The sequence below is a fragment of the Vicugna pacos genome, unplaced genomic scaffold, assembly GCF_048564905.1.
Source record: "Vicugna pacos unplaced genomic scaffold, VicPac4 scaffold_19, whole genome shotgun sequence".
Lineage (NCBI taxonomy): Eukaryota > Metazoa > Chordata > Mammalia > Artiodactyla > Camelidae > Vicugna > Vicugna pacos.
Window position 1 is genome coordinate 39,786,887 of NW_027328740.1, and position 288,358 is coordinate 40,075,244.

The 288,358-nt window shown below is 41.9% G+C and overlaps 3 protein-coding genes and 2 long non-coding RNA genes across 50 annotated transcripts; 3 read left to right on the top strand and 2 right to left on the bottom strand.

The window, feature by feature from the left end:
* Positions 1 to 324: 324 nt before the first annotated feature.
* On the top strand, positions 325 to 49,425 carry LOC140693413 (uncharacterized). 7 transcript variants are annotated; one of them, XR_012069170.1, is made up of 7 exons: positions 325 to 600; positions 3,155 to 3,269; positions 8,213 to 8,347; positions 23,030 to 23,142; positions 35,033 to 35,130; positions 42,359 to 42,482; positions 49,152 to 49,425. It is a non-coding gene; the product is annotated as an uncharacterized lncRNA (long non-coding RNA). The 7 variants fall into 7 exon arrangements; XR_012069168.1 differs by lacking the exon at positions 23,030 to 23,142; XR_012069171.1 differs by lacking the exons at positions 35,033 to 35,130; positions 42,359 to 42,482; positions 49,152 to 49,425 and adding an exon at positions 34,682 to 34,856.
* Positions 49,426 to 78,981: 29,556 nt separating this feature from the next.
* LOC140693410 (trafficking protein particle complex subunit 9-like) lies at positions 78,982 to 180,777 on the bottom strand. Of its 17 annotated transcripts, XR_012069146.1 has the most exons (8): positions 180,512 to 180,777; positions 177,253 to 177,421; positions 164,677 to 164,797; positions 157,783 to 157,906; positions 149,126 to 149,229; positions 148,736 to 148,790; positions 141,343 to 141,430; positions 130,261 to 130,522 (listed from the first exon to the last, which is right to left on the bottom strand). XR_012069146.1 is itself a non-coding variant. In XM_072957289.1 (4 exons), exons 2-4 carry the CDS (start codon positions 98,593 to 98,595, stop codon positions 79,174 to 79,176), a joined length of 354 nt encoding a protein of 117 aa, XP_072813390.1. In that variant the 5' UTR covers positions 98,596 to 98,602; positions 105,326 to 105,437; the 3' UTR covers positions 78,982 to 79,173. The 17 variants fall into 17 exon arrangements, 3 of the variants coding, with proteins under 3 accessions (XP_072813390.1, XP_072813391.1, XP_072813392.1); XR_012069148.1 differs by lacking the exons at positions 130,261 to 130,522; positions 141,343 to 141,430 and adding an exon at positions 108,030 to 108,215; XR_012069149.1 differs by lacking the exon at positions 149,126 to 149,229.
* A 96-nt stretch (positions 180,778 to 180,873) lies between these two features.
* Positions 180,874 to 194,432, bottom strand: LOC140693416 (uncharacterized). Of its 2 annotated transcripts, XR_012069179.1 has the most exons (8): positions 194,301 to 194,344; positions 192,486 to 192,568; positions 189,161 to 189,247; positions 185,626 to 185,754; positions 185,149 to 185,282; positions 182,645 to 182,728; positions 182,396 to 182,508; positions 180,874 to 181,058 (listed from the first exon to the last, which is right to left on the bottom strand). It is a non-coding gene; the product is annotated as an uncharacterized lncRNA (long non-coding RNA). The 2 variants fall into 2 exon arrangements; XR_012069178.1 differs by lacking the exon at positions 192,486 to 192,568 and having other exon boundaries at positions 194,301 to 194,432.
* A 261-nt stretch (positions 194,433 to 194,693) lies between these two features.
* On the top strand, positions 194,694 to 201,649 carry LOC140693411 (GDP-fucose protein O-fucosyltransferase 2-like). Of its 12 annotated transcripts, none has more exons than XR_012069164.1 (4): positions 194,702 to 194,896; positions 196,285 to 196,535; positions 199,652 to 199,781; positions 200,634 to 200,901. XR_012069164.1 is itself a non-coding variant. In XM_072957292.1 (4 exons), the coding sequence occupies exons 1-3, from the start codon at positions 194,945 to 194,947 to the stop codon at positions 199,765 to 199,767; spliced, it is 306 nt and encodes a 101-aa protein (XP_072813393.1). In that variant the 5' UTR covers positions 194,827 to 194,944; the 3' UTR covers positions 199,768 to 199,781; positions 201,375 to 201,649. The 12 variants fall into 12 exon arrangements, 5 of the variants coding, with proteins under 5 accessions (XP_072813393.1, XP_072813394.1, XP_072813396.1 ...); XR_012069161.1 differs by lacking the exon at positions 200,634 to 200,901 and adding an exon at positions 201,375 to 201,649 and having other exon boundaries at positions 194,827 to 194,955; XR_012069160.1 differs by lacking the exon at positions 200,634 to 200,901 and adding an exon at positions 201,372 to 201,631 and having other exon boundaries at positions 194,827 to 194,955.
* A 24,701-nt stretch (positions 201,650 to 226,350) lies between these two features.
* On the top strand, positions 226,351 to 287,228 carry LOC140693432 (uncharacterized). Of its 12 annotated transcripts, XR_012069202.1 has the most exons (7): positions 239,169 to 239,444; positions 242,001 to 242,115; positions 247,059 to 247,193; positions 261,876 to 261,988; positions 273,501 to 273,675; positions 273,852 to 273,949; positions 286,749 to 286,926. XR_012069202.1 is itself a non-coding variant. In XM_072957299.1 (6 exons), exons 1-6 carry the CDS (start codon positions 226,583 to 226,585, stop codon positions 286,936 to 286,938), a joined length of 1,026 nt encoding a protein of 341 aa, XP_072813400.1. In that variant the 5' UTR covers positions 226,351 to 226,582; the 3' UTR covers positions 286,939 to 287,228. The 12 variants fall into 12 exon arrangements, 2 of the variants coding, with proteins under 2 accessions (XP_072813400.1, XP_072813401.1); XM_072957299.1 differs by lacking the exons at positions 242,001 to 242,115; positions 247,059 to 247,193; positions 261,876 to 261,988; positions 273,501 to 273,675 and adding exons at positions 226,351 to 226,689; positions 236,046 to 236,193; positions 238,218 to 238,412 and having other exon boundaries at positions 239,157 to 239,444; positions 286,749 to 287,228; XM_072957300.1 differs by lacking the exons at positions 242,001 to 242,115; positions 247,059 to 247,193; positions 261,876 to 261,988; positions 273,501 to 273,675 and adding exons at positions 237,777 to 238,046; positions 238,218 to 238,412; positions 275,829 to 275,930 and having other exon boundaries at positions 239,157 to 239,444; positions 286,749 to 287,228.
* The last annotated feature ends 1,130 nt before the right edge of the window (positions 287,229 to 288,358 follow it).

Sequence of the window (288,358 nt, forward strand, 5' to 3'; positions counted from 1 at the left end):
TGTTTCTATTTTTAGTTACTAATTTGGACTAAAAATTAACAAGTTTGCTTTTTTCATCTAAAACATTGGTTATTTTATGAATGAACTGTAAGGATTTTAAATAACTTTTCAGTAATTTCAACAAAGAAATTATCTTTAAGGCAAAAATATATGATAGTTTGCAAATCAATTTTTATTATATCTTCACCTTTACCAGTGTCATATGTGTGTGTGTTTACACAAGTGCTTTAACTACCAGCAATGTAAGAAAAATCTGTGTACTAAAAATGTGAAAATAGTTTCCTGGTTTGTGTTTTCATTCTCCCAATATAGGTTTTGGGTGACAAGCTTCTATTTGCAAAAGTATACACCCTGTGGGAGGTGCTCTGTACATACGCTGAGATACTGCACATAATATTGCCTCTGAAGCCCAATGATCTGAAAACCCGGTCCTCAGCCTTTGGTAATTTCAGCTGTTTTATGAAAGTCCTCCAAGTGGATCAAAGTATCATCAAGCCGAAGCAAGAATTTTTCATTGCCCTATTTGAGAAGAGCTGCGTGAATGACTTTTATATTCAGGATAGAGATATATTCTTCAATCCCACCACCAGAGGCCGCATTGTAAGTCTAAACCGAGTTTAGCTGCTGTCTTGGGGATGATTTAGAACCTGCTGTTGAATTATCAGTGATTTGGTTTGGTTGGTTTGGTTTGGTTTTTAAAAGCTGCCCATAAAAAGGAAAAAAGAGAAAGAAAAGAAATATGCCTAGAGATTCCTGTTAGGATAGTAAACAGTGTCTGGTTAGTTACCCTGTGTAAACCACACGCTCTCTTAGAATCTTTTTAGGTTTACTTCATCCTTTCTCAGATCAAGTATCAAGTAAGGGACAGTGTTAAAAAAAATTCAGGATTAACAGGCTTGTGAGCTCCAGGATCTGCAAGGCAGCTTTCCCTCCCCATGGTGTAAGTCAAATGGCAAAAATGAAATAAAGCACCACATATCTCCTCCGGTGTTAACAGGAAAAGGCTAATCTTCTGGACCTTGTTTGTTCCTGGGTAAAATGAAGATAATATATCAGGAGGCGACAAGCTCATTTAAGGCAGGCACCATGTTGCCTTGTTCACTGCTGAATCCAAGGCACCGGGAAGGCTGAGTTTAACGAGTGAATGAATGAACTGTAGTCCCCCCAGAGTTACCATGTGGGACAGTGAGGATTAGCAGCTAAGAGCATAGACTCGAGAGGGAAGGGTACAGCTCAAGTGATGGGGTGCATGCTTAGCAAGCATAAGGTCCTGGGTTCAGCCCCCAACACCTCCTCTAAAATAGACAAATAACCCTAATTACCTCCCCATGCCCCACCAGAATTACCTTATTATCTCCCCACCACCAAAAAAGAAAAAAAAGAGAAGAGGCCAAGAGCGTAGACTCATGCTGGAATACATGTGCTGGTTTCTCGCTGTCGACCTTGTAAATGTCACTTAGCCTCTGTGTCTCTCAAGTTCCTCACCAATAAAATGGGGATAATTTTAGCACCCACCTCGTAGAGCTGCTATGGAGATTAATGAATCTATGTCAATGTTAGAACAGTCCTGGCTAATATTAAGTACTATGCATCTGTCAGCTTTTTTCATAATTACTGACAGATGTTATTATCGACCAAAGAAGTATTAGTTCTTTGTAAGGGAAATGCATGTTAGACCATTTCATTTATCATTTTCTGTAATTCAGGCTTTTCCCTCTGAAATACCATTTTCTGTCTGTGCACTAGAAAGCCACAAGTTTTTCCAAATTTCATCTGTCTGGGTTCTTGTCATGACGGCAATACTGCAGAGTGCTGACATTTTTTAGGGACTCTGTGTGAGATGACAGCGACCCCTCAAATTCAGGAGCGCTTTCTCTAACTGATAACATCTCGCTTGAAATGAAGTTTTTAAAATAACAGCTTCAGACGCTTAATGATGCCATAGATGCAAGGATGTTCTATCTAAGCTCTTTAAATAAATCCTTTCATTGAAATAAAGGAAATACTATATTATAGCGTTCTATGACTTTGCTATCTTTGCTATCCATTTATCTGACTCTCTAAGACCAAAGAAAGCAAAGAATGAGATTGATCATTACTACTGTGTGGTACACATATTTGTGGATGAAGACAATACTGAAATGTACTGTTTAAGATATTAAAATAGACACTAAACTGCTGCTTGATGCACATGCACGAACAGAACAGGGAGCTGGGTGCAGGGAGCAAACACTGAGTTTCCTGGATCAGAGACCCAGCATAGCAGTCCAGCCCAGCAGTCCATATGATTCATATTTATGTCCCAGCAATATTAGCAGTGAGAGTCTGAAATGAATTTTGGGGACACTTGCAAACAGCTGTCATGATTACTAATGTGGGACACCAGGATTCTACAGTGTTTAGTTGGAAGCTGCGCACAACCAGTTCTTTTCCACTAAAGCCTCTTGTAATTGCTGGTCCCACATCCAGGCTGAGGAATCATCTCATGTGGTGTTTGGGAGGGAGATAAGTGGAGTCAGGACCCATGTTAAGGCTGGGTGGGTAATAATCTGGTGCTAGTACAGGAGAAAGGAAAGTAGGTCAGGTGGGAAGGAGAATGACTGGATTTAAATTTTGGTTCTTGAGTAAGCTAATTATATAACATCATGTCAAGTTTCTTTGTTGTTTATATTCCATGCGCTGTCACCGAATAACTACTGAATTGTGGGGACAAAAAGCCTGGGTTTTAGAATTGACCCTGCCCCCAACCTGCCAGAGTCCAGGTTCCTCTGGGTGTCCAAGGAGGGGGCTGAACCATCAGGTGTCCCTCCACTGCAGCAGTTTGGGCACTTGGTTGGCCTAAATTTTTTGCTGTGGAAGACTGGCTCGGTTGTAGGACATTAAGCATCTGCAAGGCTCTCACCAGGTACCCACGGTGGTCCTAGGACTGTGACATCCAAGCATTCCTTTCCACCCACGTTTACAAATGACCCTCAGGGGGTTAGTATTAATCCTGGGTGAGAATTATGAAAAATTATATGGTACCTCCGTCCCTTCTGGCAAGTGAGGGCCCCTTATTTACAAATGACCACGAAGTGTTAGCACCACATTTTATCAACAGAACACGTGAACACGTGGTGACAGTGATGCTCACCTGTTTGCTTCTGCTTCCCAGTGCAACTTCAGCCTATGTCAGAGGACCTCAGCTGCCCCAGCGAACAGGGCCTTCTGTACAGGGAATGGGCTCCTCCTCGAAGCACAGACAAGAAGCAGCCCTTAGATCTCCTCAGGTGAGCTGTTGTGGAGAGCACTCCAGTGGGAAGAGCTCAGGGTTGCCCTCACAGCATCTGAGTGTGACAGTCCTCCAAGAGTATTACCAACCAGGAAGCACACAGGAGCTCTGAGCTTTGTTGGCCCCAAGTTTTTACTGGAGGCTTTATTAAAAAGACATAATTTATTGGGTCACTACCAACATGGCTAACCCAAACCCTAATTGTAAGTCAAAACTTTCCTTAGCCCAAAACGCTGAGCCCCTTCATCTCCTGGTGGTCACTCACTTGTCACAAAGCTCAAAGCCCCACTCCTCTAATCACATGGTTGGTGTCTCTGACAGGCCAGTCCCCATCCTGAGTCGTCTCATGGACACAAGCCATCCAAGGGTCCACCATGAATTGCAAAGGCACTCCTACTTGGAAAATTTAAAGCCTTTAGGGGTTGTTCAGGAACTGGGATCCAAGACCTACCAAATTCTTCATTAAATAGTAGTAAATGTTCGATTTCACTTAAATTATAAAATAAGAGAGAAATTCTCACTGCTTTGCTGTATCTGATGTTTGACACCGGTTCACTACACCACGTGACTGTAATGTCGCGCTCAGCATGTCTTCTCAGAGCAGCAGTGCCGGCTGCTCCCCGGGAGATTATGCTGTTTGGGCAAGGCTACTGGGGGGAGGGAGGCCAAGGAGAACCGAGCAAACAAAAATAATCGGGCGAATAAGGAAAAAATGTAAGATTGAAAAGAAGGAATTAACACAGTTTTGAGATGGGAGGCTTGGGGGGAAGTGAGTCAAGAAAGCTATCTTTGAGTAGGTTACATGTGAGCTGAGATGGCGATAAGGAGGCTGGACTTTGAGGATCTGGGAAAATTCACCCCAGGAATAGAGGCAGCTTGTCCATTGGCCCCGAGGCACAAATGTACTCAGCAGGTTTGAGGAGATACTGGAGCCAGCGCTGGTGAGAGTGCTGAGACGCAAGGTTTAGAAGGGCTTCAGGAACATGGAAAGGAGTGTAGACTCTAAGTGCAGTGAGAAGCAGTCATGATAGTTTAAGCACTAAAGTAATTTTCTCTCACTCACAATTTTTCAAAGATAATGTGGAGAATGAATTGCAGGGATCCAGGAAGCAGGGAGGCCGGGTAGGAGGCACTTGGAGTGGGCCAGATGAGAGATGGTGGGAGCCAGGGAGGAATGCGTTTGGGGAGTGGAGCTGACAGGATGCAGTTATGGGCTGGCTGTGGATGGTGAGGAGAAGAGGAGGGTCAAGTTAGCCCCAGGTCGGCCTGGAGCCAGGTGCCTGTTCTTTCTCATCTCAGTGCCCCATGCAGGTGCACCTACTTTGGCAAACCTCTTAACTTTCAAAATGAAGGTTTTATAACACGGAAGTCTTTGTGTTTGTTTCACATTTTTTGGAAAGATTCAAACATGTACAGAAGTAGAGAGAACAGCACAGCCAGCCTGCCTGTATCAGTCACCCAGCTCCAGAATTATAAACTCAGAGTCACTGTTGTTGCACCTTTCATCTCCACCTCCTCCCTTCCCCCACTATGGGATCATTTTGAAGACAATCCTACATAGCTTAACCTTTCATTAGTGATATGACATGGTCTCTTTCTAATACAATTGGAATATTCCTTTTTTTTTAAGGGTTACAAAATAATTCCCTGATTGTCACAAAAATACACTTTTAAGTAGTTTTGGGGTTGAAGTCAGGATCCAGAATAGGTTCAGACATTGCAGCTAGCATATCTCTCAAGTGGGTTCTAATCTATAATTTTCCTGTTTCTCATTTTCCTTGAAATTTCTGAGGGGTTCCTCTATTTCCTGTTTGTCTGATTTCATTCTCCCCTGTGGTGTTAGACTTGTTTCTACATCCTATGTATTGGCTTTAGCTAAGTGATTTGATCCTCCCCTAAAATCTTGATCTGATTGAGGTTCAACTTTGTGCAAGAATACTTGTTCTGTGAAGTTTTGTACTCCTCTCATAAGGTACATATTGTCCAGTTAACTCTTTTTTGGTGACAGCAGTCAATAATGATTGTCACCCGGGATCATTATTTCATAAGGGATTTTATTTCATGTGGTCATACTCTTATTTTCTCCCTCAATTATCAGCAGGATCACAGACATGAAGAGGCACTTTCTCATTAACCAGTGTATCGTGTAGAACACAGTTTTAAGAGGATGTTTGTACATATGTAAATATTTAAAGTTGATACATTTTTCTTTTCTTTTAATTTTCTTTTTCTAATGGAGGTACTGAAGATTGAATCTAGGACCTTCTGCATGCTGAGCACACACTCTGGCACTGAGTGTACCCCATCCCCCTTGAGATTAATGTTTATATGATATTTTCCTTCTGTTATTTTTGTTTTATGTTACACAGAATTTGACTGCAGGGCAATGGGTTTGATGGCTCTTTAATCATTCTTTATGGGCTTTTGGGGTTTGTGTGTGTGTTTGTGTTTGTAAAGAAAACAATTTTCCCACTAGTTTAAGTATGTTTTACTAAGGAAAATATGTTGATCTGTTCCCTGCTCCTGGTCCATGTGTTCCCTTTGTTGCTTCCCACTAGTGACCCCTTGATCTCTGTGACAAGACTAGCATGTCTTTAATCCAGGTTGAAGGAGATCTGAAGAGATTTATACAAGGAGATGAAATTTGAAGACAATGTATTGGAAAGTATTGAGAAAGTTAATCATTAGGAGAAGGTCTGGGGTTGAATTGTTATGTGCACAGAAATCTAAGCTATGAACCACCAAGACAATTATTAACTCCAGGGAAAACAAAGCAGGGAAGGAAAAAGTAAGGCTAGCAGACAACTTGCTACACCTGTGAACAGTCTGTACAGAGTCCTAATAATGTAAAGCAAGGATACTGAGCTGATCAAAATTATAATGTAATTGTATCAAAAGTTTGGAAGAATGAAGGTTTGGGTGTGTAGATGAGATGGTGTTTGAAAGAGAGCTGAATCCTCATTTTCCAAAATAGAAAGTTAAATAGGTGATACATAAAGATGAAAAAGTCTGTAGGCTGTGTTACAAGGATATTAGTCAGAGATAGGGAGTAATTATTCTAAAAGTCAGCAGTAGGAGCTGAACGTGGTTGCTTCTGGCCAGGAAATGGGGCGTTTGTTGGGAACTGCTCCTTTTTACAATCGGTTTTCGAGAACGGTTTGACTATTTAATGAATGTGTGGTATAAATTTGATAAAAGGAAATCAAAGCTGAATTTTGAAAAATTGATGTTAAGAATTGGGGTGTTTTTGACAGAGAGAGATAACAATTAGACAAAACTACATTTGAAGGGATCCTCATTATTCCTAGCATTTCAGCAAGGACTAGGATGCAGGCATCTGTTTAAGGTTCAAAAATTCTTTCTGACCTTCTTGCCGACATGTAACCTTTGGAAGTAATGAACACTCCGTCACTGTAAATATCCAGGCAGAGGCTGCCTGACCAGCTCTCTAACTGTAGCAGGGTGTGTTTACCATTGGCCAGTTGGAGCAGGCAACTTCTAACATTCTTTCAGTTTTGAATGTGGCATTTTCAGGACGGATAGTTGATAAGTATTTATTACAAAAAGCTTAACAAGAAAGAGTCCAATACACCTCAAACCCATTGCCAGGGTTTTCTCTGCCAGATACCATCCTGAGCCTGCCATCTGTGAGCCAGGCCACAAAGCCCAGTCACATGAGAATGAACACACTTTGTCACTCCTATCTGATTTGGCATTGGGCTCAGCCCTTTTCCCCATGGGATGGTCCAAGCCCAGGTCTCTGATGATGGAGCTGGTCTCACAGCAGCCCTGTGAGCGCTGGTCCAGCCCAAGGGGGTTCCTGCGTGAAGTTTCCCAGGACTACAGGCTTTCCTCTGAGCTGAGTCCCCCCTAGCGGGAAGCTCCAGCCTGAGCCGGAAGCCTCAGAGAGAACTCAGAGCTGAGGGAATCCACAGGTTTTACCCAGCACTGCCTAGTCAGCAGTGAGCCAGTTGAGGGAATTATCAGCAAAAGCAAGACACACCTGAGCCGCCGTCTCATTGTTCCGCCTCAACCCTAAACCCTCTGTGTCTGCCTGTCTGTGTCTGTCTCCGTCTCCCTGTCAGGACCAGCCTGGCACCGCTTCATGCTCTGCCTCCTTTCTTCTAATCTTGCCTCCCTGGCCTGTTCCATCTACTCCAGATTAACTGAGAAACATTGAAGGGTTTTTAAAACCTAGGAACAACAGTCGTGCTAGATACAAAGAATACAGGGCAGTACCTTCCTCAGTCACATCCCTCCTGCCCTCTCCCATTCCCACAATGAGTTTTATAAATATTTTGTCAGACAGACATTGCACTCCCAGTTGTTATTATTATCAGCCATTTCCTTATTATCTGTGGTTTACGATTCATTTGCTCCAGGGAAGTTCCCGAGATAAGGCAGGAGCAGATGACTGAGCCAGTTGTTGGTGTCCACTGTGTGAAGCCTGTTAAGAATGATCTTTGGGGGGATTTGTTGAATGTGCCAGACTGTCCAGTGAGTGGTGATGATCCCCTGCAACTGCTCTGGAGTCGGCCTCGTCCCCTCCATTGCTCTTTTCTCATTTATCTCTCATCAGCAGGTGAACCAGTGATCAGTACTTCTATGATATGTAAAACATTTCTTATTTCACGGTAGAATTTCGGGGCTGCTATAAAAAGGCATATGTTTTAAGTGTGAATTGTCAGAGGTTTAAACGTAAAGCCACCTTGATTTAGAATCAGAAATTAATATGATGGAGGGAGGGTATAGCTCAGTGGTAGACTGCAGGCCTATCATGCATGAAGTCCTGGGTTCAATCCCCAATGTGTCCATTTAAAAAATAAAGAAATAAACCTAATTATGACCCCCCAAAAAACAAAGAAAAAAGAAATTAACATGAGGATGAAGCTACAGAGTGATTATATGTGTCTTCTGAAACTTCCTTCTGTCTTTCTGCAGGAAATTCTATGGGAAGAAGGTCTGAATCTTCTTTGCTTGGCTGGGCTATTACACTCAGATGCTCCTCCTGGCAGCAGTCGTGGGGGTGACTTGCTTTCTGTATGGATATTTTAATCAACATAACTGTACCTGGAGGTAATTTCTCTTTATTCCTTGTTACCGTGCTTACTTAACTTAGAATGACATTCTCCAGGAGCATCCATTTTGCTACAAATGGCCTATATTGTCAGTATTTATGGCCGAGTAGTATTCCATTTTATAAATATACCACTTCTTTAGCCAGTCATCCGCTGATGGACATTTAGGCTGTCTCCATGTCTTGGCTATTGTAAATACTGCTGCTATGAACATTGGGGTGCAGGTATCCTGAAGTAGGGTTCCTTCAGGATATATGCCCAGGAGTGGGATTCCTGAGTCACATGGCAAGTCTATTCGTAGTGTTTTGAGGAAACTCAATACTGTTTTTCACAGTGGCTGCACCAAACTGCATTCCCACCAGAAGTGTAGGAGGTTCCCGTTTATCCACAACCTCTCTAGCATTTGTCATTTGTGGATTTTTGAATGATGGCCATTCTGACTGCTTTGAGGTGATACCTCATTGTACTTTTGATTTGTGCATCTCTAATAATTAGTGATATTGAGCATTTTTTCATGTGCCCATTGATCATTTGTATGTCTTCATGGGATAATTGCTTGTTTAGGTCTTCTGCCCATGTTTGGATTGGGTTATTTGGTTGTTTCTTATGAAGTCATATGAGCTGCTTATATATTCTGGAGATCAAGCCTTTGTCAGTTTCATTTGCAAAAATGTTCTCCCATTCTGTAGGTTGTCTTTTTTTTTACTTATGGTGTCATTTGCTGTACAGAAGCTTGTAAGTTTCTTAAGTCCCATTTGTTTATTCTTGCTTTTATTTCTATTGCTTGGGTAGACTGCCCTAAGGGAACATTTCTGAGATGTATGTCAGATATTTTGCCTGTATTTTCTTCTAGGATGTTTATTGTATCTTGTCTTATGTTTATCTTGCTGAAGAGACCGTCTTTATTCCATTGTATATTCTTGCCTCCTTTGTCGAAGATTAGTTGACCAAAAGTTTGTGGGTTCATTTCTGGGCTCTCTATTCTGTTCCATTGGTCCATATGTCTGTTTTGGTACCAAGACCACGCTGTCTTGATGACTAACTCTACAGTATTGTCTGACGGCTGGGAGAGTTATTCCTCCAGCCTCTTTATTTTTCTTCAGTAATGCCCTGGAAATTCTATGTCTTTGATGGTTCCATATAAATTTTATTGTGATTTGTTCTAGTTCTATGAAATATGTCCAGGGTAATTGCATAGGGATTGCATTAAATCTGTAGATTGCCTTGGGGTGTGTGACCATTTTAACAGTATTGATTCTTGCAATCCAAGAGCATGGGATACCTTTCCATTTTTTAAAGTCTTCTTTAATTTCCTTCACCAGTGGTTTATAGTTTTCTGTGTATAATTCTCTCACGTCTGTGGTTAGATTTATTCCTACTTATTTTATTACTTTGGGTGCTATTTTAAAGGGGATTGTTTCTTTACTTTCTTTTTCTGTTGATTCATCATTTGTGAAAAGAAATGCAACTGATTTTTGAACATTAATCTTGTAACCTGCTTCCTTGCTAAATTCTTCGATCAGCTCTAGTAGTTTTTGTGTGGAACTTTTAGGGTTCTCTATATATAATATCATGTCATCTGCATATAGTGACACTTTTACCACTTCTTTTCCAATTTAGACCACTTTTACTTCTCTTACTTGCCTGATTGCTGTGGCCAGGACTTCCAAGGCTATGTTGAGTAGGAGTGGTGATAGTGGGCATCCTTTTCTTGTCCCAGATTTTAGTGAGAAGCCTTTGAGTTTTTCACCGTTTAGTGCTATGCTGGCTGTAGGCTTGTCATATATATCTTTTATGATGTTGAGATATGCTCCCTCAATACCCACTTTTGTGAGAATTTTTATCATAAATGGGTGTTGAACTTTATCAAAAACTTTTATGCATCTATTGAGATGATCATGTGGTTTTTGTCCTTTCTCTTGTTGATGTGAAGTATTACATTGATTGATTTGCATATGTTGAACCACCCTTGTTTCCCTGAGATGAACCCCATTTGAGCATGATGTATAATCTTTTTTATGTTCTGTTGGATTCTATTTGCTAGTATTTTGGTAAGGACCTTTTGCATCTGTGTTCATCAGTGATATTGGTCTGTAATTCTCTGTTTTGGTGGTGTCTTTGCCTGGTTTTTGTATCAGGGTGATGGTGGCTGCATAGAAAGTGTCTGGGAATATTCCTTCTTTTCAATCTTCTGGAAGAGTTTGGAAAGGACTGGTATGAGTTCTTTTTTGTGTGTGTGTTAAAATTCCCCGGTGAAGCTGTCCACTACTGGACTTTTATTTGTAGGGAATTTTTTTTTATTGTTTATTCGATTTCATTCCTAGTGATCAGTTTGTTCAAGTGGTCAGTTTCTTCTTGATTCAGACTTGGTGGTCTGTATGTTTCCAGAAACTTGTCCATCTCCTCTAGGTTATCCATTTTTTTCCATGTAGTTTTTCATGATATTCTCATATGATATTCAGTATTTCTATGTTATTTGATGTAATTTCTCCATTTTCCTTTCTTATTTTGCAAATTTGTGTTCTCTCTTTTTTCTTCTTTGTGAGTTTGGCCAGAAGTTTGTCGATTTAATTTACTCTTTCAAAAAACTAGCTTTTGGTTTGAATATTTTTTTATTTTTTTAATCTCTATTTTTTTTATTTCCTCCCTGATCTTTAATGTTTCCTTCCTTCTGCTGACTTTTGGGTGTTTTTGCTCTTCTGTTTCTAGTTCTTTTAACTGGTGGGTTAGATTGTATATTTGATATTGTTCTTATTTGAGGAAGGCCTGTATCGCCCTAAACTTTCCTCTTAGCACTGCTTTTGCTGCGTCCCAAAAGTTTTGTGTGGTTGTGCTTTCATTTTCATTTGTCTCAAGGTATTCTTTAATTTCAGCTTTGATTTCATCATTGACCCATTGGTTTTTTAATAGCACGTTGTTTAATCTCTATGCTTTCCTTTTTTTCTCTTTTGTTTCTCCTTAGTTGATTTCTAGTTTCAATGGCATTGTTGTCAGTAAAGTTGCTTGAGATAATTTCTATGTTCTTAAAATTGTTGAGGCTTATTTTGTGACCAAGTACATGATCAATCCTAGAAAATGTTCCACACGCACTTAAAAAGAATATATATCCTATTTTAGGGTGTTGTAATGCTCTGAAAATATCCACTAAATCTAATTTTTCTATTGTATCATTTAATTTCTCTGTTGCCTTCTTTATTTTCTGTCTGGAAGATCTGTCTAGTGATGTTAATGTGGTGTTAAAATTTCTGACAATGATTGTATTCCCATCAATTTCCCCATTTATCTCTGTTAGTAGTTGTTTTATGTACTTAGGTGCTCATGTTGGGTGCATATATACTAATGATTGTAATATCCTCATCTTGTATTGCTCCCTTAATCATTATAAAATGTCTTTATTTATCTTTCTTTATGGCCCTTGTTTAAAGTCTATTTTGTCTCAAATCAGTACTGTTACATCTGCTTTTTTGGCATTTCCAGTTGCATGGAATATCCTTTTCCGTCCATTCACTCTCAATCTATATGTGTCCTTCTCCCTAAAGTGTGTCTCTTGTATGCAGTGTATTGAAGGTTCCTGCTTTATTATCCAGTCTGCCACTCTGTCTTTTGACTGGAGGATTTAGTCCATCATTTACAATAATTAATGATAGATGAGTGTTTATTGCTATTTTGAACTTATTTTTGCAGTTGATTTGGTATTTCTTCTTTGTTCCTTTCTTCTTCCTTTTGTGGTATGGTAACTTTGTTTTGTATCATCTTGGATTGTATTTAGTTTTTGTGACTCACTTGTAAGTTTTTGGCTTGTGGTTACACTTTTTTGTAAGTTTGTTAACCAATTACTGTAACTGTGTGTACTAAACAGATAGAAATGTAATCTCAAACCCATCCTATGGAGAATACAATATTTAAAAAAAAAGAAGAAGGAAGAAAAAATACTCTATATTTTCTTGCTTCCCTCTCCCACTCAATGATTTAGATATCTTCTTTTACAGTTTCATGTTTATTCTATTTATAATTCATGGTAGATATCACCTTTCCAGTTATGAGTTCTCATTCCTGTAGCATCCTGCTTCTTTTCTATTTAGAGTAGACCTTTCAATATTTTTTTGCATGGGTTTAGTGTTGCTAAAGTCTTTTAGTTTTTGCTTCTCTGTGAAATTCTTTATCTCTCCTTCTATTCTAAAGGATAGCCTTGCTGGAGAAAGTATCCTAGGCTGCATCCTTTTTTTCATTAAGAACTTTGAATATATCTTGCCACTTCCTTCTGGCCTATAGTTTTTCTGTAGAGAAATCAGCTGAGAGCCTTCTGTTGTAACTCACTCTTTGTTTTTCTCTTGCTGCCTTTAGGATCATTTCTTTATCCTTCAGTCTGGCCATCTTGATTATGATATGTCTTGGTGTGGGTCTCTTTAGGCTCTTCCTGTTTGGGAACCTCTGAGCCTCCTGTGCTTGGGTGTCTGAATCCTTCTTTAGGTTTGGGAAGTTTTCAGTCATGATTTCTTTAAATACCTTTTCCATCCCCTTTGTTCTTTCTTCCCCTTCTGGAACCCCTATTATGCATAGATTGGCATGCTTTATATTATCAGATAGGTTCCTTATATTGCTTTCATTGTTATATATTTGTTTTTCTCTCAGCTGTTCTGATTGGGTGCTTTCTGTTGTCCTGTGTTCTAGGTCACTTATTCGTTCCTCTGCATTATCTAGCCTGATTTTTACAGCCTTTAGGTCAGATCTCATTTCAGCCAATTAATTTACCAATTCTAATTGGCTCTTCTTTATAGCTACTATTTTGTTTTTGACATATTTTATGTCTCTAAACACTATCTCTTTTAGTTCCTTCAGTAATTTGATCACTTCTTTTTTGAAATCTTGATCTAGTAGGCCATCAATGTCTATTTCATTGATCATTCTTTCAGGGGATTTCTCTTGCTCTTTTAATTGGGAATACTTCTGCTTTTTCATACTGCTCATATCTCTCTGGCACTGTGGCTTAAGGAGTATCAGTTATCTATTGTGGTCCTTAAAGGAGTTTATTTATTTATCTATCTAAAGCCTATGTGGAAATAAAACTTAAAAACGAGAGAGAGAGAGAATTTTAAAAAAATGGAGGAAAAGAAGGTTTGAAAACAGTGTATAATCAACAATAGAAGAGCAAGTAGAAGCAGAATAGCAGTCGAGTTGAGATGTCTTTTTAAAGCCTTAATAAAATGAAGAAAAATATCAAAACACAATATTTAAAACCTGTGAATAATCAATAACAGATCAAAACCAAGAGAATTAAAAATGAAATGAGAACTGTAAATGTATAGAACTATTTAAAAACTAAGGATTAAAAAGGTAACAGAAAATAAAACAGGTATAAAAAGATTTAAAAAACAAAGATGCATTCTCCTAGAGACTGTGCACTCTTAATGGTTTTATTGAGAGGTCTTTGTGTCTTCGCCCTGTTTCACGAAATCAGCTTGCTCTCTTGGCCCCCTCGTCTGTGCTACTCACAGTGTCCGTCAGCAAGAATATCGTGCACCTCCAACACTGGGTCAGGTGCTGCTCTCCTTCGTGGTGGGCAGGTGGGTTACTCCCCCTCCAGAAGCCACAGTCAGTGCTGTGCCAGTTGCTCCATAGGTGGGCTCAGCTTCAAGAATAACAGCTTTATGTAGGTATAATTCACATACCATAAAATGCAGCATTTGAAAGTGTGCATTAGTGTTTTAAGTACATTTCAGGGCTTTGTAGACATCACTCCCAAAAGGAACTGGTACCCTTTAGTAAGTCAGTCCCTAACCTTCCTTTTCCCTTAGCCCCCAGCAGCTACCACTCTACTTTCTGCCTCTATGGATTTGCCTGTTCTGGGCATTTCATATAAGTAGAACCGTACAGTATGCTGCCTTATTTGATTGTCATCTTTCATTTAGTGTGACGTAGTCTAGACTCATCCATGGTGTAGCATATATCAGTACCCAAATTCCTTTTTGTGTTCAAATAATATGCCATTGTTATAAATACTCCACATTGCTTATCCATCCATCAGTTGATGATGAATAATTCTGCTGTAAATGTTCATGGACAAGTTTTTGTGTGAACACATATTTTCAGTTCTCTTGAGGATATATCAGAAAATGGAATTGCTGGGATTTATTCTACTTTTAAAATTTTGAGGAATTGCTAAAGTAGTTTTTATAGTGACTGCACCATTTTATATTTCCAGTAGTAATGTATGAGGAGTCCAGTTTCTCCACATCCTAATCAACACTTTATTACTGGGTTTATAGATACATATTTATATATCCTATATCATATATATTTGTCATCCTTGTTGGTATGAAGTGGCATGTCATTGTGCTTTTGATTCTGTTTCCCTAATGCCTACTGATGTTGAACATCTTTTTATGTGCTTATTTCCCATTCGTATGTTTTTTTGGAGAAACATCTATTTAAATTCTTTGCCCATTTTAATTGTATTTGTCTTTGTATTGTCACGTTTTAAGTCTTCTTTGTCTATTCTGGATAAAAGTCCCTTATCAGGGAAAATATTGGAAATAATTTCATCCATCCTGTGGATTGTCTTCTTACTTTCTTGATGAAGCCCTTTGAAGCACAGAAGTTTTTAATTTTACTGAAGTCCAGTTTACTTGATTTTTTTCTTTTGTTGTTTGTGCTTTTGGTGTCATATATTACAAGTATTTGTAATCCAAAGTCCTGAAGATTTTCTCATTGTTCATTTTCTAAAAGTTTTATATTTTCAGGTCTGTGATTTATTTTCAGTTAACTTTCATAAATGGTGTTAAGATAAAAGTTCAGTTTTCTTTCTTTCCAGGTGTATGTGCAGGCGTTCCAGCATCATTTTTCTAAAGATTATTTTTTCCCCATTGGATTGTCATGGCACCTTTGTCAAAAATTATTTGGCTACGTGTAAGAGATTGTTTATGGACTCTCAGTTCTTTTCTCTCAATCTATTTGTCTGTCCTATATGCAAGTACCACACTGTGTGGGTTAGTTTTGTTAGTGAGTTTTGAATTTGGAAACTTGAAATCTTTGTTCTTTTTCAAGATTGTTTTGACTATTCTGGGTATCTTGCATTTCCATATTAGTTTTAGGATCAGCTTGTTCATTTCTGCCAAAAAGCCAGAGTTGCATTGCATCTATAGGTCATTTTGAGGACAATGGCCATCCTAACAATAATAAGGCTTCTGATCCATGAACACAGAAGAGCTTTCCATTTATTTTAGGTCATTTTTAACTTCTATCAGTAGTATTTTAGTTTTCTATATACATGTTTCAGACATTTTTCTCAGTATTCCACATATTTTTCTTAATATTCCTAAGTATTTTATTTTTTTTGATGCTATTGTAAATGAAAATGTTTCCTTCATTTTATTTTTACATTATTCTCTGCTGTTGTATAGAAATATAATTACTTTTTTATATATTGATTTGTGTCTTACAATTTTGGTCAGACTGGGTTATTAAATATAATAGGAATTTTTTTCTTTACTCTCTTTATTTTCCTTTGTCAATTCCTTGTGATTTTAATATATAATATCATGTCATCTGGAATCAAAACAGTTTTATTTCTTTCTTTCTAATCTAGATGCTTTATTTTCTTTGTTTGCTTTGACTTGAACCTCTAGTACAATGTTGATTGTGTGAGGAAATATTTCAGTCTTTCAACATTATGTATGATCTTTGCTCCAGGTTTTTCATAGTTGTTCTCTGTCAAATTGAGGAAGTTCTCTTCTATTTCTAGTTTTTATACATTTTTTCTATTAATATGGCATATTACATGAATTGACTTTTGTATGTTGAACTCCCTTTGCATACCTGGATATATCCCACTTAATTGTGGTCTATTTTATATGTTACTGGATTGGATTTGCTTGTATTCTGTTGAGGATTTTTGCATTTATATTCATAAGAGATAGTCTTTAGTTTTCTTGTGATGTCTTTGTCTGGTTTTGGTATCAGTGTGTACTAGTCTCATTGAATAAATTGGGAAGTGTTCCCAACTCTTTATTTTTAGATGAGATTGTGAAGCATTGTTTTCTTTTTTTTTTGTTTGTTTTTTCTTTAAGTAGTTGATGGAATTCACCAGCAAAGCCATACGGGCCTAGCATTTCCTTGTAGGAATGTTTTGGATTACTATTTTCATCACTAATTACTGTAGGATTATTTGAGTTTTCTATTTCTCCTTGAATTAGCTTCAGTCATTTATGTCCTTCTAGGAATTTATCAATTTCATCTAAATTATCTCATTTATTGGCTATATAATTATCCACAATATTCCCTTATATTACTTGTTATCTTTGTAAGGGCAGTAGTGACATCCTTCCTTTCATTTCTCATTTTAGTAATTTGAATCCTCTCTTTTTTTTAATACTAGCTAAAAATTTGTCAATTTTGTTGATCTTTTCAAAGAAGCAACTTTTCTTTTTGTTTATTATTCTCTGTTGTTCATCTATTCTCTATTCCATTTATTTCTGCCTTTAGTATTTTGATTAGAATGTTTAATTCATTTACATTAATGTAATTTCTTATCAGGTTGAAGGTACATCTGCTATCTGCTTTCTATATGTCTTTTTTTATCCATTCCTCTATTACTACACTTTTTTGTTTAAAGTAGGCATTTTCAAGTGTTCCATTTTAATTTGTTATTTATTTTATCTTTTTTCCTCCTCCTCCTCCTTCTCTTCCTCCTCCTTACTTCTCCTCCATTGCCCAGAAGATTATAATTAACATCTTGTTTTAAAGCAATCTAGTTCACATGAATGCCAACTTCATTTCAGTAGTGCACCAAAACTTTGCTTTGGTATCAATCTTTTCCCTCCCCCTCCTCATGCTGTCACTGTCTTACAAATTACACCTTTATGCATTTATAAGCACATCTACACAGTTTCATAAGTATTGTTTTATGCAGTTGTCCTTTACATCAAATACAACCAAGCATTTACATGTAATACTCGATTTATACTGTTTTATTTTTTTACTCATGTAGTAGTGATCTTTATTTTTCAGGTGAGTGTCCTTTCATTTACACCTGCTGGATTATCCTTAGTATTTCTTGTAGGGCAGGCCTGTTAGCAATGGATTCTTTCAGATTTTGATTTTGTAGCAGTGTCTTAATTTCTCCTTTAATTTTTTTAAAGAATCATTTTGCTGGCTATAAAATACTTGGTGACAGTCTTTTCCTTTTATCACTTTGACGATACCGTCCTACTGCCTTCTAGTCTCCATGGTTTTTGATGAGAAATCAACTGTCTTACTGAGGAGCCTTTCTATATGTTGAGCCACATTACTCTTTCTGCTGTCAAGATCCTTTGTTCTTCTGTTTTGACACACTGAGTCTGATGTGCCTATTTTAGATGTCTCTATGTTTATACCACGTGGAGTTTGTTGAGCTGCTGGGATGTACAAATTAATGTTTTCATCAAATTTGTGAAGTTTTCAGCTATTATTTCTTTATTTATTCTTTCTGCCCCTTTTATTCTCTCCTACCTTCTGGCGCTCCCATTATGTGTGTATTGGTATTGTTGATGGTGTCCCACCTATCTCTGACACAGTGTTCATTTTTTTTCATTCCTTTTTCTTTCTGATCCACAGACTGCATAATCTCAGTAGTTTTAATTTAACTGACTTTTTCTTCAACAAGTTCATATCTACAGAGAAACCTCTTATTGAAGTTTACATTTTAGTCATTATATTTGTATTTCTAGAATTTCTGGTTGGTTTTAAAATATAAATTTTATTTATTGATATTCTCTGTACAATGAGATGTTCACATAATTTAATTCTTTAGACATGGTTTCTGTTAGTTTTTTGAACATATGTGTAATTGCTTATTTATGTCTTTGTCTAGTAAGTCCAGTGTCTGGGCTTCCTCAGGGAGTTTCTATTGACTACTTTTTCCCCTGTTATGGCCAAACTATTCTGTTTCTTCATACATTTTGTAATTTTCTTTTGAAAGCTGGACATTTAAAATATTACATTGTGGCAGATCTGAAAGCCAGATTTTCCTCATCTCAAGGGTTTATTGTTGCTTCCATTGTCATTGCTGCTGCAGCTATTTATTTAGTTACTTTCCTGAACAAATTCTGTAAAGTCTGTATCCTTTATCATGCATGGCCATGAGATCAGTGTGTGTGAAGAATGCCTAGTTGTCATCACTATAATAATGATTGGACAGTGATTTCTTTCAATGCCTGGAGCCAATCATTTGAGCTGTTGCCCGGTGGCTGTGTGTCTGCGTGCTGAGGGATGCCCTCAGCAACGGCAGGCAGTCTGCAGCTCTTCCATAGCCTTTAGTTCTTGCTTATGCAGAACCTCAAGTTCAGCCAGAGTTGAAGGCTTAAGATTATCTCAGATTTTCCTTGCCCTGTGCCACACATGTGTACGGCCTTCTACAATTCTCAGAATTTTTTGGAGCTTTTTAACCCTACCTTCACCCCCAGAACGTCTCATTACCCAATTTTGCCTTCTAAATTTCCTAGTCAGCATCTAGTTAGCCTCTACTGGTACCATTGCCTCAGGCAGTTGTAATGTTAAATACTCACTGCTGATTGTTTTCCACAAACACTCTGGGGACAGGCTGTTGCACAGCATGAGTTTGTGAAAGGTCAAATAGTGACAGCTCTCTGGGGGCGGATTTTTTGGGTAACTTTAAATCACTTCTGCCCCTACCTTGATTGTGAGACTATTGCTTTTAAAGGCCACCATTTAGGTGTGGATACAGGGATGGGGTAGATCAAGTTACAATACCACAAAACTCACTATCTTTATGGAGATTTAGCTGTTTTTTTTTCTCAAATAAAGACTCCCTGGATTGCTGGAAGTCTTGGTTTAATTTCCAGAGTTCTACAGAGGTTAATTTTGACAAATTTTGCCATTGTCATTGCTTCATAGAGGAGTAAGTTTTCCAAGATATTTCCTCAGATATTCTAGAAGTGTATCCCATTTGCATTTGTGTTTAACTGAGTTACTTGCAAGACTAACTAATTCTATAGCTCCAGCCCCATTCACATAAGAGTCCACCTGCATGGCTTCTCCTACAGGGAGCAGTGTGCAACCTGTTGTCAGATTGTTGTTTTTCTTATTAAAGTGTAGGGGTATTTAAAAATATGCTCATGAATAGCCTTTTGTCATTTTTACAAGTTATGAAAATTCCACTAGTCTGTGGCTATTTTTTCCCCTCACTTTTCGTTGCTTTGATGAAATTCTCACTTTTAAGAATTTTCAGTATAGCAGTTTGTGGATGCTGATCACACGGGTGAGGCATTTAACTACTGTCTAAACCTCAGTCTTTGCTCTGATTCACTGTCTAAAGCATCTGAACACATCTACTGAACACCGTATACCAATGGATGCTGGCAGCCCTAATTAAAAAAATGCTTTTTAAGTAAAGCAAAAAAATATTAACTTTGACACTGGAAAAGACAAATCTCAAATTTCCTTGCTGATCTTGCTTTCTGTGATCATGAGCTACATCATGTTTTTAGAGCCGACAGGCATATTAAGCTACTGATTTTATTTCATCAGATTTTAGAATACAGAACACATTTCAGACCCACTTACAGCACCATATGTATATCTTTAAGGATATGTACATATGATGATGTCTTTATTATAAGTACCTTATTTTAAGTACCTACTGCTCTGCACCTCATTAAGGAAAGCTTGAAACTGCAGTACTTAAATTTTTCATATCACCATCATCCCATAGCATCTCTTTTGCACTTAGATGTTGTGTGGCAGAGTATTCTTCTGCTCCCTAGAAATGATCAATTTTGAAGGGGAAAAAAAACCCTCCTCAAATAAATATACTTCAAATCACACACTTATCTGAACAATGGCCACCATTTTAGTCCACACCAATTCATCTACTCATACTGACTCAGAGTCCTCAACATAGACAATCCACCCCCTGAAGTCAGGATCCTCAGCACACGTTCTATCCCCTCCCCATTCCTTGTTGATTCTGACATACTTTTGTCCAACGCGTCCTGCCCCGTCTCTTCGCTGCCTGACTGCAGTTTTTAATTTTTACCTTTGAGTTCCAGGCTGCGCCTAGTGATTTCCAGAAAAACACCAGACACCTGGCTCATCAGGAGGGGTGGGGAGGATTTCAGAAAGCTGTTAACCTAACTTACTTGCAGATAAGTGAGTGGCTATTGTGAGCAATCCTTCTAGATATCTGCCATGCCGACTGCATCCACCCCAGCAAAATAACGTAGCTCCTCCAACCACCTCTGCCTCCATTCATCTGGGTTTCTGCTTTCAGTGACACTCAGATGCTGCTGATGGGCATTATATATATATACATATTTTAATTGAAGTATAGTCAGTTACAATGTGTCAATTTCTGATGTACAGCACAATGTTCCAGTCCTCCATATTCACATATATATGTATGAATTCCTTCTCATATTTTTTTACTAAAGTTTATTACAAGATATTAAATATTGTTCCCTGTGCTATATAGAAGAAATTTAGTTTTTTAAGCTATTTTTATATATAGTAGTTAATATTTGCAAATCTCAATCTCTAATGGGCATTTTTAAAGCCACATCTGGAACCCTTGTTGCAGAAGAGTCTGAGAAATATATTTTCAACCTCATAGCCTTTTGGTTAGGAAGTTGGAATAAAGGCTGAGCTGGCTCACCTTACTTGTCTGCCTTTATGAGTAAAGGGGTCTGGAGTTTCAAGGCCCAATGAAATGTCCCAGCCCTTCAGCAGCAAACTCTTAAAGCAACCAAAATGCTCCCATCTACCAGAGCATGACTTGTCCTTAGACACTGCTGGACATAACCACCGACGCTGTCTAAGGCATCGTCTTCATCTGGTGCACACTTTCTTTAGATGTGTAATATCCTGATTAACAGGACAAGCTGGTTTGGATTCCCAAGGTCACAGGCAGCCTTCTGCCTGACTTTGGTATATATGTGTTCATTAAAGAGTCCTCTCTCACATCAGCTAGAGCTGCCTGGTGTGTGGTTTGCCAGAGAATGTGGGTGCAGTGCTCCCCACCAAAGTCCTACCAGTTGTTTTATTGCAGGAAGAGAGAGAGCAAAAGAGACAGAACACCAAGTTCTTGTCCAGCCTCAAACACAGTCACCCCCGCCCAGGGCTCTTGCTCTGGGACACACAGAAGTGCAGGTTAGCAGCGATGTGGCCCCGGTGTACTTCAAAACATGGTGTGGTTGTACTGGGCTATCTGTGTCTTTCATGGGCCCTGCAAAGTTCTCGGCTTCGTGAAATGGGGAACTAAGGAACTCCCACCCATGGCTGTAGCTCCCAGGGTTTGCACCCTTACGGGTTTTGAGGATTTACTGGCAACTCATTCTTTTTCACCGGGTCATTTCTCGGTTACAGGGCAGTCCTGTGACTTCCTTATCAGAACTGCTCCATAAATTCGGGATTTAGTGAAAGATGCCATTTTAGCCTGTAAGTTCAAGTTCAGGGAGGAGGAGGAAGACAGCACAGATCAGAATTGCTGTTTTCCTTTTTTTATTATTGTTTTCATAAGGCATCTCCTGTTGTCAAATAGACACTGAGCAAATGAATGACTGTTACACTCCCATTTGAAGGATGAGGAAAATGACACTCAAGGAGAGGAGGCAAACTTCCTGAGGTTCCAAAGACAAAAAGGGATGAGCACAAAATAAGATCCCTGCAAATTTCTTGGCTGCCATCAGCCTTTAGGTCAATGACAGAGTGCCGTGTGTAGTAGTAAAGTTGTAGCGTGCTTTCAAAAGGGTGCAGATGTCCTTGTTTTGTTGATACAATCACACTGTTTTGTCTGGGACTCTGAAAAAAGAGAAATGGGTTAGAAAATGTTGATTTCTCATCCTTGGTCCTTCCTCCCCCTCACAGATATGGACCCTTCCATCTGTAGCAGGAATAAGACAGCCCCAGCCTTCCTGTCTCATGAGATCAGTACTCATTCATTTCATTCCTGCCCACCTGTAGGAGATAAAGCACAGCGAGATTTTCATGTCCTGCTTCACTGATTCTTGTGAAATTAGGTGTTTGAAGATACAAACTCATGAAAGGAAGCTGCTTTTCTTAATATAAAGTGCAGTAATTTTCTTAGCAGAGAAGGAAATTGAGGATTTTCTTCATTGAAAAATCAATAGAGATTTCAAGAGCATCTGTATTTCTGATGCATAGATTAAAATGACAAAATCTAGAGGGATTACAGAAACACAAGGAAGATACCAAAAGTGTCTTTAAAGAGCTTTTCTAAGACTGGGCTTGTAAAGAGACTGTTAGTTGACAGAGACCCTCTTCTCACCTATAATCCCTCTCCTTAGGTTGGAAAGGGCCAGCGTTTCCCCTATGTGCAGTCCTGGTGCTTCAAGTGAGTTGTAGGGTAGGGCAGTGCTCATGGTGCTGCCTTCAGTTTGTCCATCGTAAGTAACCCCTGGCAGTCAGAGGGCGAGTGTGTTGCAATGACATGAACCATTCACCGTGCTCTCCGGGGTGTGTGCTCATCTCAGCTCATCCAGGCTCAGGTGATGGCAGAGCAGAGAGTGGTGGCAAGAGGTCAGCCATGAGTAGGAGGGAGCAACTGGAGTCAGCTGGGACCCAAGTGGCTAGGAGTTCCAGGTTGAATTCCCAGGATTTTCCACAGCTCATTCATTCAGCTAATACTTCTCCAGCATCAGTGATGTTCTGGTGTTTCCTTTGTAAACAGAACCATATCCCTGTCGTCATGAAGGTGACGTTCTAGTGGACATAAGAAATGATAAACGCAGAAGCAGATCCAGGTCAGGACACATGAGTGCTTTCTACTTTGGAGTGCACAAGGTGAGATCCTTTGGGAAGGAATGTATGATACAGGAAAATGTGGGGGAGAGAATGGACGTATCCCAGGTCTTATTTGGGTCCCTGGGATGCACCTCGTGAAGTGTGGGTCCTTGGTTTGCACAGGAACGAATCCAAGAGAGAGCCACAGTTCAGTAAATGTAGATTTATTCAGATAGATATATACTCCACACACAGAGTGGGCTGTTTCAGAAGGCAAGAGAAAAGCCATGAGGCGTGGGGGTTGGGTGCTCCAGTTTAAATTAAAAGTAGATACACACTCCACAGACATAGTGTGAACTGTCTCCCTCAGCAGAGAGAGCAGCCACGAGGTGTGGTTGTTAGTTTTTATGCCCTCAGTATCTTCATATGCTAATAAGTGGGAGGAATATTCCAACCGCTTTAGGGAAGGTGTTGGGATTCCCAGAAATTGGGCCACCACTCACCCTTTAACCTTTTATGGTCAGCCTTGAACCTGTCCTGGCACCTGTGGGAGTGCCATTTAGCATCCTGCTGTATTTCAGTGAGTGTGTATTGAAGCTCAAGATCTACTGGGAGTTGACTTTTCCACCGTCTCGGTGCTAATGACTGTGCCAATCTTTTAATGGCTGTGCCCGGCCCCCTTCCCTCCTGTCTCATGAAGGAGCTCTGGACTGATTGCACAATTGCAGAGCAGGGGACAGAGTGGAAAGAACTTTATAAGTGGAAGGTGGAAGGCAGTGTTGGTAGTAGAATTCTCAAGTGAATTATAAAGTAAGGGTCTTCTGTTTGCTGGGGGTACCTGGTCTCACATTAGGGAGCTGTGAGCCTTCGGGACTTCAGTGAGTGGGTGTCTCACTGTGTATACTGTGTTGCTTCTTAGGCGGCCCGAGGACAGTTGGCTTATAGGTGACCCATTCATTCAAGCAGGGGTCTCTTTGGGGATTTTCTGCACTTGAGGCTAACATGGGTCACATGGGGGGCAGGACCAGCCAGTCACAGCTTGGTCCACAGTCACCTAGTGCCCTCCCGGCTTTCATCCCATGGATGCGTCACCTCCCCCTCGATGGGGACAAGGTCACAAGTGGTGGGGCAGCTTCTCAGTGGCGAAGGCATTGCTCTCCAGACCCAACACTCAACAGCATGGACCCCTGGTGTTGGCCACAGTCTTGGCTAGATGAGGCTGTTGAGTAGCTGAGCTCATGAGACGTGGGTGCCATGCTTCCACTCTCACCAAGAGCTCTACTTTTGAAGGTTCTGGTCAGACAGCCATAAATACTCCCTAGCCCATAAACAAAGAACAGTCCCTTTCACTCGGGGAAGGGCACACAGAAGGAGAACGGATCATCCCGAGAGCAGGAGAGGCCAAATCAGTCCTGCCATCAGGGGTCTGACAGACAAGCCAGCTCAATTCCTCTTACTAGTTGTTTACTTGGAGGATCTGGGGTATTTGGGTGACTTGCAAGTGTCAGGAAATTGTACATGAGGGCTTTGTAGATTTTCTGGTCCAGTGTTAACTCACCCCATTGTAGCTGTTGTGCAAGGAAACAAAACTTGGTGGACAACAGGCCATGGCCTCTGCTCCCTGGTGGAGCCAGGAGATTACAATGTTAAGAACGACTGCGGGGGCATCATTTCTATGTTGAGAGGCCAGATGGCCTTACATATCTCTCATGCTGGATGTCTAAGTTGCAATGGGAAACTGGATTTCATCCAGCTCTCCAGCCAAAGAGGAGACCACAAGTGGCCTCCCCCACCAACTGTGAGCTCTTTGCCTCCACTGACAGCAGCATCTATAGCAAAAAGCTGGGCTACCACCTGCGTTTCCGTGTAAACATCCGAGTAGCCCCAGCAATGGCCTCGTGAGCGATGGTGTGCCCAAGGAAGCGCTGTGTGGGACAGAGGGAGGAGTGCCGGGGTCAGACACCGGGAGGGCAGGCAGGCAGTGAGGACATCTGTGCAGCGCAGGTGCCATGGAACTGAGCCAAAGGGAGGCGGGTTTTGGAGCAGGGAGCCTGGGCAGTGCCGTGTTGTTTGTAAGAAGATCCTGGGCTCTGGATCCAAGAAGTCATTGGCTTGATTCCTGACCTCAACCCTCATCTTGGGCAAATGTTTGAAGCTTTCTGTGCCTCTGTTTCCTGGTGTCCCAAATGGGGACAATAGTAGCAATTACCTCTGAGAGGCAGGAGGGCCTTTATAGATGTCATTCCATTACGCTCACAGCAGCCCACGAGCACGGTGCTAGGTCCCCCATTTTACACGTGGCAGACGAGTAACCTTTTAAGCAGTAATCACGCAGCTAAGATTGGTCATATTCAGGATTTGAATTTGATCCCTGTGTCCAGATAATTTCTATTCTCGCTCAGTATTACTGGAAATCTAGTAAAGTCACAACAAACACTGCTGGGAAGTGGGAGCTTGAAACATGTTTGACGTCTTCGCCATTGGGGAGTGTTGAGTTCACGTTCCTCGCAGCCCGTCCGAGGCCCCCTGCGTCTCCGGCTGCCCCTGGTGGGGTCTACAGGGCTCTGGGCAGCTTCTCCTTGTTCTCTACCCCCAAGGATCTCTGCTCTCTACAGGTTGATTCTCAACCATGACTGCTCGGTAGAGCTATTGTCTAAAAACAAAAAAAGGTGGGGACGGTTCGGCTCAGTGGTAGAGCCGTGCTTAGCATGCAAGAGGTCCTGGGTTCAATTCCCAGTACCTCCATTAAAATAAATAAAGCTAACTATCCCCCCAAAAAAGGAAAAAAGTATTTAATAAACAATAAAGAGTACAAAGGCCCCACTCCAAGCTGGGGTGCACTATTTTTTAAAGGCTCCCAGATGCTTCCCATATGCAGGAGGGTGAAAGCTATCCCTATACACCTCTTGTGAGCTTGTCCACTCACACACATTAGCCTCTTGAAACTAGAAAACTACTTGGCTCAGCCTAGAACTTTCTCCCGAATTCTAGACTCTTATTTGCCTACTGCACATCTCTCCTGGAGCCCACAGGCACCCAGCCAGAACTGAATCAGTTGTCTCCTCTCATGACTTGCCCCTCTTCCTACCCTTCTTATTTCATGGAATGGCACTATAATTTAGACACTGCCAAAGCCAGAAAGCTGGCCGGCATCTTTGACCTCTTCCTGCCCTTCCATCACACCTGTGGCCAATCCGTCCACCTGCTGAAATGTTTTCTTCTCTCTCCTCCTGGCAGGGCCTCAGCAGGCCTTCACATGAACCTGCCAATAGGCCTCCCTGCCTCTATCTTGTCTCTTTCTAGATCACTTTGCTTGTCTCCTCTACCTTGGAGGCACACAGAGTCCTTTGTGATGTGCACCTGTGATCTCTCCACCTGGTTGCCTCATCTGCCTCCCACACCCTGTGCTCGCTTGTAGACTATTTGCAGTTCCTGGAAGGGACCTGGCTCTCTTTGGCCTCCCTCCTTTGCATGCGCAGCTCCCCAGGGAGAAATGGCCTTAACATTATAGGTTCACCTGATCAATTCTAGGGCATCTCAGAGCTCACCACAGTGGTTCCCTTCTCTGGGAGAGCCTTGGCTACAGTTCCGGCTCTCTGCCCCGAGCACTCTCTGCTGACTGTTCTCCAAGCCCTCTTAACACGCCTCCTCAGCCATCACTTTACAATGAGTCCTGTGCTCCTAGGAGCTCCCGGAATCAGGGACTGTGTCTTTCTCCTCTTTATTCTCAGAGCATTGTAGAGACTCAGATACAATGGTGGAGGGAACAGTGGTTATTCTGCAATTTCTCTAGAGTTGGGGCCTAGGGGTAACAGTCTGGTGGGAAGAAGGGCTTAGGGGATTTCCCCTGAAGCCACATTTTCAATTAACATTTCATGTTGTTTTTGTCTACTATTTGAAGTTACGAGTCTTAAAACAGAATGACGATTTCTAAAAATTACCCTACCGATGATTGAGGAAAATGGCAGTTTTCCGTATTTAAGAATATTATTTTAAGTTTGTGTGACTGGGGTGGTGGAAAATAGAAATGCAGGGGCTACTAAAGCATTTTCATCCCCTTCCCCACCCTCAGGTCCTTTGGACAGAAGAGACAGAGGGATTTGTCTTTCCTTCTACAAATTTTTATAGTTGACTCCCATTTTTTCACATGCGCCTTCATTATTGTGGCCTCCTTTTCATCACAGACTAGGTGCCCATTTGTCTTGAACTAAGTCCCGGTCACTGCTCCCCCTTCCTGTTGGGATGTGCACAAAGAAGCATGGCTCTCATCCTAAAGTCAGAAAAAGGGTAGAAGAAGCAGGGAAACATTTGTTGAGGTGCCATCAGTGTTTGAGCAGTGTTTGAGCAAGGCATTTTACATAATTGGAAATGTAAATTTATTGCTGCCACTCCTGCTGCAAAATTAAAAAAATAAAACTATATATCTTTGTATCAACATTTCAGAGCTATGAAAAGATGATTTCTGAGTCATCTGTATTATTGCTTCTTTCCATCAGCTGAGATAATTCAGAGCTGCTGGTGCTTGCAGTCAGCAGCAGCAGGACAGTATGTTGTGAGCATGAATAACACTTGGGAAAAAAATGCCTTTACTAGGAGCATCTGAAAATGTCTCCAAATATAGATTTAATAAATTGAATCACAGATCTACAGAATGTTGGCACTGAAAAAGTCTGGAGGGAGCAGGTCAAACTCCTCTTTTTATAAATGGAAAAAAATGAGGTTCAGCTACCAATAGAAAGTGACATTTGTCTTTACAATGTAATAAGCTTCTAATAATCCCCATTATGAATTGTTCCCATTGTTTACAACTGAAGATGGGGGTAAAGCATATATTGGTGAAAGACTGTACATTCAGAGATGAAAGCTGAAACTTAGACAAAATTAGATTTTCATAATGCTTTTGAGTCCTGAAAAACAAAAACTTATCATATTGGCAGCATACAAAAAATAGTGAAGAAAAGTTTTTGGTCATTTAAACTGCCAAGTTTAAATTTAAAATTGCCAGCTAATAAGTTTAAATTTTCATTGGAACATGCTTGTTGAAAAATTGAAGATGAAGACTCATTTAACTTTATCGTTCTTCCTTATTTAAAAAATTTCCTTATTATGTTTTTTTTTAGTTTTTTATTTGAAGTATTTTGCTTTACTTGTGAAAGCATGCTCCATTGTTTAGAGAGGCCAGCTTTGTGGTAGTGAGATCTTGCGAATGAAGTTGCCTAAATTCATATTTGAACACAGCAGCTTGCTTCCTGAGTGATTTTGGACAACTTATCTTCTCTGTGCCATAGTTTCCTATAAAATAAGAAAAAGAGAGTTGCTTCTTCATGACAGTGGTAAGGACGGGTCGAAGTAATGTACAGAATCTACTTGGAAGGCTTCCTGGCACAGAGGAAGGGCCATGTACTTAGTTACAGCTATTATTATACTATATCTGGTTTTATAATCCAGGTAAATCTTGAGTCTTACTGATTTCATCTCTTAAAAAATTCTAAATATAAACTCTAAAATGGAAACTCTTAAACTTCATAGTTGTAGCTAATTAACACATAAAGCTCAACGAAGAAACACACAGTGGAGACCATTTAGCTGCAGACACCTGTGATACTTTCTGTCCTGCACAGACTCTAAGCTGCCACTACCGTCACTTCTGAGATCAAAGACAAACTAAGGAATAGAGCTTTAAATCTTGGCCTCGTCAGGTGCTCAGACCATGGCAGGGAAACAGTTTACTGTTCACATGTGCATTTTCAAAAAATAGTATTTAAACGAACACTGTATATATTTTGTTGTGTGTTTGACATCGTTAACAGAAAAGAAAAGAAAAGAAAAAACAGGAAAAATCCCATGCATTTACAAATAAGGAGGCTATGTCTGAAAATTATTATTTTTTTATATTATGTTTAGGATTTAGTGACCAGTTAGGAGAAATATCATTTCATTGGTGTAATCCCTTGATTGACTGAACATGCTTTTTTAATTAGGAAGAAGAGCGTGTTCCATTTACCACCCGGGGAAAGGTGTATACATATAAACCTTTGTGCAAGTGCTCTTTTCTGTGTAAGAACCTGCCACAGACTTTTAAAATCTAATGTGAAATGCTGAGAAAAATGAAAGTCAAGCTGGGAACTATGTAGTCTCATAGAGAAAACTTTTTCCAGAGAACATCTGAGCCAACGCAGGGCGCCACTCTGGAGGTTCCACAGTCTCTTCTGTACACAGTGCTTCCCCCAATTCTTTTCACCTCATTTGTTCAAATCAGATCAGTGGTTTAGGATTCTCCAGGGTCTGATTAAGAGACCAGATGGAGGCATTAAGGGTTCTAAAATTTTCCAACAGTAACAACCAAGGTAAAATATCTAAGAATAGCCTAACAAAAGGATAGTAGGAACTATCTAAAAATAAAAGTAGAAACTACTGAAAGATATAAAAGTTTCTTTAATCACATGATTCTAGATTAAAAGATCATATCTCCAAAATATCAGAAGTTATAAAATTGATTTGGGTTTATTGTGAATAAAATCATATTAGTAATATAATAATTAATAAGATAATGAGAGTTTTACTAGTTCAAGAATAGCCAGATTAGAAAATAGGGCAGGAAGTCCAGATATGGGCTCTGATATCAATAATAATTTAATATAAGAGATGGAAGACATTACAAATCAGGGAGATAAATAAAGGTTATTCAGTGAATGGAGCACTTGTTATCTACTTGGGGGGAAAAGAAAAGATTGAAATCATACAGTGAACCATATATTATGATAAATTCCAGAAACATTTAAAAAGTAACACAATTAGAAAAAAAAACTAGAAATAAATATGGATGAGTATACAACCTCTAGATGAACAGTAAGTTTCAGAGGAAAGTATACAAAGATTTCCATGCATCAGAAGCATCCTAATTTTAAACAAAACACCAGAGGATGTTATTTGTTTACAAATCCGACAAGGGGCTAATTCCTTCAATACATAGAGAGTTCAGATCACTTCAAATGTAACATCAAAATATCTCAGGAGCGTAGAAGGCAGAGAAGATGAACACACATTCACAAAGGAAAAAATAGATGTCACACTTCAATGGTAATTCACTCAGTGCACATCAAAATGAAATAGTTTTCCACCTCTCAAGTGAAACAGCTCTGTTTATGAGGATGAAATGACAGTGATCACCAATCCCATGCCTAGGTTACTGGATAATTTTTTGTGAAGTATGGTTGATTTACAATGCTGTGTTAACTTCTGGTGTACTCCTCAAGCCTTCTTAGAAAGCAGTCTGGCAGTTGATATCAAGAGTCAAAAATATTCATATGTTTTAATCCACTAATTCAGCTTTGAAAAACTTTTAATCAGTAATTATTTCAAAATGGCAGGGAAAATTCAGTATGGATGCAAGTCACAGACATATATATATATATAAAATCTCAGCCAAAATATTCTTCCAACACTTCACAAAGTAGAATAGTATGCAGCCACGAAAAAGTGTGTCGATGAAAATATTTTATGACATGTCAAAGTGTTATGCTTATGATAGATTTGAGAATAAAATTAATATATAAAATGATTTGTAATATACAAACAATGCACCGTTCTGAAGGAATTATGTCTATAGGTAGAAGCATTATTCATTATTATTTTTTATTCATTTTCAGAGTTGGAGTCTTTTGATTGTAGGTGACAAAATCAATCTCCAATGTGTTTAAACAACAACCAAAAAATGGGGATGCGTGGGATTTATTGGTTCCTGTAAATGAAAACCTCAGGTCTGAGGTCTGGCTTCAGTCAAGGAGAGATACTCTAGCCCAGATGATGTCAAGGTCTGCTTTTGTCCTGTCTTCATTCTGTATCTAAAGATATCTCAGCATGATGCTTCTGGGCACTCAGTATCCCAGATCATCCATCCAAACCAAGACAGGTCTCTTTTGGCAGCTTCCTCTCTTGATAGAGGAAGCTTATGATTCACATGGGCACCAGCACGTATCTCCTCACATAATAGTGGCTCTTCCTGGGTTATTTGCCAATTCTCCAATCATGTGCGAGGCCAATAGAATGAGGGGTATTATTTGTCTTAAACCAACTGAGATCTACTTCTGGTGCTTCAGAAAGAGTGGGTCAATCGAGCTTAAATCACAGGACTAGAAACAAAATGGAGGTTACTTATCCTAAAGCAAGTTCTGGGTCCTCTTCTAAGACTGGGGACAGATCCAGGACAGCAGTTCTGTCCACTACTGAGTACTTTCAAATTTTCTTTAATGAGCAAATGTTAAATTTATGATCAGAAAAGATGATAAATAAGAAGAAACTTGAGGAAGGAGAATGGAAAGCTTTCCTGTTTCTTAAGAAATATTGAACCCATTAAGTGTTTCAAAGAATAATGGAAATGTGTCAAGTTTGTAAAAGTTCTGAAATGAATTAGAATTGATTTTACAGACCATGTAGGAGACAGTGCTATACAGTTAGTGTGTCTTTGGGTTCTCTGAGTATTTCAGTACTTTCACTTAAAGTTGCTTCATTTGGGGCAAATTGCATCATCTCCAGGTGGCTCTATTTCCTCATCTGTAAAAGAGATATAATATTACCTTCCCCACAGGGTGATTGTGAGGATTTTGAAAAATAGATGTGTGCTGAAGCAATAGTAAGCATTTAAGGAATCTTAACTATTATGTTTACTTAATACATAATTAAAAAATTATTATGCAGACTTTTAAAAATGCATACTATTTAAATGGCCTTTATGTGCTGTACAAGAGAGGAAGGCTTAATATATCTTCTATAATACATTTTTCTCAGCCTTAACTAATTTTCACATTTAATCACACACACACCAAAAAGTTATTCCTTTCACAAGCATGAAGATTTAACTGTGAAGAAAAGGATGATGAAAGAGAGTAGAGGAGAAAATAAAATGCTTTCTCTACAAACTGATGGCTTAAAAACTAAGAAAACCACCTTTTTAAGACTTTGGTCACCATATTTGTAGCTAATACTTAGGTAGAGTTTTTCACATGCCTGTGGTTAATGTTCCAAATTTTTTCACAATTAGTAAATAATTGATTCATCACAATAGTCCTATAAATTGCTATTGTTATTCCCCCATTATATGGGTGAGGAGATTGAAGCCCCTTGAGGTTAAGAAATTTACACAAGGCCCCACAGCTAGCTTCGGAGCTGGGATCCAGATGCAGGAGTGTGGCTCCGGGAGGTGCTTGTAAACACTCCCACTGCTCTCCCCTGCAGGTGCAAGCCAGCGGCCCACTGTTACTATAAATAACATGATGTGGTTCACTTAGTCCTGAAATTCACATTCTTTGTAGCTTTCTCTCTGGGGCAGCCATCAGGAGCAGCCAGGGACACTGAGTACATGCTTCTGGACTATGACCAAGAAGGTAGATGGAAGGAAAACAGTTTAAAAATGGGATCTTTAATGTGCATTCTTCAGTGGCCAGAAAAAAACCTGCCTAGTGAGGAACTGAAACCCTATCAGCCACGTGCAAGTTATGCTTCAGACACCCCCGCTGCCCTTGGGTCCACGCAGTCAGATCTACAGTGGATCAGGGACATGAATCTTGTGCAAATGCAGGGAGTAGGAATAACTGCCACTTTAAGATCTCAATGAGTATGAAAAGCATGTGAAGCTTTCATCAGCAGAGACCTGCTGTCAATTCCACTGTTTCCCTCAGGGCATGCCCACAGCTTCACTGGTCCTATTCAGAATGAAGACGTCAGCTAGTACCTGCTGACCCCTGAATCGGTGATAGGTTCTCCCTTGAAAGGAAGAATATCCCCTTCATGGGTTACAACTAGTTCATAACCTAAGTAATTCTACAGATGTAGAAGGGATACTTTCATTGGTTCTGCTATCACAGACTTCCCTCCAAAAGAACATGCCAATAGTTACCCCATTTTCACCCATTAAAATATACTTAACAGGCTTCCTTCTTTAGTGCAGTTTTAGGTTTACAGAAAAATTCACAGAAATTGGAGTTCCCATATATTCCCTACGCCCTGCACACAGAGGCTCCTGCTGTCAGCGTATTACATTAGTGGATGCACTCATTCTTTTTGACATCTTGCATTCCTCCTCCCCTAAAATTTAACATGCCTGATATTCACGTCTCTTATGCATTTACGTGTGATTTATATCACATCTCACGTTTATGTGAGGTTTACAACACATGCATGTTTTCTGTTTAAGCTGGGTTGGGGGCAAGTTTTCTGTGTAAAAATACGATCATTAGTGAGTCTCATGCTGCTGGGTTTTTGGGTTGTCAGGTCCTGTTGACCATTGCTTCAGTTATTGGGATCATTGTCTACGGACTTTCACTGTTCACTGTATTTCCTGCAAAACTTCCCAAGAACCTGAGTGGAACAGACCCAATCCAAAAGTACCTGACTGTGCAGGTGGGCCACGCCCATCACTGCTTCCCTCATCAGTTTTATCATCTTCATGACCCTGAACGCCATATATGAGAAAGTGGCAGTCATGATGACTGACTCTGGTAAGCTCCTCCTGCAGCTGAGATAATTTCTACACAAGTTTTAGAACCAGGTCAAAACAGAGACTATCTTTTAGGCACTTCAATTGCAGTACATTACAGTCTTTAGTTAACTTCAACTGCAAACCTATTTTCTCTAGCCTATATGAGAAGTGAATTAGCTCCATTTTTGCATTAGTAAAAGGGACAAAGGACGCTTTAGAATGTCCAAGCTCTGTGTAAATATGTCAGTGTTTAATAATAATTTCAATTACATTAGATAATGTACCCTACTGTTGAAAGTAAATAGTCTCTGTATTGCAAATAAGTGGAAGAGTGTCGTGGTTCCAGTGGGAGATTTGCTTGTGCGTTACGGAGAGGACAGATAATCACAGTTTTATGTGTCTTCCCCCCATGCTGTTCCTGTTAGTGTAGCTCCATTCTCATCAGCTGCGGCTTCTATAATAAATGTTTCTTCTCTCTGGCTTGTATCCCACCCAGCGGCTTAGCGGCCTAAGTTAAGTGCTTCCCACACATTGCATGTGGCTGGGTGGTTCTCCCAGTGGTCTGCTCAGTGGTCATCTTCTGAAAATACTAAGACCAATTCAAATTCTGAACTAGGAGGATGACCCGTTTTCTGTTCCCCAAATGCTTCTAGCAAGTTGCCCCGTGTTTTGTTTGTCTTCTTCAATAGTCCTACCTTACTGCCGTTCAGGGAGACAAGAGAATATTATTTAGCAGGATGTTTAGAAGTAGCTTTCTTTCAAATTACACCTGACAGAGGACAGTTCTTGCCCATTGGATACTGTTGTGCTTATAAATTTTAAGGAACGGATGACTTTTTTTTTTTTTGCCTTGTGGGATATTGCGTTCTTAGTGGGAGAAACTCTTACAACACTGTGTACAGTTGGAATTAACATAGTGGATATGTTAAGAAATTCAAAACAGCTGATATGAAAACAGTGTGAATTGCGTAATATATATATATATATATATATATATATATATATATATATATACATACATACATACATACATATTTATTGTGTTAACTCATGTGTCCATGGCTTTGATTAGGGTCTCAAAGCCGTTCACAGTTTTACAGACTTACCTTTTCTTTATTCTAGCTGCAGAGCTCCCAAGGACCAGACTGACTATGAGAAAAACCCAGCCATGAAGGTGCTCTTGTTCCATTTTGTCAACTACTACTCCTCGTGTTTCTACATCACATTCTTTAAGGGCAGATTTGTGACTTATCCATGAGATCTGATGTATTCCCTGTAAAAATGCAGAAATGAAGAGGTGTGAATACAGCTTTGTGTTCTGACAGTCTAATCTGTTTCAGGTTTTCTCTTAGTTGCCCAATGAAGAGTGTCTTTACTCTCTGTTCCTTTGATTTTTTTAGGCATAAAATTATGACTTTATTTCATATTAGAGCTATCTAAAATTTAAATGAGATTTTCTTTCTAATATTCCAGTGTGACCCAAGTGGCTGTCTCCTTGAACTGATGACACAGCTGACAATAATCATGGGAGGACAGTCCATCTGGAATAACATACAAGAGGTGTTGCTTCCGTGAGTACTCAGTCATGTGTTCTTGGGGTGAGAACGGCCCACCGACCCACGTCATTTTCCTGCTTGGCCATCTCTAGAACAGGGGAGACTCTCTGCTTATTAAAGCTCTCCAGATAGGATGATACAGCCAACAGTATAAACGTACCTGCTGTTTAATAATTATGTTTAAATGCCTTCCTTTTTATGTTTAACATAAATCCTCAAGTGCTATAGTCTCTGCTTATTAGCCCACCACTGGGGACTGACGGATCAGAGCCCATTGAGAGATGGCCCTTTTTGGGGCCATGAACTAAGTTTTCCCACAACTTCCTGCAAATTTCTCCTCCTTTTATATATGCATTTAAAAATCCATAACAGGAATTTGTTGAGTGCCTAGTATGTGCTAGTCACTGTATTAAATGTTGTACATATATGTATGTGTGCGTGTGTGTGTGTGTGTACAATTTAATCACCCAAACAATCCTTATTCTTATCTTCCTTTTGCAAATGAAGATCCTGTGGCTTAAAGAGGGTAACTGATTTGCCCAAGCTCTCATTGCCAGTAAGAGACCACTGTGGGACTCAGATGTAAAACCCTATCTCTCTGAATCCATGTTCGTCTAAGAACAGAGACTCTCTTGGGTTCCTAAGGCACAGGGTTACATAACGTTTTAAGAAACACTTGTCTAAAATAATAACTACAGAGATTTTGACTTATTGTTCTCTTCCTAAAAATGAGAAAAGCAGATGTTAGCCAAGGTCACACTGTCCTTTTGATTTTCACATAAGCACAATCCCACATCAAAGTGGACAGTCCAGTGTTATCTGCAATTTCTAAACATTTCAAGGAGCTTACTGTATTCGCTTTTTGTTGCTGTTGTAACTAGTATCCCCAAACGTCATGGTAGTAGGAAGAAAAAAGAAAAAGTCTCCACTAAACAACACAAATTTAAACTTGTAGTTTTCTTGAACGCAGAAGCCTGCTGAAGTCAAAGTGTTGGCACGGCTGTTTCTGAAGGTCTCAGGGGAACCTGTATCTTTGACTTTTCTGGCTTCCAGAGGCCACCTCCATCTCTTGGCCAGTGACCTCTTTTCTCAATCTCAAGGTCAGCATGTTTGTGTGCCTCTGACTCTGATCCTGTGGTCAGATCTCCTCTCCTCTCTCCCCTCTTTTGCCTCCTTCTTCCTCCTTTAACGACTCTGGTGATTACACTGGGCCCACATCTATAATCCAGCTGGTCTCTCTTAGGGTCGACTGGTTAGCAACCTTAACCACATCTGCAACCATAGGTACCCTTTGCCAGGGAATCTGACCTCTTCCTATGTTCTGGGGATAAGGACATAGACATATTTGGGGGGGGCATTTTTCTGCCTACCACACTAACCTTTTTAAGATAATTTCTGGCTTTGAGTTTCTGTTTTCATGAAACTGTTGAACTCTCTTCTGTCTTGCCTTCCACACCAGCATTCTGCTCCTGGCCAACCTAACTGCTGAGCTCGCCCCTCTCTGTGGTGTCCCCCAAAACCACTTACACAAGCAGGTCTTACTGTTGTTTGGAGAATGGGGGAGAAACTCAAACAACTTGAATTTTGAAATAAAAAACCTCCATGATTTTAAAATCTTCCATGCCACTATAAAAAAATTTATTTTTTAACTTCGTTTTTTAATTTTTAAACTATTTTAAACTTTGTAACTTTTTTAAACTTTACTTTTTTTCTTATCATCCTTCATTGTAGGCTCCAGAAACCTGCTATTCTGCCCACCGCATCCAAGTTCCCTTTCATTGTTTCTCCTCCCTTCCCTAACCTTCCTTCTCTCTCCCTTATTACCAAGTTTCTGTCCATTCTCTTTATAGGGCCGTTAAATTATTTTTTCTTTCTTTCTTTGTGTTTTTACAGAGTGAACACCTTTGGGTGTCAGTGTGTCCTTCCACATTTCTTCACAAGGGCTTCATCTTTCAGCTTCAGTATGGATTCCTGGGGTCTGTCTCGAAACCAAAGGCATTTCCCTTGTCCCCCAGCTCACTACGCCCCTCAAAAAAAGATTCTGATCTTCGCTGTGAAATGAATCTTTTTTTTCCCTACCGTGCAGTAGACAACACTTACCCTGAGCTCACAGTCAGATATTTCCAGAGAAGTAAAAGTAGGTCATGTGCAAATAATTGTCGGAGCCAGCCGAAAATCGATCAGGTCCAGAAAACCTGTGCTGCAGGACTGAGAAAGAAAGACAAGACTAAAAGGTGGGGTTGAGAGGGTCTCACTCTAGCCCGCAAGACGCTAGGTCAAGAGTGGACGCCGAGTTTATTTCCAGCAGTTAATTTATATGATCTTAACCCATTAGCTCATACATTCCTGCATGTAGGCAAAGGTATTGTTTTAAGGCACATTAACAACGTGTACTAAAATCATTAACTTGTATATTGTTACAGACATCATTATTGTTTACAGTTCTCATAAAACTAAGATTAAGAGTTCCTGGAACCAAGATGATAAACTAAGGCATTGTTCCTCTAAGCTAACATCATGACTCATGTGCTATTATCTCAGGTGATTGTTCTTCAGGCTAAGATTGCTAACTTGCATGCCGATTGCATCTCTCCTTCCAAAGGTCCTTAGTGACTTGATAGCTCAGGATGTTCCTTCAGGCCTTAATGCATCTGGCACATTCCTCAAAGGGGTGGCGGACAGAGATTGTCCATGAGAGATCAACCTCAGAGCCTGATTCCCTGCACTGTGGGAGTTTAGGCCCAACCTCTGTGCTCGGCAGTCCTCAGGTCATGAGTGGCCCCCCACAAATAATACTACTTTTCTCTGTGAAAAGAAATAGATCAGATAGAGGAAATACTTAACTCAGATTACTCAAAAGCATTTCCTGAAGGAAATAAGTAAATTATTGAACACTAAATTTTGTTGAATCTGGTTATCCGTGAGCTATTTTTACCAATCAAGAAGGATATATTTCCTAAACTGGTACTGAGCAATTCATGTGAAATGAAACTTGCTCACATGAACTAGTTTAAAGTAAAGGATGCATTATAGTATCTGTGGTCTGTTTATACCTTTGCTTAAGTAAGCACACAGTTCTAGGTTCCAGTGAGCTGAACTTTGCCTCCATGTATTTCTACTATGGGTTAAAATATTTAGGGAATTTATTTTGAATTATGATTCCCTTTTTTGAAAACCAGGAATTCTGAATTGTAGCCAGGTTCTAGGGTGGCTAGTGTTTTCCTCACTGCCTCTTCTCTTTGTATAAGTGCAGTTTCCTTCTTAATTTTTCATATAAAATCCTAACATACCAAAGATCTATCAATTACTCTTGCTGCACCAAAACTATACACTTCCTCAAAAATACATAGGAAGAGAAAAGAAAACTTATCAAAATTAGCGACTATTTTCATGCTATTTAAATATGTCTAAAGGAACATAATGAAATGAATTTCACTATATCTCACCTGCCTCCACCCCCCCAATCCCATGTGGGGTTCTTGAGTAGGATTCTGGGAGCAAAAGAAGGAGAGTGATGCCATGATCCAGGCTCCCTCTGGGGCCTCCCCAGCACTTGGATCTGCACCTGGTATAAAGTAGGTCTCAGTCCGAGCCAGCTGAGTGAGTGAGTGACTCACAGGCATCGAATGCATAACATCAGTGAATCAACAGCATTCTTTGTAGGACTCAGAGAATAAGCTGAGTGCCCTGTGGCCTTCCCAGCCTCACATACTATTTTGATGTTGGGGTCATTTCTGGGAATGTTATTCTGTACTGGACAAAAGGCTAGTACAATTCCAGGGTTAAGCAACTTTCCTAGGGAAATTTTATGATAAAATATTAAGAAAAATAGTTAAATGCCCAAAATGACATAGCATTGTCCTTTGGTGTTTAGATAATGTATGGCTGTAATTTTCTTACTTTATATGTTTTCTACATTTTCCACTGTGTGTATGCACTACTATATAATAAGAAAAAGCAAATGTTTAAAAGAGAACATCTCTCTTCTCCAGATATGATTTGGTTAGAGGATGAGTCAGAGAAATATAATAAGAGAATCTTAAATACATGTGTCCATAATTCACTCTTTAAATTCAGGAACAGGAAACTCAGGAATGAAATAGAGTAAGAGAATCAAAGATACTTGTATTCAAGATTAGCAAGTAGGGGTGTCCTCAACAGAAATGGTGATAATCTATAATTCAGGGATTAAATGTGATAATGAAAGTACAAAGACAACATGAAGTAGAAAATGCCACGTGGCAAGCACAGAGTAAAGGGCAATTTACTATGATTATGCCAATATGTGTGATCAATTCCCAAGCAAATGATTATGTAACCCCTGCTAGAGGGAGAAAGCTTCCAGCCTTGGCTGGAGAGTGGGGAGGATCCAGTGTCTGTATTTTTTAAAATGTCAAAAGGTGCTTCTCATGTGCAAATTGATATCCCTGCACGAGAGCCTTAAACCAACAGAAAACCCAAAAGACCGTTGACAATGATGGGTAGACGACAGCCCAAGCTTTTCTGCCACAGATGAGTGGTTCCACTCAGGAAGACTGAGCAAGAGGCTCAGGGTCTTAGCTAAGGACAAGCAAGTCGGGACTTCTAATATTACCTAATGCCATTGACGGGGGAGGGCAGTTCAGCACAAGAAGGGAGCGCCAGGTGAGTTAACATGGAAGTTTCATTCTGGATCCAAACTGTGATGGATTTGGGTCCCGGAGGGTAAAAGCCCTTCTTCCCTGGGGCATGGACCGGATTCCACAAGAGGCTGAGACAGGAAGTATGAGGCAGAGAAAAATTCCCCCAGGAGAATCCCGAGTCTGGGTGCCAGGGAGGGTGATGGACGAGTGTGGTCCCAGCGCCACCCGCACCGCAGGGCTCCGAGTGGCTGTGGAGCTGCGCGCCCCCGGCCGGACCTCAGACCTGCCTGCAGTGCTCTGGGTTTGCGGCCTGGGGAGTGGCTTCAGCAGCAGGCTGGCCGCATCATTCTCGTAGGTGCCGCAGTGACCCCCAACCCTGTGGCCACGGTGATCCCAAGCCAAGGGTCTAAGTGACTTCAACCCTATTTACAGGTGACCACAGCCGGTTAGCCTGTGCTGCTCAAAAGGAAGATCCCACATGGGGTTTTGCTGTGTCAGGGTGGTTGCTGATACCTGGCATGCTTTGAATCGTTTCATCCTGACAGCACCCTGGGCAGTGGAAGTTTCATCTCTTAATTTTATTTCAACTTTTTCTGTTGAAAGTATAGTTGGTTTACAATATTGTGTTAATTCTTGGTGTACAGCATAGTGATATATATATATATATATATTCCTTGTCATATACTTTTCCACTATAGGGTATTAAAAGTTATTGATTGTAGTCTTGTTGTTTCAAACAAAAATTACTAAACAAAGTAACAAAGTAAGCAGACTAAACCTAGCCATGTATATGACACAGCTGAGTATATCTCAGGATTTAAATGTGGTTTTGATCTCCAGGATCTCTTTATCAACTTTTCATATGTAAAGTGCCTATGGAACACTTCTCAGAAAAATGTTTTAAAAGCATAAGGTTTAGAGAATAAAGAAGGAAGACAATTATACTGAAAAGCAGATATCAAAAATATAGAAATGGGCATTTGTGATACAGTAATATATGAAATATTGTAAGAACGTGTTGAATAAGAGGATCCAGTGGTGGGTCTACTAACTGCAACATTCTGCCATAGCAGTGAGTGTAAATCATCTTCTGAGATCTGCAACAATTGCATTTTGAATGTAAATAAAGTTAACTAACAAATAAGCCATGAACTGTGGAATCAGATTCAGAGTTATCTCGAGTCCCTATCCCCAGCACTTCCCAGAGCTCCCTGCTGTTCCCCTAATGTCATTGAAAGAAGTGGGGAAAGTTTGTGAAGCGAAGGGCATGTTCCATTGCAAAGAAATCTCAAAGCAAACCTGGGAGCATGGCCAGTGAAAGGTTAATGCTGAGATTAGAGGCTGTGGGAAACCAAGCAGAGGCAGCTCTTTACAAGTCACATCATATGCTGTGTGTGTGTCTACGTGTGTATGCATACAGACGTGTGGGCATGTATGATGTATACACCTGCCTTTCGTGAGAAGCCGCCACACTGTCCAAATTTGAAATCCATCCAAACGTGCAGTGCAGTCAGCTGAAGCTCAGCCAGACGCTAAGTTGTCTGTTGTTGCTCTGTCTCTTCTGCTGAACTCCACGAGTAAACCACGCGCCAGCTGTTGCTTTCAGGGACAACAGCTCTGTAGGCTACAGGTCCATACCTTGTTTCACTGCCAACTCTGATTTCCTTTCAGGACAAATTGCCACTTGAAAAAGGGGGAAGCATTCCTTTGTCCCACAAGCCTCTGAGTGAGGAAAAAACATAACCTTAGAGACAGCTCTGTGGGACAGCATTCAGAAGGGGGCAGAGCACTGGGCTGCGAGTCAAGGCTGTGTTTCTTTCAAGCTCTGCACTGAATTTGAGGTGACATATCACTTCTTTGTCCCTTGATTTGTTCAGCTTATATTAGGGTTTTGGACCTGTTCTATCCAACGTTAGAGTATCACTTTTTTGCTCGGTGACCCTCCAGGGCTCTGCAATTCCTTCAAAGGGAAAAATGCCCACATCCTCATGGCAGCCTCTAAGGCTCCACCCCCAAAACCACCACTTATTTCCTATTCACTGTGGCCCACACCAGTCTCCATGCTGTCTGTCCAGCTTGAGGGACCTCCAGGACTATGATCACTGTTCCCTCTGCCCCTCCTCTGCCCACCCCTTTGCTTCCGTCTTTGCCTTATTCAAAGGTCACTGTCCCATCCCCACTCCTCCCTAGCACACATTCCTCGCCCTCCTTTATTTTCCTCCACAGCACTTATCACCAGCTCACAGAACCTGTATTTCTTTCTTTTAATTATTTTCTCTGACGATTTTCAGACTGGAAAGGCCATGGTGGATAATAACAGAGAAATGGGGGTAAAAAAGACAAATGAGGGACGGCATCTTCTAAAAGCTAAAATGCCCACCTGAAAAGGAGGTAGGAGATAAAGTAGTAATAGTGGTTACAATTTTGGTAAAACCAAGGCACGTAGTCAGGACTAGTTTTCACAATATTTGAGGGTAGGGAGGCAGCAATAAAAAGAAATTTATCCTGAAAACAAGAAATTAAATCCTTGGGACGATGATGTGTTCAGCTTGAGATGTCAGGAATACTTTTATGACCTTGGTCTGATAATATCCTGCCTTATAATTTGATCTGTTTGACAGCTGGGTCATGAATCTAATGGTGCCACAGTTTCGGGAGCAGAACAGACCACCCCACGATGGGAACGGGACAACCATCTGTATCCCATGGGCAAACTGGCGTTACTTTATGAATACCCTGAAATGAGTAAGTCATCAGTGGAGATTTCTGTGCTGTCGGTTATACTAGACTATGCTTTGGGTCTCAGAAGCATCGGTTACCGAGCCAAACAATGACCTAGCATACCGACACGGAGCCCGCTTTTCTCCATTAGATGCAATTATGCTGTCAGGCTTTCAAATAGGGTGCCTGTGTGTATCTTTGTCAATATTTATGTTGTACAAAGCTGAAAATTTACTGTCAAGGAATGAAATGGAATACTCATTCAGATACGTCTCCAACATTGATTCTCAAATCCTTCTGGTCATGTCGTCTAAGGATGAACTCAGAACCGTTACTAGATATGACTCAGCTCGGGCTGTAGCCCTTGTGGCACAGCTGTTGGCTGATATCCTTCTAAACAGAGTCATGTGAGCCAGCCAGCCGGTGCAGAAAGCCCGCAAGAGCATCCTGCCTCATGGCAGCAAGGTTCACAGGGTCACCCCTTCCACATCTCACACCTACCTTTGATATTGTTCCTATTTCTTCTGGCCGATGGTTTCTGCCTGATTCCTTGAGTGACCTCATGGCACATCACTGGCTTGAATTCAGAATGAATTTGCTGATCTGGAGTATCGGTAGAACACAGATCTCCTCCTTCTCCAATGTCTTTGTCCATTTCTGTACATTTGCTTGGGCTCTGTTTCTCTTTGGTTGAACTTGGTTTTGAGCTCTCAGTTGCCTTTTAATTGTTGCATCTCAAAATAGATTTCCATAGGAAACGTTCTCTTTTCTATTATGCATGGCGCACTTTTATCTGCTAGAAGGCTGATGATGTGCACGTTTTGTATCTGAGCCCTTTCAGCTCACCACTGCCTTGAAGTAGTTTTTTTTTTTTTTAAGCTTAGGAGACAGGAAAAGATTTTTGTTAATAGGCTTCGCATTTATGCTTGCAGATTCATGTCTGCAAAGGCACCACTTTGTGCTTCCTGTTTATAAGTCTACAGATAGAGGGAGTTTTCTTTTTCCTAAATTACATTCTATATATAAAATAATTGCTTTTAAAAATATACATTATACATAGAAACACATCTGGTTCCCTCGGTGAATGAAAGGTCACCTTGTGGCATCTTCAGTCAGCTATGCTTTGTGATCTGGTGTCTGATTTGAGTTTCATCTTTGCTTTTGTTGTGTTTAGTGACCAGGTGCCATTAAGGGTGCAGCTTCTGTCCCTGGTGTAGAAATTATGTTCGTTTATTCTTCTTATTTTCAAAAGGACTTTAAGCCAATGACCTGTTAATCCAAAATGAGTCATAATGGTAAATATGTCTTATTGGGGCTATTATCAGCATTAATAATAACAACAACATTCTGGGGGCAGCATATCATTTGGTATTTTAACACACACAAAAAAAGCCTTGGAAAAAAGTTATTGTTCTACTTAAGTCAAATAAAGTTCATGAAAGGAAAAGTTGTATGCTTTTGGGAAAAATTGATAGGGCTTTTAGAACTTTATAGTCTAATTAAAATACAAATTAAATAATTCAGCCTAACTCTATCCTACAAAACAGGGTGGAGTAACAGCTATTCTAGAGAGATTGTTCAGATTTATTCGTTTTCGTATTATCTAAAAAATCCCTGACTAATTAGATAATTCAATCCATTTCTGAAAGTAGGCCGTCTGTTATTCTGTATTCAATGCTGGAGTGAAACTTATTTTGGGTTCTTTTCGTTCATGGGAGATAGAATTTCCTAGTGCTTTTGAAATATTTTTGTTCTTCTAAAATAAAGTGCCTTTGGTGGTGATCTCCTGACCTCAGTTTCCTCCTCCCAGTTTTCCTCGTGATCATTAATGACACCCCACCTGCCTTTTTAGTTACGCCTCTTAGCTGCTGAAGGGGAATAGCTTGTGACAGATGACCCTGGAGCCCTTTACCTGTGCTTCATTAGGCCTCGCTCTCAGCCACCAACACTAGTCTCCTTCGCCTGAAGTACTTTTATCTGTTTTTCTGCCAGGAAGGACACTTGCCATGCCTTGGCAGGGACCCCTCCACTTTTTAGAGATTTTCTACTCTCCTTTCTAGGCATGAATTGCACTTGATTCTTGTCTTGATGGTGCGTGATCGTGTCCGTGTGCATTGTGCTCCCTGGCTGCACTGATCCTGTCAGAGGCAGTAGTCAGGCTTTTCATCTTCCCGTCCATGTCTGGAGCACCACAGCCTGGACCCTGGTTCTCATACGTGTTTAAGTGACTTGAGCTTGGATTTTCAGCACACTCACATAAAACTGTTAGATGAGGTGGCGGTAACATTGCCCCCAATGCCCCCACAAGGTTCTATATGACATATGGTTTTCTCTGAGTGAAATTTCTCTTTTATTTGTTTTCATGAATTCCCCACTGTCCTTTGAGATTATTAGAGTAACTCTGAGTTGTTTACCACAATAGCTCTCCCCCCACCAGCGAATGATCCTGCTGCCTGAGAACTCAGACATGGGACATAAGAGAAATAATCTATCAGTCTTAAAATCTGGAAGCCATAAGATACCGTTTTGTACTTAGAGCACCCACAGCACAAACACCAGTCTCTCAAGAATTTGACGCTGCCTTCCCAGAGGGCGGGTGCCATAAGTGAAATGCTGTGAGGGATGAAGTGAGAGCTCTTCGTCTCTGGTACTGCCTTTTCAACCCTTGCTGTGTTAACTTGATCTTCCCTTCATATATTATGTTCTCCATTTAATTTACTGCATTTAATATCAGTTGCTCTTCAACATCTCCTTTCACCCGCCCCCTCCATTCCCTCTCTCTCCAGTGCTATCTCACCCACGCCTTCCTGCACTCTCCAGGACCAGGCCTGTCTCCCCCACACCCTCACCTCTGTTCCGTCTGCCCAACACCTGCACTGACATTTCCTTAACTCCGAAGAATGAACTTTCCAAAATGGCAGCTGAGTAACTGGGGGGAATTGTAGACCTCTCATCTCTTTACTGATTCATTTATTTACCCAACCAACAGACATTGAGCACTGCTATGCCAAACACTGTATCAACTGCTGGGGAGACCAAGACAGGTAAGACGTGGTGTCTGCACTCCCCAGGCCAGGCGAGGCATGGCGAGTAGTTGATGGATTGCTAAACAGGTGAACACAAATTGGACTTCCTAGAGCTGGAAATATTTGAACTGAATCCTGAAAGGTGAAAGGAATTTAGCTCTCTATTTTGTGGTAGAGGGAGTGGACACTTCATGCAGAGAGGAAGAGACATATAAGAGTACATGGCATGAAGCGGCTTGGCCAGACTGAAGAACAACAAGTAGGGCTAGAACAAAGGATCCATAGGTGGGAATATCAGGTGCAGAAGGCCTCTGTCACAATGGGCCTTGTGTGCTTATACTTCAATGTATCCTTAAGGAAACAGGGATATATTGGAATATTTGTAAGTAAGAAAATTGCATAATGTTTATGTTGCAGAATATCTGGTTATTCTGGAAGCAGAATGGAAGATACTATTTTTGGGGGGAGGCCCATATTTTGGGGGGAAAGGATTTTTCGGGGACCACCCCAGGTAACCCAGACAACAAGTGGCACACGCCTGCAGAGAGGCCTTGGGCAGAAGGAGAGAGACATGGGCGGCAGAAGTGGTGACTGCTGCAGGGGGGACTGCAGGGCTGGGGCGGCAGGCCGCAGAGATGCTAGGGTGACTTTCCAGTGACCCATCCGTGGAGCGGATCTGCAGGGGGAGTGTAAGGGGAGGAGCTGGTTTCGAGGAGATGGTTCTGTGTGTGGCATTTTCAGTGCGAAGTGTCTACAGGACATCTGAGGGGTGATGTCCATTGTTAAGCTGGATTCACCAGTCAGGAACTCAGAGGAGCTGTGGGTGAGGCCGTGGGGGCGATTCAGTCCTACCCGGCAGAGGACTGAAGACGAGGCCCTGGGGAAAGTGCCATGTACATGGCAAATGGGAGGAGAGAAATCCACCAAGAGAGAGAAGAATAGCAGAGCAGTTGAGAGAAAACTAGATGAGGCAACACAGAGAAGGCTGTAACCTTGCTAAAGAGGGATTTGAACACTGACTAAAAGGAGTATAGTGAGAAAGAGTGGTGTGTGGGGCAAAAAAACAAGGGCTAAAGCCCACCTTTAATTGTCTAAACTGAGGAAAAGGCGGAGGAGGACTACACTTAGGTAGCCTTTATAAAACAGATCTGTTTGTATCTGAGTATGTGCATATGTGCACACACACCTTTCTGCCTGGGCTTTTAAAATTTATTTAAGTAAAACAAAAATTAAGGGGGGAAAACATTCCACTGAGAGGAAAATATTTGTCCATGGCAAAAGCTACCTGGTAATCAAATAAACAGGAGCTGAAAATGCCCACTGGTTTGAAACACGCAGCCACCGGCAGTGCAACTCCTGTCTCAGTGCCGCGGTGAGGGCCGTGGGGGATGCAGGGCTCTGAGCCCTGGAGGAGTCATCAGCGCAGGCACTTCTCCAAGAAACTGGACTTTAAATGGAAGAAGAAAGTATAGAAAGTATCAGAGAGCAATACAGGGCCGTGAGAGAGGGTTGGGCGAGGGTCAGTTTTGTTTTACAAGGGGCGTTTCTGGCCTTGCTGAGTTGCTAGGCCTTTGCTCTTGTTGGTCTTTGTTCCAAAAGCTTTTTAGAAAGTTCTTCTCGCTTGAATATCTGAATAGATTAAATCATGTTGGGTTATTTCTAGTGTTTTATTTTTTAATTAAAAAATTATCTGGAATTTATTTTAATGTCAAAAGTGAGGACAATGTACCAGGCCTTCTAATGATTTAGCAAATTACACCAGTACTTGAATCCACTGATTTTAAGTGTCAGTTTTATAATATTACTAAAATCTCTTAAATATCCACGTCTATTCTTGAAATGTATTCTATTTCATTCATACTCTCAGTGCACTATTTCTATACTGTTTCCATGACCATAGATTAATATCTCCTACAGTTGGTCCTATTTTATCCTTTTCCAGAATGTCCCTAATACTACAATTTCAAACATCCCTCCTCATTATTTTATTTGTACATTTGTGTATATTTCTGGAAGAAATTTAGGATCACCTTTCAGAATTTTTTCTTAAATCCATTCGGGATTATTAACTAAATTTGCATTCAGATACTAAATTGATTTTGGAGAAAAAATGTTCTATGTTCCCCAAATTTGAATCTGTCAACTGAAGAGGGTGGTGCATTCTACTGTTCATTCAATCATCATTTTTTTCTTTTTTAAAGTCATTTATCAGAATCATTTTAACATTTTTCATTAATTTATTTCTGAATAGCCTGTGCCTTTGTTGTCATTATAAATGATATCTTTTCTGGATTTGAACTGGGATGATTGCTAATGAAGTCTTAATTTCTAGTTTCTCTTGAATAAGAAGGGGATCTGACAGTGTGGGGGCTCTCTTTCCAATATGGTGACTGTGAGCAGTGCTTTTCATTAGGATGTCCACTTGCCAATTTGCCAGTGGCTGCACCCACTCCCCAAATTTCTGCTACTAACCTGCCCCCTGTAGGCAGATGAGTTCATGTAGGGTTAGGTGGGTTTTGGACACAGATACTGACATCACTGCTGCCACGTTGCTGACACTCTGGCGTCACTAACTCTGGTTCTTGCTCTCTGACCTCCCTGAATATGACAGCTCCTTTTGGGCTGTGGACATGAGGCATCTTTCCAGCACTGTCGGCTTTTCTGCAACACACCCCTGCCTCTCAGGTCAGAAGCAAATGTCAGCTCCTCCTACCCATCCACCCCATCCACGGTCTTGCCGTTCCTGGCCAGAGTGGTCCCTATCCCTTGACTGAGCAGTAACACTAAAGGGACTACAAACTTGCCTCTCATCCACTGTCTTAGTTACATACCTGTGCTAGTTTAATTAAAAGTCTGTCAGTTAGGGTCTAAAAGTCTTATAGATCTCTGGCCTTATCATTTCTAACTGCTCCCCCACCCCATGGAAGAGCTTATGCAGATCTCTGCTGCCCCATCTGTAGCAATGTCCTGTAAACTACAGACAGAGAGAAAAGAACTTCTAAGCCACCACCATAGCTTTGACTTCCTGTGACCACACAGACCATAGAAATATCAAGATAAAAATTCATGCAGAAGGATATTTTGCTTTGGAAGACACTTTAATTGCATACCTTTCTGTGACTTGTAATAACTTCATAGACTCTCTGAATGTGCTGCACTCACCTTCCCAGACTCAAGGGAGCTTGCTCACTTGCCTGTTTTCAGTGCATTTCCTCCAACATTCTCTATGCAGAGCTTTCCCAAAAGTACATTCCTTATTCCTATTTAAATTCTTATATACAACCACAATATTCTTTTTCTTAATCCTCAATGACAAATCATCTTCCAAGATTGTATTATTTCAACACTGAGAGTGAATAATATGCTTCAAGATTCCCAAGTTTATTACGAGCAAACAACTATGGTTGGTTGAAGATTTTTAAGTATGTTATTTCTACTAAGGGTATATACGTGAAAGAAACAGGTTGTAATGAGTCTTCTTCCGAGAGATATTTTATTTGCCTTTTGTTTGGATTCTTTCACTGTTGAACATTATTATTACCATGAATGTCTTTTCTCTTTGGGATTTAGTTCACCATTTGCCCCTCTCTCTTTACTGGAGTAGAGGAATTGTTGTTGTCCTTCCATCCATCCACCACTCCATGTTGTGTGTCCATTCCTTCAACAGGTATTCAGTTTGGGTTCACCACCTTATCTGTGGCCTCTTTCCATTGGCCCCTCTGTTGGCTCTGGAGAACAATATATTGCAAATCAGAGTGGGTATGTGGAAACTTGACTACCCAGTATAGACGCATGGTGCCAGAAAAAGCCCAGGACATCACAGCGTGGCAGCCCACCATACAAGGAACAGCAATTCTGGCTGTGGTGGACCAATGTGAGTAAAATGGCTTCATGGGCTGAAGACTTTGAAAAGTCCAAACGTGTATTGGCATTGCTTCCTAAGGAATCCAGTGTTGGGTATTGTTTAATATGAGAGGGAGATGCTAACACTATCATCGTTATAAACAACATATTTGTTGTAAATGTAATTGTTATTATTTTAATATATTTTCTTTATAATTATTATTTGTGACTTACAAGAGATCTTACAGAGGCAGTTGTTAAGAAGCATGGCCATTATACTGTTGCTGAAGTGTTAATTCAGTAGAAGCATGATAATAATATTAATAAGTATTCACTCGTTTGATCCTCACATGGCTCTAAAGGTTACCCAGCAGTGCTTGTATAATGGAGATAGAAATCCATCCGTTTAAGAGTTTGTAGAAACTAAAATAAGAGCAGTCATTCCACCGTATTTTACCGTATATTCCAGACTATCAGTTTAAAGTAGGAACTACCTGATGAGGCCATACAAACCCTTTGTGCATCCCCAAACATTAATTACATTCCTGGACCCCTGGGGCAGAAGTTCTTCCAGAAGGTGGTCCCATCTCTCCTCCCCACTGCACTCTTGGCCTTTGCTACCCACTGTTGGTCATTAGCTAAGCATCCTCATGTCCTGCATGTGTCTGAGCTGTGAGGGAACAGAACTCAGCTGTTTACAAACTGTAATGACTATGACCAGTCTGAACAGCCTCTCTCCTTCCCTGCCCACACCTCCACAGGGCAACGGGGGGCTCACAACCACAGCGATTCCCATGCCAGCCCATCAGGGAACCTTCTTCCCTAGAAATATTCTTACAACCAGGGCTGTTTCCTCGCTTACTTCACTGCCAGTTTCACTCCCAGGTTACAGTCCCCAACAAAAGGCTATCCCAGTTTGAATAACTTAATCAAGTCATATTTACGCTAAGTCCCTGGCACTTTCCCATGAGCACTCATAGAAACAGAACAGGGCCTGGAAGTGGCTGTGGGCCAGGTTCCTGGGTGAGGGGACTTGCTGGGCCCTTCAGGTTCTGTAGTCTGGCCCGAGCTTAGCTCCCAGCACGGCGTCTTCCCATCTGCATGATTTCGGGCAAGGCTTCAACATTTCAGAGCTTCATTTTATCCCTGCTTCATTTTTTAAGACTGTTATGCAGCAAAAAGTGTGCTTAGGGAACTCAGTGAGTCAATGAATGGATGTCACATAAGATGGTCCTCAGGGAAAGGGAATGTTAGTTATCTTCATTATTCACCATTGATAAAATTGGCTTCACAGACTTGGCCAGGTATCACAGCTACAGGCACAAGAATTTGACAATGTGTCACTGTGGATCATAGTCACTATTTTACACAGTAAAACAGCTGTCTGAGACCACCCAGCTGTCAGCCCACCAGACTCCCCACCCCAAGAGCCCTGAATTTATCTGATTTGCTTGCTACCATTACTTTTTGGAGAAAGTTGGCAAATCACACACAGTCAGTGACTGCTAGGTTATGTCCATTCCCATTCACTCAAGTGGCCCCATTTTCAGTATCCACTGTGCTGCAAAACATAGACTAATATTCAGAATAGGACAGCAAGGCCTTTCCCGATCCACAGTCAGAGAAGCATGAATTTGTCATGTTTAATATGGCATATGACACTAAGCAAGGCAGGAAAACAGGCTCCTGTGCTTTAGGGAAATTTTTAGTAATGATGTTTGAAATTAAAAGTGTTTTTGTTTGACCTTCAGCTAATCAGAAAATTCAATTGACTCCTATTACCCATTCCTCTGGTGTCGTGGTTTGATTGTATTAGGCACTTTTTCCTCATCTCCCCAGTATGACTTTGCTCCATCAGCACAGATGGAGTGTCTCCAAGGCTGCTCCGTGTGCATGGGCGTGTGTGTGCACACATGTGCCCCCACTGATTGGTGCCACTGATTCATATCCAGGGGTTGTTCTGTCTTATAACTCAGGCATTGCTTCATTATATCCTACAAAACTGCTTTTAGATCATTGATTGAACTATAGACAATCCTCTTGCCCACATTAGGAAGTGACGTCTTCCAAGACACAGGTCCTGTGTGTTTGTATTTATGTATAAGTAAGAATTAAATATGCATGTCATCCCCTCACATATTTAATTTGTGCCTTCCCAATTGAATGTGCACAGTAAGGGCTAACTTACCATAACAGGAGAACTTGTAGGAAGAAAGAAGGTGGAATTGGCCACAAGGGAGAAGACAGGACATCAAGCAGGAGTTTGGTATAAAATCATTTACTCTAAAGCTGCTCTGGCTCAATAAATAAGTGGAATTGGCATTGTTGTATCATGCCAGAGCATCTGGTATTGAAGACCGATTTTAATTTATTTTGATATAACTGGAAAATTGTGTTGGAACAACATGGGAAATGAAGCACACTGCATCTATCTGTACTCCTGAAGTGTGTCTCACAGCTACTCAGTTTTGAGGAAAATTATCTTGTCTGGAGACAATACAATTATTTTCATTGTTGGAATTTTTCTAGCTTCCAGAAGCACATCTGCAGGTGATTCTGTAAAAGTCTAGAGTTGACTTAAATAGCAGGAAATTTTTGCCTTTTGAAATCAGGAGAAGTGAAATAATTTTGCCTACCACCACCACCACCAACAACACCACCACCAGGCAAGCACGTGTACACCCAGAAAGATTTCACATCAGACGGAATGGCAAAGCTGAGTCTGTTACCGAGGCCAAAGTTGTTCTGCTCGCTGCACAACAGTGATAAAAAAATAAATCAGGAGACAATGTTTTGGAGCAAGGTATAGTAACTTTATTCAGAAAGCTGGCAGACCAAGAAGATGGGGGACTAATGTCCTGGAGAATCATCTTGCCCAAGTCAGAATTCAGGCCCCTTTTAAGCTGAAAAGGGGAGGGGGTGTGGTTGGCTGTGCAAACTTCTTGCTGCAGGCATTCTTTGTTCTTGCAGTCATCCATGTGGGTCAGGCTGTGGTGTCCCTGTAAACCTCCAACAAAACAAAGGTTATTCTCTATTTTACAAATTGCCATCCCTGCATAAGTGCAGAAGTGCTAACATCATTAAAGGTCAGAGCCCCGAGAATTGGCTTTCCTGTAGGTTTTAGGCTAAAGGCTAAAGTTGTTTTACAAAAGGTGCAGAGCCAGCAAGATTAAGCCTGGAAAACAGGGCACAGTGCTTCAAACTAAAGGAACAGATCCAATGTGGCGTCAGATTTGTTCTCTATTACAGTTCGAGTTAGGGGAAATTTTGCAGTAGAAAATTCCATCAGTTTTTTTTCTTGCTTTACCTGACATCTTGTTTGTTGGCTTATGGTCTCATGGTGTCTAAACCGTATGTTCAGATGAATACTATTAAAATCATATGGTGCAGAAAACATATCTGTTTTGCTTCAAAAAATGAAACATTTAGCTTTGTTTATTCCCATAGAATTTGGATTGAATCATTTCTCGACTTTCTTCTTCCTTCAAACCAGTATTTTATTGGAGGGTTTAAAGTCCAAATTGAAGAGTTTTGCAGGAAAATATACACAAAATGTTATGATAACTCACAGAGAAAAAAATGTGATAATGAGTGTGTATATATCCATGAATGACTGAAAAATTGTGCTGAACACTGGAATTAGACACAACATTGTAAAATGATTATAAATCAATAAAAAATGTTTTAAAAAAAGAATTTTGGAGAAGACTCATGTAATTCATAATAGCTTTACATCCGAATTTAAGGGTGATCCATATTTATACTTTTAATCAAGGAACACAATAAACTTTCTTAGTCGATCATTTATGGCGTTTTTAACTTTGTCCATGTAATCTTTTGGAAGTTGAGAGGCTTAGACACCTGATCTAACAAAACAGGAATCATTGCTTGACTCTGTGAATGAAAGAATCCCAGTATAGTTTCCTGCAATTATATTTTATTAAAAATAATAAGGAATTCTTACTCTCTAATAAAGCAACAGACAGAAGAACATACTGAGTTTTTAAAATCAGACTATGGATTAACTTATCTAAACAAGTCAAGATAGTTTAGGGAAAAAAGTATGAACTTGAAGGAAAATACATATTGTGTAATTAATATCCTATTTTTAAGAAGCAAATGATAAAAAAAACCCAAAAATTTAATCATTTATCTAGATAGTAGTTATATAAAGCCAACTTATTTTCATAAGTTACATAAATAAAAGGGCTATCAAAATCTACATTATTAAAGATTAAATTATACCAAATAGATCACCAAGGTTGATTGATTTTCATGTTATTAATAATTTTTGAAAATATAACTTACATATAACATATCCAAGCAGCCCTTCAGTTATCCACAGTACCCTAGTCTACAGTTATTCTTACTGTACTTTAAACAAGTAATAGGCAAGTTCAGGCCCTTGCTTTTGAACTGCCACTGGAATTCTGGATATTCTCTTAGGTTAAAGACCAAAAGCAAAGTAAGAATTCTGGTTTAAAGCAGTTGCTCAAAGACTTCAAAACATTCACTATCTATATCCAGGTACAGGAAAGAATTAAGTTTTCTGAACATTAAAATAAAGAAATCTTCTGCTGAAAACTAAATTCTGTCATATATGCTGACCATAACTATACAGGCTCCAAATTAATGCTCCCTTTACTGTTTTCCTACCAACATAGATCATTATAATTGCTTTCAAGTTCCATTTATGCTAGATGAACGAACGCCTCTCCACATGCTCAATTCTGATAGTTGTGTGTGAAAGCCGTCAATCACCTAGCTTGTTGGGAACACACAGTTTCTTATCAGTGGGAAAATACATGACATAAATATATATGGGGAGGTACTAGCTCCAACTCGGTTTTACAGAGAAAAGTGCCTGTACTTGAAACTGACACTAAGAAGCATACTGAGAAATCACATTAAGTGTTTCTATGGCTCCTCAATCCCTTTATGCTACATTAATGAACGCGTCTCCACATGCTCAATTCTGAGAGTTGAATGTGCGTGTCATCGGTCAATGACCTATCTTGATGTGAACACACAGTTTCTTTAGAGTTTGGAACTAAACTACATATATATATATATGGATAGGTAGTAGCTCCAACACGGTTTTACATTGAAAACTGCATGAACTTCAAACCGGCACTAGAAAACATACGTACAAATCGCAGTAAGTGTTTCTAAAGTTACAAAATCCATTTATGCTACATCAACGAACGCCTCTACACATGTTCAATTCTGAGATTTGAATGTGTGTGAAAGGCATCAAACAACTAGCTTGTTGGGAAAATACAGTTTCTTTTCTATTGTAAACTACACGATATCTATATGGTGAGATACTAGCACCAACCTGGTTTTACAGAGGAAATTGCATGAAATTCTAACCGGACCTAGGAAAAATAATGAGAAACCAGACTAAGTGTTTCTACTGCAACCCATTGCCCTCATCCTAGATGAATGAACGCCTCTCTCCATGCTCAGTTCTGAGAGTTCAATGTGTGCAAAAGCCATCAATCAGTTAGCTTGTAGGGAACACACAGTTTCTTTTGAGTGGGGAAAAACAATACATACATATATATAGGAGGTAATATTTCCAAGTCGACTTTACAGTGAAAACTGTATGAAATTCAAACCAGCACTAGGAACGAAACTGAGAAACCAGAGTGTTTCTAATGCAACCCATTCCCTTTATGCTAGATGAATGAACGTATCTTAAAATGCTCTATTCTGAGACTTAAGTGTGTGTGAAAGCCGTCAATCACCTAGCTTTTTGGGAACACAGTTTCTTTTGAGTTGGGAATAACACTATATAAATATATATGGGGAGGTACAAGCTCCAACTCTGTTTTACAGTGAAAAATGCATGAAATTCAAACCGGCACGAGGAAACATACTGAGAAACCATAGTAAATGTTTATATGGCAACTCATTCCCTTCATCCTAGATGAACGAACGGCTCTCCACAGGCTTAGTTCTGAGAGTTGAATGTGTGTGAAATCATCTATCACTAGTCTTGTAGGGAACACACAGTTTCTTTTGACTGGGGAATTACACTACATACATATATATATGGGGAAGTACTAGCTCCAAGTCGATTTTACAGTGAAAACTGCACGAACTTCAAACCCGAAATAGGAAACATACTGAGAAAACAGAGTAAGTGTTTCTACTGCAAATCATTCCCTTTATGCTAGACAAACGAAAGCCTGTCCACATGCTCTTTTCTGAGTTTAATGCTAGCGAATATGATCAATCACTTAGCTTGTACGGAACACAGTTTCTTTGAGTGCCAAACTAACTACATACATATATACGGGGAGGTACTAGACCCAAGTCGATTTTACAGTGAAAACTGAATGAACTTCAAACCGGCACTAGGAAACATAACTGAGAAACCAGATAAGTGTTTCAACTGCAACCCATTCCCTTCATCCTAGATGAACTAACGCTTCACCCCATGCTCAGTTCTGAGAGATGACTCTGTGCAAGAGCCTTCTATCACTTAGCTTGTAGGGAACACACAGTTACTTTTGATTGGAGAAATACACTACATATGTATAAATGAGGAGGTACTAGTTCTAAGTCGGTTCATAAGTGGAAAATGCATGAAGATCAGACCGGCACTAGTTAATATACTGAGAAATCAGAGTAAGTGTTTCAATTGCTAACTATTCCCTTTATGCTATATGAATGAACGTCTCTACACATGCTCAATTCTGAGAGTTAAATGAGTGTGAAACCCGTTAGTAAGCTAACTTTTTGGGAACACACAAATTCTTTTCAGTGGGAAACAACACTAAATAACTATATATGGGGAGGTAGTAATTCCAACTCGGTTTTACAGTGAAAACTGCATGAACTACAAACCCGAAATAGGAAACATACTGAGAAAACAGTGTAAGTGTTTCTACTGCAAATCATTCCCTTTATGCTAGTTGAAAGAACGTCTCTCCTCCACATGCTCAGTTCTGAGTATTGAATATGTGCGAATGTAAACTATAACTAAGCTTGTATGGAAAACATAGTTTCCTTTCAGTGGGGAAATGCACTGTATACATCTATATTGGAAGGTAATTGCTCCAAGTCATTTTTACACTGAAAACTGCATGAATTTCAAACCGCCACTAGGAAACAAACTGAGAAACCAGAGTAATTATTTCAAGTGCTACCTCTTCTCTTTATGCAAGATGAAAGAACGTATCTTAACATGCTCAATTCTGAGAGTGAGTGTGAAAGACATCAATCACCTAGCTTGTTGGGGAAAAACAATTTTTTTCATGGGGAAAATACATGACACAATTTTATATGGGGAGGAACTAGCCCCAACACGGTTTTACAGTGAAAACTGCAAGAACTTCAAACCGGCACTAGGAAACAGACTGAGAAACCAGTGTAAGAGTTTCAACTGCAAAGAATTCCCTTCATCCTAATTGAACGAAAGCCTCTACACATGCTCAGTTATGAGGGATGAATTGTTGCAAATGTAAAACATCACTTAGCTTGAAGGGAAAACATAGTTTCTTAAGAGTGCAGAAAAACACTACATATATATATATGGGGATACTACCTCCAAATCGGTTTTACACTGAAAAATACACGAACTTTAAACGGACACTGGGAAACATTCTGAGAAACCAGGGAAGATCTTTCTACTGCAAACCATTGTCTTTTTGCTAAAAGAACGAACGTCTCTCCACATGCTCAACTCTGAGAATTAATTGTGTGTGAAAGCCGTCAATCACCTAGCACCTTGGGAACACACAGAAACTTTTCAGTGGGAAACTACTCTATATACATATATATAGGGAGGTACAAGCTCCAACTCGTGTCTAAAGTGAAAAGTGTATCAACATCAAAACGGCACTAGAAAACATACAGAGAAACCAGAGTAAATGTTTCAACTGCAACACATTCCCTTCATGTTAGATGAAAAAAGTCTCACCTCATGCTCAATTCTGAGAGTTAAGTGTGTGTGAAAGCCATCAACCAGCTAGCTTGTTTGGAACACACACTTTCTTTACACTGGAAAACTATACTATATAAATATATATGGGGAGGTAATATTTCCAACTCGGTTTACAGTGAAAACTGCATGAAATTCAAACAGGCACTAGGAAACCTACTGAGAACCCAAGTTAGCGTTTCTATTGCAAACCATTCCTTTTAGGTTAGATGAACGAAAATCTCTCCACATGCTAAATTCTGAGATTTAGGTCAGTGTAAAAGCCATCAGTTACCTAGCTTGTTGGGAAAACAAAGTTTTATTGAGCAGGAAACTACACTGTATATATATATATGGGATGGTACTAGCTCCAACTCGGTTTTACAGAGAAAAATGCATCAATTTCAAACCGGAATTAGGAAACATAATCAGACCCCACAGTAAGTGTATCTACAGCAATCCATTCTGTTTAGGTAGATGAACGAATCCATCCTCATATACTCAGTTTCAAAAATTGAATGTGTGTGAAAGCCGAAAATCACAAATCTTCTCGGGATTACATGGTTTGTTTACAGTGAGGAACACACTACATAAATATGCATCGGCAGGTACAGTTTCCAACTAGGTTTTACAGTGAAAACATCATGAATTTCAAACCGAAAATATTAAAAATACTGTGAAAACAGAGTATGAGATTCTAGTGGTACCTATTCTCTTTATGCTATAAGAACAAACGTCTCTCAATTTGTTCAGTACTGAGAGTTAAGACTGTGTGGAAGCCATCAATAAACAAGCTTGAAGGGAACACAGAGTTTCATTCAGTGAGAAAACAATCTACATACATATATATGGGGGTAATAGCTCAACACGGTTGTACAGTGAAAATTGCATGAACTTCAAACAGACACTAAAAAACATACTGAGAAACCAGAGTAAGTGTACCTACTGCAACCCATTCACTTTCTGCTAGATGAATGGACGTCTGTCCACATGCTGAACTCTGAGAATAAAGTTTGTGTGAAATCCGTGAATCACCTAGCTTGTTGTGAACACATAGTTTTTTTCTACTGAAAAAAATATATACATATATACTGGGAGGTAATAGCTCAAACTCGACTTAACAGTGAAAAATGCATGAACGTCTAAGTGGCTCTAGGAAACATAATGAGAAACAAGAGTAAGTGTTATAACTGCCACCCATCCACTTAATGCTAGATACACGAAAGACACTACACATGCTCAATTATTAGAGAGAAGTGTGTGTGAAAACCAACAATCACCCACCTTTTTGGGAATGCAAAGATGCTTTTCAGCTGGAAACTACAGTACAAATATATATATGGGGAGGTACAAGCTCCAAATCAGTTTTACACTGAAAATTGCAGGAAATTAAAAACGGCACTAAGAAACAGACTGAGAAAAAAGGGTGAGGGTTCCTCCAGAAACACGTTTCCATTGTGCTACATGAAAGAAAGTCTCTCCACATGTGTAGCTTTCAACCGAAAAGAAAGCTGGTTTTCCCAACAAGCTAGGTGAAGGACGGCTTTCACACACACTTATCTCTCAGAAATGCGCATGTGGAGAGATGTCATTTCATTTGGCACAAAGAGACAGGATTGTAGGAGAAACAATTACTCTGGTTTTTCAGTCTATATCATAGGGCCGATTTGAAGTTCCTGCAGTTTTCAGTGTAAAACCTAGTTCAACTTGTACCTACCCATATATATGTATGTAGCGGGGTTTGCAACTGGAAGAATCTTTGTGATCCCAACAAGCTAGGTGAAGGACGGCGTTCACACACAATTATCTCTCAGAACTGAGCATGCGGAGAGACGTTCGTTCATCCAGCACAAAGGGAATGTGTTGAAAAGGAAACACTTACTCTGGATTCCCATTCTAATTCCTAGGACCGGTTGGAATTTCATGCAGTTTTCACTGAAAAACCGAGTTGGAACTTGAACTTTCGCATATATATATATGTAGTGGATTTTGCAACTGAAAAGAAACTTTGTGTTCCCAAGAAGCTAGTTGAAGGACAGCTTTCACACACACTTATCTCTCAGAAATAAGCATGTAGACAGACGTTCATTCATGTAGCACAAAGGAACGGGTTGCAGTTAAGCACTTACTATGGTTTCTCAGTCTAATTCCTAGTGCCGTTTTGAAGTTCCTGCAGTTTTCACTGTAAAACCGAGTTGGAATTTTACCTCCCCATATATATGTATGGAGTGGAGTTTGCAACTGAAAAGAATCTATGTGTTCCCAACAACCTAGGTGAAGGAAAGCTTTCACACACATTTATCTCTCAGAACTGATCATGTGGAGACACGTTCATTAATCTAGTACAAATGGAAATGTTTGCAGTTCAAACAATGTCTCTGGATTCTCAGTCGGTTTCCTAGTGTCGGCTAGATGAACCTGCATTTTTCACCGTAAAACCGAGTTGGAGCTTGTACCTCCCCATATATATATAAATAGTGGAGGTTGCAACTGAAAAGAATCTTTGTGTTCCCACAAAGCTAGGTGAAGTATGGCTTTCACACACAATTATCTCTCAGAAATGAGCATGTGGACAGAAGTTCGTTCATATTGCACAGAGGGAACGGGTTGCAAGAGAAACACTTACTCTGGTTTCTCAGGCTGTTTCCTAGTACCGGTGCGATTTTCCTACATTTTTCGCTATAAAACCGAGCTTGAACTTGTACGTTCCATTATAAATGTATGTATCGAGTTTGCACCTGAAAAGAAACTTTGTGTTCCAAACAAGGTAGGTGAAGGACGGCTTTCACACACACTTTTCTCTCATACCTGAACTTGTGGACAGACTTTCGTTCATGTAGCACAAAGTGAACGGGTTGCAGGAGAAACACTTACTCTGGTTTCTCAGTCTGTTTCCTAGTGCCTGTTTGAAGTTCCTGCAGTTTTCACTGTAAATCCGTGTTTGAGCTACCACTTCTCTATAAATATGTATGTAGTGTACTTTGCAATTGAAAAGAAACTTGGTGTTCCCAAGAGGCTAGGTGAAGGACGGCTTTCACACACACTTATCTCTCAGAACTGAGCATGTGGAGAGACGTTCGTTCATCTAGCTCAAACGGAACGGTTTTCAGGAGAAACACTTACTCTGTTTTCTCAGAATGTTTCCAAGTACCGGTTTGAATTTCCTGCACTTTTCAGTGTAAAAGCGTGTTCGAGATTGTACATCCCCTTATATATTTATTTAGTGGAGTTTGCAACTGTAAAGAATCTCTGTGTTTCCAAATAGCTAGGAGAAGGAAGGCTTTCACACACACTTCTCTCTCAGAACTGAGCATGTGGAGAGACGTTCCTTTATCCAGCACAAAGGGAACGGGTTGCAGGAGAAACATTTACGCTGGTTTCTCAGGCTGTTTCTTATTGCCGGTTTGAAGTTCCTGTAGTTTTCACTGTAAACCGATCTGGAACTTCTACCTACCCTTATATATGCATGTTTGGAGTTGGCAACTGGAAAGAAACTTTGTGTTTGAAACTAGCTAGGTGAAGGAAGGCTTTCTCACACACTTATCTATCAGAAATGAGAATGTGGAGAGACATTCGTTCATCTAGCACAAAGGGAACGTGTTGCAATAGAAACACTTACTCTGCTTTCTCAGTCTATTTCCTAGTGCCGGTTACAAGTTCCATCATTTTTCACTGTAAAATCGCGTTGGAACTTTAACCACCCCATATATATGTATGTAGTGGAGTTTGCAACTGAAAAGAAACTTTGTGCTCCCAACAAGCTAGGTTTAGGACGGCTTTCACACGCACGCATCACTCAGAACTGACCGTGTCAAAAACTTTCGTTCATCTAGCACAAATGGAACGGGTTGCAGTAAAAATACTTTCTCTGGTTTCTTAGTCAGTTTCCTAGAGCCGTATTGAATTTCCTGTAAGTTTCACTGTAGCACAGAGTTGGAGAGTGTACATCCCCATATATATGTATGTAGTGGTGTTTACAAAAGATAAGAAATTTTTTTGTTCCCAACAAGCTAGTTGAGAGACGTCTTTCACACACACTTATCTCTCTAAACTGAGCATGTGGAGAGACATTGGTTCATCTCGCACAAAGGGAACGCGTTGCAGGGTAAACACTTTCCCTGGTTTGTCAGTTTTGTTTCCTTTTGCCGGTTTGAAGTTCCTGTATTTTTCACTATAAAACCGAGTTGGAGCTTGAACCACACATATATATTTATGCATTGGAATTTCAAATTGGAAAGAATCTATTTGTTCCCAACAAAATATATGAAGAATGACTTTCACACACAATTATCTCTCAGAATTGAGCATGTGAAGAGACGTTCGTTCATCTTGCACAAAGGGAACGGGTTGCAGAGGAAACACTTACTCTGGTTTCTCAGGCTGATTCCTAGTGCCGGTTTGAAGTTCCTGCAGTTTTCACTGTAAAACCGAGTTGGAGCTTGTACCTCCCCATATATATGTATGTAGTGGAGTTTGCAACTTAAATATAATTTTGTGTTTCCAACAAGCTAGGTGAAGAACGTCTTTCAGACACACTTATCTCTTGGAACTGAGCATGTGGAGACACGTTCATTCATCTAGCACATGTGGACCGGGTTGCAGGGAAACACATACTCTTGTTTCTCAGTGTGTTTCCCTGTGCAGTTTTGAAATTCCTGTAGTTCTCACTATAGACCGGAGTTGGAACTTGTACCTACCCATATATATGTATGTAGTGGAGTATGAAACTGAAAAGAAACTTTATGTTCCCAACAAGCTAGTTGAGAGACGTCTTTCACACACACTTATCTCTCTAAACTGAGCATGTGGAGAGACGTTGGTTCATCTTGCACAAAGGGAACGCGTTGCTGGGTAAACACTTACACTGGTTTGTCAGATTTGTTTCCTTTTGCCGGTATGAAGTTCCTGCAGTTTTCACTGTAAACCCGAGTTGGAGTTTGTAACTCCCCATACATATGTATGTATTGGAGTTTGTAACTGAAAAGAAGCTTTGGGTTCCCAACAAGTTAGGTGAAGGGCGGCTTTCACACACACTTATCGCTCTAAATTGATCATGTGGAGTGACGTTCGTTCACCTAGCACAAAGGGAATGGTTTACAGGAGAAACACTTACTCTGGATTCTCAGTCTTTTTCCCAGTACCTGTTTAAATTTCCTGTATTTTTCACTGTAAAACCGATTTGGACTTTGTACCACCCCATGTATATGTATGTAGTGGGGTTTGCAACTGAAACTAATCTATGTGTTCCCAGCAAGCTAGTTGAAGATCGGCTTTCACACACACTTATGTCTCAGAACTGAGCATGTGGAGAGACGTTCGTTCATCTAGCACAAAGGGAATGGTTTACAGGAGAAACACTTACTCTTGTTTCTCAGTTTCCTAGTAGCTGTTTAAATTTCCTGCAGTTTTCTCTGTAAAACCGAGTTGGAACTTCAACCTCACAATATATATGTATGTAGTGAAGTTTGCAAATGATAAGAACCTTTGTGTTCCCAACAAGCTAGCGTTAGTACGGCTTTTACACACAAGCATCTCTCAGAACTGAACATGTGGAAAAACCTTCGTTCATCTAGCACAAATGGAACGGGTTGCTGTAGAAACACTTACTCTGGTTGCTCTGTCATTTTCCTAGTGCCGGATTGAATTTCCTGTACGTTTCACTGTAAAACCGAATTGTAGAGTTTACCTCCCCATATATATGTATGTAGTGGTGTTTGCAAGTGATAATAAACTTTTTGTTCCTAACGAGCTTAGTGAAGGATTGCTTTCACACACACTTATCTCTCAGAACTGAACATGTGGAGAGACGTTCGTTCATCTTGCACAAAGGGATCGTGTTGCATTGGAAACCCTTACTCTGGTTTCTCATTCTGTTTCTGTGTGCCGTTTTGAAGTTCCAGCCGTTTTCTCTGTAAAACCGCGTTGGAGCTAGTACCTCCACGTATATATGTATGTCCTGTTGTTTCCCACTGAAAAGAATCTCTGTGTTTTTCATAAGCTAGGTGATTAACTGCTTTCACACACAGTTAACTCTCAAAATTTTGGTCATGTATAAACTTTCGTTCATTTGACTTAAATGAATGGGTTGCAATAATAACACTTTCTCTAGTTTCTCAGTACGTTTCCTAGTGCCCGTTTGAAATTTATGACATTTTGTTTTAAACTGAGTTGAAGCTTGTACCTCCCCGTATATCTATCTGTAGATCAAAGTCAACTGTGTGTTCCGAACAAGCTTTTTTATTGTAGTTATTTTAGTGTTTCACAAATATTCATCTCTCAGACTTGATCATGTTCACAGGCTATAGTTCATGTAGCATTAGTGTAATGTGGAGCAATTCAAACACTCTGATTTCTCAGTATGTTTCCTAGTGCCTGTTTCAATTTCATTCTTTTTCCCCTGTAAAACATTGTTTTAGCAAGTACCTTCCCATATATATTTATATAGTGTGTTTCACCAGTCGAAAGATACATTATGTTCCATGAAGTGAAATTATTGTCGTCTTTCACATACATTCAACTCTCAGAATTGATCATGTGGAGATGCGTTCGTTCATCTAACATTAAACGAGTGGGGAACAGTAGAAACAGTCTGATTTCTCAGTATGTTTCCTTGTGCCTTTTTGAAGTTTATGAAATTTTCACTGTAAAAACGAATTGTAGCTAGTCCTCCCCTTATATATATGTTTTGTGATTCCCCACACAAGAGAGGTTGTGTTTTCCTGACAAAAGAGGTAATTGTTTGCTTTCACACACATTCAACCCTCAGAAATTAGCTGTGGGTAAACGTTCGTTAATCTAGCATAAAAGAAATGGATTGCAGTAGAAAGTCTTACTCTGGTTTCTTGTATGGTTTCTTAGTGCCTGTATTAAGTTCACATAATTTTCACTCTTAAACTGAGTTACAATGAACACCTCCCCTTATATATGTATGTATTCTAGTTTTCCACCCAAAAGAAACTGTGTCTTCCCAACAAGCTAATCGTTTGGCGGTATTCACACACATTCAACCCTCAGAATTCAGCATGTGTTGAGGCGTTCTTTTATCCAGCATAAAAGGTAGAGTGAATTGTAGTAAGACATTCTCTGATTTCTCTGTATGTTTTCAAGGGCTGGTTTCAATGTAAAAGTTGATTGCCCTGGAAAATACAATTGCTATGATTGCTTCCCCTTCGATATGTAAGTAACGTAGTTCCTCTAGACCAGAAACTATGGCTTTCCAAATAGTTATGTGAAGGACGTCTCCAACAGACATATTGATGTCAGAAGTGACCATGTGGAGAGGCGTTCTTTCATTCAGCATAAAATGTAGAGTGACATGTAGAAATAATTACTCTGATTTCTCAGCATGATTCTTAAAGCCGGTCTCAAGTAAAAGCAGTTTGCAACGGAAAAGAGCCCTGGAGTTTTTGCTTCCCCTTAGATATGTATCTAGCCTAATTCCCCGTGGCCAGAAACTCTGGGTTTCCAAAAACCTAAGTGAAGGAGGCTGCAACACAGATTCCATTTCCAAAATGGTACATGTGAGGACGCATTCCTTTATGTAACGTAAACAGCAAGGCTTACGTCAAGCACTTACCATGATTTCTCAGCATGTTTCCTAGAGTAGGTTTAAAGTTAAAAGCATTTTTTGCTCAAAAACCTTATTAGAGCTTGTACCTTCTCTTATATTTATAGGTCAGGCAGTGCCCCTAACACCAAAATTCTGTGTTCCAACAGGGTTGGTGAAGGATGGTTTTCACACACTTTCAGTTTTCTCTCCCCCACCCTCTTTTGCTAAGGGAATCATGCAGGTTGTCTATTATGGAAGCCAAGGAATTTTTTTTCATTTAGGATCAAGCTCGGAGAAAACTGAGACTTGCTTCTCCTTCATTTCACTGCTAGATTTCCTCTTGATGCATTTCCAAAACCTCAAGTGTGTGTTCCTGTAACCAAGAAATTATTTCAAAGAAAATGAGCAGGTTTCCATAAGGCCACTACTTCTTTTATATTCTTGCTTTTTAATACCTCTTTTCCATCTATCTCCAGTTATCTTATTTGTATGTACTTTGGTTGTGGCTGAAGGCTAATCAGCAATAGTGTAGAAATTATTGTTTGATATTACTAATCTACTTTCTTTCCATGGATATTTGAATTATCATTGGATTTTAGGGAAGATAATTTCTTTTAAAAAATTCTGGTAAGTATCTTGTGGGTGATTCTGAATCTCTTCTTTAAGAATTATAATGCTTAATTTCTGAATAAGTGATATTTTCATAGAGCTCAAAATTCCAAAGGTTTGAGTGCCACCACTCTCCCAAAGCCTTTCAAACTTTTCCTTGGGGGCACTCAGAACTGCGTGTGTGTGTGTGTGTCCTTCTGGACTTAGTTTAGCCTGAAATGAGCAAAGGGAAGTACCCCCCTTTTTACACAAACTGCAGAAGACTTTCACAAATTTATAAATTTCAAAAATATATGAACTGTAATGTTGTAGAATTTTACAAGAGGCAGTGACCTTCAGAGCTGTCAACAATGGAAGCAGAACAGTTGGAGGAACAGCAGGTGCTCGTGCTCAGTGGCTGAAGTCACATAACATCCACTGCCACCTCTGGTTAATCTTATAGAGTTGGTGCTGTCTGCAGGCTTTCAGGGCTGTGCCCCCCTCCCCACCAAATATATATATTAGGAAAAGTGGTGAGCCTCAGTATGAGAAACAATAAAGAATTAAAAGGGGAAATTGAGTTTATTGTTTTTAAAAGAAAAATTAGCATCCAGGTAGTTTAATTTCAGCTCCGAATAGACTGATGTAATAACACTGACAAGGATGCGTAAACACCTGTAAGATCATGGGGCAGGACTGAAGACTCTGAAACAGCAATACCCACAAACAACCTTCACTGCTGTCCTTGACAACCTTATTGAATTACTTGATTTAAAAAAGACCATAGATATTAAATATCATCATTTTGAGAAAGCAGTTCTTTTGAAATCTTATATACTAATATAACTGAATTGGATAAAGATATGCTAAATTTGTGATAAAGTATCCAAACAGGTAACGATTACTGAAAACACCACAAATTGAAGATGACCACAGGATAATGTGCATATATACTTTAATGATCTGGAAGAATCAGCTCACCATTGTATTCAAGACATCTAGAGATGATGTCAAATTTGGTTGTCCTTGGATACCTTTTTGTGAATGTTAGAATGAAGTCAGGGTCAAGCACACAAATTTAGTTTAAAAGCAAAAGGTGAAACAGACTTCTTTTCAAAAAGCTATTGTGTCTGGCTAGAAATCATCGAATCCATGGGTCAAGGGAAGAAAAAAAACCTAGTGACCACGTGACTGTTTCAGGAGCTGGTGGTAAAATGACAGTTGACAATTATTTAAATTAGATATGATATTGATGTCCAACTGACCCAATGATTTTTAGTCCATGTGCAAAAAATATATCAAGGAATACATACTGATTTATGTTTTCTCAGCTGTGTTGCCCCCCTTCAAGCCTGCATTCTGATTGGGAATCTAATAACTTCTACTGCAGGGAGGAGGATTTTCAGAAAAGGAGTGTCCCCCAACTGAGAAAATGAAGAAAAATTAGATGTACACTGTAGAGACACAGGGAGATCTGTTGAGCCAGACGACACTTGCTTTACTGTCAATTAGTAGGAGGCGCAGCTTTTTGATGAGTTGGGTAACATATTGCTGCTTTTCTCAAGGTATTGCCCACGGCTCTTGAGAAGTGATGAAGTGGGGCCAAGGAATTAGCCTCCGAATGCCCTCTGCCATGGATGTTGTCTCTATTTTCCACTTTTAAGATTTAGCTTAGACATGTTGCAGTGTCTTACCAAGTGAGCTACAGACAGTAAGTGCATCTTGAAGCACACGACTCTTTCCTTCTCACTGCAGCAGAGAACCTCTGCATTGGAGCATCCTGAGATGTCATCCGTGGTCATTTTTCATGTTAGGAATCAGTAAAGATGCTATGTCCACATGGATGAGGAGGGTAAGGTTTCAGTCTCTAAAGTGGTAATGATGGGTTGACCTTTTCACTTAATGAGTCTCACATCAACAAATGCATGTCTGTTCTGGACCAAGAAGAAACAAATGTTTCAAAAATAATAGCTTGAAAGGTCAGTGGGACAAGTCAGGCATCTTCTTCATGTCTTCAAGTTCGGATATCAAACATGGGTTTCCTATCCTGAGTGATACTGACAATTTGTCATGCTCTGCGCCTCATGTATACCAAAGGCTTTCCTAGATAAAATGTCTAGAAATGGTAACATTCTTGATATCTGTTAAACAGGGGAAGATGAAGGAATTAAAATTAGTCCCTAATGTGCATTGATTTTTTTAAAGACATCAATTTTACAGAAATTTTGAAGAATTAAAGTGACAGAAAATTTCAAAGCACCTTCTCCTTCTGGTAGAAAACTGTTCTGTTTTCCTTTTTTGATGAATGTGACATAGAACCAGTACTACTATTGTTTGTATTGTACTTAGGGTTTACAGAGTAATTCACAGCTATCCTCCTATTTCATCTGTGCAATGACCTCTGGAAGATAAGGTTTCCTAGTTATGCTTTTTAATGTCTATTTTTTAACTCTGTCTAAAAGCAGATTGATTGAGCTCCATTTGCTCAATTTAGACGGCTGGACTGATTAATTGTGTCAGAACATTCCAGGAGGCAGATGAAAGGAAGAGACAGGGGTTCTACATGATGGAAACTGTTCCTGAAATGATTTGGCCAACAGCCTTATCCATTTTTCCCACGGCTGGAAACAAAACACAACCCAAGGCAAGGAAAACAGGGAGTCCATGTGACTCCAACCTTGGCACGTAGAGTCACGGCTGTCCTCCTGTGCCTTGGAGAAGAGGATGCTTTGGGTCTCTGTTCTACAATCTCTGTTTTGCTTTTCCTCCACAGTGTCTTATTTTACTAGCATATGCTGTAACTTGACTTACATTTCATAACATTAAAACAAAAATCAGGAACTCTTTATCATTCATTAACTAATTGGTAAATAGTTTTTCATGAATTTTTAACTTTATTATTAGGACTTACCGTGGCAATGTACAACAGCTAGTTCCCCAGATAACAGCAGTAGCTTACACATGCTAAACTTGTATTTCCCTCTTACATAAAGAAGTCAAGCAATTGGTACCGCAAGGCTGGTTTGCATGAAGGCCCCAGGGTCAGAGAACCAGATGCTTGTTATTTTCAGCCCGTCAACTTGATGGCCCAAAGTGGCTGCCTGAGGGTCAACCATCAAGTCCACATTCCAGGCAGCAGAGAGGAAGGAAGAAAGGTGCTTCAGTTCCCTTTTGGGATGGTTCTGTAAAGTCCCAGGTAGCTTTCCTGCTTTTATCTTGTTTAGACAGAGGGCTGAGAGACAGCTTGCTATGAGGTAAGCTCAGCTGAGGACCAGGCATCTCCCTCGAGGGGAGGAGAGGGAGGGGGCAAGGGGGCACCTCTCATCCTGCACGTGGTGTAAGGCACCACGATGAGCCGCCAGGGGCCTCCGCAGTCCGTCCATTGCTTCGGGCTGCACTGAGCGGCTGGTAACGGTTGAGATTTTCATGTAGAGCTGCGTGTATGCTGGAACAATTGCTCAGTTCATTTAAACTAGTGGCTAGCAGAGCACGTTGGAGAACACATTTGTTCTCACCTTCTAGCCAGGGACCCTCCCGCCAGGTTTCTGTCCTGCTGTTCATTTCCACATTATTTCCCAAGACTTCCGGAACAAATGTAAGAAGCCTGATGCTCAAATGCTTTTCCGTGTGATTCCCCCCTTGTTCTTTGTAGGAACAGCAAATTGCCTAGAGAACATTGGACAAAATGCCAACACCCCATTTTTTTAAGTGTCTGAGATTTGGTGTTAGGAAATAAAAGAAATTTCCAGGAACACCCTTAAGAAACATTATTTCTTTCAAATGTGATTTGGAAAAGCAAAGGAAAATACATTTTATAGCACAGCTTTTAAGACAGCTGAAGAGGCAGTAAGTTCCCATAATGTAACTTCCAACAATTCTTTATATTTCTCTTGGAATTTCCTTGGTTCTTGATGTAAATTTTTAATAATTAATATCAGCTTTCTATTCTTTCGCTTCCTGTAGTTGTAGAATTAATGTGAAAATAGCTCTTTGTGTCACTGATGAAGCCTCCTGGTCAGACTTCTAGCTAAACAGCTTGTGTACGTTTTGGTGGCAGGTGTGCTAAATAGTAGTTTTCAGGCACATGAGGGATGCCCATCACACCAGCACTGCGGGAGCCTATTTCTCACCCACGACCAGGTGAGAACCTCCTTTCTTCCGCCGCCTCACCCAGGCCCCCATATTCTGATTCTTTCTCACGACCCATTTTCATAAATTTCAGCCCTGCACCAGCAGAGGAAGTCTTGGTTTCTCAAAGACCAGGAAATTAGTTCTAGGTTTTCTGTTAAAGGACAGTGTATAAAATCAGGCACTTTGATATGTCTTTTGAGGTCTCAGGATCCCTGCATTTAAAACAAGAACTTGAGTTACAATACTATTCTCTTCCACTTTTGAAATTCTAAAGCTCCACACAATAGCTTTCTTTAATTGCTAAAATTTTTCTAGAATATATTTTTCGAAGATTCACAAATATCTGTTAATTTATATTTAAAAATGTTATATTTAAGAAATGGAATATTTACATTTAAATAGGAATTTAAGTCAAGAAATGTTTGATACTGAATGTTTACTATGAATTCAAGTATGTAAGCTTGATGTCTGTGGTACTGTCGATAAACCACAAAATTTGAGAGTTGTTGGTTAAAGTTTATCTGGGGCAAAATGAGGACCAGATTCCAGGTGACAGCATCTCAGAGAGCTTGCAGGAACTGCTCTGAAGATGAGGGGGAGCTCAGAATTATATAAGATTTCAGTGAAGGGGGACGTGCGGTCCAGTACACGGTTAGGCAGAGGCTGCTGCTAGTCAAGGAGCAGGTGTCTCTGTTAATGATTTTAGTGCTTTTCTAGATAGGAAGAGATGCAAGAATTTGGGCTCATAAAATTTCCTGAAAATGTCTAACTATCTGAAGACTTTTCTGCCCATTTTCCCAGAGCACAGAGCGCCCCATTCCTGATGTTTAGAGGGTGTTGGAGGTCAGCAGCTGCAGTGGCTCATGACTAAAGCAAATCAGAGGCAGATGACAAGTGCCAATTTTTAGTTGACATTATGTATATATTGTAGGAAAAAATGTTACTTTCCAACCCTACCCGTACTCTAGTTTTAGTTAGAGATCAACGGATTACTGTGTTAGATGACTTAGGTCAGACGAGAGGGCGACGGATTCGTCTCGTGAGCCGGCCGGTGTCTATGTCAGCCTCCTTGATCACATTCAATTTCCTTTCTCTTCAAATAGCATGCTTCTGATTTTGTGAAGTTTAGAGCCTGTCCTGTGCACATGGGGTCTGGAGATGGCCCTGTTCCTGTGGTCTTTGTTTATTCTGTGAATTATGGTGTGAAACTTTATGTGCCCAAGCTTCATCATAACTTCAAATTTAAAGGATTTAAATATGGGAGATGGATGCCAAGTTCTGGGAATAGATTTTCAGGATAACAGCCAGGATTGGTAAAAAGTAGGGAGAATGGATACAGCCTTCAAAAAAGAAATGCTATTTTACAATTTCTGGCAGAAAAATTAAAAGGCTTGTTGGGATTCTATCAGGAATGTTTAATTGGTAGACTTGTCTCCCATTTTCACGAAACAAAATAATTTTATTATTTGTTCAGGGCCTACTATCTGGCAATGAGGTAGCCCCTTTGCATATAGTTTTATCATTTAATCTCTACAAAGAATCCTAGGAGAACACACGTGTCACAGGTGAGGGAACCAAGAACATCCAGGGTATGTGACAGGAAGGCAGATGGGCTGGAGGGCTTACCCTCCTTCAGGCTGAGACAGAGACACCAAGGCTTATTGACAAGCATGTTGCTGAAGTGGTTTACTTAATACTTTGCTTCCTTCATGAAGTGGACCCCTTGAAATTGTTTATGTCTGGCTTATCTTCCCCTCTCTCTTCTACCTCAGGACTTCTCATAAGTAGAATGAATTCGGCCTCAACTTATTCAGTAAAACCAGAAAATATAAAATTAGGCCACACAAATGTCTGATTAGTCCTTGTAATTCAGTAATTCCTAAAATTCCTAGAAACGCAAGGAAGGTGTGTTACCTCGGGGACTGAGTGCATTTGAAGAGTGAGAAATGTAGTGTGATCTGGTAAAGGCATAGGCTCTATAGACAAAGATCCGGGTTTGGATCCTGGCTCCACCATGTACTGGAAACATGACCATCCAGAGCCTCAGTTTCTTCATGTGTTGAATGGGCTGATGGAGCTCACCTCTAAGCAGTCAGGTCAAAATGAGATGGTACGAGTGACTCTCAGGCAGAATGCTTGACATAGTGCTAGTTACTCTTGCTGCTTTATAATGTCTTCTTAGGTAATTCTGTTGTCCATTGGCTTGCGAATACCTCCTCATTTGGTTTAAGAAAAATAGCATGCCTTAAGAATTTTAAAATAAGGAATGAAGATTTGCTGAATACTGCTGGGTGTATTCTTATAGTTCATTTATTAAAAAAAAAGTAGGAGTTCTCTAAACAGAATTTATTCAGTGTGCCTTGAATATGATTCAGTTAAATATGATTTTCCTTTAAATTCTTTTCAGAAATTTTCTGTGATATTTTTATTGAATAGTAGTTGAAGTTTTTTGAGGAGGGGTTACATTTTAAAAAGTTTATTCTAGTAACAATTGATACATTAAATAAATGATTCATATCCCTGGACAGCGTAAAGCCCTGTTTTTTTTTTAATATATAAAATTTTGGGGGATAGTTCTATGACATTTTATTGGGCAGAAGTATTTCCCATTTCCATTTTACAGGCAGAGAAGATGAGTCACACGATACTCATTATACAAGAGCAGCAGAGGTTGATTAATTTGGGCAGAAGAGGAAAAGTGTGTGGAGAAAAAATCCTTGCTTCTCAAACTGGTCACATTCTGCGGTGCTGTGCAGCTGAAACGGTTTTGAATTTGTTTCTCTGTTGTCCTAGATTTCGGCCCATGTGCCTGGAAAGGTCTCTCAGGCAAACATGCTAATTTAAGAAGTTTGTCATTCTAAATGCTCTTAAGAGGATTAAACAAATTCCACAGCAAATAAATGAACATGTTTGGAAGGTTTCCCACCCTCATGTAATTTCCAGAAAACAGACAGTATTCACTTGCTAAACCAAACACACAGGTATATTAATGAGCCTGACTCACATGACTGGACAGCAAGGAGGGAGCCTCATCTATTGGGTGAGTTCTGCTGCAAGAACCGCACCTGAAGGTTTAATTAGTATTTATTTCCAGTGAGTGCTGCTCCAGCCTTTTTCTCCCCAATGTAAGAAAGCGCCCTCCTTGCCTGGCCGTTAGTGTGCAGAGCCCCGCGGCTACAACACTCCCCTGATCATCAGGAGGCTGATGGAGCCAGTTTGGTTAGAAACGTTTAGCTACACTCGCAGCGGGGATCATCAGTCACTTCTGTGTGTTGACCTCCATGTGCAGGGGAGAAAATCGAGTTTTGCTGGCGACAAACGCTAATTGACCACCAGTTGTTTCAGAGGGACTGTGATGTTGAAAACTGGAGTCCCTTTCATTTTTATATGTTGGATGCAGACAAACTGCACGGCGACACCCCCACTGTAAGTACACCCACCAGGGAGGGGGTCGGAATTTGGATCTGCACGTATTCAGATCCTGGCACTGGTCAGCTTACTGTGTTCTCGCTGGGTTTGGGAGACTGTTTCCATAGTGATTGATTTGGTTTCCAATAAATTTGCACAGCCGTCTCCTTCAGTCGAGTTCTGATGAGTTCAGTTGGGAGGGGCATGTGAAACTGGGGCAGGCAGAGAGGTGCAATGAAGACTAGACACCATCTGGTTACCTCTCATTTTTTATGGGCCCAAAAATGGTTGTCTTGTTTTCTTTTCCCCTCCATCCACCCCTTCAGGTCAGGGAGTCATCTTCAAGAATATCTTCCTAAAATATAAAGTAATGAAGATGGCAGTGTGTCTCTTTGGTTGATTTCATTTGACTTGGGTTCATTATTAAAGATTTTCTGATGAGGATTTTATGAGCTCTTAAAAGCTGGAAGAGCAGCACAACCAAGGAGAGAAAGTCAGAGAAACGAGTCAGTGGCCACTGTGAGGTCTGGGGGATGAGGGCAGGAGGTGGGGCAGAGGCAGAACCTTGGCCACCCCTGCAGCCCTGAAGGCAACGTGCGCATGTAAAGCCAGCGTCTCTTGTCACCATGTGTTCTAACAGGACTCCCACTAAAGGAATGCGTGGAGATTTAGGGAGGCCTTACCCTTTACCCTCTTGTCAAACATCTTTAATGCTGACTGCATTTATTCAAGATGACACAGAGATCACCTGCAGAGCTTGAGGGAGTGGTGCTTGCTTCCTGTCTTGCCCGCCCCAGGCTCACTCATCAGACACCTGATTCTTGCAGGCACTGCAGTGCCCGTGGGGGGAGTTCTGCTCCTGGGGGTCTCTGCTCCTGTGGTGGGAGCTCTGCTCCTCAGGCAGCTGGGCACTGGAGTGCTAACATTGGAGCCGGTCACACCAGCGCTGTTCCCTCTCCACGTGATGAGCCCTTTGTGTAAATAGTAGAGGTGGGATCCAGAGTCTTCCTGTGTCTACAGAGTTCTCCAGTAAAGCCAACTTGGAGGAAAGAAAGAAAATGCCTACTGTTTCAAGACTATGTCCTAAGGGTTTAAAGCTCACTGTGGAGCACACGTGAAATCTCATCCAGTAAATACTCTGGGGTCTTGACTCTTACTTGTCATGAATTTGGCATTCTCATAATGTTATTTCTCTTATAATATGTCTAAGCAATCATTTTTGTGTGATGGTTATATGTGCATAAATGTCCTGAAGAAACTGTTGTGGATGGAAGTGTGGGCATCAGTGATACCACAAGGGCTGGTGGCCCTGGGGGCTGCCCGAGCTCCACACCATTTGTTACCAGCAGTCTTTCAGATTGCATCTTATTCCAGAGCTCACCGGGGCTCCCATCTCTCACTATGTGTCTTGAGAGAATATTTGTTCAGGGGGGAGGGGACAGGATGCTTCCAAGTCTGCGTTCTGGGGTTCCCTGTCTAAAGGTGGCACTGGCACAAATCCTTTATTCATGGAGTAATGAAGCCCCACAATCTCGTGGCTAATTGGGCCTCCCTGTCCTTCTTCATGTGAGAAGCCGGAGGGCATGGGTTAGGCCCCCAAACCTGTTTATGGTGAGCTTTCAGCCCTATCACACCACCTGGGTTGTCCCGTTTCAGTCACATGACTTTGATTTTTGCAGGCAGGTGTGACTCCTGGACAGTGACTGGGACTTCCAGGTTTCCCCTACAGTAGGAACACTGAAGAAATTTCAACCCGTAAGGTGTGTTTGGGGGCCTCGAGGACAAGTAGGGACCCACAGACAGATATCTGGATGGGTGGCGATCAGGCCCGAGTCTTGGAAGGACAGAGATTCCATTACTGTTGTAACAGTGAACTTAAGGGAGGAATTCGGGAAGGTCTGATGCAATTGAGATTAAAAGTATTATCTGGCTTTTTTTGTTAGCAGTAGTGGTTTTTAACCCTTAGACCCATTCCCGCTTTTATAAGAAATATTTTGTAACCTTTCTTTTTTGGTGCCTGGAATTGAACATCATAGAAAATGTAACCTAAGTATAAATATGATAAACAAATAGACAGGTAGATGGAAAGATGGGGTATCTCAATTCTTATATTATGGATTATTTTATATTTATGCAAATTAGTGACCACTCAGGACAAAAGGCACATACAAAGGAAGTCACTTCTAATAAATTATTTTTCCAAGCCTTACCTAACTGGGAAACAAGTGGCTTCACAATGTTAGAGCACCTCCCAGGTCCCCGGGGAAATCTCCTTGTCACAGTTACACTTGCTGATGGTGTCCTGTGCCAAGTGCAAGCACATGCAGTTCGGAAGCTGCCCGAAGCCCGACTCCAGGGATTCCTTCTCCGTCGCAGCTGTGAGGGAGCCTTGCCTTTCCTGACCACAACCACAGAGGCGATTTTAACTCTCTGAAAACTGCCATACAATTGTATACCACAACCCCCACAAGATATGTTGAATAAAGTAGAAAACTTTAAGTGCCTCCTTTACGATAGAAATAGGATATAAAATAAATCATGATTTAAAAAATTCTAGTGCCCGAATAAGTGCTACATTACACTGGATGCATTATTAGGTTAGATAAGTTCATTACTGCTTTCCATACCACATCTTCTAGTTAGATTTTATTTATCTTTTTTTTCCTAAAGAAAAAAAATCATATGATGCATTCTTGTGTCAGAGGTGACGAGCAGAGAGCAAGTGTAAAACCAGAAATCGTGATGCTGGTCAGTCTAATATCAGCTCCGTCACTGCACAGATCATCTTAACTCATTTTACTGCACTTTTTGGAATTACCTTCTCACTTGGAAAAACCCCTGTGTCAGTTAGATTTGTTAGTAAAACAGTACTTTTTCTTACTTAGTGCATCAGTGATGTTTTCAAGATGATAAAAAATTTTGCCCATTGCATTTAAACAGTTGCTTGTTCTTGTAATTCATGGCTCATGGTCTCGTATTTGTCACAAGTGGAGAACTGTGTTTTCTGTGTGCAAATTCTCATTGCTTTGGTGACTCAGGGACACGTGTCCTTACTGGATGGAGTATGACAGCAGTTGTTTGCATTCTCTCCCTAAATCTGGAGTCCTGTGTTATGATTCCTGTTAACTTAAAAATTATGAATATTGATATTTACCTAAATAGCTAACATCGCACCAGTGATGCATATCAAATTGGTCCAACTAGGAATTCCAACATTAAGTGAGATAGTAATTTCACAACCCACTATTCCAAAAATTTGGATTGATGGTTCAATTATACCAGGGACATTACCTGTTTAATTGAATCAATCATTGCTTTCTTCAATAAAAGTTTCCATTCCATCTGCTCTTTTGGTTTATTGTTCCTCAATGTTTTGTTTGCTTTCTTTCCCAAATATATATGATTTTGGCTTTTGTCATTGAAAATCCTTGCTGGTTTTGCTACCTCATGCTGGAGAGGAAGCCTTGTGACTGTTTTATAGTCACTGGTTTCATGGTTGTATGAGTGCTTAATGTCACCTTGCAGGGGTGTACAGAACTAATGAAGTGTGTACATAAAAGGCTTAGTCTACACTGAGTGCAGGGTTAGTGTGAGCAGCTCATGTCATCAGTAACATACTTAATCCATTACAATCATCCTCTGTTAATCAGTGTTATCATTCTAACGTCTCCAGGAGAGGAAATGTAGTAGTCTAAATGCAAATCTTTGCCACTCTTTTAGTCAATTCAAAACCTTTAAAGCTTTGCTGTAATAGGACTGTGTGCCTGCTATTCCTACTTCTGCTCCTGACCCAGGACGCGGTCTCCACGGCTGATGATCCACGAGACACTGGATTCTTGGTCCCATGGCTCTGTGTGTTCTGGGACATCTGGGGACTTCAGCACTGTTTTAGGGGCTTTGGGTCCCACCTCTTCATAGCATTGCTGAGATGAGATCTGTGGTTTCACCCTCTTTCTTGAGTGTACGGTTCATTTTTTCTAGAACCAACACACACCACCGTGGCAACACTGCTTTGACCATGTGCTGGGACAGCGAATGCTTGTCAGTTCTTGGGTTTAAATTTTCTGTTCTAATTTCTAAAATGGGGTCTATTGACAGATACACTCCATGTAAACAGAAGCTCTGTGGGGTTTTCAGCAACTTCTAAGAGCATAAATATTCCTGAAGCAGCTAATCTTCCTCCCAACAAGTGAGGAGCAAGCCAGCAAGTCATTGGTGACTGTGACGGCCAAGCTGTGCAACCCAGGCTGCTCACTGAGGAGCAAGGAGAAAATTTTAAAAACCTACTTCCATGCTGTCTTTCACAGAATCTCAGAAATGAACGTTTTAATATCTAAAGAGAGGTGATTTTTTTAAATAAATTTTTTATTTTTTTCCTTTTTCAGTTTTATTAGGTAGAATTACTACAGTTCAACTTCACATACACATATTGCATGTAAATACATGTATTGAGTGTATTGCATTTTTTAGTTTACATATATGTACTAATTACTCTTTCTAAGAACATATTAGATCTTTAGATTTTTAAAATTACAGTTACCAGAGGAATAAGGACATTTACAAAAGAATAATAAACAGAATATAGTAATCCAATCACAAAGGACAGTCAGATGTGCTTACATATATTCAAGAAATCAAAATAATATTTAGTTCATTTATGGTCTTATTATTATTGCTACTAATTGTAGATTCCCCATAAATGAAGTCATATTTCATTTTTGTTTCTCTTTCCACCCCACTTCACTTAGAATGACGGTCTTCAGGTCCATCATGTTGCTGCAAATGGCATCTTTTATGGCTGAGTAGTATTCCATTGTATATACGTATCAGCTCCTCTTTATCCAGTCATGTGCTGATGGACATTTCTGTTGTTTACATGTTCCTTGTTCTATGTCCCTTCTGGCAACAATTACGGATTTTAAATATTTTCCACTTTAAAATCCTTCCTGAAGGAGATGTGGTAACTGGAATCAAAAACAGTTACAGCACAGGGTGGTGTGTGATGGGCCCTGGGGGCTTGGTAGAAAGGTTGGCAGTAAGGATTTCAGATTCTTATCAAATGATTCCACCTCTTGTAGCCCTGCTGACTGCCTCTCTCACGGCCTGCCCTACAAGTCTGACCAGTCCCTTCTATGAATCCTACTGTATTGTGCACATATTTTGTCCAATTGGTTTCATCCAGCAGGAACCTTAAGTGAGGCACCCAAGCTCCTGTGTTGCTTTCTTCCATCAGCCCTTAACTTCCTTGGGAGCCAGGACTGTCTCATTGCCCCAAGGATCCCTAATGCCTAGTGAGATGCCTGATACAGCTGGTATTTAACGAGCACATGGGTCAAATGGAAAAACCTGATTAAAAGAAAGGCCCTCATTTTTCAGACATGCCTACTTGAGTACAAAGGGTAAAATGACATGTCTTTTTGGATTTGCTGTCAAATACTTCAACAAAGGACAAATAAAAGAATAAAGGTCTGAATAAAGGAAATATGGAAAAGTTTGTGAATTCCTTAATCTGGGTGATGGGCTTATTGTACTATACTTACTGATGTATACTTAAGTTAGTTTATAGTTTTACTGTCGTTAGCTGAATAGCAAGTATCAATACGTATTAACTGAAATCCTTAAAACTGACCAAACTTACCCCACACAAAATCCTTAATAACCTAGTTGTCTGTCTTATGGAAATCTTTTCCCACAAAGACAGGAAAAAAGGGAAAGGCAGATCCGTGCAGTATTTCCACGTTGTCAAAAGACCAAAGGCCAACACAAAAGAAGAGATTGTAGAAAAGATAAAGTGGCTGAAATCAATGTCCGGAAAATCTAGCTAAGTTTCCAAAATGGCCCAACTTAACTAACCACAGCACTGCCGCATCAAGAATGGGGCAAATAGCACCTAGTGGATTTTTTTTTAATAAATAAATAATGATCCAGTTCCTACCACGGGCAATTATGATAAGACAGAGTATAAGTTCTAACAACAAATAGTGTTCAAATCATAATTTCTACTTGATTCAAACTGTTTCTACTATAAATTTTGAATCTTTTTATTCTTTAGACAGATTTGTGGCATATGACCTACTGATAAAATTTTCAACTGGCTTGTATTAAAAAAGGTCACCATAGTGAGAGTTTATTTCATCAACTATTCCTTTTTGGGAAATCCATGTGCCTTGTCACTCTCTTTCATAAGATTTCCTGTGGAAAATTCAATCCTTCATTCAGGAAAAGGCTGAGCAATATATCTCACGGAAAACCGTCATAAACTGCAACACAAGAAAATGAAAATGACACTGAGCATCCCATTAAGCCGGCAGACACACACAGCACACTGCTGTGTTCCCGCCTCGACTTTCTGTAACCAGCAGGGAAAATTTGCATTTCAAGAACAGACATAAACAATTTTCAGGACCTGAGCACACAATTTCCCTTTCAGGATTTAGTGAGCTTCCATTTAATTCTTTGAGAAATGTTTAAAACAACAGAACAACAGCTGAGATAGTGTTTAAAGTAACTTTCATGTCAGTGAAAATAAAGCCAACCGATAGTTAGCATTTTTACTTTATTTGATCTCACTCTCTTACTTTACCTCCCCAACCTCCTCCACAAAATGATGGTGAACATCCCCTCCTGGGTCAGAAGGCTAAGTAGGAAGTACCAATCACATTGAGGTGTGCTTTGTTGTTTTATTTTTCAAAACAAACAAGTTTCATTCATGTGATTTAGTAAGATCAGAAACAAATTCTACTCAATAAATGGTAGCCAAAACGTGTCATCATAGCTGCTCATCAGGTTTGGCCCCACGTTACACACTTTTACATGGACATGTGCCATGTGCTGTCATGGGAAACGGTAAGTGGGGACAGGGCCTCTGCTCTCACAGGGCACACAGTCTGGTGGGGGAGGCGGTGTTCAATCATTGCCCTTTTTTTTAATGTACTTACAAATTATGGGAAATGCTACTTAAAAAGAACAAAATGAGTCAATGAAAGTGAAAAATACAAGGACAGTATTTAGGCTGAGGGAAGACAGGGAACCTCTTTGAAGAGCTGACACTCCAGTGAGACCCAAAGGACAAATCCGGTGCTGCAGGTGAAGGGCAGGGACACACTGATAAAGGGCTGATATCCAGAATATACCAAAATTTTTTAAACTCAACAAGAATGATGAATAACCTGATTAAAAAATGAGCAAATTGCCTGAACACACATCCCATCAAAGAAGAAATCTAGATGCCAAAGAAGCCTAAGGAAAGATGCTCCACAGCATCTGTCATCAAGGGGATGCAGAGTGAAACAGCGAGATACCACTGCACACCTGTCAGAACTGCCAAAATGCAGAACACTGACAGCACCGAATGCTGGTGAGGATGTGGAGCATCAGGAATTCTAATGCATTGTTGGTGGGAATGTAAAATGGCCCAGATACTTAGGAAGGCGGTCTGGCATTTTGTTGCAAAACTAGACGTACTTCTAACATATGATCCAGCAACTGTGCTCCTTGGTGTTTACTCGACGAAATGGAAACTTATGTCCACACACAAATCTGCATACAGATGTTAATATCAGCTTTATTCATACTCAACAGAATTCAGAAGCAACTAAGCTCTTCTTCAGTAGGTGAATGGATAAATAAACTGTGGTCCAGCCAGAAAATGGACTATTATTTGGTGCTAAAATGAAATGAGTTATCAAGGCATGGAAAGACATGGAGGAACCTTAAATGCATATTACTAAGTGAAAGAAGCCAATCTGGGAAGATTCTGCAACTGTCTGATTCCAACTGTATGGTGTTCTGGGAAAGGGAAAACCACAGAGACTAAAAGATCAGTGGCTGTCAGAGGCTAGAGGGGAAGGAGCAATGAATGAGTTGCAGCACGGAGCATTTTAAGGTCATTAAGACAGACGACTCTGTATGATGCTGTGATGGTGGATACATGTCATTGTACATCTGTCCAAACCCACAGAGTGCACACCACCAAGTGTAAATCCTAGTATCAATTATGGGCTCTGGATGATGATGACGTGTCAGTGTAGGTTCTCCCATTGTCACAAATGTACACTCTGGTGCAGGTGTCAATATTGAGGAGGCTGTGGGGACAAACTGCAGTTCATACACCTAATTCAGCCCCAGCCACCGCTGTTAATAAAGCTCTGTGGGTGTGTGGACTGTCCGGCTGTTCTGGCATCTGAACAGCAGAGCTGAGCAGCAGCACCAGAGATCAGGAGGTTTGCAGACCCTGAAATATTTACCCGCAAGCTCTTGACAGAAAAAGTCTGCTGAGCCTTGTTCTAAATGAGTAAAAATTCACCCTGATGAGACAGGACAGCAGGGCCCAATCCAGGCATGGTTAATGAGACTGAAGCAATGTTTTAGTTCCAACACCTTTGCTGAAGTCCTGCAGGTCCAGCGACAGAATGTAGCCAGGAAGCGTCTGCAGGAGGAGGCGGTAGCAGGCCTTCCAGCCAGGCTCCGGGATGCCGGGGGCCGCGCGCTGCATGGGGGCCTCCCGCTTGAAGAAGGTGGACTTGCAGTGGAAGCCGATCAACTCATAGAGCTCGGAGAGGAGGCAGCACTGCTGAATTCTCTCCTCGGAATACTGAAGCACAGGGAGAAAAGCAACAAGCATCTGAATGAAACACGTAAGTGAAAAAAGCCCGTAAATATATTTTCCCTTAAAACAGAGACCCGATGACACAGGAAGGAAGAGGAAGGCTGACTCAGTGCACTGACGGGACCGGATGCAGAAACGCAGGGAAGAAGCGCTGTGCAGACGCTCCAGACCCCCTCCGGGCCCCACCTCTCCGCGTTCCGCCTGTCCTTTAACTAGAAAAGCCCGTATTCCCTGAAATAGAGGAATCTGCTACATAAACATGGGACACAGAGAAGGGAAAGAGGAAAAGGAAGGGAAAGTAAAGGAACAACAGTTCATCTAGAGCCTAGTGTCTGGGCGGGATTTTCACCAAACACGCAACTTCTCAAAGCACAGAGCACACAGAGAGAGGTTGACAGAGTGACTGCGACTTTTGCTCCTTAAGCACCAGATACCTGCCAGCACACGCTGCGCCCGTTACTGAATCATTACGATCATCTCAGAAACTATTACTACCCCAGCTCACAGGCAAGGAAATCTGAAACTCGGGGAGGAATTATTATCATCCTGGACAAATTCCCACAGCTCAGAAGTGTCAAAGCCTCCGGCAGACCCTGGACTAAAATGCTCCTCATCACCACGGGCCCTGAGCCTCAGGCTCATGGCCACATCAGGTCAGCACGGGCCCAGAGCACGAGTCTGTGGGACAGGGAATGCTCCCACTCGAAGTGCCAGGTCAAGGCCCTCAGGAACTTATGAAATGAAACCAAATCCCCAAACTCATTTCCAACCCACTGCCCTGTCAGGGAGGACTGCTCGGCACATCTGCCCTGTCACCTGTGCACAAGCTGAGCAAGGGGCACAGACAGTGATGTGACGTCCCAGTGGAAGTGGCTCGGAGACCACTTCATCACAGGACAGATTCTCCCGGCTTCCAACGTTAACTTTCCATTCCATTTCCAACTGGAAAGTAAGTTTAGACTTGTTTTCCTCTCTTAGAAACAAAGAGACTGGTAACATCAGCGGGAAACTCAAGACGGAGGAAGAGTCTCCTGACCATTTGGTAGGATAGGCTGGGGAGGGAACAGAGACAGGTATCAGAAAGTCCTGTGTTCCAGTCCAAAGTCTGCACGTCACTCACTTTGACGGTTTCCATTTTAATACATATGATAAAATCTGATTATGACTGTTGGTAAAACTAAATGAAATAACATGCCACTAGCATAGGTGTAAAATCCTCCATGAGTGTTCCAGAAATGGTCGTGACCGTGGTTAGTTACTGTCTGCCAAGTCTTGTGTTCTAAGCTCACATCACCCAACCAGAGATGTGCCAGAGAATGCCTCACCAGCCAGCAGCCTTCTCCAACTTGGAAACTCACAGTGTCTGAAGAACAGGCAGTGGCGGATGCTTTGGGGCACTCTGGAGGTAGCAATCCAGTGATGACTTTAAAAAGCAGGGGAGAATTTAGGGGACCATACAGTTCAAATACAGAGTACTCATTACATGTCTACAAATATTCATGTCTAGCCATGATGACTCAGAGAGGAAATACATATTCAAACGTATATCATTTTCCCACATAAGTGCATTAAAACAATTTGGAAAGAGTGTAACTTTCTTCTCTAGATCACACAGCGGGGATTACAAGGTTTGTACTGACAGCCCTACTTGTAAATCATCTGCAAACGTAACTGGGTCCACTATCAGTCATCATCATTCAAAGGGAAGGATAGAAAAAATCAAAGCCAAGCTAATACGCTCCAGTCTTTTGTTTGGTTACGATGTCACAGAGGAGATGGACAGCTCAATAAGGAACCACTCTGCCGTGATTACGGAGCCCGGGGAGCGGGATGGGCGGCAAGATGTATGAGGAAGCTGCAAGTGTGCCCGTGCTTATAGGCAGGTACCCAATGTCACCTTGACAACGTGTGAAATGTTTATGCCCATGTCCTCATAACCTGACATGTATTAAAGAGAAATGGAAACATATAAACGTCCAATAAACTTGGTGGATACACCGTCCAAAGAGCAAAGTCACAGTTTGACAACTGGCCATCCCGGTACCTTGGGAATCATTCTTGGAGAACCTTAAAAACCACTCCTCTGTCCTCAAGAAGTGCTGCCTTTTTGTCCTATCTTTGGCTCAGGGATACCGCACGTTCAAGGGAACTTCAATGTCTGCACAGATTTGACTGTCTTTCTCCAGGTTCACTTGTCCATTCTGAAGAGGCCTGAGTTAAGTCAAAATTCCATAAGATTAATTACCTCCAGTGACAACTCAACGAACCTGCAATTACAAGCCAACTGAACAGGACTGTCCTCAGCTAAAAATCTCACCCACCCTTCACTGCTTTCTTAAACTCCTCTCCTGGCTAATTGCAACAGACTAACACCACCCTCCACCACGTTCCCCAACTAAGTCAAAGAGAAAGTAAGGTCCATAAAAGAGGAGACAACTGCATAATTACCTCTGAATTCCTAGCATATAATAATGTCAATAAATAGAACTATGATTATGGCTTCTTTCCTTTAAAACCTTTCTGATTATTTAAATGAGATCATGGAAGGGAGGTGTTTGGGTCCAGTATCTTGACCCAGAAGACTCTGGGGGCCTTTTACAGAATGGCTGTCCACTGATTCATTCAAAACTCACCTTCTCTTTCCGGGAGGAGCTGTGATTATCTGCCAGGAGTTTGTTTTCTCTCTCATGCCAGAAAAGCTTTAAACTAAATCCTTACTTTGGATATGTTATTTTTCCCAGCTTCCAAAAAATTTACTTTCCTTACTTCCTTGCCTTGAGGAATGCTTTTATTATTTTCTTTCTAATTCACCCTTTTATAAAGCAGGATTCTCAGGATGCGCTTGGCCTTACATAAGAACAGCCATCCAACTCCCAGTGTGAGAGGCCTCAGGCTCACCTCCTGCCCTCCTGCCAGGGCAACTGAAACACAGTTCAGGAGCCAACCGGCACCCCAGGGCTTCTAAGGCTCACGTATCTCCCAGAATCCCTGCTTTCTGGTTTGTCTTAGCTTCTGAGAATTTCCCCTCACTTTCTTGACAAATAGCTGTGCAGCTTGAAAGATGAGGAAGGAAGGTTTTTTTCTTAATCAGCATTTTAAGGAACTTATGTAATGAAGGTTTTCACGAGTTTATAGAACCTCCATTGCCGAGACAGAAAACACACTAGATATTTTCTAAATTTAGCTATCATGTGCATTTTTTCTTTACTTTGGTTTTCTTAACTGCTTATAGACATTTTTTAATTAAAAAAAAAATAAGGCCCCAAATAGGATAGAAAATTGAAGGGGCAAACAAAATTAAAGGGCAAAGACAGAAAATGAAAAGTACTCTACAAAGTTAATAGAGTAAATACACTATGGATCAGATCAGCAATTCTCAGTAAGAGCTAATTGAAACCTGACCATTAGGTAAAACGTCTCTCCTGTCAGGAGATGGCCAACAGAAAATAGAATTAAATCAACAAACAAAAATTCGAACTCTGGTGAGGTATAGAAGTCTACCAGCTAAGTGTGTCTTCTTCTGGAAAAGAGGGAGACTCACCAGCTCTTTTCTGTGGAGCCTGAGCCCACGGGAGGTCAGTGAAGTGAGCTCTTTAAGTACCCAATTAGCAAAGTGAGAGATGAATAAAGAGATGTGAGCTTTGATGACAGAGATGATACTACTATTCACGTGTCCTGTAAAGTATGTCTTCACGTTCAGTGATCAATACCTCGGCATCCTCAGGGATTGAGATTATAGGAAAATGCACAGCCCGGGCCCAGACCTCTTCTGTGATTGTGACAATGCACTTAGATATCTCAAGGGCTCCTCCAATTCCACCTGCAAAGAGCTGACTTCACGGTGCTCCTCCCATAGCCGTCCTTCCCAGGGCACCTGGTCGGGGGACAAGGTCTCCCTGCCTCTCCCAGCTCAGGCCCATCACTCACAGATGTGACAGGACCTCTCCTTCAGGGACCAATTTCCTCAGTCAATGAGTTCCACCACCCACACCTGTCCTACCAGGTACTCACTGGCACTCCCTCAGCACCGACTCTGTGCTGGGGACCACGCTGCACACTGTGCACACATTATCTCACTGGATCTACACAGCAGTCCTGGGAGGTCGGTACATCACTGTTTCAATTGATTAGATAAATTGTTTCACTTCCTTGAGTGTGTCATCCAAAGTGACACGGCTACTCAGCCACAAACCTGGGACTGAAAATCACTTGAAAATTGAACACTGCTACATCTCGCAGCCACCCTACTCTGACTCATCACATCACCTCCTGCCGAGCCTTCTAAATGTTTCTAAGCATTCTATAAGACAAAAGGGATGTACGAGAGCACCACACTCCCCTACTAAAAATCTGTCAATGACGGTCCACTGCTCTTAGGAGAAAGCCCCACTGGGCCTGAGCACAGCTCAACGGCCTGGCATCCTCGTTCCTGCGCTGCAGCGCCGCCTCACCCTCCACGCAGCTCTACACGTGCAGTGTCCAGGACAGGGATGCTGACTTCGTATAACCCGGGGCTCGTCTCACTCAAACAATGATCACCCTCTTCAGTGGTCACCTACTTCAATGCTGACTCTCAGAAAAATATTTTCTCTGGATGAATCAAAATCTTTTTCCTTACAACTTCCCATCATTGATAACGAGCTCCCCCCAAAAGAAAGAAGACTTAATCCTCAGTCTCCTTATCTGTAAAGTGCGAATAACAAGGAAATATGAGAGGTTTTAATAGAAATATTATTCATGTGAGGCTGAGGGACAATTCCCAACATACAGTAAGCACTCAATATATGCTTACTTAATATTAATAAGAATAGATTCCATTCCAGCAACCTTAAAACAATGCTTAATGGCTTTGTCGAAAAGACTACCGACAAACTGTTGGACGAACCGTTTTGAGCAGATCAGCACAAGCGTACTGGGAGAGGTAAGCGGGGACTCCAGTTACAGCTGCAGCCACCCAGCACTACGGGGCAGGAGCAGTTGCTCAAACTCTTACTTGTTGCTTGAGCATTTAGTTGTAGTTACTGAATAAAGACAGGTATTATTTAGTCAAAACTCCTGAAACATAAATCTTCAAAGATTGATGCAAATTATGTTTCAAGTACAACACTCTCACTGGAAATTATTTAAAAAATGATAGTTTAAGCTCCTCCGCACATCAAAAGGGCATTTTCTTAATATAACTGACTATATATACTGAAAGGATTGTTTAAAAGGAATTAAGATGAAGCCTTACTGAATAAGCTCTCAGTATCATCTACAAAAACCCCAACGAAAGGTCTCATTTCTCACTTCCACATAGGTGTTCAGGTGGCTTAACCTGGGTCTTGGTTTCTTATGACACGGGGGTGGGAAGAATTGTGGATAGATTAATGTAGCAAATATAAACCTAGGGTATTTGCTGTGTAGGATTCCTAGAAATAAATAAATTGATATATATTCCCACTCTTAGGAATCTCAGCCTTTCCATTTACAACAGCATTAAAAATAAAATGAGAGATACATTTAACAAAATTTTACAAGATTTGTACACTGAATATTTTGAAGTATCACCAAAAAATATTTAAAAGATATACATATATGGAAGGCATCCCACGTTCATGGAATGATAGACAATATTGTTAAAAATGTTAAGACTCCCCTAAGTGATCTACAAATTTAATGAAATCCCTATCAAAATTCCAGCTGACTTCGTTGCAAAAATTGAAAAACTGATCCAAAATTTCATATTGAAATGCAAGGGACCCAGGTCAGACTAAACAATCTTGGAAAAGAAGACAAAGTTGGAGGACTCACTCAAAGTTGGAGGACTCACTGCAAATCTATAGCACTCAAGTCATTATGGTTCTGTCATAAGTTTGGATTCAGAAATCTATGAGACATAACAAAAAATCCAGTGGGGAAACTTACATTTACAGTCAGTTTTCCAGAAATGTGCCAACAACACTCCATTGAAAGTATAGTCTATTCAACAAATGGCGCAGAGACACCTGGGTATCTGAAGGCAAAAGAATGAATCTGGAATCTGGACCCCCGTATTTTATATAACAAATTAATATTAATTCAAAATGGATCACAGACAGAAACGTAAAAACTAAATGTATAAACTTTCTAAAAGAAGACAGTATAAACCTTTGTGGTCGTAGGATAGGCTATGGCTTCCTAGATACAATACCAATAGCACAAGTGATAAAACAAAACAGATAAAATGGACTTCATCAAATGAAAATCATTTGTTACAAAGGACATCATTAAGAAAGTGAAATGAAAGGGGAAGGGGGTAGCTCAAGTGATAGACTGCATGCTTAGGAAGAAAAATAAAATGAATAAATCTTATTAACTCCCCCTAAAAAATTGTTTTAATGTTTAAAAAAAGTAAAGTGAAATGACAATCTGCAGAATAGGAGAAAAATCTTGCAAAGCATATATCTAATAAGAGACTAGTATCCAGGATATAAAACAAATGCTTACAAATGAACAATACAAAGAAAATCGACCCAATTTTTAAATTTGCCAAGGATTTAAATAGATACACAATTGGCCAATAAGCATCTGAAAAGATGCTCAGCATCACTAGCGAAATCAAAATCAAAATGAGATCTCATTTTAAACTCACTAGGATGGTTATAATCTAAACATGGACAATAACAAGTGTCAGTCAGGAGGCAGAGAAATGGGAACCCTCAATATGCAGCCGTTGGAAAGGGGCAATGGTGCAGCTTCTTTGGAAAAGCCCGATGTTTCCTCAAAAGGTTAGAGTTATGTGGCTGAGCAAGTCTACTCCTACATGTAGAGTCATCCTTCAGTGTCCTCGGGGGGTTGGTTTCAGGAACACCCCACCCTGGATACCATAATCCAAGGATGTTCGAGTCTCTTTACAATCAGCCATCTGGATCCATGAAGTGGAAACTACAGATATGGTGGGCCAACTGTACAGCCAACAGAATGGAAACGTATTCTCACAAAAACTTGCACATCAATATTCATAGCAGTATCATTTAGAGTAGCCAAGAGTTACTAACAATATCCATCCATCAATGAATGGATAAACAAAATTATCAAGAATAGTCCCACAAACTTTTGGTAATTTCATCTTTGACATAGGAGGTGAGAACATACAATGGAGTAAAGACAGCCTCTTCAGCAAATGGTGCAGGGAAAACTGCACAGCTGCATATAAATCAATGAAGTTAGACTACTCCCTCACAATATACAAAAAAATGAATTCAAAATGGCTTAAAGAATTAAACATGTAGACAAGACACTATAAACCTCTTAGAAGAAGACATAGGCAAAACATCTGACATATAATTCAACAATGTTTTCCTAGAGCAGTCTACTCAAGCAATAGAAATACAAGCAAAAATATACAAGTGGGTTCTAATTAAACTTACAAGCTTTTGCACAGAAAAGGAAACAAAAAGTAAAACAAAAAGACAACCTATGGAATGGGAGAAAATAGTTGCAATAAATGACAGTGACAAGGGATTAATTCCCAGAATATGTAAACAGCATTTACACTTGATAAAAAAGAAAAACAAACAATTCAATCCAAAAATGGGCAGAATACCTAAAGAAACATTTCTCCAATGAAGACATGCAAATGGCCAATAGGCACATGAAAAAATGCTCAATATCATTATCAGAGAAATGCAAATCAAAACTGCAATCAAGTATCACCTCTCACCTGTCAGAATAGCCATGATTCAGAAGTTCACAGACAGTAAATTCTGGAGAGGCTGCGGAGAATTGGGAACCCTCCTACACTGTGGTGGGAATGCAGTTTGGTCGAGCCATTGTGGAAAAATGTATAGAGGTTTCTCAGTAGACAACCTTGACCTCCCATATGACCCAGCAATCCCACTCCTGGACATATATCCATAAGGAACCGTAATTCAAAAAGACACTTTCACCCCAATGTTCACAGCAGCACTGTTTACAATAGCAAGACATGGAAACAACCTAAATGTCCACTGACTGACGACTGGATAAAGAGGTTGTAGTATATTTGTCCAATAGACTACTATTCAGCCATAAAATAATAATAAATTAATGCCATTTGCAGCAACATGAATGGACCTGGAGAATGTCATTCTAAGTGAAATAAGCCACAAAGAGAAAGAAAAATACCATATGAGATCGCTTACATGTGGAATCTAAAAAAACAAAAACAAAAACAAAAACAAAAAACAACGAAACAAAAAGATAAACTAATCTACAGAACAGAAACAGACACAGAGACATAGAAACCAAACTATGGTTACCAGAGGGGAGAGGGTGTGGAAGGAATAAATTGGGAGTTAAAGATTTGCAGATACTGAGTATGTAAAGAATAAACAGCAAGTTTATACTGTATAGAACAGGAGAATATATTTAATATCTTATACTAACTTATGTTTAAAAAGAATATGAAAATGAATACAGGTATGTTCCTATTTAACTGAAGTGATGTGATGTACACAAGAAATTGACACAACATTATAAACTGGCTAGATTTCAATGAAAATATTTTTAAATAGACCAAAAACGAAAGAAAAGGAAAAGGATATTATCAAACAAAAAGAATAAAGTACTGATGCAGGCTACAACATGGATGAACCTTGAAACTTTATGCTAAAATCAGCCCGTCACAAAAGGGCAAATAGTCCCCTTTAAGGTGAAATGTATCTAAGAGTTTATTGTACTACTCCTGTAAATTTTCCGGAGATTTGAAGTCTATCAATATCAAAATAAAATGTATTATTCATTAAAAACATAAAACGCTTCGTCACAGGAGGGCTTTAATTATTATATGCAGAAATGTATGTAAAGCACTTGGAACAACAATTTTCATGTCCACACACAGTCACTGCTGTCACTGCCACTCGGAGTTTGGTGCCAGCGCTGATGAGAGCTGCCTCCACTCGCTCCCCTGCAGACAGTAGTGAGGGCCTGAGCTCTGATAGGCAGGGTTTGCGTGAACCTGGGTCAGACAAAGCCACGTCCCAGATTCTGCGTTACCAAACTTTCTTATACAAACTGCAGCATGTAATGTAAATACGCTAGAGGGATGTATCTTACAACACCGGGAATACACACAATGTTTTACAGCAACTATAAATGGGGCATCTATTGTACACCTGAAACATATATTATATTTTAAATCAGCTATGTCTTTATGAAAAATTAAAAAATAATTTAAAAATGTTATCACTTTAATATTGAAATCGGTTTTTAAGTAACTACTAAACAGCTTAGAATGTATAAAAGAATTTAAGTGTGCTGTTTGTTTACATATTTATTTACTTTCAGCCTCCTGCTAAAAGAGAAATTGAACAATTTTTAAAACACAGCTTAACAACCATAACAACAAAAAGGCAAAACTGAGAGTGAAGGGAAAATGGAGATTCAATACTTAAATGAAACCAGGGGAAGATAAAGTCATAAAAATGGATTCCATGAAGTCAGGGCAAGTGTTAAAGGCCGACAAGAAATTCAGCTGTAAGATTCTTGGCAGCTAAAGCAAAAAGAAAAAGATGATGGGGCAGGTGGTAGAGCGTGTGCTTAGCGTGCACGGGGTTCTGGGTTCAAGCCCCAGGGCCTCCACTAACAGATAAATACACCTAATTACCTACCCCCCAAAAGAGCCCCAAAGAAAAGAAAAAGAGAAATTTCTTTCCAAAAAACACCTGATTTTAAATTTGAATTAAATACTTACAAAAAAAGAAAAATAGAAAAGATGAGTGACACTGTGAACGAAAAGCCCAGCTGGGATAATAATCTAAGTCACAAATCTAAGTGTGTTAAGTGTCGGTTTACTGATCTAAGTTTTGCTGGGCTAACTCGTAAATCTGAAGTTCAGTGTCAGTTTACGGGGCTAACAAGCTAACTCGTAAATCCAAGGTCAACAATTGTCAGTAATGTGATCTGTTCCAAATTGATAAGCTTCAGTGTACTGATTCCTTGCTTTTGTTGTTTGAGTTATTGGCTAATACCTCCATACTTGTAATTAACCACATAAAACCTCATGTGCAAGTCTTGGAGGTGCTCAGAGCTTCGGAACAGAAGCCCCTCTGAGCCCGCCGGCGTAATAGATCTCAGTGCTCCAACCCTCTGAGTGGTGCTTGTTTCTTGGCTGGCCTGTTGTTTCCGTAACAACGCAAGCGATAATGCCCATGAGATAAATCTGCGGTGGTTGCTGGCAGGTCCCCATGTCTCACGTGGGAAATTCTGAAACCTCCTTCTCACCACTCAGTCATCCTCAGCCCACACCACACCTCCCGCTGTTAAATGCAGGAGCACATAGAGGGCCCGGCCTTTGCTGTCTCTGTGTCATCAGAGTGAGACAGGATGGAAGGGGGCAGAGCACAGCCATTCAAGGAAGGCCACAGCAATTAACATCAAAATGGTGAAGGATTCAAACCCCAATAGGCCTTGAGGCTCAGGATGAAGAGATTTAACTTCTAGCAGATCTTGAGCTTCATTATACACCCATTGTAATAGTAACATGGTGAATAACACTGCCCCAGGCAACATGGCAGTCCCAAAGCTAGCCATAAAATGTCAAAAGGTGGGAAATGGCCATCTCCCTGGGAATCCCAGCCCCTTGCCCTAAGGCTGGTCCTTCTACATATTAGCATATGAAACCACCAAGCCCAAGAAACAAGCAACACAGTGCCACCTCGCGGTGACCACTCTCTCTCCCTCTTCGGAGAAGACCCACACTCTGTAGGTGGAGTGTGTACCTACTTTTAATCTGAGCATCAAACCCCCACACCTCGTGACATTTCTCTTGCCTATCAATGTATCTCTCTGAATAAATCTACCTTTACTCAACACTGGCTAGCTCTTGAATTCTTTACTGCAGGAAGCCAAGGAACAAAATCTGGTGGGGCACATCCCAGGGGCTCAACCAAAGCCTGGGACACAGCCCTTCTCATGCCCCTCATATTTTCTCTTGTATCAACAGGACTGGGTTGTGAAGGGAGCTCTGAGGCCCCAGCTAAGGGACAGAAGCAGCCCCCAGGGCTCCAATTAGCGGGCAGCCTCTCCCCCATCAGGGGCCCTGGGGTCTGCCCGGTTCTCTGTGTTTTTTTATTCTGCTGACTCCCCAGCCAGAGAGCGTTCTCCTTAGGCCTGGCTCCACAAAACCCTTCTCTCCAAAATACAAGCACATCATGTCACAATCCTCTTGTTCAACCATAAAATGTTCAGCCCACTTTTTCCTTCCCCAGTTAAGTACCTAAAAGTCCTCCCTCCCATCCCACCAATTCTTTCTTAGTGAGAACTCAGCACTCCCCGCACACTATCTTGAACCCTGGTGCCTTGCTGGCTGGGACCGAGATGTTTCAGTCTCAAACAGCCTGAGTCCTTTCTCTTTCCCCTTTCTAACTTAAAAAGGCCTTCCTGAGTCTCCCACCCCTCTGATTCTGAACGTCAGAAAATGCTGAGGTTACAGTCACTATGTGAATACCTCCAAGGTTTTGGCTAGGTTTCCTTTGCAAGATCTTCATTTAGGAGCTGCATCAAGAAGTTTAAAGAGGCTATTCTTACATCTGAGCGGAGGAGCCTGCAAGAAATTTAAATGGCTTTGAAGAGAGAGTTAACCAGGGACAGAGAGGTCGCAGGTCTTAGTCAAAAGTGTCATGAGGCAAAATGTTCTTCAAAGGCTCAGGGTGGCTTCTGAACATGGAGTCCTCAGGGAGGAGGTGACAGGCAGTGAGTGGGGTGAGTGACACAGGGTACTCTCCCCCAGCTGGGAAAGAATTGGATATATTCTACTTTTCCAATTTCTTACTACGTTTTTCTGTTATTGTCACATACAATTTCCTACGAATTAAGAATATCGATGTCAGTCATTTGGGCCAATTGGGAGAAGCTACACGATGCCATTCACAGGGCCGGGACATGACAGCCACACCAGTCAAGGTTGAAAGACCAGTGGGAATATTTCCATGGTAATCACGGGCATGCAGCAAACTCCCCAGCTTCAATGACCTCCTCTCAAAGTTGGCGCCAATAAAGCTACCAGTCAAAATGCGTGACGATTATGGCCAACATCTGTTTATTAGTTAAGTGCCCGTGAGAGCTGTCGCTTAATGGGGAATGAGTACGATCAATGAGGCCCTGTCTACCTGGCCACACGCGCCCTGCCTTCCTGCCTTGGTGCAGCAGCAGAGTTTGTTAAGCTGAGATGAACGCCCCCAGAGCAGCCCGACGGGAAAGCTCCCAGCTCTGCACGGCGAGACGTGTTCCTTTCCTTCTCAGAGCTGATCACAATTTGCTGTCGTCTGTTTTTATGTTTATCCCTTTTGTAACTGCCTCTCCTCCGGAGATTTTGCTCAAGCAGCACGGGGCCAGTTGTGTCTTGCGGCCTGCCGGATATTTTGGGCAGGGAAACAGCCGAGCCCACATCTGGCTCTGGTGCTGAACGGAGAAGGCACAAGGCCCAGGAGCCCATGCTGAACCGAGGCCCCTGCACCCAAAATTATGGTCTGATTTTGGGCAAATTACATAGTCTTTTTTACCCTGAGATTCCTCATCTGTCCATGAAAATAACAGCCCATGGCACACAGAGTTACAAATATTTAAGGAAATCACCGAATTCACAACCTAGCCAAAGGGCTACCAGTGCATCCTCAACAGACAAATAATGCCTTTACGGCTCTGACACACGCGAAGCGTGGTGGCCGCACAAAGTGTACACTGCTAAGTGCCAGTGTGTTAAGTGCTTCATGTGTGCTATAATACTCTTTAGAACTTAACAACAATCCCAGGAAGAAACGAATATTATCATGCACATTTCACAGATTCACCAACAGGTTAAGAGTGGTTACATTCTAGTCCAAGGCGCTATGGTGAGGAAATGGCGATTTCAACGTGAATATGGCCCCAGGCCTGGGCTCCATCTCTGTCCCATCCACCTGACCACTTGCCTATGAAATCCACCTGTCCAATACCCAAGTTTGAAGCCGGCCAGCTCTTAAATGCAATGTGTGCCACAGTTTGTCTATGTTCCTTAATTACCATAAACAGTTCTTAGAAAACACTTCAGAAAGGAAAGTTGGACTCACGTCCCTTCCCACAAAGAAGAGGAATTCTGCCTTGCCTTCTCCTGTAACTTGGAGAAACCCTTCCCATTCACCACCGAATCCTTTTGTATGCTTCCTCCGTGTTCATGTTTGCACACGGCTTATTAAAGTAGAAGTTACCTGCAGTAATTCCATCTCGGTTCCTTTCCAAGGTTCCAGATTATCCATAATCAGGGTAATATTATAATTTTCTGTGAACGAAAATACTACAATGTGAATGAAAATACTGCAACCATGTCACTAAACAAAGAATGCTGAAACCAAGTCATCAGCGGCTGCCGCCACTCCCCCAGTGAAGACAGGCCTGCAGCCACTCACAACGGTGCCCTCTGAGCAGACTCAGAATAAGAAAGGACAGATTACTGGCCCTAGATAGCTAGGTGCTTGTCTAAAGAATATATTCAGTGAGCCCAAATGTTTGCGTCCTCCCATATATTGAAAAGCACTAAATTCTTGAACTTGAGATACCTGGCTTTCTTTAGATAACAAGCAATCTTTTATTGTTCCAACTACCTGGTCTTTGTTGTAAAGCTCCTATATAATCCTAGCTTCTCCCCTACTCTTGGTAGAAGTCCCTCAGAGTGATCTGAGAGGCAGTCATCCTGGGTCTAGCCCTCCCGACAAATAAAACATAACACTTAACTTTAGGCTGCACGTTTATTTCAATCAAGTCCCAGAATAGACACAACTCATCAATTCTGTAATGGAACACACTGGATCAGGAACCAAAAGCGAGTAGTAGTCCCGAAGAACTACGGCTCCCTCTTTCTTCCTGTCATTATACAATCCCACCAGAACTCATTACTTTGCTGTCTGCTCCTCTGGCAACCAAACTCATAAAAGAGTGAACTCAGAAGAGCACCATGCTGGGGAGAACCCCCCGCAGCAGCACTGCAGGCCGCCTGCCCTCCCGCACGCTCTGCTGATCCCTAGTGTCCTCCGTGGAGACCAGGCCAACAGAGCTGTTCCCTACAGCTGCAAAGTCCCACATATTAAATAAAAGCATTTTATTTTATATGACATGTTATGTATATAACCATCTCTGAAAACAGCTTTGCCAGAAGCCCAAATCTTCAACATTAATCTGCAAAGGCAAACCCGGTCCCCAAGGGAAAAGAAGCCTTAAGACGATGCTAAGGCCTCCAAAGTCCTCTCCACAACCATCAACCAAACTGCCTGCAGGTCTGCAGCTGCAGGAGGCTACATGTCTGCTTTTAAAGCAACCCCTTCCTGCCCTCGGGAATTACAATGTCCCTCTATGCCCTTCTCAGGGTAAGAGCAGCCTTTGCAGAACCTTGCAGGGCAGCACTGACAGGACTGGACAAAGAGGATCAGAGCTAAACTAAGCCTTCTGATGACACGAGCTTGTCACTCTGTCACTTTACAGATGAAGATATATATATAGAGAGGTGGGGTGATATTGCTCAAAGTCACACAGCTAATAAGTGGCAAAGTATATAACTCTGCTCCTTCCTCCTGTGTGACACCCAACTGGGACACTCACAGGGTTCTCTCGTGCCTGCCTGAACAGTCTTTTCCTATCACTCATGACACACCAGAGTGTCTGAACTTAGCCTGCATTTGCAGCATATTTTCCCTCCAGTTTCTCAGGAATAAGGCCGTTCGGGCCTGTATGAATTCCGGCTTCCTGAAATCTCCGTGCTCAGGCTGGCCTTGCCTGTGCATCCAGCCCGCTGCTCAGAGGCTCTTCCTCCACTGCAGGAGGACGTTTCTAATCTTCACAGGGACACCCCCTCAGGGGAGCTCTCCTCTCGCCCTCAGCACGGCAGGTGTCCCAGACCTCATCCCGAGCAGCCCCATTAGGACGGTGTCTGCCCAGCTCTGCTAGTCAGATCAGCAGCCTCAGAGCCAGGGATTATGCCCAGGTCACACTGCAAACCTACTGCCCGCCTCACAGTCCCCAGCCAGCAGGTCACCTGGAAGTCACAGCAAGTGCCCCACCCAATCCAGAAGTCTCTTCTTTTGCCAGCACCACTGATGAATGGTTTCCAACCTTTGGTCAGTTTCGCACAAAACAGCACCTTCTACAGTGAAGCGGGTGGTTTTTCTTCTGCGCCTCATCCTTACTGGAAATTTAAGGGAAACCAAAAGGCCTTTTCTCAACCCTTTTCTGATGACACCCTCCCACCCACAATACTCATATGCTCAAGAGTTTTGGATCCACATGATTTTCTTTCCCTTACGCTAAGTGGCTCAAAAAATTGTGGGGTTCTTTCTCCTTTGAGGGTATTAGCACTCAGTTTCTCGGCTTTAATCTGTTTTTGTCTCTCTCTTCAGTGACCCTAGCAGTTGCCACCTCTTACTCCCTTCAGCAGCCTCCCTCCCAACATCTAGTCTAGGAAATCAGCTGTGACGAGGGGCCCGGGGGCAGTCACAGAAGATGCAACTAAGGCACAGAGAGGCTACATAATTTGCCCAAGAAATCACCTTGAGCCACCAACAGAGTATGTCACGTCCCTCTGTTTAACTCTTATGCTAAGCAAGTTAACTTTTTGTAGATTATGTTTATAAACAGATGAGTTATCAAAATACATACAAGGACACACATCAACTCTAAGATATTCATTAACTCCACTATTTTGTTTCTATTTATTTTATTTCTATTAAAAAAATTAAGAGCCCCTGCAGTCAATATAGCAAAATTTTACTGGGTTTTAAATCTAGAATATAGAGGGGTTGTGTCATTACTCATTCTTATATGTATGTTCACAAGACAAAATGATTTGAAAGTCTCTCTCCCCGCCCCCTACTCACTACTGGCTCTCACCAGAGCTCCCAGACCACACATCTAACAGCCTTTCACTTTACCCACAGCTGAAATCATCAGATTTCCCCCAGAGCTCCCGCTGCAGCTTTCCCTCCTCAGAGCACAGCAGGACCATCATTTAACTCATTAATCCGCCCAGAAACCTGGGCCTTACTCCATCCTACCTTCACAGAAAGCATTGATCCTTTCCTCTTTACCATCTAAACATGCCTTCAATCTGTTCACTTTTTCCCACTGACCATCCCACCTCTCAAGTTGAAGCCAACAACACTGCCCGCCCGGACTCATGAGTCTCCCAATTGGCCCCACAGCCACTCTCCCCTACTTGAGACAAATGGGATTGTGTCACTCCCACGCTTTTTGGACTCTTTTCATACACACTCTTCTTAGAATAAACTTTAATTTCTTCACCTGGTGAAGGTCTTTGCCATGAAACTGTCAGCTCAGGAAGGGCAGGACACACCCTCGCCCTGGGCCCTGCCCTCTGTCAGAGCATCAGCTTGGGAGGATTGAGTTCTTAGCAAACTACTTCACTTATCCATACAAATCCATGGTAGATTAGAAAGATTTTAGATGTTGAGCTCGACTATTAATTTGGGGATTTTGCACTGGCAACCTGCAAGTATATATTCTAATGATTGTGTCTTCTTAAAACCACACCCAGATTAAAGGAGTATTTGTGGAATGCCTTCGGAGTAAAAGGGACTGTACTTTTACAGATTTTATGTTTTATAATATGAACAACCCGGACAGGGTCAAAAATAGAACCGCCTCACAAGTGACAGAAGGCAGGTGAGACGCATATAGCAACAGATCACAAAGATGGTAAGAGCAAAGTTGTTTCTCCAACCCCCTAAAAAATTCCTCCAAGAACTGAAAACTCAGAATTTTGAAAGTAAAATACTATCATCTAAAGAAAGAAAATAAATAATCCTCTTCATCAGGGTTTCTAGATCTGACTGCAGAGTTATTAGCAGGCCATACTGAATCCTAGCACAGAAAAATCAGATGGACTAGTGGTGAGTAAGTTCCAGGAAAATGGCAGTAACTCCTCCACTTGAAAGAGGACACACACTCACTTGTTCAAGGTGATTGTAAACCACATTCTGCAGAAATTCGGAAGATTCAGGCACCGCTTCTAGATGGTGATGACAAGGAAGGACGGCTTGGATGCATGCTTCTAACTGAGTCACCGGCATTCTTACACTGCAGGGGGAAATGGAGGCCCTCAGCCAAGAGCACAGATGTTCCTGTCATGTATCCCAGGCCGTGCCTCGGGGACTCAGTGTCCTGTAGCAGTCCGGCCCCAGGCGAGGACCCGCAGCGTGGCCCACGCAAGCAGGAGGGGCACTGTGCTTGAGAAATCCCATCACCGATGGGGGCAAGAGGGGCTGGTGGGGATGTGTGAACCTATAAATGCTCATAGAAATACACCTGCATACATTCAAGTGATAAAATTCAAAGTAGCAGGCTATTTGAAAAAATTTCAATTGTCAGTGTTAATTTTACCATTCCATTCCACTTGTCCCCTGCACTCTGAGACGGGCTTAGGCTCTCTCACACTTGCAGCTTTGATGCAATGGTTGTGAAGTTATTTTACTTTGCTGCAAGTGTCTTCGCTCCCAGTGTCACTGTGACTGTCGTCTCTTAACACAGTCAGATATCCTCCTGGATCTATCCCTGAGTTCCTTGCTCCTGCTTCTCAGATCCTGAGATAAAGAACAGGTGAAGGCACATGACTGGAAAAGTCAATGTGGACTTGACCAAAGTCCTCAGTGACCACCTAGGTGAGTGCTGCCCACCCCTTACCTTCGATTCTCAAGGTTCTGCCCAGGGTGACATCCAGACAGGAGAGAGTCCTGGGCCCTATTAAAAGCTGTGTGGCTTGGGTGCAGGGAAAGCTGCAGGTGCTGGTTCCATAGCCGGTCCCATCCACATCTCTGCTCCTCTCTCTCCCGAGGCCCCGCTGCCAAGCCCCCAGGCTCCCTGAGCTTCTGTCCTTCTCTTCTACTCTACTTCAAGCCCTTTTCCTCTTCCTTTATTCCCTGATTATCCCCAGCTGGAGTGATATTTCTTTTTTTTAACATTTTTTATTGATTCATAATCATTTTACAGTGTTGTGTCAAATTCCAGTGTTCAGCACAATTTTTCAGTCATTCATGGACATATACACACTCATTGTCACATTTTTTTCTCTGAGATTTATCATAACATTTTGTGTATATTTCCCTGTGGAGTGATTTTTCTATCATAGAATCTGAAAAAATTTCCTGCAGCTGAAAAAGAGGTGCCAGAGGTCAACGCCCATATGGTGGTTCCTGAAGAGAGCCCCTGGTTAGGGGAACCCTCACCAACACTCACGGGGCATCAGGCATGTTGCAGGGTCGACCACCCCCAACAAGAGTTTGCTGTGACCCCAAGGCACGCACAGCATCCCTGCTCACTAAATTGTAGTTGTAGTCCTTTATTATGAAGCAAAAATAAAAAAATTGCTCATGTTTCTTACTAAAATTATTTATGAGGGAGAAAAAAAATTGTAATAGAAAGAACAAATTTCACTCCATGTTAGATGTGTTCATTTGGCTTTAATCCTGTACCTTGTTTTCTAGGCTCAGACTTGCTATCTCTGCACCTTTTGTAAAAGAAAGTTGCCTTTAGCCTGAAATATCCAGGAGGGCCTATTCTCCGGGCTCTGATCTTTAAGGATATTAGCTTTTCTACACTTATGTATAGATGGAAAGTTGTAAAATAGGGAATAACCATTCTTTTTTTTTGGAGGTTTTACGGGGGCACCATAATTTGACCCACATGGACAGCTGCAGGAACAAAGGATTTCAAGGACAAACAATTCATACAGCAAGAAGTTTGTAACAACCAGCCACATCCCCGCCCCTTTTTGGTATAAAAGGAGACTGAATTCTGCCCTGGGGAAGAAAGATCTACTGGATATCAATATGCCATTTTCTGGGTCTGCCAGCTTTTCAAATAAAGTCTCTTTTCCTTACTCCAACATCTCATCTCCCGATTTATTGGCCTGTCATGCAGCAAGCAGAACGAGTTTGGACTTGGTAACAAAATGACTGCCTTAGGGGTAGTATGTCTCCACTGTTACCTCATTTCCAGTATGTCACAACCTATCAATTTTATATGCTTTTTAACAACACGAACAAAAAACCTATTATAAGGAATTGATTCCACAGAAATAAAATTATTTCTACTCCTTCAAAACTTTTTTCTTTTCTATTTTATTTTGTTTTGCATATTGAAAAGAAAATAAAAGTCAAATAATTTTATTTCACGTATTTTTATAGATAGATATTGTAAATACTACAAAGATATTTAAATTGCAATAAAAATTGTTCATATATTAGTATAAAGATATATACACAATCAATGCAGATTAGGAAAGGAGTAGATATTTACTAAAAATCCACTGCACATCCAGTCTTTTACAAGCATATCCTGGAATAAAAGCTCTATTATCCAGGGCTCCCCCACCCCCATTCTCACTACCGAGGCCCTTAGTAATCAACTACCAAGGCACCAGCATAGAACCATGCGATCATTATTTTAGGTATAAATGAGGGAATTAGCTCATTCAATTCTAAAACAGAAACCTTAAAGTAAATACTGAACTTATTTACAGATAAACAAATTTGGACACAAAAAATACAGTTTCTCCCCAAATTCACAAAAATAATAACTGGTAAAGGCAAGATTTGAACTCATCTGCCTGATTATATAGCTATGGTGGAAAGTCCCTTTGACTGTGGAGGAACAGCAGCACAGCCTATCACCCTATCTTTGGATCTGGCTTTAGACAGCCTGAGACAGCACCCCATTCCTATGGAACTCGAGGGCAAACGATAACAATAAGGATTTTATATTCAGTAGTTTCTTAGATCTGATTTATATAAAGTGTCAGCAGGTCAGCAGAAAACTCTGGGAAATATGAGTGGGTCCAGAGCTTTTTGCTGATAAGAAATTCAATCTATCAGGAGAGAGTGACCTTCTCATGAGAGGCCTCATGGACAAAAACTAAAGGCAGCTGAGCAATGAAAACTAGCAAGAACATGGAATTCAAGAAGGATCCCTACCATCCCCTGCCCATTTGCCTCTTCACCCTTGTGGACAAGATGGCAGAAGATCCAGGTTCTTGTCCAAGTTACAACATCATGGATTCTCACCCATAAAATGTTACGACTCTATGCTGTCTTAAGTCCTTTCCAACTCAAATATGATGACACCAATATCTCAGCAGAATGTCTATGTCTCCACTTTCTCTCTTCTATTAGGAGACTATATCTATGTCTACAAAGCAGAAATTCAATTAAAAACACCATGCACGAAGCCTGGTGAATGTCTGTGTAAGAGACACTGTTCTCACGCTCAGTGAGTGAAAACTCAGAAAAAGTGGTCCTTCTCCCTCTGCAAGTGGGAGGTAGCCTGATTGTGTGTGTGTGTGTGTGTGTGCACGCGTGTGTGTGTAAATCAAATACAATGTATTCTGGGATGTGCACAGTTTTTTTTATGTTACTATCATTTCATGAGGATGAGCCAACCTTTTAAGTAATTTGAATCTAGTATTCTGAGAGAGTCTCAGGTTCTTTTGGTGGAGGATGGGAAAGGGGAAAGGAATGGAGAAAAGAAATAAATGAAGCAAAGGTGTAAGGATACTGCTAGGGAAAGGCAAGACATTAATTTTGTTCCTACTTTCATCACACACAAATTAGGGACTGGCTTTCCCCCATGTCTTGTCAAGCACTGAGTTGCAGAAGAACAGCCGAGAGCCCATTTCTCACTGAGCTTGTGACTGTACGTGGCATCTTATAGACACAAATTATTTAACCTGATCAAACAATCTAGCAGCAGGCTGTATTTCTCCTATTTTGAGAGACAAGAAAACAGGAAGTGAAAGAGGGTATATAGCTTGACAAAAGTCAGAGGACAAGTAAACTAAAGAGGATGAATTCAAACTCAGATCTGAATGCAGAGTCTGATCTTCCCACTCCCAGGGCTGGAAAATCCTTAACACACAGGGTCCCCAGCTCCTCTGTATTATTCCTGGCACCAAGCATTTCCCATGGCGATATTCTCCAGTTCTCAGACACAGCGCTCTGTGCAGCCAATAACCTCCATTCGACCTTGATCATCTACCTGCCACGCCCACCAGGCTTCACCAGGCAGGAAAGCTGGCTTTCAACTGCATACAAAGCCACCCCTGGTTTATCCTGGACTCTTCAGTGGCTTTTCCAGCGTAAAGGCAGCCATGAAAGTGCTCACAGTTTGTACATGAGCCACACTACCTCTCTCCATCTGTCTCCCCATGTATAATACTTTGCTATGACCATTTTGAGAATCTTGAAAACAAATTTTTAAAAACAGAAAAGAAAGGATTCTGTAACAAGTACTTAATACTTAGAATTTTAAATGAGAAATTACAAAGTGAGTACTTACAAACCGAATCTGCCTTCCTAGGTGTCAGTTTTAACAGTTAAAAAATATAATAGCAAAAAATTCTCACTTAAAAAATTAACAAAATCATCAACAATAATCTGGAATAAACTCAAAAACAATGCCCATGTTGTACATGGAGAAATTACAGGAATGTACTGAGGGGTAAAGTAAGAAGTGTGAAAGTAGAGACATCAACCTTTTGTATGGAGGAAAACAGTTTTGTAAAGATGTACGTTCTCCTAAAGATAATTCAAAATTACTAAAAAATCCCATGACAACACATATCCTTTTTTTTAACTTGAAAAAATTATATTAGAATTCTTCAGGAAAAATGAAGTCATAATACTAGCAAAGAAAAATAGGGATCGAAAAGCAAATCAAAAAATTTGCACTGTCAGATATTAAATAAATTTTTACAATATGTAAGATATAGTGCTAGTGTTGGAAAGTAAGATTGACAGAAATAAATCATGAGCTCAAAAAGAGACTCTAGTGTACATAAGTATTTTTTACAGGTGGGATTTCAAATTAAAGAGCAAAGTAGGAATTCAATAATTGTCTTGGGACAATCACAGAATCCCCTTGAAAAAACAAACTCTATTCCGGTCATAATGACCGCAAGAAAAATTACAGAAAATGATGTAAATATTAGAAAGTACTAATAAGAGCAAATACAACTCTTTGCTCATATCAATTCAGCTTCTCCTCACTGTAAAAAGTACCATTATCATCTCCATCTTAGAGATTAAAGAAACCTACAGAAGAAATTTATACCATTATAAGAAAGCATTTCTAAGAATAATATCAAGAATAAAACCCAAAAAGAAGACATTTACTCTCTTAAGATTATTTTGGGCCACAACAAAAATGAACCTACTGAACAAAATGAAAGGCAAGAAATGACAAGGAAAAGCTCTCTGATACATGTTGATGAAGATAAGGGGTTAATGTTCATAACATACAAAGAGCAGTCACAAAGCAACAAGAAGCTCCCTCACTTAAATGTGCGCAAAGAACAAAAGGGATCATTCACTTTATAACAGTTAGATGGCTAATGAGTGAAAAATGCTCAATACCACACTGGTCATCAAGTGCAAACTAGAACAATGAAAAAGCACTTTTGCTCATCATATTGGCAAATATTTTTAAAAGATATTCTAGCTAGTGTCCATCTTTGAGAGAACAAACTGTGATCGATCTTTAGGAGGATGACATGTCAATGGGTATCTAAACTCTGAAAAACGTGTGTACACACTGACTGAACTCCACTTTAAGGAATCGTTTTGTTTAGAAAAAAAATCAGTTCAAAAAGATGTACTCATCAGAGCATTTACACAGCATTGTTTACAATGGTGGGAAGAAAAGCTGAAGTGAAATCATATCCAGCGATAGAGAATTGGTTACATAAGTTATTCTACATCTTTTCATTCCCCACAGGAGGAGGAATTTCTAGATTCACTTGAAAGGAGCCTGTGATTTATGTAGTTGTCACATCCAAGGGCTAAATTTCCAGAAACCTTAACAAAAGGAATACTCACACAAGATCACAGGAATGTTTGTACAAGAAGGATGCCAGTCAAACACTCTTTCTGACAGTGGAAAATGGAGAAAATTTAAGTGTTCACCATCAAGACAATGATGTGTTAAATCACGGCGAGCTGTGGGCACTAAAGTTCCGGTGTTTCGGCGTGGTCCAAGGCCTTGTCACCAGTACTCTCCCACTAAAGGTGTCCTTACACAAGAGACCAAACCTGCACATCAGGAGACCTCTCTACTCTATCTGAAAGGACCGGGTGAGTCTGGAGGGGGAGGACGTCTATGATATATACCTGAGTGAATAAACCGAGCTGCAGAAAACATACAGTATGGCTTTATTTTTCCATAAAGCATATATACACACACATATACATAGAGTTCTCATACACGTGTATGTATGTGTATATATATATATGACATAAGCATAAAGGTCATAAAATATATACTCCACATTGTCAGCAGTTTTTACTCTCAGGAAAAAAGGGGAAGGGAAGTAGGGGACTTTCGGTACCACCACAGTTCTCTTTTCAGTATTTCAGTTAAGTATACTTGGAATTTAAAAGTTTATTTAAGTCCAAAGAAAAATGGATGATGCCTCCACAAGACAGAATGCTATACTGGTCATTAAAAATCATGCCAGGGGAGATAGAATATTGTAGAAAAATGTGTAATAAGCCAAATGGAAAATGGAGGTCTCCACACAGTATACAGGCACACATTGCTCGCTGGTTTTTATGACAGAGGTGATACACACTGATGAAAAGAACAGAAAATAGATGTTAAAGTGTTAATTATTATCTCTGAGTACTGGGACAAGGATAGACGCTTTTGACCCTTTTTTCAGAATTTTATATTAAATACACATTATTTTTCATCTGAAAAAAGCATTTTTAGATGTCTAGTACTGCACATTGGAAAAAATACACGAGTACTTACAGAAACAAATACCTAGGAGACACCGCAGCACCGTCACACAGTGTAGAAAGGGCGATCCTGAATAACACCGCGCAGTTACATAAGGACCCACAAAGTGAGAGCACCCGCTGTAACAGGGCGCGGCCCCCTTCTATTTGTCAGTTGTGTCTTCAGGGCTGAGGCAGTTCTGAGCACGGCCAGGGTCAGTGCTGGTGTCTGGATGGATGCCACTGAAGGTGAGGGCACCTGCAAGCCGAGAGGAAGAACAGAAATCATCCTCTGCTTTTTCTGTCTTATTTCTTTGTTACTTTTAAAGAGAGGAGTAGATAAGATAAACTGAATCTTCCCTACTGAAATTTCAGTAATGAAACCGTTTTTAAAGTGTTCACAACTTATATTCTGCCTATAACTGTCTTTTCAACAAAGCATCATATTTATTACATGCTAATTAACTCAGTTAATTAACTACCTGTTGAAACCTATTAAAGAACATGAAATACACTACGTGAAAGCAACAAGCCTGCAGTGACTACCTCAGCTGTCTTGACGCCAGTGCAGTCAGCCCCCACCATCACGTGGCCCTGAGCTCCTGATGCTGGTAACAGAGCACGCTGCTGCCTCAGATGGAGAGAAACGTTAAAAGCATTTTCTGAAATCTACAGCACTGACAAAACATAACTGATAAAACCCAGGCTCCTTTGAGGCTGTCATTTCCGTTTCTGGCCAACAACCGTCAATGAGCAGAAACACCCCATTCCCGAGTCATGGAACTCACGTGGGCAGCAGTTTTGGAGAAATTTCCAGGTATAGAATTTAAACCAACTATACATAAAACTCTGAAAAAGAAAAGATGCAATACTCTGATTTTGGAAGACACTCAAAATATTCTCCTAAGCCTTGGTAGTTGGAAAGGCTGGGCTTCTCCTAAGCCAGTTATTTATTTCACAGCCAGTGAGCATCTCCCACAAACCCTGCTTCCCTGTGTCTGCTGGGAGCCTCAGGCACAATGATGCTTTCGATCTTATAAGTCACAAGGCAGATTCGTGTGTCACAAGCCTGCAACTCTCACACAGGCTCAACTCTGAGCCTCACTGTCGGAACTTGGCCCCATTTTCTCACCTGTTTATTTGATATCTGTTCTTCTGTAAGCTGCCTGAAATGCTTCCTGGAACAAGTCAGAAGAATGAGTGGGTAGAGAAACGGACAGATGGACAGGTGAGAGACGGGCAGACAAACAGAGAGACTCCAAGAGAAGGGGAGAAAACAAAATTTCCTATGCAAAACCCTCTTCTAGTCAGGGAAGAAAACCACCACGAAAAAGTGTGAAGAGGCAGGTGGCCTAGGACTGTTTCCTGGATTCCATGAAATGTCACACCAAGAGATGAGAGGGTAGAACTATAAATAATAAAAGAAAAAAGCATGCATGTTTGAAAAATATATCTACATTATGTACTTTCTAAAGAATAGATTCAAATCAGCAAGGCTCAATAACACAATCCTTGGGTATTTACAGAAGTGAGAATCCCATCTCCAATCCACAAAGCATCCCTTTGGAGCACTGAGAGTCTACACGGGGCGGTCATATAGCCATCACCGCAAAAGCTGTGCTATCCTGCACTTACGAAAAACGAGCAGCTGTGCTCGGGCTGCCCACGAGCGTCATTTACAGCCCACAGCACCCCTACGGGGGAGGGATGACTTGCGAGCCCTGTCTCTGCAGGACAGAAAACAAGTCTGGGTGAGGCTAAGCCGACCTACCAGTTCTCTATCTCACAGGACTTGTCACTCCAGAGCAGGACTCGAACTCGGACCCACGTTTGTAACCACAGTACTACCGTACTTTATGTGCTTTTTGTGTGTATAATACATTTGTTTCTGGCATGAAAGTGTATTTAATAAATGATCGGTTGTCTTGTCTATCTCATTAGCTCACAATCTTTATATTTTTGAAATGTACTCTTCCCCTGGAGAAATGAACGGAAAGAGCGGTGGTCAGAATGACGTGGGGCTCCATTCTTTATCTGTTACCTCATCTCATTTAAGTCCCCAACCAGGGAGAAGGAGCAAATGTTCTCTTCAACTTTTAAAGAGAGTGCACCAGTGATGGTGACTTACTCAACTCCAAAACCAAGTCTGGGGGAAGGGCACATGCAGCAACAAGAGCAGTATCACATGTAAGAAGGCGAAAAGAGCTCAGGGGATGGCTCAATGGGTCAGCCTGATTTAATTTCAATTGATAATTCAATAACACACTCTAAAAATACTAGCATGCAATGGATTTGCTCTTTCTTGACATCTAGCAAGTTTCCACAGCCCACATGTAACATTATCATGAACTAGTGAAAGGAAGAGTCCACAGACAAGGAAAATCAATGCCATGGGCAGGCTGAAACACAGGCTGGAGGAAAGGAAGGGAAAGGGCATAGTAAAGAAGAGGGGAAATTCTGGGAAAAAGACATCATCACAAGGACTCTCAAGCATCATCCAGCAATCATATAATCATTCTTTCAAGACAGAGTTACTTAGGTCCTATTTTGTGCGAGATTTTACAAAGGGCAAAGAGAGACCACAGCGTCCATGGTGGCAGCAAGTTGCGGGGCTATAATACAATTCTAATCCCGGTACCTTGCACACTTGTCCTCAGTATAAAGGCAAAAAATAAAGTAAAATAATACTATGTAAACTCTACACATTGCTGAAAAAAAATTAAAGAAGACCTAAATACCTGGATAGGCACACCACGCAAATTCCTGGATCAGTTGACAGCATTCTTGGGGGGGCAGCGCTTCCCAGAGAGATGCATACATGTAACGTGGTCTCGATCACAATCCCAGCGGGCTCCTCTGTAGTAACTGTCTAGCTGCTGCTACAATTCATATGGGAATTCGAGGGTCTCAGTAACCAAAACGTACTTGAAAGAGAAGAACAAAGTGAGAGGACTTGTAATTCTGAATTTCAAACCTTACAACTGTATCTCCAAGTGAGATTAGAGGCCATTTTTAAGTTATTATTGTGTTTATCCTTATTTTCTAAATTCTGTACAACGAATATACCTGTTACAATAAGAAAAATAAAAAGTAAGGTATCTTTTAAAACATGCACACCGATTCATTCATTGGGAAAAAATTATTTTATCAATAAAGAGGTAAACAAATATCTAGTGAAAAAGGACTATTTAAAAACAAGTGTGCATTTACAATTTTCATAAATTGAAAACTGAAAAGCACAAACACATCAAGTTTCTAGGGAGACTGGTGAAACATATTAATAATTATTTTCAAAAATTCTAATTGAACAATGAAAACTCAAGAAAGGGAAACTCGTGATTGACAGCCAACAGCAAACACGTGGAGAGCAAAGGCCTAGAAATCACTGTTTCTTTAACTCTGCTACTAACTCAATAGGAGAGAAAATTCCTCACTGAAGGGACAGTGGAATCCCATGCATAAGATACGATACACAGTACAAACTACAGTAGTATCGGGAGTGAATATCTTAGAAGAATCCTGAAGTAACAATGTTGCTGAAAAACTATAAAAACACTGACAGACAGATTAAAACACACAGTCATATATATTATATAGAAACATATGAAGTCTGCTCCCATGTTGCATAGAAATACAAACATATATGTTCATTTATGGGCACTGATTACTTTATCCCAGGTAGAATATTTCAACTAAAGCAAATAATCAATATTACACTCCTCTTGTCAAATCTACTTGGTAAGTTACTCTGCTATGTAACCATAATGTGTCTAAGATAGATCTAAAATTACTGAAAAAGAGCTTTGTACGGTTTCTTGAATTCTTTTCAAAATTCCAAGTTTAATTTTAAAATAGATCTGAGCAGTATTTCTATATTACCTTTTCCCTTGTGAAATGAACAACACAGATTGTTGTCAAAATTCTGTCCTTACAATGATTCACGAGCACCGTATCCTCACAAAACTGCTGGACAGCAAGGAACTATCCAGACACTGTGACCAAATAAATGAAACACAAGGAAGACAGTGACCCTATTCTGGAGGGCTTATAGTCTGTGTCAACACTGGGGTTTTTACTTGATTGGTTTGATTGGGTAGCAAAATAAAATCAATCAAGTACTTTCTTTGAGCATTCTATAAGTCATGACTGTTTTTAGTGTCATTAGCAGGAAAGACTTAAGCATGACTTGATTAGGTCAACTAGCAACAATCATCACTGGAGAGTGAGTAATAAAGAAGTAAACTGATAGCAATGCTTCTGCCTACATGAGACCTAAAATAAATCTATATTGATCTCCGAAAGGAAAATGAGGAGATGAGGTCCCCAATGAGAAAACAAACTAACAAGAAATCAGAAAATGAAAGGCGTTTTCATTAACAATTCCAGGCAGTAGTGGAGCATGGTGGTGAAGATCACAAATGCTGGGGACAAACATGAGGGTCTGAAATCCCACAGCACTGGGTAGCTGTGACACTGATATTTCAGTGAAATTTTCTGCATCTCAGTCTACTATCCATAGACTGGGGACAAGAACCGCACCCATCTCCTAGAACGTTCCTACAAATTAAGTTATTTTATATATAAAAGCTTAAATAAAATACCTCAGAATTTACATAATACCCCAAAAGCCCAAGGAACAAAGAAAACAGAGATAAATTGGAGTTCATCAAAATTTAAAACTTTGCTTCAAAGGGCACCATCCAGAAAGTGAAAAAACAACACACAGGAGAAAATTTTTTCAAGTCATTTATCTGATAAGGAATTTGTATCTCCAAATGAAGAAAAAAAAACCCTATAACTCAACAATAAAAAGGCAACTCAATTAAAAGGTAAATAAAGGATCTGAAAAGGTATTTTTCAAGGAAAATATACAAATGTCCAATAAGCACAATGAAAGAATGTTCAATAGCATTAGCTGTAAGGGAAATCAAGTCAAAACCACTAGGAGAAACCGCTTCACACTCACTACAATAGGGTATAATAAAAAAAAAGGGTAACAAGCTCTAAAGAGGACACAGAGGAAGCGGAGCACGCAGCCCTTGCTGGTGGGGACGTAACACAGCGTGGTCACTTTGGAAAACAGCCTGGCAGGGCCTCAGAGAGTTGAATATTTGGTTTCTGACTGACCCAGCAATTCTGCTCTCTGGGCACACACGTAAGAGAAATGAAAACAAATATCCACATAAAAAATCCCACATGAGTGTTCACGGCGACATTATTCATCACAGCCAAAAAGCAGAAACAACCCAAATGCCTATCACCTGATGAATGGGTAAACAGTGGGGCCCAGCCTTAGAGTGGAATGTTATTCAGCAATAGCATAGCATAGAATAGTGACTAAGGCCACAACATGAGCAAACATTGAAAACGTTACTCAGTGTGAAAGAAGTCAGTCACAATAGACCGTTCCACTTACATGAAGTGACTCGATTAACATGAAATGTCCAGCACAGGCAAATCCAGAGAGAGAAAAGTGGCTCCTTGGGGCTGGGGGAGGATGGGGAAGATGGGAATGTCTGTTTATGCATACAGGGCTTCCTGTTGGGGGGATGAAAATATTCTAAGATTGAATGGGACGCACAATTCTGGGCATAGAGTAAAAACCGCTGTACATTTTAATAGGTGAATTGTATTAAAACTCTTAAGAACAAAAGGACCTTGGGCCAGTATCTTCCATAGTAAATGCAAATTGCTAACTTTTATTAGAGGAAAAAGAAACTGCTCTCAGCATGAAAGCAGGAGATCAGCAAATGTGAGTTAACCGAAATTGGACAAGAGCATTTCACTTGAAACAGTTGCTGAGTGTACACGAAATATTCAGAAATAGGAAAATCACCTTGACATCACGAAGAAGGATTCTGTTTCAAATGCAGATCAAGGATTCGGCAAGCCCAGCTGCCAGAAATGACCAGAGAAGAAACCTGGTTTATTAAACTAGCACCAGAGACAACAAGGAATGGTGATGAGGAAAGCAGGCGGCGAATATCTGGAACAATTTGCTACAAATAATTTCTCCACCGAAAATTTAAAAATAAAATGAAAGTGATGAAATGCTCTGTTGACATCACGTGAATGGGCTTCCTTCGGTGCTTGACTGTCCTGTAACCCCGATTGAGAGACTCAGGAGAATCAGCATGGCTCCTGGGTGTCCCCAAAGGACTGCCCACCAGCACGCTGACCACCATCACATCTGCCAGGGTTGAATTGCAGAGAAGAGACCAAGTTCTGAAGGGCACAGAAAATGTTGACAAGGGAAGAAAAGGCTGAGGTCAGTCCTGGGACAGAGGCCCTCTGAGCAGAGGCCAGAAGGCTGCAGGTGAACCGCAGTAGACCTGGGGCAGGAAGGGATCACGAGGGAGCATATCTCAATTCTCTTCTGTCTCTTCCTCTGGTAGGAGAGATAAAGCCTGCATTCTTCTCACCTGGAAATGTGGGTTCTGGCTGGCAGAAGTCTTACCGACACGGAATGATTATTAAAGACTCTGTGGAAAAAGTCAAGAAACCAAGAGGGATTAGGGAGCCATCTCCATGAGCCTCTCAAATGCTCCCATATTTATTGTGTATAATCAAAGGAAAAATTCGTTTGCAGTTGTGAAATAATAAGGAGGAAATTCGGGAAAGACAGGATGAGGCAGAGATTATAGAATACACAATGAGTAAAAAGGATTAGTGTATCTTTAGGGAAGTCATGGGGTGAGGGGAACAAGATACATTTTTAGATATGTTCATTACAAAGCAGACCACCAGACCAGCCAGGTCCTTGTTTTGGGGATAATACACTATCTAACAACACACAAGCCCAGCGTTTATAGCTGAGGGTCCCGGTCCTTGCTTTGCAACCAGCAGAGTGCTATCTAAAACCTCAACTACACAAGCAAAGCATTGTCTCTGCTTTTTAAGGCAAGGAGACTGGAGTGGGGATGCACAGGCACTTGCTTGCAAAGCAGTATCAAAGCATATTTTTTCTTCTTAAAATTCAGAGGCGACTGGGGTGTGTTACAATTTGTTAACCCAATCATGGGCTCCCACATGGAACCATTATGGAGGACACCCTAGGATGACAAATACTGGATGTGGGTCTTTTCCTGCCATCTTCAGCCACTCTAGCAGGGTCTAGGCACATCCGAGAATAAAGATCCTACAGAACCACCCACACTCTTAACTCCTGGTGCTTGAAACTTAATTTTAGCTCTACACAACTTAACATAGAAAAGTTTCAGAAATAAAAGATATAATATTCCTTTTATATCTCATCATATTGCTGATTTTTCTGATTGCTCTAAGCTGCTTCTACTTGGTAAAGCACCTCATTCTGCAGCTGAATTCAGTAATTTCCATTGTACATTTCTAGCCAGTTTGGGCTCTCTAACTTCTATTGGTCAAATACCGATACACTTAATTGAATTCTTTGTTTATCAATTTCAGCCAGGAGGAGAGGGAGTGTCACTCTTTTCCTCAGCCCACCCTCAACCCTTTTCTCATCAACTCAGGCCTCCTGAAAACAAAACAAAGCATTTTTTTCCCTTCTACTCTTTCCACAAACCCAACATGAAACATCAGCCTGGAGAAAGTATTCAACACAAATGTTAAAACAAAAATCTATAAACCTGAAGCCACTCCATCTCCGAATCATGATACACAATGACATGAGAGTAAGTGTGTCAGGCACAAAGCATGCGGGAGTCTGACCACCTGATTTCTATTCTTCAAAGGAAGGAAGGTTTTCGTATTTTCTATTATCATTCTTGGTCATTGTTTCTGATTATGCCAAAAAATAATTTATGAAATGTTTATGCACTGCAATAACTGATTTTTATTGTATCAATTTTAGAAGGCATTCAGAGGGGATAGGAAAACCCACCTCTGTAAAAAATGCAATATTTCTTCCCCTGTTAAGAACATGTATACAAAATGCAACAGAGAATTCAAATTCTTGTGGAGAGGAGCAAAAGCCACAGAATCAAAGCAAAGTCATTACAATGAGTCAATTTAAAATTCACTGGACAAACATGTTCAATGCATTCAAATAATTTTAAAGGCATGCTGTAAACCATTCACTTAATGATCTGCAGACTAGAGGAAGAATTTCCCTCTTTAACAGACAACAGAAATCAATAGGGTGCCCCACCAAACAAGGAGCAGTGAACAATCAGGTTTTTAACAGTTCTGATAAATCAGCATGTTCTAAAGATCAAAATCCAGAAATTTTAAACATTCATTCAAACCACAATGAAACAAGCACTTAAAGAAAAAAAAAAAAAGAAACTAAGCACATAGATCATGTAGACAGAACAATGAGAATTTCTTGTACTGCTGGAAGAAAGAACAGGCTATAGCCTTTTACTTGAAAAATAAAACTACTTTTAAAGATAACTGCTAAAACACATTTCATCATTCATGTTGCCTTAAAAAATCTGAGGTACTTGTATCTGATCAGAAAAGCAATTCTGAGTAATAGTATGTTAAAATTCAGTGCCAGTTTGCTTTAGAAGAAAAGAGAAAAGTTACTGTTTCTCATTCTGCACAAAGTTTAAAGAACCTCCCTGCCTCTATCTCCTCCCATTTCCTAAGCTCATGCTCCCTAACCCTTCTGAAACAAGTATGAGAAAGTCCTATTCCCAATATGCCAAATGACAACAGAATATCAATTTATTAGTGTAAATACATGCCAACACCTTGAAATGGAGGAGAAAGGTATCAGAAGTCTATATGGAATTTCTTTCTACCTTCCTGAAATCACACACACAAACGTTCACACAGACACAGACACAGACACATACCCCCTGGATTACTGGGCACTTCCCAAGCTTAGTATCTACAACTTGTAGAAGATAACTTTGTAGTTAATTTAAAATACAAAACTGTCAGCTTTTGAAAGCCTTCATCATCTGCTAGACCATCCAAATATCAAAGAGACCCAATTAGCCTTCTCTGTAGAATGTAATTACCCTTGATGGCAAAACAGACCCTAAGAAGTACTGGATCAAAGATTCGTGTTTATCACTACCTATGATCGTTTTTAAGCACATTAACAGATTCAGAAATGTATGTCTCAACAACATTTATTCCTATTGAAATAGCATACGTCTTCAATTGTCTATACAGTGACTAGGTCCCATGATGGTGCTTAAGAGCTATTTTGTGTATAGCAATATATATTTTCAAGCGCAGAAAAGAAGGGTGTGTATTACTCAGTTGTAGAGCACCTGCTTAGCATGCACAATGTCCTGGCTTCAGTCCCCAGTACCTCCAAAAAAATAAATAAAAATAAATGCATATTTAAAAATAAGAATAAAGTTATAAAAAATGCAGACTAAAAACCACTACAATCTAGGTGCTACAATTATACTAAAAAAACAAGTGTTTCTATCAAATATTAACTATATGTCAATCACAGAGACAACCACAAGTCACACCTGAAGCATCAAGTGTGATTCTCAGCAACCCTACTAAGTAGACACGGATGAGAAACCCGGCTCTGCGGATGAGGAGACGGAGCTCGGAGGAGCCGGGGACGCTGACTGTCCTGCTCCCCGTGACACCGCGTCAGCCCAGGGCAAGTGCTGACAGAGCTGCACTGAGGGGACACCCAGCTGCATGGAACCTTGGGGCACTGGGGAGTCCCAGAAAACACTAAAAATTGTTCAGTGAAAAACCAGCTCAAATATATTACACTGTGCCCCATCCTTTAAAGAGGGAACATGACTGAGACCTTTTTGATGCCTCCGTGTCCTTTCTGCCATCATCAGTTACTTGTCCTCACAGCATGACCAGTGATGATCTGGACCCCATATGAAGTGTACTCAGATGGCAGAGCTTTTAAAGCTGTTTTATGAAGTTTGTAGACTCTGTCTATGCCTCACACAGGCGGTCATCCATCACGTCTCACCGGTGTGGACGTACCACCTAAAATCACTCCTTTCTGCTTTTTAAAATCCCTTCATCTACTCCAGAATTTTCAACAGCAAAGAAGCAGCTCAACCACAGACAGTGGACAGCTTTTCAACAAATGGATTCGAACAGCCCATCTGACTACCTGGAAGCCTTTGTCTTCTATTAAACCCACTTTCAGGTACTTCATCATTTTCTGATTGGCGGACTCGGCCTCTGACTGGCCTAGTCAGAGAGCTCCCAACCTCACATCCAGGGGTGGGAGAGGACCCTGCTGTTGGGGAAAATCAGTGAGGAAGCTGGACAAACTCCAGCCACGTCTGCACGGGTAGAAGTGCCACAACGTGCTCAGAAATTATACCGTCATCACCCCTGGGCTTCCATGGACTGGTTTCACATTAACCAAACTCATGAGACACTGATGCAAGAAAACCAGAAACTTAACTTATTAATGTAACAGAAGACGTGGATCTATGAACCAGACTGAAATATCAGAGTTCAACCATGAGTACATTTTCTCCTCCATGGCCCAATCACGGGCAGGCAGTCACATGGCAAGCATGGACAGAAACGGAGCAGAAAGGGTTTCTAGATTAACTCAATGGACTAAATATCTATTATACAAACAGATCTACTGCCCAGAAGACAATTAACGCCAATCACGGTGCACTCTCCGTGGACAGTGGCCAAGACATGACTATGAGCAACTGTGTAACTCTCCTTTCCCTGTCCTTTCTAGGCTAACAGATGCACAGATGTACAAAGATTCAGGGATGCTGATAATGTTAAACACCAAAAGCCCATCTCTGGGAGCCTCAAAACCAGGCAGCCAGGGTTTAAATACCAGCTCTGCAACTTACGATTTCTGTGATTTTGCCAACTTAATTACCCTCTGTGTGCCTCAATTTCCACACTGTAAAACTGGGATAACAATCAAACCTTCCTTACTCGCTTGTTGAGAAGATTGAAGGATTCATTTCTGTAAAACTCTCAGAAAAGAATGTAGCATATTTTGGGTGTTCAACAAATGTCAACTTAATATCAAAGTGATATACAAGTCTCCCCTCTAATCATCTAATGTGTTTCCTGGCTAAACTAAGTCCCAAATAAAATCCTTATTTCTCCTTTTATAAACTCTTGTGGAGCACCCTTATTTTCCATCCAACCACCTGTTTAAACTGAGGGAGGGGATGCCTCCTAACCACTCCTCTGGGCCATGGAGAGTGCTTCTTCCTTCACACCCCTGGCCCACAGCTAGCACTCATTACACTAACAGAGTGAGGTGTGAGTCCGGGGAGACAAGCAGGGCATGTGAAACCCTTCCTTTCACTCCAGTGTTGGTCACCATTGGGAAGCACGCGGGATGCTCAGCTCCATGGCAGGAAAGCCCTGTGCATGAAGGGGCAGGTCCTCTCAAGGGAAGGCTCGCTGTGGCCCAGAGCTACATGGGACAGGGTGAGTCTCTACTTCTGGTACACAGTATCATGACACGCATTTTCCCACAGCCTTGAAGTTCATGGAGAACTTGGCTTCATCAGTAACAAAGAAGACATTTATCGCCTGTCTACTCTTTTGTGTCATCTCTCAGTTGGCTGCTGGAGACAACATGTGTGTAAGTATTGGATCTCCTTAAGCCCCAAAATATATGAAGTAACAAATAATTCTGTGGCTTAACGTTGGTTCAGGGCGACTGTGTAACAGTTCTGATTCTGCTGATGCTAAATTATGTGTATAGGAAGTATGGAACCTCCTCAAATATCTTTCATCATAAAACCATCTCTTCTTATTTTCCTGTTTCTTAGTAATTGCCAAAGACTCTCAAATGATGGCTTCACACAAAACACCAGCTAAAGATTATGAGCACTCTTGACATACCCACTGTGGTAAACACTGCACATAATTTCTAATTCTCACAATTCTACAAATCATATACGAATGTCCCCATCTCACAGACGAGGGAAAAACTCAAAACGAACTGACTCAGGCTCAAGTGGCTCAGTGGCAGCGCGTGCAGGCAAACCAAAGTCAAAAAATTACACCCCTTCGTATATGTACCAAATCTCCAACCACCAATTAACACACAGCGGCGGGGTCAAAACTCAGGGAACTCAATACACTTTTCACTTTTAAGGTCCTCCAGATGCCGATTCTAGCTCTTTCATAAAATCCCGGCTCACTGGTTTCTAACACTAGAAGAAAAGCTCGATTTTGCCATTGTTTGCACAGCAAGTCTGAAATGTTCACAGTGAGATGACAGAATAAATCTAAGATATAAGCAGAATAACTTTTCCAGTTAGACAGACATAATGGACATTGGGCTATTCTGAAGTATTAAGCAAATAAACCAAAATAAAATAACGTTGTTTAAGCCTTCTTTTACAAACAGGAAAGTTAAGACTGTAAGAAGGTGCAACAGTGCCACCTATGGCTAAAATGACCTTCCAGGTTACCGGGAAAGATGCAACACAAAAATTGCCTGTAGGATCAGTAACGAGAATCAGATAAATAAACGCTTATGTAGCACATGCTGCACTTTGATTCGGGGGAAGGGAGGGATATTCAGTATTTAATCTGATATTGCTAATACTCCTGAATATAAACATAAGACATAGGCTCATGGAAACTCATCTTAGAAGAGGAAAGAATCCAGTTCAGCCACTTCATTTTACAGGAGGGGAAACTGAGACATGGGATCTGTCCTGGCAATCAGCAACAAAGCTCTCCTATGCCTCATGTCTTGCACTGTAACAAAAACCAACAGATCTGTACTAGGCCTATATTCATAAAATTCACGTTTGTATGTTTCCAACACTAGGTTATCTAAGTATCTTGCAAAATACTTCTCAAAGAGCCAGGATATCATACAAGGTTGTTGCCATACAAAAACACTTATTTACATAATAAAACAGCATGAGATTTATTCTCTCTATTAAAAAAGTGACATGTCAAATCAAAGTTTTGATATTTTAAACCTGTTAAGAATGCAGGAAAAAAAATCAAAATTTTCTTTAATCACAAAAGAGAGGAGCTTATTCCCTGAAAATGATCAATTTGGATTTTACTAAACTTAATGGATCTGGTCAGAATCCCACGAATTTAAATGTCTGAGTGGATGGTTACACGGCAACATAAATTCTGATTTGTAACAATACATATTCTGTGTAAATAATCTTCAAGGTCATCTGATGAAGGCAATTTAACTAGTCCCTGTCTCACTAGAATGATACAGATTTCAATAAAACTTCATACTACAACAACAAAAAAATGAATCCTTGTTACTTTAAACCATATTCAAATATATCATATATATACATATTGAATATGCATCAGAAAGAAGCGACACTCTTTAGTATTCAGAGTTGATCCTTCTAAAATATCTGTCATTATGACAGCACACTTTTATTAAGCACCTCTTGGGTTCTTTGTATACAAGGCGTCTAACTCTCACAGTCAGACAAGTTAAACGATTTTACTCAAATTTCACAAATGAGGAAATGTAGTTAAGCCATGAAAACAACTTACATATTCATCAACAGGAAAGAAAAGAGTAAAGACTTTACTTTCAATATTCACTGACAATCTTTTATTCCATATTAAGACTACATAAAACCAATTCAGTCTTTCTGTAAGTATTTCTGTCAATAAGGGCCACTAGAGAAAAACAAGTAACATCATTAGCAGTGGTTGGACTTTCAGAGCCCACTTCTCTTTTGCACTATAATTATTTTTAATGTTTTGTTTTTAGTGCTTACAGAGCACTAAAATAAAAAAAATTAACTTTTTAAGTAATTACCTGAGAATTAAAAATTTGTGAAAATGAACAATTTTAATTTCTGCCCTCTGTCTCACCTTCTCAATGGTGTCTCTCCTTTGAAGGCCTCATCAGGCTGAGATCACTAAAATCGGCCATTTATGGAATCACAGGAGTTCGGGTAACCACTTAACGGGAGGCTGATTAGAGGAGTAATTAAGAATGCATCCTGTACAGCCTGGGTTCCAGCACCAAGCTAGCCACCGCCAGCTGCGTGTAATTTGGGACAAGCTGCCCAAGTCTCAATCGCTCAGCTGCAAAAATGGAGACACTGATACCTACCCTCAAACACCTGCTATGAAGTAAAACATGAGGAAAGCATTTTAGCCTTAGGTAGGTGTCCACTCACAGCGAGTTTGGTCATTATGATGATGAGGATGGCTGTTGATAAATTAATCTCGACCAAACAGGAGAAATCACCTTAAAGGAGAAACATTTTAAGTCAATGAGCATTTCTTTTTGGATGGATTGCAGAATATTCTATTGATTTTTTAAATAAACCAAATTTTGTTCATTAATTATAGATTTACAGGTTCATGGACAAGTCTCCAAAAAAAGAATTAGAGGCCTCAGACCTCTGTAAACTAAGAAGGTAAATTTGAAAAAAAGTCATGGAGGAGATTATACCTCATTTGGGAGAGTATGTGCTTAGCATGCAGGAGGCACTCAGTTCAGTCCCCATTAACTCCATTTAAAAACTTTGTTTTTTAAGAAATGGAGAATTAAAGCAAAAAGATGGAGGAATACAGAATTTTTTAGAGACTCATCTAACATTTAAGATGGGGAAGAAACCACCCATTTCTCAGAAGAAATCTTGAGGACTATGTAAACTGGATCTGAGATGTCTAGTCTTTTAACATTATTCATGAATTCATATAACCAAGTCTTAAAATTACCTGATAATGCACAGTGGTGATACTGATCATAACAGCTGCCATCACGGATCAAGCTCCGGCAAGAATGCTCTGTTCTGACATCTCTGCAACTGAGGCCTCACCAGGCTGAGAGCACTAAATTCGGTCATTCATGAGCATCTAGTGTTAAGTCCTCCATTTGTGCTTCTCATTCCCCCCTCACCAGCCCCTCTGAGGGGCGCACTGTTTTCATCTTCACCACCCACAGATAAGGCCACTGAGGCACAGAGACTAAACCCGTTCCAGGTCACACTGGCATTAAAGGACGTCTGTATTTCTACTGTTCTGCTTTTGACAAAGGAATCTGAGATATTAATTCAAGGCAGTCTGTCAGGTCTTCACCCCAAAGAGCAGATACTATAAATTCCTGATGTAGGATGAGGCTGCTGCCGCAAACTGACTCAGCTTGAAATTAATATCCAAGATGAAGCAGCAGATACAGGTAAATATTCACGACTGTCAACTCCGCTCACGGGTCTGGGTCCTTCACTGCCTGAACGGGGGTGAAATCCCCACCCGTGTCTGGGAGGGAAGCGCGGCTATTCCCGGGCTCACCCAGGCTTCATGGGCTATTTACCCCCACAGACTGGCCTCAACGATTAAAAGCTCTCAAGGTTTTTACACCATGCAAATCTAAAAGACATTTCTGCAGATGGAGCACTTTCTGAGGCTTAAATTTTTTTGCCTACACTCAGCAAGGGGGAAAAAAGAAACATGACTCTACAAAGTCTCTGAGCCTCACCACTCACAGGAGTAGAACGGCCTCAGCAGAAGGTGACTCTTCACATTGCAGGGTGAGAACAAAATAAAGCCGCCCTACAACAGGCAGTCCCAGAGACAGCGCTCAGCAGTCTTCTGCGCACTCACGGTTGTGCAGCCCTCACCACCATCTATTTCCAGAACACTTCATCACCCCAAAAGAATCCCCCTATCACTAGCAGTCACTCCCTAATCCCCCTCCACCCAGCCCCGTGCAACCATCACCTGCTCTCTGCCTCTGCATGTGCCTTTTCTGGGCATTTCAGATCACTGAAATCAACAATATGTGGCCGTTTGTGTCTGCTTCCTTTCACTTAACATGCTGTTATCAAGACTTGTCCATTTTGAAGTAGTATCAGCATCTCTTTCTTTTTTTTTTTGAAAATGTCAAAGATTATTAGAAGGTGGTAAGTACTATCAAAAACAGTAGAGAGGAGCATAAGTGATGTGGTTTCAAAGGGAAAAGGGTGGGTTGAACAGTCAGGGTGGACTTCCCAAAACAGGTGGCATTTTTCATTTTCCTCTTTTTTTTTCTTTTTTATTCACTCTTACGTGTGAATTATGTTCCACTACATGGAGATACTACATTCTGTTCATTCATTCAGCAGCTATGTATGGACGAGGTCCAGAAGAATGAGTGTAAGAGGTGACTAGCATGGATGGCATTTAAGCAAAGGGTAAAATGTGCTTTCAGAAAAAAGCCAACAAAGAGAAGCACAAGGAAATTCAGTGCGTTTTTGAGCAAAGTGCTTGCTTGCTTCGGCAGGACTACCGTGCAGGGCTGGGGCGGATATTGGCAGGAGTCACGGTGAGGGAGTCACCTTAGAAGACCCCCCACTGCAAACAGCTCAGCCAATTCTCCTCCCTCATCCTTTATTGTTAGAGCAATGTTCTAGGTTACTCTTATTTCAAGTAATAGCATTTTAACTGCACATCTCCATCAGACCACATTATCTCCAAGCCACAGAAAATCATTCACTGACCGGAGCAGCTCCAAGACATAACGGTGATGGATCAGGGAATCCTGCAGCATTCCAGCCTGCAGGCACAAACCCCACATGTGCCCTGGTGATGTCCAGAAAATAAAATGCATGGAAATATCTCACTGCTGGTACACGACATCTGCCCTCAAATTGCCCTAAAATCATGCTGGAAAAGCACTACTCAACCCTCTCACTATAAAAAAAAAAAAAAAAGCTAAGAAGGCAAATTTAGGCTGTTCCATTGAAAATCATCACTGCCAATAACCGAGCTGGAATGCTCCTGACTTCGAAAACCACTGCGCAGTTACTTTTCAGACGTGAAACTCATATATGTATACCACGTAGATGATATTGCAGTAGGAGTTTTCTTTTCAACATTCCAGTTGGAACATTAGCACAAGAAAGTTTATGTTTCGGCTTTAAAAAAAATCAATTATCCTCCACTTTCTTAATTTTGAACTTATTATTATTTTATAAATGGAGCAATGCTGCGTATTATAAACCGTTCGATTTCTGCAAAGAAGACCTTTATGACCTCACTATTTCAGAGCAAACTTTAACGATTCTTTGAGAGGTGGGGCCTGGGGCGCTCACTAACAGCTCTTTAAATACTGACAAGGATGTGCTATTAGTTAATGCAAAGGCTCTAACTCCACATTAGCTCAGAAAGCAAAGAAACTACACCAAAGACTTACTTTAAAAATTTTATATATTCCTATTCTTTTGAATATTAAAGTTCTTATAAGATATGATTATTTTTGGAAAAGACAACAGCTGTATTAAATTTCCTCTCACCAAGAAAGCAATCTATATCAAGAATAAAAACCCCTATGGAAATCGAAACGACAGGACGTTTCTAGCTAAGTGAACATCCAGATCTGAACACAAACCTAAATCCTATCAGATCTCACTCGAACGAGCTCAACAAAGTCCTGGGAAACCCTGGAAATTAGCTCTTCAGGTCCAAATGTTGGCTGAGCTAAGATCATCACACTAGGTAGGGAAGGAGAGAAGAGGAAAGTCCACGTGGTGGCCTCCATCACTTTTTTTCCAGCCACATGGTGCCTCTAGGGCGGCCCCGCTAACAAGCACCCCATAAGGAAAGCCGGCAAGCACACTGCCCCTGCCGTCCCCAAGCAGCCCCGATGCCCATATCCCAGCCTGTGAATGGTCTTCTAATGATCCCCCAGTTGGTGGCACCCTCCCTCTCTTCCCCACTACACACAGACACAGAGCCATGGCAGCCTTCCCAAATCACAAATTTGATTACGTCAACCCCACTTCAAACCCTCCAGAGGCTCCCTGGTACAGTTCTAGCCCCACCACTGACTCTGCTCGCCCTCCCTCACCTCAGTACACAGGTCCCCAGTGACCTCAGGGGCCCCCTGACCTGCTCTTACTTCCCACTTGCCTCCAGGCTCATTTTGACTGTTTCCCAAGGAAGCCTTCCCTCCCTCCAACCTCCACAATTTGTTCCTCTGTTCCTAGAACATTCTAGGCTAAGTCAACTTCTGACAATGCTAAGCTCTCAAGAAGCAAATACATTTTGCTTACTAATGTGGCTACACCCTCTCTCCCCACGACACACAGAAGCGCGCGTGTTATGAATAAATGAATGACGGGGTGGTTCTCAAAGTGACAGACATACCTGCTCTCGCCCGTTCCGACCCTTCTCTCTGTAGAATATCAGAAACAAAACCAGAAGTACCTTTCCTGAGGATCACTTTCTGTTGACACCCTTCACTGCCTACTGTGTCAGTTCTAGGAAAACTCAAATTCTTCCAAAGCCCTACACCCCGGACTCTCTCCAGTGTCCTCCCCAGCAGGGGCTCCCTCCACCCTGGACCACACAGGGCACTCTCCACGGGTGCCCACGCCAAAAGCCTCCAGGCCTCTGCCCGGGCTGCACCTGCGACCTGAGCCACATTCTTGACTCCTTCTCTTGGCTGACTCTTACTCTGTCCTCACAACTGAATGTACAGCCCATTTCTTCTAGGAAGTCCTCTCTGATAATGTCCTTTAGGTCTTGTCTGGGCTCTATCTATAGCAGCAGTACATGGTGACCAACTGGGTGCCCGCTCCTTTGAGACCACAAACTCTTGGGGGCCACGTGGGAAGGAGTGAGAGATTACAAGAGGGGTGGGGGAAGCAAAAAGCAAAAATCACAGCCCAAGTCCCAAATTCAAGGATATTTTCTCAGAAAAAAGTATAAACTATTTCACACGTGTGCAATTTGGCTACTATTTTTGTGGCTTGCGGACAGCAAGAACATGGTTTTCTAGTCCAAAACCCAGGTTACATGCAAAGAAATGTATATATTCATATCCAAAGGAAACAAGAGCTGCTCAACAACAGTTTGCAGTTAGAACTGAAAGGAACTTTGATAAAGGCAATCTCTCTCTCTCTCTTCTTTCTTTTCTGGCATCATATAATTTGAGAAGTATTTGCGTGACTAAGAGATGGCTACAGCCCGTGATTCTGCACTGGAGTGTTTGGGGCTGAGGAAGCCCAGATTACATTCACTCTGTAAATGCAATCACACCAACACACTGATAGGTGCCGTGAGTTATGGAGCTGATGTTCCAAAGCAGGCAACATTATTCTGTAAGAGAACTCTAAATAGAAAGTAAGAAATGCAATGTCCTGTACTCAATTTCATTTGCTATATGGGCCATTAACTGATAGTATATCTTGACTAATGAAACCCAAAAATAAATTGTCAACATCGATTTTCTTCATCTGACCATTTTATGCTAACTTTGGATATTAAACCCTCACTCCATACAGAAAGCTCACGCCTATGCTGCAGCACAGTTACATCCGTGGAAGAAAGCCGACCAAGGGAGAATTGGAGAGTTTCCCTTCAGAAGCTGCGAAGTGTGGTTTTGCACCTGTACATCATTTGCAACCACGTCACCGACAAAGGAGTTAGACCTTACCTCTGTGGGGCGAAAAGCACTGCGTGCTTCAGAACCATCAAAGAACACTGAGCTTTGTGAAATAATCCTGAGGCACATAAATCATACTTTTTCTGAAAGGCTCCAAAACTGACCCAATTCACCATTCCAGGTATAACAGGGAAGTACTGGAAATAGTAGAGAGAACATGCTCTTGAATTCTGACACGGCCCTGCTTGAATCCTGCTACAGCATTTACTGGCCGCTAAATGGATCAATTCCTTAACCCCTCTGAGAAGGCTTCCCAATCTGCAAAAGGGGGCTGCCACCGCCCACCTGGGAGGCATGGATGTGAATGCAACATGCAAGTAGGGCGGCCGACTGGTACCTGACACGGGGCCTGGCTAGTTTCCCTCCGCTGCCCTTCTCCCTCTTTAACCTTGCACTGTTCCCCCGGTAAGGATCAAGCCCCCGGAGCAGACTGCCTGTATCTTCCGTTTATCCCTGGAAACATGCCTTACCCTTAGGAGGCCAGAAAAACAACTGCCTCCTCCCAAGTCACTAACAATGTTCTTAAGAGTCTGGGTATTTTTAACTCTATTTTTCAGGGAGAGTATTCCAAAACTTTCCAAGCACCAAGCATTATCCAGGTTGCCTCCCCTCCAGCTGCCCATCCCTTCTCACCTCAGATACTCTGAATGATTGACTTCTGTTCATGGGAAAGCGAGTCCGGTAGGGTGTGGTCTCCCTAGGCCTCCCTCCCTCACAGGTGAGTGTGATTACCTTCTCCCCACTCCCCACTCCAACTCCAGCTTCTGAGGAGTCTCCTCTTCCGGACCCTGCAGCCTCTGCAACTTCCCAAGACACACATGTGGCCAAGACCCTCCCTTCAGATTTCTTCCAGGCTGGCCATGCCCACCCCCTGGCCCCTTAAAGATAAACGGCATTAGAGTGAAAATCCCAAACGCTGCTGACAGACACACCAAAGCTGCATGGTCTGGGCTTTCCTCCAACCCAGGCAAAGCCCTGACCCCCCTCAGCCTCAGTCTGCAGCCCTCGAGATGATCTAATTCACATGCAAGGCTGTGAACACCAGCTAAGAATGACGACTCCCAACGTGTATCTCTAGTCCGGCTCCTTCACCTGAGCCCGTCTCATAGACACGAGTGCCTCATTGAAGTCCTAACTTGGATGACAAATGGCACCTTAAAAATGCCTCATGTCCACCATTTACTCTGGAATTCGATTCCTGGCAGGTACCTCCCAGACTCCCCATTTTAGTAACAGCCCCAGCACCCACCTATGTGTCTAACGTCACATTCAATTTCCAATGTTCCCTCCCCCAGGCCCTGCCCTGGAATCAGTCCTGTTATTTCCGTCACTAAGCCCATCTCAAGTGTGGTTCTGCAGGGACCATGGCCGTAACCCCACAAGCTCACAGCATGGTGCAGTGACTAACAGTGCTCCGTAGGGTGCTCCCTGGAAGGGGAGGCATCTCCTGCCACGGGTCACCTCAGAAGGCAATGGATTCTCACAAAGCAGGACCAGGAGAAGGGACTCAAGTTTCTCCCGTGGTCTTAGCTTTAAAGGGCCCGAGGTCTGAGGGAGCTCCTAATTAGCAGAAACACTTGCCAGTGAGCAGATGAGGATGTGGGAACCCAGGGAAGGCTGTTCTCACTCCAACTCCTGGGCTCTCGGGAGCCACAGGAAAAGCCTGTGTCCAGGGCACAGCCCAGCCATCACAGATCCCAGCCTGCTTTTGCCAACCCGGACAGCCTAGACTCCATCTACTTGCGACACTTACTTCTGTTCTGTTCCCCACCCAGAATGTGATGGACTCATTCAGATATTCTGGCCTGCCTCAAGCGAGACAAATTCAGTGAAAAATGAAGTGTCCACATTTGGACCAGAGCATGAAAGGAGAAACAAGGCCTCATAGTCAGCATGGTGGTGGTGGCCAAACCCTTCCACCGGATGAGATGAACCATGGTTAGGGTGAGAATCCAAGGTCCTAGGTCGGCCAAATCATCTTCCTTCACGGTTGACTGGGGTGTTGGAGACTGACTACCACAAACTAACGACACGGCCGTCAGTGGAGGGCGTCAGCTGCAACAAAAACGGATTCAGCTATTTAATGCCATAATGGGTTAAAAGTAAAGGCCGGGGCAGGGAGGTCTGTACGGCTGCTGAGGCAAACCACAAACCCGGCTCTGAAAGCCCACTGGCTGGAGCAGAGAGGAAGCTACGGCCCTTTTAGCAGTCCCTTTGCCCAACAGATCCAGGTGAGCCAGCTACTTAGGAGAAGGCCATGTTGTCCTCATACTCAGAAAAACCACCCTCGTAAAGGGAACAAAATAGTGGCATGGATTTTAGACCCACTTCTGCCCCTTTATGGAGGCAAAGTAAAGTAAATGGCACGGGTAAGTTGAATGCAAAAAAAAAAAAAATATTAACTGCTTCCTCCAACAGCTTCCCCTGCAGCTGCTCACCCCCGAGCCAGCCACTTTCTCACCAGTGACCGCTGGCCAGGAAGCGCCATCACGCACGTCACACAACAACAGCAAGGAACCGCGTGCCGAGCACGTTTGTGGAAAAGCAGGAATCGAGCAAGATGCTGCAGTCTTTGACTTTCCAAGTTTAAATACTCCATGAAAAGTATCCCTCAGCAGCCGCCTAAATCAATTCGCGTCTCACTTCTTCAAAACAATCAAACAAATTTAATAAGGGCGCATTTGTCACCAAATATAAGAAGGACGAAACAGGTCCCTCAAAGCAGGGATTTTAACAGCTATCAAACACCAGTGGGTGATGTGCTAACAAAGCAAATATTCCACAAATTTAGAAAATAAAAAGACTACTAGGATAACACATGGATAAAGGCAGCTGTTAAGTTTTTGCTTTTTAAAGCGATGGAGACATTACGGAGTGCAATCTGGCTATTCCCAATGCAGGGTGTGCACAGCCCACATTTTCAGAAGCAACAAAATGCTCACTGGGCAGTACAAGAGAAAAGAGGAATGAAGAAAAATGAAAAGAGGAACAAGAGAAAATTAGAAAAACACAAGAACAAAAATGTGTTTGACAGCATGTACAAGAATTTACGTGAGTGTGTGAGGCCAGGGACGCGGGGACGGTGAGACCCACCCTCACTTCCTGCTCCAGGGAAGGCAGGGGCCTGTGGGGAGCGGCGCTGCTGGGGGACCCCAACGTGTTCAGCGCCCCAAAACAAAACTCCACCTACATGCGTCTAGGCAGCTTTTGAGCTACAAATTGTGGTCGCATTTCAGGCTCACTTCCACCAAGTGCAGAAGGAGAGAATTAGGCTCTGGTCCTAAACGAAAGCATTGTTTAAAAAATTAATGACTGTGGAATAGCAAAAGCAACAATGGAGTAAAAGTGACTGGAAGAGAACGTGCTTGACTCGAGCTCACTGGCCGCGTTAACTCACTGACGTTAAGATGCTGGCTAAGCCCTTATGGTACCAGAACAGAAAAAACCCACTAGGAGGAAGGTTTAATGCGCTGCTGTATTTTGATGCCGGGAGCCATGCCTGGTACACGAGGTTCTGGGTAAACAATAGGGACAGTTTCAACCACTATGGGCTAAGCACACATCCAGCTACTCCACCAAATCCCAAGGGTAGACTTCAAAAGGCAAAAAAAAGCTGGCATTCTCTGGTGGGTCTGTAGACTCAGAGCCAAGCAGTTACTGAACAAAAATGTCAACAGTGCCTCCTATGACAAAAGAATAGGCACTGGCCAGGGGCCTGGGGCAAGGCTCCGGGCTTCCACTGCTCACCCACCAGTCTGTCCAGGGGGAAAAGGTGGTCCCTGCTTATATTGCACCGATGTACCTACCTTGACTTATGCCTGGGGGCTCAGCACGTGGTGACATGTGAGGTGAACCGAGCCAGCCTTGGTTTAGCACGGTGCTGGCAGCTATGCCCTCAGAAGTGCCCAGGCTCCTAAACCTGACACCACATCTCCAAGGAGCAGAAGGGGACTGCGGACATGTAGATCACAGGGCCCTGTTAGGACAAGTACAGATCATGGCCACGACATGACTTGCCCCTTCCGTAAGCCATAGAGGTATGTCTGGGAGGAACAGAAAATTCGTCCAGATCCCGGTAGGCACCTCACACAGGTGGGACTCAGGTCCCCTGTTCCTATCACTCACAGGGCTGGTCTCTACATTCATTTTATCAATTCTCTGGCATCTTCTCCTCCAACTTACCAACAACCAGAAAGTAGGATCTGATCTTAAGTAAGTTCAAGAAACACAGAGCACCGCCTTCACAGCCGACCCGGCAGCACGTGCCAGGTCCTACGACCGTCACCTGTGGGACCGCCATCAGCGCTCTTCGGACTCAAGGCCCGAGGCCGTAGGCCGGGGGGACAGAACTTCCCTCACTCTCCCCAGCAAAGGGGGACCACTTCTCGGCAAAGGCATCTCACACTCTTCTGCCCGAGGGACAGCACGATGGACACACGGGGAAACAGAGCAGAACGGGGGGGTAGGCAGCCCAGAAGGCTCGTCTGCACTTCCGTGGCAAAGCGGGGCCGTTGACTTAATCACAGGGACAAAGTGAGGAGGAACCTTTCCCTGCTCTGTCCCATACTCCGTGACAAAACTTTCCCTGCGAAAGGAGTTCATTCAGAAGTCCCTGGCGGTGTTTCTGATGTCCTAACTTGGCATGGTGGCTGTCGGGCAGGAAGAGAGGGCCTGAGCCGTGCAGGTGCTGGACCTGGGAGGCAGGAGACACCGGCTCCACCCCCAGCTCAACCACCTCCTCGTTCTGCGTCTCGGGATTCAGCGTCTCATCTATAAGCAAAGGTATGAGACTGTCCCAGGACAGGATGCACAACAGAAAAGAAATGAGAGCCATTTAAAGAAAGTTTCCCAGTTGCCATATTTAAAACTGTAAACAAACAAACAAAAAACAAATACTAGAAACTGATTTTAAGAACAGATATTACTGTTCTACTGTATGTAAAATACTATGATTTTGACATGTAATCAATATAGAAAGTAACAAGATAGTTTACATTCTTTTTCCTTGACAAGTCTCAGCATCTGATGTGCATTTGACCTACAGCACATCTCAGCACAGACCAGCCTACTCTCCAGCGCTCCTAGCATCAGTGGCTGTGTCTAACCTATTGGACAGCAACTCCAAGGGTCCCACCAGGGTTCCTGGCTGAAAAGCAGGAGGATGTGTCCACACTAACCTTAAAAGGATCTCTCTGAAACAAAAGTGGATTCACTTTTAAATGTCTGTAAACCAGAGGGCTGCACCTCCCTCCACCCTTCGCTACAAGACAGCCCTCTTCCTTCCTGATCCCTTTCTGGATGTAGGGAAGCAAAACGGCAAAGAGCCAGGGTGGATGGGCTGACAGGTAAACTTACTTTCAGTCTGTGTCCAGTCCCATGAAGTCCTCCTTCTCAAACAGGATGCAGAGGAGGGGGATCTTGTCCCCAGAATTGTTGAGGGCCCTATCCAGCCACTTAGACTTTAGCAAGATGAAGAGTGACTCAGGGAAATCCTTGATCCTCTTCACCACCCTGCAGCCCTCGTAGATTGAAAGACACGTCGGTGCTTGTCTGCTCGGCTACCTCCCCATGCAGCACAAAGACAAAGAGCTGAGAGTGATTAAGCGAGGTGCCATACAGTTCCTCTGCACGTGGAGCTTATCGAAGGCCTTAGCCAAGAGGCAGTCGCTAATGGTGACAAGGCCCACGAGCTTGCGGTTGGTCTGGAATTCGCTCCACCCATTCTCGGGCGCATAATGGTGCCTGTAGTGGATAAAGAGTGCCAACTGGGAGCCGAACAGGCTGATCTGGCTCACCAAGGGGATTCACTTATAGATGCAAAAGAAATTCTCCTCTGAGATGATCCCAACGGCTTGGACCACCACGGGGAGGGTCTTGAAGTCCTCAGCACACTGCACATAGTCAGGGATGCTCATGTTGCAGGCCCTGCCGAGAGGGGAGAGGAGATCGAGGTTCATACTTTGCTGTGGGATGCAGGCACCTCTGGGTTGCGGTGACCTGGTGTGTACCAGCCAGAAGGCAAGGGAAGTCCAAGCAAAGCCAGGGGTACAGTTTGTCCTCAGAGTCTGCACATGGCTAACGTAGCTCGGATCACATTACCTAGCTTTTGGTCTAGGCTTCCTGACCCTGCAGAGAAGGGTCATTCCTTGTTTTCTGTTTCCAAGCACCTAGCCAGACCCTGATGCAAAATCAGTGCTCAAAACTGCTGAATAAACAAATGAACAAAGGAACTGCTTTCCCAAACCCGCTTCAGCAGAATATAAACAAAAGAACCACAGTGGGATCAAAACATCTGGATTTCACCTCCAATTTATTTGAAATCCTAAGCTGTAGAATAATGGATAAGAAAACTTGCCCTGGGGAGGAGGGTACAGTTCAGTGGTAGAGCACGTGCTTAGCATGTACGAGGTCCTGGGTTCAATCCCCAGAACCTCATTTTAAAAAATGAAACAAATAAATAAACCTAATTATCCTAATCAAAAAACATTTTTTAATTCAAAGTTGAAAAACACCTTGTAATTGACGCAACATTGTAAACTTGACTATACTTCAATTAAAAAAAAATTCTTGACGTACAAGAATATATCTGGATTATGGAAGTTTGCAAATGTAAAATGCCTAGGGTACCACCTGCATAAAAAGGGGGGACTGTACAGATTTACTATCCCTCCTTGATGAGCTATATATCCTTTGGGGGGGTATAAATACTAAGAGCTAATTTTCTCAGATTAAAAAAGAAAATATTACCTGATCTTCAGTACTGCTGAAAGATTAGATAACGCTATGAAAGCATCTGACCCACTGAGGTTACTTAATTAGTGTTTGTTGAATGAATGAATAAACAAGCAAAGTGAATGCTGCTCCCTGCCACAGACCATCATAATGGTACTTCCTGGAAATCCCAAGCCCACATTCCACTTGACTCTACATTTACCATGTGGGTGACCAGGGCAGACCTGTGTGCTTCTCTAAGCCCCAGTTAAATAATGAATAGAAATGAGGGCAATAATACAAACCTCAAAGTGTTAGTGAGTCAGTAATGAATTGTACCCCAACTTTGCAAGAACGGAACCATTTAGGAAAATTGGGCAAAGAGTCCATAGGCCCTCTCCATATTATCTCTTATGACTACATGGGAATCTACATTACATCTTAAAATAAAACTCTAGTTTCTTAAAGATGCTTTTGAGGTTAATGAGCTCACTGTCTAAAATACGGAACACACAGCAAAAATAGGACAATGCCCAGCATACGAGATACACTCAGTTAAATTTCCCACTGAACCCACTAGTCCCTCCAACTTCAGAGCACGAGGATGGGTCCTCGTGGCCAGAGGTCACTGCACCTGAAGCAAACAAAGCTAATGGTCCCCACTTCCAAGTGACTCTGTAACTACCCTAGGTCTAAATTTGTATTCATAATTTTTTCTTTTCATTAAATAGAAACCCCCAATTGCATAGCCTTCAGGTCACCAAAACCTGATCGCAGAGATCATGATGGCAGCCCTCCTTGGTGAAACAATAAAATGAAGAGCCATTTCCACAAAACCTCTGTGTAAATCTACTAGGGAACTTCATCCTGGTCTGAGAGGAAGAGGACTGGGGAGGAGGGGGCAATCTGGGGCACAGAGAACCATGGGCAACCTGTCCCACAATGGACTTTAAACTCAACTCTCACTGTCCAGAAACTTCAAAATACACACAGAGTGCTATGGACAAGTTTTTTTTTTTTTTTTAAAGAAATCCTTGACTCCCTAGCAGGTCTTGTTTCTACCAAGACACAAATGGCTTATGTGTATAATGTTTCACAAAAGCATTAAAATATTATCACCCCAACTTGACACATCAAGAAACTGAGGGAGAGAGGTTTATCACATTGTACAAGTTTAGAGAGAGGCCACGTCAGACACCGTATTTAAACCCAAGACCCTGCTCCAGTTCTCACACTAGAAAGTGTGACATACTGACCCTTTCCTGCCCTCTCCTTGCAATAAATCACTGAAGAGTCTTTTCTGTGCCACCTGGAATCACAATCACATCCATTTTACACAAACAGCTATGTCACTCTTGGAGGACTTATCAAAATCTAAAGGGTTACAATGGGAGGAGAGATTTACATTTTCTGTTTCTCAAAGGAAACATGGCTTAAAAAGAAACTGAAAAGTACTTATCTAGTCTAAGCCCTCTTTGTGCAGAGAATCAAATAGAGGCTCAGAAGATATGAGGAAAGTGCCTTGTTAACAGATATTGCGTCAGCGCAGCACCAAACCATCCCTGGGCAATTCTGGGTGAGGATCAGGGGGGCCAAGGAGAATGAGTGTTAGAAAAAGGAAAGAGAAGAAGCATACAACTCCCTGTCTCTACACCACCATACCATGAAGTTCCACCAAATTACCCAGTATGGGTGCAGCCAATATTAAGGTGGGCTAAACAGATTATAGAAACCTGGAAGTCTCAAACATAGTGGAAATTCCAACATTTACTATGCTTTTTTCACAGTTCAAGCATCAGCTCAGTGGGTGCTCCATACCAGGGACGACACTAGGCCTGGAGTTCTCCCAAATACAGATCTCTATTACCACATATGCAAACCACATAAAGGCCCACCAGAAGAAAAGCGCCCACAGATAAGATGGAATTACTGAAACTGAAAACAGCCAACTAGCATATATTACTAGGAAAAACGGTGCTGCTAGAAATGGACTCATGGACATAGAAAGCAAACTGTGTTTAGCAGGCAGGAAAGGGGTGATTAACAGATACAAATTAATAAATATAAAATAAATGAGAAGGACCTACTATATAGCACAGGGAACTATATTCAATTTCTTGTAATGAGTTGTACTAAAAATAATCTAAAACATATGTATATACATATGAATATGTTTATAACTGAATCTCTGTTGTACACCTGAAACTAACATTGTAAATTGACTACACTTCAATAAAAAATAATTTTAAAAAATAAGTAAAAATAAAAGCAACGCCATTAAGAAAAAATAAAAGAAAACTCTAATCCCCTTAGCTGTAGGTGGTGGAGAATTCTGGTTGCAAGCACCAAGTCAACTGGATCACTCCAGCACTGGCTGTCACTCCTTCTGACCAACAGAGAGTCACTTGCTTCACTGAGGTTACTTTTCTCTCCTGTGAAAGGCAACAGTTGCAACTAACGATGTATAGAATCTCATCATTCACAAGCCCAAAAAGTAGTGAGGACTTCCCAAGGGCCAGGCTCTGGACAGATGAAAATATAGGGTCCCAGATTTATTCATGCTTAGAAGAATTTTAAGCCATAAAGACATTAAATCTTCCTGTTTTGATAGATTCAATGCAATTCTGATTAGAATACCTACCAGATTTTTCATGGAATGTAACAAGATAATTTATGGTCAGGAACAGCCAAGAAACTTCTTTAGAACCACCACTGGGGAGGAGTGGATAGGTCATTGATTTCCACTGTTATTTCTGAGGTGATGAAAACGTTCTGGAATAATAATGGTTTCACCACTGTGAATATGCTAAAAGCTGCTGAATTGTACCATTTAAATGGATGGACTTCATGGTGTGTGAACAATATCACAAAAAAAGCTGTTATATGAAAAAAAAATTTCTTGACAATTATTTTCCCCTCTATACAACTAGTCTGCCACACAATTTAAGAAAAACAAAAAACCAAAACAAACCAAACAGTGCCAGGAGCTCTTTAGGATTGCAATGTCCCTAGGTCTCCAAAGCTTCTGGTGGTGCTGTTTCTGTTAACACACACTAGCTGTGCTGGACTTATTTGGGACTGTAACTATCTTTCTAAAATCCACGGTCACACGTTTCACCCTGGGAGAGGGAAGCCTGGAGGATGTCACAGACTCATGCATTCAGCTTATTTTTAACTGAACCAAACCCTGCTTTCAACACAGAACTCTCTCTCTCACTATAAAAACACGTGACATTAACAAGCACAGCCATCATAACACCTGAAAGTGTTCAAGAAAATTACCTGGGGCAGAAACACTAAGGGAGGAGACGGAAGCTCACTCAGCACTGAAGCTCCCTTTTGCCAACTTCACCAAGAGAAGCTGGGCGTTACAGCCTGAGGCTCTCAGCCTGAGAAGCAGTGCCCACACCACTGAGCTGGTCCTCAGGGAGCAGGAAAGGGAGACGAGGGCAGCCCCGGTTTGCGGGGCAGGGAAAGAGGGGGGTTGGGGACGCGGGCTGCAGCCCCGCTCGGAGGCCAGCCCCTGCCGCCCGCCCCCGTCCGGGTCCGCAGACCCCGCCCGTCCGGGACGCAGCCCGCCCATGGGTGGGGACGGGCCGGCGGCCGAGGAGAGGAAGCCCGGGAGGAGAGGACTGGCGGGCGGGAGAGGGGAAGGGGACGCCAGTCGCGGACTGAGGGGAGCCCGGCTGGGGCGAGAGGCGGCATGTGCACACCTGTCCCTGGGTAGCTGTGGCCGGGGCAGAGGGGCAGAGGGGCCTGGCCCGAGCAATTTAGCTGAACACACGCTGACTCGCGCCCTCACGGGCTGTGACACGCCGACTGCCCTCCCGCAGCCGCCTGAACCTTTCCGGTGAGCCCCCCACCTTGTACTTCTACAGCCGGAGGCCCCGGCCCATGGCAGGAGCCAAAGGCCTACCGGGCAACAGAGCTGAGATGCCTTTGGGGCCGATCCTCGGCTCGCAGTTGGGGCTTCCAATTCGCGGTCCAGCTGGCACTGACTACGCATGCGCAGGAGGGTCAGCGATCCTCTGGGTTCTGTGAGAGAAGCTGGGGAAGTGAGGGAGGGAGAAGATGGGAGGAGGAGGGGAAAAGTGGAGGTAGACAGATGGACAGGAGGTGCAGAGAAAAGGGAGTAATCTGGAGGGGGGGAGGGGAGTAGCAGAGATGGAGAGATAAATCTTTACCTCTGGTCGCACCCTGAAACAGGCAGCAGTCCTGCCTCTGTACCCTTCTCTAACCCTTCAAGGCCCGCAGCCCAAATTTATCTCCCTGGTCCAGCCCTTCACCCGAGGCCTCTGCAGAACCCCTATGGGGATCACACCCGTTGCCCCCACGCGGAACTGGGTTTCCTGTTGCTCTGGGAACCAAGCACCCGCGGGTGTTGTCGCTCAGATCTACCTTGGGAAGAGTACATTTTCCCCTTTTACACGCTAGGAAACAGACAGGCAATATCTCTGCCTTAGCTCCACTGTCCCAGGTGTTGGGCTGGCGGGGAGCGGGGTGGTACAAGATCAGAGCCCCAGAGGGAGCAGACAGCCTGATTGTTGGTGCATAGTCCCCATCCCTCCTTAGTAAACCACACCCCACCATAGGGGAAACATCAAGGGGTCACAGTAGGTCCCTGGGTGTGGGAGAGCTTCCCTCAGTTCCAGTGCCCAGCTTGCTAGGTAGATAAGAGTGTTACCGAGTCCAAATTCATTCTCCTCAGTGCAGGACAGGCCAATAATTTGGGAGACCAGGTGTTGGAGCATGGAATAGCAAGTTTCTGTAGACCTAGATGGCAAACTAATGTTGGAAAACCATCAACCCAAGTCAGAATTCATGCTCCTTTCCTACGTGCTTGGTTGTTGCAAACTTCTTGGTGTAGGAATTATTTGTTGTTAGAATCCTTTGTTCTTGCAGCTACCTGCCTGGCTGGGCAAATCTGTAAACCTCCACGAAAACAAACGTTATTTTCTATTCTGAACCTCTTAATCTTTTTATGAATGAAAATGTGTTAAATATCCTTAAAGGGCAGAGACTTCAGAATAGGCTCTCCTGTATATTTCAGGCTATAGGCACATTTTTATACAAGCAAGATGAAGCCTAGGAGGCAGAGCACAGGATTAAAGTCAAAGGAACAGGTCTAATATGGAGACAGGTTTGTTCTTTTCTATTACCGGGGAAGAAGCCACTTCAGGGTTTATAGCACTTTAAGTTAAATATAACTAAAACTTTAAGGGAATTTACATACATAGGGGGGAATGTGCATAGCATATCTGGAAAATCACACAAAGTATAGTAAACAGTGGCATCTCCAGGGAGGGCTGAAAGAACAGAGAATTAGGGAAAACTTCTCTCACTTGTGTATTTTAGTGCTGTGTTTGAATTTTTTTAACCATATGCATGTATTTGTTTTTCAGTTAAAAAATGTAATGGATCAAAGGAATAACTAGAACAGCAAATACAGCAGCCATGGAATCGATGAGCCATCACTTTTGATTTAAGCCAGGAAGTATTTATTGACTCTCTCCTATGTGCCCAGCGCTGTTTTAAGTATCCTATTATTATTATTTTTTTAATAATATTATAACATACTATCCCTCACTCCTGCCCATGGTTGGTGGAAAACCCACTGAGTTTTTATTGAGTTGTTTTCCAAGGTGTAGGGATGAGTTATAAACAGAACACATATTCAGGGCAAAACAGTCGGAGTGATTTTCCAGTAAGCCAGACAGCTATGAAGGGTTTGCAATAGAGGCGCCCAGAGGCTGAGAGGGAAAGCCTCCTGGACCCTATAAGAAGCTGCCCAAAGTGCCTTCTCCATGGCACTACTTAAATAGGAAAGAACAAATCTGACTCCATTTTAGATCTGTACTTTTGAATTTAACAAAGCCAAGTTAATACGCTCTGGTCTTTTCATGGGTTATGATGTCACAGAGGAGACGGACAGGTCAACAGGGAACCACTCTGCATTGATCACGGAGCCAGGGAACGGGAAGGGTGGCAAGATATATGACGCATCTGCAGCTGTGCCTGCGCTTCTAGGCAGGTAACCAAAGTCACCTAGACGAGGTGCCAAATGCTTGTGCACACGACCACATCACCTGACATGTATTAAAGAGAAATGGAAGTCTATAAAGATCCAATACCCTTGGTGGGTACACCGTCCAAAGAGCAAATTCACAGTTTGACAACTGGCCATCTCTGTTCCCTGGGATTCATTCTTACAGAACCTTAAAAACCACTACCCTGTCCTCAAGAAATGCTACATATTTGTCCTATTTTTCGCTCAGGGATGGAGCATGTTCAAGTGAATTTCAATGTCTGCACAGATTTGACTGTTTTTCTCCAGGTTCACTTGTCCATTCTAAAGAGGCCTGAGCTAAGTGCATCCTCCATATGAACTATTCCCTCCAGTGAAAGCTCATTGAGCCTGCAATTAAAAGCCAACTGAACAAGACTGTCCTCAAGTAAAAAGTTCAGCCACTCTTCACTGATTTCTTAACCTCCTTTCCTAGCTAATTGCAACAGACTAACACCTCCCTCCACCAAGCTACCCAACTATGTCAGTTTGTCTCCCCAAAGAGAAAGTAAGGTCCATAAAAGATGAGACAACTTCATAGTCACCTCTGAATTCCTAGCATATAGTAATGTCAATAAATAGAACTATGATTATGGCTTATTTCCTTTAAAACCTTTCTGGTTACTTAAATGAGACCATGGAAGGGAGGTGTTTGCGGTCCAGTATCTTGATCCACAAGACTCTGGAGGCCTTTTTCGGAATGGCTGTTCACTGATCCATTCAAAACACATCTTCTCATTCCAGAAGTAGCTGTGTTTTTCTGCCAGGAGTTTGTGGTTACTCTCATGCCAGAACAGCTTTAAATTATATCCTTACTTTCGATTTGTTATTTTTCCCCTCTTCCAACAAAATTGACTTTTCTTAATTTCTTGCCTTGAGGAATATTTTTTTTCCTAGTTCACCCTTTAGTAAACCATGCTTCTCGGGATCTGCTTGGCCATACATATGATTAGTCATCCAACTCGCAGTGTGAGAGGCCTGGGGCTCACCTCATGCCCTCCTGTCAGGGCAACTGAAACCCAGCTCAGGAGCCAAATGGCCCCCCAGCGCTTCTAAGGCTTGCTTACTTCCTGGAATCCCTTTCTGGTTTGTCTTGGATTCTGAGTATTTCCCCTCACTTTCTTGACAATGAGCTATGCAGCTTGAAAGATGAGGAAGGAAGGTTTTATTTCTTAATCAATATTTTAAGGAACTTGTGTAATGAAGGTTTTAACAAGTTTCTATATCCCTCCATTGCCGAGGCAGGAAACACACTAGATATTTTCTAAATTTAGATATCATGTGCATTTTTTCTTTGCTTTTGTTTTCTTAACTATCAGACATTTTTTAATTAAAAAAAATAAGGCCACATATAGGATAGAGCCTTGAAGTGGCATACAAAATTAAAGGGCAAAGACAGACAAATGAGAAATACTCTACAAAGTTAATAGAATACATACACTATGGATCAGATCAGCAATTCTCTGTAACAGCTTGTTGAAACATGACCATGAGGTAAAACTTCTCTCCTGTCAGGAGATGGCCAACAGAAAATAGAATTAAAACAACAAACTAAAATTCTACGTCTGGTGAGGTATAGAAGGCTACTAGCTAAATGTGTCTTCTTTTGGAAAAGAGGGAGGCTCACCAGCTCTTTACTGTGGAGCCTGAGCCCAGGGGAGGGCAGTGAAGAACCGCCCTGTAAGTACCCAAGTAGCAAAATGAGTGATGAATAAAGAGACTTGAGCTTTGATGACAGAGATGATACTACTATTCACTTGTCCTGTAAAGTATGAGTTCACGTTCAGTGATCAATACCTCTGCGTCCTCAGGGATTGAGATTATAGGAAAGTGCACAGCCCGGGCCCAGACCTCCTCTTTGAGCTCGTGACATTGCACTTAGATGTCTCAAGGGCACCTCCAACTCCACAAAGACCTGACTTCACAGATCTCCTCCCATAGCAGGCCTGCCCAGGGCTCCTGGTCGGGGGGCAAGGTCTCCCTGCCTCTCCCAGCACGGGCCCATCTCTCACAGATGTGACTGGACCCATCCTTCAGGGCCCAGATTTCCACAGTCACTGAGCCCCACCACACACACCTGTTTTTCCAGGTACTCACTGGCACTCACTCAGCACTGACTCTGCTGGGAACCACACTGCCACATTATATCACTGGATCTCCACAGCAGTCCTGGGAAGTTGGTACGTCACTTCTTTAATTGATTAAATTGTTTCACTTCCTTGAGTGTGTCATCCAAAGTGACACGGCTACTCAGCCACAAACCTGGGACTGAAAACCACTTAAAAATTGAACACTGCTACACCTCACAGCCACCCTACTCTGACTCATCACATCACCTCCTGCCGAGCCTTCTAAATGTTTCCAAGCATTCTACAATACAAAAGTGATCTACAAGAGCACCCCACTCCCCTACTTAAAATCTGTCAATGATGGTCCACTGTCCTTAAGGGAAAGCCAAACCTGGCCTGAGCACAGCCCAACGGCACGGCATCCGCGTTCCCTGCGCGGCCGCGCCGCCTCACCCACTACGAAGCTCTGCACTGGCCGTGTCCAGGACAGAGATGCTGACTCCGCACAACCTGGGGCTCATCTCACTCGAACAATGATCACCTTCTTCAGTGGTCACCCTCTTCAATGCTGACTCTCAAAAAAATATTTTTTCAGGATGAAACAATATCTTTTTCCTTACAACTTCAAGTCATTGATAATGAGCTCCCCCCAAAAGAGAGAAGACGTAATTCTCAGTCTCCTTATCTGTAAAGTGAGAATAACAAGGAAATATGTGAGGTTTTAAGAGAAATAATATTCATGTGAGGCTGAGGGACAATTCCATCATACAGTAAGCACTCAATATGTGCTTACTTAATATTAATAAGAATATATTGCACTCCAGCAACCTTAAATCAATGCTTTATGGCTTTGTCCAATAGACTACAGACAAACTGTTGGATGAACCCCTTTGAGCAGATCAGCACAAGTGTACTGGGAGAGGTAAGCGCTGACTCCATTTACAGCTGCAGCCAACCAGCACTACTGGGCGGGGGCAGTTTGCTCAAACTCTTTCATGTTGCTTGAGCATTTAGTTGTCGTTATTGAATAAAGGCATGTGTTGTTTAGTCAAAGCTCCTGAAACATAAATCTTCAAAGATTGATGCAAATTGGGTTTCAATACAACACTCTCACTAGAAATTATTTGAAAATGATAGTCTTAGCTCCTCTGCATATCAAAGGGCATGTTCTTAATGTATCTGACTAAATACACCAAAAGGGTTGTTTAAAAGAAATTAAGATAAAGCCATCCTGAATAAGCTCTAAGTATCATCTGCACAAAACCCCACCCAAGGGTCTCATTTCTCACTTCCACATAGGTGTTCAGGTAGCCTAACTTGGGTCTTGGATTCTTATAACACGGGGGTGGGAAGCGATGTGGATAGATTTATGTAGCAAATTTAAACCTAGGGTATTTGCAGTGTAGGAATCCTAGAAATAAACAAATTGATATATATACCCACCCTTAAGAAGCTCAGCCTTTCCATTTACAACAGCATTAAAAATGAAATGAGAGATACATTTAACAAAAATTTACAAGATTTGTACATTGAATATTTTGAAGTATCACCAAAAAAATTTAAAAGATTTACATATACGGAAGACATCCCATGTTCATGGAATGGTAGACAATATTGTTAAAAATGTTAAGACTCCCCAAAGTGATCTACATATTCAGTGGAATCCCTATCAAAATTCCAGCTGACTTCTTTGCAAAAATTGAAAAACTGATACCAAAATTCATATGGAAGTGCAAGGGACCGGGGTCAGCCAAAACAATCTTGAAAAAGTAGAACAAATTTGGAGGACTCATTTTAAAGTTTACTAAAAAGCTATAGTACTCAAGTCAGTATAGTGATGGCATAAGTTTGGATAAATAAATCAGTGAGACACAATAAAAACCCAGAGGGGAAATACTTACATTTACAGTAAGGTTTCCACGAGAGTGCCAACAACACTCCATTGAAAGAAGAGTCTATTCAACAAATGCTGCTGGGACAGCTGGGTATCTGCAGGCAAAAGAATGAATCTGGAATCTGGACCCCCATATTGTATATAACAAATAAAAATTAATTCAAATTGTATCACAGACAGAAATATAAAAACTAAACCTATAAACTTTCTAAAAGAAGGGACATTATAAATCTTTGTGGTCCTAGGATAGGTTTTGGTTTCCTAGATACAATACCAAGAGCAGAAGTGACAGAAGATAAAGGCAGATAAACTGGACTTCATCAAAATTAAAACTTTTTTCTTTCAAATGACATCATCAAAAAAGTGAAATTACAGGGGAAGAAGGTATCTCAAGCGATAGAGTGCGTGCTTAGCAAGAAAAATAAAATAAATCAATACATCTAATTACCTCCCCTATAAAGAAATTGTTTTAATGTTTAAGAAAACTAAAGTGAAAAGACAATCTGCAGAATAGGAAAAACATTTTACAAAGCATATATGTAATAAGAGACTAGTATCCAAGATATATAACAAATGCTTACAACTGAACAATACAAAGAAAATCGACCCAATTTTTAAATTTACCAAGGATTTAAATAGATACACAAATGTCCAATAAGCATATGAAAAGATGCTCAGCATCACTAGCTAAATCAATAGCAAAATGCGATCTAATTTTACACCCAATAGGATGGTTATAATCAAACATGGACAATAACAAGTGTCATTCAGGAGGAAGAGATACCTTATATGCGGCCATTGGAAAGGAACAATGGTGCAGCTTCTTTGCAGAAGTCTGGTGTTTTCTCAAAAGATTAGAGTTATTTGGCTCAGCAATTCCACTCCTACATATTGAGTCATCCCTTAGAATCCTCGGGGGGATGGTTTAAGGAACCCCCCACCCTGGATAACATAACCCAAGGATGTTTGATTCTCTTTACAATCAGCCATCTGGATCCATGAAGTGGAAACTACACATAAGGAGGGCCAACTCTACAGCCAAAAGAATGAAAACTTATTCTTACAAAAACTTGTACATCAATATTCATAGTAGTATCTTTCAGAGTAGCCAAAAGTTACAAACAATATCCATCCATCAATGAATGGATAAACAAAATTACCAAGAATCGTCCTACAAACTTTTGGTTTTTGAATCTTTGACAAAGGAGGTGAGAACATACAATAGAATAAAAATAGCCTCTTCAGCAAATGGTGTAGGGAAAACTTGACAGCAGCATGTAAATCAATGAAGTTAGACTACTCCCTCACAGCATACACTAAAATAAATTCAAAATGGCTTAAAGACTTAAACATGTAGACAAGACACTATAAAACTCTTAGAAGAAAACATAGGCAAATCATCTGACATACATCTCAGCAATGTTCTCCTAGAGAATTCTACTCAAGGAATAGAAATAAAAGAAAATTTACATAAGTGGGATCTAATTAAACTTACAAGCTTTTGAATAGCAAAGGAAACAGTAAGCAAAACAAAAAGACCACCTATGGAATGGAAGAATATATTTACATTGAATGAAACTGACAAGAGCTTAATTTCCAGAATATATAAACAGCTTTTACTTTTGATAAGAAAGAAAAACAAACAATTAAATCCAAAAATGGGCAGAAGACCTAAACAAACATTTCTCCATTGAAAACATACAAATGGCCAATATGCACATGAAAAAATGCTCAATATCATTATCAGAGAAATGCAAACCAAAATTGCAATCAAATATCAACTCTCACCAGTCAGAATAGCCATCATTCAGAAGTTCACAAACAATAAATGCTGGAAAGGCTGTGGAGAATAGGGAACGATCCTACAGTGTGGTGAGAATGCAGTTTGGTGGAGCCATTGTGGAAAACAGTATAGAGATTCCTCAAAAGACAAAAACTTGACCTCCCATATGACCCAGCAATCCCACTCCTGGGCATATATCCAGAAGGAACCCTAATTCAAAAAGACACCTACACCCCAATGTTCAGAGCAGCACTATTTACAATAGCAAGACATCAAAATAACCTAAATGTCCACTGACAGATAACTGGATAAAGAGGTTGTAGTATATTTGTGCATTAGACTACTATTCATCCATAAAAAAATAATAAATTAATGCCATTTGTAGCAACATGAATGGACCTGGAGAATGACATTTTAAGTGAAGTAAGCCAGAAAGAGAAAGAAAAGTACCGTATGAGATCGCCCACATGTGGAATCTAAAAAAAAAAAAAAGCCAAAGAAACAAAAAGATAAACTTATCTACAGAACAGAAACAGACACAGAGACATAGAAACCAAACTATGGTTACCAGAGGGGAGATGGTATAGGAAGGAGTAAATTGGAAGTTCAAGATTTGCAGATACGGACTATGTATAGAATAAACAGCAAATTTATACTGTATAGCACAGGAAAATATATTTAATATCTTATAGTAACATGTTTAAAAAAATATGAAAATGAATACAGGAATTTTCCTATACAACTGAAGTGTTGTGTTGTACACAAGAAAATGATGCAGCATTATAAACTGACTAGACTTCAATTAAAATATGTTTAAATAGACCAAAATGAACCAAAAGAAAAAGGATATTATCAAACCAAAAGAATAAAGTACTGATTCAGGTTACAACATTGATGAACCTTGAAACTTTATGCTAAAATAAGCCAGACACAAAAGGGCTAATAGTGCCCTTTTAAGTAAACTGCATCTAAGTGTTTATTGTACTATTCCTAGAAATTTTCCGGAGGTTTGAATTCTATCAAAATTAAAATAAAATATATTATTCATTAAAAACATAAAACGATTCCTCACAGGAAGGCTTTAATTATTAAATGCAGAAATGCATTTAAAGCTCCTGGAACAACACTTTGCACGTCCACAGACAGTCACTGCTATCACTGCCACTCAGAGGTTGATACCAGCGCTAATGAGTGCTGCCTCGACTCGCTGCCCTGCAGACTGGAGTGAGGGCCTGGGCCCTGACAGGCAGGGTGACCGTGAACCTGGGTCAGACACAGCCACGCCCCAGATTCTGCATTACCTAACTTTCTTATACAAACTGCTACATATAACATAAACACGCTACAGGGATGTATCTTACAACACAGGTAATATAGCCAATAATTTACAAAAAATATAAAAGGAGCATAATATTAAAAATTGTGCATCTATTGAACACCCTGAAACTTATTTCATATTGTAAATCAGCTATACCTTTATAAAAAATTAAAAAATAATTTTAAAATATTATCAATTTAATATTCCATTCGGTTTTTAAGCAACTACTAAACAGCTTAGAATGTAAAAAAGCATTTAAGTATGATAAATTTGCTTACATATATATTTACTTTCAGCTTCCTGCTAAAAGAGAATTTAAACAATTTTTTAAACACTGCTTAACAACCATAACAACAAAAAGACAAAAGTGAGAGTGAAGAGAAAATGTAGATTCAATACTTAAATAAAACCAGGGGAAGGTAAAGTCATGAAAATAGATGCCTTGAAATCAGGGTAAGTGTTAAAGATGGACTAGATATTCAGCTGTAAGATTCTTGGCAGCTAAAGTAAAAAGAAAAAGATGATGGGGTGGGTGGTTGAGCTCAGTGGTAGAGCGAATGCTTAGCATGCAAGGGGTTCTGTGGTCAAGCCCCAGGGCCTCCACTAACAGATAAATACACCTAATTGCCTACCCCTCAAAAAGAGCCCCAAAGAAAAGGAAAAGAGAAATTTCTTTACGAAAAAATCTGATATTAAATTTCGATTAAATACATAAAAAAAAGAAAAATAGAAAAAGATGTGTGACACAAGCGATAATGCCCGTGAGATAAATCTGTGGTGGCTGCTGACAGGTCCCCATGTCCCACGTGGGAAAATGTGAAACATCCTTCTCACCACTCAGAGTCATCCTCAGCCCACACCACCCCTCCCCATGTTAAATGCAGGAGCACAGGCAGGGCCCGGACTTTGCTCTCTCTGTGTCATCACAGTGAGACAGGTTGGAAGGGGGCAGAGCACAGCCATTCAAGGAAGGCCACAGCAATTAACATCAAAATGGTGAAGCACTCAATCCCAAATAGGCCTTGAGGCTCAGGATGAAGAGATTTAATTTCTAGCAGATCTTGAGCATCATTATACACCCACTGTAATAGTAACATGGTGAATAACAAGCCCCAGGCACCATGGCAGTCCCAAGGCTAGCCACAAAAGGTCAAAGGGTGGGAAATGGCCAACTTCGTGGTAATTCCATTCCCTTGCCCTAAGGCTGGTCCTTCTACTTATTAGCATATGAAACTGCCAAGCCCATGAAAACAAGCAACACAGTGTCACCACTCTCTCTCCCTCTTTGGAGAAGTCCCACACTATGTCTGTGGAGTGTGTACCTACTTTTATTTTTCAGTTAGCATTAAAGATTTTTATTTCAAAATACAGACGTTTTGTAAGAATTACAGTCAACAGATGACACTTTAAAGTCAGCAAGGCTTTGTTTACGCTTTACCCTAGTTCTAACAGATTTCATACTCTAGAAAAAAAAAGAGAGAGAAAAAAATTGAAAAAAATAAAAAATCCTGCCATATTTGAAAAAATTAAGTTCAACTATGATCAACTTTCAAATAAAAATGTATTTCATATTAAATATAAAAATGCTCAAAAACGGTTTTATATCTGGAAACATCCCTTGAAAACTTCCTCACATTCTTTTTTTTTAAGATTTTTAATTGATTTATAATCATTTTACAATGCTGTGTCAAATTCCAGCGTTCAGCACAATTTTTCAGTCTTAAGTGCACATATAAACACTCATTGTCACATTCTTTTCTCTGTTACCATAAAGTTTTGTGTAAATTTCCCTGAGCTATACAGTATAATCTTGATTATCTATTCTACAATTTTGAAATCCCAGTACCTACTTTTAATCTGAGCATACAACCCCAAAACATCGTAGTGTTTCTCTTGCCTTTCAATATATATCTTTGAATAAATCTACATTTACTCAAAATTGGCTTGCTTTTGAATACTTTCCTGCATGAAGCCAAGGACCCACATCCGGCGGGGCACATCCCAGGGGCTCAACCAAATGCTGGGACACAGCCCTTCTCATGCCCCACGTTTTTTCTTGTATCAACAGGACAGGGTTGTGAAGGGAGCTCTTAGGCCCCAGCTAAGGGACAGAAGCAGCACCAAAGGCTCCAATTGGCGGGCAGCCCCTCCCCCAGCAGGGGCTTGTGGTTGACCCAGTTCTCTGTGTTTCTCTGTTGTGCTGAATCCCCAGCCAGAGAGCGTTCTCCCTAGGCCTAACCCCACAAAACCCTTCTCTCCAAAATACAAGCACATCATGTCACATTCCTCTTGTTCAACCAGGAAATGTTCAGCCCACGTTTTCCTTCCCCAGTAAAAACCTAACTGTCCTCCCTCCGATCCCACCAATTCTTTCTTTGTGAGAACTCTGCACTCTCCACACACCATCCTGAATGCTGGTGCCTTGCTGGCTGGGATCGAGATGTTTCTGTCTCACATAGCCCGCGTCCTTTCACTTTCCCCTTGCTACCTTAAAAAAGTCTTTCCTGAGTCACCCACTCATCTGATTCTGAACTTCACAAAGTGCTGAGCTTACACTCACTATGTGCATACCCCCCAAGTTTTGGCTAGGTTTCCTTCACAAGATCTTCATTAAGGAGCTGCATCAAGAAGTTTAAAGAGGCTACTCTTACATCTGCGAGGAGGAGCCTGAATAAAATTTAAATGGCTTTGAAGCGAGAGTTAACCAGGGGCAGAGAGGTCACAGGTCTTAGTCAACAGTGTCACAAGGCAAAATGTTCTTCAAAGGCTCAGAGTGGCTTCTGAACACGGAGTTGGCAGGGAGGAGGTGCCAGGCAGTGAGTGGGGTGAGTGACAGAGGGCACGTTTCCCCAGCTGGGGAAGATAGGTTTTTTTTGTATTTTTCCAATTTCTTACTACCTTTTTCCCTATTGTCACATACCATTTCCTATGAATTAAGAAAATCAATGTCAGTCATTTGGGCCACTTGGGAGAAGCTACACGATGCCATTCACAGGGCTGGGACATGACAGCCACACCAGTCTAAGTTGAAAGACCAGTGGGGGTATTTCCAAGTTAATCACGGGCATGCAGCAAACTCCCCAGCTTCAATTACCTCATCTCAAAAGTGGGGGAAAAAACTACCAAGCAAAGTGTGGGATGATTATGGCCGACATCTGTTTACTACGAAAGTGCTCGTGACAGCTACCGCTAAATGGGGAATGAGTATAAACAACGAGGCCCTGTCTACCTGAGCACACGTGCCCTGCCTTCCTGCCTTGGTGCAGCATCAGAGCTTGTTTAGCTGAGATGAACGCCCCCAGAGCAGCCCCCACGGGAAAGCTCCCATCTCTGCACCGCGAGACGTGTTCCTTTCCTTCTCAGAGCTGATCACATTTTGCAATCGCCTGTTTTTATTATTATACCTTTTGTAACTGCCTCCCCTCCGGAGTTTTTGCTCAAGCAGCACAGGGCCAGGTGTGTCTTGCTGCCTGCTGGGTATTCTGGGCTGGATGACAGCCGAGCCAACATCTGGCTCTGGTGCTGAAAGAAGGCGGTATAAGTCCCAGGGGCCCATGCTGAACCAAGGCCCCTGCACCGAAAATTATGGCCTGAGTTAGGGCAAATTACACAGTCTTCTTTACCCTGAGATTCCTCATCTGTCCATGAAAATAATTGCCCATGGCACACAGAGTTACAAGGATTAAGGAAATCACCAAATTCACAACCTTTTCAAGGGGCTACCAGTGCGCCCTCAACAGACAAATGCTGCCTTTATGGCTCTGACACACGCCAAGCAGGGTGGCCGGACAAAGTGAACACTGCTAATTGCCAGTGTGTTAAGTGCTTCATGTGTGCTATAATACTCTTTACAACTTACAACAATCCCAGGAACAAAGGAATATTATGCCCATTTCACAGATTCACCAACAGGTTAAGAGAGGTTACATTCTAGTCCAAGGCTCTATGGTGAGGAAATGGCGATTTAAACCTGAATCTGGGCCCAGGCCTGGGATCTCTCTCTCTCCCATCCACCTGACCACTTGCCTATGAAATCCACCTTCCAATAAACAATCTGCAGCTGGCCAGCTCTTAAATGCATTGTGTTCCACCGTTTGTCAATGTTGGTTAATTACCATAAATTGTTCTCAGAAACCACTACAGAAAAGAATGGTGGACTCACGTCCCTGCATACAAAGGAGAGGAATTCTGCCTTGCCTTCGCCTGTAATGTGCAGAAACCCTTCCCTACACCAACAAATCCTTTTGTATGATTCCTCCATGTTTATGTTTGCACACGGCTTATTAAAGTAGAATGTACCTGCAGTAATTCCATCTCGGTTGCTTTCCAAGTTTGCAGATTATCCATAATCAGTCTGTGAAAGAAAATAGTACAATGTGAATGAAAACACTGCAACCATTTCAGTAAACAAAGAATGCTGAAACCAAGATATCAGTGGCTGCCAACACACCCCAGAAAGGAAAGGCCTGCAGCCCAGCCTCTGCAGCCACTCATAACAGCGCCCTCTGAGCAGACTCAGAATAAGAAAGGACAGGATACTTGCCCTAGATAGCTAGGTGCTTGTCTAAAGAATGAATTCAGTGAGTCCAAATATTTGCTTCCTCCCATACATAGAGAAGCACTAAATTCTTGAACTTGAGACACCTGGCTTTCTTTAGATAACAAGCAAACTTTTGTTGTTCCAACAACCTGGTCTTTGTTGTAAATCTCCTATATATCGTAGCTCCTCCTCAACCTCTTCAGAGCAGTCCCTCAGTGCGATCTGGGAGACTGTCATCCTTGCTCGAGTCCTCCTGCCAAGTAAAACATAACTCTTAACTTTTAGGATGCCCATGTATTTCAGTCAACAGTTTTGGACACCATGAAGGGACCCAGAGCAGACTTCTCTCCAACTGAACTCTCCGAGGAACCAGAGCCTTGGTAGCAGCAGTGGTCCTTTGTGCCCGTCCTCCTCCTTGAGGAGTCCAGATGAATTTGGGTGAGTTTCTCATGGTTCTAGGATCTCCCATATTGGTTGATGATCCTGAGATTTATTTGGTGGTGTATCCAGGTAACTGGCCCTCCAGTTGAAAAATACTGAAGGGAATAACCCACCCAGTGGAGACATGCTGGGTAGGGCCTGGTTGAAAGGTAACGGGAAACACCCACCTTGAGGAAACCTCTGAGGTGGGACTGGTGGAAACATACCAGGAAAATACTCACCCAGTGGAGAAGTCCCGAGTGGGTCCAAGTTGAAACACACTGGGTTCAGGACTGAGTTCTTAGGTAAGAGGCTGGTCTAATGTTTTCCTCAATTTGATTACCTCCATTGAATTTTTTGGGATAAAATTAAAGTTCTTATGAGGAACCTTTCAACTCGAAAAATGGGAACCTCCTCCTGGCTGGTAACAGCTTTCTCCGCTGACAGAGAAACTTGCAGGAGTGGTAGAGGCAAATACTTAATGCCATAGAGTTGTCCCTACAGGAAAACTTATTAGCAATTTTATTTTGAGAACCAGACCTTAGAATGGTGAATAGAACTTTCAAAAAAAGAAAAAAAAAACAGAAAAGGAAAGAAAAGAAAAAGTAATCACAGATTGCGAGCCTCCAACTAATTCCACAGCCAGGTTTATATACGTACAAAACTAACAAAATTAATTGGGAATTAGAAAATAAAAACTCACTCTGAAAGTAACTATCCAGGCCTGTTAAAAACATTTTCTGGAATTCTGAACTCATAAAACAAAATCCCCTTTAGGGGGAACTTGGATTTCTCTTCCTATGTCCTTGAAATGTAAACGTTTTATCTTTTTCTGGGTATTTTATGTTTGTGTATGTATGTATATATATGTTTCCTTTTTTTTTAAAGGAAATCTTGGACTCTGCCATACAAAAGGTAGAAGTATTGTGTACATATGGTGGCCACGCAAATAAATTGGGATTCTCAAGAATCCTTTGACAGAGCAGTTCTTTGGGGAACTGGAAGCGTGTGTCTTTGTCTAGCAGATCAGAAATATAAATACAGCAAACAGTGACCTAGGACTGAGCCTAATTAGCTCAAGGAGATAAAACTTTAGAACAAAGAAATTTTTGGCATTTTAGAACTCAGAACTCTGACGGATCCTTAAGAATTTGTCAAGAAATCTTAAATGTCTCTTTCATAAACAGTAAGCCTTAGTGATTTGAGCAAGCAAATTCAGTTTACTCCAACTATTATTATACTTATCTCATAAGTAAGTTTTAAAGTGAAGCTATGAAATCTCCAGCTTTTGTCTGTTTATAAGCCTGCGTACACATTATAGATGTGAGATATTTCTACAGCTAAAAAAAAAAAAATGAAAGTCAAAGAGCTCTGCTTAATTGGCATAAAAAATAAGAGCTTACAAATTAAGTATTTTAAAATAAAAGCTGACCAAATTGAATTTCAGCTTCACGTGAACTGGAAAATATTCAATATTAAGATAATATTTGATATTGTTTAGTTTAAGTATGTTATAATTAATATAGACATCTTTAAAGTCATCAATATTAAGTATACTAAATTTACTGTATCTAGGTTTAATGAAAGTCAAATAAGATCCTGTTATATCTGGTGCTGATTTGTCAAAAAATATTATAGTAATGTGGTGTGGTAAAATTTTAAGTAAATTAAATACAAATGAGATGAGAGCTTAGGGTAAATTTTTAAAATATATTTTTAAAATGTATGCTTAAGATAATCTCCAAATGTTTGGTATCTTTAAATTCTAGATTTGTGCTACTTTAAGTTAAATGATAGGATTTTATTAAATAGCTATGCTATTTTTGGATAAAATAAGATTGAAACATGAATTAATTAAGATTTAACTTCCTCTTACAGAGAAATAAAGGTGTTTAGAAATATTAATACATGGTTGGTGCCACCCTGAAGTAGTCTCTATTATTAAGGGAATGATCTCAGTATCCTAGGAAAGTAAGATAAATGTGTAAAGGAAGATATAAGAATGAAATTATATTTTGTTAATGAAAAATAGTGACTTTCTCCTGAAGCTGGTCACTTCTGAATAGAACAGAAAATAAGGGACACACTAATATGACTATAGAAAGCTGTGGAAGGCATGTGGAAGAGGAACCCTAAGGAAAGAGTTTTGTACGTAGTCAGAATTGGCTAAGTTTAGAATCAACTTGGGCAAAGTAAATGAATCTTCGACTTAAGCTGGTACAAGACTAGATTTGGTTTTCTCTCTGTTAAGAGGACAAAATTTTTTTAAAATGTTCATTCACTTTCAGTAACAAAATGTAAAGCATATTATACCACTTACCTGATCTGTTCTGCCTTTACCTTTGACATACTTTCTTAATGAATAAGTACTACTTTACAGTGATCTATATGTTTATCTGACCAAGCTTTTTGAAATATTTTAATAAGCTCCCCAAATATCAAGTTCTAATTAAAGTTCTTTTAATCTCCAGTTAAGTTTGGGATGCTACAGCGTGCCCCTGAAACATCCCAAAAAGAGATTTAAAACTAGTAAATTTCATTTGGCATGTTAAATACATGGTATTGTCAAATGAATAATAAATCTTCAAAGGTTATATTGTATGAGAAAACATTATTAACATAGATATTCTACATATTATATGGACTCCCTAAAATTATGGCATATCTAAAATGTTACCAGTCATATTTCTGGTTATAGTATGCAGGTTAATTTATTGATTTTAGTGTAATGGTGTTGAACCATGCTTTTAAATATTTTGTCATTTATAGACAGTTAATTGTTTCCTTCTGGTGATTTTGCAAAGTGCTTTCTCTTCAAGGAGATTTACTGGTTTCTAATAAATTTCAAACTATAGCACTGAACTAAACTGGGTAAGAAATTTTAAAGGTCTAATGAAAACTGATTTGAAGAATTAGTTACATCTGGTGAGTATGGTTATAATTTTTGATTTTGTCTGAAATACTACTGGCTTTTAACCTGTTTCCCAGACATAAAGAATCTCTTCTCCTTAAGCAAGTTATGATTCACAGCAATTTGATGAATTATACCTATGTAATCTGATTTGGAAGTGTTATCTTTTCCCTCTATCTGATCCCTCAAGAGACTAAAATCTCTTAGGTCCCCAGTGGCTCTATCAGAAAAACGAGGAAGTTCATCTCCTAACAGATATAGGAATCCCAAAATATTTTAGGGATTTTAAAGAGAAAAGAATTTACCTAAATCTGTAAGGCAGAAACCCATGACAAGCCCTTGATGTTGCTTTCCTGGCCTTAGAAAAGCTTATTAACATTCTACCCTGAGACTCGTTATTAAAAGTTCCAACACAGCCAATTTAAAAAAGCCTATATGATCAAATAATCAGACTTGTAAACAAATTGTCTTCATTTGGCTGTATTTGAGAAATATTAGGGTAATTTTAGAGAGAAAAAAGATTATATTTTAGTGGATATTAAATTCTAGTTTTGTTAATTGAGGTCTATATTTAATAAGACACATTCCAGATCATTCCTTGCTGTTATGTCACATTGCTCTGTTTAATTGAATTATGAAAAGGATACTCTAGGTTTGTTTCTGATGCTCAGTAATCTATCCTTGGGTAAAGTTCCAATGTCCAATGACCTGCAGCCAGGGGGTTATACATCATGGAACAGGCATGACTTAAAGAACTGTCTCCAACCTGAATAGAAGGACCCTTTATCAGGTACTCTTAAATACACCGTACACACCAAAGCTGAAGGAAACAGACTTTCGGATTCATTTCCTATCAGAAACAGCCCCTGCAGTGCACTGGCCTATAGAACACTGCTCACCTTAAAACAATGCTCAAATGGAGAAAAAGCTACCCAGGTCAGGATGAGAAGAAGACTACATCTGAGCTAGACAGCTGACCCAAGACACCGGACCAGGACTGTATGCCAATTACTTTGATAATTTCTCCTACCTTTGATTATGAACTACTCCAATTGTTAAGTTCATGGTAAATTACCTATGTCTAGTACTTCTATGTTACCTTGGTGGGTTTCCCTACTCCATGGCTCTAACTAGATAGCCCTCAGAAATGTTATTCTAAAAAGGTAATTATATTTCTGTTTAGGCAACTGTGGAACATACAAGTTGGGTGATCTCACCTGGCCAATTAATACCTGCTCTGGCCCTGACCATAAATAAGAAATTTCTCATAAGGTCACTCAAACTCAATCGGAAACACAAGCAAAATTTTAACCCAAATATGTAACTCCTCGACTATTAAATTCTTACTCGTGCCTTTATTAATGTTACTAGCTTTATTACTTATATCCTGTCTATTTTATAAAATTGTTGTCTGTTACATTTCCCAATGTGTAACTAGGTCTACAAGATTGATGATGGCTAAACATCTTGAAGAATTAGATAAAATTTATAACCCTGTATAAAATAATTGTAATAGTGTGATTCTAGGTATAGAAATGAGCAACGAAGGGCAAACATTTTTTGGATCATAATAAACTAGTAAGACAGGCGATCCTGAGAACTTTTAGTATCAACAGATCCTGATAAAAAACCTAACACCTTGAATGGCAGCTCAGAAATTTCTTCAGCTGAACTAGGTATGAGCCATCCTAGCACCGTGGGACAAAATTGGTCATGAAATGTCTCTCAAAATATTGGTCGAATTTAGGACCAAGTCGGAGCACTGTGAATGAAAATACTACAATGTGAATGAAAATAATGCAACCATGTCAGTAAACAAAGAATACTGAAACCAAGACATCAGCGGCTATTGCCACCCCCAGCGAGTACATGCCTGCAGCCCAGCCTCACAGCCACTCACAGTGGTGCCCTCTGAGCGGACTCAGAATAAGAAATGACAGGAAACTGGCCCTAGGTAGCTAGGTGCTTGTCAAAGAAATGAATTCAATGACCAAAATGTTTCCTTATTCCCATACATAGAAAAGCACTTAATTCTTGAACTTGAGATACCTGGATTTCTTTAGATAACAAGAAAACTTTTATTGTCCCAATTACCTGGTGTTTGTTGTAAAGCTCCTATATAACCAGCTCCTTCCCTACCTCTTGGGAGAAGTCCCTCAGAGTGATCTGAGAGGCTTTCATCTCGGCTCGGGTCCTCCCTCCAAATAAAACATAACTCTTCACTTTTAGGCTGGGCGTTTATTTAAAGCAAGTCCTAGAAGAGACACAACTCATCAATTCTGTAATGGAACACACTGAATCAGGAACCAAAAGCGTGTTCTAGCCCAGAAAAACTACGGGTTCCCCTTTCTTCCTGTCATTATACAATCCCACCAGAACTCATTACTTTACTGTCTGCTCAGACCAAACTTAGAGAAGAGTCAACTCAACAGAGTGCCTTGCTCTGAAGAACCGCCTGCAGAAGTAAGATGGTCTGCCTGCCCTCCTGCACGCTCTGCTGACCTCTACTGTCCTCCTTGGAGACCAGGCCAACAGAGCTGTTCCCAACAGCTGCAAAGTCCCACACATTAAATAAAACATTTATTTTATACCATATGTAACTTATATACCCATCTCTGAAAACAGCTTTGACAGAAGCCCAAATCTTCAACTTTAATCTGCAAAGTCACATCCGGTCTCCAAGGGAAAACAGGTTTTAAGACGATGCTAAGGCCTCCCAAGTCCTCTCCACTACTGTCAACCAAACTGCCTGCAGGTCTGCAACTGCAGGAGGCTACATGTCTGCTTTTAAAGCAACCCCTTCCTGTCCTCGTGTACTACAATGTCCCTCTATGCCCTCCCATCTCAGGGTAAGAGCAGCCGCTGCAGATACTTGCAGGGCAACACTGACAGAACGGGACAAAGAGGATCAGAGCTAAACTAAGCCTTCTGATGACACGAGCTTGTCACATTGTCTCTTTACAGATCAAGATATATGTAGAAAGAGGTTCAGTGATATTGCTCAAAGTCACACAGCTAATAAGTGGCAAAGTCTATATCTCTGCTCCTCCCTCCGGCAGGACACACCAGCTGGGACACCCACAGAATTCTCTTGTGCCTGCCTGACCAGTCCTTTCTTGTCACTCATAACCCACCACAGTGTCGGACCCTAGCCTGACTTTTCAGCATCTTTTTCCTCCAGTCTCTCAGTAACAAGGCTGCTCGGGCCACTGTATGACTTCCGACTCCCCAAAACCTCTGTGTTCAGGCTGGTCTTGCCTATGCTTCTGGCCCCCTGCTCAGAGGGTCTTCCTCCCCTGCAGGAGGATGTTTCCACTCTCCGCAGGAACACCCACACAGGGGAGCACTCCTCTCACCCTCAGCACGGCAAGTGTCCCAGGCCACATCCAAATCTGCCCCATTAGGACTGCGGGTGCCCAGGTCTGCTAGTCAGACCAGCAGCCTCAGAGCCAGGGATTATGCCTGGGTCACCCTGCAAACCTACTGCCCGCCTCACAGCCCCCAGCCAGCAGGTAACCTGGAAGTCACAGCAAGTGCCCCACCTAATCCAGAAGTCCCTTCATTTGCCAGCAACGCTGATGACTGGCTTCCAAACTTTGGTCAGTTTCACACAAAACAGGAGCTTCCACTGTGAAGCAGGGGGTTTTCACTTCTGTGCCCCATCCTTACTGGAAACGTCAAGGGATTCCAAAAGGCCTCTTCTCAACCCTTTTCTGATGACACCCTCCCACCCACAATACTCATATGCTCAAGAGAATTGGGTCCACGTAATTTTGTTTCCCTTACGCTAAGTGGCTCAAAACACTGCGGGATTCTTTCAATTTGAGTGTATTTGTACTCAGTTTCCCGGCTTTAATCAGTTTTTTTTCCTCTCTTCAGTATCCCTAGCAGTTGCCACTTCTTACTCCCTTCAGCAGCCTCCCTCCCAACATCTAGTCTAGGAAATCAGCTGTGATGAGGGCCCCGGGTGCAGTCACAGAAGATGCAACTAAGGCACAAAGAGGCTACATAATTTGCTCAAGAACATCAGCCTCAAACCCCAACATTGTGTGCCCCGTCCCTCTTTTTAACTCTTATGCTAAACAAGCTTTTGTAGATTATGCTAATAAACAGATGTGGTATCAAAATACATACAAGGACACAGATCAACTCTAAGATGTTGATTAACTCCACTATTTTGTTTCTATTTGTTTTATTTCTATTAAAAACATTAAGAACCTCTGCCCTCAATATAACAAAATGTTACTGGGTTTTAAAAACAGAATACTGAGGTGTTAAGTGTGTCATTACTCATACTTATTTGTATGTTCACAAGACAAAAGGATTTGAAAGTCTCTCTCCCCCCCTACTCACTACTGGCTCTCACCTGAGCTCTCAGAACACACATCTAACAGTCTTTCACTTTACCCACAGCTGAACTCATCAGTTTTCCCCCAGAACTCCCTCTGCATGTTTCCCTCCTAAGAGAACAGCAGGACCATCTCATTAATCCACCCAGAAACCTGGGCCTTACTGCATCCTACCTTCACAGACAGCATTCATCCTTTCCTTTTTACCATCTAAATATGCCTTCAAACTTTTCAATTTTACACACTGACCCTCACACAGCTCAAGTAGAAGCCACCAACACTGACCACCTGGACTCACAAGTCTCACAAGTGGCCCCAAAGACACTCTCCCCTACTTGAGACAAATTGGACTGTGTCAGTCCCATGCTTATAGGACTCTTTTCAAACCCACTGTTCTTAGAATAATCTCCCAGTTCTTCACCTGATGAATGTCTTTGCCATGAAACTCTCAGCTCAGGGAGGGCAGGACCCGCCCTCTCCACTCGGCCCCACCCTATGGCAGAACTTCAGCTTGGGAGGACCTGCTGAGAAACACCAGCCTGTATCTAAACCTGGTCTTGTGTTCTTAGCAAACTGCTTCACTTATCCATACAAATCCAAGGTAGATTAGAAAGATTTTAGATGTTGAGCTAGACTATTGATTTGGGGATTTTGCACTAGCAACCTGCAATTACATGTTCTAATCATACTGTCTTCTAAAAACCACACCCAAATTTAAATACTAATTGTGGAATGTCTTTGAAGTAAAAGGGACTGTACTTTTACAGACTTTATGTTTTATAACATGAACATCCTGCACAGGGTCACAAATGGAACTGCCTCACAAGTGACAGAAGCCAGATGAGAGGCATATATCAACAGGTCACAAAGATGGTAAGAGCAAAGTTGATTGTACAACACCCAAAAAAATTCCTCAAAGAACTGAAAACTCTGAATTTTCAAAGAAAATGTTATCATATAAAGAAATAAAATAAATAATCCTCTTCATCAGGGTTTCAAGATCTGACTCCAGAATTTTTAGCAGACCATACTGAATCCTAGCACAGAAAAAACAGATGGAATAATGGTGAGTAAGTTTCAGAAAAACTTCAGTAATTCCTGCACTTGTAAGTGGGCACACACTCACCTGCTGAAGGTGAATATAGATCGCATTCTGGAGAAATTTGGAAGCTTCCAGGCTCCGCTTCTGGATGGCAAGGACACGGACAGCTTCGAAGGATCTTTCTAACTGAGTCATCGGCATTCTAACACTGCAGGGGTAAAAGGAGGCCCTCAGTCAAGAGTAGAGATGTTCCTGTCGTGTCTCACAGGCTATGCCTCAGGGACTCAGTGCCCTGCAGCAGCCCTGCCCCAGGCAAGGACCCACAGAGTGGCCCACCCAAGCAGGAGGGGCACCGTGCTTGAGAAAGCCCATCCCCGATGGGGGCAAGAGGAGCTGATGGGGTTGTGTGAACCTATAAATGCTCACAGAAATACACCTGCATATATTCAAGTGATACAATTAACAATAGCAGGCTATTTAACAAAATTTCAATTGTCAGTGGAAATTTTACCATTCCTTTCCGCTTGTCCCCTGCACTCTGAGACAGGCTTAGGCTCTCTCACACCTGCAGCTCTGATGCAATAGTTGTGAAGTCATTTTAGTTTGCTGCAAGTGTCCTTGCTCCCCGTGTCACTGTGAATGTCCTCCCTAACACAGTCAGATGTCTTCCTGGATCTCTCTCTGAGTTCCTTGCTCCTGTTCCTCAGATCCAAAGATAAAGGGCAAGTGAAGACACATGACCAGAAAAGGCACTGTGCACTTGACCAAAGTCCTCTGTGACCCCCTAGGTTAGCGCTGCCCACCCCTTAATTTCGATTCTCAAGGTTCTGACCAGGGTGACGTTCAGACACGAGAGAGTCCTGGGTAATTAAAGGCTGCGTGTCTTGGGCGCGGGGACAGGTGCAGGAGATGGTTCTGGAACCGGGCCCCTCCACACCCCTGCTTCTCTCTCTCCGGAGGCCCTGCTGCCAAGCCCCCAGGCTCCATGATCTTCTCTCCTTCTCTTCTACTCTACTCCAAGCCCTTTTTCTCTTCCTTTATTCCCTAATTATTCCCAGCTGGAATAATTTTTCAATCACAGTACCTGAAAAATTTTCCCGCACCTGAAAAAGAGGTCTCCAGAGGTCAATGCCCATATGCTGGTTCCTGAAGACAGCCCCTATTTAGGGGGACCCTCACCAACACTCACAGGGCATCAGGCATGTTGAAGCGCCGACCACTCCCAATAAGAGTTTGCTGTGACCCCAAGGCATGCACAGCATTCCTGATCACAAAAATGTATTTGGACCACTTATCCGTTATTAAGAAGCAAAAATAAAAAAAAATTGCCCATATTTATTAATAAAATTATTTATCAGATGGAAAAAAATTGTAATAGAAAAGAACAAGTTTGACTCCATATTAGATGTGTTCCTTTGGCTTTTAACCTGTGCCCTGTTTTCTAGGCTCAGACTTGCTAGCTCTGCACCTTTTATAAAAGAAAGTTGCCTTTAGACTGAAATATCCAGGACAGACTATTCTCCGGGCTTTGATCTTTAAGGATGTTAGTTCTTCTGCACTTATGTAGAGATGGCACGTTGCAAAATAGAGAATAAACTTTGATTTCTTTTGGAGGTTTTACAGAGGCACCATGATTTGACCTACATGGACGGCTGCAAGAACAAAGGATTCCAAAGAAAAACAATTCATACAGCAAAAAGTTTGCAACAACCAACCACACCCCCACGCCTTTTTAGTATAAAAGGAGACTGAATTGTGACTTGGGGAAGAGGGTTCTCCAGGATATCAGTATGCCATCCTCTGAGTCTGCCAGCTTTTCAAATAAAGTCACTTTTCTTTGCTCCAACACTTCATCTCCTGATTTATTGGCCTGTTATGCAGCAAGCGGAACGAGTTTGGACTTGGTAATAAAATGACTGCATTGGTGGCAGTATGTCTCCACTGTTTCCTCATTTCCAGTATGTCACAACCTATCAATTTTATATGCTGTTTAACAACACAACCAAAAAACCTATCATAGGGAACTGATTCTACAGAAATAAAGTTATTTCTGCTCCTTCAAAACACTTTTTCTTTTCTATTTTATTTTGTTTTGCTTATTGAAAACAAAATAAAAGTGAAATCCTTTAATTTCACGTATTTTTGTTACAGCTATATATTTTAAATACTACAGAAAGATTTAAATTGCATTAAAAAATGTTCATATATTATTATAAAGATATATACACAATCAATGCAGACTAGGAAAGGAATGGATATTTACTAAAAATCCACTGCACATCCAGGCTTTTACAAGCATATCCTGGAATATAAGCTTTAGAATCCAGTGGTCACCCACCCCCTTTCTCAACGCCGAGTGCCTTAGTAATCAACAACCAAGGCACCATCATAGAACCACACGATCAGTATTTTAGGTATAAATGAGGGAATTAGCTCATTCAATTCTAAAACAAAAACCTTAAAATAAATACTGAGCTTAGTTACAGACAAAGAAAATTGTACACACAAAAGTAGTTTCTTCCCCAAGTTCACTAAGCTAATAACTGGTAAAGGCAAGTTTTGAGCTCATCTGCCTGATTCTAAAAACTAAGGTGGAAATCACATTTGATTGTGGAGGGTCCAGCAGCACAGCCTATCACCCTATCTTTGTTCAGATCTAGTCTTAGACAGCCTGGGACAGGACCCCATTCCTATGGAACTCGAGGGCTAACGATAACACAAAGGATTTTATATCAAGTAGTTTCTTATATCTCATTTATAAAAAGTGTCAGCAGGTCAGCAGAAAAAACTGGGAAATACGAGTGGGTCCAGAGCTTTTTCTGATAAGTAACTCTATTTATCAAGACAGAGTGACCTTCCCATGAGAGGCCACATGGACCTAAAGTAAAGGCAGGTGAGCAATGAAAACTAGCAAGACCCTGGAAATCAAGCAAGAAGGATCCCTGCCATCCCCCAACAAGTTACCTCTTCACCCGCGTGGACACGATGGCAGAAGATCCAGGTTCTTGTCCAAGTTACACTATCATGGATTCACACCCATAAACAGTTATGACTCTCTGCTGTCTTAAGTCCTTCCCAACTCAAATATGATGACACCAATATCTCAGGAGAATGTCTATGTCTCCACTTCCTCTCTTCTATTAGGAGAATAATTCTATGGCCACAAAGCAGAAATCCAACTAAAAACACCATGCACGAAGCCAGGTGAAAGTCTGCGTAAGACACTTTGCTCTCACGGTCAGTGAATGAAAACTCAGAATAAGTGGTTCTTCCCCCTCAGTAAGTGGGAGGTAGCCTGATTGTGTGTGTGTGTGTGTGTGTGTGTGTGTGTGTGTGTGAGTGTGCACGCGTGTGTGTCTAAATCAAATACAATGAATTCTGGGATGTGTACAGTTTTTTTATGTTACTGTTATTTCATGAGAATGAGACAACCTTAAAAGTAATTGGAATCTATTGTTCTGAGAGAGTCTCAGGTTCTTTCGGTGGAGGGGGGAAAGGGGTAAGGAAAGAAGAAAAGAAGTAAATGAAGCAAAGGAGTAAGAATACTGCTAGTGAAAGACAAGACATTAATTTTGTTCCTACTTATATCACACACAAATTAGGGACTGGCTTTCCTCCGATGACTTGTCGAGCACTGAGTTGCAGAAGAAGAGGCAATAGCCCATTTCTCACTGAACTTGTGACAGTACGTGGCATCTTATAGACACAAATCATTTACCCAGATCAAACACTCTAGCAGCAGGCCATAATTATCCTATTTTGAGAGACAAGAAAACAGGGGTTGAAAGAGTGTATATAACTTGACAAAAGTCAGAGGACCAGTAAACAAGAGAGGATGAATTCAAACTCAGATCTGAATGCAGAGTCTGCTCTTCTCACTCCCAGGGCTGGAAAATCCTTAACACACAGGCTCCCCAGCTCCCCTGCAGTGTTCCTGACACCAAGCATTTGCCATGGCGATGGTCTCCAGTTCTCACAGACACAGTGCTCTGTGCAGCCAATAACCTCCATTGGACCTTGTTCATCTACCTGCCACGCCCACCAGGCTTCACCATAAAGGCAGGAAAGCTGGCTTTCAAGTACATACAAAGCCATCCCTGGTCTTAACTGGGCTCTTATGTGGCTTCTCAAGCCTAAAAGCAGCCATGAAACTGCTCACAATTTGCACATGAGCCACAATACCTCTCTCCTTCTGTCTCCCCACCTATACTACTTAGCTGTGACCATTTAGATAATCTTGGATACAAATTTTGAAAAACAGAAAAGAAAGGATTCTGCAACAAGTATTTAATACTTACAATTTTAAATGACAAGTTACAAAGTGAGTATTTACAAACCGAATCTGCCTTCCTAGGTGTCAGTTTTTACAGCTTAAAAAATATAATAGCAAAAAGCTCTCACTTAGAAAATTAACTAAAACATAAACAATTATCAGGAATAAACTCAAAAATAATGCCCATGTTCTACATGGAGAAACTACAGGACTGTACTTAGGGGTAAAGTAAGAGATGTGAATGTAGAGACATCAGCATATTGCATGGAGGAAAGCAGTTTTGTAAAGATCAAATTTCTTCTAAAGATAATTCAAAACTTTTTAAAAAATCCTATGAAAACACTTTTCTGTTTTTTTTTTAACTTGAACAAAGTATTTTAGAATTCTTCAGGAATAATTAAGTCATAATACTAGCCAAGAAAATTTGGGATGGAAGAAAAGAATCGAAAAAAAATTGCACTGTCAGATATTAAATAAATTTTTACATTTTGTAAGATATGGCGCTGGAGTAAGAAAGTAAGGTTGACAGAAATAAACCATGAGCTCAAAAATAGACTCTAGTGTACATAAGTATTTGTACACGTGGGATTTCAAATCAAAGAGAAAAGTATGAATTCAATAATTCTCCTGGGGCAGAGAATCACCTGGAAAGAACAAATTCTATTCCAGTCATAATGACCACAAGAAAAATTATAGAAAGTGATGTGAATATTAGAAAGTACTAATAACAACGAATACAACTCTTTGCTCACATTAATTCAACTTCCTTTCACTGTAACAAGCACTATTATCATCTCCAAATTAGAGGTTACAAAACCTACAGAAGAGATTTGTACCGTTATAAGAAAGTATTTCTAAGAATAATACCAAAAATAAAACCCAAAAAGAAGACATTTACTAACTTAAGTATACTTTGGGCCACAACAAAAGTAAACCTACTGAACAAAATGAAAGGCAAGAAATGACAAGTAAAAGCTGTGTGATACATGTTGATAAAGTCAAGGGGTTACTGTTCATAACATACAAAGAGCTGTCACAAAGCAGCAAGAAGCTCCCTCACTTAAATGTGTGCAAAGGACATAAGGGATCATTCACTTTTTAAAAGTCAGATGGCTAATAAGTGAAAAACGCTGAATACCTCACTGGTCATCAAATGCAAACTAAAACAATGAAAAAGCACTTTTGCTCATCATATTGGCAAATATTTTTAAAAGATATTCTAGCTAGTGTCCATCTGTGAGAGAACAAACTGTGAGCGACGTGTTTGGAGGACGACATGTCAATGCATATGTAAACTCTGAAAAACGTGTGTACACACAGACTCAACTCCACTTCTAGGAATCGTTTAATTTAGAAAAATTTAGTTCAAAAAGATGTAGTCATCAGGATATTTTCACAGCACTGTTTACAATGGTGGGAAGAAAACATGAACTGAAATCATATCCAGCGATATAGAATTGGTTACATAAGTTATTCTACATCTTTTCATTCCCCACTGGAGAAGGAATTTCTAGAGTCACTTGAAAAGAGCCTGTGATGAATGTAAATGTCACATCCAGGGACTAAATTTCCAGAAGCCTTAACTAGAGGAATACTCATATGAGATCACAGGAATATTTGCAGAAGAAGCATGCCAGTCAAACATCTTTTTGACAGTGGAAAATGGAGAAAATTTAAGTGTCCACCATCAAGAAAATTATGCAGTAAATCACAGCGAGCTGTGGTGTCTCAGGGGGCCGGAGTTTCAGCGTGGTCCTGGGTCTTGTCCACAGCAATCTCCCACCAAATGTGTCCTTGCACAGGAGACCACACCTGCACATCAGGGGACCCCTCCACTCTATCTGAAAGGACCGGGTGAGTCTGGATTGGGAGGATGTCTATGATATACACCTGAGTGAATAAAGCGAGCTGCAGAAAACATATAGTATGACCTTATTTTTCAATAAAGCATATATGCACACACATATACATGGATTTCTCAGATTCATGTATGTATCTATGTATGTATGTGTATATATATATATGACATATATATATATGTATGTATGTGTATATATATATATATATGACATATATATATATGTCATAGGCATAAATTTCATGAAATATATATACCACATTGTCAACAGCTTTTACCCTCAGGAAATAAGGGGAAGTAATATAGGGGTCTATCGGTACCACCACAGTTCTCTTTTTGGTATTTCAGTAAAGTATACTTGGAATTTAAAGGTTAATTTAAGTCCGAAGTAAAATGGACGATGTCTCCACAAGACAGAATGCTATACTGGTCATTAAAAATCATGCCAGGGGAGTTAGAATATTGTAGAAAAACACATAAAAAGCCAAATGGAAAATGGAAGTCTCCACACAGTAAAGAGGCCCAGCGTGTTCGCTGGTTTTTATGAGATAATTGATACACACTGACGAAAAGAACAGAAAATAGATGTTAAAGTGTTAATTATTATCTCTGAATTGTGGGACCAGGATAGTCCATTTTGTCCCTTTTCTCAGACTTATTATATTAAATACACTATTTTTCATCTAAAAAAACATTTTAAGAAGTGTAGTACCACTCATTGGAGAAAATACACGAGTACATACAGAAACAAGTAACTAGGAGACACCGCAGCAACGTCACGCAATGTAGAAAGGGCGATCCTGATAAACACAGCGCAGTTACATAACGACCCACAAACTGAGATCACCTGCTGTAACAGGACGCGGCCCCCTTCTATTTGTCAGTTGTGTCTTCAGGGCTGAGGCAGTTCTGAGCACGGCCAGTGTCAGTGCTGGTGTCTGGATGGATGCCACTGGAGGTGAGGGCACCTGCAAGCCGAGAGGAAGAACAGAAATCATCTTCTACTTTTTCTGTCTTGTTTCTTTGTTACTTTAAAAGAGAGGCATAAATAAGATAAACTGTGAATCTTCCCTAATGAAATTTCAGTAATGAAACTGTTCTTAAAATCTTTACAGCTTATATTTTGCCTATAACTGTCTTTTCAACAAAGCATCATATTTATTAAATGTTAATTAACTCAGTTAATTAACTTCCTGTTGAAACCTTCTATTAAAGAATATGAAATGCATATGTAAAAGCACCACGCCTATAGTGACTACCTTAGATGTCTTGACGGCAGTGCAGTCAGCCCCCACCATCCCGTGGCACTGAGCTCCTAATGCTGTTAAGAGAGCACGCTGCTGCCTCAGATGGAGAGAAACTGTGAAAGCATTCTCTGAAATCTACAGCACTGACAAAACATAACTGACAAATCCCAGGCTCCTTGGAGGCTGTCATTTTCTTTTTCTGTCCAAACACAGTCAATGAGCAGAACCGCCCCATTCCCGAGCCATGGGACTCACGTAGGAAGGAGTTTGGGAGAAATTTCCAGGTATAGAATGTAACCAACTATATGTAGAACTCTGACAAATAAAAGATGAAATACTCTGATTCTGGAAGACAATCAAAATATTCTCCTAAGCCTTAGTAGCTGGAAAGGTTGGGCTTCTCCTTAGCCACTTATTTATTTCACAGCCAGCGAGCATCTCCCACAAACCCTGTTTCCCTGTGTCTGCTGGGAGCCTCGTGCACACTCTTGATGTCCATCTTATAAGGCACAGGGCAGAGGCGTGTGTCTCACGCCTGCAACCCTCACACAGGCTTGCCTCCGAACCTCACTGTCTGAACTTGGCCCCATTTTCTCACCTGTTTATTTGGCATCTGTTCTTCTTTAAGCTGCCTGAAGTGCTACTTGGAACAAGTCAGAAGAATGAGTGGGTAGAGAAATGGACAGATGAACAGGTGAGAGATGGGCAGACAGACAGAGAGACTTCAAGAAAAGGGGAACAAAGAAAATTTCCTATATAAAATCCTCTTCTAGTCAGGTAAGAAAACCACCACAGAGAAGTGTGAAGAGGCAAGTAGCTTAGGGCTGTTTCCAGGATTCCATGTAAAGTCACACCAAGAGATGAGAGGGTAGAACTATAAATAATAAAAGAAAAAAGCACGCATTCTTGGAAAATATTATCTACAATATGTACTTTCTAAAGAATAGATTCAAATCAGATGAGCGCTATAACACAATCATTGGGTATTTACAGAAGTGAGAATCCCATCTCCAAACCACAAAGCATCCCTTTGGAACACTGAGAGTCTACACGGTGTGGTCATAAAGCCATCTCCGCAAATCCATTCTATCCTGCTCTTAGGAGAAATGAGCAGCTGTGCTGGGGCTCCCCACGCACGTCATTTACACCCATGAGCACATTTACAGGGGAGGGATGCCTTGGGAGCCCCATCCCTGCAGGACAGAAAACAAGTCCAGGAGAGGCTAAGCTGACCTACCAGTTCTCCATCTCACAGGACTGGTCACTCCAGAGCAGGACTTGAACTCGGACCCACATTTGTAATCAAGTTACTACCATGCTTTGTGTGCTTTTTGTGTGTATAATCCATTTGTTTCCGACATGAAAGGATATTTAATAAATATTCGGTTGTCTTGTCTATCTCATTAGCTCACAATTAATCTTTATATTGTTGAATTGTGCTCTTTTCCACTGGAGAAAGCAACGGAAAGAGCAGGGGTCAGAATGAGGTGGGGCTCCATTCTTTATTTGGTACCTCATCTCATCCAAGTCCCCAATGAGAGAGAAGGGGCAAATGTTCTCTTCAACTTTTAAAGAGAGGGCTCCACTGATGGTGACTTACTCTACTCCAAAACCAAGACTGGGGGTAGGGCACATGCAGCAACAAGAGCACTATCACATGTAGGAAGGCGAAAACAGCTCACGGGAGGGCTCAGGGGGTCAGCCTGATTTAATTTCAATTGATAAAAGAATAACACACTCTAAAAATACTAGCATGCAATCGATTTGCTCTTTCTTGTCATCTAGAAAGTTTTCGCAGTCCCCATTTAACATTATCATGAACCAGTGAAAGGATGAGTTTACAGACAGGGAAAATCAATGCCACAGGCAGGCTGAAAACCAGGCTGGAGGAAAGGAAGAGAAACGGCATAGTTAAAAAGAGAGGAAAGGCTGGGAAAATGACATCATCACAAGGACTCTCAAGCATCATCCAACAATCATATAATCATTCATTCAAGAGAGAATTACCGACGTCTCATTTCATGCAAGATTTTACAGAGGGCAAAGCAAGAGTGCAGCGTCCATGTTGGCAGCAAGTGGCGGGGCTCAAATACACTTCTGATCCCGGTACCTTGCACACTTGTCCTCAGTATAAAGGCAAAGAAAAAAAGTAAAATAATACTCTGTAAACTCTATGCATTGTTGAAACAAAATTAAAGAAGACCTAAATACCAGGACAGACACTCCACACACATTCCTCTATCAAAAGAAAGTGCTCTTGGAATGGCAGTGCTCCCAAGAGCGATCCGTATATTCAACGTGGTCTCCATCACAATCCCAGCGGGCTCCTCTGCAGAAACTGACTAGTTGCTGCTACAATTCATATGGGAATTCGAGGGTCTCAGTAACCAAAACGTACTTGAAAAAGAAGAACAACGTGAGAGGACTTGTAATTCTCAATTTCAAACCCTACAGCTGTACCTCCAGATGATATTAGAGGCCATTTTTAAGTTATTACTGTGTTTATCCTTATTTTCTAAATTGTGTACAATGAATATACCTGAAAGAATAAGAAAAATATAAAGTAAGGTATCTTTTAAATCATGCACACCGATTCATTCAATGGGAAAAAATTATTTTAACTATAAAGAGATAAATAAATATCTAGTGAAAAGGGACTACTTTAAAACAAGTGTGCATTTACAATTTTCATAAATTGAAAACCGAATAGCAGAAATACATCAAGTTTCTAGGGAGACCGGTGAAACATATTAACAGTTATTTTCAAAAATTCTAATTGAACAATGAAAACTCAAAGGGAAAATCGTGATTGACAGCCCACAGCAAACACATGGAGAGCAAAGGCCTAGATATCACAGTTCCTTTAAATCTGCTACTAACTCAATAGGAGAGGAAATTCCTCACTGAGGGGACAGTGGAATCCCATGCATAAGACAGGATACACAGTACAAACTGCAGTAGTATCGGGAGTGCATATCTTAGAAGAATTCTAAAGTTACAACATTGCTGAAAAACTATAAAAACAGACAGACAGATTAAAACACACAGCCATATATATTATATAGAAACATATGAAGTCTGCTCCCATTTTGCATAGAAATACAAACATATATGTTCATTTATGGGCATTGATTACTTTATCCCAGGTAGAATATTTCAACTAAAACAAATAATCAATAATACACACCTCTTGTCTAATCTAGTTGATAAGTTACTCTGCTATATAACCATAATGTGTCTAAGATAGACCTAAAATTAGTGGAAAAGATCTTTGTATGGTTTCTTGAACTCTTTTCAAAATTCCAAGTTTAATTTTTAAATATATCTGAGCAGTATTTCTATATGATCTTTTCCCTCGTGAAATGAACAACACAGTCTGTTGTCAAAATTCTGTCCTTACAATGATTCACGAGCACCATATCCTCACAAAACTGCTGGACAGCAAGGCATTATCCAGACACTGTGACAAAACAAATGAAATACAAGGAAGACAGTGACCCTATTCTGGAGGGCTTATAATCTGTGTCAACACCGGGGTTTTTATTTGATTGGTTTGATTGTTAGAAAAATAAAATCACTCAGGTACATTCTTCTTTGAGCATTCTGTAAGTCATGGCTCTGTTTTTAGTGAGTGTGATGAGCAGGAAAGGCTTGAGCATGAATTGATTAGGTCAACTAGCATCAATCATCACTCGAGAGTGAGTAACAAAGAAGTAAACTGATAGAAATGTTTCCGCCTACATGAGACCTAAAATAAACCTACACTGATCTCTGCAAGGAAAATGAAGGGATGAGGTCCCCAATGAGAAAACAAACTAACAAGAAATCAAAAAAGGAAAGACTTTTTCATTAACGAATCCAGGAAGGAGTGGAGCATGTTGGTGAACATCACAGATGCTGGGGACAAACATGAGGGTCTGAACTCCCACAGCACTGGGTAGCTGTGACACTGATATGTCAGTGAAATTTTCTGCACCTCAGTCTCCTATCCATAGACTGGGGCAACAACAGCACCCGTCTCCTTGAATGGTCCTAAGAATTAAGTTATTTTATATATAAACGTTTAAATAAAATACCTCAGATTTTAACTATTACCCCAAAGCACAAGGAACAAAGAAAAGAGTGATAAATTGGAATTCATCAAAATGTAAAACTTTGCTTCAAAGGATACCATCCAGAAAGTGAAAAAACAACAGACAGGAGAACATTTTTTCAAATCATTTATCTGTTTAGGAATTTGTATCTTCAAATAAAAAAAACCTCCTACAAATCCACAATAAAAAGAGAACTCAATTAAAAAGTGAATAAAGGATCTGAAAAGACGGAGAAGATGGAGGAGTAGAAGGACGCTCGTAAGTCACCCTCTCCCATAAATACACCAAGACCCACATCTACAGACCCACTCAGCCAACATGAGCACCTGCGAAACTCCGACAGAACATCGCCGTCTTCAAAAGATAAAGATGCCAAAAATCTGGTAGGAGAAAAGGAAAAAAGAAAGAACAAAAGGCAAAGCACCGCGGGAGGGTTCCCGCGGGATGGGAGCGGCAAAGGAGGACTGACGCTCGCTCGCTGGTCTCCCCTCTCCAACTAAGAGGCCAGCGGGGAGGAGGGGGAACCTCCGGGGCTTGCATCTGTACAGAGCAGCCCTTGTCTGAGAGAACTATGTTAAACGGGCACAGAGCGTACCCCCGAAGCCCAGCCTGAGACGTGGGCCGGCAGCGGCGGGCAGGGCCATGTTGCACAAGCCGGGCGGAGGACGGGGGCGGCTGCACGGAGGCAGCCCCAGGGGACTGCAAGTGGCTGAGCGCCGTGGCTGTGGGTGTACAGGGCAGAACAACCTGGGCCCTGCATAAAACAGCAAGGTTGATGTGCTCTTGGGGGGAAGGTTGCATACCCCCATCTCTGAAAACCCACGGAAACTTTTTGGGGGAAGAGAGGTGGGGCTCAGGCAGAGCCGCCATATCGTCCGGTGCTGAGCATCCAGGCGGGGGCGGGGCCGAAACCTGCATCCGCACCGAAGGGCTTAGCAGCCTCAAGGGCCAGACTGAGACGGGCCTACATCCCGGGGCAGATAGGATCCTTCCATCCTGGTCCCTCAGAGAACTTGCTTCACAGAGACAAAGAAGGAGCTGGGTTTTGGCCCTCAGCAGGGACAAGGCTGTCCCTCGGTCTTCCCGGAGCACAAGTGCGGAGCGCCGATCAGGGCGGAGAGCGCAGCTGCACAGAGCAGCTGAGCTACCGGTGGCGCAGGTAGAGGGAGAGCGGCCCCCCGCCTGTCGGGCAGGAACACAACCCCTGACCGAGGTGCTGGGAGGGGGCACGACCGGCCCTCCTGCCTGGCCAGTCTGCAACATCTGACTGCGCCATCCGGAGGGGCAGTGACCCGCCCGCCCGCTGACAGCAGAGGAGAGCTGCACCTGACCCCGTGTTAGGAGGAGGTGCGGTCTGCTTGCGGACAGGTGCTGGGAGCAGTACAGAAGAGGGCGCCAACGGAGGGCCTATGAAAACAAGCTGAGCTTCCAAAACAGGACGAAGACAGAAGGACTTCACATTAAAAGCACACAGACTCCAGGAGAACACCGACAACCCCCTTTTTTTTTTAAATCTGTTTTTACCTGTTCTATTTTCTATTACTCTCATAATTTTTACTTCTTAATTCATTTCTATTTCTCTTGGGTTTTGATGTCCTGTTATTGATTAGACACAGGTTTCAAATACATCTATTCATCTCCCCCCCCTTATATTTTAAAGATTTTAAAAGGACGTCTCAACCCGATTAATTCTCTGCTTCAACTCGCGCATCTATTATTCATTATACACTGTTTCAAACCCTCTTTCTCCCTTCTTATAAAATTCGTTCTCCCTCTCTTATTTTTTCCTTTTCTTTCCTAAGTTCTATTCCTAAATGGGCATTAGATAGATAAAATACTTAAGATCCAAATTAGACAACTGATACTCCATAAACCACAGTGCCACAGAGGTATGAGCAAGATGAGGAAGCAGAGAAACCTTTCCCAATTAAAAGAACAAGAGAAATCCCCTGAAAGAAAGATCAATGAAATAGATATCGATAGACTACTGGATCAAGATTTCAAAAAAGGAGTGAGCAAATTGCTGAAGGAATTAAAAGAGATAGTGCTTAGAGATATAAAATATGTCAAAAATGAAATTGAAGCTATAAAGAAGAGCCAAGTAGAATGGGTAAACTCATTGACAGAGATGAGGAATGACCTAATAGCTGTGCAAAGCCGAGTAGATAATGCAGAGGAATGAATTAGTGATCTAGAAGACAGGGCAATAGAAAGCAACCATTCAGAAGAACTACAAGATAAGCAAATAAAAAAATAATGAAAATAGCATAAGGGACTTATGGGATAATATAAAGTGTACCAATCTTCGCATAATAGGGTTCCCAGAAGGGGAAGAAGGATCAAAGGGGATTGAAAAGGTTTTTGAAGAAATCATGACTGAAAACTTCCCAAACTTAAAGAAGGAATCAGATATCCAAGTACAGGAAGCTCAGAGGGTCCCAAACAGGAAGAACCCAAATATACCCACACCAAGACATATCATAATCAAGATGGCCATAGTCAAGGATAACGAAATGATTCTAAAGGCAGCAAGAGAAAAGCAAAGATTAAGTTACAAGGCAACCCCCATAAGGCTCTCAGCTGATTTCTGCACACAAATACTACAGGCCAGAAGGGAGTGGCAAGATATATTCAAAGCCCTGAATGAAAAAAAAGATGCAACCTAGGATACTTTATCCAGCAAGGCTATCCTTTAGGATAGAAGGAAAAATAAAGAGTTTCACAGACAAAAATAAGCTGCAGGAGTTTACCAACACTAAACCCATGCTAAAAGAAATACTGAAAGGGCTATTCTAAATAGAAAAGAAGCAGAATGCTACAGAAATGAGAAACTCACAACTGGAAAGGTGATAATTCATGAATTGCAAATAAAGTAAACACGAAATTATAAAAGAAGACATGCAAATCACTGAGAGTGGGAGAGGGAGGCAGGGAAATATAGAATATTTTTTCTTTCTTTTTTAAATGTTTTAACGATAGGATGGGTTTGAGATCATGTTACTATCAGTTTAATACAAACAGTTATAGTAATGGGTTAATAGATTAAAAAAAAGGATAACCACAAGCCAAAAATTTACAAGGGAGTCACAAAAATTAACTAAAATCAATGATAATACAAAGGAAAATTATGAAACCACAAAAGGAAGAAGATAGGAACAAAGAGGATATACCAATTCAACTGCAAAGATAAGTTTAAAATGGCAATAAACACACATCTATAATTAATTACTGTAAATGTTAATGGACTAAATGCTCCAGTCAAAAGACATAGAGTGGCAGACTGGATAATAAAGCAAGAACCTTCAATATGCTGCATAAAAGAGACCCACTTTAGGGAGAAGGAAACATATAGATTGAGAGTGAAAGGATGGAAAAGGATATTCCATGCACATGGAAAAGCCAAAATAGAATGTATTTCAATACTGATTTCAGACAAAACAGACTTTAAAACAAAGGCCATCAAGAAAGATAAAGAAGGACATTTTATATTGATTAAAGGAGTGATACAAGATGAAGATATTACTCTTGTTAATATATATTCACCCAATATAGGAACACCGAAGTACATACAAGAATTACTAACAGAGATAAAGGGGGATATTGATGGGGATACAATCATAGTTGGAGATTTTAACACTGCATTAACATCACTAGACAGATCTTCCAGACAGAAAATAAACAAGGCAACAGAGAAATTAAATACTACAATAGAAAAACTAGATTTGGTGGATATTTTCAGAGCATTACACCCCCAAAATAGGATATAAATTCTTTTCAAGCGCACATGGAACATTTTCCAGGATCGACCATGTACTTGGGCACAAAAGAAACCTGAACAATTTTAAGAAGATAGAAGTTATCTCAAGCATCTTTACTGACCACAATGCCATGAAACTAGAAATCAACAACAGTGAAACAAAGGAGAAAAAAAGGAAAGCATGGAGATTGAACAATATGTTATTGAAAAAAACAATGGATCAATGAGGAAATCAAAGCTGAAATTAAGAAATACCTTGAAACAAATGATAATGAAAGCACAACCACTAAAAACCTATGGGACACAGCAAAGGTAGTGCTAAGATGGAAGTTTATAGCGATACAGGCCTTCCTCAAAAAAGAAGAACAATCTCAAATAAAGAAGTAAACCCACCAACTGAATCAATTAGAAAAAGAAGAACAAAAAGCCCAAAAAGCAGCAGAAGGAAGGAAATAATTAAGATGAGAGAGGAATTAAATACAATAGAGATTAACAAGACCATAGAAAAAATCAACCAAACCAAAAGCTGGTTTTTTGAAAAAGTAAATAAAATCGACAAACCTCTGGCCAAACTCACAAAGAAGAAAAAAGAGAGAGCACAAATTAGCAAAATAAGAAAGGAAAATGCAGAAATTACAACAAACAAAATAGAAATACAGAATATCATACGAGAATATTATGAAAAACTACGTGGAAACGAACTGGATAACCTAGAGGAGGTGGACAAGTTTCTGGAAATCTACTGTCCAACAAAACTGAATCAAGAAGAAACTGAACAGTTGAACAATCCGATCACTAGAAAGAAATAGTTATAGCAATTAAAAACCTCACTACAAATAAAAGTCCAGGACCGGATGGCTTCACTGGGGAATTCTACCAAACATACAAAGAAGAACTCATACCAGTCTTTCTCAAACTCTTCCAGACAATTGAAAAGGAGGGAATACTCCCAAACTCATTCTATGAAGCCACCATCACCCTGATACCAAAACCAGGCAAAGGCACTACAAAAAAAGGGAATTATAGGCCAATATCACTGATGAACATAGACGCCAAAATCCTCACCAAAACTTTAGCAAATAGAACCCAACAACACATAAAAAATATTATACATCATGACCAAGTGGGGTTCATCCCAAGGACACAAGGCTGGTTGAACATACGGAAATCAATCAATGTAATACATCATATCAACAAGAGAAAGGACAGAAAACACATGATCATCTCAATCGATGCAGAAAAAGAATTTGATAAAATTCAACATCCATTTATAATAAAAACTCTCGCCAAAGTGGGTATAGAGGGAACATATCTCAACATAATAAAAGCTATATATGACAAACCTACAGCCAGCATAGTACTCAGCGGTGAAAAACACAAAAACTTCCCACTAAAATCTGGGACAAGACAAGGATGCCCACTATCACCACTCCAATTCAACATAGTCCTGGAAGTCCTAGCCACAGCAGTCAGGCAAGAGAAAAAATAAAAGGGATCCAAATTGGAAAAGAAGAGGTAAAACTGTCATTAAATGCTGATGACATGTTACTATATATAGAAAACCCTAAAAGGTACACCAAAAAGCTTCCAGAGCTGATTGAAGAATTCAGCAAAGTAGCTGATTACAAAATTAACGTTAAAAAATCAGTTGCATTTCTTTACACTAACGATAAATCAACAGAAAAAGAAAGTAAAGAAACAATCCCCTTTAAAATAGCACCCAAAGTAATAAAATATCTGGGAATAAATCTAACCAAGGAGGTGAAATATTATACACAGAAAACTATAAACCATTGATGAAGGAAATTAAAGAAGACTTTAAAAAATGGAAAGATATTTCATGCTCTTGGATTGAAAGAATCAATATTTTTAAAATGGTCACACTGCCCAAGGCAATCTACAGATTTAATGCAATCCCTATCCAAATACCCAGGACATATTTCACAGAACTAGAACAAATCATAATAAAAATTATGGAACCATCAAAGACCTAGAATTGCCAAAGCATTACTGAAGAGAAAGAAAGAGGCTGGAGGAATAACTCTCCCAGGCTTCAGAAATACTATACAGCTATAGTCATCAAGACAGCATGGTATTGGTACCAAAACAGACATATAGACCAATGGAACAGAATAGAAAGCCCAGAAATGAACCCACTTACTTTTGGTCAACTCATCTTCAACAAAGGAGGCAAGAATATACAATGGAATAAAGACAGTCTCTTCAGCAAATGGTGTTGGGAAAACTGGACAGCAGCATGTAAAACAATGAAGCTAGAACACTCCCTTACACCATATACAAAAATCAACACAAAATGGATTAAAAACTTAAACATAAGACAAGATACAATAAACCTCCTAGAGGAAAACATAGGCAAAACATTATCTGACATACATTTCAAAAATTTTCTCCTAGAAGAAATAAAAGCAAGAATAAACAAATGGGACCTAATGAAACTTACAAGCTTCTGCAGAGCAAAGGAAACCAGAAGTAAAACAAGAAGAATACCTACGGAATGGGAGAAAATTTTTGCAAGTGAAACCGACAAAGGCTTGATCTCCAGAATATATAAGCAGCTCATACGACTCAATAAGAAAAATTAAACAACCCAATCCAAAAATGAGCAGAAGACCTAAACAAGCAATTCTCCAAGGAAGACATAGAAATGATCAAAAAGCACATGAAAAAATGTTCAATATCACTAATTATCAGAGAAATGCAAATCAAAACTGCAATGAGGTATCACCTCACACCAGTCAGAATGGCCGTCATTCAAAAATCCAAAAATGACAAATGCTGGAGAGGCTGTGGAGAAAGGGAAATCCTCCTACACTGCTGGTGGGAATGCAGTTTGGTGCAGCCACTATGGAAAACAGTGTGGAGATTCCTCAAAAGACTAGGAATAGACTTATCATATGAACCAGGAATCCCACCCCTGGGCTTGTATCCACACGGAAATCTCCTTCAGGATGACACCTGCACCCCAAAATTCATAGCAGCACTATTCATAATAGCCAAAACATGGAAACAGCCTAAATGTCCATCAACAGGTGACTGGATAAAGAAGATGTGGTATATTTATACAATGGATTTCTTTTCATCCATAAAAACCGACAACATAATGCCATTTGCAGCAACATGGATGCTCCTGAAGAACGTCATTCTAAGTGAAGTAAGCCAGAAAGAGAAATAAAAATACCATATGAGATCGCTCATATGTGGAATCTAAAAAACAAAAACAAAAACAAACAAAAACAAAGCATAAATACAGGACAGAAATAGACTCACAGAAAGAGAATACAGACTTGTGGTTACCAGGGTGGTGGAGGGTGGGAAGGGATGGACTGGGATTTTAAAATTGTAGAATGGATAAACAAGATTACACTGTATAGCACAGGGAAATATACACAAAATATTATGATAAATCACAGAGAAAAAAAGTGACAATGATTGTGTATATGTCCATGAATGACTGAAAAATTGTGCTGAACACTGGAATTAGACACAACATTGTAAAATGTTTATAAATCAATAAAAAATTTTAAAAAAGATAAAATGAATCTTATATAACATAGTGAACAATAAGGACATCATGAAAAAGAAAACAGATCAATTTTTTTTAAGAACTATACAGAACTTATGGAAACAAAATACAGATATCATTTGGTATATAAAATTCAATGTATGAGTTAAGTAACATTTTAATCTTCAATATCTAGGGTGTTCATTAAAATTCAACAGTAATCTCTAATGTAATTGTTTAAAAGAGAATGAAAATACAGAAGTCAAAATGAAGAATGCAAAATAGGCCGGTCACTATTCTAAGTTCTTCATATATTTTATCACTAAATGCTCACAGTCTTTGAGGTGTATAGTACCACTTTTTGTATATGAAGAAATTGAGTTTCAAAGTGATTAAATATCCTGGTTACATGGTTAGCAAGTGAGGGAATCAATCCCAGATAGGCAGTGTCTAGACGCCTTGCCCTTAACCATGACTGCAAGATATATAACAGGCAGGAGAAAAGCAGAGCAAAGCAAATAGAAATCACAAAACAAGATGCCAGAAATAAGACATTATCACTAATCACAATGTATTTAGATGAAACAAATAATGAGTTAAAAAATTTACAGATTTCATTTACGTGAGACAAAGCATAATTGAAACTTAAAACTGGTTGAAAGCTTAGAAAAATAACAGAAAGACGTCAAAAGTTAGAGCCAGAAAAAGAGACACCTGAGAAATACTAATCAATGGAAAGGTAATCACTCAAGCCTCCCTCAGGTTCATAGGTACCTGAAACCCACCTTGGCCTGACACTTACCAGCTCTGTGCCTGAGCGAAACACTCAGTCCCCCGGAATCTTCGTTCACTCCTCTGTGAATGTAAGGAATCATCCCTCCCTGCATGTGGCCAATTTGTATTGATGCTGTGCCACGAGTACTGGCCAAGACACCTGAGGACCGTCAGTGAACAAATAAGGATCCTTGTCCCTGTAGGAGTGAGGAAGAGCAGAATATAAACTACAGTCGTGACAGTCATGTGAAATATATGGTATTCTAGAAGGTGATAGAAATAATATGATCAGGGAGAGGCAGTTTCTGGGGCAGAGACAAGGGGAAGGCAGTTTCCAATTTAAAATGAGATGGCCAGAGCTGGCCTTACTGAAGACCTTCAGAAGGGGGTGCTAGTTGCTGAGCTACCTCTAACATAGCACCGCACACTGGGTGACGGGAACCACAGAGGCTCACTGTCTCACAGCCCTGGGGGCGGGGAGTCTGCAGGCAGGGTGTCAGCAGGGCTGGTTCATCCTGAGGGCTGGGAGGGAGAGGCTGGTCCAGGCCTCTCTCCTTGGCTTGGAGACGACCGTCTTCTCTCCACATCTCATCACGTCATCTCCCATGTACACGTATCTCTGTGTCCACATTGCCCCTTTTTATCAGGACACAAGTCATACTGGATTAGGGCCCACCCTAATGACCTCTTCTTAACCAATTACATCTGCAACAACCCTATTACCAAATGGTGTCATGTTCTGTAGTCCTGGGGGTTCAGCATATGACTTTGACAGAGACCGGCCAGGGCAACAGGCCTGTGGGTGCATGTCTGATGTCCCCAAGAGCCAGCAGGGAGGCCAGTGTGGCTGGAGTGGAGTGAGCCATGGAGAAAACCGGAGATGAGCTCAGCTTGCGGAGGGGGAGGAAAGCTGTAAGGTCACCATAAGGACTCTAGCTTCTTCACTGAGTGAAATGAGAAGCCATTGCAGGATTTTGAGCAGAGAAGATCACACCCAGGGTCTCAATCACGCCTGATTTAGGTGATGAGGATGAAAATATTTAGGCTTTTGAGCTGATAATAGTTAGACTTCATGTTGGACTTTGAATTGATGTTGTAGTAAATGAGACTCTGGAGGGTGTTGGGATGAGGTGGATGCATTTTGCATGTGGGATGGACAAGAACCATTGGGGCAAAAAGAACAACTTGGTAGAATAATGGCCCCCAATATGTCCACGGTCTGATACCTAGTACCTGGGAATATGTCACTGTGCATGGCAAAAGGGACTCTGCAGGTGTGACTGTCAAGGACCTTGGGATGGCAGATCACTGTGGGAAAGCAAACGTCATCACGGAGGTCCTTAGAGGAGACAGGCAGATTGGTCAGAGACAGAGATGTGAAGTGAAAGCAGAAGTCACAGTGACACAGGGCCCTGGGCCAAGGAGTGTGAGCACCTCTGCAAGCTGGGAAAGGTAGGAAGATGAATCCCTCCCAAGAGCCTCGGTGTGGAACGGAGCCTTGGCCACACGTTGGTTTTAGCCCACTGACATTGACTTCGCACTTCTGCACCCTAGAACACTGAGAAAATGGATGTGTGTTACTTTAAGCCACTGAGTCTGTGGTCCTTTGTTACAACAGCAATAGGAAAGGAACTCAGGAACCAACATGGACATGAACCACAGGCTGCCTGCTCTGCTGGCAGGAAGTTCTTTGTCTCGGATCCTGGGGGAGTGTCCTGTCTTCTGGCAGCATCCACAAACTACCTCATGCTAACTTGGCAGCTTGCAGGTGGTCAAATCTTAACCCTGCACAGTTCTTGATATTTAGTTAATAAAAAAGATGGTGTCATCATGGGTATTTTTCCATCTTTTAAATATACTTCAGTCTTCTAATTGAGAGACTGTGTAAATAGTTTTCAATCTTAATAATAAATAACTGTGGTTTTATTTTGTTACTTAAATTACGAATAATAATATTCACATTAGTAAAAGTTATTAAAATCAACATTCTTCAATGAAAATATCAAGTTTCTTTTTGCATGAACATGTATTAACTACAAGAAATGTTCCATGCTTGTTCTACGATTTAGTGTTAGAGTCTTAAAGAATAATATTTTCCTCAAAAGGTATTATGACGAGGGGATTTCTTTTGGTGGAATGGTTCCTACATAAAATTTGATGAATGGCTCAGGCCACTGGGAACCTAGAGATGATAGAAATAAGGAGGCATTATAAACACAGAACAATTTTTAAAGGAATTAAAAAACTTGATGTGTGAAAACAAAGAATCAGAGAATATTCTTGTGAAATAAAAGTATTTCTCAGCATAAGCAAGACACTGGGTGAACAAATCTAAAAGGAAAAAAACACCCAGAGATTAGCAGCGAGTCATGCATGCAGTGGAACTGATCAAAACCAAGTTGTTTCCAAACCAGTGTACAGGCTTGACGCCTTCATAAATCAAGTCTGTGTGGCACCAGGCCACCTCAAATACATGTTGATGAGATATTTATAAGCTCTTCAACATCCCAGCTCAAAGCCCACACAGGAGTCACACGACTATCACCTACACGTCTGCAAAACACACATCATAGTGAATAGCACTTTTCTTGCTAAGTAGTCGGTGGCAGGGCACTGTGAGCAGATAGAGATACAGGGACACAGGGACACAGAGGCATCTCCCCTCACTCAGCTGAGAACTTCCCGTGCATTCCTGGGCACAAGATTGTCATAATGTACACCATGCATTGATCTTCCTCCTAGGAAAGAAACGACAGTGTTGTCCTCAGGTTTGAGCAAGGGTGGCCGGGGGATCTCAGAAGAGCTGTTTCAGCACAACCAATAGAAATGATGGCCACCGTGACCACGAGAGACGTCCCCTGCCATCTCGGTAGGTACTTCGGTTCCTGACAAAAGCTGGGCTCAATAAAGGGTTGAGTAGAAGGCACAGACCTGAGGGATGCCCCAGCAATAGGCAGGAGGTAGGGCCTGGTTTATACTGCTCTGGGTGTATCCCAGCCTCATCCGAATATGAAATCAGAAATTTGCAAAACAGCAGAGCTGGGATGGATCACCTACTCCAGACTCCTCACCTTACAGTTAAAAGGGTGGCAGCCCTGACAGGCAAAGCAACGTGATAAAGGCAGAGCGTGGAAGTGGCAGCACCAGATGAAACACACCGTTCCAACCCCCGTTCAAGGCCGCTAACACTGAGTATGGGGCCAAGATTTCCAACTAGGAGAATGAGAAAGTGTAAATACTTTGTTCCCCCCAAAACCCCAAATGTTTTTAAAGGCACAAAAACTCACCTTAAATAGCTCTCTTCTGAAGGGGCACTCTTCTGTCTCCATCTTTCTGTCTGTCTCCATTTCTCTCTCTCAGACACAAACACATACAGTTTTGTGAATGGGGAATTCCTGCCATACAAAGACAGACTTCACATCTTCAGAAAGACACTTGACAAAGCACATTTCTCAATTCAAGTCTTTGTGTGAGGTCTGAGAAACTGGCTTATCTTCTAGAACAATTGGTGGTTCCAAAATCAGGAGATCATCTTCCCCAAAGGAAGAGTTCTGCTCCGTGTTGATTTAGTTGGGGATGTCACATTTCATGAGCCTGTTCGGCTCCTCCTCTGGCCGCCTGCTGCATCTGATGGATTCCTGGAGCCGAAAATCACTGTCAAGGGCAAAGTTTGAGATGCCAGCTTTGGCCTTGTCCAAGTGGTCCACTTCATTGACGTAGCAGTGAAAGAGGGACCGAGATTCATCACTGCGCTGCCAGAGAATACCTTGGGCACCACTGGTCTTCCAAAGTCTGACACAAAGCTTTTCAGTCTGAATCTCTTCTCGGGAGACTCTGCATTGTTATAAAGAAAACCAAAATAAAATATCGCTCACACTCTAGCTCGGTGACCTGAAGAATCATAGTTTTTGCCATCTACTGAGTGCAAGTCCCTGCACATAGCACGCTTACAAGCACTGGAAGTGAGAGACATCATTTCTGAACACATAAATTTAAACCCAAGGCAAAGTCTCAAGTGAGGGCCCTTGGACCATCCTGAAAAGACATCGTTCCCTGAGAATCCTCAATATTGCTGTATCGCACAACACTCTTTCTCAATGCGACACTCAGAACATCTTCATCAGAATTAGTTAAAGTACTTCTTAAAATGCAGAATTCTGGGGTACACTCAGCGTCTTCAGTGGTAGGGACAGGTAGTCTGTATTTTCAGAGTCGCCAAGATAACTAAAAACGCTCAGGTTTAACATCGTCATCTACATCGGGTCACCTGAGCATCGACAATGCTGTCTCACGTGGTGAGGGGGTTGCCATGTGTGTCAGGGTGCTGTCCTACCCACGAGACTCCCGCAGGGTGCCCGACTGACAGATACAATCAGTGATAGGAGAGGGGACAAAACTCAGCTTTCTGATACCTTGTTTCACTTACTGTGGGACGAATGATCAATTCAAGGGTAATAAATCAGTGAATGAGTGAATAACATGACTCTCGTTAGTCCCACGAGTGCCTGGAAGAGCAAGCCTGGGCACACTGAGAATCATAACAGCCCATCTACTTAATTGCCATCCTTCCAAGATTTGTGTAAAGGTTACTTCCACCCAGGCAGTGACTCCTGAAGGGCAAGAATCATGTCTGAACACACTCTCAAATCCAGAACAGAACCTGACAACAATTAGGCTCTGGAGTCTGTGTTTAGCGAGTGTGGAATCTCAGTGATTCCAGCTCATACACCTTGCCTTCCCATTCCACCCCTCACGATATGGCCCTTATGACCAGTTCTCCCGGGGCTGGGGCCACGGAACCCATTTACAGGACTGGAAGAATCTGATCATATAAACCATCCCCCAGAATATCATCAAGAGTCACCTGCATTTCAGGGATCAGTAATCCCAGAAGCTTTGCAGGTCAGGCAGCTGAGGGATTTTTATATCAGCTCTGTCTTATACTGTGACTGCCTGGGTGATATCAGACAAGGAATTCTCAAAAGCCTGAGCTTTTCCTTTCAGGAATAATCTACTTAAAACTCTCATTGACCATTTAACAAATGTGATGTGAAGGTCAACGATTTACACAGGAGTATAAAATTCACTAGGTCGTGGATTTAGAATCAGAGAAAAATCATTTGAGAAAGATTGACAGAATGTAGCTTTAATGCATATTTAAGTATTCTTACCTTTCAGTAAATCATCTTCTTCCCCTACTTATCACTTCACCCAAGTTTAAAAGATGTTTCAGAACAGGGATGAGTGTGCCAGCAATCTGTGACCCATTAACCTAAAATGTCACCTAGGAAAAAAAGGGGACTAACACATTTTTAAAAAGTATGGTGAGGACAGCGGGACCATCCCCCAACTCCACACTAAGAAGCTCTGGGTAATAGCTTTCCTGCCTGCCTTGGGCATCAGCTGATGTGAAAACCCACCTAGAAACCACACTGTCCAGCAGCTCTTCCGTAACACAGGCTACACTTTCCCAGGATTAAGAATTGAGTCAAGGAACTCCTTCCCTGAAGAATAAAGACAAAGGAGAACAAGAGAGTTCTTCCCCTCCCCAGGGGAGAGCCCAGACCTTGGGCTGCATGCACTGCGCCCACCTCCCAGGAGAAGGATAACCTGGAGAAGGACGTCCTGCGAAACTAGGGCAGCAAAGGTAGAGATGGGAACAAATAGACCAGCTGGCCTGGGACAGCCCCCTATGTCGCTGCCTTGGATGTTGCCTCCGCCCCCTCAGCACAACATGCCCACCTCCGGTGGCTAAGCTGTCAGGAAAACTGTGCTTTGAGACCTGGGGCAACAGAGGCTGCCCCCAGGCCAAGCTGCTGGGGAGATGGGAGCTAAACTACTAGCTCCCAAGTGACAGTCTCCATAACCTCGCATTCACCCCGCTAACCCCGCAAATTAACGCACCCGCGGGACATTATGACCCTGAGAAGGGTGACCTGAGAACGAGAGGCAGCAGAGGCCGCCCCCACGTCAGGCCTCCAGAGAGATGGGAGCTTATCCTCCAGCTCGCAATAGGCTGAACCCCTCTCCTCTCCACCCCCTGATCTCACCGCGCCCACCTCCCAGGAGCAATCTGACCTGGTGTGGTGTGTCAGGCGAATCTTGGGCGGGAGAGGCCGTCCCCAGGCCAGGTCAGTCAGGGGAAAGGAGAAGAAGTGGCCCCATTAGGCGGGGCAGCAGGCCGTGGCAGCTGCCCCTGCCCCTCGACCTCATCGCTTCCGCCTCCCAGAAGCAAGCTTACCTGGAGACGGGCATCTGGCTTCTTGGGCAGCAGAGGACGCCCCCAGGATTGTCCACGGGGAAGAGGGGAGCAAATTGACAAGCTCCGCGCTGAGGGTCCTCTACCCTCGCCGTCTCCACCCTCGCAACTTAAAGTCACCGCCCAGGGGGCCCCTCCCCAGCAGGCTGAATGGGACAGGTGTGTCTGCAGATCTGGGGCAGGAGAGGCCACTCCCACACCAAGCCATCGGGGAGATGGGAGCTAATCCACCAACTCCCCAAGGCATCCCCATCCCCCGCATCAGCCACCGCTCCTGAACCCTGACCTCACTGTGGCCTCCTCTAGGGAGCAGGCTATCCTAGAGATGGACGTCCGGCGAACTTGGGGCAATAGGGATCGCCCCCAGGGCAAACCATGAGGGGAAATGGGAGCAAATGGACCGGCTTCATGGGAAAACCCGCCGCTGATGCCAACACCCCCAACGTACCACGCTCGCCTCCCAGGGTCAGGTTGACTAGGATACACGTGTTCCGTAACCCAGGGCAACAGTGACCGCCCCCAGGACAAGCCGCGGGGATGATGGGAGCAAATGGGCCCGCTTCCCCGCTGTAAGCCCCAGACCCCAGCCACTCCTGCACACTGACTACCCTGCCTCCCGCCCCCAGTTGGCTAAGTGGGACAGGGGTGTCCCGGAACTTGGGGCAGCAGAGGCCGCCTGCAGGCAACACGGTGCAGACATGGAGCTAATCCACAAGCTACTGCGGGGCAGCCTTCCTATCTCCGCAGCCACAAACTTACCAGCTCCCTGACCGCACCGCACCCATCTCCCAGGAGCAAGCTCACCTGGAATCGGACCTCAGGCAAATCTCCGGCGGCAGAGGTCGCCCCCAGGCCAGGCCGCGGGGGAGAGAAGAAATGGAGCAGCTCCCTGGAACGGCCCCCATCCCCCTGGCGCCGCTGCCCCCGCCTCCCAGGACCTAGCTCACCTGGAGACCGGCGTCCCGCCTCTAGGGCAGCGGAGGCCGCTCCCAGGCTCCCCCGCGGGGGAGAGCGGAGCGAATTGACCTGCTACCCCGTGGCAGCACCCCTCCCCACGTGGGCCCCGCCCCTTAATGTCACCTTCCACTCTCCCCACTCAGCAAGCTGAGTGGGACAGGTGTGTCCGGCGACCTGGGGCAGCAGACGCCGCTCCCAGGCCCGGCAGCCAGGAAAAGGCAGCTAGCTATTCCACCAGTTCGTCAGGTGCATCCCCGCCTCGCTCCTCTGCCGCTGCCGCCGCCCCCGGACCTAACCGCCCCACCCCCCAGGCCAGGCTGCACGGAGGAGAAGAAATTGACCGGCTTCCCCGTGCAGCCTCCCACCCTCCGCCGCCGCCGCCGCCGCCGCCCCAAACCATTGCACTAGCCTCCCGGGGTCAGGCTGACTGCAAGGATGTGCACTTGCCTTCTGATCCTGGCCACGTGCCTGAGCACCTACCTGCACCCCTACACTCCCTGTACCTCTGAACCCCTGCCACTCTCTGCACATCTGCACTGCCTGCACCCCCAAAACCCCTGAACTGCCTGCACCCTCCACAGCCCCTGCACCCCTGCCACCACTTACACCTTTGCACTGCGTACACTCCTGCACCCCTGCATGTCCCACACACCACCTCTTGGGCCTGTGGCAGAGTCTCTGCTGTTAGACCAATGCAAAGGGACTCACATCTTTGCCAGTATATGATGCATCAGTGGACGTCTGTGGTTGGCTGCAGGAAGGTACATGTTCCCGGTCACTAGCCTGGGCCACTAGGGTGATCTCTGTGAGGTCACCCAGGACGGGCTCAGAGATGCTGTTCTCTGGGAAGAGAGGAGTTGAAACCGGTCTTGAGGGCAGAGCTGTGCTCACCAGGCCGTCCACACTTCATGTTTTACACAGGGCTTCGGAGAAGTGAAATGGATCCGGCCAAGTAAGACCGGCCTGCTGTGCGCCCACCTCTGTCCTGGGCTCTGAGGCAGACCGACTGGCTCCCACAGTCAGGACCCAGTTTGGGCACCTGAGAGGTCCCTTAGAGGCATCCTATCACTTCTCAGGAAGAAGTCTGGCTGCTTCCACCCCATGGCCCTCCCTCCAACTCTGCTGGCCCCAGGAAGGTTCCTTATTTGGGGAAGAAGGTAGCCCACCCCCTACCCCACCCCTCACCTTTCTCTAACCCAGGCTGGTGCTCTCTCTGCCCTTCAGAGTCTGGAAAGCCATCCCTCTTCAGTTATGTCCCTTCTGAGATGGACTTGCTTCCACTCCATTCTAGGCGAGGATGCACCATGGAATGCACTGGGTAAGAGAACAAAAATAAACAGTTTCTTCTGTGAGGTTTTCTGTTTATCTACTGGGGCTTGGCTGTGTGTAGTTTGCTACAGCTATTCGTGCGAGAGGCTAAAGCCGCCTGTGTGTCCTTGTTTTCATCTCCCCGCTGTCTTTGGGTTTTCCTTAGACACTCCTGAGACATTTACTTCTTTTAATTTTATTCCTGTCATTGCACAGGGGCCCTACTGATATGGAGGTAAGGTGTTGTGGGAGTGGGACAAATTAGGGCATCTGTAGTCCTGTGATTTATTCTCATTGAGCCTGTGCCCTGAGCTGTGACCTCCACAAGTGTGTCTCTTCCCCCCCACCCCAATTTGGGTGACACAGAAGGTTTTTCCCTTCCCCTAGGTAGGTTAGGCTCTGGTAAAATAATTTCTCACTAAAAATTAAAAAAAAAAAAAACAAAGCAAAACACAACCCCCCACAATGGAAGAGAATGTTCTGGGTGTATTTCAATAGAGCTATTTTTTCCTTTCCTGGCAGGAAGCATGAAGAGTTTTCCTATGATCTTCACTCTGAGAACAGGGTACGGTCCTGGAGGTAAAATGTATGAAAAAGAGTAGGGGGCCCCTCTGACTGGCCCCCTGGAGTTTTCACACTCAGACTTCCCCACGCTGAGCCTCCAGCTGGCCTCAGGGACCTGTTAAATCTGCCTGACTCCTGGGTTCTTACAAAAGCGTGTCCTTCCCTGGGAGCTGTGACTCTCCAAGCCTGCCCGGCTGCCTCTCTGTGTTGGGAGCAGCTTTCCCCCTGTTTTCTTGTGGATCTAAGAAGAGCAGTTGGTTTTCAGCTCCCTCAGCTCTGGTAATGTTTTCAGTACAGAAGGAGCAACTTCTGAGCTCCTCACAAGCTGGACCAGAGGCTGGAAGCCTCCCCTCCTCTGCCTCCATGCAGAAAGTCAGTGGCTGTGTTTCTAGCCGAGTTTCTGAAGATTTGGATTTAAACACACACATCCCAGCCCCCACAGGAGCACACAGTCCCATAAATCCCTACAACTTCCACTGGTAACTACGGAACTGATGAGGACACGGGTTTCGGGGCTGCAGAGGCCTGACTGCACGACTTGCTCCGTGGACTATTTATGTGGTTGTTCTGGGCCTTGTCTGAAGTGGCTTGCTTACCGCACCTGGTACATGGGAAATATCAAATAAGTACTAGTACCTCCACTTTTTCTCCCTCTTGGGCCTTCCAACCTAAAAAGTAATAAGTGAACTCAGACGGCCTAGTCACCACAATGAAGTCTGACCAGCCTGGCTCTCCTGAGTGATGGGCACTGACTTGCATGTTAACTCGGAATAGTAGGGGACCCGCTTTCCTCTAACTGGGCACCTCCCCACACTGGGCATGCCCTCAGCTGAGACGGGGCCAACTCCCCATTGAGGTGTGTGCTGGTGGCTTCAGTGTGACCTGGCCCTGCCAGGACAAGAACCTGCAGTGAGGTAGAGGGTCAGGAGGAGGGGGGTCCCTGCTGGGGCAGCAGGGGGCCCGGTAGCACCCTGCCCAGCCTGGTGCCTGTGGCTCCCCAACATCTCTTACGGCCCCCGGGTCGGCTCTGGTCCAGGCCACTCCATGCACCCTCCCAGTATCTTTTCATTAAGTCCCTTTTTTGCTTTTATCAGCCAGAGGTGGCTTCTGTTGCTTGTTCAGTGAAATAGTGCATCAGGAAACCAGATTATTTCTAAGATCAGTAAAATACCAACTTCGGTCAGCTCGCTGGGCAGACCGTGCAGCACAAATTCCCGCACAGGGCTGTGCAAATGCCTTACGTGAAGGGTCCTCATCATCTGTCTTCAGAGATACAGAAGCTTGTGGTTCAGGTAAAACCTCAGGGAGGGATTGAGGAATCCAAAGCTGGTTGGTTTCAAAGACTAACCTGGTCGGACCAGACCTCTGAGCTGTAGTCAGAAGCCTGGCTCAACGTCACGTGGACTCAGAGCCCTAAGTGTACGGTGGGGCCGGTTTTGTTCCCTTTACAGGCTCTCGTTGGGGAGTCACTGTATCCCCTTACACTCAGCAGGGAATCCAGCCCTCTTAGCCCCATGGATCCCTGAGTGTTCCATGACACAAATCCCGAGAGTGTTTAATTTTCATCTTTGTTTAGGAGGATGAAGGTGGGGCAAGAGGAGACATAAATTCACACTTAGTGATACCAAGTCACAGCCAGTACCTCCTCCTCGGAGAGCTATGTGCTCCCACAGTGGTGGCTGGGGGCTGGGCAGAACCCCTCCACTGGTCACAGAGGGACTCACTCCTCTGGCTGCAACTGATTGTTTGGACAACCAATCCAGAGGGGACAGAGCATCTTTCCCGGGAATTTGGAACTGACACACAGAAATTAATTTCACTCATCTGGGGATTGGGAGGAGGGTGGGAATCAAATGAAACCAGAGCAGGAGAGAAAATTACAAGTGAATGAGAGAGAGACAGAGAGACTGAGCTTGTGAGAGCAAATAGTGGCAAGGAAGGTTAACAATCAGGGGACAGAGGAATTCCAGCTCCTGGCTTTCTAGTGTGTCCCAGCCCATCAACGAACCTTCGGGATGGTTAACATCATTCCAGTTATGCAGATTAGGAAACAGGCTGAAAGATACGGGGGTTGGCTTCGGGTGCACAGTTAATGTAAGTGACACTGGACCCCTCACTTCCCACTGCCTGAAGGCACCATGATCCTCACAGGGACCCTGCTTTGCTGACAATCCAGCACCCTGATCAAAGGGACCCTGCGGGAGTGGGAACCTCTCTGAGTGTGGAGAGTTCCCTGCACCGAGATGCCATGCATCAGCCGGCTCCCGCTCACCCCAAGTTAACGTCTCCCCAGCTGTGCAGTCTCCCGACCTGCTTCCCTCCCTGCCAGGCACCCCGTTCTTACCACCGAGTGTACTGCAGGAGTTCAGGCACAGGGATGCCCAAAGCAACACGAGCCCAACGGCTGTACAAACAGCAGACTCCCATCCCCACCTGGGCTTCATGGGGATAATATGTGTCCTCACCTTTCATGAATCTAAGGTAATCTGTTTCTTCAGCTGGAGGCTATAGAGAAAAATAAAAGGTCCAAAACATCGTTCAGTGAGGAATTCCTCCAAGGACCTGACTCCAGAGTCTACAACCAGTTGTGCTGGCCGCTCATACCCCCGTACTTTGGGTGAGGTGGATTATTGATCAACACAATCGTTGGTGGCCCAGCTCCTGGTCTTGGCTGTCCAGAGGGGGCTGGGGGAATGGGTAAGTCCAGGGCACTCAGGAAGAGCACAGAGGACCTGGCCTCTCCCCTTCGCACTTTTAAACCCCCAAATCTCAAGGCATCGAACAGAGTGCAGCCACAACAATAATGAGATGCTCCCATCTCTTCACTCACTCCTGTCGGTTCACTTACGTGCTGAGCATCCACTGGGTCACAGGACATGACACACAGGATGACCGATGGGACAGGCTTGGTACTTCCCCCTGGATCCTGTTCAATCTGATGGAAGAATGATCACTCATAAATGGTTTCTCAAAAGGGTATATAGACAGAAGACAATCTGCAGAGTGAATCAAATTTTAAAATATAAATGACGATCCCCCAGTCTCCCCGCCTAATGTTAGCAGCATAAAGATAATAGATATTGCCTTTGATCACCAAGGAAGTGGTCACCCCCCTCAGGAGGAAAGGAGAGTTATTCTTTCAGCAGGACACACAAGTGCTCCATCAGATTGGACCAGGACCTCTACATTCATTCAGCAAATCTGTATAAGCTCCTACGACATATGGGAATCTAGTAACTAGACCCGATCCCAAGGCTCTTGGGCTTTATTAGTCAAGAAAATAGACACGACTCCCCATCACTGGGGGCTCAGAGTTTTAGCAGAGGAAACAGGCAGCATGTTGGGGGTAGCAAGAGCTCGGGGAAAAATAAGAGTGGTATGAGCAAACTCAGGTGATGGTGGTGGGGTGCGAGGCAGGCAGGAGGGAATAAGGCATTCCTGGCAGATCTCACAGAGTAATGAACTTGAAGCAGCATAGATCCGGAGGAATAAGGAAGAGCTGGAGCCAGAGGCCCCCAGAATGACGGGAAGAGTGTGCACGGAGAGGCAGAACACGCCGGGTCCTCGAAGACTTTGGGACGACTTTGGCTCCTAATGAAATGGTGACCCTTTTGGTGAGTTTTGATGGGATGGGTGATGTCCAATTTATGCTTTTGTTTTGGTTTTTTGTGGGTGGAGGGTAATTTATTTATTTTAGTGAAGGTGCTGTGGTTTGAACCCAGGATCTCATGCATGCTAAGCATGTGCTCTATCACTGAGCTACACCCACCCCCTCAATGTATGCTTTTATAGGCTCCCTCTGACTCTGTGTGGATGAGATTGTAGAAAAGCAAAGATGGAAGAAGAAGGCTACTTGGTGTCCAGGAAGAGGCTGAAGGTGGCTCCTAGGAGGGTGGGGAACAGGGAGTAGGTGGTTAATGAAGACAGAGTAGCCAGAATTTTCTAACAAGCTGGATTTGCTGTGTGTGTGTGTATGGGTGTGTGTGTGTGTGTAAGAGAAAGAGAGAGAAAGAACATGGTTCCAACATCTGGACCTGGAAAATGGGATGGATGTCCTCTCCATCCACAGGGGATGGGACAAGATGGGGCTGAGCAGGTGGAAAGGGGCTGGAATCAGCTCAGTTCTTCAATGTCATGGTTAAGAAGTCTATTAGATATTGCCACAGAAATGCCTAATAGGTAGAGGAGTCTGGGTTTTTTTTTTCTTTCTTTTTAACATTAAAATATATAATTTGAATGTATTAATTTTATTATGTGAATGAAATTGTAATTTTATTTCATTCCAAGTTATATGTTATAATATCCAAATGGAAAATATATCAGAAAAGGGGAGAAATGAGGGCTTTCACAGAAACTGACTGTCCATAACGTAGGTAAAATTTCAATAATACCAGTCTTCAGTGCAAAAACCTCATCTTGGTGTTACATAAAATTAAATGAAAAAGGACTATGTTGATGTATCATTATTTCATGTTACATAATAGCCCCAAACAAACACACTGTTTAACTGTGAGGCTTGTAGAAATACTATTCACTTTATTGTCATAAATACAGAAATGCAAAAATTTTCTATGGTCGAATTAGCATCTTAGTGGAAATAATAGAGATCTGAGCATTTTACATGATATTTATGGACTGATTTAAAATTTGGAAAAGTAATTTACACAGTAGAACATACGTATGAATGTGAAAGCAAGATGAATGAAAGAAAAATAATATGAGTATCAGGGAGAGAGTTCCAAATGGAAAGGGCCAATCAGGGAGTTTTGAACAAATCGAGAAATTGATGGCATGTCAATTTCCAAATCTAGTTGCTTCCACCAAAAGTATAGCAGAGAGATAGTGGAGAGACCCAGGACCCAACTCCTGGGCACATTCGTAGTAAATGTTTGGAAAAAAGTGGAGACGTTGGCAAAAGACCAGCCAGTGGATTGAAAGCAGAGTGATGGGCTGGAGGCTAAGTAAAGCAGGAACACGGGGAAGGAAGGATGGAAGAGCTGGGTCAAATGCTGCCAAAGGGCCACGCATGATGAAGACTAAAAACTGACCACTATATTTAGCAACGTGGGGTCACTGATGGCCTTGACAGAACAGTTTCCATACAGCAAGGGATCAGGGGAAAAGCCAGAGTGGGTGCAAAAGGGGATGGCTCAACTGAATATGCAGACAGTGAGTTTAAACTACTCATAAAAGATTTGCTGCAAAGACATAGGCTTGCAATTGGTGGGGCGAATTAGAGTCAAGGAGTGATGTTTGTTCCTTTTAAGAGGATGGACTTTTATATACTGATAGGAGACAACTAGCAGGAGAAAAAAATAGATCAGGTAGTGACAGAGAGGATGGATGTGGGAGTGACAGCCCAGAGAAGATTGGATGGATGGCCCCCCTGGCGACTTTTGAATGCTCTGGCTTTCGATGTCACCTGTAATAAGAGGTGGGGCAGCGAGAGTGAGGTTACAGACATCAGAAGGCGAGCGGATGTGCTGGGAGTTGCTGGTGAAATTTCTCTTCTGTTGGCTTCAGTTTGCTTGGTCAAAGAAGAAAAGTAAACTTACCAGCTGAGGAAAGAGGAGGAAGTTACTGGAGTCATGAGCAGAAGATACGAAAGAGCCTTCAGGGACAATGGGACAGTGAAAAGAGCAAGGGGAGACGAGGGGAGTGTGCTCTCAGAAAGTTACATTTTATCTTTGAGGTCCCCAAGTGTTGGAGGTGTGATTGCCCTTCCTGCTGTTTATGAAATAAAAATTGAGTATGGTTCAGGGAAAATACAATATCATTCTAAGTGGCTGCCTGTTTCTCAGGAATGGTCATCTTAAACTGCAAACATTACCAAAATGTTGAAAAGAAGAACTTGTGTACCCAATGACCCACTATTTTCTATAAATTTGGCTGCTATTTAGTTCCCCTATCAATCCTACAGAACCGATACTGCCTAGGATGGAGATACATCGATGCTTATATGGAAATGAAATCTGTATCTTTTTCCTAAACTCCATGGCTTCCTTAACATCCCATTCCCCTTGGAATTTAGGGGTGTCCGGTATAAGAAATGAGAAACAGTTTGAGAAAATCCCGGCTCAGAATTACACAGCACAACCTCAGCTCAGAAGTGTACAGCCGTCAAAATGTTTAGAAACAAAACTCCGCAACTACTCTTAAAGGATTTTGCAAACCTGGGCCTGCCTAGATGTTTCCAAACTAGAAAGATACTCCAATCACTTGACCGGTACGGGAACCAGAGGCTGGTCAGCCTTTTCTGTAAAAGTCAGAGAGTAAATATTTTCAGTTTTGCAGATTATTTTGTTGTAACCATGCAGGTCTGCAATAAGAAAGCAAAGAGCACTGGGAGACAGGAAACAAATGGGCATGCCCACACCCTCCCTTCCACTCAGGGCAGCTTCTCTGTGGTGGGGAGCTTTGCCACAATCACTTGTTTCTTTGTTTCCATTGGTTTCTTTGTTTCCACCTTACTGCTCAAGCTCAGAAATTCAAGTGAGCCTGGTCCTTCAGCATCCATGCAGAGAGAAGACTGAGCAGGGATGGGGACCCCATCTGACAGAGAAGAGAGAAGGCTTGTCACCATGACATGAGACAATCGCACCTTCCGGGGTGATAGGGAACAAAGATAAGGGAGGGGCACAGCAGTGGGACCCCTGGGTCACCTGCCAGGCTTGCTCTCCCTCCACGGCCACCCTGGGGGCCTGGGTGGTGTTGGAACTCAGCTACAGTGATTAGGCTGAGGAGACTCAGGGTAAAGGACCCTCCGTCTCCACACCGAGTTCCAAGCGCAGCCCCTCTAAATTTACCCTCTGAGTTTCTGGAACTCAGCTGGAAGAATACATGATCAGGCCAGACCCAGAGCCCAAGCCACACACGACAGGGGTCACGTGAGTTTGTAACCCCGTGCTCAGTGGTCGGGGTCTCCTTGCATATCTGCAGAAATCCCTGTTCTGCCTCATTCCTGGGAGAAACCCCACATCTCCTCCTACTCTGTCTGTTCTTCTCTTGAGGGTATTGTCCTGGAGGGGTGCAGAGTCCTTGAACCTGGCCCTCCAAACGTACATAAGCAGCCTGTTCAATAAAACAAATTATACACTTTTTCACCTTGGCCAGCTTTTTGATTCCAGAAAGGCTGTGGGAATTTTTCTCACTGTCTCCTGTGCCCCCACCACTTGGTGGTCCTCTACTCATGGAAACACGATTTCTCACAACTGCACCCTGCCTCCCAGCTTGTCAGAGGGGAGTGACCCACAAAGACACAGGTGTTTGTGAGGATCTTGTCCCCAAGCAGAAAACCTACTCCTGGAGCCACGGACAGGGATCTGGCCTCCTGAGCTGCTCAGCTCTAATTGAAAGCCTAAACTGGGGACCCCGAACATTGCTGAATGACTTTCTGAGTCACCTTGGCTGGAGAGGCCTGATTTTTCGTTCTAGGAATGGATGTAGCGCAACCTCCATTTTCAGGGCTGACATTCATGATGGATCTAGTTCCCCCAACGGCACCCCAGGAAGGAGAGGCCCTTCCATCCCACTAGTTAGAAACCCATCCCAGGGGAGTTCTGAAGCACCTCATCGCAGTCAGTTCCAGCATCCCTGCTGAGTGGCCCCTGCCCCTGCCCCTGAATGAGCCCCTTCCCTGGGCAATCCCTTCCCCGACATGACCACACCCCAGGTGGTGCTGGGGAAGGCAGGGAGTGCAGTGAGGGGCGGGGGGAGAAGAGCACTTTGCTCTGGAATGAGGGTTCTTGGGGGACCATAGAGCAAGGCACACACCACCCCCAACCTATACCCCAAACAGCCCCGCCAACACAGGGGCTGCTCTGCTCCCTCTCACCATGGCTCTCCTTTGAGGCTGCACACAACCCGGCATCTGGCACCCCAGCCCTACCTCCCATCTTATGACAGAGCCCTTCTTCTTGGAAACTGCCTAGCAGCGCGTATTCAAGGCCGGCAGCGGGCCTGGCGGATCTGCATTTCAGGTGCCCTACCTGGCCAGCCGTGCGTGCCTGGGCTCAGCCCTCTCTCTCGCCCACTGGTAGCCTGGGTCCACGTCCAGTGCAATCGGAGGCCGCGGAGCCCCGGCTGATCTCCACACAGGGACATGTGAGGGTGCCCCCGCCCCGCTGCCTCGCTGCCCCGCTGCCTAGCTGCCCCTCTGCCCCGCCCACTGGTGGTAGCACCGCCCCAGCCTCCGGGCAGCGACACCTGCAGGTCACCACTTCCGCGCAACCACGCCCTCCACGGCCCCGCCCAGCTATCCCAAAAGCCTCCCCCCACCCCCGTCCTGGCCGCGCCCTGGCTCCCATTGGCTCCGCAAGTTCTGCCCTCACACATCTAGACTCGGGAGGATGCACGACGCAAGCGCTAGGGGAGGGCCCCGCGGCGTTACCATGGTTACAGGCACCGCGCGCCGCGCGGGCCAGCGTGCGCTTCTGGGGCGGGGAGCGGGCTCCGGAAGTGTGTAACTGCCTGGGACCCATGGCGGCATTTGCTGCTGGGGATGGCGGCTTGCTTGGCCTGACGACTAGTTCTGGCCTGGTCAGTCGGCGGCCGACATCCTGTCTGGGGCGGCGTCCCACAGACGGTAAACGTACTTCCGCGCCGTCAGCGGGGCAGGTGGACATGAACCGGGATGGGATCGGGGTAGGGGTGTTGGCCGGGGAGGGCTGTGGTGCCTGGGAGTGTGTTGGGGCGGGGCGGGGCAGGGCTTGGGCACAGCCTCAAGCTTTCCTCCCCATCAGGCCCTGGGGCTAGGGCCGCGAGTCTGGGTCGCCCTTGGTGGCCGTGGCCTCCCAGAACCCCCCGGGAAGGGCAGGCAGAGGACCCATCTTAGATGAAGCGGGGCCTTACCAGGGTTTTGAAGAGCCCCAGAATCAGATGTTGGAATGGGGTTGTTTATCAGCCTTGTTTATCTGCAGGGAAATTTCAGTCCCATCCAGATCTTGATTCCTTCTGTCAACCTCAGGAGTAAGACAAGGGTCAGTGCCGGTAAGCAGTTATCTAGGGCTTGACTCAAACTGTGCGGGATGTAGGGATGGCAGATTGGACGCTCTCTCTTGAATTTAGCAGTCTTCTGGGATTAGAGGCCCCGGCTGAGGATTACATCCTCATCTGCAGTAATGGAGGTTGTGAGAAACACACAGAGAAGGGAGGGTTGTGGTGGCCGTAACTAATTACAGAATCCAGGACCCTTGCCTGGCTCTAGTGTAGAAGAGTCTCGCCTAGGATAGGGCAGCAGTTATCAAAGTGTATCCAAGGCCACTGAGGTGCAAGACCATTTTCAAAGAAACGCCGGGATGTCACCTGCCTTTTGCATACTCTTGCTCTCCCGAGTTCCTGTGGGGTTTTGCAGGGAAACCCTGGCCTGTGATATCACAAAACAGGGAATGCAGTGGCAGATAGGAGAATTCAGCTCTCACCAGTCCATAAGAGATTTGCAGAAATTAAAATCACTGCTATTCTTCTCACTAATGATTTTTGTTTTGAAAAATAGAATTAAATTTAGTTTAAGAGTATTAATGGTAACATACAGTAGATTGTTAATATTTTTAAGTGAATTCATACACTTTTTCTAACTTCTTATTCAACTTATAACACAGGAAATATTGATAGATTTAACTCACATAAATGACAGCCTTTTGGAGTTCTCAGTAATTGTTAAGATTGTATACGGTTCTGTAGAACAAGAAGTTTGAGAGCCCCTGGGGAACGGGTGCTCAGGTGCTAGTCAGGTGCTTAGTGGGGTTAGACAGACACCAAGATTTCTTCCGCAACTGTTCCCGGACTTGAAGTAATTGACCACATGGAGATGGGTGGGCAGTGCCTCCACTTTATAAACCAGAAGCTGCTGAATGTTTCTGGAGTCTAGGCCATGGGCTATGCAGGGATTCCCGTTGTATCTGTTCTATCTAAGCCAGGATTCCTGTGCAGAGGCCTGGCCCTGAAGACCCGCTCTCCTTTGCTCCCTGCCAGGTACCTTCTGTGTGACTTGAACCCTCCAGAGGGCATCAGCCTCCATAGGAACGTCTGCATCCACATTGCCTTCCTCCTGAAGACCCTGCTGAAGATGGAGGAGCCGGTACTGGTGCTATCCCCTTGGGGCCACCTCTACCACTGGCAGAGCCCCGACATCAACGAGGTCTGGATTCCCTGGTCCGACTCCTTTGACCTCCCAAGTCTCAATAGAAACATCCCTGACATTGAATACGAGCAGTTCATTGCAGGTGAGGTGGTGGTCATTTAACTGGGGCCAGGTTGTCGTTGTCCTGGTTCTGATCTGAACATCGGGCCATCTTACTTTGGGCTTGTCTGTCTGCTTAGGGGCCCTGCTCATGTTTCCCACACTGCAGGTGAATTTGGTTTTTCCATAGTATTTTCGGGAAATCAATTTGAAATGTATGAGCTCTATGTCCCCTCACCTGTCAAAACCCTGGCCTCCTGGTGAGATGGAGCGGTGACAAGGAGGCCACTGCCACTGAGGCCTTGTCCCAGAAGGACTCACTCCCTGTGCACTCAGGGCTGTTCTTACCTGTAGGCAAACACAATGTGTGTGTGTAGCAACGGACCCGTGCTAGAGAAGATATGTAACTGCCCATCCAGTATAATTTGGTCCTGCTCAAGTTACCCATTTTAAGTTTTTTAAGAAGGAAGAGTTCAAGATTTTCTCTGAATAAAGTTATTTAGAGCTTATCAATTTTTTTTAAGTTGAAATGTGTTTGATTTACAATGTTTTGTTAGTTTCAGATATACAGCTGTTTTGTTAGTTTCAGGTATACAGCATAGTGATTCAGTTGTACATATACATAGCCTATTCTTTTTCAGGTTCTTTTCCATTATAGGTTGCAAGATACTGAATACTGTTCCCTGTGTTCTACAGTGAATCCTTGTCGTTTGTCTGTTTTTCATATAGTAATTTTTATCTGTTGATCCCAAACTCCTAAGTTTTGTTTATAAGTCTGTGAGTCTGTTTTTGTTTTATAAATAAGTTCATTTGCAACATTTTTTAAAAATTCCACATATAAATGATATCATATGATACTTGTCTTTGTATGACTTATTTCACTTATTGAGATCATCTCCAGTTCCATTCAAGATGCTGTAAATGGCCTTATTTCCTTCTTTGTTATGACTGAGTAATATTCTGTTATATCTAAATACCACATCTTTATCCAGTCATCTGTCAGTGGACGTTTAGATTGCTTCTATGTCTTGGCCATTGTAAACAGTGCTCCTGTGGACATTGCGGTGCAGGTATCTTTTGGAATTAAGGTTCCCTCTGGATATATGCCCAGGAGTGGGATTGCTGGATTAGGTGATAAGTTTTTTTTGTTTTGTTTTGTTTTGTTTGTCTTTTGAGGAATCTCCATACTGTTCTTCACAGTGGCTGCACCAAACTACATTCCCACCAACAATGTAGGAGAGTTTCCTTTTCTTCACAGCCTCTCCGGCATTAATGGTTTGTGGACTTTTCAATGATGGCCATTCAGACTGTTGTGAGATGATAACATTGTAGTTTTGAGCTGCATTTCTCTGATAATTGAGCGATATTGAGCATTTATTTATATGCCTATTGGCCATTTGTGTGTCTTCATTGGAGAATTGCTTGTTTAGTTTTTCTGCCCATTTTTGGATTTGGTTGTTTATTTTTTTCTCATTAAGTTGTATGAACTATTTATATAGTCTAGAAATTAAGCCATGGTCAGTCTCATGTTTTGCAAATATTTTCTCCCACTCCATAGGTTGTCTTTTTGTTTTACTTATGGTTTCTATTGCTGTGCAAAAGTTTATAAGTTTAATTATGTCTCATTTATTTATTTTGGCTTTTATTTCTGTTGCTTGGGTTGCTTAGTTTGCCCTAGGGAAACATTCCTGAGATGTATGTCAAATAGTGTTTTGCCTATGTTTTCTTGTTAGAAGTTTATAGTGTCTTGTCTAATATTTAAGTCTTTAAGCCATTTTGAGTGTTTCTTTTTGGTTTTTTTGCGACTCTATTGTATGCTTTTGATTTGTGGTTACCTTATTCTTCAAATATATCAATCCATTACTATATCTATTTCCTTTAGACTAATAATCACGTAGGCTCCAACACATCCTAAGAATAACGAAGAAAAAAAAAAAGAAAAAAATTTATATTTTCTTGCTCCCCTCTCCCATTCCCACATTTTTTTATTTTGATGTCCTTTTTCATTTTTACATCTTTAAGTTTATTCTCTTGTAAATCGTTACTGCATTTCCAATTATGGTTTTCCTGTTTCTATAGCGTCCTGCTTCCTTTCTGGTTAGAATAGAACCTTTAATGTCTCTGTTAGGTTCAATATTGATGAGTTATCTCACCTCCCCCCCCAAGCCTCTGAATACTCAGTCCTGGAAAGCTAAACCATTCTAGCCTTCATCGGTACTGGGAAAGCAATCTTCAAAGTGGGAAAAAACATTCAAAAATAATATTCTGTGAGTTGCTTTCTACCCTTGCCCGGAGATGAGGAACATCTGAAGGTGGAGGAAAAAAGTTGGAGGTGGGGAACACAAAGTCTTTTCTCCTTTTGCTTCTGAAGAAATGATTGCTTTTGTAATTAGTGATGATGCCCTTTAAATTGGTGAGATCGAGATTCCACAGCTTCAGTGCCTGTGAATAACCAGCTGGGAGAAAGCTCTCTAGGGCCCTTGCAGTGGGAAAGGCAGCCCCTCTGAGCACTTGTTGTTCTGTGTTCTTCCTGCCTCCACACGGGTTCGCTAGGCACCATGCAGGAAAATGCAGTTACCCAAGGTGGAGGACGGGGAGACCCCTGCTGTGTGGCAAGCCACAGGAGCCCACACATGAAGGACAAAATGTAGAATAGTGGGACTGTCATAGGAACAGAGGATGGTTGAGACCCAAGATAGTGTCCTGGAGTCCAGCAGCCAAGGTTGGTGGGGCAGATGGGGCCCTGGGTCATGGGCAGTCCTTGAGGGATCTGAAGCAAAGATAGGAACCAAGAGACTGGATTCGTGTGGGGATATAGTGCCCCTTGGAGGCTGCGGGGCAGCTCAGCGAACCCAGGGGGAGCGGGCACTTCCCCAAAGCTGGGTTGGCAGGTCAGAACCAACTCACTGGGGACCGAGAGACACTGAGTCATTTTTAGCCTTTTGTCCCTCTTCCTGGAAAAGAAACTGCTGCCTGTTAAATAGCCTGTGTCGTTAGTGAGAATTAAAGACATGAAGCAAGATTGCGTCAAAAGTCATCCATTGTGTAGTCCTTAATAAGGGTCAAATGCAAACTTGAATAGATGAAATGAAACATTCATCAGAGGATTTTAAAATCCTTTAAAATAAAAATTCTTGCTGCCTTTGTTCTTCATTTCAGGGTTCACTTGGTGACAATAATAGTAAACAAAGCAACAGCAAACCCTTAGAGAACTCTGTCCTGTTGTTGCAGGAACGCTCTTTTCACGACAATTCAATGAGTTGGCACCAGTATGAATTCCACTTTAAAGGTAAGGACATTCATTAATCACACTGCTAATAAATGGCAGAGATGGGACTTGAACTCAAGCTGTCTGGCCCCAGAGCCCCCTCTCAGCCCCTTCACTGCAGCTCATCACTTGGCATGCCCAACACAGCCAGCATTTAAGAGCAGTGTGACCTTGGCCAAGGCTACTTCACCGCTTTGTCTCTGATTCCTCATCTGTAGAATGGGGGTGTGGGCAGTGAACTCTGTGAGCTCAGTGGTCACTTCCTCCTACTCTGCTATTCTACTGCTTTGAGTTAGTTTGGTAAGTATCTGAGCCCCTACATGGCCCACACCTGGCCTGGCGCTTTGCTAGGCCCTAGGTTACGGAGAAAAGTAAGATCAGCCTGCTTCTCCGAGGAGCCTGTGTCCCTCCATGGGAAGCAGCTGCGAGGCCCAGGCTCCCTCACTGGTGGTCGGGGGCTGGGCAGGAAAGTCTGATAAGAGAAGATGGAGGCAGAGCCCCTCTGGGAATAGTGGTGGCCACACAGCTCTCAGGAGCGAGAGCCTCTGTCCAGGCTGCTGAGAGGGGGGTCCTCATGAGGTCAGTAGTCCCCCCAAACTAAGCCCTCAGGACAAAGATCCAGCCACCCCTGCAGTGTCACCATAGAGCCTGTCCATCCTCATCACGGTGCCTCTGTGCTCCTTTGTCCTGGGGCCTCTCTTCCCCCTACACCCAGAAGCCTTTTCTCCCTCTCTTCTCTGAGTTTCCCCTCACTTCCCCTGTGGCCCCTGCTTCCTGGGCCACCATCTCTGGAGTTGACGCTTTGCCCCCTCACACCCCCCTGTTTGATCAGGTGCCTGGATTGACCTCCTTGTGCTCACTTTCCACCTTCAGATCACTGCTCCTCCTCTCTTGGGAGCACCTAGAAAACCCAAATCCTTTCCTAGCAGTGCCTGCCACCCTGGCCTCCCTGCTCATCTGCCTCAGTCAGGAGCACCTGGACCACCAACTCTGTATTGCCTCACCTCCTACCAGCAAGACTTCAAAGTTGATTCTCCCTCCACCACCCAGTATGGTCATTTTAGGGTCTTCCTCTCCGTCAGCCTGAGCCAGCCACCCCCCATTCACCCTACCCCCGGGCTCATACCCGGGCGTGTCTCCATACCAGTTCCAGCCTCTCTCCTTTAAGTGCCCACCTCTAGCCATCCGGCTGCTTCTCCACCAGCCCCCCTGGCCCTCCTTCACCCTCACTGGGGCATCAAGCACTGACTCCTCTACTTTCCTGCCTGTCCACATTGCTCTTACTTCCACTTCCTCAACTTCCATCTCTGCATCCACAGTCAGCACTCTATGACAAACAAAACCCCCTTGACCCTTGATCTTTCCAGTTCCTCACCAGGACGACTTCTATCTCGGTTCACCCAGCTCTATTTGTTCTGAGCCTGCAGGCAGCAGGCTCTCCCAGCACAGATTTCTAAGACGACAAATCAATGCCCACCATGTTGCCACTGCCTTGTAATCCTCCAGGATTTCTCTAGTGAGCACATTTCCCCACTTATCACTCAGTGGTGTCAACATTCTCTGCTCTCTGCACACCTCTAAACTTCCCTCTGTCTCTTCCCTGACTCCCAGCAGATGGCCTTGCCTCCTGCTTCAGAGAGAATGACATGTTACTGGAAAGGAACTCGCTCACCTGCAGCAAATCTGCTCACTTTACCTTTTATCCGTCTCTCTCCCACCTGGACTCTAGCTGTAGTTGTTCTTAATTTAGTGAGTTTAGTTGACATATATTTACAAAGTTAAAAGCATAGCACACTATAGGCTACCTTCTAGGGCTTACTTTTTCAATTTAACATAGAGTGTATGATTCATCCATTTAGTTGCACGTACCTGCAGTTCATTTGTTTTAACCGATCTTAAATATTGTGTGTGTGAATATAACATAAGAGAAGGGTAAGCCAGGATTCAGGATGCTGGTTACTTCCTCTGAGAAGAGGCCAAGAGCAGGATAGGGAAAGAGGACACAGTATGTCACTGTCAATATTCCTGTTATGATGCTGGGTAATATGTTCATAACTGTGTCTTATAATATTAATTTTAATACGTAAATATCTCTGACAGACAACTAAGATGAGAATGTGTCATGAACCAAGATATACAATGGGTAAAATTACATCATTATTGTTATGTAATCTTGTTATATTATATATTAATCATAATCTTACATTATTTATTATGGGTTATATATTATATAGATGCATGAATTATATATTATGTATAAAAACACCTATATATGTATTATATACAATCTGATAAATAAACAGAACATAATATGCTGGTATATCTTCTATTATGTGTTATTTAATAAATAATAACATACTATATCCTGTTATACGACATGGCACATTATCTTTAATAAAATAAGAAATCTGTCAATTATATTGGTAATTAGTAAAATTTAAAAAAATAGCCTGCAACTTTTAACGCCGACACCGCTCCAGCTGTCACTGTCTTTTCTCTTCCCTTTTATGGTCGAGGTCCTCACAGTGCTATCAGTTCCCCCTTTCATCTCCTTATCCTGAACCTTCCTCCTCCACCCTTCCCATGCTGCCTTCTGCCCCGGGGTCCCTCTAGTCACCAGCGGCCTCTGGGGCACTGATTTGCGGGCAAGGTCTCATGCCCCAGCTCACCTGCCTGTCTGCCGCCTCTGCCACCGCTGGTGGGGCGGGGTAGGGGCAGAGTGCACCTTTTGTCCTGGAAGAGAACACAGCACAGACTCAGTGACCAGCAGCAGGTGTGGCCGGGACCTGCAGGCCTGGGGGGAGAGCCAGACTGTCTGCATCCAGACCGGGGGCACTTGAAGTGTGAAGAAACCCAGTCCTCACTGCACCTGAAGTGAGAAAAACACCTTCAGGTGAGTTAAAGTGCTTATGACCTAGGTCTGTTGGCTGGAAAGGACAAACTGGCCCCTAAGGGGAGGGTAGTTGATATTCCAGGCCCCACGAAAGCCCTAAGGGCTGGCGGAGAACCAGGCTGGACATTCCACTGGACCCAGTGCCGCCTCAGTGGTGGGGCCTTCGGGAACAAGCAGAAAGCCCTCGGTCTCTGGGGGGAACGCGGCAGTGAGGGAGCATCCCTGCAGCGAGTAAAGTGAAGTCAGGGCCTGTGGGATCCGTTTTCATGGCCACATCGAACCTCAGCAGAAGCCACAGCAGGAGTGGATTACTGTCTCTCCAGCTGTCATCCTCGTGTCTGAATGCCAGGCTTCAGACCCGATCCCCTGGGGCGCTAGGACAGTTATAGACAGAGGCGGCTCAGGGAGGCCTCAAGAGGGCGGTACTGGCCTTCCTGCCGACACGATTACACGAAGATCAAACAATCCATCGATGGAAAGAAAATAAGAACCATGGTCACATCTGGACCCCAAGCTTAGACGTGGTGTAATGGGTGACATTTACTGACAATCCAGCGAGGTTCTGGCCAGAGTTAGAGACCAGGGCAGCAAGCTGGGAGTGACACTGAGGAGTATCATTGTGCAGAGGCTGGACTGGGTGTCTGCAGGCTCCTCCCAGGAGAAGCCTCAGTGTTTGGGAGGTGGCTAACATGCCTCCTTCGTGTCAAAAGCAAGTGATGCCACCTGCGGAAAATCAGCTGTAATCCTGAGATGGGTCAGCCCTGGGTGATGTGATAAAGGCTCCTACAATAAGGGGGGGCCAGATGAACAATGAACCAACCAACAGGCTGAGGAGATTCCCACCTGTGTTTATCGTGCTTTCATAGCCAAAAATGAGGAGAGAGTTGACTGGCTCACCATGAATATTTTAACAACTTGAGAGGGTTCCAAGTCTCACTGCATTTAAGTGTCACCTGGAGGAATTCAGGCAGTGTTTAGACCCAGGGGAGGCTAACGGCCTCTCAGTTCCTCATCAACCTAGCAAACCCACCAGCCCTCTATGGCCAGACCTTGGCAAGTGCCTTCCCTTGTTATAACAAAACCCTTCCCTCGCACGCCTGTGGTAAGCTTTTCTTTTTAATTAATGGGAATTTGGATACCTTACAGCCTCCTCAGACCTTTCCTTAGGGCTTCTCTCCTTAGACCCCGGCAAGGGGGCCCTCTACCCTGGGTCCTGCACTGCAGAGGGTCCCCCTGGCCCTGACACTTCCTCTGGCCGTGCCCTCCATCGGGTGGAGTCAGCAGGGCCAATGGGACATGGTCATTGGCTCCATCCCGTGCTCTAGAAAACCAGGACCCCGATTGCCCCGTCTCAGCAGCCCCTGACCCATTTGTAGTGCCTGCACCGGCTCTCCCTGGAGTTCAAATTCCCAGGACCCACAGAGAGGCCAAAGGGCAGCTGTTTGCATGGAGGGTATATGCAGAGCCCTGACGTGAAATCTGAGTGTCCCCCTGTGCACATCCAAGGCCCCTTGTGGCAAGGGATGGACCCAGCATTGGGAAGAAAAGGGTCAGGCTAGTGATCAGAGACTGAGAATCAGCTCTCCCCGCACGCTCACTTTCTTTGCAGGACTCCCCGGGGTCTGGGAATTCTAATTTTGAACCTGGTTTTCCCCTTACAATGAATGTATATTTGTAAAGGCAGGAACTTACAACCTCCTGCAATTAAAATGTTTAGATATATAGGATGTGAGCTCCCAGGTATGCTGTGGAACTGCACTTCCAAAGGTCCAGAGCAGTTATGTTGGCTCTACTGAGACTATAGGTGGTAAAGACCATCTCCAGAGAGGAGGGGCTCCTGCTTCACTCCCCGAAGACAGGATCTTCTGAGCGGATAAAACGATGGACACTGAGACCCTCAATTGTAAATTGATTTAGAATAACGCCAAAGGTGTGTATGACGTGTGTGTGCTCACATACGCTCCTGAGGAATTGTGTGGTACATGACTGTGAGTGTGTGTGTGGCTGTGAGTGTTTGCGCCTGGGGATGTATGTGGTTGTGAGTATGCTATGTTTGTGTGTGCGTCTGAGGACGTGTGTGGTTGTGTGTATGGTAGGTGTGTGTGTGATACATGAGTCCATGTACGTTTGTGTGTAGGGAAGTATGTGGAGCAGAGTCAGTGTGTCTGCACGTGTGTTTGTGTACGTACATGCATTAGTTTTAACAGTAGAAGCTGTCCTTTAGAAATACGATGTAGTAAAAATTGTATGATGTCCTTTGCTGTATAAATCAAAATTAAAATTATCTTCAATCACCAGAAATTTAGTCCCCCTCAGATTCTGTTTTTTTTCCATATTTATTATGTCCTCATTTTACTGATGAGGAAACTGTAGCTTAGAGATGTTGACTGACTCAACCAAGGGCATGGAGCTCGTGCGCCCAGGGCCAGGACCCAGTCCAAGCTGCACTGCTCCAGAGGCCTGGAGCCCTGCTCATGATCATGCGTGGCCTCTTGGCGGGGGAACAGATTCTGATGGGCTGTGGCCAGCGTGCAGGCTGCCCGTGCCGGGGACTCGGGAAGCCGGGTGGAGAGTACCAGACAGCAGACAAGAGTGAAGGGCTGCTCAGAAGTCAGATAGTTTCCTAGGTCTTGGATGAGGAAGGAGGCTCACTGCTCATCCTTGATCCCTTTGCTGGTGGCCAAAAGGGACCAAGGCCCACGAGAGCACTTCTGGGAGCTGCCTGCCAACACCTGGAAAAGGACTGCTCAGGACTGGCTCTGCAGTAGGAGCAGAGGAAGGAAATGTCGCCTCCTGGTGGACATCCTTTGTGATGGCAGTAGGAGGCCTAGGAGCCTTGGTATCGAGGTGGCAAGGCAAGGTCCTAGTGGATGATCGTTTCCACGTGTCTTAAAAATCATTGCTTCATATATTTTATCCATTTAGTGGTTTATTTTAGGATGGTAAATATGGTCTCTGTTATTCCATATTAGCTGGATTGAATAATTTTTTTATTGTTAATTTTCTCCTAAATGATTTGGAGCTATATTGCCTTTTAATGAAAATTCTCTCTAAATTTTTATAAATCATCTCTAAGTTCATAACTTTATATGTAATTGGACCAGTATTCCTATAACACTATCAAAAATGAAATAATCTATTAGATCCTGTTCCTCAATAATGATAAATTTAGCATATTTTAACTCTCTGCTGTTCCAGATTGTGTGTGTGTGCGTTTGTGTGTGTGTGTGTGTGTGTGTGTATGTGTCCTCCAGTTGCTACTTTTTAGACAGTTGCTTTCAGTTTGTTATATTAACAATGAAAATATAGGTATAACCTTCTTGGATTTCATTGCTCACTACCACTATTTAATAATATGTCTTTCCCACTTTTGAGTTATTTCCTTATCGGGAGTTTCAAATCAACTGGACGTATGATTCACTAAGTTTTTTCGAGCAGTGGACTTGGAACACTTTCATGTCCATATGCAGCTTTATGTTCTCCTCCTCAACAACTCTCAGCGTGTTGTTGTGGCCCAAGCCTTGTTTTAAAATATGGCATTTTTTTATCACCAAAAAAACAAAAAAGATTTCTTCATTTAAAGTGCTGTCTTTGTGTGACTGGCTAGTCTTGTCTGGTGGATAGAGATTTCCTTAACCTTCCTCCTTCTTTTCGCCATAACTCGGATTCATTGAGATGCATGTTTTTACAATTTCTCAGATGGGCTTCCGCTTTGACTTCCGCTTTAAACCATCACCCCACTCTTTTTCTCCATGCTTATTCCTGAAAAAGTGAGCTCTCTATTGGATTAAAGATGGTTCCCTTCAGAGATGTGTGGCTCCCTCTCCAAAGGTCCAAATGAAGAGAAAAGGAAAGATTCCTGTTTCTGGTGGTTACATTTTGTCAGCTTAGAGATCTAGTTATCCGTGTGGCTGCGGTGGAATCTGCAATATTTTGGCTCAGAGTTTCCTTTTTCTGGCTTCCTACGGGAGCTGCATTAGCTGGGGTCACGGCGCTGTGGCCGTTGTCAGGATCCCGGGGCTGAGGCAGCCCCTCTCCACCCTTGTTATTTTGATCTTGCAAACTGGGTCCCAGCTATGCGAACCCTGCACATGGTGGCCAGGGTTGCCCCCCACGTGACGTGTCTCCAGTTCCTCGGCATCCCTCACTGCTATCAGCTAGCTCCAGTAAGGGTAATAGCTGGCTTCCACTGCGGTCCTTCCTCCTTCCTCTCCAGGCAGGCCCTCCTTTCCCACTAGTTGTCCCTATACCTTCTCTCCTGCGCTACATAAGCTAAAGGAATTCCTCAGCATTTCCAGCGGGTAGATGGCGCTGTTCTATGTTTGGACTCCTTCTGTGCTTGCAGTGGAAATTTAGGAGGTGGAAAGGAAGAGCTTGGGGTTTCTCTGTATCTAGGGGCTCCCTATCCAGCAGATTCAACTAACTGTTATTTGAAAATATTCTTGAAAAAACAGAAAGTTTCAAAAAGCAACACTTGAATTTGCCATGCACTGACAACTACTTACATAGCATTCATGTTGTATTAGATACAGTGAGTAATCTAGAGATGATTTAAAGTGCACAGGAGAACACAGCAAAAGAGAATGTGACAATGAATGTACGTGTGTATTCATGTATAACTGAAAAATTGTGCTCTAAGCTTGAATTTGATGCAACATTGTAAAATGACTATAACTCAATAAAAAATGTTTATATATATATATATATATATATATATATAAAGTACATGGGAGGGTACACATAAGTTCCATGCAAGTCCTATGCCATTTTCTACAAGAAGCATCAGCATCCATGGATGTTGATATCAGGGGGGAGTCCTGGAACCAGTGCCCCATGGTTACCAAGGGATGACTGGAAGTCCAGGCTCCTTATCCCAGCCTGCCATGTCCCCACGTGGTCTGACTCCTACCTGTACCACACTTCCCTTGTCACTCTCCTCCAGCCCTGACAGACTGCCCTCTGATTCTTGAACAAGCCACACTCACTGCGATTCATGTCTGGCCCCTAGAAATATCCGTTACTTTCTGAGCATGGCTCTGCTTTCACAAAACGGGTTGCATTGTCACTAGTGAAGACAGTGTGGAATTTCCTTTAAAAACTGAAAATAGACTTAACTCATGATCCAGACTTCCCACTCCTGGGCATATGTCCGAAGAAAACTCTAATTTAAAAAGCCACATGCACCTCAATTCTCACAGCAGCACTATTTATAATAGCCAGGACATGGCAACAACCCAAGTGTCCATCGACAGTTGACTGGATAAAAATGTAGTAGTATATTTATACAAAGGAATACTACTCAGCCATTAAAAAGAACAAAATAATGCCATTTGCAGCAGCATGAATGGATGTAGTGATAGTCATTCTAAGTAAAGTAAGCCAGAAAAAGAGAAAAATGCCATATGATATCACTTATATGTGGAATCTAGAAAAGGACACAAATGAACTTAAATACAAAAGAGAAACAGACCCACAGACATAGAGAAAGAAACTTACGGTTACCAGGGAGAGAAGGGGATGAGAAGGGATAAATATGGGAATTGGAATAGTTTCCCTCTTGGGAAGTTATGGAAATGTTAGCTATCTTGATTGTGGTGATGGTTTTCTGGGTGTAGACATCTATCAAATTTATCAAATAGTACATGTAAAATATGTGTAATTTACTATACAGGAATCATACCACAATAAAGGTGACTGTATAAAAAAAAAACAAAAGATTGGCGGCATTGTGTCCTATGATTTTATGTGTCTTTAGTGAGTGGGCCTTCAAGTTTCTGGTCTGCCATATTTTCTGAACCAGAAGTGCCCTCCTTCCCTTTTCTCTGATAAACTGTCAGTGGGTGGCATTTATTCCCGTGGCTTCAACTTCTCTCTGTCCACTGATTAACTGTCAAATCTTTTCCAGCAAGGACATTTCATTTCAGTCCCAGAAATATACTTATAATTGACAAGTAGACATTCCCACTTCATTAGCCCATAAAAATCTGAAGCTCTGTGTGTTTGAATTTACACTCGCTCAGAACTAGGTTTACTTCTTCAAACAATGGCATCACTATCCCATCTGTTTTCCGTGACATACATCTGGGAGTTTTCTACTCCCTTACCCCTGTCAGTACTACAATTCTATTCTTCAATATCCCCCAACTAAGTCCCTGCTTCTTGATTCCCACTGCATTAATTTACACCCCTTGCTAGTCTCCCCAGTGCTGTTCTTTAGAGTGAACAATCCACTTTGCTCACTTTTAATGACTAATCTGTGTCACTCTCCTCCTTAAAACCCCAAAGAATTCCCCGCGGCGTATGTGAGGAAGTCCACGCTCCCTGATTTAATGTCACACCTTCTAATCATCTAGTTGCTGCTTTTTTTCAGCCTCAGCTTCCGTTAGTTCCCCACAGCCTCTAGCCTCACTGACCTTCCTTCCCTAAGTGCAAAGTGCTCTTAGACACGACCAGACCTCTGCACGAGACACAGAAGCTGCGGAGTATCCCGTCCCCACCACACACTTTCCTGGTCTAGAGATTTGCTGGAATCCTTCAGATGTCAGTGCAGAAAGCATTTCCTCTCTGACACCTTCCTTACCTTCTAGAGAACCCTGCCCCAGGCAGTGCAAGAGCCCCTCTGAACATGCAATATATATGAAGCCAAGTGAGTCTTACCACATTGTTTTGAAAACCTATTTAAATTTGTCTCTTCCACGACACACTATGATCTCCTTGAGGGATGGGGGGCTGTGTGGTATTTGTCTAGACAGCTAATGTCTGGCACAGACCCCGGGCCATCGGAAAAAGTCTGCTGATTCATCAAAAAGAATTGTCGTCTTTGCGACGTAAGAAAGACTACATGAACTCTGATCTTACACCATCCGGCAGGGGTCAAAATAATTTCACATAGAACTACAGAGGCAAAATATGTGTATTCTTTTCCTCTTTTTGAGCCCGAGATCATAGGCATCCTGGAACGTGTCACTCTAAGCTGTCTCTCCCCTAGGCTGTCACGTCCAACTTCAACATATTTTTTAGAAGTTGTAAGGATACGTGTACATCACGCCATCTTAGAGCAAATGGCGCTTCAGCCAGACCCAGTTTAATGTCCATATGAAAATCAGAAATCTTCCAAACTGAGGCCTGAGGAAACATTTCCCTTCTCTCCTTCCAGTCTGTCTGCCATCTGCATCCCATATCCCCACTGCTCATCTGCGTCAGACCACCTTCCATCTAGAAACATTTCCGGTTGGACACTTGGATGAGAACTAATTACAGCAGTCATGAAAATGACCCCATGAACGTAGGCTCTGCACAACAAGGATGCTTTGACCGGAGGCCTCAGCCATGGCCTGCAGGGTCTGTTCAAGTTTTCTGCCTGGCTTCCCTGCAGACGTTGTGCAGAAAATCAAGCCTGTAGCTAAAGTCATAGAAGGCCCAAGAAATCCAGAAAAATAGAGTGAGAGTCATCTCCTTGGGAATATTTTTGAAAACCATCCACTAAAGGAAGAAGAGATTTAAGAGGTTCGTTTCAGAGCAGATTATGTCCAACTGCAGGTGGGTTAGTTTTGTCATTGTTGCCCTCTAGTTGGCTTTCTGCTGCTTCCAACACGCCTCTGTTTAGAGAAGTGGCCTGGCCCTCAGAGCAGAAAGGTGAGCTGGGCCTGGAGACAGCCAAGCTCCTCTGCTGTGTAGTATACCGCTGAGAAGGAAGGGATGGCCCAGGGCTTCCTCTGACTCTCTCCCTCAGTTATAAACACTCTGAAGGGAAAATGGAGTAAAAAATTCTTAATTCAGTATGGTATTGTCAAAGTATAAAAATAATTGTCTTTGGAAGGGAGGGTATAGTTCAAGGGGTAGTATACGTGCTGGGTTCAATTTCCAGTAACTCAACGTAAAAAAATAATAAGAAAAATTCTTTTTCAAAAAAAGAAAATGAACAAAGAAGAAAAGCGATCTCAAACAATCCAACTTTAAAAGCAAAAAGAAACATTTTATACATAGTAATAAGCTCTGTCTTTTGCTAGATTAGGAGTTTGGGATTAACAGATACACACTACTATGAATAAAATAAATAATAAACTCCCAGGTCCTTAATAACATAGTTCACCTGAATCCTTTCTCTTTTTTCCCCTAAGCAACCCGTGAAAAACTCTGAAATTCTCAACTTATAAAAGAATTCATTTAAAGGTGGTTTGAAAGTTACTGCTTAAAACATTTATTTGTGATTCCGTGAATATAGGTCTAGTAAGAAAGATAGACAATAAATCAGTAAGCAAATAAATATATTATGTACTACCAAGTACTAATAATTGCCACAAAGAAACATAAAATATATTAGGAGAGAAAATGATTGAATAGGATATATGTGTGTGCTATTTTAAATAATGTGGTCAGATAAGTCCTCTCTGAGGGTAAAATAATTTGAACAAAGTCCTGAGTGAAGCAAAAGAATAAGCCACGTAGGTAACAGACAAGAAAAGCCTCCCAGGCCGGGAGAAGTGTAAGTACGAGACTTGGAATTACAAACACAGTTGTCCTGGTGGGGACCGTTGGGCGGTGAAGATGGGCTGGAGCAGAACGGTGAGACCTGAGGCTGCAGAGATGGGTGAGGGGCCGGATCACACGGGGCCTTGGTAGGGACTCTGGATATCCTTCTGAATACAATGGAAAATCACGAGAGTATTTTGCAAAGCGGAACGACTTGATCTGATTCATAATTTAATAAGACCGCTTTGGGTAACATATGGGGAATAAGCAATGGAAGCAGGGCAAGGTAAGCTGATGGAAAGCCAGTGGGAAGAGTGCTGCTGACCTGGAGAGAGACACCGAGGTTGGGCTGGGATGATGGTGGGAGATGGGCTGAAAGGGGGACACAATTTCACAGTAACGGTCACAGGTCTTTTTTTTTTTAACATTTTTTATAGATTTATAATCATTTTACAATTTTGTGTCAAATTCCAGTGTTCAGCACAATTTTTCAGTCATTCATGGACATATACACAATCATTGTCACTTTTTTTCTCTGTGATTTATCATAACATTTTGTGTATATTTCCCTGTGCTATACAGTGTAATCTTGTTTATCTATTCTACAATTTTGAAATCCCAGTCTATTCCTTCCCACCCTCTACCTCCTGGTAACCACAAGTCTATATTCTCTTTCCATGAGTCTATATCTGTCCTGTATTTATGCTTTGTTTCTGTTTGTTTGTTTGTTTTTGTTTTTGTTTTTTAGATTCCACATATGAGCGATCTCATATGGTATTTTTATTTCTCTTTCTGGCTTACTTCACTTAGAATGACATTCTCTAGGATCATCCATGTTGCTGCAAATGGCATTATGTTCTCGGTTTTAATGGCTGAGTAGTATTCCATTGTATAAATATACCACATCTTCTTTATCCAGTCACCTGTTGGTGGACATTTAGGCTGTTTCCATGTTTTGGCTATTGTAAATAGTGCTGCTATGAACATTGGAGTGCAGGTGTCATCCTGAAGTAGATTTCCTTCTGGATTCAAGCCCAGAAGTGGGATTCCTGGGTCATATGGTAAGTCTATTCCTAGTCTTTTGAGGAATCTCCACACTATTTTCCATAGTGACTGCACCAAACTGCATTCCCACCAGCAGTGTAGGAGGGTTCCCCTTTCTCCGCATCCTCTCCAGCATTTGTCATTTTTGGATTTTTGAATGACGGCCATTCTGACTGGTGTGAGGTGATACCTCATTGTAGTTTTGATTTGCATTTCTCTCATAATTAGTGATATTGAACATTTTTTCATGTGCTTTTTGATCATTTGTATGACTTCCTTGGAGAATTGCTTGTTTAGGTCTTCTGCCCATTTTGGATAGGGTTGGTTATTTTTTTCCTTATTGAGTCTTATGAGCTGCTTATATATTTTGGAGATCAAGCCTTTGTTGGTTTCACTTGCAAAAATTTTCTTCCATTCCTTAGGTTTTCTTCCTGTTTTATTTCTGGTTTCCTTTGCTCTGCAGAAGCTTGTAAGTTTCATTAGGTCCCATTTGTTTATTCTTGCTTTTATTTCTTCTAGGAGAAAATTTTTCAAATGTATATCAGATAATGTTTTGCATATGTTTTCCTCTAGGAGGTTTATTGTATCTTGTCTTATGTTTAAGTCTTTAATCCATTTTGAGTTGATTTTTGTATATAGTGTAAGGGTGTGTTCTAGCTTCATTGTTCTATATGCTGCTGTCCAGTTTTCCCAACAACATTTGCTGAAGAGACTGTCTTTATTCCATTGTATATTCTTACCTCCTTTGTCGAAGATTAGTTGACCAAAGGTTTGTGGGTTCATTTCTGGGGTCTCTATTCTGTTCCATTGATCTATAGGTCTGTTTTGGTACCAATACCATGCTGTCTTGATGACGGTAGCTCTATAGTATTGTCTGAAGTCTGGGAGAGTTATTCCTCCAGCCTCTTTCTTTCTCTTCAGTAATACTTTAGCAATTCTAGGTCTTTGATGGTTCCATATAAATTTTATTATGATTTTTTCTACTTCTGTGAAATATGTCCAGGGTAATTGCATAGGGATTGCATTAAATCCATAGATTGCTTTGGGCAGTGTGACCATTTTAACAATATTGATTCTTCCAATCCAAGAGCATGGAATATCTTTCCATTTTTTAAAGTCTTCATTAATTTCCTTCATCAATGGTTCATAGTTTTTTCTGTATAAATTTTTCACCTCCTTGGTTAGATTTATTCCCTGATATTTTATTACTTTGTGTGCTATTTTAAAGGGGATTGTTTCTTTACTTTCTTTTTCTTTTGATTTATCATTAGTGTAAAGAAATGCAACTGATTTTTGAACGTTAATTTTCTAACCTGCTACATTGCTGAATTCTTCAATCAGCTCTAGTAGCTTTTGTGTGGACCTTTTAGGGTTTTGTATATGTAGTAACATTTCATCAGCATATAATGACACTTTTACCTCTTCTTTTCCAATTTGGATCCCTTTTATTTCTTTCTTTTGCCTGACTGCTGTGGCAAGGACTTCCAGGACTATGTTGAATAGGAGTGGTGATAGTGGACATCCTTGTCTTGTCCCAGATTTTAGTGGGAATCTTTTAGTTTTTCACTCTTCAGAACTATGCTGGCTGTAGGGTTGTCATATATAGCTTTTATTATGTTGATATAAGTTCCCTCTATACCCACTTTGGCGAGAGTTTTTATCATAAATGAATGTTGAATTTTATCAAATGCTTTTTCTGCATCAATTGAGATGATCATGTGGTTTTTGTCCTTTCTCTTGTTGATGTGATGTATTACATTGATTGTTTTGCGTATGCTGAACCGGCCTTGTGTCCCTGGGATGAACCCCTCTTTGTCATGATGTATAATCTTTTTTATGTGTTGTTAGATTCTATTTGCTAAAATTTTGGTGAGGATTTTGGCGTCTATGTTCATCAGTGATATTGGCCGATAATTCCCTTTTTTGTAGTGCCTTTGCCTGGTTTTGGTATCAGGGTGATGGTGGCTTCATAGAATGAGTTTGGGAGTATTCCCTCCTTTTCAATTGTCTGGAAGAGTTTGAGAAAGACTGGTATGAGTTCTTCTTTGTATGTTTGTTAGAATTCCACGGTGAAGCCGTCCAGTCCTGGACTTTTATTTGTAGGGAGGTTTTAATTGCTATTTCTATTTCCTTTCTAGTGATCGGATTGTTCAACTGTTCAGTTTCTTCTTGATTCAGTTTTGGTGGACAGTATGTTTCCAGAAACTTGTCCATCTCCTCTAGGTTATCCAGTTTGTTTCCATATAGTTTTTCATAATATTCTCGTATGATATACTGTATTTCTATTTTGTTTGTTGTAATTTCTTCATTTTCCTTTCTTATTTTGCTAATTTGTGCTCTCTCATTTTTCTTCTTTGTGAGTTTGGCCAGAGGTTTGTCAATTTTATTTACTTTTTCAAAAAAACCAGCTTTTGGTTTGGTTGATTTTATCTATGGTCTTGTTAATCTCTATTGTATTTAATTCCTCTCTGATCTTTATTATTTCCTGCCTTCTGCTGCTTTTTGGGGCTTTTTGTTTTTCTTTTCTAATTGATTCAGTTGGTGGGTTAACTTGTTTATTTGAGATTTTTCTTCTTTTTTGAGGAAGGCCTGTATCGCTATAAACTTCCCTCTTAGCACTGCCTTTGCTGTGTCCCATAGGTTTTGAGTGGTTGTGTTTTCATTATCATTTGTCTCAAGGTATTTTTTAATTTCAGCTTTGATTTCCTCATTGATCCATTCTTTTTTCAATAACATATTGTTTAATCTCCATGCTTTTCTTTTTTCTCCTTTGTTTCTCTGTTGTTGATTTACAGTTTCATGGCATTGTGGTCAGTAAAGATGCTTGAGATAATTTCTATCTTCTTAAGTTTGTTGAGGTTTCTTTTGTGTCCATGGCCATGATCGATCCTGGAAAATGTTCCATGTGCACTTGAAAAGAATGTATATTCTATTTTTGGGTGGTGAAATGCTCTGAAATTATCCACCAAATCTAGTTTTTCTATTGTAGTATTTAATTTCTCTGTTGCCTTGTTTATTTTCTGTCTGGAAGATCTGTCTAGTGATGTTAATGCAGTGTTAAAATCTCCAACTATGATTGTATTCCCATCAATATCCCCCTTTATCTCTGTTAGTAATTCTTGTATGTACTTAGGTGCTCCTATATTGGGTGCATATATATTAACGAGTGTAGTATCTTCATCTTGTATCACTCCTTTAGTCATTATAAAATGTCCCTCTTTATCTTTCTTTATGGCCTTTGTTTTAAAGTCTATTTTGTCTGAAATCAGTACTGCAACATCTGCTTTTTTGGCTTTTCCATTTGCATGGAATATCCTTTTCCATCCTTTCACTCTAAATCTATATGTGTCCTTCCCCCTAAAGTGGGTCTCTTGTATGCAGCATATTGAAAGTTCTTGCATTATTATCCAGTCTGCCACTCTATGTCTTTTGACTGGAGCATTTAGTCCATTAACATTTACAGTAATTAATGATAGATGTGTGTTTATTGCCATTTTGAACTTATCTTTGCTGTTGAATTGGTATATCCTCTTTGTTCCTTTCTTCTTCCTTTTGTGGTTTGGTAATTTTCCTTTGTATTATCATGGATTTTATTTAATTTTTGTGACTCCCTTGTAAATTTTTGACTTGTGGTTACCATTTTTTGTAAATCTATTCACCCATTACTATAACTGTTTTCATTAAACTGGTAGTAACATGATCTCAAACCCATCCTAATTTTAAAAAAAGTTTAAAAAACAAAAAAAAAATTCCATATTTCCCTGCCTCCCTCTCCCACTCTCAGTGATTTGTATGTTTTCTTTTATAATTTCGTGTTTTCTTTATTTGTAATTCATGAGTTATCACCTTTCCAGTTGTGAGTTTCTCATTTCTGTAGCATACTGTTGGTTTTCTATTTTGAATAGCCCTTTCAATATTACTTTTAGCATGGGTTTAGTGTTGCTAAACTACTGCAGTTATTTTTTTTTGTCTATGAAACTCTTTATTTCTCCTTTTATCCTAAAAGATAGCCTTGCTGGATAAAGTATCCTAGGCTGCATCTTTTTTTCTTTCAGGGCTTTGTATATATCTTGCTACTCCCTTCTGGCCAGTAGTGTTTGTGTAGAGAAATCAGCTGAGAGCCTTATGGGGGTTCCCTTGAAATTCACTCTTTGCTATTCTTTTGCTGCCTTTAGAATCATTTCTTTATCCTTGACTCTGGCCATCTTGATTATGATATGTCTTTGTGTGGGTCTATTTGGATTCTTCCTGTTTGGGACCCTCTGAGCTTCCTGTACTTGGATATCTGATTCCTTCTTTAAGTTTGGGAAGTTTTCAGTCATGATTTCTTCAAAAACCTTTTCAATCCCCTTTGATCCTTCTTCCCCTTCTGGGAACCCTATTATGTGAATATTGGGACGCTTTATATTATCCCATATGTTCCTTATGCTATTATGATTATTTTTTATTTGCTTATCTTGTAGTTTTTCTGAATGGGTGCTTTCTATTGCCCTGTCTTGTAGATCACTAATTTGTCCCTCTGCATTAACTAGTCGGCTTTGCACAGCTATTAGATAATTCCTCATCTCTGTCAATGCGTTTATCCATTCTGCTTGGCTCTTCTTTATAGCTTCAATTTCATTTTTGACACATTTTATATCTCTAAGCACTATCTCTTTTAATTCCTTCAGCAATTTGCTCACTCCTTTTTTGAAATCTTGATCTAGTAGGCTATCGATGTCTATTTCATTGATCTTTCTTTCAGGGGATTCCTCTTGTTCTTTTAATTGGGAAAGGTTTCTCTGCTTCTTCATGTTGCTCATACCTCTCTGGCACTGTGGTTTATAGAGTATCAGTTGTCTATTTTGGATCTTAAGAATTTTATCTATCTAATGCCTATTTAGGAATAGAACTTAGGGAAAAAAGAAAAAATAATAAGCGAGAGAGAGAAAGATTTTTAAAGAAGGGAGAAAGAAGGTTTGAAAACAGTGTATAATGAATAATAGAAGAGCGAGTTGAAGCAGATAATTAATCGGGTTGAGACGTCCTTTTAAAACCTTTAAAAAAAAGGGGGTGGGGAGATGAATAGATGTATTTGAAGCCTGTGTCTAATCAATAACAGGACATTAAAACCCAAGAGAAATAGAAATGAATTAAGAAGTAAAAATTAAGAGAGTAATTGAAAATAGAACAGGTAAAAACAGATTTAAAGAAAAACAAACAAACAAAAAATAAACAACAACAACAACAAAAAAAGGGGGTTGTCGGTGTTCTCCTGGAGTCTGTGTGCTTTTAATGCGATGTCCTTCTGTCTTCGTCCTGTTTTGGAAGCTCAGCTTGTTTTCATATGCCCTCCGTTGGTGCCCTCTACTTTACTGCTCCCAGCACCTGTCGGCAAGCAGATCTCGCCTCCTCCTAACACGGGGTCAGATGCAGCTCTCCTCTGCTGCGGGTGGGCGGGTCACTGCCCCTCCGGATGCCGCAGTCAGATGTTGCAGACTGGCCAGGTGTCACAGGTCTTAATGCTCGAGTTGGACACAGACACAGAGTGGTTCAGGGTAATGGGTATGTGATATTTGGGGCTAAGCCACAGTTTTTGTGCAGAGACCTGACAGGAGAATAATGTGGGGACGTTGACGTCGGTAAGAAGTGTTGGTGGGTGTTGAATTCCCCCTAGAGCCACGTCTCTGTTTCTCTGTAGATGAAGTCAGCAGAGGAGGGATGGTTGTTCCTATTTCTGCAGAGAATTGCGTGTCCTCCTCATCGACATATTCGAGAGGCCGACCTGCCCGTCCAATTGGAACATCTTGAATCTGCTTCTTTCTATCCAGGAGATTTCCACTTAAGATGCCAATCAAAAATTCCCGTGTCCAGAGTCAGAGCTGTGTGCCTTTGGGGTGGTCTCAGAGATGCCTCCACAGAGGATCTGTGTGCTCTCTCTCCCTCAGAGCACACAGTTCCCTTCAGTCCACTGGGTCTCAGCAGAGAAGGTTTCACACATAGCCCCTCTCAGACCCTGGGGCCAACCTCCCACTTGGCCGAGCTCTGAAAATGAGCACGAGTTCCGGGCAAAGGGCCTTCTCCAGGGCGCCATCTGGCAGGTAACCTAAGGACAGTGTACAAAAGAGTGGGAGGGTAGATTGTATAAATGGATTTTAATTTTTGCTCTGAATCTGATTGTGTCCTTCCGTTTTGTTAAGGAAGTGTTCTTAGGCCAGACATGATTCTCCTTTTATCTTTCTATTTGGTCATCCAAGTGGTTTAGATAGGGTATTTGTTTTTGGGTAAGAATCTTTAAAAAATAACTTGCAAATAGCGACTTGTTAGGCATTTGGACAAGACAACCAGTAAATTCTCCCAGCAGTATTAAACCCCTTGTTCCTCCAGGGGGTCCCCAAAGGTATACATTTTCCAATCCTGACCCAAAACCAATGCGTCTTTTCTTTTTTTTAATCACTTCACCGTGGACAAAAGATATCACTAAAGGAGGTGAGAAAAGAGCAGGTCCCCATCATCCAGAGTCCCTCCCACAGAGCCCACAGAAATAAAGAGGAGATAAACGAAAGAAACGGTTTATTTATACACACACAGGAGCCAACCAGAAAAGTAACTACCATGTTAAATGTGAAAGTTAAAGGCTTTGTTATCAAACTAACATAATAAGGCAAAGGGAGAGGAGAGAATTGGATTCCATGACAGGTTTTCTTCTACATCTATTGAATCTCAGCTATCTTCAGCTAAAGTGCTTTTGTATTAACCATGTGTTCCATCTGACTTTCCATTCCTCGAAATTTGTTCTTTTTCAAGATTCACTCATGTATTCTGAGCCCCTGGATTTTCCACGTGAATTTTAGAGTGATTGTCAATTCCTGCAAAAGACCACCTGGGATCTGGGTAGGCATTCTTTGAGTCCTTAGATCTATTCGTGGACTATTGTCATCTTAATAGAATGAAGCCTTCTGCTCCATGAATATGGGATTATTCTCTGTAAATGTAGGTCTTAATTTCTCTCAACAGAATCTCTAATCTATTGTAGTCTTCAGTGTCCAAGTCTGGTACTTCTTCATCACCCCTTTTGGATGCTGATTCAGAAGAGACACGACCTCCTGGAGAACCTCTGCTGCCATGGAGCTGACATGGAACTGAGTCCTAAGAAGGCTTCAAATTCTTTTAAAAATAGGATTAATGCACTTTAATTACTCCATAGATGAGTAATGAATGGGTCACATTAACATAGGATTTTAATCCTTTTAGAATTAGTAGAGTAATACAGACACAGTACAAAAAATGGAAATATTGCCTAAAAGAGAAGAGATTTGTAATTTCCACCCTCAGAAGTGACTGTCATGAATGATTTGGTGCTTATGTCTCAGTCTCTGTGTCTCTCAGTATGTCTCTCTCCATCTCTTTCTCTCACACACTCACAATTAGATCAGTTTCCATCTATGCTGATTTCACACATATGTGGTCTTGCAGATGGGACCCTGGGTGCAGACGGGTCTGCATACTTCCACCCTGAGGCCTCCCTTGACGTTGGGTTGAGACCAGGCACCGACTTTTCCAACTGCACAGCATTCATTCATCCACATGAACCAGAACGAGTGGACCCCATCCCCTCTCCATCAACATTAGTGTTGCTTTAATTCCGACTGTTTCAACCAGTGCTGTGATGAACACCCTTGAAAAGGCATCTTTGAATAGGTGTGTAAGGATTTTAGTGGGATGAACTATAAGGATCAGAACTTCTGGGGAAGAGATTCATCTGTGGCCCTTTGATATTTCCTGCACCCTGTTTTACTGAAGAGGAGCGTCCCTTCACTCTTCCCTCCAGGGGATCTGCTGGAGCCTCTGCCTGCTTACATTGTCACCAGGGCTGGTTGTCACCTGACTAAAGACCTGCCAGTGTTATGGTGACTGGTGCTGTCTCTGCAGTGTTTCCGTCTGCCTGTGTTTTCCCCTGAGAGGTCAAGCATCTCTAACACACACTGGACACCTGTATTGCCCCTCATTGGAACTGCCCATGCCTGTTCTGTTTCTGTTTAGAACACTGGGTTTTGAAAGATTTTTGGACTACAGGGATGGGAAACTTTTCCTCAACCTTGGGTTATGAATAATGCTTTTTCCAGAATGTGGTTTGTCTTTCAAGCATTTTTTCTGGGCTTTTTGTAATTTTTTTGATTTGTTTGGTTTTGTTTTCACCACAGGAAGAGCTAAGAATCTCCCTTCTGTCTTCTGGCTGTGGTGTCACAGGGGGAACAGCAGTGTCTACACTGAGATTATGCACAGAGTTACTAAAAGGGCTTCATTTTGTACATCACATCTTTAATCCCCCTGGATATCCCCTTAAAATAATAAAAATGCTGTTTCAAGTGAAAACAAAAAAATCACCAGCCCCAGGTGAATACATGTGGGAAGGCACAAAAAGCCAACTTTCATAAAGTTTCATTGAAAGGGAACACCCAGGAGAGGTAAAGACACGCAGAGAGAAAGAGGACTTGGGGTTGTCAGGGACTGGGTGAGGAGGGAGGGGAGAGCGCTCTCTGGATCCATGGTTTCACTTTGAGGAAAGAAATAGTGTGAAACTGGATGGTAGTGATGGTCGCACAACATTGTGAATGCCCCTAATTCTCCTGAATTGCACAATTTAAAAGGGGAAAAGTCTAAATTTTATTACATGAAAGTCTAAAAAGAAAAATAAAGGATGCCATAAATGATGTGAAACAAACAAAGGAAACTAAAGAAAACCAAACAAATACATCTCCAGCGGAAGGGACGTCAAGTTTTGGGGGGAACTGACGGTGGGATTTTGGAGAACATTTTGGAGAAGAAGGTGTGGGTGGGTGCAGAGGGGCTCTGCCCGAGGTGGTGGTGATGCCTGAACTGGATCTCGGTTGCCCAGCAGTCCAGGTGCAGAAGCAGGTTCAGGAGGAGCTGCAGGAGCGGCAGGAGGGAGCTCGTGGTCTCCTGCTGAATCCAGATCGTCCTTTTTTGGTCTCTGACATCTTCCCCTGCCCTTGCCTCCTCTGTAACTATTGGATGTGGAGAGAGTTTTAAGTCTTGTGGAAGAGCTTATGCTGTGAGAGAGGAAAAATTTATCCACCTGCCTCCTTTTCCATGTGCCTCTTGAAAGACAGAAACCTTCACAGACATTTCCAGACAGCTCCCACCCAGAAAGTGCCCACAGGATGTGTTCTGTGACTGAATTATTCCAGAGAGGTGGTCTGAGACCATTCTTTGCTCTGGTCCCAACAGTAGCCTCTGGGGACACCTCCCTGTGTGGCCCAGCCCTCACCCCTCCCTCGCCTACACATAGGCACCAGTCCTGCATTTCTGACCTTTGGGACCTACTTCGGGGGCTCCTGGTCCTCCACCTGACATACAGCGAGGTTGGGAATGTGCTCCAGGTCAGAGCCGGGTGTGCTGAGCTACCCGTCAGCCCCGGGCAGGTCCCTGGGAGAGCCCTGGGTGATGTCTGGGTCGGAGGCCTGCCTCACTGATTTGTGGGCCATGGTGATGGGGACCCCTCCATATCCAGACCCACCTGGAGCCTGTGCTGGCCCTCAGAAGAGTGGCACACCAGCCCTTCAGTTGGGGAGGTGGCGTTGGTGTTCTTATTCATCAGCTTCTGTTCAGTATGTGGTATCTGACTCTGCAATGACAGTGACCAGCAGCTGACCAGGACTGGAAATCTCAGAGCCCTGCTCGGCCAGGAACACTGCTGATTCTGTCCACTCGACCCTCTTCTGCCAGATCAGACTGGGACCTTGTTCAGCTCAGACACCCGGGAGGGAAAAGACATACCCAGAGAGCATGGGCTGCACCTCGGGCAGCAGGACCATTCCCCGGCTCTCCACATCCCAGCCAGCCAGCTTTGACCTGGGCTGTGGATGTGACCAGGCCCCCAGGCCACTGACCTGCTTTTGCTTGAGGCAGAAACCCACCCCCAACATGACTGATCCACCTCCACCAGCCGGGAAGGGGCTGTGGTTCTACCTGGGTGGGATCTGAGAGGTGGCCCGGCCTGGGCGGGCCTGCCCTGGGCCTCCCTGTGTTACCTTTGGGTCTCTCTGGCCAAAGGGCCAGAGGCGCCTTGAGTGAGACCTGATCCAGCGCCGGCAGCGTTGGTACAGCCCCTCACTGCGGGCTTTTTGGGGGTTGCAGCCTCAGGATAATGGGATGCAGCAGAACATGCCTCTGTCTCCAACCAGGTGAGCTGAGTAGGGACTTCTCTACAGAGTGGGTGCCTGGTGACTTTGGTTCCAAGTTCTGTTGGTCTCTATTGCCAGGGAAGTGAGGTCACTTCCTGGGGTCCACTTCTCCAAGCTTCCTCCTGACACAAAGCTCCTCAAGGGCCTTTCTGGGCTGCCAATCTCTCATTTCTCAGTTCTTGCCATGTTCACACACAGTGACACCAACTCACCCTCCCCCATAGCCCTGGGGAGGCCTGGATGCAGCCAGTGCCGCAGCTCTGAGGACACACCTGGGTTCAGACCTGGCTCCCCCCACTCAGCAGTGCTATCATCCTGGACAAGCCACGTGCCTCTCACGGTCTCCCCAATCCCCCATCGGCACAGTGGGGGTCATTCTGGCCCCTGTTTCCTAGAGAAGCCATCCTGTCTCTAGACCTAGAAACGCCTACTGCATCTGTCACCACCACGGGCTGGCATCACAGGGAGATCGTGTACAGACTCAGCAAAGGAAGGACCCCACAGAGGGCTGGTGGAGCGCAGAGCACATGCCACACCGGCCGGGGTCTGCCCTGTGGTCTGGATAAAGTCACTTTCCTTGCTACTTGCTTCCCAGCTCCCAGTCGTGAGACTGAAATTAAATACAACTCTGACATCGTCCGCTCTGGCATACAACCTCCTAGGTCATTCTGTCATGTTGAAATACAGGCGCAGTGTCTCATCTCGGCCTCTGTGGTGGGCTGCCCCACAATGGCTTCCTATTTTTTGCCTTCTGTTCCCACGCCATTGTGTGAACCCCACACCCTCCCCTGGAAGATAGATGGACTTTGGGACCAGATTCTGACATGTAGACTGACTTGTGAAAATGTGCGTGAGTTCCACTCATTACCAGCTCCAGTGTTCCTTCTCTCTGTCTCTGTCTCTGTCTCTCAGTGCCTCTCTCTCTGTCTTGTCTCTCTCTCTGTTTCTCTGCTCCCCCTGCTTTTCTGTGTTTCAGTCTGTCTGTCTCTTTTCCTGTATGTATGTGTGTATATATATATATATATATTTATGTGCATATGTGTGTATTTATGTGTGTGTATTTTTCGGGCCCACGGCAGGTCACTTCTGAAAATCCCTTGATGACATATTGATTATTTTGAATTCATGTTACTGAAGAAAAATTATCTTTGAAAATTGTGCAAGAACGTTGGTGGGATCTCCTCTAAGGATCAGCACTGCTAGGGAAGGGATGCACCTGTGGCACTTTGATGTATGCTGCACCTTGTTCTGCCGGAGAGGAGCGTCCATTTGCTCTTCCCTCCAGGGGAACTCCTGGGGCCTCTGCCTGCTCACGTTGTCACCAGGGCTGGTTGTCACCGGGCTAAAGAACTACCAGTGTGATGGTGGCCAATGCTGTCTCTGCAGTCTGTCCGTCTGCCTGTGTCCTCACCTGAGAGGTCGAACATCTCTAGCAGACACTGGCCACCTGCACTGCCTCTCGTTGGAACTTTCTGTGTGTGTTTTGTTTCTTTTCAGAACACTGGGCTTCAAGAGGTTTTTGGACCACAGGGATGTGAAGCTTTTCTCTGACCTTGGGTAATGAGGAATGGTTTTTCCAGGCTGTGGTTTGTCTTTCCATCTGTCTTTCTTGGCCTTTGTTTTCTGTTTTTGTTTGCTTTTATTTTGCCACAAGAAGAGCTAAGCATCTCCCTTCTGGCTCTGGTTTCACACTTAGAACAGCAGTGCCTACTCCAAGATTATGCTTGAGTTACTAAAAGGGCTTCATTTGGTACGTCTCATCTTTAATCCAGCTGGTTTTCCTCTCAAAATACAAAAATGCTAATTCACGTGGAAACAAACAAAATTTCACCCGTTCCTACTTAAGATATGTGGGCAGACAAACAAAAAAAAAAAGCCACCTTTTATACGATTTCACTGATAGGGAACCTCCAGGATACGTAAAGACATAGAGAGAGAAAGGGGATTAGGGCTTGTCATGGGCTGGGCGAGGTAGGACGTGGGGTGCTCTTTGTATACAAGCTTTTACTTTGAGGAAGGAAATAGTCTGAAACAAGTGGTGTTGGTCTCACAGCATTGTGAATGCACTTAATGTTCCTGAAAATTGCACAATTTAAAATGGGAAAAGGCTAAACTTTATTCTTACTATCTTAAAAGAAAAATTGAATATACTATAATAGAAAAGAAAAAAATCTGACTCCATAGAAGATCTGTCCTTTTGGCTTTAACCCTGTGCCCTCTTTTCTAGGCTTAGTCTTACTAGCTCTGCACCTTTTGTAAAACAATGTTGCCTTTAGCCTGAAATATACAGGAGAGCCTATTTTCAAGGCTCTGATCATTAAGGATATTAACACTTTAGCACTCATATAAAGACAACAAGTTGCAGAATAGAAAATAACTTTTGCTTTTGTTAGAGATTTTACAGAGGCACTATGACCTGGTCTTCGTAGACAGCTGCAGACCAAGATAATGGCAGACTTGGAGAACCATATTGCCCATCAGACTTCAGGCTCCTTTTCTACTAAAAAGGGGAGGGGCTGTGGTTGGTTGTTGCAAACTTCTCATTGTAGGATTTCTTTGTTCATGGAATTCTTTGCAGCTATCCACGTGGTTCAGATCATGGTGTTCCTGTTAACGTGCAACAAAACAAACTTTTTCTATTCTGCAACTTGTTATCTTTATAGGAGTGCAAAAGTGTTAATATTCTTAACGTTCAGAGCCCTGAGAATAGGCTCTCCTGTTTATTTCACGCTAAAGGCAACATTGTTTTTCAAAAGGAGCAGAGCTAGCAAGACTAAGCCTAGAAAACATGGCAGAAGGTTAAAGGAAAATGAACAGATCCAAAATGGAGTCAGATTTGTTCTTCTCTATTACAGTGATTTTTGGTGAGAGCTAAGATGATGATTCCTGGGAGGGTCCTCCACTGTCCCAGGCTGAAGCTCAGGCAGGATCACTGCCAGATTCCCCATGACTTTGGACCTGATCTCCCACAGTGAAAGTGACAATTATTGGATTAAAATTACCTGTCAAAACCCCTTCAATTGCCTGTAAACTATACCACAGTAGAGGATGTCTCATTCACCAGTCAACTGTCAGTCTCCCCTGATGCATCGGACCAGTGTCGCAGCGGGATCCATGGTGGCCTGGACAGTGCACCTTCCTATTTTGCTCTCCAGTCTTGGCTTCCTAACTTTGATGCTTTGAAAGCTCCCGTCCCTCTTCCCTCTGGCCTGGTGTGAATGAACAAGATTCCTGCACCCACCAGGGCTGAGACCAGGCCACACACAGCCCCATGCACACAGCCCACCATCTGCTGTCTACCCCTGGGCTCAAGTGGACACTCTGAACTCCCCCACCCCAAAGGTCTGCGTGCCCAGTGCCTTCGCCCTAGGGGTCCAGATCACCATCAGGACCATCAACCACCCAAGGCCCACAGGCCAGTAGCTGGCAGCCTGGGATCACCCTGACCCATCGGGTCAGATGAGACACTGGGTGCAGGGATCAGGGTGCCAGGGCGGGAATTGGAACCGCCTTCAGCCCAGCCTGCCTCGCCTTGTAGCCTCAGACATTAACTATGAAAGTGCACACTAGGCTGTGTCCCCCACTGGTGGCAGTAGTCATCATTACTGGAGCCCGGATTTCCCCACCCCCAACCATAGGGTGAGGGGTGAGGGAGTGAGCTCAGGGTATGGGTGCACTCAGAGTGAAGGAGATCCCATGGTGAGGGGTCATATGTTGAGGAGTGTGGGGCCCACTCAGAGTAGAACTAACCTGGCTGAGAAGTGAGGGGGACAGTTTCAGGAAGTTTGGTGTCCTGTGGTGAGGCACGAGGGTGTAGGGGCCATAGGTTAAGATCTAGCAGGACGGAGTGTCAGGGCATGGACCTCGGTGTGAGGAGAAGAAGCCCTGTCTTCAAGGTCTGGTGGGAGACTGGGCCTGGCCAGGGGTGGGAGGGTAGTAACAGGGAGGGGAAGGTGAGAAGGGGAAGTGGGGCTGGCGGGATGTGGCGTGGCCCAGGACAGTCGTGGTTCTAGTACAGTGCCATGACCCAGTTGGTGGCGGGGTGAAGGCTCTGGGGATGGAGACCGGAGGGACAAGAGGGAGGGGCCCCACCTGGCTCCTCCCGGCCCCAGTGGCCAGGTCCATTAAAGCAGGAGACCCACCCGAGCAGTTTGCGCTGCAGGCGGGAGGAGGAGGGGCGCGCACGCGCAGAAGGACAGACGCGCGGACGCCGGAACCCGCCCAGAATGCGTGGAAGCTGGCGGCAGCCGGTTGCTCCTGGACCATCTCCTGGAAGAGGAACACAGCTTGGGGTCTGGGCCGCCGCTTTCCGTAGGCTTGGCTGCCGCTGCCGGTCAGATAAGGGTGCGCTGGTGGGGGCGCTCTGCTCGGGGAGCCGGCGGGTGACGCCTGGGCTGTGCAGCTGAGGAAGCGCACAGGGAGGGGTGCGGAGATGAGGTCCCGGCCGTGCAGCACGTTAGGACCCTGAGGCGGGTCCCAGCCGCCGCTGTGGTTCGTGGTAACCCCGCTATTAGTAGTTCCTGGACCTCGCGTTTGTGCCGCAGCTTAAACCCGGGTTTAGGAGATCAGGTACAGCCCCGGGAGGTGGGAGGGCGCCGGAAGGCCCAGGAGCATCTCCGATTGGCCCCCAGATCATGGCCTGCTCCTGGGAGGCGGGTGCGGTGCGGTCGCGGGGCCACGGATGGAATGGGGGCTGCCCCATGAGAGCCCCTGGATTTGCTCCCATCTTCCCCGCGGCCTGACCTAGGGGGCGGCCTCTAAAGCCCAAGGTTCGTGGGAGTCAGGTTACAGGTCAGTCTGCTCCTGGGAGGTGGGGGCGGTGAGGTCAGTGTGCTGGGATGGCTGCAGCAGCAGCGGGAAATGGTCGCAACCCCCGCGCTCTCACAGGGCAGCCCCAATCCCGCCATCGCAGCTGCCGCCTTTCCCTGACAGCACAGCACCCGCCTTCCAGGAGCAGGCTACCTGTAACCTGAGTTCCACGAATCTGGAGCAGCAGAAGCCAAGCTCAGGCCATGCGCTGGGGAGTTTGAAGCAAATCCATGGGCTCCCATGGGCACACTCCATAACCCGCCACTGCCTTCGACCACACCGCGCCCTCCTCCCGGGAGCAGGCTGACCTGCGGACCGTGCCTGGAGCAGCAGAGACCGAGCCCTGGACAGGCCGTGGGGGAGATGGGGGCAAGTCCACCAGCTTGCAAGTTCGCTGCCCATCTCCCTGCCGCTGCCCCAGGTTCGTGGATCACTTGTTTTCAAGTCAGTGGGTTCCTGAGAGGCAGGCGCGGTGCAGTCAGGTGGCGGGGGCTGCGGGGAGGGGTGCTGCCCCAAGGGGAGCAAGTGGACTTGCTCCCATCTCCCCCAGGGCCAGACCTGGGGACGGCCTCTGCTGCCCCAGGTTTGCAGGACGCATGTCATGTCAGCCTGTCCGTGGGAGGAGGGCTCAGTGTACTTGGGGCAGCCTCAGTGGCTGACAAGGATTTTAGAAGTGGGCTCTAGCCCAGCATAACTAACTCTCCTTTCTTCTCTTGCTTCCTCAGTTGGAGGCTGTATCGGCTTTCTCATTATAGGTTATTGCTGGATAATGAACATAGATTTCTTTGCTATACAGAAGAAACTTTATTTAAAATCTCTTTCTATATGTAGTGGCTAGCATTTGTAAATCTCAAACTCCCAAATTTATCCCTTCCTATCCCCTTTCCCCTGTAACCTTAAGATTGTTTACTAAGTCTGCAAGTCTGTTTCTGTTTTGTAGATGGGTTCACAGTGTCTTTTTCTCTCTTTTTTTACATTGCACATATGAGTGGTATCATTTGGTAGTTTTCTGTTTCTGGCTGCTTTCACTAAGAATGACGATCTCTAGCTCCATCCATGTTGCTGCAAATGGTTTTATTTTGTCCTATTCATGGTGGAGTAGTATTCCAGTGTATAAATTTGCCACAACTTCTTTATCCAGTCATCTGTTGCTACATTTAGCTTGCCTCCATTTCTTGGCTATTGTATACATTGGTGCTATGAATACTGGTGTGCAGGTATCTTTTCACATTGGAGTTCTTTCCAGTTATATACAAAGATGTGGGATTGCTGGGTCATAGGGCAAGCCTACTTTTTGTTTTTTGAGGGATTTCCATGCTTTCCATAATGACTACACCAAACTGGATTCCCACCAGCAGTGTAAGAGGGTACCCTTCCTTCTGCAGCCTCTCTAGTATTTATCATTCATGAATTTCTGAGTGATGGCCATTCTGAATGATGTGAGCTGATACTTCATTGTAGTTTTGATTTCAATTTCTCTGTTTATTAGTGATACCGAGCATTTTTTCATGTGCCTATTGGCCATTTCTGTCTTCATTGGAGAAATGCTTGTTTATGTCTTCTGCCTATTTTTGGATTCAGTTGTTTGTTTTTTTGTTATTAAGTTGTATGAGCTGTTTATATATTCTGAAAATTAAGGCTTTGTTACTCGTATCATTTGCAAATATTTTCTCCCATTCGTAGGTTATTGTTTCCTTTTGTTTTATTTATGGTTGCCTTTGCTGTGAAGAAATTTATGAGTTTAATTACGTCCCTATTGTTTATTTTTTTCTCTTATTTCCATTGCCTGGGTAGATTGCCCTAGGAGAACGTTGCTAAGATTTATCTCAGAAAATGTTTTGCCTATGTTTTCTTTTATGAATTTTATCATGTCTTGTCCATCTGTATCTTAAGCCTGTACTCTAGATCTGTGCTTCAGATTTGAATTTTGAGCTTCTTAGATAATTCCTACTCTTAGCTCATATGTCAGATTCATCATGTCTAAAGCTGATTTCATAATCTTTTTTCTTGCAGCGTCTTCACTTATTCAGTGGGATAATCATTCTTCTGGTCTTAAATACCCAAAGGCTTGGAATGGTCTTTGATTTATCTTCCTCTCACCACCCTCCACATATTGTCATCTTCTGGAACTGTATGTTTTTGGTTTCAAGTGTCTATTCTGATTCCTGATACTCTGATGAATAGCTTTCATCCCTGATACATGAATTATTCCTTCTGCTGAGTTCTTGGATATTCTCTTCCCCCCCTTTCAGTCAACCTACAGTTTTGACGCTCCAACATCTAGAGTCAAGTCAAAGACTTACCACAACCAGATCTGAGCCAGGTAGTCTTGACCCTTCATCATTTTGGACTTACCTTATGTTTTCCAATCATTTTGTAACTTAGCCTCCTAGGATAACCTGTGTCCTATTAAAAACCAGGAGTCACCAGCCTTTTCCTATCCAGTCCTCAGTTAAAACAGCTTAGAATTACCCTGAGAACTAGTTGGAGTCCCATTTCCTTCATAGAGTCTTCCCTATTTACTCTAAATACTTCTAGCTGCTCTTTGTATTCCTGCACTGTTTATGATCGGTAGCCTGTATTCTTGACTTTGAGTACTGACTTGGTAACATTCCCGGGTGATTTCCAATGTGTCTCCTCACTTAGCTGGTAACTGGAGAAGACTCCCTTGTTCAGCCTCCTTTATACCCCTCACCCTGCTTAGCATTGGGCAATAGCAGGCATCCAGGCAGTGCTTACCTACTTTATTTATTCGCAGGGGTGGTGGTGTGGATTATAGCTAATAGCTATTAATTCAGTGTTGCAATTAAAAAAAAAAAGCCAAGAATATCCATTAAATTTTATCTCCATGTTTAGTTTAGCGCTTTACCACAACAGTTTTCTTAACTCTGTGTTTACATTCACATAGTGTTCAATGCTTGTACAGTTCCCTGAGGCAAGCAGGTGAGATGTCATTATGTTTGACTTTTACGTTACATTTCATATTGGATATATTTGTGCAAGGACAAAACCTTCGATTATAAGTAAACAGCGGAAGCCCAGAGAGACTAAGAGCCTAACCCAGGGTCACCTGGTTAGTGTTTGGCACAGGCCAGGACCGCAGTTCACATCTTCCAGCTGATCCTTTTCCAGTGCCTTTTCATTCCAGTGCTGGGAAATGTAGCCCCATCGGCCAAACGGCCAAGTCACATTGCTGCACCTTTACCTGCCATTGATAGAAGTGCTACAAAAAGTGGCAAAGGAAAGGTCAGAAATAGGAGTGATAAAAGACATGGAAGTGCTGGAAAGGGATCCTCAACCTCCTCCTCCCTATTTGAGCGTCTCACGTGCCCCACTCTGACAGTGATGTTCACTGTTTATAACACTGTCTTTAAAATCAGACTGATCTTTTATATGACATGTTTTTATCCTGGTCCCTTTCCTGCTAGTAGTCACCGTCATGGGCAGAAAGTGCCTGACTTGTTCTTTTTGTCATGTAGGTGGGAGGGAATGTGGGAGAGGGAGCGTGTTGAACTGAAGCCGAGTTTTTTACAGCTCTGTTGTTCTAGGATCAGAGCAGTTCCACTCTTGTTTTCATCACCTCTCCACCTCCGAGTCCCAGCCACCCACTCTTGCCTGCTTCCCCACATGCCACATCCTGGGGGAGGACAGGGTGGTGACCAATGCCCCCTCCGCCCTCCGCTCTGGGAGGTGCAAGAGTCTGCTTTAACTTTTGAGCTGTTTTGGTAATTGGCCTTTTCCAGCTTTTCTAGACATCTCGTTTCCAACTCTGAGAAGTCGGAGATGTAACTTAACCATACATGGGCTATACTAATGTATTCAGTGGCATTAATGTGATGTTGTCTTTAAGGTGTTCTGTAACTGGATAGGAGGTTTTTGACTCACAGGATGCTTCACATCCAATTCCAAAGGCCTACAGGATGCAAGTGTAATTCAAGTTCTTACATATCTGTAAGGCAGACATGAACATTATTTGATAATATGACCATATGTTCATGGATTACGGTTAGTCCGCCGGCTCTGTATCTAATAAAAGTTTAAATTCCAAACGCTTGAAGAAAATTCGCGGACCATGTCTTTTTGCCTGTAACTAATTGCAAAAACTGAAATCGCAACTCTACCACAAGCCACAGTGTTTCCCAGTAGAGAAAGCCCTCTACATTTACAACCTCTAAGTCATGCGGTGGTTCTTTGGGTGAGATGAGGGACGCCAGAGTATTTTGTTGGGAAACTAGAGTGGCATGACAAGTGTTCTGTTACTGGTTACACTTGAATCTCTACTTCCTATGTCCTGGACTGATTACAGAGGCAATGTTAGTGCGGTAACCAACTTGTGAATGCAAGTGTAGCTAGGAAGACAACAGAGAAAATAGAAGGGATATAAAGTAATGGAGGTACTTCAGAGCAGTACAAATGGTGACTTTGACACCACCAGCTGCTGACGTGAACTTGTCAAGAATTTGTGAGAAGTGGTGGGTGCCATTGCAAGCAGGAGAGTCCTGCAGCTTTTGGGGTGAACAGGCAAAGGGGAGAGCAGATATGATGGCTACCCGGGGGCTATTTGTGTCCTGAATGTGAAAATATCTGGTCCCCTGTTCAATTTTGCAGCCACAACTTCACATGACTCAGGGCATTATTTCCACCAGAAAACCATAAAAACATAAACAACCTCTGTTTCCCAAAGTGTTTGTTCTCGATATAAGATGATTGTCCTGTGGTGGGAGGTAAGTGGGCAATGGGGCCTATTACATCACCCTCTTTCACTAGAAGTCTACCTCGCTGCTTTTCATCCTACTCCTAGAGGTGCTGTCATTCTGTTACTCCTAGGCCTGTAAGATGGGCTTGCCTGAATCCTCACGTGATGAGGGATGGTTTCGTGCAGTTTAAAAAAATTGCTTGGGTCATGAGGTCCTTTGTTCCCTCCATTGGAAATGACTATTCCAGAGCAAATAGTATGCAACTATACAAACTATATTGTTTGTAATTGTCTTCAGAAGTTTTGCAGTAGGTTTAATTATTTGCTTGGTGATGGCATCTTGATTGTTTGAAGGAGGCAACCCTCACTAGGGGCTTTGTGTGCTTCCTGTCTGAGAGTTCCTTTACTGACAGTAGAGTGTTTGAAGGCAGAATTATTAAGTTACCTGGTCTGAGAAGCCGAATTTGCCCGCAGCTGGGAATTGGCAGAAGAGTCAATTATGGAAGGAAGGCTTTAGGATTATCTGGTAGCAGAGTTCTGGGATCCAAACCCTGGGAAACCTCAGCTTTTGTAGAGCATGTTCTGTAACAATAGGCTATTGGATAATTTTAACACTTGTTATAGGATGTAGAGTTGGGGAAAGACTTAAAAGTGAAAGAGCCTTAAAAGAGAATCTCCGAATATTTTAAAGAAGACAGTTCTCAGAATGAGAGCTTTTCTGGAAAAGACTAGCTCTTCACAGGGGAAGCAGGGAGCAGGTGTAACTGCACTTACGGTAACTTAAAAGGTAAACCTTGCCCTCACACTTAGCTGTTTCCTGGTGGACGTTCATCTCCTACATCTGTAGTTTTAGACATAATGTATCATTTTCTGATACTCCATTCTGCTTCTGAGTGAGAGACTGACACAAAGACACATAGAAATTGAAAAACTGCGCAAAGTACTTTATTGTTAAAAATGTTGACCTGTGGCAGGGTGTTGCATTTGCAAGTGACTTTCAGTACAGGGAACACTTAAAAGAATGCAGTGTTATTTCTTTTTTTATTCCTTTAAGCCTTTGAAAAGAAGGATTTCATTGCAGAGTGTCTGGAGTACATCAGAACAAACAGGAACTAAAAATAGCTTTATGAAAGCTCCAGTATAGACGTTGCTTATAGTATGGTATCTGTATTAAAGTTAATTCTTTAAAGCAGGAATTTGTAACTCTCAATTTCTTAAGAAAATGTAAACATTCTTGACCCTTAATGACATTCTTTGTGGGTTGAAGCTGCTTTTGCTTCCATTCTGAGCATTGAAAGGCCTTCTATGATGCTTCTACCAGTCATCAATATTTTATTTTCTCTCTGTTGTGAACATGTTATTAAACTTGAAGCAGATATAAATATCATTAACTTGCTACATATGTAGATAGTCAGTGTTACATAGTCAGAAAGATTGTGTACATCACACGTATCTACATAATTCCCCCTTTCCAACTGTGTTCCTGATGAAAGGATGGTGGGAAATGGCAGTATGGGGATATGTCTTACAGTACACAGTGTTTCCCCTGTTCCCTCTACCAGATCTGGATGTTCTTTCATCTTTCGGCTTCTAGACTTTCTAGCTCTTTTTCTTAAGCCAGGTGTGTCTCATCCCCCTGTGCACACTCACATGCGTACACACACACACACACACACACACACACACACATTCTGCCTTAGGGAGTAGCGTGCACCATCCCATTCTCCCACACCTGCTCTGGACCCAACCCCTGGAGGAAGTGTCTTGCACGAATTCATTTGTAAGTTCCTTTTTAAAACTCGAGTGGTCGGGAAATAGGACTGATATCCACACCTAGTAGGCAGGCCCTCAAGGAAAACTTCTATGGTTAATGCCAGGTTATCTTAATGTTTGAGTACCTGGGTTTCATGTCTTCCTCTACCACCTGTGTGACCCATGATTCCCACATTTCTGTCTCCCGCTAGACTTTTTCTCTCCAACTCTGAACTCTTACAATCTTCTGCTGATTTGCCATCTTCATTTGGAACTCTGATATCTTAAAACCAACATGTGTAAAAACTGAGCTCTTGGTCCTCCTACCCCCCAAACTGGTCCTTTCTGCAACCTCCCCCATTCAGTTAGTGGAAACTTAATCCTTCCAGCTGCTTGGGTCAAAAAACTTGGAGTTATTCTGACTTTCACTGACATACCACATGAATTCTGTCAATAGACCTGGTTTAACACTGACTTTAAAACTTATCCGGAGCACAGCCACTTCTCACCATGGCTCCTGCCTCCAATGCTGCTTCCCTGCCCTGAGCCACTGTCCTCTCCTCCTGCACAGCCCTTCTCAGAGGCTTCCCTCCTTTCATCTCTGACCCGTTTTGCCTATTCTCACCCGGCAGTCAAGTGAGCCTTGAAAACCTAAGTTAGATTGTGTCCTCCTTCTGCAGTGCCTCCCCATTTCACTACGGGTAAAAGCCACAGTCCTTACAACGTCCTCCAAGGCCGTACAGGATCTGCACTGACCCTTCTCCACAGCTCCAGCCGTGCCCGCATTCTGGAACATGCGAGGTGCACGCTGCCCTTGGTGATGGTTATTCCATCCACCTGGGACTTGTCACCTCCTAGTCTTATTTCTAACCTCAGTCCTCAGTGTGGCCTGCTCTGGTATTTAATACAACATCACCATCATCCCATACCCTAAACTCTCTTTACCTTGCCCTTTTTTGATTTTTCCATGGTTCCTCTTTCCTATCATGCCACCTCCTCTGCTGCTCTGTTGAGTGAATTGTCATCTCCACCCCCCACTCCAGCTAGACTCCAACCAAGCTCCGTGAGGACAGGAATTTTGTTTTGTTTATTGATCTATTCCAAGTGCCTAGATTAGTCCTGGGTACATAGTAGGCTGTCAAAAATTATTTGCTAAATAAATTAAAAGACTATTTTAAAAATGAGTCATCCTTTCAGGAACGAGTGAGGAAAGGAAGCTGCATGAAAGAATGGTGCAGTAAATAATGATATTTGCCTGTTGTTCTTTGTGTGATATATATATATATGTGTTTTAGTCTTAATTTGGTATCAAGTTTCTTAATTTAATAGCTGTATTAGGGTGTAATTTACAGGCCATAAAATTCACACATTATAATTGTATAAGTCAGCCATTTTAGCTATTTCTAGAGTTGTGCAACTGTGTCCTCACAAAGTCCCCTTGTGTCCGTCTATATGCAGTTTGCCCTTCCCTCAGTGGAACCGTGATTTTATGTTTTTTTTGGCAATCACATCTCAAAAGAATAATTTACACAGCAGTACTAATATATCTTTGCACTTTTAGAAATGACATACTTAAATATGAAATCAGCGGTCATTGCTGAATGTAGGTAGCAGTATCAGACATCGGTGGGAAGAATGGACTTGAGTGTCAGACTGGCTGCAGTCATACTCAGCTCCACCATTTACCAAGTTACCCAGATTATTTTCTGCCTCAAGCTCTTTATCTGTTATATGGGGGTAATAATAGCAGCTTACAGAGTTGTTGTGAGGATTAAGCAAACAGGGAAACAAAATTTAGTATAGTTGCCAGCTTATGTAATTACCTAAGAAATAGCCTTGCAGACAGAGAGCAAAATTCAAATCAGTTTCTAAATTATGTGTAAAATATGATCCAGTTCCTGCCTGGTTTGTAAACATGTATGCCTACTGCAGAATGTAAAAGCAGGCTAATTTCCAACAGAAAAGATCATTTCTTAGCATTTCTTTCAAAGGTATATGCAAAATCATTTCTACTAAATTTTCTGTGCCCATCTCTGACAGAGCTTTGACACCAGGGAAGTAACTATCTACTTTTTTGTTAAAATCATGCTGACCATCAGAAACTGTTCTCAATTATATTTTAGCCTTTATGTTGGGAAATACTGTGAGACTTCTTCTAAATTAATGGGGGGGCATTCACTGTAGCTCTTGTAGCCTGATAAGCCTGCACTAAATTATCTTTTTTTAACTTTTAATTAAAGTAATTAATTAATTTTTTGCAGGGGGGTGGTAATTAGGTTTTTATTTATTTTATTTTTAGAAGAAGTACTGGGGATTGTACCCAGGCCCTTGTGCATGCTAAGAATATGATCTTTCACTTAAGCTATACCCTCCCCCCAAACTATCTTTAACAAGGTCTTTTTCTCTGTTTTGTTGTTTTCTTTTATGTACAGATGCACAAAGCAGGATCATCAGAAGCCTGTCAATTCCAAAGATAATAACAGTGAAAAATATTGTGCAGTGACAGTGAATCCTTGGCATATGAAGAAAGATTGTAAAGTCCTGAATGATTTAAGAAGTTATTGTTACATTAACATACATGTAAACATGGCTCTCTTACCTTTATTTTTCACTTTATAATGAAGATACTTCCAACCCGTCAAGGTTGTTTTGTTTGATGTAGGGAATATCTAAAGCCTTTTCTGCAAGTTTTTAAAATAAGTAACAGAAGGTAATTTATCAGAAGTGTGAATGGTGTAATCTGCTCTGTCTAGTATGGTAGCCACTAGCCACATGTGGCTATTTTGAATTGAGATGTTCTATAAGTGGAAAATACATAATAGATCTTCAAGACTTCGTACAACAAAACTAATGTAAAATATTTATTAATAAGTTTTAAAAGTGTCAGTCACACTTTTGAAATGATTGTATATTGGATATTTTGGGATAAATATAATTATTACTGGAATTAATTTCACTTGTTCCTTTTTATTTTCTAAATGGTATTACTGGAAAATTGTGACTTGCACTATATTTCTATTGACAGTTCTGGCTTCCAACTTATTGCAAATAATATGAAAAGAAAACTTTTATTAAACATTTTGTAATTGAGTAGTTGATTTACATCATATTATTTTCAGGTGTCTAACAAAGAGGCTCAACATTTTTATAAATTATATTCCATTTAAAGTCACCATAAAATAATGGCTATATTTCCCTGTGCTGTATGATACAGCACTGTAAGCTATCCATTTTATACATAGTAATTTTTACCTCTCAATCCCCTACCCCCTTCCTGCCTCCCCTCTCCTCCTTCTCCCCATCTGTAACCACCAGTCTGTTCTATATACCTGTGAGTCTATTTCTGTTTTATTATAGTAATTAATTTGTTCTATTTTATATATATATATATATAAGTTAATATATAGAATATTTGTTTTTCTTTCTCTGACTTATTTCACTTAGCATAATACCCTGTAGGTCCATCCATGTTATTGCAAATGGTATTATTTTATTTTTTATGGCTGATCAGTATTCCATTGTGTGTGTGTGTTCATGTGTGTATATGTATGTGTATATATATGTATATATACATATATATATAATATACCACAATTTCTTTATCCAGTCATCTGTCAGTGAACACTTGTGTTGTTTCAGTGAACACTTGGTTTGTTTCAGTGTTTTGGCTATTGTAAATAGTGCTGCTGTGAACATTGGGGTGTATGTGTCTTTTTGAATTATATTTTTCTCCAGACATATGCCCATGAATGGGACTGCTGGATCACACGGAAGTCTATTTTCAGTTTTTTATGGAACCTCTATACTGTCCTCCAAAGTGGCTGCACAATTTACATTCCCACCAACCGAGTAGGAGGGTTCCTTTTTCTCTTAAAAGTTCAAAAATTCACTACATTTATATACTTTCCTTACAGTTTAGGACACAATTTAGCAAAAGCCAGATAGAATTTGATAGAAGTAAATACAGTAATTTTTTAAATGTCCATTCATTATGGATAGATATGTTATTGATAAGTTGGTTCCCTATTTTTGTAGATGCAGAAGTTTTTATACCTTCACAGACATTTCAGTCTTGCAGAGAGAAAAATTTCTTTGCATTTTGCTGAACTTGACCGGGTGGCTTTAGCGAATATGGTCCAGGCCTCCAGAGGTGAATACACATCCAAACCTGAACCATTTGAATGTCTGCAAGAATTTAAGAGTCTAGAATGTCAGATCTGGAGTATAACTCTGGTGAATGACATCAGTGACTGGACTCAAGAATACTCCATTTGAGTGCAAAACCTTTCATAAGCCAAAAAAGGCATTGAAATTGTGGCAAAGCCAGAGGCTTTTTTGTGCCACATATGGCCACAAACCCATGGGGACAACCACAGGCCTTCTGGAGTGCCAAGGGAATTCCATGTGAGGAGTCCAGCACTCACAGGAATCCAGTAAGTCCCTGCCAGCCAGAGCACCATCATTGCTACTGTACTATTTTGAGCAAATGTCTTTTCAACAGGTTCAAATTGGTTTGTTGTTTTTTTTTCCATAAAAATAATCAAACAACTTCTTGTTCCCTTGGTGAAAGTAAAAGCCTAACATTTTCTGATTTCTTTTGACAGAGGAAACATGAGCCTGTGAATCTAACTTCATCTGTGTTGGTCTACAGCTGGGAGCAACCAGATCAGTGTCAGTCCCCTTGCAGCCACTGGCTGGGAGCCTGCATATTACCTGGAATGATATTTGAAACATGTCACACTAGCCGTGCCTTCGCTGTGGGCTGGGAGGCGAGTCAGTCAGAATCTGCATTATGGAATGTATGTTTCAGATCCACAGCTAGGAGATCTTTTTTAATAGCCAGAGAATGTAGTCATAAATATATCTATTAATGTATTTATGTAAGAACTGTTTTAAAGATTTTTTTTATTATAAAACTTACCCCCAAAATTGAAAATGAAAGAACAGTGGAATTAAAAATCATCTGTACCTTAATTATACATTAAGAATCTTAAAATCCTTCTAAACATTTTTTTGTTCAAATGAAGATATTTTTCCCTTCCAAAAAGGAAAATTATTATTTCACATTTTTTGCTTTCTCCTTTTATTATATATTCCATATCAATAAATATAATTCTTTTAAATCCCTTTTAATGACTGTTTAACACTATATTGAACAGATATGTAAATAGTCCTAGGTTTCAGAAATTTATAAAATTGTCATTGCAATGCCACTGCAAAGAATATTTTGGTGTTTCTATTTTTAGTTACTAATTTGGACTAAAAATTAACAAGTTTGCTTTTTTCATCTAAAACATTGGTTATTTTATGAATGAACTGTAAGGATTTTAAATAACTTTTCAGTAATTTCAACAAAGAAATTATCTTTAAGGCAAAAATATATGATAGTTTGCAAATCAATTTTTATTATATCTTCACCTTTACCAGTGTCATATGTGTGTGTGTTTACACAAGTGCTTTAACTACCAGCAATGTAAGAAAAATCTGTGTACTAAAAATGTGAAAATAGTTTCCTGGTTTGTGTTTTCATTCTCCCAATATAGGTTTTGGGTGACAAGCTTCTATTTGCAAAAGTATACACCCTGTGGGAGGTGCTCTGTACATACGCTGAGATACTGCACATAATATTGCCTCTGAAGCCCAATGATCTGAAAACCCGGTCCTCAGCCTTTGGTAATTTCAGCTGTTTTATGAAAGTCCTCCAAGTGGATCAAAGTATCATCAAGCCGAAGCAAGAATTTTTCATTGCCCTATTTGAGAAGAGCTGCGTGAATGACTTTTATATTCAGGATAGAGATATATTCTTCAATCCCACCACCAGAGGCCGCATTGTAAGTCTAAACCGAGTTTAGCTGCTGTCTTGGGGATGATTTAGAACCTGCTGTTGAATTATCAGTGATTTGGTTTGGTTGGTTTGGTTTGGTTTTTAAAAGCTGCCCATAAAAAGGAAAAAAGAGAAAGAAAAGAAATATGCCTAGAGATTCCTGTTAGGATAGTAAACAGTGTCTGGTTAGTTACCCTGTGTAAACCACACGCTCTCTTAGAATCTTTTTAGGTTTACTTCATCCTTTCTCAGATCAAGTATCAAGTAAGGGACAGTGTTAAAAAAAATTCAGGATTAACAGGCTTGTGAGCTCCAGGATCTGCAAGGCAGCTTTCCCTCCCCATGGTGTAAGTCAAATGGCAAAAATGAAATAAAGCACCACATATCTCCTCCGGTGTTAACAGGAAAAGGCTAATCTTCTGGACCTTGTTTGTTCCTGGGTAAAATGAAGATAATATATCAGGAGGCGACAAGCTCATTTAAGGCAGGCACCATGTTGCCTTGTTCACTGCTGAATCCAAGGCACCGGGAAGGCTGAGTTTAACGAGTGAATGAATGAACTGTAGTCCCCCCAGAGTTACCATGTGGGACAGTGAGGATTAGCAGCTAAGAGCATAGACTCGAGAGGGAAGGGTACAGCTCAAGTGATGGGGTGCATGCTTAGCAAGCATAAGGTCCTGGGTTCAGCCCCCAACACCTCCTCTAAAATAGACAAATAACCCTAATTACCTCCCCATGCCCCACCAGAATTACCTTATTATCTCCCCACCACCAAAAAAGAAAAAAAAGAGAAGAGGCCAAGAGCGTAGACTCATGCTGGAATACATGTGCTGGTTTCTCGCTGTCGACCTTGTAAATGTCACTTAGCCTCTGTGTCTCTCAAGTTCCTCACCAATAAAATGGGGATAATTTTAGCACCCACCTCGTAGAGCTGCTATGGAGATTAATGAATCTATGTCAATGTTAGAACAGTCCTGGCTAATATTAAGTACTATGCATCTGTCAGCTTTTTTCATAATTACTGACAGATGTTATTATCGACCAAAGAAGTATTAGTTCTTTGTAAGGGAAATGCATGTTAGACCATTTCATTTATCATTTTCTGTAATTCAGGCTTTTCCCTCTGAAATACCATTTTCTGTCTGTGCACTAGAAAGCCACAAGTTTTTCCAAATTTCATCTGTCTGGGTTCTTGTCATGACGGCAATACTGCAGAGTGCTGACATTTTTTAGGGACTCTGTGTGAGATGACAGCGACCCCTCAAATTCAGGAGCGCTTTCTCTAACTGATAACATCTCGCTTGAAATTAAGTTTTTAAAATGTAACAGCTTCAGACGCTTAATGATGCCATAGATGCAAGGATGTTCTATCTAAGCTCTTTAAATAAATCCTTTCATTGAAATAAAGGAAATACTATATTATAGCGTTCTATGACTTTGCTATCTTTGCTATCCATTTATCTGACTCTCTAAGACCAAAGAAAGCAAAGAATGAGATTGATCATTACTACTGTGTGGTACACATATTTGTGGATGAAGACAATACTGAAATGTACTGTTTAAGATATTAAAATAGACACTAAACTGCTGCTTGATGCACATGCACGAACAGAACAGGGAGCTGGGTGCAGGGAGCAAACACTGAGTTTCCTGGATCAGAGACCCAGCATAGCAGTCCAGCCCAGCAGTCCATATGATTCATATTTATGTCCCAGCAATATTAGCAGTGAGAGTCTGAAATGAATTTTGGGGACACTTGCAAACAGCTGTCATGATTACTAATGTGGGACACCAGGATTCTACAGTGTTTAGTTGGAAGCTGCGCACAACCAGTTCTTTTCCACTAAAGCCTCTTGTAATTGCTGGTCCCACATCCAGGCTGAGGAATCATCTCATGTGGTGTTTGGGAGGGAGATAAGTGGAGTCAGGACCCATGTTAAGGCTGGGTGGGTAATAATCTGGTGCTAGTACAGGAGAAAGGAAAGTAGGTCAGGTGGGAAGGAGAATGACTGGATTTAAATTTTGGTTCTTGAGTAAGCTAATTATATAACATCATGTCAAGTTTCTTTGTTGTTTATATTCCATGCGCTGTCACCGAATAACTACTGAATTGTGGGGACAAAAAGCCTGGGTTTTAGAATTGACCCTGCCCCCAACCTGCCAGAGTCCAGGTTCCTCTGGGTGTCCAAGGAGGGGGCTGAACCATCAGGTGTCCCTCCACTGCAGCAGTTTGGGCACTTGGTTGGCCTAAATTTTTTGCTGTGGAAGACTGGCTCGGTTGTAGGACATTAAGCATCTGCAAGGCTCTCACCAGTTACCCACGGTGGTCCTAGGACTGTGACATCCAAGCATTCCTTTCCACCCACGTTTACAAATGACCCTCAGGGGGTTAGTATTAATCCTGGGTGAGAATTATGAAAAATTATATGGTACCTCCATCCCTTCTGGCAAGTGAGGGCCCCTTATTTACAAATGACCACGAAGTGTTAGCACCACATTTTATCAACAGAACACGTGAACACGTGGTGACAGTGATGCTCACCTGTTTGCTTCTGCTTCCCAGTGCAACTTCAGCCTATGTCAGAGGACCTCAGCTGCCCCAGCGAACAGGGCCTTCTGTACAGGGAATGGGCTCCTCCTCGAAGCACAGACAAGAAGCAGCCCTTAGATCTCCTCAGGTGAGCTGTTGTGGAGAGCACTCCAGTGGGAAGAGCTCAGGGTTGCCCTCACAGCATCTGAGTGTGACAGTCCTCCAAGAGTATTACCAACCAGGAAGCACACAGGAGCTCTGAGCTTTGTTGCCCCCAAGTTTTTACTGGAGGCTTTATTAAAAAGACATAATTTATTGGGTCACTACCAACATGGCTAACCCAAACCCTAATTGTAAGTCAAAACTTTCCTTAGCCCAAAACGCTGAGCCCCTTCATCTCCTGGTGGCCACTCACTTGTCACAAAGCTCAAAGCCCCACTCCTCTAATCACATGGTTGGTGTCTCTGACAGGCCAGTCCCCATCCTGAGTCGTCTCATGGACACAAGCCATCCAAGGGTCCACCATGAATTGCAAAGGCACTCCTACTTGGAAAATTTAAAGCCTTTAGGGGTTGTTCAGGAACTGGGATCAAAGACCTACCAAATTCTTCATTAAATAGTAGTAAATGTTCGATTTCACTTAAATTATAAAATAAGAGAGAAATTCTCACTGCTTTGCTGTATCTGATGTTTGACACCGGTTCACTACACCACGTGACTGTAATGTCGCGCTCAGCATGTCTTCTCAGAGCAGCAGTGCCGGCTGCTCCCCGGGAGATTATGCTGTTTGGACAAGGCTACTGGGGGGAGGGAGGCCAAGGAGAACCGAGCAAACAAAAATAATCGGGCGAATAAGGAAAAAATGTAAGATTGAAAAGAAGGAATTAACACAGTTTTGAGATGGGAGGCTTGGGGGGAAGTGAGTCAAGAAAGCTATCTTTGAGTAGGTTACATGTGAGCTGAGATGGCGATAAGGAGGCTGGACTTTGAGGATCTGGGAAAATTCACCCCAGGAATAGAGGCAGCTTGTCCATTGGCCCCGAGGCACAAATGTACTCAGCAGGTTTGAGGAGATACTGGAGCCAGCGCTGGTGAGAGTGCTGAGACGCAAGGTTTAGAAGGGCTTCAGGAACATGGAAAGGAGTGTAGACTCTAAGTGCAGTGAGAAGCAGTCATGATAGTTTAAGCACTAAAGTAATTTTCTCTCACTCACAATTTTTCAAAGATAATGTGGAGAATGAATTGCAGGGATCCAGGAAGCAGGGAGGCCGGGTAGGAGGCACTTGGAGTGGGCCAGATGAGAGATGGTGGGAGCCAGGGAGGAATGCGTTTGGGGAGTGGAGCTGACAGGATGCAGTTATGGGCTGGCTGTGGATGGTGAGGAGAAGAGGAGGGTCAAGTTAGCCCCAGGTCGGCCTGGAGCCAGGTGCCTGTTCTTTCTCATCTCAGTGCCCCATGCAGGTGCACCTACTTTGGCAAACCTCTTAACTTTCAAAATGAAGGTTTTATAACACGGAAGTCTTTGTGTTTGTTTCACATTTTTTGGAAAGATTCAAACATGTACAGAAGTAGAGAGAACAGCACAGCCAGCCTGCCTGTATCAGTCACCCAGCTCCAGAATTATAAACTCAGAGTCACTGTTGTTGCACCTTTCATCTCCACCTCCTCCCTTCCCCCACTATGGGATCATTTTGAAGACAATCCTACATAGCTTAACCTTTCATTAGTGATATGACATGGTCTCTTTCTAATACAATTGGAATATTCCTTTTTTTTTAAGGGTTACAAAATAATTCCCTGATTGTCACAAAAATACACTTTTAAGTAGTTTTGGGGTTGAAGTCAGGATCCAGAATAGGTTCAGACATTGCAGCTAGCATATCTCTCAAGTGGGTTCTAATCTATAATTTTCCTGTTTCTCATTTTCCTTGAAATTTCTGAGGGGTTCCTCTATTTCCTGTTTGTCTGATTTCATTCTCCCCTGTGGTGTTAGACTTGTTTCTACATCCTATGTATTGGCTTTAGCTAAGTGATTTGATCCTCCCCTAAAATCTTGATCTGATTGAGGTTCAACTTTGTGCAAGAATACTTGTTCTGTGAAGTTTTGTACTCCTGTCATAAGGTACATATTGTCCAGTTAACTCTTTTTTGGTGACAGCAGTCAATAATGATTGTCACCCGGGATCATTATTTCATAAGGGATTTTATTTCATGTGGTCATACTCTTATTTTCTCCCTCAATTATCAGCAGGATCACAGACATGAAGAGGCACTTTCTCATTAACCAGTGTATCGTGTAGAACACAGTTTTAAGAGGATGTTTGTACATATGTAAATATTTAAAGTTGATACATTTTTCTTTTCTTTTAATTTTCTTTTTCTAATGGAGGTACTGAAGATTGAATCTAGGACCTTCTGCATGCTGAGCACACACTCTGGCACTGAGTGTACCCCATCCCCCTTGAGATTAATGTTTATATGATATTTTCCTTCTGTTATTTTTGTTTTATGTTACACAGAATTTGACTGCAGGGCAATGGGTTTGATGGCTCTTTAATCATTCTTTATGGGCTTTTGGGGTTTGTGTGTGTGTTTGTGTTTGTAAAGAAAACAATTTTCCCACTAGTTTAAGTATGTTTTACTAAGGAAAATATGTTGATCTGTTCCCTGCTCCTGGTCCATGTGTTCCCTTTGTTGCTTCCCACTAGTGACCCCTTGATCTCTGTGACAAGACTAGCATGTCTTTAATCCAGGTTGAAGGAGATCTGAAGAGATTTATTCAAGGAGATGAAATTTGAAGACAATGTATTGGAAAGTATTGAGAAAGTTATTCATTAGGAGAAGGTCTGGGGTTGAATTGTTATGTGCACAGAAATCTAAGCTATGAACCACCAAGACAATTATTAACTCCAGGGAAAACAAAGTAGGGAAGGAAAAAGTAAGGCTAGCAGACAACTTGCTACACCTGTGAACAGTCTGTACAGAGTCCTAATAATGTAAAGCAAGGATACTGAGCTGATCAAAATTATAATGTAATTGTATCAAAAGTTTGGAAGAATGAAGGTTTGGGTGTGTAGATGAGATGGTGTTTGAAAGAGAGCTGAATCCTCATTTTCCAAAATAGAAAGTTAAATAGGTGATACATAAAGATGAAAAAGTCTGTAGGCTGTGTTACAAGGATATTAGTCAGAGATAGGGAGTAATTATTCTAAAAGTCAGCAGTAGGAGCTGAACGTGGTTGCTTCTGGCCAGGAAATGGGGCGTTTGTTGGGAACTGCTCCTTTTTACAATCGGTTTTCGAGAACGGTTTGACTATTTAATGAATGTGTGGTATAAATTTGATAAAAGGAAATCAAAGCTGAATTTTGAAAAATTGATGTTAAGAATTGGGGTGTTTTTGACAGAGAGAGATAACAATTAGACAAAACTACATTTGAAGGGATCCTCATTATTCCTAGCATTTCAGCAAGGACTAGGATGCAGGCATCTGTTTAAGGTTCAAAAATTCTTTCTGACCTTCTTGCCGACATGTAACCTTTGGAAGTAATGAACACTCCGTCACTGTAAATATCCAGGCAGAGGCTGCCTGACCAGCTCTCTAACTGTAGCAGGGTGTGTTTACCATTGGCCAGTTGGAGCAGGCAACTTCTAACATTCTTTCAGTTTTGAATGTGGCATTTTCAGGACGGATAGTTGATAAGTATTTATTACAAAAAGCTTAACAAGAAAGAGTCCAATACACCTCAAACCCATTGCCAGGGTTTTCTCTGCCAGATACCATCCTGAGCCTGCCATCTGTGAGCCAGGCCACAAAGCCCAGTCACATGAGAATGAACACACTTTGTCACTCCTATCTGATTTGGCATTGGGCTCAGCCCTTTTCCCCATGGGATGGTCCAAGCCCAGGTCTCTGATGATGGAGCTGGTCTCACAGCAGCCCTGTGAGCGCTGGTCCAGCCCAAGGGGGTTCCTGCGTGAAGTTTCCCAGGACTACAGGCTTTCCTCTGAGCTGAGTCCCCCCTAGCGGGAAGCTCCAGCCTGAGCCGGAAGCCTCAGAGAGAACTCAGAGCTGAGGGAATCCACAGGTTTTACCCAGCACTGCCTAGTCAGCAGTGAGCCAGTTGAGGGAATTATCAGCAAAAGCAAGACACACCTGAGCCGCCGTCTCATTGTTCCGCCTCAACCCTAAACCCTCTGTGTCTGCCTGTCTGTGTCTGTCTCCGTCTCCCTGTCAGGACCAGCCTGGCACCGCTTCATGCTCTGCCTCCTTTCTTCTAATCTTGCCTCCCTGGCCTGTTCCATCTACTCCAGATTAACTGAGAAACATTGAAGGGTTTTTAAAACCTAGGAACAACAGTCGTGCTAGATACAAAGAATACAGGGCAGTACCTTCCTCAGTCACATCCCTCCTGCCCTCTCCCATTCCCACAATGAGTTTTATAAATATTTTGTCAGACAGACATTGCACTCCCAGTTGTTATTATTATCAGCCATTTCCTTATTATCTGTGGTTTACGATTCATTTGCTCCAGGGAAGTTCCCGAGATAAGGCAGGAGCAGATGACTGAGCCAGTTGTTGGTGTCCACTGTGTGAAGCCTGTTAAGAATGATCTTTGGGGGGATTTGTTGAATGTGCCAGACTGTCCAGTGAGTGGTGATGATCCCCTGCAACTGCTCTGGAGTCGGCCTCGTCCCCTCCATTGCTCATTTCTCATTTATCTCTCATCAGCAGGTGAACCAGTGATCAGTACTTCTATGATATGTAAAACATTTCTTATTTCACGGTAGAATTTCGGGGCTGCTATAAAAAGGCATATGTTTTAAGTGTGAATTGTCAGAGGTTTAAACGTAAAGCCACCTTGATTTAGAATCAGAAATTAATATGATGGAGGGAGGGTATAGCTCAGTGGTAGACTGCAGGCCTATCATGCATGAAGTCCTGGGTTCAATCCCCAATGTGTCCATTTAAAAAATAAAGAAATAAACCTAATTATGACCCCCCAAAAAACAAAGAAAAAAGAAATTAACATGAGGATGAAGCTACAGAGTGATTATATGTGTCTTCTGAAACTTCCTTCTGTCTTTCTGCAGGAAATTCTATGGGAAGAAGGTCTGAATCTTCTTTGCTTGGCTGGGCTATTACACTCAGATGCTCCTCCTGGCAGCAGTCGTGGGGGTGACTTGCTTTCTGTATGGATATTTTAATCAACATAACTGTACCTGGAGGTAATTTCTCTTTATTCCTTGTTACCGTGCTTACTTAACTTAGAATGACATTCTCCAGGAGCATCCATTTTGCTACAAATGGCCTATATTGTCAGTATTTATGGCCGAGTAGTATTCCATTTTATAAATATACCACTTCTTTAGCCAGTCATCCGCTGATGGACATTTAGGCTGTCTCCATGTCTTGGCTATTGTAAATACTGCTGCTATGAACATTGGGGTGCAGGTGTCATCTTGAAGTAGGGTTCCTTCAGGATATATGCCCAGGAGTGGGATTCCTGAGTCACATGGCAAGTCTATTCGTAGTGTTTTGAGGAAACTCAATACTGTTTTTCACAGTGGCTGCACCAAACTGCATTCCCACCAGAAGTGTAGGAGGTTCCCGTTTATCCACAACCTCTCTAGCATTTGTCATTTGTGGATTTTTGAATGATGGCCATTCTGACTGCTTTGAGGTGATACCTCATTGTACTTTTGATTTGTGCATCTCTAATAATTAGTGATATTGAGCATTTTTTCATGTGCCCATTGATCATTTGTATGTCTTCATGGGATAATTGCTTGTTTAGGTCTTCTGCCCATGTTTGGATTGGGTTATTTGGTTGTTTCTTATGAAGTCATATGAGCTGCTTATATATTCTGGAGATCAAGCCTTTGTCAGTTTCATTTGCAAAAATGTTCTCCCATTCTGTAGGTTGTCTTTTTTTTTACTTATGGTGTCCTTTGCTGTACAGAAGCTTGTAAGTTTCTTAAGTCCCATTTGTTTATTCTTGCTTTTATTTCTATTGCTTGGGTAGACTGCCCTAAGGGAACATTTCTGAGATGTATGTCAGATATTTTGCCTGTATTTTCTTCTAGGATGTTTATTGTATCTTGTCTTATGTTTATCTTGCTGAAGAGACCGTCTTTATTCCATTGTATATTCTTGCCTCCTTTGTCGAAGATTAGTTGACCAAAAGTTTGTGGGTTCATTTCTGGGCTCTCTATTCTGTTCCATTGGTCCATATGTCTGTTTTGGTACCAATACCACGCTGTCTTGATGACTAACTCTACAGTATTGTCTGACGGCTGGGAGAGTTATTCCTCCAGCCTCTTTATTTTTCTTCAGTAATGCCCTGGAAATTCTATGTCTTTGATGGTTCCATATAAATTTTATTGTGATTTGTTCTAGTTCTATGAAATATGTCCAGGGTAATTGCATAGGGATTGCATTAAATCTGTAGATTGCCTTGGGGTGTGTGACCATTTTAACAGTATTGATTCTTGCAATCCAAGAGCATGGGATACCTTTCCATTTTTTAAAGTCTTCTTTAATTTCCTTCACCAGTGGTTTATAGTTTTCTGTGTATAATTCTCTCACGTCTGTGGTTAGATTTATTCCTACTTATTTTATTACTTTGGGTGCTATTTTAAAGGGGATTGTTTCTTTACTTTCTTTTTCTGTTGATTCATCATTTGTGAAAAGAAATGCAACTGATTTTTGAACATTAATCTTGTAACCTGCTTCCTTGCTAAATTCTTCGATCAGCTCTAGTAGTTTTTGTGTGGAACTTTTAGGGTTCTCTATATATAATATCATGTCATCTGCATATAGTGACACTTTTACCACTTCTTTTCCAATTTAGACCACTTTTACTTCTCTTACTTGCCTGATTGCTGTGGCCAGGACTTCCAAGGCTATGTTGAGTAGGAGTGGTGATAGTGGGCATCCTTTTCTTGTCCCAGATTTTAGTGAGAAGCCTTTGAGTTTTTCACCGTTTAGTGCTATGCTGGCTGTAGGCTTGTCATATATATCTTTTATGATGTTGAGATATGCTCCCTCAATACCCACTTTTGTGAGAATTTTTATCATAAATGGGTGTTGAACTTTATCAAAAACTTTTATGCATCTATTGAGATGATCATGTGGTTTTTGTCCTTTCTCTTGTTGATGTGAAGTATTACATTGATTGATTTGCATATGTTGAACCACCCTTGTTTCCCTGAGATGAACCCCATTTGAGCATGATGTATAATCTTTTTTATGTTCTGTTGGATTCTATTTGCTAGTATTTTGGTAAGGACCTTTTGCATCTGTGTTCATCAGTGATATTGGTCTGTAATTCTCTGTTTTGGTGGTGTCTTTGCCTGGTTTTTGTATCAGGGTGATGGTGGCTGCATAGAAAGTGTCTGGGAATATTCCTTCTTTTCAATCTTCTGGAAGAGTTTGGAAAGGACTGGTATGAGTTCTTTTTTGTGTGTGTGTTAAAATTCCCCGGTGAAGCTGTCCACTACTGGACTTTTATTTGTAGGGAATTTTTTTTTATTGTTTATTCGATTTCATTCCTAGTGATCAGTTTGTTCAAGTGGTCAGTTTCTTCTTGATTCAGACTTGGTGGTCTGTATGTTTCCAGAAACTTGTCCATCTCCTCTAGGTTATCCATTTTTTTTCCATGTAGTTTTTCATGATATTCTCATATGATATTCAGTATTTCTATGTTATTTGATGTAATTTCTCCATTTTCCTTTCTTATTTTGCAAATTTGTGTTCTCTCTTTTTTCTTCTTTGTGAGTTTGGCCAGAAGTTTGTCGATTTAATTTACTCTTTCAAAAAACTAGCTTTTGGTTTGAATATTTTTTTATTTTTTTAATCTCTATTTTTTTTATTTCCTCCCTGATCTTTAATGTTTCCTTCCTTCTGCTGACTTTTGGGTGTTTTTGCTCTTCTGTTTCTAGTTCTTTTAACTGGTGGGTTAGATTGTATATTTGATATTGTTCTTATTTGAGGAAGGCCTGTATCGCCCTAAACTTTCCTCTTAGCACTGCTTTTGCTGCGTCCCAAAAGTTTTGTGTGGTTGTGCTTTCATTTTCATTTGTCTCAAGGTATTCTTTAATTTCAGCTTTGATTTCATCATTGACCCATTGGTTTTTTAATAGCACGTTGTTTAATCTCTATGCTTTCCTTTTTTTCTCTTTTGTTTCTCCTTAGTTGATTTCTAGTTTCAATGGCATTGTTGTCAGTAAAGTTGCTTGAGATAATTTCTATGTTCTTAAAATTGTTGAGGCTTATTTTGTGACCAAGTACATGATCAATCCTAGAAAATGTTCCACACGCACTTAAAAAGAATATATATCCTATTTTAGGGTGTTGTAATGCTCTGAAAATATCCACTAAATCTAATTTTTCTATTGTATCATTTAATTTCTCTGTTGCCTTCTTTATTTTCTGTCTGGAAGATCTGTCTAGTGATGTTAATGTGGTGTTAAAATTTCTGACAATGATTGTATTCCCATCAATTTCCCCCTTTATCTTTGTTAGTAGTTGTTTTATGTACTTAGGTGCTCATGTTGGGTGCATATATACTAATGATTGTAATATCCTCATCTTGTATTGCTCCCTTAATCATTATAAAATGTCTTTATTTATCTTTCTTTATGGCCCTTGTTTAAAGTCTATTTTGTCTCAAATCAGTACTGTTACATCTGCTTTTTTGGCATTTCCAGTTGCATGGAATATCCTTTTCCGTCCATTCACTCTCAATCTATATGTGTCCTTCTCCCTAAAGTGTGTCTCTTGTATGCAGTGTATTGAAGGTTCTTGCTTTATTATCCAGTCTGCCACTCTGTCTTTTGACTGGAGGATTTAGTCCATCATTTACAATAATTAATGATAGATGAGTGTTTATTGCTATTTTGAACTTATTTTTGCAGTTGATTTGGTATTTCTTCTTTGTTCCTTTCTTCTTCCTTTTGTGGTATGGTAACTTTGTTTTGTATCATCTTGGATTGTATTTAGTTTTTGTGACTCACTTGTAAGTTTTTGGCTTGTGGTTACACTTTTTTGTAAGTTTGTTAACCAATTACTGTAACTGTGTGTACTAAACAGATAGAAATGTAATCTCAAACCCATCCTATGGAGAATACAATATTTAAAAAAAAAGAAGAAGGAAGAAAAAATACTCTATATTTTCTTGCTTCCCTCTCCCACTCAATGATTTAGATATCTTCTTTTACAGTTTCATGTTTATTCTATTTGTAATTCATGGTAGTTATCACCTTTCCAGTTATGAGTTCTCATTCCTGTAGCATCCTGCTTCTTTTCTATTTAGAGTAGACCTTTCAATATTTTTTTGCATGGGTTTAGTGTTGCTAAAGTCTTTTAGTTTTTGCTTCTCTGTGAAATTCTTTATCTCTCCTTCTATTCTAAAGGATAGCCTTGCTGGAGAAAGTATCCTAGGCTGCATCCTTTTTTTCATTAAGAACTTTGAATGTATCTTGCCACTTCCTTCTGGCCTATAGTTTTTCTGTAGAGAAATCAGCTGAGAGCCTTCTGTTGTAACTCACTCTTTGTTTTTCTCTTGCTGCCTTTAGGATCATTTCTTTATCCTTCAGTCTGGCCATCTTGATTATGATATGTCTTGGTGTGGGTCTCTTTAGGCTCTTCCTGTTTGGGAACCTCTGAGCCTCCTGTGCTTGGGTGTCTGAATCCTTCTTTAGGTTTGGGAAGTTTTCAGTCATGATTTCTTTAAATACCTTTTCCATCCCCTTTGTTCTTTCTTCCCCTTCTGGAACCCCTATTATGCATAGATTGGCATGCTTTATATTATCAGATAGGTTCCTTATATTGCTTTCATTGTTATATATTTGTTTTTCTCTCAGCTGTTCTGATTGGGTGCTTTCTGTTGTCCTGTGTTCTAGGTCACTTATTCGTTCCTCTGCATTATCTAGCCTGATTTTTACAGCCTTTAGGTCAGATCTCATTTCAGCCAATTAATTTACCAATTCTAATTGGCTCTTCTTTATAGCTACTATTTTGTTTTTGACATATTTTATGTCTCTAAACACTATCTCTTTTAGTTCCTTCAGTAATTTGATCACTTCTTTTTTGAAATCTTGATCTAGTAGGCCATCAATGTCTATTTCATTGATCATTCTTTCAGGGGATTTCTCTTGCTCTTTTAATTGGGAATACTTCTGCTTTTTCATACTGCTCATATCTCTCTGGCACTGTGGCTTAAGGAGTATCAGTTATCTATTGTGGTCCTTAAAGGAGTTTATTTATTTATCTATCTAAAGCCTATGTGGAAATAAAACTTAAAAACGAGAGAGAGAGAGAATTTTAAAAAAATGGAGGAAAAGAAGGTTTGAAAACAGTGTATAATCAACAATAGAAGAGCAAGTAGAAGCAGAATAGCAGTCGAGTTGAGATGTCTTTTTAAAGCCTTAATAAAATGAAGAAAAATATCAAAACACAATATTTAAAACCTGTGAATAATCAATAACAGATCAAAACCAAGAGAATTAAAAATGAAATGAGAACTGTAAATGTATAGAACTATTTAAAAACTAAGGATTAAAAAGGTAACAGAAAATAAAACAGGTATAAAAAGATTTAAAAAACAAAGATGCATTCTCCTAGAGACTGTGCACTCTTAATGGTTTTATTGAGAGGTCTTTGTGTCTTCGCCCTGTTTCACGAAATCAGCTTGCTCTCTTGGCCCCCTCGTCTGTGCTACTCACAGTGTCCGTCAGCAAGAATATCGTGCACCTCCAACACTGGGTCAGGTGCTGCTCTCCTTCGTGGTGGGCAGGTGGGTTACTCCCCCTCCAGAAGCCACAGTCAGTGCTGTGCCAGTTGCTCCATAGGTGGGCTCAGCTTCAAGAATAACAGCTTTATGTAGGTATAATTCACATACCATAAAATGCAGCATTTGAAAGTGTGCATTAGTGTTTTAAGTACATTTCAGGGCTTTGTAGACATCACTCCCAAAAGGAACTGGTACCCTTTAGTAAGTCAGTCCCTAACCTTCCTTTTCCCTTAGCCCCCAGCAGCTACCACTCTACTTTCTGCCTCTATGGATTTGCCTGTTCTGGGCATTTCATATAAGTAGAACCGTACAGTATGCTGCCTTATTTGATTGTCATCTTTCATTTAGTGTGACGTAGTCTAGACTCATCCATGGTGTAGCATATATCAGTACCCAAATTCCTTTTTGTGTTCAAATAATATGCCATTGTTATAAATACTCCACATTGCTTATCCATCCATCAGTTGATGATGAATAATTCTGCTGTAAATGCTCATGGACAAGTTTTTGTGTGAACACATATTTTCAGTTCTCTTGAGGATATATCAGAAAATGGAATTGCTGGGATTTATTCTACTTTTAAAATTTTGAGGAATTGCTAAAGTAGTTTTTATAGTGACTGCACCATTTTATATTTCCAGTAGTAATGTATGAGGAGTCCAGTTTCTCCACATCCTAATCAACACTTTATTACTGGGTTTATAGATACATATTTATATATCCTATATCATATATATTTGTCATCCTTGTTGGTATGAAGTGGCATGTCATTGTGCTTTTGATTCTGTTTCCCTAATGCCTACTGATGTTGAACATCTTTTTATGTGCTTATTTCCCATTCGTATGTTTTTTTGGAGAAACATCTATTTAAATTCTTTGCCCATTTTAATTGTATTTGTCTTTGTATTGTCACGTTTTAAGTCTTCTTTGTCTATTCTGGATAAAAGTCCCTTATCAGGGAAAATATTGGAAATAATTTCATCCATCCTGTGGATTGTCTTCTTACTTTCTTGATGAAGCCCTTTGAAGCACAGAAGTTTTTAATTTTACTGAAGTCCAGTTTACTTGATTTTTTTCTTTTGTTGTTTGTGCTTTTGGTGTCATATATTACAAGTATTTGTAATCCAAAGTCCTGAAGATTTTCTCATTGTTCATTTTCTAAAAGTTTTATATTTTCAGGTCTGTGATTTATTTTCAGTTAACTTTCATAAATGGTGTTAAGATAAAAGTTCAGTTTTCTTTCTTTCCAGGTGTATGTGCAGGCGTTCCAGCATCATTTTTCTAAAGATTATTTTTTCCCCATTGGATTGTCATGGCACCTTTGTCAAAAATTATTTGGCTACGTGTAAGAGATTGTTTATGGACTCTCAGTTCTTTTCTCTCAATCTATTTGTCTGTCCTATATGCAAGTACCACACTGTGTGGGTTAGTTTTGTTAGTGAGTTTTGAATTTGGAAACTTGAAATCTTTGTTCTTTTTCAAGATTGTTTTGACTATTCTGGGTATCTTGCATTTCCATATTAGTTTTACGATCAGCTTGTTCATTTCTGCCAAAAAGCCAGAGTTGCATTGCATCTATAGGTCATTTTGAGGACAATGGCCATCCTAACAATAATAAGGCTTCTGATCCATGAACACAGAAGAGCTTTCCATTTATTTTAGGTCATTTTTAACTTCTATCAGTAGTATTTTAGTTTTCTATATACATGTTTCAGACATTTTTCTCAGTATTCCACATATTTTTCTTAATATTCCTAAGTATTTTATTTTTTTTGATGCTATTGTAAATGAAAATGTTTCCTTCATTTTATTTTTACATTATTCTCTGCTGTTGTATAGAAATATAATTACTTTTTTATATATTGATTTGTGTCTTACAATTTTGGTCAGACTGGGTTATTAAATATAATAGGAATTTTTTTCTTTACTCTCTTTATTTTCCTTTGTCAATTCCTTGTGATTTTAATATATAATATCATGTCATCTGGAATCAAAACAGTTTTATTTCTTTCTTTCTAATCTAGATGCTTTATTTTCTTTGTTTGCTTTGACTTGAACCTCTAGTACAATGTTGATTGTGTGAGGAAATATTTCAGTCTTTCAACATTATGTATGATCTTTGCTCCAGGTTTTTCATAGTTGTTCTCTGTCAAATTGAGGAAGTTCTCTTCTATTTCTAGTTTTTATACATTTTTTCTATTAATATGGCATATTACATGAATTGACTTTTGTATGTTGAACTCCCTTTGCATACCTGGATATATCCCACTTAATTGTGGTCTATTTTATATGTTACTGGATTGGATTTGCTTGTATTCTGTTGAGGATTTTTGCATTTATATTCATAAGAGATAGTCTTTAGTTTTCTTGTGATGCCTTTGTCTGGTTTTGGTATCAGTGTGTACTAGTCTCATTGAATAAATTGGGAAGTGTTCCCAACTCTTTATTTTTAGATGAGATTGTGAAGCATTGTTTTCTTTTTTTTGTTTGTTTTTTCTTTAAGTAGTTGATGGAATTCACCAGCAAAGCCATACGGGCCTAGCATTTCCTTGTAGGAATGTTTTGGATTACTATTTTCATCACTAATTACTGTAGGATTATTTGAGTTTTCTATTTCTCCTTGAATTAGCTTCAGTCATTTATGTCCTTCTAGGAATTTATCAATTTCATCTAAATTATCTCATTTATTGGCTATATAATTATCCACAATATTCCCTTATATTACTTGTTATCTTTGTAAGGGCAGTAGTGACATCCTTCCTTTCATTTCTCATTTTAGTAATTTGAATCCTCTCTTTTTTTTAATACTAGCTAAAAATTTGTCAATTTTGTTGATCTTTTCAAAGAAGCAACTTTTCTTTTTGTTTATTATTCTCTGTTGTTCATCTATTCTCTATTCCATTTATTTCTGCCTTTAGTATTTTGATTAGAATGTTTAATTCATTTACATTAATGTAATTTCTTATCAGGTTGAAGGTACATCTGCTATCTGCTTTCTATATGTCTTTTTTTATCCATTCCTCTATTACTACACTTTTTTGTTTAAAGTAGGCATTTTCAAGTGTTCCATTTTAATTTGTTATTTATTTTATCTTTTTTCCTCCTCCTCCTCCTTCTCTTCCTCCTCCTTACTTCTCCTCCATTGCCCAGAAGATTATAATTAACATCTTGTTTTAAAGCAATCTAGTTCACATGAATGCCAACTTCATTTCAGTAGTGCACCAAAACTTTGCTTTGGTATCAATCTTTTCCCTCCCCCTCCTCATGCTGTCACTGTCTTACAAATTACACCTTTATGCATTTATAAGCACATCTACACAGTTTCATAAGTATTGTTTTATGCAGTTGTCCTTTACATCAAATACAACCAAGCATTTACATGTAATACTCGATTTATACTGTTTTATTTTTTTACTCATGTAGTAGTGATCTTTATTTTTCAGGTGAGTGTCCTTTCATTTACACCTGCTGGATTATCCTTAGTATTTCTTGTAGGGCAGGCCTGTTAGCAATGGATTCTTTCAGATTTTGATTTTGTAGCAGTGTCTTAATTTCTCCTTTAATTTTTTTAAAGAATCATTTTGCTGGCTATAAAATACTTGGTGACAGTCTTTTCCTTTTATCACTTTGACGATACCGTCCTACTGCCTTCTAGTCTCCATGGTTTTTGATGAGAAATCAACTGTCTTACTGAGGAGCCTTTCTATATGTTGAGCCACATTACTCTTTCTGCTGTCAAGATCCTTTGTTCTTCTGTTTTGACACACTGAGTCTGATGTGCCTATTTTAGATGTCTCTATGTTTATACCACGTGGAGTTTGTTGAGCTGCTGGGATGTACAAATTAATGTTTTCATCAAATTTGTGAAGTTTTCAGCTATTATTTCTTTATTTATTCTTTCTGCCCCTTTTATTCTCTCCTACCTTCTGGCGCTCCCATTATGTGTGTATTGGTATTGTTGATGGTGTCCCACCTATCTCTGACACAGTGTTCATTTTTTTTCATTCCTTTTTCTTTCTGATCCACAGACTGCATAATCTCAGTAGTTTTAATTTAACTGACTTTTTCTTCAACAAGTTCATATCTACAGAGAAACCTCTTATTGAAGTTTACATTTTAGTCATTATATTTGTATTTCTAGAATTTCTGGTTGGTTTTAAAATATAAATTTTATTTATTGATATTCTCTGTACAATGAGATGTTCACATAATTTAATTCTTTAGGCATGGTTTCTGTTAGTTTTTTGAACATATGTGTAATTGCTTATTTATGTCTTTGTCTAGTAAGTCCAGTGTCTGGGCTTCCTCAGGGAGTTTCTATTGACTACTTTTTCCCCTGTTATGGCCAAACTATTCTGTTTCTTCATACATTTTGTAATTTTCTTTTGAAAGCTGGACATTTAAAATATTACATTGTGGCAGATCTGAAAGCCAGATTTTCCTCATCTCAAGGGTTTATTGTTGCTTCCATTGTCATTGCTGCTGCAGCTATTTATTTAGTTACTTTCCTGAACAAATTCTGTAAAGTCTGTATCCTTTATCATGCATGGCCATGAGATCAGTGTGTGTGAAGAATGCCTAGTTGTCATCACTATAATAATGATTGGACAGTGATTTCTTTCAATGCCTGGAGCCAATCATTTGAGCTGTTGCCCGGTGGCTGTGTGTCTGCGTGCTGAGGGATGCCCTCAGCAACGGCAGGCAGTCTGCAGCTCTTCCATAGCCTTTAGTTCTTGCTTATGCAGAACCTCAAGTTCAGCCAGAGTTGAAGGCTTAAGATTATCTCAGATTTTCCTTTCCCTGTGCCACACATGTGTACGGCCTTCTACAATTCTCAGAATTTTTTGGAGCTTTTTAACCCTACCTTCACCCCCAGAACGTCTCATTACCCAATTTTGCCTTCTAAATTTCCTAGTCAGCATCTAGTTAGCCTCTACTGGTACCATTGCCTCAGGCAGTTGTAATGTTAAATACTCACTGCTGATTGTTTTCCACAAACACTCTGGGGACAGGCTGTTGCACAGCATGAGTTTGTGAAAGGTCAAATAGTGACAGCTCTCTGGGGGCGGATTTTTTGGGTAACTTTAAATCACTTCTGCCCCTACCTTGATTGTGAGACTATTGCTTTTAAAGGCCACCATTTAGGTGTGGATACAGGGATGGGGTAGATCAAGTTACAATACCACAAAACTCACTATCTTTATGGAGATTTAGCTGTTTTTTTTTCTCAAATAAAGACTCCCTGGATTGCTGGAAGTCTTGGTTTAATTTCCAGAGTTCTACAGAGGTTAATTTTGACAAATTTTGCCATTGTCATTGCTTCATAGAGGAGTAAGTTTTCCAAGATATTTCCTCAGATATTCTAGAAGTGTATCCCATTTGCATTTGTGTTTAACTGAGTTACTTGCAAGACTAACTAATTCTATAGCTCCAGCCCCATTCACATAAGAGTCCACCTGCATGGCTTCTCCTACAGGGAGCAGTGTGCAACCTGTTGTCAGATTGTTGTTTTTCTTATTAAAGTGTAGGGGTATTTAAAAATATGCTCATGAATAGCCTTTTGTCATTTTTACAAGTTATGAAACTTCCACTAGTCTGTGGCTATTTTTTCCCCTCACTTTTCGTTGCTTTGATGAAATTCTCACTTTTAAGAATTTTCAGTATAGCAGTTTGTGGATGCTGATCACACGGGTGAGGCATTTAACTACTGTCTAAACCTCAGTCTTTGCTCTGATTCACTGTCTAAAGCATCTGAACACATCTACTGAACACCGTATACCAATGGATGCTGGCAGCCCTAATTAAAAAAATGCTTTTTAAGTAAAGCAAAAAAATATTAACTTTGACACTGGAAAAGACAAATCTCAAATTTCCTTGCTGATCTTGCTTTCTGTGATCATGAGCTACATCATGTTTTTAGAGCCGACAGGCATATTAAGCTACTGATTTTATTTCATCAGATTTTAGAATACAGAACACATTTCAGACCCACTTATAGCACCATATGTGTATCTTTAAGGATATGTACATATGATGATGTCTTTATTATAAGTACCTTATTTTAAGTACCTACTGCTCTGCACCTCATTAAGGAAAGCTTGAAACTGCAGTACTTAAATTTTTCATATCACCATCATCCCATAGCATCTCTTTTGCACTTAGATGTTGTGTGGCAGAGTATTCTTCTGCTCCCTAGAAATGATCAATTTTGAAGGGGAAAAAAAACCCTCCTCAAATAAATATACTTCAAATCACACACTTATCTGAACAATGGCCACCATTTTAGTCCACACCAATCCATCTACTCATACTGACTCAGAGTCCTCAACATAGACAATCCACCCCCTGAAGTCAGGATCCTCAGCACACGTTCTATCCCCTCCCCATTCCTTGTTGATTCTGACATACTTTTGTCCAACGCGTCCTGCCCCGTCTCTTCGCTGCCTGACTGCAGTTTTTAATTTTTACCTTTGAGTTCCAGGCTGCGCCTAGTGATTTCCAGAAAAACACCAGACACCTGGCTCATCAGGAGGGGTGGGGAGGATTTCAGAAAGCTGTTAACCTAACTTACTTGCAGGTAAGTGAGTGGCTATTGTGAGCAATCCTTCTAGATATCTGCCATGCCGACTGCATCCACCCCAGCAAAATAACGTAGCTCCTCCAACCACCTCTGCCTCCATTCATCTGGGTTTCTGCTTTCAGTGACACTCAGATGCTGCTGATGGGCATTATATATATATATATTTTAATTGAAGTATAGTCAGTTACAATGTGTCAATTTCTGATGTACAGCACAATGTTCCAGTCCTCCATATTCACATATATATGTATGAATTCCTTCTCATATTTTTTTACTAAAGTTTATTACAAGATATTAAATATTGTTCCCTGTGCTATATAGAAGAAATTTAGTTTTTTAAGCTATTTTTATATATAGTAGTTAATATTTGCAAATCTCAATCTCTAATGGGCATTTTTAAAGCCACATCTGGAACCCTTGTTGCAGAAGAGTCTGAGAAATATATTTTCAACCTCATAGCCTTTTGGTTAGGAAGTTGGAATAAAGGCTGAGCTGGCTCACCTTACTTGTCTGCCTTTATGAGTAAAGGGGTCTGGAGTTTCAAGGCCCAATGAAATGTCCCAGCCCTTCAGCAGCAAACTCTTAAAGCAACCAAAATGCTCCCATCTACCAGAGCATGACTTGTCCTTAGACACTGCTGGACATAACCACCGACGCTGTCTAAGGCATCGTCTTCATCTGGTGCACACTTTCTTTAGATGTGTAATATCCTGATTAACAGGACAAGCTGGTTTGGATTCCCAAGGTCACAGGCAGCCTTCTGCCTGACTTTGGTATATATGTGTTCATTAAAGAGTCCTCTCTCACATCAGCTAGAGCTGCCTGGTGTGTGGTTTGCCAGAGAATGTGGGTGCAGTGCTCCCCACCAAAGTCCTACCAGTTGTTTTATTGCAGGAAGAGAGAGAGCAAAAGAGACAGAACACGAAGTTCTTGTCCAGCCTCAAACACAGTCACCCCCGCCCAGGGCTCTTGCTCTGGGACACACAGAAGTGCAGGTTAGCAGCGATGTGGCCCCGGTGTACTCCAAAACATGGTGTGGTTGTACTGGGCTATCTGTGTCTTTCATGGGCCCTGCAAAGTTCTCGGCTTCGTGAAATGGGGAACTAAGGAACTCCCACCCATGGCTGTAGCTCCCAGGGTTTGCACCCTTACGGGTTTTGAGGATTTACTGGCAACTCATTCTTTTTCACCGGGTCATTTCTCGGTTACAGGGCAGTCCTGTGACTTCCTTATCAGAACTGCTCCATAAATTCGGGATTTAGTGAAAGATGCCATTTTAGCCTGTAAGTTCAAGTTCAGGGAGGAGGAGGAAGACAGCACAGATCAGAATTGCTGTTTTCCTTTTTTTATTATTGTTTTCATAAGGCATCTCCTGTTGTCAAATAGACACTGAGCAAATGAATGACTGTTACACTCCCATTTGAAGGATGAGGAAAATGACACTCAAGGAGAGGAGGCAAACTTCCTGAGGTTCCAAAGACAAAAAGGGATGAGCACAAAATAAGATCCCTGCAAATTTCTTGGCTGCCATCAGCCTTTAGGTCAATGACAGAGTGCCGTGTGTAGTAGTAAAGTTGTAGCGTGCTTTCAAAAGGGTGCAGATGTCCTTGTTTTGTTGATACAATCACACTGTTTTGTCTGGGACTCTGAAAAAAGAGAAATGGGTTAGAAAATGTTGATTTCTCATCCTTGGTCCTTCCTCCCCCTCACAGATATGGACCCTTCCATCTGTAGCAGGAATAAGACAGCCCCAGCCTTCCTGTCTCATGAGATCAGTACTCATTCATTTCATTCCTGCCCACCTGTAGGAGATAAAGCACAGCGAGATTTTCATGTCCTGCTTCACTGATTCTTGTGAAATTAGGTGTTTGAAGATACAAACTCATGAAAGGAAGCTGCTTTTCTTAATATAAAGTGCAGTAATTTTCTTAGCAGAGAAGGAAATTGAGGATTTTCTTCATTGAAAAATCAATAGAGATTTCAAGAGCATCTGTATTTCTGATGCATAGATTAAAATGACAAAATCTAGAGGGATTACAGAAACACAAGGAAGATACCAAAAGTGTCTTTAAAGAGCTTTTCTAAGACTGGGCTTGTAAAGAGACTGTTAGTTGACAGAGACCCTCTTCTCACCTATAATCCCTCTCCTTAGGTTGGAAAGGGCCAGCGTTTCCCCTATGTGCAGTCCTGGTGCTTCAAGTGAGTTGTAGGGTAGGGCAGTGCTCATGGTGCTGCCTTCAGTTTGTCCATCGTAAGTAACCCCTGGCAGTCAGAGGGCGAGTGTGTTGCAATGACATGAACCATTCACCGTGCTCTCCGGGGTGTGTGCTCATCTCAGCTCATCCAGGCTCAGGTGATGGCAGAGCAGAGAGTGGTGGCAAGAGGTCAGCCATGAGTAGGAGGGAGCAACTGGAGTCAGCTGGGACCCAAGTGGCTAGGAGTTCCAGGTTGAATTCCCAGGATTTTCCACAGCTCATTCATTCAGCTAATACTTCTCCAGCATCAGTGATGTTCTGGTGTTTCCTTTGTAAACAGAACCATATCCCTGTCGTCATGAAGGTGACGTTCTAGTGGACATAAGAAATGATAAACGCAGAAGCAGATCCAGGTCAGGACACATGAGTGCTTTCTACTTTGGAGTGCACAAGGTGAGATCCTTTGGGAAGGAATGTATGATACAGGAAAATGTGGGGGAGAGAATGGACGTATCCCAGGTCTTATTTGGGTCCCTGGGATGCACCTCGTGAAGTGTGGGTCCTTGGTTTGCACAGGAACGAATCCAAGAGAGAGCCACAGTTCAGTAAATGTAGATTTATTCAGATAGATATATACTCCACACACAGAGTGGGCTGTTTCAGAAGGCAAGAGAAAAGCCATGAGGCGTGGGGGTTGGGTGCTCCAGTTTAAATTAAAAGTAGATACACACTCCACAGACATAGTGTGAACTGTCTCCCTCAGCAGAGAGAGCAGCCACGAGGTGTGGTTGTTAGTTTTTATGCCCTCAGTATCTTCATATGCTAATAAGTGGGAGGAATATTCCAACCGCTTTAGGGAAGGTGTTGGGATTCCCAGAAATTGGGCCACCACTCACCCTTTAACCTTTTATGGTCAGCCTTGAACCTGTCCTGGCACCTGTGGGAGTGCCATTTAGCATCCTGCTGTATTTCAGTGAGTGTGTATTGAAGCTCAAGATCTACTGGGAGTTGACTTTTCCACCGTCTCGGTGCTAATGACTGTGCCAATCTTTTAATGGCTGTGCCCGGCCCCCTTCCCTCCTGTCTCATGAAGGAGCTCTGGACTGATTGCACAATTGCAGAGCAGGGGACAGAGTGGAAAGAACTTTATAAGTGGAAGGTGGAAGGCAGTGTTGGTAGTAGAATTCTCAAGTGAATTATAAAGTAAGGGTCTTCTGTTTGCTGGGGGTACCTGGTCTCACATTAGGGAGCTGTGAGCCTTCGGGACTTCAGTGAGTGGGTGTCTCACTGTGTATACTGTGTTGCTTCTTAGGCGGCCCGAGGACAGTTGGCTTATAGGTGACCCATTCATTCAAGCAGGGGTCTCTTTGGGGATTTTCTGCACTTGAGGCTAACATGGGTCACATGGGGGGCAGGACCAGCCAGTCACAGCTTGGTCCACAGTCACCTAGTGCCCTCCCGGCTTTCATCCCATGGATGCGTCACCTCCCCCTCGATGGGGACAAGGTCACAAGTGGTGGGGCAGCTTCTCAGTGGCGAAGGCATTGCTCTCCAGACCCAACACTCAACAGCATGGACCCCTGGTGTTGGCCACAGTCTTGGCTAGATGAGGCTGTTGAGTAGCTGAGCTCATGAGACGTGGGTGCCATGCTTCCACTCTCACCAAGAGCTCTACTTTTGAAGGTTCTGGTCAGACAGCCATAAATACTCCCTAGCCCATAAACAAAGAACAGTCCCTTTCACTCGGGGAAGGGCACACAGAAGGAGAACGGATCATCCCGAGAGCAGGAGAGGCCAAATCAGTCCTGCCATCAGGGGTCTGACAGACAAGCCAGCTCAATTCCTCTTACTAGTTGTTTACTTGGAGGATCTGGGGTATTTGGGTGACTTGCAAGTGTCAGGAAATTGTACATGAGGGCTTTGTAGATTTTCTGGTCCAGTGTTAACTCACCCCATTGTAGCTGTTGTGCAAGGAAACAAAACTTGGTGGACAACAGGCCATGGCCTCTGCTCCCTGGTGGAGCCAGGAGATTACAATGTTAAGAACGACTGCGGGGGCATCATTTCTATGTTGAGAGGCCAGATGGCCTTACATATCTCTCATGCTGGATGTCTAAGTTGCAATGGGAAACTGGATTTCATCCAGCTCTCCAGCCAAAGAGGAGACCACAAGTGGCCTCCCCCACCAACTGTGAGCTCTTTGCCTCCACTGACAGCAGCATCTATAGCAAAAAGCTGGGCTACCACCTGCGTTTCCGTGTAAACATCCGAGTAGCCCCAGCAATGGCCTCGTGAGCGATGGTGTGCCCAAGGAAGCGCTGTGTGGGACAGAGGGAGGAGTGCCGGGGTCAGACACCGGGAGGGCAGGCAGGCAGTGAGGACATCTGTGCAGCGCAGGTGCCATGGAACTGAGCCAAAGGGAGGCGGGTTTTGGAGCAGGGAGCCTGGGCAGTGCCGTGTTGTTTGTAAGAAGATCCTGGGCTCTGGATCCAAGAAGTCATTGGCTTGATTCCTGACCTCAACCCTCATCTTGGGCAAATGTTTGAAGCTTTCTGTGCCTCTGTTTCCTGGTGTCCCAAATGGGGACAATAGTAGCAATTACCTCTGAGAGGCAGGAGGGCCTTTATAGATGTCATTCCATTACGCTCACAGCAGCCCACGAGCACGGTGCTAGGTCCCCCATTTTACACGTGGCAGACGAGTAACCTTTTAAGCAGTAATCACGCAGCTAAGATTGGTCATATTCAGGATTTGAATTTGATCCCTGTGTCCAGATAATTTCTATTCTCGCTCAGTATTACTGGAAATCTAGTAAAGTCACAACAAACACTGCTGGGAAGTGGGAGCTTGAAACATGTTTGACGTCTTCGCCATTGGGGAGTGTTGAGTTCACGTTCCTCGCAGCCCGTCCGAGGCCCCCTGCGTCTCCGGCTGCCCCTGGTGGGGTCTACAGGGCTCTGGGCAGCTTCTCCTTGTTCTCTACCCCCAAGGATCTCTGCTCTCTACAGGTTGATTCTCAACCATGACTGCTCGGTAGAGCTATTGTCTAAAAACAAAAAAAGGTGGGGACGGTTCGGCTCAGTGGTAGAGCCGTGCTTAGCATGCAAGAGGTCCTGGGTTCAATTCCCAGTACCTCCATTAAAATAAATAAAGCTAACTATCCCCCCAAAAAAGGAAAAAAGTATTTAATAAACAATAAAGAGTACAAAGGCCCCACTCCAAGCTGGGGTGCACTATTTTTTAAAGGCTCCCAGATGCTTCCCATATGCAGGAGGGTGAAAGCTATCCCTATACACCTCTTGTGAGCTTGTCCACTCACACACATTAGCCTCTTGAAACTAGAAAACTACTTGGCTCAGCCTAGAACTTTCTCCCGAATTCTAGACTCTTATTTGCCTACTGCACATCTCTCCTGGAGCCCACAGGCACCCAGCCAGAACTGAATCAGTTGTCTCCTCTCATGACTTGCCCCTCTTCCTACCCTTCTTATTTCATGGAATGGCACTATAATTTAGACACTGCCAAAGCCAGAAAGCTGGCCGGCATCTTTGACCTCTTCCTGCCCTTCCATCACACCTGTGGCCAATCCGTCCACCTGCTGAAATGTTTTCTTCTCTCTCCTCCTGGCAGGGCCTCAGCAGGCCTTCACATGAACCTGCCAATAGGCCTCCCTGCCTCTATCTTGTCTCTTTCTAGATCACTTTGCTTGTCTCCTCTACCTTGGAGGCACACAGAGTCCTTTGTGATGTGCACCTGTGATCTCTCCACCTGGTTGCCTCATCTGCCTCCCACACCCTGTGCTCGCTTGTAGACTATTTGCAGTTCCTGGAAGGGACCTGGCTCTCTTTGGCCTCCCTCCTTTGCATGCGCAGCTCCCCAGGGAGAAATGGCCTTAACATTATAGGTTCACCTGATCAATTCTAGGGCATCTCAGAGCTCACCACAGTGGTTCCCTTCTCTGGGAGAGCCTTGGCTACAGTTCCGGCTCTCTGCCCCGAGCACTCTCTGCTGACTGTTCTCCAAGCCCTCTTAACACGCCTCCTCAGCCATCACTTTACAATGAGTCCTGTGCTCCTAGGAGCTCCCGGAATCAGGGACTGTGTCTTTCTCCTCTTTATTCTCAGAGCATTGTAGAGACTCAGATACAATGGTGGAGGGAACAGTGGTTATTCTGCAATTTCTCTAGAGTTGGGGCCTAGGGGTAACAGTCTGGTGGGAAGAAGGGCTTAGGGGATTTCCCCTGAAGCCACATTTTCAATTAACATTTCATGTTGTTTTTGTCTACTATTTGAAGTTACGAGTCTTAAAACAGAATGACGATTTCTAAAAATTACCCTACCGATGATTGAGGAAAATGGCAGTTTTCCGTATTTAAGAATATTATTTTAAGTTTGTGTGACTGGGGTGGTGGAAAATAGAAATGCAGGGGCTACTAAAGCATTTTCATCCCCTTCCCCACCCTCAGGTCCTTTGGACAGAAGAGACAGAGGGATTTGTCTTTCCTTCTACAAATTTTTATAGTTGACTCCCATTTTTTCACATGCGCCTTCATTATTGTGGCCTCCTTTTCATCACAGACTAGGTGCCCATTTGTCTTGAACTAAGTCCCGGTCACTGCTCCCCCTTCCTGTTGGGATGTGCACAAAGAAGCATGGCTGTCATCCTAAAGTCAGAAAAAGGGTAGAAGAAGCAGGGAAACATTTGTTGAGGTGCCATCAGTGTTTGAGCAGTGTTTGAGCAAGGCATTTTACATAATTGGAAATGTAAATTTATTGCTGCCACTCCTGCTGCAAAATTAAAAAAATAAAACTATATATCTTTGTATCAACATTTCAGAGCTATGAAAAGATGATTTCTGAGTCATCTGTATTATTGCTTCTTTCCATCAGCTGAGATAATTCAGAGCTGCTGGTGCTTGCAGTCAGCAGCAGCAGGACAGTATGTTGTGAGCATGAATAACACTTGGGAAAAAAATGCCTTTACTAGGAGCATCTGAAAATGTCTCCAAATATAGATTTAATAAATTGAATCACAGATCTACAGAATGTTGGCACTGAAAAAGTCTGGAGGGAGCAGGTCAAACTCCTCTTTTTATAAATGGAAAAAAATGAGGTTCAGCTACCTATAGAAAGTGACATTTGTCTTTACAATGTAATAAGCTTCTAATAATCCCCATTATGAATTGTTCCCATTGTTTACAACTGAAGATGGGGGTAAAGCATATATTGGTGAAAGACTGTACATTCAGAGATGAAAGCTGAAACTTAGACAAAATTAGATTTTCATAATGCTTTTGAGTCCTGAAAAACAAAAACTTATCATATTGGCAGCATACAAAAAATAGTGAAGAAAAGTTTTTGGTCATTTAAACTGCCAAGTTTAAATTTAAAATTGCCAGCTAATAAGTTTAAATTTTCATTGGAACATGCTTGTTGAAAAATTGAAGATGAAGACTCATTTAACTTTATCGTTCTTCCTTATTTAAAAAATTTCCTTATTATGTTTTTTTTTAGTTTTTTATTTGAAGTATTTTGCTTTACTTGTGAAAGCATGCTCCATTGTTTAGAGAGGCCAGCTTTGTGGTAGTGAGATCTTGCGAATGAAGTTGCCTAAATTCATATTTGAACACAGCAGCTTGCTTCCTGAGTGATTTTGGACAACTTATCTTCTCTGTGCCATAGTTTCCTATAAAATAAGAAAAAGAGAGTTGCTTCTTCATGACAGTGGTAAGGACGGGTCGAAGTAATGTACAGAATCTACTTGGAAGGCTTCCTGGCACAGAGGAAGGGCCATGTACTTAGTTACAGCTATTATTATACTATATCTGGTTTTATAATCCAGGTAAATCTTGAGTCTTACTGATTTCATCTCTTAAAAAATTCTAAATATAAACTCTAAAATGGAAACTCTTAAACTTCATAGTTGTAGCTAATTAACACATAAAGCTCAACGAAGAAACACACAGTGGAGACCATTTAGCTGCAGACACCTGTGATACTTTCTGTCCTGCACAGACTCTAAGCTGCCACTACCATCACTTCTGAGATCAAAGACAAACTAAGGAATAGAGCTTTAAATCTTGGCCTCGTCAGGTGCTCAGACCATGGCAGGGAAACAGTTTACTGTTCACATGTGCATTTTCAAAAAATAGTATTTAAACGAACACTGTATATATTTTGTTGTGTGTTTGACATCGTTAACAGAAAAGAAAAGAAAAGAAAAAACAGGAAAAATCCCATGCATTTACAAATAAGGAGGCTATGTCTGAAAATTATTATTTTTTTATATTATGTTTAGGATTTAGTGACCAGTTAGGAGAAATATCATTTCATTGGTGTAATCCCTTGATTGACTGAACATGCTTTTTTAATTAGGAAGAAGAGCGTGTTCCATTTACCACCCGGGGAAAGGTGTATACATATAAACCTTTGTGCAAGTGCTCTTTTCTGTGTAAGAACCTGCCACAGACTTTTAAAATCTAATGTGAAATGCTGAGAAAAATGAAAGTCAAGCTGGGAACTATGTAGTCTCATAGAGAAAACTTTTTCCAGAGAACATCTGAGCCAACGCAGGGCGCCACTCTGGAGGTTCCACAGTCTCTTCTGAACACAGTGCTTACCCCAATTCTTTTCACCTCATTTGTTCAAATCAGATCAGTGGTTTAGGATTCTCCAGGGTCTGATTAAGAGACCAGATGGAGGCATTAAGGGTTCTAAAATTTTCCAACAGTAACAACCAAGGTAAAATATCTAAGAATAGCCTAACAAAAGAATAGTAGGAACTATCTAAAAATAAAAGTAGAAACTACTGAAAGATATAAAAGTTTCTTTAATTACATGATTCTAGATTAAAAGATCATATCTCCAAAATATCAGAAGTTATAAAATTGATTTGGGTTTATTGTGAATAAAATCATATTAGTAATATAATAATTAATAAGATAATGAGAGTTTTACTAGTTCAAGAATAGCCAGATTAGAAAATAAGGCAGGAAGTCCAGATATGGGCTCTGATATCAATAATAATTTAATATAAGAGATGGAAGACATTATAAATCAGGGAGATAAATAAAGGTTATTCAGTGAATGGAGCACTTGTTATCTACTTGGGGGGAAAAGAAAAGATTGAAATCATACAGTGAACCATATATTATGATAAATTCCAGAAACATTTAAAAAGTAACACAATTAGAAAAAAAAAAACTAGAAATAAATATGGATGAGTATACAACCTCTAGATGAACAGTAAGTTTCAGAGGAAAGTATACAAAGATTTCCATGCATCAGAAGCATCCTAATTTTAAACAAAACACCAGAGGATGTTATTTGTTTACAAATCCGACAAGGGGCTAATTCCTTCAATACATAGAGAGTTCAGATCACTTCAAATGTAACATCAAAATATCTCAGGAGCGTAGAAGGCAGAGAAGATGAACACACATTCACAAAGGAAAAAATAGATGTCACACTTCAATGGTAATTCACTCAGTGCACATCAAAATGAAATAGTTTTCCACCTCTCAAGTGAAACAGCTCTGTTTATGAGGATGAAATGACAGTGATCACCAATCCCATGCCTAGGTTACTGGATAATTTTTTGTGAAGTATGGTTGATTTACAATGCTGTGTTAACTTCTGGTGTACTCCTCAAGCCTTCTTAGAAAGCAGTCTGGCAGTTGATATCAAGAGTCAAAAATATTCATATGTTTTAATCCACTAATTCAGCTTTGAAAAACTTTTAATCAGTAATTATTTCAAAATGGCAGGGAAAATTCAGTATGGATGCAAGTCACAGACATATATATATATATAAAATCTCAGCCAAAATATTCTTCCAACACTTCACAAAGTAGAATAGTATGCAGCCACGAAAAAGTGTGTCGATGAAAATATTTTATGACATGTCAAAGTGTTATGCTTATGATAGATTTGAGAATAAAATTAATATATAAAATGATTTGTAATATACAAACAATGCACCGTTCTGAAGGAATTATGTCTATAGGTAGAAGCATTATTCATTATTATTTTTTATTCATTTTCAGAGTTGGAGTCTTTTGATTGTAGGTGACAAAATCAATCTCCAATGTGTTTAAACAACAACCAAAAAATGGGGATGCGTGGGATTTATTGGTTCCTGTAAATGAAAACCTCAGGTCTGAGGTCTGGCTTCAGTCAAGGAGAGATACTCTAGCCCAGATGATGTCAAGGTCTGCTTTTGTCCTGTCTTCATTCTGTATCTAAAGATATCTCAGCATGATGCTTCTGGGCACTCAGTATCCCAGATCATCCATCCAAACCAAGACAGGTCTCTTTTGGCAGCTTCCTCTCTTGATAGAGGAAGCTTATGATTCACATGGGCACCAGCACGTATCTCCTCACATAATAGTGGCTCTTCCTGGGTTATTTGCCAATTCTCCAATCATGTGCGAGGCCAATAGAATGAGGGGTATTATTTGTCTTAAACCAACTGAGATCTACTTCTGGTGCTTCAGAAAGAGTGGGTCAATCGAGCTTAAATCACAGGACTAGAAACAAAATGGAGGTTACTTATCCTAAAGCAAGTTCTGGGTCCTCTTCTAAGACTGGGGACAGATCCAGGACAGCAGTTCTGTCCACTACTGAGTACTTTCAAATTTTCTTTAATGAGCAAATGTTAAATTTATGATCAGAAAAGATGATAAATAAGAAGAAACTTGAGGAAGGAGAATGGAAAGCTTTCCTGTTTCTTAAGAAATATTGAACCCATTAAGTGTTTCAAAGAATAATGGAAATGTGTCAAGTTTGTAAAAGTTCTGAAATGAATTAGAATTGATTTTACAGACCATGTAGGAGACAGTGCTATACAGTTAGTGTGTCTTTGGGTTCTCTGAGTATTTCAGTACTTTCACTTAAAGTTGCTTCATTTGGGGCAAATTGCATCATCTCCAGGTGGCTCTATTTCCTCATCTGTAAAAGAGATATAATATTACCTTCCCCACAGGGTGATTGTGAGGATTTTGAAAAATAGATGTGTGCTGAAGCAATAGTAAGCATTTAAGGAATCTTAACTATTATGTTTACTTAATACATAATTAAAAAATTATTATGCAGACTTTTAAAAATGCATACTATTTAAATGGCCTTTATGTGCTGTACAAGAGAGGAAGGCTTAATATATCTTCTATAATACATTTTTCTCAGCCTTAACTAATTTTCACATTTAATCACACACACACCAAAAAGTTATTCCTTTCACAAGCATGAAGATTTAACTGTGAAGAAAAGGATGATGAAAGAGAGTAGAGGAGAAAATAAAATGCTTTCTCTACAAACTGATGGCTTAAAAACTAAGAAAACCACCTTTTTAAGACTTTGGTCACCATATTTGTAGCTAATACTTAGGTAGAGTTTTTCACATGCCTGTGGTTAATGTTCCAAATTTTTTCACAATTAGTAAATAATTGATTCATCACAATAGTCCTATAAATTGCTATTGTTATTCCCCCATTATATGGGTGAGGAGATTGAAGCCCCTTGAGGTTAAGAAATTTACACAAGGCCCCACAGCTAGCTTCGGAGCTGGGATCCAGATGCAGGAGTGTGGCTCCGGGAGGTGCTTGTAAACACTCCCACTGCTCTCCCCTGCAGGTGCAAGCCAGCGGCCCACTGTTACTATAAATAACATGATGTGGTTCACTTAGTCCTGAAATTCACATTCTTTGTAGCTTTCTCTCTGGGGCAGCCATCAGGAGCAGCCAGGGACACTGAGTACATGCTTCTGGACTATGACCAAGAAGGTAGATGGAAGGAAAACAGTTTAAAAATGGGATCTTTAATGTGCATTCTTCAGTGGCCAGAAAAAAACCTGCCTAGTGAGGAACTGAAACCCTATCAGCCACGTGCAAGTTATGCTTCAGACACCCCCGCTGCCCTTGGGTCCACGCAGTCAGATCTACAGTGGATCAGGGACATGAATCTTGTGCAAATGCAGGGAGTAGGAATAACTGCCACTTTAAGATCTCAATGAGTATGAAAAGCATGTGAAGCTTTCATCAGCAGAGACCTGCTGTCAATTCCACTGTTTCCCTCAGGGCATGCCCACAGCTTCACTGGTCCTATTCAGAATGAAGACGTCAGCTAGTACCTGCTGACCCCTGAATCGGTGATAGGTTCTCCCTTGAAAGGAAGAATATCCCCTTCATGGGTTACAACTAGTTCATAACCTAAGTAATTCTACAGATGTAGAAGGGATACTTTCATTGGTTCTGCTATCACAGACTTCCCTCCAAAAGAACATGCCAATAGTTACCCCATTTTCACCCATTAAAATATACTTAACAGGCTTCCTTCTTTAGTGCAGTTTTAGGTTTACAGAAAAATTCACAGAAATTGGAGTTCCCATATATTCCCTACGCCCTGCACACAGAGGCTCCTGCTGTCAGCGTATTACATTAGTGGATGCACTCATTCTTTTTGACATCTTGCATTCCTCCTCCCCTAAAATTTAACATGCCTGATATTCACGTCTCTTATGCATTTACGTGTGATTTATATCACATCTCACGTTTATGTGAGGTTTACAACACATGCATGTTTTCTGTTTAAGCTGGGTTGGGGGCAAGTTTTCTGTGTAAAAATACGATCATTAGTGAGTCTCATGCTGCTGGGTTTTTGGGTTGTCAGGTCCTGTTGACCATTGCTTCAGTTATTGGGATCATTGTCTACGGACTTTCACTGTTCACTGTATTTCCTGCAAAACTTCCCAAGAACCTGAGTGGAACAGACCCAATCCAAAAGTACCTGACTGTGCAGGTGGGCCACGCCCATCACTGCTTCCCTCATCAGTTTTATCATCTTCATGACCCTGAACGCCATATATGAGAAAGTGGCAGTCATGATGACTGACTCTGGTAAGCTCCTCCTGCAGCTGAGATAATTTCTACACAAGTTTTAGAACCAGGTCAAAACAGAGACTATCTTTTAGGCACTTCAATTGCAGTACATTACAGTCTTTAGTTAACTTCAAGTGTAAACGTATTTCCTCTAGCCTATATGAGAAGTGAATTAGCTCCATTTTTGCATTAGTAAAAGGGACAAAGGACGCTTTAGAATGTCCAAGCTCTGTGTAAATATGTCAGTGTTTAATAATAATTTCAATTACATTAGATAATGTACCCTACTGTTGAAAGTAAATAGTCTCTGTATTGCAAATAAGTGGAAGAGTGTCGTGGTTCCAGTGGGAGATTTGCTTGTGCGTTACGGAGAGGACAGATAATCACAGTTTTATGTGTCTTCCCCCCATGCTGTTCCTGTTAGTGTAGCTCCATTCTCATCAGCTGCGGCTTCTATAATAAATGTTTCTTCTCTCTGGCTTGTATCCCACCCAGCGGCTTAGCGGCCTAAGTTAAGTGCTTCCCACACATTGCATGTGGCTGGGTGGTTCTCCCAGTGGTCTGCTCAGTGGTCATCTTCTGAAAATACTAAGACCAATTCAAATTCTGAACTAGGAGGATGACCCGTTTTCTGTTCCCCAAATGCTTCTAGCAAGTTGCCCCGTGTTTTGTTTGTCTTCTTCAATAGTCCTACCTTACTGCCGTTCAGGGAGACAAGAGAATATTATTTAGCAGGATGTTTAGAAGTAGCTTTCTTTCAAATTACACCTGACAGAGGACAGTTCTTGCCCATTGGATACTGTTGTGCTTATAAATTTTAAGGAACGGATGACTTTTTTTTTTTTGCCTTGTGGGATATTGCGTTCTTAGTGGGAGAAACTCTTACAACACTGTGTACAGTTGGAATTAACATAGTGGATATGTTAAGAAATTCAAAACAGCTGATATGAAAACAGTGTGAATTGCGTAATATATATATATATATATATATACATACATACATATTTATTGTGTTAACTCATGTGTCCATGGCTTTGATTAGGGTCTCAAAGCCGTTCACAGTTTTACAGACTTACCTTTTCTTTATTCTAGCTGCAGAGCTCCCAAGGACCAGACTGACTATGAGAAAAACCCAGCCATGAAGGTGCTCTTGTTCCATTTTGTCAACTACTACTCCTCGTGTTTCTACATCACATTCTTTAAGGGCAGATTTGTGACTTATCCATGAGATCTGATGTATTCCCTGTAAAAATACAGAAATGAAGAGGTGTGAATACAGCTTTGTGTTCTGACAGTCTAATCTGTTTCAGGTTTTCTCTTAGTTGCCCAATGAAGAGTGTCTTTACTCTCTGTTCCTTTGATTTTTTTAGGCATAAAATAATGACTTTATTTCATATTAGAGCTATCTAAAATTTAAATGAGATTTTCTTTCTAATATTCCAGTGTGACCCAAGTGGCTGTATCCTTGAACTGATGACACAGCTGACAATAATCATGGGAGGACAGTCCATCTGGAATAACATACAAGAGGTGTTGCTTCCGTGAGTACTCAGTCATGTGTTCTTGGGGTGAGAACGGCCCACCGACCCACGTCATTTTCCTGCTTGGCCATCTCTAGAACAGGGGAGACTCTCTGCTTATTAAAGCTCTCCAGATAGGATGATACAGCCAACAGTATAAACGTACCTGCTGTTTAATAATTATGTTTAAATGCCTTCCTTTTTATGTTTAACATAAATCCTCAAGTGCTATAGTCTCTGCTTATTAGCCCACCACTGGGGACTGACGGATCAGAGCCCATTGAGAGATGGCCCTTTTTGGGGCCATGAACTAAGTTTTCCCACAACTTCCTGCAAATTTCTCCTCCTTTTATATATGCATTTAAAAATCCATAACAGGAATTTGTTGAGTGCCTAGTATGTGCTAGTCACTGTATTAAATGTTGTACATATATGTATGTGTGCGTGTGTGTGTGTGTGTACAATTTAATCACCCAAACAATCCTTATTCTTATTTTCCTTTTGCAAATGAAGATCCTGTGGCTTAAAGAGGGTAACTGATTTGCCCAAGCTCTCATTGCCAGTAAGAGACCACTGTGGGACTCAGATGTAAAATCCTATCTCTCTGAATCCATGTTCGTCTAAGAACAGAGACTCTCTTGGGTTCCTAAGGCACAGGGTTACATAACGTTTTAAGAAACACTTGTCTAAAATAATAACTACAGAGATTTTGACTTATTGTTCTCTTCCTAAAAATGAGAAAAGCAGATGTTAGCCAAGGTCACACTGTCCTTTTGATTTTCACATAAGCACAATCCCACATCAAAGTGGACAGTCCAGTGTTATCTGCAATTTCTAAACATTTCAAGGAGCTTACTGTATTCGCTTTTTGTTGCTGTTGTAACTAGTATCCCCAAACGTCATGGTAGTAGGAAGAAAAAAGAAAAAGTCTCCACTAAACAACACAAATTTAAACTTGTAGTTTTCTTGAACGCAGAAGCCTGCTGAAGTCAAAGTGTTGGCACGGCTGTTTCTGAAGGTCTCAGGGGAACCTGTATCTTTGACTTTTCTGGCTTCCAGAGGCCACCTCCATTTCTTGGCCAGTGACCTCTTTTCTCAATCTCAAGGTCAGCATGTTTGTGTGCCTCTGACTCTGATCCTGTGGTCAGATCTCCTCTCCTCTCTCCCCTCTTTTGCCTCCTTCTTCCTCCTTTAACGACTCTGGTGATTACACTGGGCCCACATCTATAATCCAGCTGGTCTCTCTTAGGGTCGACTGGTTAGGAACCTTAACCACATCTGCAACCATAGGTACCCTTTGCCAGGGAATCTGACCTCTTCCTATGTTCTGGGGATAAGGACATAGACATATTTGGGGGGGGACATTTTTCTGCCTACCACACTAACCTTTTTAAGATAATTTCTGGCTTTGAGTTTCTGTTTTCATGAAACTGTTGAACTCTCTTCTGTCTTGCCTTCCACACCAGCATTCTGCTCCTGGCCAACCTAACTGCTGAGCTCGCCCCTCTCTGTGGTGTCCCCCAAAACCACTTACATAAGCAGGTCTTACTGTTGTTTGGAGAATGGGGGAGAAACTCAAACAACTTGAATTTTGAAATAAAAAACCTCCATGATTTTAAAATCTTCCATGCCACTATAAAAAAATTTATTTTTTAACTTCGTTTTTTAATTTTTAAACTATTTTAAACTTTGTAACTTTTTTAAACTTTACTTTTTTTCTTATCATCCTTCATTGTAGGCTCCAGAAACCTGCTATTCTGCCCACCGCATCCAAGTTCCCTTTCATTGTTTCTCCTCCCTTCCCTAACCTTCCTTCTCTCTCCCTTATTACCAAGTTTCTGTCCATTCTCTTTATAGGGCAGTTAAATTATTTTTTCTTTCTTTCTTTGTGTTTTTACAGAGTGAACACCTTTGGGTGTCAGTGTGTCCTTCCACATTTCTTCACAAGGGCTTCATCTTTCAGCTTCAGTATGGATTCCTGGGGTCTGTCTCGAAACCAAAGGCATTTCCCTTGTCCCCCAGCTCACTACGCCCCTCAAAAAAAGATTCTGATCTTCGCTGTGAAATGAATCTTTTTTTTCCCTACTGTGCAGTAGACAACACTTACCCTGAGCTCACAGTCAGATATTTCCAGAGGAGTAAAAGTAGGTCATGTGCAAATAGTACTACTTTTCTCTGTGAAAAGAAATAGATCAGATAGAGGAAATACTTAACTCAGATTACTCAAAAGCATTTCCTGAAGGAAATAAGTAAATTATTGAACACTAAATTTTGTTGAATCTGGTTATCCGTGAGCTATTTTTACCAATCAAGAAGGATATATTTCCTAAACTGGTACTGAGCAATTCATGTGAAATGAAACTTGCTCACATGAACTAGTTTAAATTAAAGGATGCATTATAGTATCTGTGGTCTGTTTATACCTTCGCTTAAGTAAGCACATTTTTCTAGGTTCCAGTGAGCTGAACTTTGCCTCCATGTATTTCTAATATGGGCTAAAATATTTAGGGAATTTATTTTGAATTATGATTCCCTTTTTTGAAAACCAGGAATTCTGAATTGTAGCCAAGTTCGAGGGTGGCTTGTGTTTTCCTCACTGCCTCTTCTCTTTGTTTAAGTGCAGTTTCATTCTTAATTTTTCATATAAAATCTTAGCATACCAAAGATCTATCAATTACTCTTGCTGCACCAAAGCTATACCCATCCTCAAAAATACATAGGAAGGGAAAAGAAAACTTATCAAAATTAGCGACTATTTTCATGCTATTCAAATATGTCTAAAGGAACATAATGAAATGAATTTCACTATATCTCACCTGCCTCCACCCCCCCAATCCCATGTGGGTTTCTTGAGTAGGAATCTGGGAGTAAATGAAGAAGGAGAGTGATGCCGTGATCCAGGCTCCCTCTGGGGTCTCCCCAGCACTTGGATTGGCACCTGGTATAACGTAGGTCTCAGTCCAAGCCAGCTGAGTGAGTGAGTGACTCACAGGCATCGAATGCGTAACATCAGTGAATTAACAGCATTCTTTGTAGGACTCAGAGAATAAGCTGAGTGCCCTGTGGCCTTCCCAGCCTCACATACTATTTTGATGTTGGGGTCATTTCTGGGAATGTTATTCTGTACTGGACAAAAGGCTAGTACAATTCCAGGGTTAAGCAACTTTCCTAGGGAAATTTTATGATAAAATATTAAGAAAAATAATTAAATGCCCAAAATGACATAGCATTGTCCTTTGGTGTTTAGATAATGTATGGCTGTAATTTTCTTACTTTATATGTTTTCTACATTTTCCACTGTGTGTATGCACTACTATATAATAAGAAAAAGCAAATGTTTAAAAGAGAAAATCTCTCTTCTCCAGATATGATTTGGTTAGAGGATGAGTCAGAGAAATATAATAAGAGAATCTTAAATACATGTGTCCATAATTCACTCTTTAAATTCAGGAACAGGAAACTCAGGAATGAAATAGATTAAGAGAATCAAAGATACTTGTATTCAAGATTAGCAAGTAGGAGTGTCCTCAACAGAAATGGTGATAATCTATAATTCAGGGATTAAATGTGATAATGAAGGTAAAAAGACAACATGAAGTAGAAAATGCCACGTGGCAAGCACAGTGTAAAGGGCAATTTACTATGATTATGCCAATATGTGTGGTCAATTCCCAAGGAAATGATTGTGTAACCCCTGCTAGAGGAAGAAAGCTTCCAGCCTTGGCTGGAGAGGGGGGAGGATCCAGTGTCTGTATTTTTTTAAATGTCTACAGGTGCTTCTCATGTGCAAATTGATATCCCTGCACGAGAACCTTAAACCAACAGAAAACCCAAAAGACCGTGGACAATGATAGGTAGACGAGAGCCCAAGCTTTTCTGCCACAGATGAGTGGTTCCACTCAGGAAGACTGAGCAAGAAGCTCAGAGTCTTAGCTAAGGACAAGCAAGTCGGGACTTCTAATACGACCTAATGCCATCGACAGGGGAGGGCATTTCAGCACAAGAAGGGAGCGCCAGGTGATTTAACATGGAAGTTTCACCCTGGATCCATACCGTGATTGATTTAGGTCCCGGAGGGTTAAAGCCCTGCTTCCCTGTGGCATGGACCGGATTCCACAAGAGGCTGAGACAGGAAGTATGAGGCAGAGAAAAATTCCCCCAGGAGAATCCCGAGTCTGGGTGATAGGGAGGGTGATGGACGAGCGTGGTCCCAGCGCCACCCCCACCGCAGGGCTCCGAGTGGCTGTGGAGCTGCGCGCCCCCGGCCGGACCTCAGACCTGCCTGCAGTGCTCTGGGTTGCGGCCTGGGGAGCGGCTTCAGCAGCAGGCTGGCCCCATCATTCTCGTAGGTGCTGCAGTGACCCCCAACCCTGTGGCCACGGTGATCCCAAGCCAAGGGTCTAAGTGACTTTAACCCTATTTACAGGTGACCACAGCCGGTTAGCCAGTGCTGCTCAAAAGGAAGATCCCCCATGGGGTTTTGATGTGTCAGGGGGGTTGCTAATACCTGGCCTGCTTTGAATCATTTCATCCTGACAGCAGCCTGGGCAGTTGAAGTTTCATCTCTCAATTTTATTTCAACTTTTTTTGTTGAAAGTATAGTTGGTTTACAATATTGTGTTAATTCTTGCTGTACAGCATAGTGATTCATATATATATATATATATATTCCTTGTCATATACTTTTCCACTATAGGCTATTAAAAGTTATTGAGTGTAGTTCCCTGTGCTATACAGAAGGATCTTGTTGTTTGAAACAAAAATTACTAAACAAAGTAACAAAGTAAGCAGACTAAACCTAGACATGTATATGACACAGTTGAGTTTATCTCAGGATTTAAATGTGGTTTTGATCTCCAGGATCTCTTTATCAAATTACCATATGCAAAGTGCCTGTGGAACACTTCTCAGAAATATGTTTTAAAATCATAAGATTTAGAGAATAAAGAAGGAAGATAATTATACTGGAAAGCAGATATCAAAATATAGAAATGGGCATTTGTGATACAGTAATATCTGAATTATTGGAAGAATGTGTTGAATAAGAGGATCCAGTGGTGGGTCTACTAACCGCAACATTCTGCCATAGCAGTGAGTGTAAATCATCTTCTGAGATCTGCAACAGTTGCATTTTGAATGTAAATAAAGTTAAATAAAAAATAAGCCATGAAGTGTGGATTCAGATTCAGGAGTATCTCGAGTCCATATCCCCAGCACTTCCCAGTGCTCCCTGCTCTTCCCCTAATGTCATTGAAAGAAGTGGGGAAAGTTTGTGAAGCGAAGGGCATGTTCCATTGCAAAGAAATCTCGTAGCAAACCTGGGAGCATGGCCAGTGAAAGCTTAATGCTGAGATTAGAGGCCGTGGGAAACCAAGAAGAGGCAGCTCTTTACAAGTCACATCATATGCTCTGTGTGTGTCTACGTGTGTATGCATACAGACGTGTGGGCATGTATGATGTATACACCTGCCTTTCATGTGAAGCCGCCTCACTGTCCAAATTTGAAATCCATCCAAACGTGCAGTGCAGTCAGTCGAAGCTCAGCCAGACGCTAAGTTGTCTGTTGTTGCTCTGTCTCTTCTGCTGAACTCCACGAGTAAACCACGCGCCAGCTGTTGCTTTCAGGGACAACAGCTCTGTAGGCTACAGGTCCATGCCTTGTTTCACTGCCAACTCTGATTTCCTTTCAGGAAAAATTGCCATTTGAAAAAGGGGAAAGCATTCAGTTGGCCCACAAGCCTCTGAGTGAGGAAAAAACATAACGTTAGAGTCAGCTCTGTGGGACAGCATCCAGAAGGGGGCAGAGCACTGGGCTGCGAGTCGAGGCTGTGTTTCTTTCAAGCTCTGCACTGAATTTGAGGTGGCATGCCACTTCTCTGGCCCTTGATTTGTTCAGCTTAAATTAGGGTCTTGGACCTGTTCTATCCAATGTTAGAGTATCACTTTTTTGCTCGGTGACCCTCCATGGCTCCGCAATTCCTTCAGAGGGAAAAATGCCCACATCCTCATGGCAGCCTCTAAGGCTCCACCCCCAAAACCACCACTTATTTCCTATTCACTGTGGCCCACACCAGTCTCCATGCTGTCTTTCCAGCGTGAGAGACCTCCAGGCCTGTAATCACTTTTCCCTCTGCCCCTCCTCTGCCCACCCCTTTGTTTCCTTCTTTGCCTTATTCAAAGGTCACTGCCCCATCCCCACTCCTCCCTAGCACACATTCCTCACCCTCCTTTATTTTCCTCCGCAGCACTTATCACCGGCTCACAGACCCTGTATTTCTGTCTTTTACTTATTTTCTGTGAGATTTTCAGACTGGAAAGGCCATGGTGGATAATAGCAGAGAAATGGGGGTAAAAAAGACAAATGAGGGAAGGCATCTTCTAAAACCTAAAATGCCCACCTGAAAAGGAGGTAGGAGATAAAGTAGCAGTAGTCGTTACAATTTTGGTAAACCCAAGGTACGTGGTCAGGACTAGTTTTCACAATTTTTGAGGGTAGGGAGGCAGCAATAAAAAGAAATTTATCCTGAAAACAAGAAATTAAATTCTTGGGAAGATGATGTGTTCAGCTTGAAATGTCAGTAATACTTTTATGACCTTGGTCTGATAATATCCTGCCTTATAATTTGATCTGTTTGACAGCTGGGTCATTAATCTAATGGTGCCACAGTTCCAGAAGCAGAACAGACCACCCCACGATGGGAATGGGACAACCGTCTGTATCCCATGGGCAAACTGGGGTTATTTTATGAATACCCTGAAATGAGTAAGTCATCAGTGGAGATTTCTGTGCTGTCGGTTATACTAGAATATGCTTTGGGTCTCAGAAGCATCGGTTACCGAGCCAAACAATGACCTAGCATACCGACACGGAGCCCGCTTTTCTCCATTAGATGCAATTATGCAGTCAGGCTTTCAAATAGGGTGCCTGTGTGTATCTTTGTCAATATTTATGTTGTACAAAGCTGAATGTTTACTGCCAAGGAATGAAATGGAATACTCATTCAGATACGTCTCCACCATTGATTCTCAGATCCTTCTGGTCATGTCGTTTGAAGATGAACTCAGAACCGTTACTAGATGTGACTCAGCTCGGGCTGTAGCCCGTGTGGCACAGCTGCTGGCTGATATCCTTCTAAACAGAGTCATGTGAGCCAGCCGGCCTGTGCAGAAAGCCCGCAAGGGCATCCTGCCTCATTGCAGCAAGGTTCACAGGGTCACCCCTTCCACATCTCACACCTGCCTTTGATATGGTTTCTGCCTGATTCCTTGAGTGACCTCATGGCACATCACTGGCTTGAATTCAAGATGAATTTGTTGATCTGGAGTATCGGTAGAGCACACATCCCCTCCTTCTCCAATGTCTTTGTCCATTTCTGTACATTTGTTTGGGCTTGGTTTCTCTTTGGTTGAACTTGGTTTTGAGCTCTCATTTGCCTTTAAATTGTTGCATCTCAAAATAGATTTCCATAGGAAACGTTATCTTTTCTATTATGCATGGCGCACTTTTATCTACTAGAAGGCTGATGAAGTGCACGTTTTGTATCTGAGCCCTTTCAGCTCACCACTGCCTTGAAGTAGTTTTTTTTTTTTTTAAGCTTAGGAGACAAGAAAGGATTTGGGTCAATAGGCTTTGCATTTATGCATGCGGGTTCATGTCTGCAAAGGCACCCCTTTGTGCTTCCTGTTTATAAGTCTACAGATAGAGGGAGTTTACTTTTTCCTAAATTACATTCTCCCTACATAACAGGATGGAGTAACAGCTATTCTAGAGAGATTGTTCAGATTTATTTGTTTTCCTATTATCTAAATAATCCCTGACGAATTAGAAAATTGAATCCATTTCTGAGAGTAGGCAGTCTGTTTTTCTGTATTCAACGCTGGAGTGAAACTTATATTGTGTTCTTTTCATTCATGGGAGGTAGAATTTCCAAGTGCTTTTTGAATTATTTTTGTTCCTCTAAAATAAATTGCCTTTGGTGGTGATCTCCTGACCTCAGTTTCCTCCTCCCAGTTTTTCCCATGATCATTAATGTCACCCCACCTGCCTTTTTAGTTATGCCTCTTAGCTGCTGAAGGGGAACAGCTACTGACAGATGACCCTGGAGTCCTCCACCTGTGCTTCGTTAGGCCTCGCACCCAGCCACCAACCCTAGTCTCCTTCGCCTGAAGTATCTTTCTCTGCTTTTCTGCCTGGAAGGACTCTTGCCAAGCCTTGGCAGGGACCCCTCCACTTTTTAGAGATTATCTGCTCTCCTGTCTAGGCATGAATTGCACTTGATTCTTGTCTTGATGGTGCATGATCGTGTCCGTGTCCATTGTGCTTCGTGGCTGGACTGATCCTGTCGGAGGCTGTAGTCAGGCTTTTCATCCTCCCGTCATTGTCTGGAGCACCACAGCCTGGACCCTGGGCCTCATATGTGTTTAAGTGACTTGAGCTTGGAGTTTCAGCACACTCACATAAAACTGTTAGATGAGTTGGCGGTAATATTGCCCCCAAGGCCCCCACAAGGTTCTATATGGCATATGGCTTTTTCTGAGTGAAATTTCTCTTTTATTTGTTTTAGTGAATTCCCCACTGTCCTTTGAGATTATTAGAGTAACCCTGAGTTTTTAACCACAATAGCTCTCCCCACACCAGCGAAAGATCCTGCTGTCTGAGAACTCAGACATGGGACATAAGAGAAATTATCTATCAGTCTTAAAATCTGGAAGCCATAAGATACCGTTTTGCACTTAGAGCACCCACAGCACAAACACCAGTCTCTCAAAAATTTGACGCTGCCTTCCCAGAGGGCGGGCGCCATAAGTGAAATGCTGTGAGGGATGAAGTGAGAGCTCTTTGTCTCTGGTACTGCCTTTTCCACCCTTGCTGTGTTAACTTGATCTTCCCTTCATATATTATGTTCTCCATTTAATTTATTGCAGTTAATATCAGTTGTTCTTCAACATCTCCTTGCACCCGAACCGTCCATTCCCTCTCTCTCCAGTGCTATCCCACCCACGCCTCTCCTGCGCTCTCCAGGACCAGGCCTGTCTCCCCCACGCCCTCACCTCTGTTCTGTCTGCCCACCACCTGCACTGACATTTCCTTAACTCTGCAGAATGAACTTCCCAAAATGGCAGCTGAGTAACTGGGGGGGAATGTAGACCTCTCATCTCTTTACCGATTCATTCGTTTATCTATCCAAAAAACACTGAGCACCTGCTATGCCAAACACTGTATCAGCTGCTGGGGAGACCAAGACAGATAAGACTTGGTGTCTGCACTCCCCAGGCCAGGCGAGATTTGGCGAGTAGTTGATGGATTGCTAACCAGGTGAACACAAATTGGACTTCCTAGAGCTAGAAATATTTGAACTGAATTTTGAAAGGTGAAAGGAAGTTAGCTCTCTAATGTGTGGTAGAGGGAGTGGACACTTCATGCAGAGAGGTAGAGACATAAGTGTACACGGCATGAACTGGCTTGGCTAGACTGAAGAACAACAAGTAGGGCTAGAACAAAGGATCCATAGGTGGGAATATCAGGTGCACATGGCCTCTGTCACGATGGGCCTTGTGTGCTTAGACTTGAATGTATCCTTAATGAAACAGGTATATATTGGAATATTTGTAAGTAAGAGAATTGCATAATATTTATGTTGAAGAATATCTGGTTATTCTAGCAGCAGAATGGAAGATACTATTTTTGGGAGAGGCCCATACTTTGGGGGGAAATGATGTTTTGGGAACAACCCAGGTAACCCAGACAACAAGTGTCACACGCCTGCAGAGAGGCCCTGGGCAGAGGGAGAGGGACATGGGAGGCAGAAGTGATGACTGCTGCAGTAGGGACTGCAGGGCTGGGGCGGCGGGCCGCAGAGCTGCTGAGGTGACTTTCCAGTGACCCATCTTGAAAGAGGATCTGCAGGGGCAGTGTAAGGGGAAGAGCTGATTTCAAGATGGTTCAGTGTGTGGCAGTTTGAGTGCAAAGTGTCTATGGGACATCTGAGGGGTGATGTCTGTTGTTAAGCTGGATTCACCAGTCAGGATCTCAGAGGAGCTGTGGGTGAGGCCGTGGGGGCGATTCAGTCCTGCCAGGCGGAGGACTGAAGACGAGGCCCTGGGGAAAAGGGCCATGAACATGGCAAATGGGAGACGAGAAATCCACCAAGAGAGAGAAGAATAGCAGAGCAGTTGGGAGAAAGCTAGTTGAGGCAACACAGAGAAGGCTGTAACCTGGCTTAAGAGGGATTTGAACACTGACTAAAGGGAGCATAGTGAGAAACGGGGGGTTTGTGGGGCAAAAAAGCAAGGGCTAATTCCCACCTTTAATTGCCGAGACTGGGGAAAGGGAGGAGGAGGACTAAGGTAGCCTTTAAAAAACAGATCTGTGTGTATCTGTGTGTGTGCATATGTGCACACACACTTTTCTGCCTGGGCTTTTTAAATTTATTTAAGTAAAACAAAAATTAAGGGGGGAAAACACTCCACTGAGAGGAAAATATTTGTCCATGGCAAAAGCTACCTGGTAATCAAATAAACAGGAGCTGAGAATGCCCACTGGTTTGAAACACGCAGCCACCGGCAGTGCAACTCCTGTCTCAGTGCCGCGGTGAGGGCCGTGGGGGATGCAGGGCTCCGAGCCCTGGAGGAGTCATCAGCGCAGGCACTTCTCCAAGAGACTGGACTTTAAAGGGAAGAAGAAAGAGTAGAAAGTATCAGAGAGCAACACAGGGCCGTGAGAGAGGGTTGGGCGAGGGTTAGTTTTGTTTTACAGTGGGCGTTTCTGGCCTTGATGAGTTCCTAGGCCTTTGCTGTTATTGGTCTTTGTTCCAAAAGCTTTTTAGAAAGTTCTTCTCGTTTGAATATCTGAATAGATTAAATCATGTTGGGTTATTTCTGGTATTTTATTTTTTAATTAATAAATTATCTGGAATTTATTTTAATAACAAAAGTGAGGACACTGTGCCAGGTCTTCCAATGATTTAGCTAATTACTCCAGTACTTGAATCCACTGATTTGAAGTGTCAGTTTTATAATATTACTAAAATCTCAAATATATCCACGTCTATTCTTGAAATGCATTGTATTACATTCATACTCTCAGTGCACTATTTCTATACTTTTTCCACGACCATAGATTAATGCCTCCTAGAGTTGGTCCTATTTAATCTTTTTCCAGAATATCCCTAACACTGCAAGTTCAAACTTCCCTCCTCATTATTTTATTTGTATATTTGTGTATATTTCTGGAAGAACAATACGATCACCCTTCAGATATTTTTCTTAAATCCATTTTGGATTATTAACTAAATTTGCATTCAGATTCTAAATTTACTTTGGAGAAATAATGTTCTATGTCCCCCAAGCTTGAGTCTGCCCAATGAAGAGTATGGTGCATTCTACTGCTCATTCAATCATCATATTTTTTTCTTTTTTTTAAGTCATTTATCAGAATCATCTTAACATTTTTAATTAATTTATTTCTGAATAGTCTGTGCCTTTGTTGTCATTATAATGATATCTTTTCTGGGTTTTTAACTGGGTTGATTGCTAATAAACTCCTAATTTCTGGCAATGAGAAGGAGATCTGACAGTGTGGGGCACTCTTTCCAATATGGTGACTGTGAGCAGTGTGTTACCTTAGGATGTCCACTTGCCAATTTGCCAGTGGCTGCACCCACTCCACACATTTCTGCTACTTACCTGCCCCCTGTAGGCAGATGAGTTCATGTAGGGTTAGGTGGGTTATGGACACAGATACTGATATCACTGCTGCCACACTGCTGACTCTGTGGCATCACTAACTCTGGTTCTTGCTCTCTGACCTCCCTGAATATGACAGCTCCTTTTGGGCTGTGGACCTACTGCATCTTTCCAGCACTGTCGGCTTTTATGCAACACACCCCTGCCTCTCAGGTCACAAGCAAATGTCAGCTCCTCCTACACATCCACCCCATCCACGGTCTTGCCGTTCCTGGCCAGAGTGGTCCCTACCCCTTGACTGATCAGTAACAGTAAATGGACTTTAAATTTGCCTCTCATCTTCTGGCTTAGTTACATACCTGTGCTAGTTTACTTTAAAGGTCTGCCAGTTAGGAGGGGAGGGTCTAAAAGTCTTTTAGATTTCTGGCCTTATCATTTCTAACTGCTCCCCCACCCCATGGAATAGCTTACCACAGATCTCTGCTGCCCCATCTGTAGCAATGCCCTGTAAATTACAGACAGAGAGAAAAGAACTTCTAAGCCACCACCACAACTTTGACTTCCTGTGACCACACAGACCATAGAAATATCAAGATAAAAATTCCTGAATAAGAATATTTTTCTTAGGAAGACACTTTAATTGCATACCTTTCTGTGACTTGTAATAACTTCATAGACTTTCTGAATGTGCTGTACTCACCTTCCCAGACTCAAGGGAGCTTGCTCACTTGCCTATTTTCAGTGCATTTCCTCCAGCATTCTCTATGCAGAGCTTTCCCAAAGGTACATTTCTTATTTCTATTTAAATTGTTAGATAAATCCACAATATTCTTTTTTTAATCCTCAATTACAAATCATCTTCCAAGATTGCATTATTTCAACACTGAGAGTGAATAATATGCTTCAAGATTCCCAAGTTTATTATGAGCAAATAACTATGGTTGGTTGAAGATTTTTAAGTATGTTATTCCTACTAAGGGTATATACGTGAAAGAAACAGTTTGAAATAAGTCTTCTTCCCAGAGATATTATATTTGCCTTTTGTTTGGATTCTTTCACTGTTAAACATTATTATTACCGTGAATATGTTTTCTCTTTGGGATTTAGTTCACCATTTGCCCCTCTCTCTTTACAGGAGTAAAGGAATTGATGTTGTCCTTCCATCCGTCTACCACTCCATGTTATGTGTCCATTCCTTAAACAGGTATTCAGTTTGGGTTCACCAGATTATTTGTGGCCTCTTTCCAGTGGCCCCTCTGTTGGCTCTGGAGAACAATATATTGGAAATCAGACTCGGTACGTGGAAACTTGACTACAAATTATAGATGCATGGTGCCAGAAAAAGCCCAGAACATCACAGCGTGGCAGTTAACCATGAAAGTAACAGCAATTCTGGCTGTGGTGGACCAGCGTGAGTAAAAAGGCTTCATTGGGTGAAGACTTAGAAGAGTCCAAAAATGCATTGGCGTTGCTTCCTAAGGAATCCAGTGATGGGTATTGTTTAATATGAGAGGGAGATGCTAACACTATCATCGTTATAAACAACATAGTTGTTGTAATTGTTATTATTTTTTATATAATTTCTTTATAATAAATATTTGTGACTTACAAGACACTTAAGAGGCAGTTGTTAAGAAGTGTGGCCATTATACTGTTACAGAAGAGTTAATTCAGTAGAAGTATGGTAATAGTATTAATGAGTACTCTTTTGATCCTCACATGAATATAAAGGTTACCCAGGAGTGCTTGTATAATGGAGATAGAAATCAATCCATTTAAGAGTTTGTAGAACCTAAAATAACAGCAGTCATTCCACCGTATTTGACTTCGTGTGTGTGCTGGAGGTGGGGAAACAGATTCCACACATTTTCTGGGGGCACATGTGTTCCCAGGCTGGGGGATATTGGCTAAAAACCTCCGCTGCCCATAGAGAGGCACACGCCAATACTTGGCTTAGAGCCCAACCCCCACATTCCCTGTAAGACCGGCCTAGGAAAACACTCAGGGAAGACAAGCTAAGGGATTCTATTAGAAGCCAGGCGCCGCTATCAGTTGGAGGAATATCCTCAAATCCAGGATTCCGGAACCAAGCCTTGTGTTGGGGGGAGTTATGGAGCTCCATTCCTGGCAGATGAATGGGGACACAGTTGTTCCCCATTAGGGAGAACTCCTCTAAGTAATTCCTCAGTCCATCAGGGGGCATTCGATGTTTCTTGGACTCCAAGACCAAAACCCATATTCCCTCGCAGCCCGGCTTAGGGAAACACTCAGTGAATACAAGCTAAGGGATTCTATTAGAACCCAGGCGCTGCTGTCATTTGCAGGAGCCTCCCCACACTCAGGATACCAGAACAAGTCTTCGTGTGTGTGCTGGAGATGGGGAAACATAGTCCACGCATCTTTCTGTTGGCACAGATGTACCCAGGTTGGGGATGTTTTTTAAACACCTCCACTGCCCATAGAGAGGCACTCGCTAGTACTTGGTTTAGAGCACAACCTCCACCGTTGCTAACAGCCCAGCCTAGGGAAACACTCAGGGAAGTCAAGTTAAGGGATACTATTAGATCCCAGTTGCTGCTGTCAGTTGGAGGAGCCTCTCCACAGTCAGGATACCAGAACAAGACTTCATGTGTGTGCTATATGTGGGGAAACAGAGCCCACGCAACTTTCAGTGGAAACAGGTTTTCCCAGGATGGGGGATGTAGGTTAAACAGCTCCACTACCCATGGAGAGGCACAGGCTACT

Excerpts from the sequence above, each read along its gene's own strand:
- LOC140693410 (XM_072957289.1), bottom strand. The coding sequence starts at position 98,595 with ATGCCGGTGACTCAGTTAGAAGCATGCATCCAAGCCGTCCTTCCTTGT. Across the intron at positions 81,527-98,475 it reads TTTACAATCACCTTGAACAA|TATTCCGAGGAGAGAATTCA; the intron begins GTGAGTGTGTGT and ends CCTGTGCTTCAG. Across the intron at positions 79,194-81,312 it reads CCTGCAGGACTTCAGCAAAG|TTTATGACGGTTTTCCGTGA; the intron begins GTGTTGGAACTA and ends CTTGTGTTGCAG.
- LOC140693411 (XM_072957292.1), top strand. Across the intron at positions 196,536-199,723 it reads ATACGAGCAGTTCATTGCAG|GAACGCTCTTTTCACGACAA; the intron begins GTGAGGTGGTGG and ends CTGTTGTTGCAG.
- LOC140693432 (XM_072957299.1), top strand. The coding sequence starts at position 226,583 with ATGCGTGGAAGCTGGCGGCAGCCGGTTGCTCCTGGACCATCTCCTGGA. Across the intron at positions 236,194-238,217 it reads ATTGTTACATTAACATACAT|AGGAAACATGAGCCTGTGAA; the intron begins GTAAACATGGCT and ends TTCTTTTGACAG. Across the intron at positions 273,950-286,748 it reads ATACAAGAGGTGTTGCTTCC|GAGTAAAGGAATTGATGTTG; the intron begins GTGAGTACTCAG and ends CTCTCTTTACAG.